Source organism: Lynx rufus, unplaced genomic scaffold, assembly GCF_022079265.1.
Source record: "Lynx rufus isolate CCGP_SWC_20201006 ecotype Redwood Valley unplaced genomic scaffold, mLynRuf1.p SCAF_5, whole genome shotgun sequence".
Taxonomy (NCBI): Eukaryota; Metazoa; Chordata; class Mammalia; order Carnivora; family Felidae; genus Lynx; species Lynx rufus.
This window is the reverse complement of record NW_025814867.1, coordinates 146,217,040-146,420,639: the sequence shown is the minus strand read 5'-3', so window position 1 is coordinate 146,420,639 and position 203,600 is coordinate 146,217,040. Positions and strand designations below refer to the sequence as shown.

The 203,600-nt window shown below is 48.4% G+C and overlaps 3 protein-coding genes across 4 annotated transcripts; 2 read left to right on the top strand and 1 right to left on the bottom strand.

The window, feature by feature from the left end:
- The first annotated feature begins 11,701 nt into the window (after positions 1 to 11,701).
- On the top strand, positions 11,702 to 85,324 carry URB1 (URB1 ribosome biogenesis homolog). 2 transcript variants are annotated; one of them, XM_047099686.1, is made up of 40 exons: positions 11,702 to 11,902; positions 15,117 to 15,256; positions 16,101 to 16,252; positions 17,220 to 17,352; positions 22,891 to 22,987; positions 25,210 to 25,295; positions 26,671 to 26,796; positions 31,044 to 31,168; positions 35,176 to 35,371; positions 36,636 to 36,773; positions 38,787 to 38,960; positions 39,577 to 39,706; positions 40,274 to 40,390; positions 41,476 to 41,588; positions 43,678 to 43,797; positions 45,253 to 45,369; positions 45,846 to 45,984; positions 46,766 to 46,936; positions 47,956 to 48,149; positions 49,995 to 50,213; positions 50,966 to 51,145; positions 52,814 to 53,669; positions 54,477 to 54,678; positions 55,357 to 55,543; positions 58,349 to 58,407; positions 60,470 to 60,663; positions 61,674 to 61,784; positions 62,443 to 62,506; positions 66,162 to 66,333; positions 66,805 to 66,907; positions 76,792 to 76,952; positions 77,500 to 77,611; positions 78,538 to 78,644; positions 79,149 to 79,292; positions 80,399 to 80,508; positions 80,890 to 81,087; positions 82,257 to 82,498; positions 82,926 to 83,522; positions 84,535 to 84,757; positions 84,835 to 85,324. In XM_047099686.1, exons 1-39 carry the CDS (start codon positions 11,761 to 11,763, stop codon positions 84,714 to 84,716), a joined length of 6,810 nt encoding a protein of 2,269 aa, XP_046955642.1. In that variant the 5' UTR covers positions 11,702 to 11,760; the 3' UTR covers positions 84,717 to 84,757; positions 84,835 to 85,324. The 2 variants fall into 2 exon arrangements, with proteins under 2 accessions (XP_046955642.1, XP_046955641.1); XM_047099685.1 differs by having other exon boundaries at positions 84,535 to 85,324.
- Positions 85,325 to 86,319: 995 nt separating this feature from the next.
- MRAP (melanocortin 2 receptor accessory protein) lies at positions 86,320 to 109,293 on the bottom strand. Its single transcript, XM_047100020.1, is given in 4 exon segments — positions 86,320 to 86,818; positions 86,821 to 86,888; positions 89,220 to 89,319; positions 109,093 to 109,293. Coding segments are annotated over 4 exon segments (579 nt in total). The 5' UTR covers positions 109,199 to 109,293; the 3' UTR covers positions 86,320 to 86,513.
- Positions 109,294 to 123,266: 13,973 nt separating this feature from the next.
- MIS18A (MIS18 kinetochore protein A) lies at positions 123,267 to 135,385 on the top strand. The gene is made up of 5 exons (XM_047099592.1): positions 123,267 to 123,609; positions 126,342 to 126,408; positions 131,101 to 131,223; positions 134,165 to 134,261; positions 135,033 to 135,385. The coding sequence occupies exons 1-5, from the start codon at positions 123,267 to 123,269 to the stop codon at positions 135,111 to 135,113; spliced, it is 711 nt and encodes a 236-aa protein (XP_046955548.1). The 3' UTR covers positions 135,114 to 135,385.
- Positions 135,386 to 203,600: the final 68,215 nt, after the last annotated feature.

Here is a 203,600-nt window from a genome sequence, read left to right as displayed (position 1 = left end):
AGTTTCAAGATAGTGATAGCAGAGCATTAAGACAAACATGGGTGGGGGGCACGTGGGTGACTCCGTCTGTTAAGCATCTGACTCTTGGTTTTGGCTCAGGTCGTGATCTCACGGTCTGTGGGTTCAAGCCCTGCATCAGGCTCTGCGCTGACAGTGCGGTCAGTGCAGAGCCCGCTTGGGAGTCTCTCTCTCCCTCAAAATAAGTAAATAAACATTAAAAGAAACCTACAAAGACACAGAAAGCAGGGATGGATGCTGGTATGGAGTAAGAGTGTTCCTTTCTATGCCATGGCACCATTGGATAGTCTTGACCCTCCTTGCACGCATGTGAGAACTGCCTCTGCACCTGCCACATTTATTCTGGGTGAAAGGCACTTGTGCAGGACATTGTAAGTTCCGTGCCTTTTTTCTTCTTCTTCTTTTGAAGCAATCCTGCCCCTTCTTCCCAGCTCTAAGGAACATTCCTATTTTCCTTCCTTTGGAGACCCTGGCTACTTCCCTCTCCACGGAGGTGAGCCTATTTTGGAGGCTATTTGTGTGCTGTGTGCTCAGACTCCAGTCCTGAGCCTGACCTCTCTCCTCGGCCATCAAGGTAAGGCTTTGGGCTTTCAACAAAGACAGGCTGTAGCCGTCCTCAGAAGACATAAGCCACCATTTGTCAGCCTCAAAGAAACCAACCTTTCAGCTCAGCAGAGTGAGGCCGAATGTTGTCCAGAGCTAAAAAGGCTTATTTTTAGAAAGCAACAAATGGTGGTTTGTTTATAGAGCTGGCACCAAAGAGCCACATCAATAGTAAAGAGCCTGCTCACTAAAACTGAAAGCTGGGGGGTGCACTAGGAAGGTTGTGTAGGGAATGTTTGCGCCCAGAAGCCTATGGAAGGAGGCCTTTAAGAATATGTGCGCAGAACTGATGTCTATATGACAGTCCATTCAAAGTCAAAGGCATCAAGGGCAATAATGTCTACATTGCCATGCCTGGAGGCATTTAACCTCCCTGCCTTCATTGTTCCACATCTGCAAAATGAAAAGCTTGGACCATAAAGTCCATTGTGGCTCTGAAAGCCCATAGCCTATTTAAATTAGATGTGGAATTTCAGAAAATTGGGCTCAGTCTATACTGATTCCTTGACATTCCTTGATGTTTTCTCAAATACATATTTTCGTTCATTTTTTTTTTTTGTATATGCTATCTGTTTGTTTCTATGTGAATCATATTTTTTCTCTTTCTTAAAGAAGAAAAGCAGCACAAGCAAACTTCTGGGGCTTCTTGGAGCATTGTGGATGATTGATTGGAATCTGATCCGTGGGAGCTTTCAGGGTGAAAATTCCCAAACATGCAAAGCGGTAAACTCAGTTCCTGAAGGGGAGCAGACCCTTCCCCCACAAGATGTGAAGGTGCTGGTTTCCCACGGAAGCTCTCTGGCTTTCCTGCTGCCTTCTAGCAAGCGCTACAGGAAGCCAGATCTGCCTGAGAGAGACCCTAGTCTGCTCCAGGGACCCCTAACCGCCTCTCCACCCTCTTGTCTCCTCCTCCCTTCCCTGTTGGGGACCAGGCACCCTCCCTCCCCAGCTCTCTGCCATCAGAAAGGAAAGTGTACTGATAGAAGGAAACTGTAGTGTGCTGGAAAGAAGCACATAAACTAAGCTTGCCCTGCAGGCTGGCACAACCTAAGGCAATGGTGACTTGTATGGGTTTTGTGTTCGGAGTTTGCGCACACAGGTTCGAATCCTAGCTCTGCCAGTACGGACTCTAGCGGAAGGTGGTGCCATTTAGAGCTAATGTAGCTGAGACTAATCAGAGTAGAGGCCTCATAGGTGGTAGCTGTGATAATAAGTGTAACCGTTTCTTAGTGAATTATTATTTACTGAGCAGAAGACAGTGTTTGATTCCCATTTGAACCCCTGGGAATGTCTTCGTGATCAAATATACTTTTCCTTCTTAGACTATAATTAAAATGTTTTCCAACTTGTTCCTTTCAATAACAGTGCCCCTGGTCCCCTGGTGGGACCCTGGAATGGGTTTAATTAGCAGAATTTAGTTTTCCTTTTCCTGTGAACTGACTAGGACACTCTCCCCAATCCTGGTTTTTGACTATTCCCTTCTTCCCCCCACCTCTGATCCACTCTGTCAGTCTCCTCAGGCTTGGCCCACCTCCTCACCCTCTTCCTCTGCCTGGAAGTGTCCCTGTCCCCAACCCTCTGTGATACACCCGAGTTCTTGGGACCGGGCTTTCCTTCAAAATGGCAGCCAAATCTGACACCAGCTCTTCAAAGCGTCAAAGGTCTGACACCGTAGATATAGATATAAATATACTTAGATAGATATTACTTTTGTGGTGATAAAATGCACATGACATAAAATTTAACGTCTTAACCATTTTGTAAGTGCAAAGTTCAGTGACATCAAGTACGTTCACATAGTTGTGAAACCGTCTCTCCCTCCATCTCCAGAACTCTCCATCTTGCAACCCTGAGACTCCGTTCCCATTAAACACTAACTCCCCGTTCCCCCCCTCCCTCCAGGGCCTGACAACCACTATTCTACTTTCTGTCTTTAGGAGTTTGTCTAATTCAGATGCTCATATAAGTAGAATCATACAGCATTTGTCCCTTTTGTGACTGGTCTATTTCACGTAGCAGTATGTCCTCAAGATTCATCTGTGCCTTAGCATGTGTCAGCATTTCCTTCTTTCTCATGGCTGAGGAACATTCCATCGTATGTATGTACCACATTACCACCTCTAGTGACATCGTCTCTCCCCTAAAGAAGAAAAGGGGATGGTCAGAGTTTCCCCCTTGGTCAACAGCAGTAAAAACCCGTCAGCAAAAGTCTCAGGGAGGTGAGGGATTGGCCGGGAGGCCCAGGACTGTTGCACAGGCTCCGGGAAAGGGGAAAGCTGGAGCTTCAGGAGGTTCAATTACCGCTTGCCAAAGAAATGCCACCAGGAACTGTCAATGGCGCCCTCTGTAGGCGAGAATCTTAATTTTTTCTTAGTAATGGTGACAGGAGCCCATGAACTCCAAAAATAAATTTTTTTGTGGCAAAATACACATCACACAACATTTACATTTTAGCCATTTTTAAAGGTATAGTTTAGTGGTATTAAGTACTATGACTTCTATCCACCTCCAGAACTTTTTCATTCTCCAAAACTGTGAGATACTATACACGTTAAACACGAACTCCCCATTTTCCCTCCCCTCAGTCCTTGGCAATTCCCATTCTACTTTCTGTGCCTAATGCTTTGACGACTCTAGGTAGCCCATACGAGTGGAATCATACAATATTTGCCCTTTTGTGACTCACTTATTTCACTTAGTATAGTGTCTTCAATGTTCATCCATGTTGTAGCAAATGTCGGAATTTCTCTCCTTTTTGATGTGGACTAATATTCCATTGTATGGACATATCACATTTTGTTTATCCAGTCATCTATCCATGGAACTTAGGTGGCTTACACCACATTGGTTACTGTGAATAATGAACATGGGTATAAAAAAAATGGTTTTAATTTAAATTATCATTCCCAAGAAAAAGGGTAAAGCTACCAAAAGGAAAACAAATACAAGTCCATTGACAGGAATTCAGAATCAACAAAAAGTGATTTCCAATTAAGGGTATAGAGCAGAGATTCCAGAACTTTTTCAGTTCATGGTGTCCTGAGTGTCTCAGTGATTTTGCATAGAGCCTCTAGGTCAAAACAAACAAAAATCTGAACTGCTCTGTTTGTTAAGTAGCTAGATCCAAACTTAATAAGTATTTATGTTCCAACAGTTAAGTAGTTGTTTGAAAAAAACACACATTTATTGAAAGAAAATGTTTTGTTTTTGTTTTCGAGAGAGAGAGTGTGAGTAGGGGAGAGGGGCAGAGGGAGAGAGGGAGAATCTTAAGCAGGCTCCACGCTCAGCACAGAGTTCGACGTGGGGCTTGATCCCACGATTGTGAGATCATAACCTGAGCTGAAATCAAGAGTCTTCCGCTTAACCGACTGAGCCACCCAGGTGCCCCCCCCCAATAAAAATCCATTTTTATTTTGTTCTTATCTAACCACCATTATTTACTAGTGAGGTATGTGCACCTGTTGGGCATGTCACTAACTCTCCAACCTTGAAATCAGATTGGACACCGCCATCTTTATTTTCTGCCCTATGTTGTTTTTTCTCGGTACTTGCTTTTTATCAAAATCGGGCGCTTCACTGACTGAGCCACGCAGGTACCCCTAGCACCAAATTTAAATGGCTAAGTGGGACAAACAGTTCTGAGACTGTTCTCCCATCGCTGATTAATTTAGGGGTGGTACATATTCAGGTTTGTATTCATTTAGCCTTCTGAATGTTCTGGGCAGACTTGGTGACCTTGCCAGTTCCGGCAGCCTTCTTGGCCACTGCTTTGATGGCACCCACATCACCCTCTCTCTCATGTCAGGAACAGCAAAATAACGCAGAGGAGGGTAGTCAGAGAAGCTCTCAACATACATGCATTTGTCAGCAATCATATCAACAATGGCTGCATCACCAGATTTCAAGACTTTGGAGCCATCTTCCAGCTTTTTCCCTGAACAGCCATCAATCGCCTTCAGCTCAGCACATTCACAAAGCAGTGGGAGCTACGCGACCATCCAGCACAGGTGTGTAGCCAGCACTGATTTGGCCTCGATGGTTCAGGATAGTCACCTGGGTCACACCACCAGCTGCTTAGATTGGTGGGTCATTTTTGCTGTCATCAGCGAGGTTGCCATGATGAACATTTTTGATAGACACGTCCTTGGCATTGAAGTCCCTGTTGTCCCCGGGAAGAGCTCCTGGCAAAGCTTCATGGCGCATTTCAACACACTTGACTTCAGCTGTAATGTTGACTGGAGCAAAGGTGACCGACCACCATCTCAGGTTCGAGAACACCAGACTCCACTAGGTCTACGGGGACAGTACCGGCACCTCCAATTTTGTGGACATCCTGGAGGGGCGGACAAAAGAGCTTGCCAGTTGGATGAGTTGTGGCAGACGCAATACAGAATTTCCGGCAGCGTGGTTCCACGGGCATTGCCATCTTTGGGGGTGACTTTCCACCCCTCGAACCAAGGCATGTTAGCACTTGCCTCCGGCACATTGTCACCATTCCAACCAGAAATTGGCACCGAGGCTACTGTGTCGGGGTTCTAGCCAACTTTTTTTTTTTTTATTTTTTAAAAAAATTTTTTTTCAACGTTTATTTATTTTGGGGACAGAGAGAGACAGAGCATGAACGGGGGAGGGGCAGAGAGAGAGGGAGACACAGAATCGGAAACAGTCTAGCCAACTTTTTAAATGTAGGTGCTGACTTCCTTAGCGATTTCCACATGCCTCTCCTGGCTGAAGAAATCCACCTTGTTAACACGGACAATTAGTTGCATCACGCCCAGTGTGTAAGCCCGAGGGCACGCTCTCAGATCTGCCCGTTCTTGGAGATACTGCTTCAAATTCACTGACACAGCAACAATCGGGACCCCACAGTCAGCTCGAGATGTGCCGCGATCACGTTTTTGATAAAGTCTCTGTGTCCTGGGACATCAACGCTGGTCACGTAATACTTGTCTCCAGTTTCTGTGGAGAGCTATCAGTGGTGATACTAACTCAGGTTCAGCTTTCAGTTTATCCAAGACCCAGGCACCTTGAAGGGCCTCTTTCCCTTCTCAGCAACCTCCTTTTCAATTCTTCAACGATTCTTTGGTTGATCCCACCACATGTGTAGATCAGATGGCCAGTAGTGGTGGACTTGCCTGAATCTACACGTCCAATGATGACCCTGCTGGTAGGAATCTTTCCTTTCTCACTTGGCTGAGATTCAGCGGTGGTTTCCACCACACCTCTGTTCTGGTGGCCAACCCGTGACAAAAAAGGGGTGTCATCGTCACCATGCACCAAGTTGCTATATATGCATAGGCATAGGTCTTTGTTTTGGATAAACTTTCTATGTTGGAATATTCTCGATTTACAGAAAAGTTGAAAAGAGAAGGATTCTGTATACTCTCACCCAGTTCCCTCTAATATCTGTATTTTTCACACTTCTACGATACGTTCGATAAAACTAAGAACCCACATGTGTACACTGCTATTAACTAAACTCCCGACTTTATTTGTAGTTCACCAGCTTTTCTCTCAGGGTCTTTTCTCTGTTCCAGATCCAGCCCAGGGTATCACGTGCTTTTAGTTATCGTATCTCCTGAATCTCATCTGATCTGTGACAATTTCCAAGTCTTTCCTTGTTTTTCATGGCCTTGACAGTTTGAAAGAGCACAGGTGATGTATTTTTTAGACTGTCCTTCAATTTAGATTTATTTGACATTGTTCATGTGACTGGGCTGGGTTATGGGTTTGGGGAAAGAGACTGCAAAGGTGATGTCCTTCTCATCATATCACAGCAAGGGGACAAGATAGCAACAGAACTTATCACTGGTGATGTTAGCCTTGATCACGCAGTTAAGGTGTTTACCGTGTTTCTCCACAATAAAGCACCAATTTCCCTCTTTCCTAATCTAATCTTTGGAAGTTACTCAGTACGTCTACACTGGCGGAGGTGGAGGGAGAGTGTGAATTAAGCTCCATTTCTTGGAACAGGGAGTATCTACGTATATTATTTGGATTACTTGTATAAGAAAGATTTGTAAGGAAACTTGGTTTGTAAGGAAGATTTTCTCCCCAATTAATTTATTTTTGCAATCATTTTTATATCATTTTATATTATATCATTTTATATTATATAGACTTATGTATATTTATTTTATACCTTAGGTGATAATCGAATACTATATTCATTATTTAGTCACTCATATTATTTTATTGGGAATTATTTCCAATTGGTTCCTGTGTCCCTCTGACATATTCCCTCTCCCTTGCTATTTTTTTTTCTCCAGCATTTTGTACTTTATGGTACTACAAGATGCTCCAGGCTTATTTTATGTGTGCTCTGTCCCAGCCTTAGAATCAGCCACTTCTCCAAGGAGTCATGGTTCCTTTTATTTGATAATGGTATTAAAACCCAAGTTCCGGGCACTGGGTATGCTAATTACTACCGGCCCCTTCAGTGAACAGAACTAAAAAATATATGCGTATGTACCAACCTAGGTAGAATGCACCCATATACTTATTTCAGTATCTCTCCATCTCTGTTTACATTAAGCTAAACATGAGATCATGCTGATGTCTCTAACTCTAATCCAGTCCTACAGGGTTCATTCTAGCCCAACCTTCTCGATTATAGGTAACTTTCCTTTCCAGTAGTTGGAAGCGTGGCCCACATCTTCTCCCATCCATTTACTGATTTCCTCAACCCCAGGATACATGAAAAGCAGTTTCAGAGTTGGTAACCCATATCGCCGTAACATGGGTCTGTTTTTGAGTCTATATTCTGTTCCACTGGGCTATTTGTCTAGTCTTTTACCATTCCCTGTAGAATTTGATTATTAAAACTTTGACATAGGTCTTCATACATGATAAGGAAGATCTCCTTATTCTTTTTGGCTTAGCCATTCACAGACCTTTATCTTCCCGTACAAAGTAATCATGATTTTTTGAGTTTCCTAATTTTGATTGAAATGGCAATGGCTTTATAGTTTGATTTAGGAAGAGTTAACAAATTTGCAACATGAAGACTTTCTTCTACAGACACAGCATGTCTCTTTATTTAGTCAAATCTTTTACAATGTTCTCCTTAAACATGCTGTGCACTCTTTTTTAGTTTAATTCTGAGACAATTTACTGGTTTCCCCCACTCCCCTTCGTGAATGGTGTCTTGTTTTCTATTACATTTTTATTTTTTTTTTAATTTTTTTTTCAACGTTTATTTATTTTTGGGACAGAGAGAGACAGAGCATGAACGGGGGAGGGGCAGAGAGAGAGGGAGACACAGAATCGGAAACAGGCTCCAGGCTCTGAGCCATCAGCCCAGAGCCCGACGCGGGACTCGAACTCACGGACCGCGAGATCGTGACCTGGCTGAAGTCGGACGCTTAACCGACTGCGCCACCCAGGCGCCCCTCTATTACATTTTTAAATTAGCTACTGCTAAAGTAGAGGGGATGATACTGACTTGGTAATTTAATCTCATATCTGACAACCTTGTGAAACTCTAGTTACTATTTCTGTTGAATATTCTAACTAGATGACAGTTTTATCTCTTTTCATTCTTTCATCTCTTTTTTGTCTTACGTCATCTCATCACCCAAGATCTTTAGTAATAGACAGTAGCATAAACAGTGGGTATCCCTATCTTTCCTATTGCCCCCCGTCACAATTCAAGTGCATCTACAGTTTTTCTATTACGCCTGATGATTGCTGCAGGCTTTGGGACATAGAGCCTTTATCAAGCTTTTTCTATTCCTAGTTTTATGTGAATTTAATAAATCATAGATTTTTTCAAAAAATAGATTTCAAAAAACCTTTTTTTTCAAAACAATATGCCTTTTCCCATCTATTGAGATAATAACTTGTTTTTCTGCTTTAATCCATTAATGTGGTTAATGACAGACATATTAAACCATCCTTGTATTTCTTTTTTTTTAATTTAAAAAAATGTTTATTCATTTTTGAGAGAGAGACAGAGTGTGAGCGGGGGAGGGGCAGAGAGAGAGAGGGAGACACAGAATCTGAAACAGGCTGCAGGCTCTGAGCTGTCAGCACAGAGCCTGACATGGGGCTCGAACCCACGGACAGTGAGATGATCACCTGAGCAGAAGGCAGATGCTCAACTGACTGAGCCACCCAGGTGTCCCTTGTTTTTTTAAGTACAGTGTTGGTTCAGGTTGGTTAATATGTTATTTACACATATGTATGTCCACAAGTGAGATTAGCCCATCATTTTCTCACTTTGTGTTACCCTTAGCTAGTTTTGTATTTAAGTTCTATTAGCCTCAAAAAAGATACTGGGATACTTTCCTTCTCTCTTGTTTTATGGAACAAACTGAATAAGATAAAGATTATCTGTTTCCTAAAAGATTGGTAGAATTCACCTAAAAATTATCTGTACCTCGAGAAAGGCTTGATTATAATGTCATTTTATTTAATGATTGTTGGTCTATTCAAATTTTCTGGTGCCTTTTGTGCCAGTGTTGGTATGTTTGCTTTTTCTAGAAATGTATCCATTTTTTTTAGTTTTGAAAGTTTTGGGGATAGGTGTTTCTAATATTCTTTATTATTTAAAATCCTGCCAGTTTTGCTTACTTAATCTAAAAAACAAAAACAAATAGCTTTTGGTTTCTGGATATTCTTTAGTTTAGTGTTTGTTTTTTTAAATTCTCTTTGTAATTGATTTCTCTCCTCATCTTTGCTTCTTTTCCCTTCTTTTATCTTTGGGTTGTTTCTGTTGTACTTTTTCCAATTCTTCATTTGAACATGTATTATTAGCTCATTTGTTTTCAATTTTTCTTGACTTCTGACAAAAATATTTTAAGCTATAAATTTTCCTCTAAGAACTGTGTCCCGCAGATTTTGCTGTATGAAGTGTTCCTTTTGTTGCATTCCAAATCTTTCATGATTTTCCAGATGCTTTCCAAGGGTTACTTAGATTTTTTCTCCCTCCCAGCCTTTTGGGATTTAAAAAAAAAACAAAACAAAACTATCTTCTTATTATCAAGGTTAAATTTTATTGCTTGGTGGCTAGAGAACATGGTCTGTAAATGTTGATTTTTTAAAAAATTTATGGGGGCCTCTTTTGTGGCCTAGAACATGGTCAATTTTATGTCTTTCAATGTTATTTCAAAAGAACATATATTCTCTATTCATGGGTATAAAGTTCTATTACTATCATCATGAATATATTGTTGTTACTCAAATTTTCTATATTTTCTAAAATTTCTGTGTAATGAGAAGACGGTAGGTAGACCAGTCTCCATAATACCCTTGAAATTATCATTTGATATTTTATTCTCTAAGTTGGGTGTGGATTTTGCTACATTTTGCTGTTCAAAGAATAGGGCCATCAATTCAATAACCTTGTATTTTGAGTGGTCTAGTCTAAGATTCTGGTCATTGACATAACACATGTTTATTGAGAACATGGCTCTTGTACCAGGATCAGTGCAGACTTCCTGAGTGGATTTGGAAGTATATTTTTAAAAATTGAGGGGCACCTGGGTGTCTCAGTTGGTTAAGTGTCTGACTCTTGATCTTGACTCAGGTCATGATCTCACTGGTCATGAGATCGACTCCTGCACTGGGCTCTGTGCTGACAGTGCAGAGCTTGCTTGAGATGATCTCTCTCCGTTCTCTCTGCCCCTCCTCCCATTGGCGCCCACTCTCTCTCCAAATAAATAAATAAACTTTTTAAAAAAGGCAATGAAGGAAAATAGAGGAGGGTGAGAAGAAGGGGAGTGAAAGATGGATAGGAAGAGCCCACATGAAAGGAAAGTATGAGTCATGTGAGGTCTGGGCAGAGTTTCAGAAGAAACAGCAAGTGCAATAGCCCCATAAAGGATACCAGCTTAGAATGTCATGGGGCAGTGGTGTTTATCTTTAACAGAGCAGAGTGTTCTTCGGGACAAATAAAGCCCTTTCTCTCCATGAAGGCCTTTAATATAGAAAGCCATGTCACTACTTGGAAGTTTACTACTTGAAAGTTTGGTAAGCCCGATACATGAACGAGTGGGGTTAGGGATCTGGCATCAGTGACTCATGGCACTAGGCTGACTGAGTCTGAAGCATCCATCCACACACTTCTGAGCCACTTTAAGTTTTTACTTACTCATTTAAACCTCTACTTTACTGCAAAGCATTTAATTCGGCTCTCAAGTCATTGACATCTTACAAGAACACAGAACTTTTTGTCCCCCGTCAAAGCAGTTTTTCATACACAATGTATCACTTTCTCAGCTCAGGACAGCCCCAAAGATTAGGTAGGGCTGGCTCTGCTGGCTCCATTTCAAGGACGGGAACTTGGATGTGGAAGCCGCTGCACTACTCACGAAGGGTTTTCACAGAAGTTACGTCTCTCCTCGCACCTGCCTGGCCAGAAGGGCTCACGTCCTCCCATTAGTTTGGGGAAGCCTGGGATGGAGGCCAGTGTGGGGCGACATCCCACCCGACAAGCGGGTCTGGTTCGGGCTGTGAGACAAGGTGCGGTCAGAGTTAAGGGCACCTGCACGACCCTCGGCCCAGGTGCCAGAGGAAGACCTCCCGCTCAAGCCCGCCTGGCATTTAGCCAGGGGCAGTCACCCTCCCGGCCAACCCGAAGGCCCTTAAATAGGGAAAGCATCGAAGCCCGTTGTTTGACAAGAGAGTTCTTCTACCGGCAGCGTCAGGGCGCCCCAGGTCGAGAACTGATCCGACTGTGCAGCCGCTTAGCACCGGGGCTCGTGCCCCCAAGGAATGGAGAACCCGGGGACTCCACCCGCCAAGACCCTCGAGAGAGCCACTGGGGGCAGGAGGGCTCCTCCTCACTGTGGCAGGGCTGTGTCGGTTCGTCCTAAGAAGCGAGCGAGCCAGCGTGAACAACAGAAACAGGAGAAACCTCGGGGTTCGGCGCCTGCAGCACCTCCCCGAACGGTGTCTAGCTTCCCGGCCGCCCGCCCCGGTTCAGGCCCCGCCCCGCCCCAGGCCACGCCCCTTCCGCCGGCCCAGTCGCGCAGTCCCGCCCCGACCTCCCACTGAGGTCCCGCCCCTTCCGCCGGTCCCGCCCCTTCCTGCGCACGTGTGGGCACCTGGCACGCCGAGGTGGTGCTCTGCTGTCCGCGCGTCGTCTTGCCGGGTTTCCTGGTGTGTAGATCCCGGCGCGCCCCTGCCCTCTCGGCCATGGGGGTCCCCAAGAGGAAGGCCGCGGGCGGCCAGGACAGCACGGCTCTCCGCGCGGGCGCAGCCAAGCGGCCCCGCTCCGAAGAGCTCACGGGCGTGCGCTTCAAGGCTGAGCTGCGGGGTCCGCAGGGCGCGGAGCCGGGTGAGTGCGGGGCTGGCCGGGGCGGGGAGCACGTGCGGGCGAGGCGGGTCGCGGCCGCGTGCCAGGCTCAGCCCTCCTCTGTGCATTGTTCGGTCCCGGAGTCTCAGAGCCGGGCCTTCCGGTTTGCAGACGGGAAACCGTGGTCCCGGTGCTCAGGCGTCCAGGGTCCCGGGCGGCCGGGGCCGCTGTAGGGCCGCGCGCTGCACTGTCTTGCCCTGGGCTGTCAGCTGGTGGAATCCGCCTTGCTCGGTCGTGACAGTTCCACGCGACTGCACGCCTCTTTTGGCCGGGCGGCATTCCTTAGCAACCTCCAAAACCTCTATTGCAATTGTCAGAGAAGCATATATGTATACTTGCCGAGTCCCAACTGTGAGTCAGCTCGGGGCCGTTCATTGAGACAGTTTGCTGGTTCTGTGGCCGTCAGCGCTATTTTCAAGAGCTTTGAGCCCCCAACACTCAAGCTGATCCGATGACATGTAATAAACTACCGCATGAAGCGTCCCAGGGACTGGTCAGTTGACCAATATGGAACTGGTCTAGTCACTGGACTAGTGACCAATACGGAACAGATTCTGTAATTTCACTTTCTGAAAAGTGTGATCACGCTTCACAACCTCTTGTAATCCATTGGAAAAGTATGTAGGTTAGGAGGAAAAAAATGCAATTGAATTTTTTAAAGAAATTTAAGGTGTTTATTTTTGAGGGACAGAGAAACAGTGTGAGCAGGGGAGAGGCAGAAAGAGAGGAAGGCACAGAATCTGAAACTGGCTCCAGGCTCCGAGCTGTCAGCACAGAGCCCATCTTGGAGCTCAAACCCACTAACTGTGAGATCATGACCTGAGCCGGAGTCGGCTGCTTAAGTGACTGAGCCACTCCTGAGCCACCCAGGAGCCCCAACGATTGAATATGCTAGTATGTGAGAGCACTGGTAGTGTGTCAAAATAGAAGTGACAGCATTTCTCCCTGGTTAAAGAGATTATTAAGTTGATGGCCAGGATAGCCCCACTTAACAATTTGTCCTCCCATAAATTTTGTTTTTAAACATTTGATGCCTGCAACTGCCAGCCAGTGCTTTGAAGATGATACCTGCTTTAGCTCAGAGTGCTACATTTCAGTCATTCGTTCATTTCTGCGTTATTTACTAGGGGCTGTGATGTGCTAGAGAGAAAATGGTGAGTAAAAAATCAGACCTGGGCCTTGCCATTCTGGAGCACATGAATAGTGAGGTGGAGAAGGCAGGTGTCAATGAATATAATTACATATGAAGAGTTCCAAGTACCGGTCCTCCAAAGGAGAGGTACATAGGGCCTTCAGTCCTCAGACCTAATCTGGGGGATCAAAGAGGTCTCCCCAGAGGGAGTGGCTTTTCAGCGGAGTTGTAGGTTGGGGTAGGAACAGGGACAGGAACCATTCTGGCAGAAGAAAGAGCATGCTTAATGATTTGAAAGATTGTATTCATGTACGTGTTCACGGTTTTGCTCAGGCAGCTCCTTGGCAGTCAGGTGCTGCATTTGAACAGGTCTCAGAAGGAAACTCGGGTTGACGGGCAGTGGGTACAGATGAGGTAGTTGGAAGACACGGCGAAGCTGAAGTCAGTGGGTGAAAGTGTGAATCTGTTGTATGAGATTGTGTTGAATTTGTGTTTGAATCTGGTCTCTCTCTTGGATTCTGTCTCCCTTTTGATGTGTTCTCATAGCTTCCTGTGATGTGATCTCCTGACAGATCAGAGAAGTGGAATTGACAGATGTTGGGGGTTTTGATTTCATCCAGGCATTAGGAAAGGTTTTTTTGTTGTTATTTTTGTGTTGTCTTTTTACGTAGCTTTATTTTTTTTTTTTCAACGTTTTTTATTTATTTTTGGGACAGAGAGAGACAGAGCATGAACGGGGGAGGGGCAGAGAGAGAGGGAGACACAGAATCGGAAACAGGCTCCAGGCTCTGAGCCATCAGCCCAGAGCCCGACGCGGGGCTCGAACCCACGGACTGCGAGATCGTGACCTGGCTGAAGTCGGACGCTCAACCGACTGCGCCACCCAGGCGCCCCTACGTAGCTTTATTGACATACGATTGACATAACTGATGTAAGTTTAAGATGTACGATGACAGGTGCCTGGATGGCTCAGTCAGTTAAACATCCCACTCGTGGTTTTGGCTCAAGTCATGACCTCACGGTTCGTGAAATTGAGCCCTGTGTCGGGCTCTGCGCTGACAGCGTGGAGCCTGCTTGGGATTCTCTCTCCCCCTCTTTATCTGCTCCTCCATCGCGCGTGCTCTCTCCTTCTCTCTCAAAATAGAAAAACTTGAAAAGATGTACAGTGAGATGATGACACACATATACTGTGTGAAATGATTACCACAGTAAGCTTCAAGTATATGCTACAGTACTGTTAATTACAGTCACCATGCTGTACATTAGATCCCCAGAACTTACTCATCTTTCTCATTATTTTTTTTCTTTTAAGCAAACTCTGGCCGCAATGTGGGGCTCAGACTCTCCACCCCCAGATCAAGGGTCGCATGCGCTACCTACTGAGCCAGCCGGGTGCCCCAGAATGTACTCATCTTTATAGCTGAAAGTCTGTACGCTTTGACTGACATCTCCCCATTTCTGCCACCCCCCAATCCCTGGCCACCATTCTGCTCTCTGTTTGTATGAGTTTGGCTCTTTTAGGTTCCACCTATAAGTAGAACATACAGCGTTTGTCTTTCTCTGACTTACTTCACTCTGTGCCCTCAAAGGTCCATACGTGTTGCAAAAGGCAGAGTTCCTTCTCTCTTCTGGCTGAATAATAGTTCCTTGTATATACACTTAGATACAGATCAGCTGCACCACATTTTCTTTATCCGTTCTCTGATTTTACCCCCTTCATGGAGGTGAGTGTATGGCTTCAGGGTTAGATTGGTCTAGACCCAGAGGGTGCCCAGGAGTGGATCGATGTCAGTGGTGGGGAGGATCCTTGCCCCTAGAAGGCTTGGCTCCAAAGCTCTTCCTTTGAAAGTTGTTCCCCTTTACCTCAGTGGAGATAGAGAAAAGGCCATGTCAGAACTCTGGATGGCCCCGTCTCCGCATTGCTGCTGTGTTCTCCCTCCGGGTGAGCGGCACCTCCAGCCGCCTGGATGCTTCTGCTGGAAATCTGCCTCTGTCGCAGCCGCGGCTGTGATTGTTGCTAAGGAGACCGTCCCTGTTAACATTTGAACGTTACTCTTATTTCAGCCTTGGAAGCATTTGTCGCTGCTGCCAAGAAGCTACCGAGGGAAGACGTGTATGATGTTGTGGAAGGGTACATAAAGATTTCGGTTGAATGTGCAGAGATTTTCCAGCTCCTGAGCGGGGAGAAGCGGCCGGAAAGTGAAGTATGTCATTCCTCACCTGGCTTGCTGAAGAGAAGACAAAGTTCACGCCACTATGGTGTTGAGCTTGATGGAGAGAAATGTGATAGAAATTTCCAGAACATTATCACCTTTCTATAGAAGACTATGTTTTGTTCCTGTGTCATAGGAATACATCCAATTTTGCATCATGACTTTTTAAAGCATGTGAATGGAAAGTGCTAACTTCATGTTAGTGAATGATACCAGAGGGAAGGACCATAGACCCTTAATCTCAATGCACTTGGTTTTGCCATGGTTTGTTTTTAAGCAATCTCTGCACCCAACCTGGGGCTCAGACTTGTAACCCCAAGATCAAGAGTCGCATGCTCCACCAACTGAGCCAGCCAGGCGCCCCCTTGACATGGTTGGTTTGTTTTGACAAAAGGGAAATAGGTAGAAACCGCATATCATAGTTGCAGACACATATTGAGTTGAGACTTCTGGTTCCAGAGACGTTCAGAATTTGGGATATTTATGAACCTGTTGAAATCTCAGGGTTATTGCTGTAAGACTGTGGACCTGAATATCCCCAGAGCAGGGAGGTCCAGTCATGAGTAGAGATCTCTCTTTTCATTTCATTTTGTGTAATTATAAGCAGGGAAGAGTTCTCCACTTAGCTGGACCGTGGGAGCAGGACTAATTCCAGAGCTGGGGGTCTGCCGAGCAGCCTGTGAAGCTGTCACCTTCCTGCCTTTGGCTCAGGATCTGAGCAGGCCTGTCATGCACGTTGAAGGTTTTAAATGACTGGCTAGGACAGGAGGAGCGTATGTATAGAGGAAAACCAGAAATGAGCTGATTCATAAGCATTTTAATTCTGTCTTTGCAGACGCTATTAATATTTCAAGTTTTTGAGGCCATACTATTGCGGACAGCGAGCGACCTTTCCCATTTCCATGTTGTGGGAACCAACATCGTGAAAAAGCTGCTGAACAGCCACATGAAGCTCATCTGTGAGTCCCTGTATGCCTCGGGCTACAGGTAAGTTGCCCGCTGTTATGTGGCAAGACCAGCCGTGGGCTCGGTCTGCGTTCAGCTCTCTGGGAGTGCTCTTGACCTTTCCTTCCCTCGTAAAGCCATGGCTCTGCCTCTGCTTCCCCTGGGGCCAGCCCCTCACGCCGTAGACCCCTACCACGCGTCCTTTTCACGCCTGTGCTGCTGTTCTTTTTGCTGTTACGGGAACACTCTGGACATTCTTTACGTTTCCTGCCCTTCTGTCCTAGTGGCTCTTTGTGGTCACCGCAGTCTCCCTCCCTCTCTCCTTCAGGACCCTGTGGTCCAGAAGTGTCATCTCAGGGAGGCCTTGCTCCACTGTCCTCCATTTGCTGTCACTTTCTGTCCTTTTAGCTGGCAGGCAGAAGTATCCATTTGTAGGTCTATTCGTGCAGCCAGACATTTGACATAATGTTCTAGGTCCGTCTATTGACTGTCCACTTCCCTTTGCTGGAATGCAAGGTGCATGCAGGCGGGGGCCTTGAGTGTCGTATGAGATGCTGTCTTCCAGCACCTCGAACGGGGCCTGGGGTGTGGTAGGCACGCAGTCAACCACGGGTTTTGGGGGGCAGTGGAACCGAAAGGCAGCTGAGAGCTTGCTTTTGGAGACGCCCGCTCCGAAGATGTCTTCGTGCCCTCAGTGGCGGGGACGAGCCGCGGGTCTCCCAGTTACGTGATGAGTTAGTGGGGAGAGACCTTGCCATCTTTGTGTCTCACATTTTGTATTCTTGGATCCTCTTCAGACTCCGTTTTTAAGCTTTATTTGGAGATTGTGTGAAGTTTTGGTTTTGGGTGTTTTTGTTTTTGTTTTTGTTTTTTTAAGCATGCCTGCCTATCTGTTTCCTTCCTTTTTCTGATTTGGGGAGAGCAGACCGCACAGCCTGGAGTGCACTTGGCTTTGCAGTGAAGTGGCTTTGTGCTTCTGCTCTTCCTCACGTGCCTGATGTTCCCACAGGATGGCTCGAGCCTGTCTCAACCTGATGGCCGCCATGGTGACCCAGGGTCCTGAGGCCGCCAGGGACGTCTGCAGCCATTTTGATTTGAATAAAAAGACCTTGTACACCCTGGCGACCAAGAGGGATTCAAAGGTGAGGAGCTCCCAGCGTCTTGTACCTCCCGTGTGTTTCCTTGCTCCCTGGAGGGCCGTAGCAGTTAGTTTCTTGTCCTTTCTTCGACTTTGGTCTTCATGGGGGCGGAGTAGAAGGCCTGTATGTGTGGCAGAGCCTGGATGACAGGGACATCTGAGGACGGCTTCTCTGGGGGCTCAGCATCGCCATGCCCTCCTGGCCCGTGAGGATGACATAGCTCGTGAGCGTCTTCACAGAGTAGACGGAATAACCTCCCACGTACCTCGTGGGGTGTCCCGGTCCTGGTCCTATTCTGTCCGTTTTGGAGAAAACCCTTGGAAGTTTCAACTAGGAAGTGGCATCATCAAGGAAGATACTTAAGGCTTTTTAATGTTTCTTGTGCCTCCTGTTTGTACATCTTATAAAGAGTAGGTGCTGGACTGTGCCAAAGAGAATGGAAGTGTGAATGGTTTTCAGGAGAGTTTTTTTTTTTTTTTTTTTTAAATGTTTATGTAGTTTTGAGAGAGAGGGAGACCGAGACACTGAAGCGGGCTCTGTGCTGACAGCAGTGGGCCCAACACGGAGCTCAAACTCACAATCCATGAGGTCATGGCCTGAGCCGAACTCGGACATGCCCCTCAGGAGAGCTGTGTTTTTTTAAAAAAAAAATTTCCCAGGCACCTGGGTGGCTCAGTCGGTTAAGCGTCTGACTTCAGCTCGGGTCACACAGTTTGTGAGTTCGAGTCCCACGTCGGGCTCTGTGCTGATAGCTCGGAGCCTGGAACCTGCTTCGGATTCTGTGTCTCCCTCTCTCTCTGCCCCTCCCCCGCTCACGTTCTGTGTGTCTGTCTCTCTCTCATAAACATTAAAAAAAAAAAAAAAAGCTCCCTGGTGGCCCTAGAAGTTTCACTTGGGTTGAGAGAGGTTCTTGAGGAGAAAGCACGAGTTTGAGGACTCAGAAGCTGCAAAGAGTTGTGTGAGCCCTCCCTGCTGGCATGGCTGTGCCGTCGACAGCTGGGGCTCCGTTCTCCACACCCCCATCCCGAGCACAGACGGCAGACCGACGGTCAGCAACCTGTCTGCCCAGGTGGAGGGCCACGTGAGCGTGATTTACTTCCGCACCCCGTTCTCTAACTCTTCAGGGATTCGGAGTTTCCGCACCTCCAGGTAATAGACTGAAGGTTAATCATAGTAACATCAAGTAACTTGTTGGCTTCGGGAGGTTGGGCCCCGTGTTGAGGGTTTTCCTGGAATTACAAACAAGGTGTTCCCTGAGGAAAAAAAAAAAAAAATCCCAGATCTTAGTGTCTCGCGGATTCTCTTTTTTTAGTACCGTGAATTATTCACATACTCTGTGTCAACAGATTCCGTGCATTGAGTGATGGCTCCTGACATTTAAATGCATCTCGAAAAAGAATCTGCGTGCCGTTTGCACAATAGGGCAGATGTCATGCTTCTTTGGTCTTACCTGGCAGTCAGCCTGCCAGTAATTACCCAGCAGATTCCCTCCCTGCTTCCACTCCCTCTCTCTTGACCTCAACTAGCTCAGCCTCCTAAGTAAAATATGTCAGTGCCCAGACCACCCACCAAGACACGACTGGGGCGTCCCTGCCTGAACCCCGGCTGTAGGCTGCGCCCGCTTCACCTCGGGGTCTCGGCAACTTATTTTACGTTTCCTCGGTCTGTAAAATGAGAATTATCGTCAAGATGAAAGTGTTTTTACTTTGTGGCATACCTTAAATGTTTTGTTTTAGGAAATGGTTTTAGACATTAATTTTTTTTTTTCCCATCTAGGGATGTCAGGGACATTAAAAAAGAGAGCAGCACAGAGAATCCCCACCTACCTGTCCTCCAGCTGCAGGCACGGCCCCCTCTCCCACATGTTTGGTTGTTTCGGGACGGTCTAGTGCCGCAGATCCCACCCGGGAACCGCATTTCCCCGTAAAAATTTCAGCGTGTACCTTTAACAAAAAGTGAGCTTTTAAAATTTTTTTTTTTTTTTACGTTTTATTTTTGAGACAGAGAGAGACAGAGCATGAACGGGGGAGGGTCAGAGAAAGGGAGACACAGAATCTGAAACAGGCTCCAGGCTCCGAGCTGTCAGCACAGAGCCCGACGTGGGGCTCGAACTCACGGACCGCGAGATCACGACCCGAGCTGAAGTCGGACGCTCAACTGACTGAGCCACCCAGGCACCCCAAAGTGAGCTTTTAAAACAAAACCACACTACCATCACCACACCTAATACTGCTCACAATTCTTAGTATCAGTGAATGCCCATTTCGGTCTCCGTTTTTCCCACTGTCTCAGAAATGTCATGGGGCGCCTGGGTGGCGCAGTCGGTTAAGCGTCCGACTTCAGCCAGGTCACGATCTCGCGGTCCGTGAGTTCGAGCCCCGCGTCAGGCTCTGGGCTGATGGCTCAGAGCCTGGAGCCTGTTTCCGATTCTGTGTCTCCCTCTCTCTCTGCCCCTCCCCCGTTCATGCTCTGTCTCTCTCTGTCCCAAAAATAAATAAACATTGAAAAAAAAAAAGAAATGTCTTTACGCTTTGTGATTCAGATCAGGATCCAGACAAGGGCCACCCATTGTGTTTGGTGGGTATGTTTCTTAAATTCCTTCCCTGGCTTTGAGTTTTCTCAAAGCCCCGCCCCCCCCAACCTTTTTCTCATGCCCTTCGGTTATTGAAGAAGCTGATAGATCGATAGATCTATTTTTTCTTAATGGGTGTGTTTTAGCATCTTGGAGGGAATTCTTAAAGGTTTGTGAAAAGAGTTATTTTTCATCCAGCCAAAGAAAGCGCTGTTCAAATCCTTTGCCAGAGAGCAGTTTTACCAAATACGTTTTGGTCTATTTTAGACAGCGTTTTGCAGAACGAGCCGTAAAGAGCCCGGGATGCTTTCTTCCTAGGATAATAACGCTGTGAAGTCAAGAGAGTAGGAATGGGGCATGTGGCCCTCTTGCCTTCGATGGAGCTTGCTGGGACAGAGGGCAGAGGCCCAGGGGACAGTGAGGGGCTGTCTGGCCGGGGGCGTGAGCGGGAGGCAGGGCAGTGGCTGCTTGGAGGGGGTGCACGCTGTGTCTAGGGTGATCTTGGTGTGTTCACAGTCAGGGGTCTGAAATTGGGGGCTGGCTGGGATATGCGAGATGGAGGCCAGGAGGTGAGGACCCACTTGCGTATCAGTTCAAAATTCATTGCTGGGGGGACCCTTGAGGGGATCTAGTCCAGCTTCTGTGTACAAGCAGGATGGAAGGATCCAGAGTGGCACATAACTGCAACCGACCTTCCAGGGCCCTGACTCCCAGTACTTAAGTGGGCACCCCCCCCCACCCCCCCAAACTTGCAGAACCTTTCCAGCCAGCCAGCTAGCAGTACCTCACTGAACCTTACCAGGCAAGTTTTGGCATCTCTCCAGCATTCTTGCGGAACACGAGGCACACGTGGGTCGAGATAACAAGTTACCTGTGCTTGAGTTAGTTGATGTGTTTCTTTTAACGAGGCATCTAGATAATTCGGGAGCGGTGGCTCCTTTAAGCTTCCTGAGGACAGGGATGGTATCTTAGTCGTCTTTGAGTCGTCTCTCAGCCCGAGATTATGGCGTCTTGAATATAACTGCTGTTTGCACACCACTGAATTGTTGTGTTTTGAAGGCACTAAAGCGTTGCAGGTACGCTGAGGAAAAGCAGCTCACTTTCAAGACCTTAGTGACCGTGGTACCCAAACTCTGTCTTGTGAGGAGGCCCACAGAGTCGTCCCCGGAATGGGGAGCATAGTTTTGAGCGCTTAGTGTATTTGGAATAAACCAGGATCGGTCTGAGAGGGTCTTGCTGAAATGCCGTGGGGCACGGATGGAAGTGGAGACCCAGTGAGGACAGCGAATGTGCAAGGCCTCCGTCTGGATGTTGCAGGGTAGGGGTCTGATGGCCTTTCTTTTCTCCCCAAGAAACAGACACCCGACAAAACAAGACAGAATTAATTCAGTTCTCATGTAGAGGCCTAGGTGGTTCCAAGTGCGATCCTTGCAGATTGAGAAAAAGCAAGATGAAAATGCCGTGGCAGCTCGGAGAAGAAAGCACTTGTCCAGTCAGACGTAAAGTCGAGCACGAGGCAGTATGTTTGTACAATTATTTCCTGTTTTCCAGTTCCAGTACGTACTCACTTAGTAGCTGCATGTCCTTGAGTGAGTTTTTAAAGCCTGTTTCCTCATCTGTAAAATGGGCGTAGAAGGCGTCTCCACCTCAAGTTCAGAGGAGTAAATGAAGTAACAGATGTGCAGCTTTTGACTTAGTGTCTGGTGTAGTGAATGCTCAGTAAATGACATTCGCCGCCTCCTCCTCCTCCTCCTCACCCTCACCACCACCCTGCCACTACCAAATGGAACGGAACCATCTGGAGGGCAGACTTCTTAATCTTTCCGGGCATTCAGGGAACTAATTCTCTGTGGCATTAACTTATTTCTTGGCAACCAATCAGGGTATCTTTGGAATAACTCAAGTAGGGAGGAGGTGACAGTTGAAGGAGTGGAGGATCCCAGCGTATGAGCTGCTGCTGGTACAGCCGGTGAGCGTTCCACATGACTCCTGGCGTGTGAACCCGATGAGGAGACATGCGTGTGTCTTAAAATTACTGGGAGGGAAAGCTGATCAGATGGCCCCCGCGACTTCCCCTGAAGTGTTGGCTACTGGTCATGGCCTGTGGGCCTCCTCGGGGACGCCCTCTGTCTTGGGTCGCGGCTGACACTGTCTTGGGTGGTGGCAGAATAGTGCAGATGTCAGTCCCAGGAAGGCCACGCAGGGTTGGTAACAGGACAGCGTCTGGGCCGCGGTGTCTGGTGTGAATTTATAATACCTGATGAAACCCAGACAGCACCTCATTGGTGTCAGCAAAAGCAGAACCAGTCTTTCCATTGGCTTTGGATTTTCAAAAATGCGTATATTATTTCATTGGAAAGTGAAGTAGATGGTGTCTGGACAGGCTGGGAATCTTCTGCTCCATACCAAAGTGGTCCAGACACCCAATGACTGGGTGTCTACGTTATGACTGGGAAGGGGACTCAGCCAAACTTTACCCATGCTTCTCTATTTTTTTTTAATTTTTTTATTAAAAAAGATTTTTTTTTTTTTAAATCTTTATTTTTTGAGAGAGAGACAGTGTGTGAGCTGGGGAGGAGCAGAGAGAGATGGGAGACGCAGAATTCGAAGCAGGCTCCAGGCTCTAAGCTGTCAGCACAGAGCCTGACGTGGGGCTCAAACTCACAACCTGTGAGATCACGACCTGAGCTGAAATCAGACGCTTAACCGACTGAGCCACCCAGGTGCCCCTACCCATTCTTTTCTATTTAGAAACAGCTTGAAAGACAAGGAAAAGTAGAGCAGAAGATTGAGGGAGAAGAGCAGAGAAAAGGTTCCATGTTCCCATAGAGACATGACCATTGTTTTAGACTTTGAGCCTTCTGACGGCACAAGCCCCAAGGCCTCTGTGCCATTGGGACGGGAGGGGCGTGCGTGCCGCCAAGTCCCTGCTTCCTGCACGTGACACGTGGTCTTCTTCTCCCCCCCAGGGTGTGCACGACGTCCGGCTGGCCTACATTCAGTTCGCCCTCTCCTTTCTGATCGCCGGTGATGACAGCACGATAGCACAGGTTCTGGAGTTGAAAGGTAGGTGCGCCTCTTTGTCTCGTAGCAAAGCCTGGTGGCGATTATGTTTTGGAAAATCTGCTGCAAAACATTTTTCCAGGTTGAGCAGTCTGCAACCTTTACGGCCGCTGCACACACTAGAATGGAGGACGCGTGTGCGGCGAAGCCGCGGTCAGTGCGGTTTTGATGTCGCTCGTGAGCACCGACAGAGGCATTCCTGTCATGCTACCTGGAATGCTGGGCGACGTGCTGACAAAGGAGAGATGCAAACTTGAGAGACCCGTACGAACAAAGGAGGCTCTGTGGCTCCAGAACATGCACAGATACGTAGCCCTGGCTGCCCGGCCCTCCTTAGTAATTGGCTTCGGAAAACTAAAGTTTAGTTACTTCGGTGGCCTTGCTGAGTGTTACCAGAATATCGGTAATGGAGCTTCAGAGAAGTCTAGCTGGACCACCTTCTGGTGGCTGTGGCCGAGAGCCTGTTCGGGCCGCTTGCTTCTCATCGAGAGATTGAGTAAGACGGAGAACGATGGCGCTAGAAGGCACTTCGCACGTAGCAGGTGTTCGGTGTGATACCAGGCTCTGTGCGCAGGTTCCACGTCCTTGCCAGAGCTCTGGGAGTCAGAGGAACAGCACGGTGCCTGTGGCCCGGGGTGGCCGAGTCTCCAGTCCTTCTCTCACCTCCCCCAGGGTGGGAGCCCCGACCTCTCTCTGGACAACAGCCAGCGACCGTTTAAGAACAGGGTGGTGGGTGCCGGTCGCTCCATACAGTGTCAGCCCTGGTCCATGCAGGTAGCCCCATTGATGGGGGAGGCGGTGCCACGGAGGAGACCCCTTCGTAGCACGGTGCAGCAGACAGGCCTTAACTGCTGTGGCCGCTCCTGTGTGAGGTCTGCTGCTGCTGCTCCCAGGGCTAGGGTTCTTCCGAATTCCCGTGGTCGTCTGCGCCGTCCGGCCTTTATTAAAGGACGGAGGTTTGGGGTTACTCATGTGCGCTGCTGATGGGGCAGGGTTGTACTTCAGTTAATGTTTTTGCAGGGCGCTTTGCAAAACTTGAAAAATGCGTCGAAACTTTAAAAATGTGTGATCCAGCAGCCATTCCACGTCTGGCCATTTATCCTAAGGGTAGAATTAATGATGTGAGTAGAGGTTTTCTTAGTGGATAATTTTTTCATGTTCGCTGAAAATTGGACTCCTCCTAACTGTTGACCGTCAAGGGATTGATTGCACAAACAGGACTAATCGTAAGGTGGAACGCAGCTGTTAGAAATGACGTAGAAATATGCTTCCCGATGTCAGCCTTTTAAACAACATATGATCGGGTGTAGACTCAGTTATAAAACTCTAGTATCCCATTTTACTGAAAGATACATTTAACGGAATATGGATATATCAGGTTAGCGGTTAACTAGTTACCTCTGGGTAGTGGAATTATGTTTGCTTTCAGATTTCATCCTTTTGGTTTGTTTGGTATTTTCTGATTTTTCTTCTTTTGAGAATGAATTTCCTTTGTAGAAAATATGTGTGTGCCCTTTGAGCACCTCTGGAGCAAGCAAAATTCTAATTGCTTTGATGTTTCTGCCCAGTGTCACCATTACGTTAGTCATGATACGGCATCGAGCTGTGGTAGCTGATTCCTTGGAGATCAAAAGCATGAAAAGAAAGCAAACACATCATCCCAAATTCTACCACAGTTAACAAAATGATTTAAAATATAAATCTGGGGGCGCCTGGGTGGCTCAGTCGGTTGAGTGTCCGACTCTTGATTTCGTCTCCGTTGAAGACGGATCGAGTTCTACATCTGGCTCCGTGCTGAGCACGGGGTCTCCTTAAGATTCTCTTTCCCTCATTCCCTCTGCCCCTCTCCCTGCTAGCCCTGTCACCAAAAAAACATATATAGATAAAGATATAGGTATCAGCAAATCTAAGCAAAGAGAGAAATTCCGCAAAATTGTACGTACATTCTCTGTCAAATAGTCAGTATGAAGGACAGTAAAACAGAACTACTGAACCTCTTTAATGGCTCTGTCATTGTTTTACCTTTAGATATTGATTTCCCATGTCATGAAGTGGTTTATTCCTACTGTGAACATGTGTAATCGAAAACGGCAAAACCTTCAAAAAATAAAAAAGGGAGCGAATGGCATTGTTTGCTGTGCCACTTTATGAAGTCATTTGTTCTCTCATCTGCTCTCGTGTTCAAAATATTTTTGAGTTTAATGCTTTGAACCTTTTCCTTTCAGAATTTATTCCTTGCATTTTTAGCTCGGGCATAAAGGAAGACAGGATTTCTACCGTCAATATTTTGTTATCCACGCTGAAAACAAAGGTACGTGTTTGGTACTCAGTGGTGTTCTGTGGTTTGTCTTCTCCAGGGTGTGACAGGACCCTAGAGCTACAATGTCTTAGGGCGCACAGGCTGTGGGATGGCAAACTGTTCCTTCGGGCTGCAGTTTTATCACCCCAGGAGACACGCTGTTGCTCGCCCTTTCACGGGGAGCCACAGGGATAATTGGGAGCTGTAAGTTATGGCTGTTTTCATTTACACACCCGGCAGAATGTGACTTTGTATCGCCTTATATATTCTGCCTTTTACAAGCATCTTGTAGAAACTTTAAAACTGGCTGAACGAATCACTGACTTTAATACAGAAGCAACTTAAACGCTCAGTTAGAAAAACTCTATGACTCTGCCAACACAAAAAGTCGTTAAAAGCCATGAACTGGCAGTCCATATAAAAATGGCTGATTAGCATAGTATTTAAAACTGTGGTTCTCAGCTGGGGGTGGTTTTGCCCCCTCCACTGTAGACATTTGGCAGTGTTGGAAACATTTCTGGTTGTCATAACCGGGGAAGTAACAACTGGCACCCAGTGGGTAGAGACCAGGCCCAGCGTCCTGCCCGCACAGGTCCGTCCCCTGCAGCAGTTATTTGGGCCAGAATGTCAGTGGTGCTGAGAAGCCCTGATTTAAAGTAACACAGGTCATGAGGTACAGGTTTTTTTCACCAACCAAATTAGCACTGACCTTTTAAAACAATGCCGTTCGGTGCTGGCAAAAGTACCTTTGAGTCGGGTGCTTTTGTGGAGGCAGTGTTCTAGCAGGTCTGGCGGTGTGCGTTAGAGGTCTTCAACATGTTCCCAGACTTGGGAACCTCAGAACCACCCAGGACACCCTGGGAGGCACTGGGAGTGGGTTTGAGGGGAGCTGAGGCCTTGTGCCACAATTCTGAGTGCATAATCAGGGACGCAGGCAGGACTCGGTGCAAGGAAGCAGACGACAGAGTGCAAACAACCTCACTTCGCACCCCTGGGGAACGGTGACATAAATTATGGTCGCTAGAACGATAGCCTTCCAAAGTGGTGTTCTAAAGGAGTTTTTAATAATGTGGGAAAAGTTCATACTATTTAAAAGTAGGCAGAAAACTATATATAATCTCACAGAGACAAAAACAAAACAAAACACAACAGTGATACACATACATCTTCTGTGTTGCGGGATGGAGGGATGAAAGGAAGTATACCAGATGCTAACTGTATCCTAGGACGGTTCAGATACCGATGAATTTGTATTTCTCTTTATGTTTTTCCTTTTTCTGGTCAAATATTTTGCCATGGGCCCACAGGATTTTGGTAATGATGAAAAACAATACACACTGTTGTGAAAATCGAGCTCCTTGAAATTCATGTGTTTTATTGTTTTCAGGTAGTTCACAATAAAAATATCACAAAAACCCAGAAGGTGCGTTTCTTTACGGGGCAGTTGTTGAACCATATAGCAGCTCTCTACAGCTGGAATGGGATTGTTGACGTGAACCTGGAACATGGCAAGGTACAGTCCTGTTGGGTTTGAGTTGACCTCACTGTTAGTGTGTGAGCCTCACAGCTGGAGACTGGGGAACGTACCCCCTAAAGTCCCTCCATTCGATCTGTTTCTCTTGGCTCGTGGTTATATTGATTCTCCGCTTAGATGAAATATGATCTTTTTAAAGTTTTTTTTTTTTTTTTTTTATAAGATTGTTTCTATTCTCTGAGGTATTTTGATATTAGACTTTTTTTTTCTCCCTTGAAGGGAAAACCGTTACTCCTTTTAGCTGAGTGACATGCTGGTTTTCCCTGCTGGGCTTGCCCAGTAGACGCATAGTATTGACCTAGGCTCTCTCCTCCTCTCATTTACCTCTTCTTTTCCTTCTTTCCATCCTGTTCATACCAGCTCTTAGAGTTTCAAGGCCCGTTGCTTTTACTTCCAAGTGTCTAGGAAAACCCCAATTTCCTCACCTACTGACATGTGTAATTTATTTTGTAATAGTTCCTCAAACGTTGAATTCCTTTCAAGTTGACCCAAGGCCAGTGTACATTTTAATCCTCATTTTGATTTTCTTCATGGTGTTTCGGAACATGGACTTGGCCAGAGTAGTGAAGGCTCAGACTTCCTGTGAACTTTATAGTAATTTACCTCTCAAGAGCCCTGTGTTTTACGTCCTTTTATCTTTGTGACTGGCCTGTGTCCTCTTGTTTTGAACATGTTTTGTATGCCCTATTATCAGGAAGCCTCGGGGGCTTAATAAAAAGACTCCCAAATGTGGAATTTTATTCAAAAGACCAAGAGAAATTAAGTCATTCTTAAGCTTGTTTAAAACTACAGGTTTAAACTTGCCCCTCTTAAGAGTATTTTTTAATCTTTTTTTTTAATGTGTCTGCTTTATAGGTGAGGACATTCAAATTCAGGGAGGTCAGTAATGCTCTCACTACTGGTTACATTCTGGTGTCCAGCCAGAAGCTGTCCAGGAGCCTGTTAAGAGTTGCCTCATTAGAATAAAAAATGTTCCTACCACGTGGAACATTCCAGGGGATTTTGGAGCCCTGTGTGAGAATTGGTGTTACCCCCATCACACAAGAAATTACCGGGGTTCTAGGGGCTCTCCACCAGGAGCTGGGGTTGAAGACCAAATACAGTTGACCCCTGAACTATGCAGGGGCTGGGAGGGCCAACCCCCATGCAGTCAAAATCCGTGTATAACTTTTAACTCCCCAGAATCTTAACTACTGGGGCACCTGGGTGGCTCAGTAGTTAAGCACCCAACTCTTGATTTCAGCTTGGTTATGATCTGGTGTTCATGAGTTCGAGCCCTGCTTCGGACTCTGTGCTGATAGTGCAGAGGCTGCTTGGGATATTCAGTCTCCCCCTCTCTCTGTCTCTCTCTCTCTCAAAAAATAAATAAATACACATTAAAAAAGAAAAAAACACTTGGGGTGCCTGGGTGACTCAGTCAGTTAAGCATTCGACTTCAGCTCAGGTTATAATCTCACAGTTGGTGGGTTTGAGCCCCGTGTCGGGCTCTGTGCTGATAGTTCAGAAACCTGGAGTCTGCTTTGGAGCCTGTGTCTCCCTCTCTCTCTCTCTGCCACTCCCCTGCTCGCTATCTGTCTTTCTGTCTCAAAATAAATAAACATTAAGAAAAAAAAATTTTTTTAACTCTACTAATAGCCTACTGTTGACTGGCAGACTTATGCGTAGCAAAAACAGTCAATGAACACATATTTTGTATGTCATATGTATTGTAAACTGTATCCTTACAATAACGTAAGCTGGAGAAAAGTAAATGTTATTAAAGAAATCATAAGAGAACACATTTATAGTACTGTACTGCATTCATGGGGAAAAAAAGTACACATAAGCACATCTGTGCAGTTCAAACCTGTGTTGTTCAAAGGTCAGCTGTATTTCTTTTTTTTTTTTTTAATATATGAAATTTATTGTCAAATTGGTTTCCATACAACACCCAGTGCTCATCCCAAAAGATGCCCTCTTCAATGCCCATCACCTACCCTTCCCTCCCTCCCACCCTCCCATCAACCCTCAGTTTGTTCTCAGTTTTTAAGAGTCTCTTATGCTTTGGCTCTCTCCCACTCTAACCTCTTTTTTTTTCCTTCCCCTCCACCATGGGTTTCTGTTAAGTTTCTCAGGATCCACATAAGAGTGAAACCATATGGTATCTGTCTTTCTCTGTATGGCTTATTTCACTTAGCACCACACTCTCCAGTTCCATCCACGTTGCTACAAAGGGCCATATTTCATTCTTTCTCATTGCCACGTAGTATTCCATTGTGTATATATACCACAATTTCTTTATCCATTCATCAGTTGATGGACATTTAGGCTCTTTCCACAATTTGGCTATTGTTGAGAGTGCTACTATGAACATTGGGGTACAAGTGCCCCTATGCATCAGTACTCCTGTATCCCTTGGGTGAATTCCTAGCAGTGCTACTGCTGGGTCATAGGGTAAGTCTATTTTTAATTTTTTGAGGAACCTCCACACTGTTTTCCAGAGTGGCTGCACCAGTTTGCATTCCCACCCAACAGTGCAAGAGGGTTCCCCTTTCTCCACATCCTCTCCAGCATCTATAGTCTCCTGATTTGTTCATTTTAGCCACTCTGACTGGCGTGAGGTGGTATCTCAGGGTGGCTTTGATTTGTATTTCCCTGATGAGGAGTGACGTTGAGCATCTTTTCATGTGCCTGTTGGCCATCTGGATGTCGTCTTTAGAGAAGTGTCTATTCATGTTTTCTGCCCATTTCTTCACTGGATTATTTTTTGGGTGTGGAGTTTGGTGAGCTCTTTATAGATTTTGGATACTAGCCCTTTGTCCGATACGTCATTTGCAAATATCTTTTCCCATTCCGTTGGTTGCCTTTTAGTTTTGTTGAGTGTTTCCTTTGTTGTGCAGAAGCTTTTTATCTTCACGAGGTACCAATAGTTCATTTTTGCTTTTAATTCCCTTGCCTTTGGGGATGTATCAAGTAAGAAATTGCTACGGCTGAGGTCAGAGAGGTCTTTTCCTGCTTTCTCCTCTAGTGTTTTGATGGTTTCCTGTCTCACATTCAGGTCCTTTATCCATTTTGAGTTTATTTTTGTGAATGGTGTGAGAAAGTGGTCTAGTTTCAATCTTCTGCATGTTGCTGTCCAGTTCTCCCAGCACCATTTGTTAAAGAGACTGTCTTTTTTCTGTTGGATATTCTTTCCTGCTTTGTCAAAGATGAGTTGGCCATACTTTTGTGGGTCTAGTTCTGGGGTTTCTATTCTATTCCATTGGTCTATGTGTCTGTTTTTGTGCCGTGTATTTATTTCTTATATCACAATATCAGTCACAACGCAAAAGCAAATAGAAGCTTAGGAAAATGATTTTCTAATTGAAGTGTATGCTGTAAAGAGAGACTCTATTTTTTTTTTTTTAATTCATTTCTGAGAGACAGTGAGAGAGCACATGCACTTGCGTAAGTGGAGGAAGGGGCAGAGAGAGAGGGAGACACAGAATCCAAAGCAGGCTCCAGGCTCTGAGCTGTCAGCACAGAGCCCGATGTGGGCCTCACACCCACAAACCGTGAGATCTTCACCTGAGCCAAAGTCAGATGCTTACCCGACTGAACCACCCAGGTGCCCCAAGAGAGATTCTTTAATGATGGGGGTACGGATACTGATCTGCTCCGTATTTGCTAACGCAGTGGGGAGTTCCACTATGTGATCCATGGTTTGCCCTTACATAAAATGGTGTAATCATCTCTACCCTGCCAGAGTCATAGGCCTACCATAAAAATTAAATGAGAACCCTTACTGTGGAGTGCTTGGAAACAATGAGACATGACTTAAAGTGTCCCCTTATCTGTTGTTTCTTGTTCCAGCAACTCCTTGTTTGTTCAATGTTAAGAATAAATATTTTCTTTTTAAATTCAGCGTATTTAAACTAAAACAAAAACAGTTCACCCATTTTTTTCCACTCCCCCCCAACCTCTACCTCTGGCAACCACCAGTCTCTTCTCTGTATCTATGAGCTTTTTTTTTTTTTTTTTTTAATTTATTACTCAGTTTCTTCTTTTTATATTCCACATATGAGAGTATTTTTGTCTTGTCTTGATTGGTGTTTCTGTTCTTTGGGGTTTTTTTTGAATGATACCAAGCATGTAAGATGTTTTCTAAGTCATCATCAGGCACGTGGTATCGCCCAGTTTTTACTCTGTAGATGTTACCGAGGCTCATGAACTTGAGATTTTCATCGAATTTTAAAAAACTCTTGTAGACTTCTTCTGAGGACGCAGGGAAGATCCTGGTGAGGGAGCTTGTTCACACCTTCCTGATGGATCTTTGCTGTTCACTCAAGCATGGGATAAATTTTCACGACGCATCTTTCGGTACCGTCGGCAGGTAAAGTGGCACATTTGAGAAGCGCGGGCCTGTGTTCCGTCATGTACATGACTTCCAGCGGAAGTCTGTAGAATAACGGAATTGTGGTGGTTTACAACTAGAATTTTAGACATGACCTCACTCGTTACAGGGAAGAACATTTGGAAGCCCAGAGACTCCCTGCTCATCACGTGCCCTTAGGGCACAGGGCTCAGGGTAGTTGCTGACTTAGGCCCCCAGTAGGAGGTGTCTCACCCAGGGGGGTGCTGCGGGTTTCACTCAAGACTGTGGCGTCGGCTGGGTCCGAGGAAAGTCTTACGGCCACCTTGCCAGAGAGGGTAGGCCCCTTCACAGGCCGGAAGCGGGAGCCACCGCTCTCCCAGTTTTGCAGGTGAGGGAAATGGGCACAGAGAAGTTGGGTCACTCAGCGTGTGTCAGAGTTAGGGTTTACACCCAGGGAATCTGGGGGCCCCTGGCTGACTGACACTTGATTTCAGCTCAGTCATGATCTCACAGGGGACCAAGCCCCATGTTGTGCACTGAGCTAACAGTGCTGAGCCTGCTTGGGATTCTCTCCCTCCCTCCCTCCCTCTCTCTCTCTCTCTGCCTCCCTCCCCCTCCTCCTCCTCCACCTTCTTCCTCTACTCTCTCTCTTTCTCTCCCAAAATAAATAAACTTTAAACCCCGGGAATTTGGTTCCAAGTCTATCCTCGTAACAGCTAAATAGTCCTTCCTCTCCTCAAAGCTGCTGATGTGCTGGGTTTTCAAAATTTTGTTTCATGGTACACACTTATGGCAATGTTTCATCAGTAAGGAAACATAAAGTCCCTACCTGATGGTTTAGATGATATTCTTTTAGATTTTCTCTGTTAGTCTAACGGTAAACACATATCCATGTTACTATTTTTAATAACCAAAATACTCTAATGTTAGATTTATCAACCTGCTTTTCTTCCCCCCGATGGTAAAAATATTGGGTATATTTTCTGTTCATTGTGAATACCTTCATTTTTAAAAATTTTTTTATTTTACCTCTGTGGCGCTTTTATCATAAGGATCTGGATGGTTTGGTTTAGTTTCTACCAGTTAGGAAATGACTGATTCCTTCAGAATGGGATAACACCTGTGGAAATTTTTCTCCCTGCTTGTGACTTGTTTTGATTCTGAGATTATTATGACTTAATTTGCCACATTATTTCTTTTTCTTTCAACTTTGTTTCAGCGATACTGTAACTTTGCTCTCATCAGGGAAAACAAGCTCACCTTCCTGGTAACATGTAACAGCAGACTTTTATCGTCTAGTATGATGTAACACCATGCTTAAAACACATTTTTTCCCCCTAAGTAAGACCCATAAAATAGGTCATTTGATGAGTGTATTTGAATCAGCTTGTGGGTGTGGGTCTGTTCGAATAAGCTGTGGTTTATGTCAGTTTTTGAAGCCAGGGACAAAAGACAAATGTTTGCGCTTAGGGGAGAGGAAGGGAATTTTGTTTGTGGGGGCGTTAATGGAAAGTTTTGAGAAAATCGACATGTGCGGTTCCCCAGCGGAGGTGAAGCTTGCTCCTTCCCTCCCTCCATTCAGGTGTCTGTGCACATGTCACTATATCCAGGAGGCCTTCCCCAGCAGCCCTTTTCTGAAATAGCCCTTCCACTGTCCCTGTCCTTTTGCCTTGCTCTTGACTATGACTTGCCACCACCTTGCACATTTATCTATTTGCTTGGTCATTATGTGATAGATGAGAACCAATGTGAACAGAGGCTGGTCTGTTTGCGATCCCCAGTGTCTAGGACAGTGCCGGGCACCCAGTGGGTGTGTGAAAGCCAGGGATTATAGTTGGTAAACTTCTTCTCTAAGGGAAGAAGTAAGTATTGGAGGCGTGGTGTGCGGTCTGTATTGTGACCTCTCAGCTGTGACATTGTAGTGCCGGAGCAGACATGGACATAAACAAATGGGTGTAACTGTGTTCCGATAAAGCTTTATTTACGAAGATAGATAGTGGGCCACAGTTTGCCAACCCCTGGTGTGGAGGTTAAGAGAACAAATTCTGGGGTCAGCTCTGAGACCTTGACAAGTCCTACTGCTCTCTGCCTCTGTTGCCTCATCTGTAAAATGGAAATAAAGTTGGCATCCACTTCAGGGGGAAGTAGAGCGTGGGAACTGCCTAGAGCAGTGCCCGGCCCACGTTGCACGCTGTGGAAATATGTTACTTTATTGCATTGTCCGTTAAAATAACGTGGATGTTTATAGTATTTTTGGTGTACTTTGTAGTATTCAACGTGTTTGTTTGACAGCAAAAACTGTTTTGTTCGTGAAATTTTCATATTAGGAATTTTAAACTTTTTTTTTAAGTTTATTTATTTTGAATAGAGACAGAGCACGAGCAGAGGAGGGGCAGAGAGAGAGAGAGAGACAGACAGACAGACAGACAGACAGACAGACTCCTAAGCAGGCTCCACACAGTCAGTACAGAGCCCAGTCGGGCCTCAAACCCGTGAGACCAGGAGATCATGACCTGAGCTGAAACCAAGAGTTGATTGCTCAACCGACTGAGTCACCCCAGGCGCCCCAAGAATTTTAAGTTTTTGAAAAGATAGCTTTCTGATCAAAATTCCACTCTAATTCAATTTTTGAAAAATGTTTTATTGTAGGTAAAGCTGTCATAATGCATCTTAATTTTAGTCAATTCATAAGGGGACACAGAACAGTGAGGATTCTGGAAGCCGTCAACGTGGCATGCTAGTGATACATTCTGAGATGTTTTGGATTTCGTGACTTCCCGGGAACAGGCAGCTCTGAAAAGTCATCCTCCCTTAGAAGGATCTGGGGGTAACCCTAGAGTACCGTGGGCTTGGCTGTGTAGATCCTGGGCTAGCTCCTTCCTTTACGCAAGATTTAATGTCTACAGGTTTTCCTGATTCTTATTTTTATGATCTTTTGAAAACTGCTCACTTAGGGACAAGTTTTGAGTATTTTCATACAGTAGATTTTTTTTTTTCTACGTTAGCTTCTTGCAGCAGCTCAGTGAAGGCATAGGAATTTGAAATACGTTAGAAACGGAGGAGGCAGAAAACCTGTGGAAAGACTTGGAGCCATTTTGCCGAGTTTTAGAAATAATTTATGGCACTGTGGACTGTGGGGCAGTTCATTCGCCCTTCACGTAAAAATCTTTTCAAAAGTTAAATGCATTCTCTGTTTTTTTATACCTAATGCTTACACGTCTATTTATTTACATACATGCCTTTTCGTGTGCGGTTGGAGGAAAGAGGTCAGGAAAATCCCACGGGGAAATTAGGGGAGTGGATTCCTCCCTGCAGGTTTGGCCCTTTCTTTACATTAGCCTTGACTTCTGGGTAGACTGGTAGGTGGCCAGGGTGGAGACAGAGAGTGGGTTTCTTCCTTCTCTTTAAAAGTCAAACGGAGGCGTGCCTGGGTGGCTCAGTCTGTTGAGTGTCAGACCCTTGATTTCAGCTCAGGTCATGATCTCAGGGTCGTGGAATCAAGCCCCGTGTTAGCCCGGTGCTCAGCATAGAGCCTGCTTGGGTCTCTCTCTCTCTCTCTCTCTCTCTCTCTCTCTCTCTCTCTCCCCCTCTCTCCCTCTCTCCCTCTCTCCCTTCTGCCCCTACCCCCCGCCCCCCAAATAAATAAAAGTCAGATGGAACTCAAGGGAGGGAAGGAGAGGTTGGAGACAGGAAAGGAGAGACTTTTTCAGCTACTCAGAAATAGAGGAGAGAGATTCAAGCCCTTTCTTGGGGAGCTGGAACCCTGCAGGCCATGAAAACACCCCACTTAGTGTCACGAGGGAAATTCAAAGGTGAAATTTGCCGGTTGCCGTGTTTCAACTGTGTTTCCTGAGGGCGATTTCGAGGAGCTGCCGCTCTGACCCTGAGCGCTCAGTTTAAGTTTATTTATTTTGAATAGAGGCTTGTTTTTATTCTGAGATTATTATGAATGAATCATGAATTATGAATTATCTCAGTGTGCTGTGGAAATTCCCTGCCAACCCTTGTCTCTCTCTCTCTGGCAGAGGCGGGAACCTGACCCTCCTGCACTTCCTGTTGGGTTTGAAAACTGCAGCAGACGACGAGCTGGTGGCCGAGCTGGTGGTGAACATCCTCAAAGTGTGCCCGGACTTGCTGAACAAGTACTTCAAGGAAGTAACATTTTCCTTTCTGCCCAGAGCGAAGTCCACTTGGTCAAATAACATCAAACTGCTGAACAAGGTGAAACCCCCGGGGCTCTGGCCTGTGTCAGGGGCCGGGAGAGGGAGAGGGGGAGTGACAAGCCGACTGACTGCAGGAAGGACGGAGAACTCGTCCAGCCATTCTGCAGGGGCGACGTCAGCTCACGTGGGGCTGGCGTCCCTGTCCTCTGAGGACATCCTGCTCTTCGCTGAGCAGAACTTCGAGGTGGACGCCTTTTGCATCTGTTAAGACAAATGCGTCTGCTTCGTCCAGATTTTGCTTAGAGGGAGATCTCGGTGAATTTTGGCACATTGAGGCTGACGTGAGCGAAAGGTGTGAAATGGAGAACCGTGTTTAAAGACCGCCGTCTTCAATACTTAGAACGACGTAGGACACGCTGTGAAACGATGCTGTGTCTGTCTGGGTGCCGGTGCGCGAATGTCCTCCTGATCAGAGTCCGCCCTCCTTCACCCACTGCCGCGGACGTGCCTGCTGCACGTTCTTTCGCAGCGCTGCCTGGCTCGGGGTGCGCTGTCCGACTCGAGGTCTGGTGGTGAAATAGCGAGGGTTGCGGTCTTGTGCCTCCGCTAGGCAGGCGCGGGTTATCTGCCAGACAAGCTCTCACCCACGCTGGCTTCGTTCTCCTTGAGCGCGTGCGGTCCCCATGTGGATCTTGGGGAGAGAAGGAGGCCGTTTGCCCCTTACGTTGGGGAGGGGGGCGGTTCGTGGCCACCCCCACCCCCGCTGGGGGCTGCTCTGGTTCCGCCCTCCCCCGGGGAGGGGTGGGGGGGGGCAGGTGCGCAGCCTTTGCTGGCCTGGGTGCGAGCCCTCGTGTCACTGCTTCCTAGCCGGGTGCCCCCGGGGGAAGTTACGGGATCTTACTGAGATCCAGCTTTGTCATCCACGAACGCTTTTTACTGTTAGTGTCCAAGGTCTCTACCCTAAAGGGTGGTCATGAAGTGTTAAAAAGATGACACAGTGTGTCAGGTGCCACAGCCGGTGAGTAGCGCGATTGTTACTTCCAGCGGTGACTTCGTCGCCATCAGAGGTTTTAAGAGGCTCCCCAGGCCGCAGGCAGAGCTCTGCTTTGAAGGTCACGGCCCTGTAGCAGGCAGGCTCGTGAGCTGACTTTTCTCTGACTAGTAGAGTTGGGGGTTGACCGTCCGGAGCCTGTTCCTTGGAAGTCCCCGGACGTCCGTCACTAGGACTGCTGCATTGGACTGGCTTCGCTGTGGGGTGCCTGCAGTTGGCCTGGTTTGCAACGGAACCTGTAGCAGCTCATGCTCTCGTCTCTTTGTCGTAGATCTATGAAGCCCAGCCAGACGTTTCCCGGGCCTTTCAGACCAGAGAGTTCATCCCCTTGCCTCGGCTCCTGGCAATGGTGATGGTGACCACCGTGCCCCTGGTGTGCAATAAGACGATGTTCACCCAGGCATTAAATGTAAGTGGTCACCTTTCTTCTAGAACTGTCTCCCGTTCACTGCACTGGCCATGCTGGGGATTGTTCCGAGAACGCCTGCCTGGATTCAGTGGCTGGTATTTTGTCAGTGAGCCTCAGGCTTTCCATGTTTCCACTCACCTGCACAAGGGCCCCTGGAGCCCAAGGCACGTTCCGGCCAGGGGATCTTCCTGCTCCAGCACAGCCAGGACCATGGACCCCTGCATGGCTCTGCGCTCGCCTGAGGGTGGGAGCCTGTTAGACTCAGAGGAAGGGAAGTGTGTTTGGCTACAGCCCAGTGTCACGTATGAAAGTGTTAGCTCAGGGTTTGTGGAAGGGGTAGGACTGAAATTTGCCTGGCAAATCCCGTCTCTTGTGATTTAAGTGAATGAGATTTCTGGGGAACATTTACTTTGAGGATGAGCTGTGTCGGGCATTTTGACAGGACATGTGCACGGAGAAGTGAAATTCCATATCGTTATTCGTGATGGCGGTCCCTGAGTCCCTCCAGAAGCCACCTTCTCAGGGACTCATGTGTCTCCCACCACAGCACCGTGGCCTCAAGCGAACGGCTGTGAGCTGTCGGCACACGTGGGTCCCGTGCCCTGCCAGCCCCTCCTAAACCCAGCTTCCTCAGCACTCAGCTGGGAAGGCCGAGTGTCCCCACGCTTCTAGCAGGCTGGGTTGTTGTGTGGACACAGCGGGACCAGGGTCAGCCAGGGTGGGCCGCACAGGCAGGAGGTGGCCCTGGCAGCGAGGGGGCGGTCAGCACAGAGTGGTGAGGACTCCCTAGGATATGCAGCCGGCTTCAGCATTGTTTTTAAAAATGTTTATTTTGAGAGAGAGAGGGAGAGCGTGTGAGCAGGGGAGGGCAGAGAGAGAGGGAGAGAGAGTCCCAAGCAGGCTCCACACTCAGCATGAAGCCCATTGTGGGGCTCGATCCCGTGACCGTGAGGTCGGGACCTGAGCTGAAATCAGAAGTCAGATGCTTAACCGGCTGAGCTACCCAGGTGCCCTGGGGCTCAGCATTTTCGGTGCCTGTCCAGGGTTTGTGCTGGCAGTGGGCTGTGGGCGAGGAGCAGGGAGGCCAGAACGAAAGGCCTTTTGTTCTGGTTGCCAAATCATAACAGTCAAAATTGGGACCCTGCTCGCTTGCCCATCTGTCTGGTGGGGGAGACAAAGTGTTTTATCTCAAGGGGCTTTCAGGGAAACAGCTGAAAGGCATGTGTCTAATGCAGTGCTACTTTAGCATACCGCACACGTACGAAATGAACCCCCCAGCTCGCTGGAACGCCGAGGGAATGGGGCGTTGTAGTTGTTAAACTGAAAGCCCATCGGGTAGCCGTTTTGTGTCTCCCTGCCCCTCACTCTGCTGTGGCCCAGCTGGCTCGCCCCAGCCCGCCCTGCCCCTGGGGTGCCCCTGGGCCTGAGTTGGTCGGGGCCGGGCCTGAGACGGCATCTCCCGGGGGTACCCTCGTTCTGGTGATTGCTCCGGTTCTTGAATTCTGTTCAACCTCTGCAGCGAGGGAGGATTCGGAAGTCTCCTGGCTCTCCTTATGAAGGTCCCTGAGCCCATGTTTGGGGGCTGCACGCTTCCCAAGCCTGGAGGTGGTTTTTCCTACTAAGTGTGTGGTGCCTTTTCTTGTCACCTGTGCGCCCGACAGCGAGTGCTAGTTGGGGCTGGGTGGGTGCTGGTGAGATCATGGCTGTTCTTGATGTGGATAATCCACATGAGGTCAGTGGCTATCGGAAAAGACTTACCAAACACAGTGAAACAAAATTGAGAATAACTCTCAGACTCTAGTAGCCACCTCTTCAGCAGGTGCTGAGGTCAGATCTGTGGCAGGTCAAGGGGGCAGGGTCCCCAGGCCACCTCTTCTCATGGCGTCCTAACTCACGCAGCCTTCCCTGGGAGTGACCCCCGGAGAGGCCAGAGCCAGCCACACCCGGGGCTTGGGAGGTCTGTGTCCACAGTGCAGCCTACAGACGTGTGGATTTAGCTCTTTTTCTTCCCAGTTGGACAGCATATCAGTGAAGCACACAGCCTTGTCCCTTGTTTCCGTCATTTTGAAAAGAGCATTAAAAACGATCGAGCACTGCCTGAATAAAGAGACGTGGCAGGAATCAGGCGTGTACACGGCCGCAGCGATAGAAGAGTTCGTGCGCCTCTTCAGAGAAGCCCTGAGCAAGGTAGGCGTGGGAGGTGGGTTTGGCCTTTCCGGGGAAGTTTCCGGGGCTTTCCTCACAGCTGTCACAGGTAAGCACGCCAGGTGGAAGAGGCAGCTCCGGGAGCACAGAGGGCAGGTGCGAAACAAAACATAGCATAGGGGTCGGGGTGCTCCTCGCTAGAAGCTGACGTGCTCTCCCACTGCCGCACGCACGAGGGCCAGGGCCACGGCGAGGGGGTGGCTTGGGAGGCCTGTTCTGGTGAGTAAGGAAGGGCAGTCATCTGCAGACGGGGTACCTGCCCCAAAGGAGCCGAAGTCATGATGGACGCGGCCCCCGGCCGGTCGTCGGACATGTGTCTTCATTTCTAGTGTTTGGCTCAGGTGAAGGAGGCCTCGGAGCTTTGTTACAATTATCAGCGCTTGTGTTTTCAACCACGTCCTTGTTGTACACAGTCGTGGGGATTACAGCGCGAAGCAGAGCTCACAGAGGGCTCCGACCCGTTCTCCCCCCACGTCCCGTCTTGTACACACTCACACCACGTGTGCTCGTGTCCTCCCTTTGTGTTTAGCTTCTCCTTAGTGGACTCATTTCATCCTCGACTCTCTCTTGTTTAACGTGACTGTCTTTTCCCTTTCAGGTCTTACCAGACCTGAACACCATCGTGTGGGTCTGGCAGTCACTTCGAAAGCAGGAGACAAAACAGGATGATGAGAAAGGAAAGAAAAGGGGCATCCAGACTCCTGCTGCCTGCGTGGCTCCCCAGTGCGGTGAGGGCTGCGTGGGGCCCTGCTCTTTGCAGACAGAGGTGACACAGGCAGCCAGGGACCCCTCCAGCCTACAGGGGCTTTGGAGGCATCTGTTGCAAATGTGCCCAGGCTTTACACAAGCACCGTGACTCTCTAAAGATTTGAGCGATGGGCACCATGTGCTCTGGCCTTTCCATGAGGGCCTCTCTTTGGCTGTGCAGGCAGAGGTGGGCTTCATGGTCCTCCCCCCCCCCCCCCCCCCCCAGTAATGAGACACATTGACTCAGACCTTGCTGTTGGCCTGCCGGGCAGTGGGCTTTGTACCTTTTGTCTATATCCTATTTAGTCCCCGTTGTTCACACGAAGGTGCTGACACACAGAGAGACAGTCGCTTTAACCTGTCCTAGGTTACAGCCCCAAAATGAGGACTTACACCCAGTCTGTTTGAACAGTCTTGACTCTTCCCACGTAGACTCTGTAGGGATCCGTCCGCAGCCTCTGCCTGTGGCCGTTGACCGCATACCACCTGCTGACTACAGACAGAGACCGACTGTGTTTCCTAATTTAAGGTGTTTTATCTTGGTTCAGATGATGCGGAAACCATTCTTCTGAAGGCTGTTCTGCTCCAGGTCATATGCCTGTACCAGAAGGTGGTCCCACATGTGGTCCTGCAGTACAACTTCGACTTCAGCAAGCTCCTGAAAGGTGCGTCTCAGGAGACGGCGGGGGCCCCTCTGCTCTTTCTGCCAGCGGGGATGAAGGAAACGCTCGTGAACCGGAGCTGAGGCCCGGGGAGGCCGGTGGGCAGTTTGGCTGGTGCACACGATCCACCTGACTGGTTATTTTTATTTGCACTAATGTTTTTTAAATCGCCAGTTGTCCTTAAGTAAATATCAGATGAACATTTAGCAGCAGTGGGCACAGCAGGGAGAAGCCAGGCTGCCAGAGGTTTCTGCCTTAGATAAGTGACAAATCAGATTGTGTGCATTAATGCTAAAGCCCCTCTTCAAAGGAGCAGGGGTGCAGAAATGAGAGCCCCTTAGAAGGGATGTCCCGTTCCCGCAGAGGCACTTTGGACGTAGTTACTCATGGTTTACCCAGTGAGTCAGGTTCAAACCACATCTTGTAAAAGTAACGTTACGCTTGTCTGGTCACGTTTCCTTGATGGAAAAGTGTGTCTAATAACTTCATAATTGGGCCCACGGAGGAAAACTTGCAGAAGCGTCATTCCTGGGGTTTATATAAGCTATTGGGATGGTTCCACTGAAAAGCTGTAATTAACTTCTTAATCGTTGGAAGGCGAAAGGTTCTTTTTGCTGTGAGAATACGAAATTTACTAGCACTGTGTCATTCCCAAGCAAAGGGAAATCCAGAAATCAGGCCAGCGGATGAGGATGCGGTCTTGGGCTCGCGTGGCCACAGTGTGTTCACAAAACGTCTGCGGTCTGGGGAGCAAGGCGGCGCCTCTCGCCCGAGACAACGTTAATGAGAGACCGCACCCAGGAGGCAGCGAGAGGTGTGGGCCTCACGCTGTAGGGAGAGGTCACTTCAGGCCAAGGGGCTGTTCTGGGCAAGTGGAGTTAGGGCTTATTGCTGAAGATTTGGATAGACCACAGGAGGGGAGGTTGTGCCAGATGGGGCGCGTCTGGGCAGAGGAGAGGAGAGAGCCCCCAAGCCCCCTTCTTATTTCTACAGCTGGAGCTCCTTATCTGGCCCCTGTGGCCAGGGGCGGCCTTGCTGGGTGCCCCCCTGCGCATGACTTCTGGTCTGTTTCCCTCTTTCTGCCACAGGAGTCATCTCCGAGCAGGGCCTTCGAGAGGAGGTGCCTCCCATTCTGCAGCACCACATCCTGAAGGTGGCTCTGGAGCTGCCCGCCAGCAAGTTCTTGTGGTTAAAGGCACAGGTAGGAAGCGGACAGCTTCTGCGTCTGTTAACTAACTCCTGGGCATGTTTTGGCCTGGAAGTTTCTAACTGGATCAGAACCCGACAGTTGGTTATACAGAAGACATGCACGGTTCCCCTCTTGGACGCATCTAGAGCAGAGGCCAGGTTCCGATTCATGAACCAGGAGGCCTGTGAGTCTGTTTGCTTTTGCAAAATAGGATGTTGAGTGTGTCCTTACTGAAACAAGATTGTTGGTGGGTATTGGGAGGGGTTTTGTTTTGTTTGTTTTACCTTGATTACTTTATATTTTGTTTGTCATTTTAAAACCTTTTCGGAAATAGATACGTTTTGAAACACAAAATAACTCCTCTTCCTTTGTCCTCCTCCTGGAAGAACTTAAGACAGAGATGGAAATAGATACCAAGCCGGGAGAGGACCGAGGCTGGTGCAAAAACCAGTAAAGATTGCTGGAATTTTTTTCTGCCTGTCACAGTGTCTTCTAGGACCTTCTGGAGAATATAATGCTGACTCATAAAGGCAACCCAGGCTGCAGCAGACACTTACCTGTGTGTTTAGGCACAGGACGCTCTATCATTTCTATCCAAGGAGGAAAAATAACCAGGCAGAATTAAGCGTTTTCTAAGTGTGTTTCTTAGTAGCTCTGATGGTGATTTTTTTTCAGCGATTTAGGTCTTATTTAAAATTTTATGGAACCACAGTGCCTGGGTGGCTCAGTCGGTTAAGTGTCTGACTTTGGCTCAGGTTATGATCTCACGGTTTGTGGGTTCAAACCCCACACGGGGCTCTGTGCTGACAGCTCAGAGCCTGGAGCCAGCTTCGGATTCTGTGTCTCCCTCTCTGTCTCTGCCCTTCCCCCACTCATTCTCTCTCTCTTCTTCTCTCTCTCTCTCTCTCTGGAAACTAAATTAAAAAAAAGTTTTTTTTGGGGCGCCTGGGTGGCTCAGTCGGTTGAGCGTCCGACTTTGGCTCAGGTCATGATCTCATGGTCCGTGAGTTCGAGCCCCGCGTCGGGCTCTGTGCTGACAGCTCAGAGCCTGGAGCCTGTTTCGGATTCTGTGTCTCCCTCTCTCTCTGCCCCTCCCCTGTTCATGCTCTATCTCTCTCTGTCTCAAAAATAAATAAACGTTAAAAAAAAAAATTAAAAAAAAAAGTTTTTTTTTAAATTTTATAGAACCAGTAGCATGGAAACATATGTAGGTATTTTTACATGGCACATTTCCAGAAAAGCGTGAGAATGTGGGAGCACTGGCATCTGTGCATGTTCCCCCAGGTCCTCTCCTGAGGTTCAGCTGCATCGCAGTTGAGGGTTGACACGTGTGCCCTGTGCATCCATGCCTTTACCACCACTTAAAGAGGCAGCCGGGGCACAGAGTAGTACGGACACCCTTGCAGTGTGCTGGCCGTAACTGGAGGGTCCAGGGTTGGCTGTGGGCAGTGTTGCCCACGGCCCTGCTCTCAACCTCTGCACCCACCATGAGGCCACTGCCACAGACCCCAGAGGGATGACCGGCCCGGGGAGCCACTGAGTTTTTTTACCGCAGCTGAACAGGGCCGGTGGGATCCTGGTGATTCGTTTGGGAAGTGAACAGAGGGAGGCCTCTGAACTTTGAAAGAACTGGTATAAAAAATATTAATTTATATTCTGTGCCCCACCTTCTGCTTATAAGATGAAGTCTGCTGGGCTTTATGAACACCAGCACTTCCCATGTTCAGGGTCACCCTCATTGCCAGGGGCTGCAGGGACGCCAGCCAAACACAGCCTCAGTGGCATTTGGGCGGGGGGGGATCTGGAGCTCCATGAACTCTAGACGTATGTTCAAAGCTCACAAGCCTTTGTGAGAAGCTAAATTACGTATAAGGGATCGACTCTGTCGGCACCCGCATCTTGCTGAAATGCAGCAAATACAATTACCCAGCTGCTGTTGGGGCTTTGGTTGAGCACCTGGCCTCTGAGCCTCCTCGTGTAAAATTCCAGCCGTGTTGCCGAGTTGTAGTTAAAATGAGATAAGAGGCCTGGAGCCATACTGGGCTCCGTGTGTATCCATGACCTGTGTAATGTTTATCATCTGTTACTGTTCAAACTCCAGGAAGGCCCAGAGGCAGAAATTATTGGAGGAGAACGATCTGTGTTTTACTTGCTGATGAAAATGTTCGTGACCAGTAGCCATCTACAGCTCAAGTCATCCACCAAACTTCTGATCACAAAGGTGAACGTTCCCTACCCATTCCTAGTTCTGGGAAGCGTTTTCACAGTCTTCATTACAGAAGGTGCTTAGTAAACAGCTGTCGAATTCAGGAAGCGTCAGGGCTTCTGTAAATTTAAAGCTCGGAGGTTTTAAGGCAGTTTTAATTTATCATGTCTAAACTTAGCTACGTTCCCGAGGCAGCACGGTGAAGTGGAGAACATGGGCTCTGAAGTCTTGTTCCTGGATTTGAGTCCCGGTCCTACTTCTTCCTGGATGGCATTAGGCAGATGACCCAACCTCTCTGAACGTTGTTTTCCCAGGTGAATGGGAAGGATGAAACGGTAGGGTTGCAAAGGAGGGCGCACGTGAGATCAAGCAGTAGATCAGGCCCGGCACATGGTAGGCTCAGTAACGTGTCCGGTTTCCGGCCCTCCAGGGAACTGTTGAATGGGCGGTGCCTTTCCGCACCTGTCCAGACTCCGCCTTCTCCAGGGGCTCAGCCTTTCTGACCTCCTTTGTCACCCGCAGCACAGGTATCCTCACAGTCGCTGGAAGGGAACGGGGAGTTGGGCTGTTAGCTTCTCTTTCTCACACGCGATCCTCACTCTATAGGGCTACTGTCCCCCGGTCTGGACGTCACCGTAGGAAATCTCGTTTCCGCCACCCAGCAAATGTCTTGGGTGCTACAGATGCAACGGACTGCACGTTCATTGTTTGGGGGGGGGTGCAGAGATTTTATCTTTGCAGCATTGATATAACCTCCTCACCTGAGCTGCTTGAAGAGCATGAACATCTCAGCCTTGACCTTTACAAGCTGCCGTTTCCCTGTAGGCGTGCACTTGACCCAGGCCTGATTTCGTGGCCGTTTAGTGCACGTAGGTGGGCTTGGCACAGTCGGGTCACTCTTTGGTGCGCTGTTGGGGCTCGTGCCGTGGGAGTCTGTGCCACCAGGCCATTTGGGGACATCATTTAATGGTGTTGGCTCAAGGTCCTGCCTCTTAACACATTCCATTCTCTTAGAAACACCGCTGCTTCTTGTCCCGGGTCTGAGGCTCGGGGGGGCGCACTGAGGTGACGTGACGTGACTGGTTTGTTACCTTGGAGAACGTCACGCAAGCTGACGGTTGGGGGCTGTGAGGGGCCGAGTCGTGCTCGTTTACCTGGTTGTGAAAATCCAGCTGTAAAAATCAGCCTCTGAAGCAGCAGCTGGGTTTTGGTTTTTTTTTTTAATCTTTTTATTGTTTAGGAGTTGAAGGAAAGGAGTAAGCAGCAAGACCAAGGATTATGTGGTCTTTAATAGAGCTCAGAATGGTCTCTTTTCCTCGTTTCCTTCAAGTCTGGGAGCGCTGTTGTGAAAGAGTGGCTTTTGGAGTAAAACTGCAGATGAGACTTTGACCCCCTCTGTGCTGTGCTGCTTTGTCTCCACGGGGCGCTGGCTCCGTCCTGACGCCCTGCCCCGGGTCTGCTTCCCGACAGATTCTTCGGGACACGGGGGTGTTTGAGCACACCTGGAAGGAGCTGGAGCTGTGGCTGGAGCACTTACATGACACCGTGGAAGAGAAGAGAGAAACCGTGATTCAGTTTTTGGAACGCGTAAGCACCTATTTCCAGTGTGAAGGAGCCTGTTAGTAAATGTGCCATGTGGTCTTTAGTGTGACAAAGGCATTTTTGGTGCACCGGTGCCAGTGCCAGAAGCCTTGTGTTTCTGGCTTCCTTCCTAATTCCTGCTGAGATGTCAGAATCTGCTCAGTTTTAGAATCTGTAAAATGGGACTCTATTACTGTGTACCGTGTAATTTCCTTTTGGGGATTTGTTTTTGCACCAAGAGAATAGTAGTGTGCTTAGAGCAATATTCAAAGCAGTGGTTTAAACCAAAAGGAAATTTTTGTTAATTCTGTAACAAAAAGTTAAAAAGAAACTTTGCAGAAAAATTGTTCTTATTGGGGACTATTAACATTTTAGCTCTTCCCTTTGTATTACTGGTGACTTTTTTTTGGCTTTTTTTTTTTTTTTTTTCCATTTCATTTGTGACCACCTAAGTGTTTTCTGCTTGGCTCTTCAACACCCAGGTTTTACTGACGTTGGTGGCGAATCCCTATTCCTACACAGACAAAGCATCTGACTTTGTCCAGGAAGCCAGCACACTGCAGGCCGCGGGGACGAAGCAGGAGGCTGATGATGTCAGCATTCCGGTCTCCCACATCGATGGTAGGTGCCACTGCCTCTTTGCTCCTCGGGCTTCTGAAGCTCCAGCCGCCGTGGCAGATCAGTGATGAAAATGAGAATTGCGTTAATGTCTTACGCCAAGTGCAGGTGTCCGTTTCTTTGAGTTAAAGATCAGCCTACTCCGGAAATGAAAATTGCCTTCTTTGCTCATCCAAGGGGGAGTAGGCACAGAGCCTATTTGCTGGGTTATTTTTGTTTGTGTAGTGTTCACTCTGTGCCAGGTGCTGATCCTAGCTCTTTACAGATCTAACTCCTGGAACCACATAAGCCACCCTAAGCGGCAGATGTAATCGTTCTCATTTTATACAGTGATAATGCAGCCGAGGCCCAGAAAGATTAGGGAATTAACTCAAGCTCACACAGCTAGTACATAGCAGACTCAGGATTTGAAATCCAGACCCGGGCTCTGGTCTGTGCTGCAGCCCCTGACCCTATTTTGCTTCTCCGATTTTGACTCGTTCACCTGAATACCCAGGTTAAGGTTTTGGGGCTTCTTAGGGTCACTTGAGGAAACTTCAGATTATTATCACACGAGCTAAACATCCTGTGTTTCGTCTGGCAGAGATCTTAAGATTTGATAGATGATGTCCTTGTGTGTTTAGAATCAAACTTCATATTAAATCTTTTCCCCCCAGAGATGTTTGGCTCTTATGCCTCCTTTTTTTCTCAGACGTTCCCTTATGTATCCCTTCCTGTGGAGCTCTTTGCAGTGGGGTCCTTCGGTGTCTCTGGCCTTAGTTGGACTGTCCTTTTTCTGTCTCAGATGTTCTTGACATGGTGGACGTCCTGGTGGAGGACAGCGAAGGCTTAGATGAGGAAATTGGATTCTTACTGAACGAAGACATGATCCTGCTCACGTTCCCCTTCAGTGCGGTGGTCCCTGCGGCCCTGGAAGCCAGGAATAAGTTGCTCCTTGGGACGGAAAGTGAAACAGGTACCCGTGTAGAGTTGGGATATTCTGGGTGCATCCAGCTGGGTCTTGGTGGGGTAGGAGGTGTGATTCCAGAGGCTCTGGGAATAATTGCTGAGAACCCAAGGTAGCAAGGTTCAGACCCACTGAGTGATAGCCACCTGGCCTTTAGAGCTAAGCATGTTGGGATAAGAATCTAGAGGCTAGTGGACTTCTGGGAAATTGGCTATTTAAGGGATAAGTCCATAATCATTTTTTGTATGGCTGCACAGACACCTGTTGTAACACTGATGTTTTCTCTTCAAAGTTTATTCTTGCCCTCACCATGCTAGGGTGTGAGTCCTTCATACTTGTTGGAAGTTACTGCAACTTAGTGCCAAGGAAATACTCATAGATCACAACGGTGTAATTAGTCAGGGTTGCTCAGGCTTTGCTGCGGTAACAAATAAGGCCCAACTTACAGTGGTTTAATGGGCGAAGGTCTCTCTTTGGACCTTGTCATAGTTCAGTACAGGTGTGGTTGCTCTCTTGGGTGACTGTCCTCAAGGAGGCAGCTCAGGGATCCAGGCCACTCCCATCTTGTAGCTGCACCATCTCAACATACGGCTTCCAAGGTCACTGTGGAAGAGGAAGACCGAGCGCACAGTCAAGCAGAGGCTGTTCTGGCCAGGCCTGGAAGTGGTTGAATCAGCCACATGGTCCCACCCTGACCACAGGGGGAAGCCCATGTGCCAAGGACCAAGAGCTGGATTAGTGAGCACCAAGCAAGTTTGGCCCCAGATGGCTTTTGTGTCACTTCTTCTAGGCCTGGGTCTCCACTCCCAGGCCTTGGGAACTGAAGCCTGACTGTGCGTCACACGTTTAGTGAAACGGAGCCTGGTGTGCCGAGCGGTGATAGCATGTGCCCTCCAGTGTGTTTGTGTGACCCCTTGTGGAATTGGTGCGTGTTTTTCTGGATCTTGAATACCTGTGGGAGTTGGTGATATCGACGGGTCACGGAAGGGTCTCGGCGGGCCACCCACACAAGTCTCATTTCTTTGCAGGAGAGAGCATCGTGGCTTATATGACGGCGGTGCTGACAGACCTCCTCCACACCCAGAGGGACCCGCTGGCTCTGTGTCTGCTGCTTCAGGCTTATGACAAGTTGGAGCCTCCGGTGCCACCCTGCTGCCACCAGCTCTGTCGGTTCCACACGTACTACAGCCGCTGGATCCCAGAGCCAGTCCGCGAGGGCTTGGTGAGCCACGGCGTGACCGCCCCCGTGGAGACCCGGCCTTTCCCTGGAAAACCCCACAACGGCTTCCGTGGGCCGCACCTGCTGTGCCCCAACGGCGTAGTCTTACCGCTGTGCGGCCTGCAGGGAGAAACCTGTTAGCCTCGTGCTTTCCCCGGGCGGGAGAGGAAGCCCCGTGGCCTCACTGCTGCTTAGCTGGTGTGACGGGGGCACAGATGGCTCAGTGGTGCAGCAGAATTGCAGTTTCCGCTGGCTGCGGGATTGCCTGGTCGCCGTGCCAGCTTTGGGGCGGGAGGGAGGTTGCTTTTTCTGGTCTCCTCACCGAGTGATGTGGCGTGCCTGGGTCCTAGCCTCCTTTAGCGGGCCTCAGCCTGCCCCTGGGCTCCGCATGCTCCGCTGTGCGAGGGGGCCGCTGGTGGCCCCTGGCAGTCTCCAGTCTGTGAAGACTGGGAAAATGGAAGCAAAGAAAGAATGTTCTTTGCGTGGGGGCTACATACCTGTAACGGGGTCCTGCTCATCTGGCCCCAGCACCAGAGTATTTACAAATGTTGGGGGCTGGGGGTGGGAGAGGTTAACTTTGTGGTATGCCTTTTGTGCATTCGTTCACAAGTGTTAGCTGTTTGTGAAAAAGCAGGCGGCTGGGGACCTCTTTGTCTTGTGATAACTTGTGGCAGATGGCTTTTGTTGAGGGCACATTTCCCGTTCGTCAGGGCCTGGTACCAAGGGTACTACGTGTAATTCAAGGCATTTAATCCTTACGGCACCTCTGGGAGGAAGGTTAGGACCTGCTGTGCTCGTTACACATATGGGGAACCTGAGGCATAGCCATTCCACCACTAGGCAGCAGTGGTGGGGGAGGGGGGGGTGGTCAGGATTCGGCTCAGGCAGTCCGCCCCAGCAGTCCGCCCCAGCACCACGCCCTGCCCGGCCACTGCTACCTTCCCCTGCAGGCTCAGCTGTGGTTCAGAATTGGATGTAGCTGTTCAGAGCTTAGCAGGTCGGTGCTGTGTCTCACGGGTACTCGAAGGAAGGTGTCCACTCTCTGGTGGGTAGGTCACAGCGGTGCTTCTCACCCTGGAGGGGATGTCAGTCCCCTGGCGGCTTGTTCAGATATAGTCACTGAGCCCCACCCTGAGTGGGTTTGGCTAAGCGTGTCCGCAGCGGGCCTGGAGATTGGCCTTTCTCACCCGGTCCCTGGCGACCCTGCTGATTGGTCCAGGGACCCCACCTGGAGACCTGCTGTGTCTCCAGGCCTTGCGACCTGGTTTTGTTGGCTTTAGAAAGTGGAGTGTTTGTGGAGATACGGTAATAAAAGGCACGTGGGGTCAGTAAAGAAGGCAGTTTGGCAGTTATTGTAGAAGAAATTAACAACTTCAGTGTGAGGTAGAGTTCCAGAAATTTCTTTTCATTCTGTCCACTGTCTTGTTTTTCTCCCAACAAGATAGTCCGACCGGGGCTCCTGGCAAGGGCCTTTGGAAGGCAAAGAGCTTGCTGAGCTGGCTCCTTTACAGGATTGGCAGTGATTAGTCACAGTGACTCCTCAGAGTCAAGTGAGCGCCCCTCATGGCTCCAGCCTGCGGCGTCTGTTCTCGGTGTGCGAGCACCTTCCTGATCCAGTGCCTTCGTGTTCACGCACTCTGGGAACGGATGTGTGACTGAAAACATTGGGCTTAACTTCTTCCTTAAATAAAATGCCTGGCAGTCACATATTATTTAGTTTGAGGACACAATTGTGAAACGTCCCCTTGTCGTGAACGCCACCCTGTACCTTTTTTAGCAGACTGTGCACCCTGTTCATCTGTGGTGGTTTTTCTTTCCTTCTGTCCGGGCTTTTGCTGCCTTCCCAAGCCCTTTCAGACGCCGGGCAGTCTCGCCCCCCAGGGTCCTCCGGCCTCCTCCTTCTCCGCCCTGTTGCAGACGGCCTACGAGAGCGAGGGCGCGCTCCTGGACGAGCAGGTTCAGGCGCGGCTGCGGGCCGCCCTCCCGCACCTCCCGATGCACCAGGTCCTGCGCTCGGCGAAGCACCTGCTGCTCTACATCAGGAGCACCGTGGAGACCTTCGGCCAGGTGAGCGCTGCTCACCCCCGGGCCCACAGCCCCTGCGTGCTCCCACGTCTCTGCCTACAGAGCGGCCGCCTCTCATTCGAGTCCAGACCCGGCGACCGTGTCGATAGAGTCTCGCTGTCACCCCCTTGCACACAAGGGGACTTAGTGATGTGACACACGCAGGGCCACGGAGGTTCCTCCCCGCCCCCGCCGCTTCCCCTCAGCTGGGAGCCTGAGCTGCTGGTTCACCGCCGCTCTGTGCCGGGCTGCTCCCCCTCCCGGAGCAGACGTGCAGAGGCGGCTGCGGCACCCGTTTTCTGCGGGCCTCACTTGCAGATTCTGGACCTTCAGCAGGCGCAGACAGCATGGCCGACCTCTGTTGCTGGGGCAGCTGTCAGTCGGGCCAGGGCCCCTCCCACGGCAGACTGGACCGGTGTGGCCAGATGCTGCCTCTCTCAGAAGCGTTAGTTTCGTAGTTCGTTGGTGAGCTTTCTGTCTCCAGTGTGGTTTACAGAGTTTTAGCTTGCGTTTTCCTCATCTTGGTCAAAATAAACCCGGTTCCTTCATGAAGGTTGAGGGCGCACATCTTCCTGAGAAAGGACCTTGAGGTTGTTGGGGTTTTGTAAGGACCGGCCGCGCTGGCCTGCCTCCCTCCTCAGTCCTTGTTTCTGGGGACACGGCACCTTCTGGTCGCGGAGGGACTCGGTCACTGTCACGGTGACTGGGAGCCCTTCCCTGGCCTGAGCTCTCGTGTGTGGCTCTCATCCTCACAGCTGGGCCGAAGCGCAGGGCCCCCCGTCCTGCAGCTCCTCCTGGACCTCCTCAGGCTCCTGGTCGTCCACTGTGCGCAGCTGGACGCGCAGAACCAGCAGAAACGCGAGGCCGCCCAGGCCGAATCCGACCTCTTTTTGGACGTGGAGTCCGTGGCCTCGCTGGAGCTGGCCAGTGACAAGGTACCGCTGCCCTCCTTCCGTGGGTCTCCTTCCTGTTAGCCTTCTCCTGTAGAGTCTCGGACCCTGGCTTTCCCTCTGCTTCTGGCCCTAGACAAGTACGTGTTCATCGCAGGTAAACGAGGAAATGCAGCGTAGAGGAGACGCTGCAAGCCATCCGTGACCCTCACACCCACAGATGAGCTTGGTGCCATTGGGCGTTTCTCTTTCCAGTCGGTTCCCTGCTCCCACTCGCCCTCCCTGCAACTTGTTTCCCCTCTCCTTACACCGGGAGACGAGAACATCTTGAGAAACCCAGGAGGAATGTTTTTCTTTTGAACAGTTGCAGCCTGTGTCGAATAAAGGCTGGGCAGTGGGTGTGGCTCGTCCCAGCAAATACACGCTGGGAACTTGCAGCTCAGAGAAGGGGCCTTTGTCCTGCTGTTAACCTTGTGCGGCCTCTGTGGGGCTGGGGCCAGGGTGAACCCTTCTCTCTCAGTCTGCATCTCACCTGCAAACAAGTTCCTCATCTCACGGTCTAAAGACGGCCTCCTCCCTTTGATCTCCAGGTTGACTTCCCGGGAGGTGGCTGGGGCGGCAGGACCACCTATGAGCCGTTTGACAGGGGCAGGGCGGTGCTAACATGAAATCACGCTTTTCTGTTTTTTTTGTGTTTTTTTTTTTTAACGTTTATTTTATTTTTGAGACAGGGAGAGACAGCATGAACGGGGGAGGGTCAGAGAGAGAGGGAGACACAGAACCTGAAACAGGCTCCAGGCCGAGCTGTCAGTACAGAGCCTGACGCGGGGCTCGAACTCACGAACCGTGAGATCATGACCTGAGCCGAAGTCGGATGCTTAACCGACTGAGCCACCCAGGCGCCCCACACTTTTCTGTTTTTAACGGGCGCAGCTCTGTTGGAAGGTGTGATGGATTCCTCTTTCCTTCCTTGACGAGTGAAGGAGGAAGGACAGCGTCTTCCCATCCTCGGGGACTGTTGTTGGGACTTTGTTGGCTAGGAACCCTGTTCCGCGAGGCTGCTTACAAAGATCATTCCCTAACCCGGCCAGGCTGCTCATTGCTTTGTGCTCGGTGGTTTAAACCCAGTGCTGGGTCTGAGCGAGTTCCCCAGGGGTCACTCAAGGCTCAGCCTCCTGGAACGTGACCTTTAGTTCCAGACCGTGGTCTTGCAGCTGTGTCCCCATCTACTGTTCCAGGGCGCGGGGTCTCTCCCAAACCGTGATCACGCTGCTCCGGTTGACGGGAGATCCCCACGTCCCCCCAGTCAGATTGATGCTGGAGGGCAGGGCTGCTGAGCGGAGTCCAGATGACTGGCCTTCATCACATTTCGGCTTTCCTACACAGCCCGTCTGCTGTCCAGAGGGACCGGAGAGCAGTTTCACTGTGCAGTAAATTCACTCAAGCTGAACTCCTCAGACACGTGCCGGTGTGGGTGGGGCCCCCGCTGAGTCACGGTTGAGCCGTCACAGTCGCCCCGGGGAGGGGGTGTGCTGTAGTCGGGTTACAGCTGTGATGGGCTCAGATTGGGGTGCTGCAGGGCACCCCCGAGAAGGGCATCAGAACTCGGGCTGGGGGATGGGGTGGCTTAGGAATGCTCCTCCCTGCCCTTCATCCTACTCCCCGCTGGCCCTGGGCCGCGAGTGAGGTCTGTGCCTTGTTGCCGTATTTCAGACGCTGGAGGAGGTGCTGGTGGCCATCCTCAGACATCCCACGCTGGAGGGCTGGTACCTGGCCCTGGAGCGACGGGCCCTCCCTCCGCACGCCCTCAGCCCCATCCTCGTGAAGCTCCTGGCGGCCCAGCTCAGTGCGGGGGTCCTGCAGCTGCTGCTGGCGAGCGCCCCGATCCTCCGGAGCATCCGTCAGCTGGGCCTCCTGGCCGGGTACTCGGAGGCCATCACCCGGAGCGTGTTGAACGAGCTGCAGAACAGGAGGGCGGGCCGGGCCACGTCTCAGGCAGAGACCCTCCCGCAGCTGGAGGCCCTGCAGGAGCTGCATCCGTACATGGAGGGCGCCCAGCTCCGTGAGGTCACCCTGGCTTTGCTGAGCCTGCCCGAGGCCCAGCTGGTGGCCCCGGGACCCCCGAAGTCCCCCGGGAAGGAGAGACACCTGAACGCTCTCGGCAAGACGCTGGTCCAGCTGTTGACCCGCAGCCCCCAGGATCAGCTGCAGAGCAGCGAGCTCCTTTGGGCCTCTGAGTTTGTGAAAGGCCTGGGGGCTTTGCTCCCCACGTTGGCCGTGGACGAGCTGGACGCCGTGTTTCTCCACACTCTACAGAGAGAGCCCGTGCTGGTCCCCGTGGTCGGGGTCGACGTGCTGGACTACTGCCTGGCCCGGCGGACGCAGGCGGCCCTCAGCACCGCCGCCCTACTCGTGCGGCTGAGCTCCACCCACCTGCTGCGGTTTGAGCTGTGGTGCGGGCGGCCCGGCTCGGGACTCTGCCTCCAGGAAGGCCTCGACGACTTCCTCCCCCTCGTCCACATGTACCTCCGGTGCAGGACGCGGGGACGCTTCACACGCCCGGCGGGAGGTACGGGAACCGGTGACGTCGGGCAGCTGGAGGCATTAAGTCCGAGGATGGGGAGGTGGGAGCAGCAGATCCGTTGCTGCGCCTGGAACGTCCACGTTTAGGCTGTGGTGTAGTTCTGTTGCTCCTTCAGCCGCTGACTGACCCGCCTCTGGACACTGAGAAAGCGGGGAGATTCTCACTCGCCACCCCTCCCCTGTCTGGGCCTGTGGCTTGAGGTGCCGCCCCCACGCTCCTGCCCACCCTGAGCTCCCCACAGGAAGGGGGCAGGGGTGGGTCAAGGAGGGAGCCGCACCGGGGCCAGAGGAGGCGTTCGGGATGGCCGTCCTTGTCCCACCCCGTTGTCTCCCCCGCAAAGCATCCATGAGTTTACCCAGAGTCTGGGCAGCTTGGGCTCAGCCTTTTCGCTCCACCCGTAGAGTTTCAGGCGAGTCAGCGGTTCTTGGTGCACTGCTGCTCACGTGCCTCTCCAGCTCCCGTGTCCTTGAGGCACGAACCCCGAGCGAGTTCAGGGCTTTGGTACTCACGCGCTCGTTACCAGCATCGAGCCAGGTGCTGTGCTCGGGACCTAGCGTCAGAGCGTCGACTGACCAGGTGACCCGTGTGTTGTGCTGGTCAGCGTCTAACCTGCCGGCCCTTGTGTTTGCCACTTTGCACGGCATCAGCACTCCCGCCCTGGCCAACATCAAGGTGCGAGCGTGACCTCTCCCCGTCACAAGATGCCTCAGGGTTAGCCACGGGCTCTGTGAGCTGCTGCACGCTAACTCCAGCACAGCGTGGTGTGTGACTGTCCTTTTTGTCTCTGCCTAGTGTCCTCTGCTGTCATTCCCGTCTTGAGGAAAGCTCTGTGGAGGCAGCTACAGACCAGGCTTCTCAGTGCGGATGGGCCTCCAGGGTCTGGGCTGCATCACGAGGTCCTGGCCCAGCTGGTCCCGTTTGCAAGAGCCAAGGACCTTGGTATCCTCATGGACCGTTTGCCTAGCCTGCTTCAGACCCCAGGCAGGCACGAGAGGTATGAAGGCTTAGATTGTCTGACGGCCGTTCCTCTTCCCGCTTCACTTTTCCCTGTAGTTTTTACATAAACTAGTGAGAAATTGCTTCCCTGCTCGTTCGGGGAGAAGGCACTTCCTACAGGAAGTCTGCCTCCAGCCATCCTGCCTGGAGCGAGCGCATCTCCATAAGTGGATGGTTGGTTCTGATTCCCTGAGAGCGGCGGTTCTTATCTAGGGCTGATTTTGCCACCTCCAGAGGACCGTTGCCAACATCTGACATTTTTTTATCATCGTGATGTGAGTGAGGGGTAGTTGCTTCCGGCATCTAGAGGGTGGAGGCCAGGGGTATTGCTAAATACCTTACGCATAGGACGGTCCCGTCTTCTCCCCTACGAGAAAGAATAATCTGCTCAGGATGTCAGTAGTGCTGACTTGGAGATAGTCTCATTTAGGCGAAGCCCGGACAATGTTATCTTTTTTTCTGGTGCACTAATATCGTTTCGCCTAATTGTAAAAATGCTGGTACCTCTGTGACGCCGGAGCAAGGAGGCAGGGGTGGCCTGTGATTCCTGTCTTCGGGTGTTGTAGGGGCAGGGGACTCGGGGCGCCAGTCCCAGGTGCCCAGTGTAATGGTGGTAACACTTAAGCTGGAGGGATTTAGGCCATCCCTCTGACTTTGTGCCTTTTGTCTGCTGCAGCTGGAGCGTGGCCGACTCTGTGTCTGCAGTCCTGGACGGGTCGGCAGAAGAGCTGCGTGCCTGGAGAAGGACTCTGTTGGCGTCCTGTGTAAAATGGCTGGTCGTGTCTTTCAGTGGCGACCAGCAAGGCCAGGACGGCACCCAGGATCGGGAGAGGCAGATGCTGCTGAGATTTAGTGAGCTGTTGGTAGGCGTCTTTCCTCTTCTTAGGGACCCTGGCTACGTTTTTAAGGGAAGGAGTCAAATAGACCAAGGTGGACAGACGGACCCCAGGCTAGGTGGCTTGAATGGAAAGTAGAGGGAGACGAGCCGGGCCGGGCCGTGTCTGGGAGGCAGAGCGGCAGGTGACAGGCAGCCCTGAAACGGTGGGCCTCCTTGTACCAGCCACGGATGTTGGATCTTTTCAGGCACTTTTTTGCTTCTACTGAGTTGGTCGTGTGGTCTTATTTTTCGTTTACTCTGTTAAGATGACTTTCATAAATTGATTTCAGTCATTAACCCAACTTTACCAGGGTATATGTATATGGTTATAACGTATTATGGCTTTTCCATATTATTGGATTTGACATACTAATGTTTTATTAACAATTTTTTCGTGCATGTTGAGTATTTGTGATTTTATCTTCTAGCAGTGTCTTTCTTTGGTTTTAGGAACAGGTAACACAGCTCTCAGAATGAGTTGGGAAGAATTTCAGTGGGCATAAAAATCTAGATTTTATATATTTTTTAGGCTTTTTGAAAGAGTGGCTTTAGTGTTTTCTGGTATGCATAGGTTTTGATAAGAAATCTGTCATTCTTATCTTTGTTTCCTCCCCCTTAGGATTTTTTTTTATTAGGATTTTTTTTTTTTAAAGCAATTTGATCATGGTGTACCTTAGTGTAGTTTTCTTTAAGATTTTTATGCTTGAGGTTCATGGAGCTTCTTGGCTCTGTGAGCCCAGGGCTATCATAAAATTTGGAAATATTCAGCTCTTATTTTTGGCCATTATTCCCTCCTGTTGAAGTGTACTTTTTTTTTTTTTTAATTTTTTTTTTTTTCAACATTTATTTATTTTTGGGACAGAGAGAGAGAGACAGAGCATGAACGGGGGAGGGGCAGAGAGAGGGAGACACAGAATCGGAAACAGGCTCCAGGCTCTGAGCCATCAGCCCAGAGCCTGACGCGGGGCTCGAACTCACGGACCGCGAGATCGTGACCTGGCTGAAGTCGGACGCTTAACCGACTGCGCCACCCAGGCACCCCTGAAGTGTACTTTTTAAAAAAAAATTATTTTTTGGTACAGAAATAATATCCTGAAGCGAAGGCATTATTTCTCAATGCATGATGTCAAATTGTGTTAAAACTCCTAGAGTCTGTGACTAGTGTTAAAAACCCTGCACCCAAAATTTAAAAAGTAATCCTCAGGAAAATAACCCCAAGTGACAGTTGTGTGATAAATGTTTATAGGTCATAGATGAAGCAGTGTGCTTGTGTTGTATTAAGAGATCTTGCAACCTGTGTTTCAGTCTTAATTCATTGTTACAGGTTTATGCATTCGAGGCTCACAGGAGCCCAAATATGGCAGTGCAAGGAGGGAGGAAGGGACATCCCTGATATCTAGAGAGAGCTGAGCGTAGAGGAGGGTGCAGGGCTCCCCCACCACAGGTGACAGTGGACCCTCCTGTGCGGCCCCATGGTCAGCCCCCCACCCAGCAGGCCGGCTTGATAGCCGATGAAGATTTGCGTTCTTCAGGCATGCCTTCTTCCTCCCCCACCTTTCTTTCTCTCTTCTTTTTCCCTCTTTAATAGATGTAACATTTTTAGAATGGTTTTAGGTTCACAGCAGTGTTAAGCAGCCAGTACAGAGTTCCCCTGTGTTCCCTGCCCCTAGGCACACACAGTCTGCCCCACTGTCAGCACGCCTCACCAGCCCCCCCTTTTAAAAAACAATTTTTTTTTAACGTTTCTTTGTTTTTGAGAGAGTGCGAGCTGGGGACGGGCAGAGAGAGAGGGAGACACAGAATCCAAAGCAGGCTCCAGGCTCCGAGCTGTCAGTACAGAGCCAGATGTGGGCTCTCGTGAACCGTGAGATCATGACCTGAGCCAAAAGTGGGTGCTTAACCGAGTGAGCCACCCAGACCAGCCCTTTTTGTTTTTGTTTTTTTTTAACTGAGGAATAATTTTCATGTTGGGAAATACAGGCTCTTAAGTAGAGTTTAATGTTGACAAACGTACCTACGATTGTGCCCACACTCCTGCCGAAGATTTTCATCGTCCCAGAAAGTTCCTTCCCTCGAGAGCATGCACCCCTCTGATTTAACACTGTGCCGTATTTGGAGATGTTCTCTACGTCAGTGACTGCGGACCTGCATTGGCTCGACTAGCGGTACAAAGGTCTCCCCTGCAGATACGTGCTGTCCTGTGTTTAAGGAGCCATGTGTGGCCGGACCTGTGTGTGGTGCCGTCATCTAGTACCTTCTGAAATGGAGGACAAAGGGAAAAATAACACGACTGTTAAGAAATTTTTTTCTACTCCTTTCATGATCGTAGACAAGTAGCTCTTGACAGAACTGCTAGCAGAAATAATAAAACAATTAAAAAAATTAAAGTCAGAAGCAACCACATGCTTTTGTAGATTGCTTGGGTGTATTCCGTATTTGCCGAATGACTCTAATTTAAGTTCCGTATTCTTTATTTTAAGTTAATTGAAGGGGCGCCTGGGTGGCTCAGTCAGTTAAGCGTCTGACTGTTGTTTCAGCTCATGTCATGATCTCGTCGTGAGTTCAAGCCCTGCGTCGGGCTTTGCACTGACAACACGGAGCCTGCTTGGGATTCTCTCGCGCGCTCTCTCTCTCTCTCTCTCTGCCCCCCCCCACCCTCGCTTTCATACGTGTGTGCACTTGCACATGCGTGCTCTCTCTCCCTCTTTCAAAATAAACTTAAAAAATATATATATAAACAAAAGCGAAAGGACAGTCTCCCCTGTATATCTCTTGCTTGTTTTATTCACAGAATTTCCTTAATGAAGTGGATCCTGGAGATTGGCAGAAATTTGTGAAGACTGGACTCAAGTAAGACGATTTCATTTTCTCGGTGCGATCCGGTAAGGGTGTGAGTGCACGCCGCAGGGCCAGCCTGGGAGCTTGTTGGCACCGTGTCTGTGATGGAACAGGCCCTGTTCTGTTGGCAGAGATAACGAGGTGTACTGTGGAGAGGCTGAATGCTTTGCCCGTTGACGTGGAGTCTGCTTTTGTAGATGATGAGAGAAGCGGCCGTGAACAAATGAAATCCTCAGGGCACCTGGGTGGCTCAGCCGGTCAAGCGTCAGACTTTGGCTCAGGTCACGATCTCACGGTCCAGTTCGTGAGTTCGAGCCCCACGTCGGGCTCTGTGCTGACAGCTCAGAGCCCGGAGCCTGCTTCAGATTCTGTGTCATCCTCTCTCTCTGTGCCTCACTCCCGCTGGTGCTTTGTCTTCCTCTCTAAAATAAAGTAAACGTTAAAAAAAATTTTTTTTTTAATGAAATGTTTTTTTAGAAACCAGAAGTGTGCAGAGGATAACACAGCAGCACCCGGATTTAATAAGTACCGACCACTTCCTGTATTTGTCCCGATTTATTCTCTTCCCTCCCCCGAGAGCGTACTTCTGAGGTCAGGCTCTGTCACGGCCGTGACGGTTTTGGTACTTTGGTTGCACGCCGGCAGGTCTCTAAACAGTAATGGTATTACTTAGTTTGCTTAGCGTTCTGTACACGTCCACGTTGTGTGTCCTTTGTCTTTGTGGCACACGAGTGTTTTTGAGTTACCCTTGCTGCTACACAGAGTCCTAAGCCCATTTGCTTATACTGCGAGGTGGGGTACAGAATTCTGTCTTCAGACCACACCACAGTCGATGTAGCCAGTCCCCTGCTGGCGGACCTCTTCCTCCCTCTCTCCCTCCCGTTCCTGCCCCGAAGGATGCCTTTCTTAGCGCCCTGTGCTGGCTTGTCTCAGGGTGGGGCACTCGCTGTCTGTTAGTGTGGGCATAGCTTCAGTTTCACCAGAATTTTAACGTGCTCTCCAAAGTTTCTGAGCCACCCTAGCGTGGTGTTTCCTCACATCCTCACTAGCACTTGATATGGTCAGACTCTAGTTTTTAACAAGCGGATGACCATGAAACGGTGTTTTGTCGTACCTGTAATTTTCATTTCCCTGGTTATTCACCAACTTGGAGCAGAGGAAAATACAATACCTGAGAGGAGAGAAAGATGTGAAGGTGGGTTACAGGTTAATGACAGCCATGGATTACCATCACGACATGGTGACATTTTGTTCAGTCTTCAGTTAATTTGTATTTCTAGAATGCCCACTATATGCTAAGTGATTCTCAACATCATTCACATATGACTAAAAAGCTGCCCTTTTTTAGAGCAGGGGTTCTGAGGGATTTAAACCCCCCCTCCTTCAGGGGGTTCTGAGGGATTTAAAACAGAGAGGGGGTCTGAGCCACTGGACGGGCATATTGAGTAGCTGGAAGGATGGAAGGAACAGGGGGAGGCTGACCTGGCAAGGTGGGCTGGGCAGCGAGCATCATCTCTATTCAGGGTTGGCTGTTCCTGGGTCTCCTGACTTTTGAACTAAACAGGAAGTTCGTGTGGTGTTTGTGCTATCAGGAAAATAAATGCACCCCAGCCCTGATTCAGAAGTACCCCCTGTGATGGGTGGGTGGCTGGGGGGGGGGTGATAAAGCAAGTGTAATGGAGCGACAGCAGTAGAATCGAGATGGGGATATGGATGTGCCACCGTAGACTTCTCATCTTTGTGGTGTGTTAGAGATTTTTAAAAAAATGTTTTAACGTTTATTCATTTTTGAGAGAGAGACAGAGCAGGAGAAGGGGAGGGGCAGAGAGAGAGGGAGACACGGAATGACAAGCAGGCTCCAGGCTCTGAGCTGTCAGCACAGAGCCCGACGTGGGGCTCAAAGCCACAAACTGTGAGATCATGACCTGAGCCGAAGTGGGATGCTTAACCGACTGAGCTACCCAGGCGCCCCTAGAGATGTTTCTTAATAAAACATCAAAAGTTTTTTCTTGTCTCTTGTGAAATGAAACTCCCCTTTATGAAGCTTTTTCCCGCTTTGATTCTTGCCTCCTAGATTTCGGTATCAGGACCACATGTTTTTAAAGGCCCTCCATGCTGCCATACAACGCCTGTACCTTCCGGAAAACTCCGTGTGCACGCAGCTCACCCAGCTTCCAGCGATCCACATGATGCTCACGCAGCATTCTCTGTTTTTGCCGACTCTACTCAAGTCTGAAGAAGAGGAAAACCCAGACAGTCAAGTAAAAGGTGACCCCTCACCCCACCCTCTCATCTCACATAGATTTTATTTCCTAATTTCATGGAGCTCGCTGTGCACCAGAGTTTAGCACCTGTGTGTTTCCGGAGCTGAGGAGCATTACCAAAATGGCATTAGGCTATTTTGTTTCTATCAAATCCAAGCTGAAGCAGTGTTCCCTCTGACTTCGGGTCAAGCAGCAAGCACAGACCTTTCTTCAGTCTGTTATTACAGAAGTCACGTTTAAGGTCTTACTGCCGTATCGCAGGCCCATGTTATAATCTGGGAAGTAGGGGAAGTTAGATGGGTGTCTGCCCTGGGAGGAATTGTTTGCTTGTATGAGATGCTTTCATGAAAAGATTGAAACTTTCATTGAGGGTGAAGGGTTCGAACGTCCCTGTTAACAGTTCCCTGCCAGGAAGGTCTCTGAAAGCCCAGGTTCTGAAGCTTTGCCCCTAGTTCAGTGGCATTTATTTTAGCCCCTGTGACCCTGAGTTTCGTGTAGGTTGTGGGAGAGGTCAGACGAGATGGTCTGAAGGGTTCTGTCCTCTTGAAGCCACGCTCTGCTTAGAGACAACATGCCCAACCGGGAGAAATCACCGTGGGGTCGGTCTGTAATAAACTGCTAAGCTGACGAAACCATCACCCAGGTTACTGGTGTGGGTAGTAGGAAAAGCAGAAAGGCCCCACCCTTTAGTTAGGCAGGAGTAGGGATGTGTTAGAGATTTTGCTAATGTAACCATGGAGGAAAGTGCTTAGGTTTTAAAATCTTTGGTGGGATGGGGAGTGAAGAGGGTGATGGCGGCTTGTCAAAGACCTGGGAAGAGAGACCATTGTGAAGACGTGTTTTTTTGTCTTAAAAAAAAGCAAAAGATGATCGAGGCACAGTCCAAAGACCAGTATTGTTCAGAGAAGGATATTTGAATCACTTAAGTGTTCCCTGAAATGCTTCCTCCTCTGCTTTTATTCTGTGTGCACATCCCCCCGCACTGTTGTGCATTTCAGTGTTCTTTTCTTCCAGAAGCGCTGGTGGATCTGATGTCAGTGGTGGTAAAGCTGTGTCCCTCTGTCTGTGAAAGCAGTCACTTTTCAGTGCTCCTTGGGGCCTATGGCGCCACTCTCAGTGTCCTGGGTAAGGGTGTGAGGAGCGGGTGGTATGGCCAGAGAGTGTGTGGGGACCGGGCGATATGATCGTGCGGTGTGTGGGACCAGGTAGGGAGTGTGTGAGGGGACCAGGCAGGCGATATGACCAGGGAGTGTGTGGGGACTGGGTCATGTGACAAGGAGTGTGAGGTGACCAGGGATTGTGAGGAGACCAGGTGGAATGACCAGGGAGTGAGAGGGGACCAGGTGGTGTGACCAGAGTGTGTGGGGACCAGGCCATGTGACCAGGGAGTGTGAGGGGACAGGACAGGTGGTATAACCAGGGAGAATAAGGGCACCAGGCCATATGAGCAGGGAGTGCGTGGGGACCAGGCGGTGTTCTAAAGTGGAAGGAGCATGTGAGGGTTTCAGTTTTCTTTTTTTTTTTAATTTTTTTTTTTTTTCAACGTTTATTTATTTTCGGGACAGAGAGAGACAGAGCATGAATGCGGGAGGGGCAGAGAGAGAGGGAGACACAGAATCGGAAACAGGCTCCAGGCTCTGAGCCATCAGCCCAGAGCCCGACGCGGGGCTCGAACTCACGGACCGCGAGATCGTGACCTGGCTGAAGTCGGACGCTTAACCGACTGCGCCACCCAGGCGCCCCGGGTTTCAGTTTTCTAAATGGACTTTGATTTGACTTCTAGACCAGAAGATTCTGCTTCTCCTCCGGGCGTATGAACAGAACGACCTCAGCCTTGTGAACTTCAGGTGAGCATTGGGCCTGGGGGTGTGAGCAGCAGGCTTTGAAGGGGCCATCCCAAAACTGGGGCTCGTTGTGCACAGCAGGCTCCCCGGATCTTCTCTCATGTGTTTTGTTTTGTTTTTTAATTTTTTTTTTATGTTTATTCATATTTTTTGAAGGACAGAGAGAGACCCAGCACAAGCAGGGGTGGGGCGGAGAGAGAGGGGGACACGGAATCCGAAGCAGGCTCCGGGCTCTGAGCTGTCAGCACAGAGCCCGACGTGGGGCTCGAACCCATGAACCGTGAGCTCATGACCTAAGCTGAAGTTGGATGCTCATCCGACTGAGCCACCCAGGCACCCCTCATACGTTTTTGATTCTCGGGGGAAGGGTGGGATGGATGGGGCTCCCCTAACACGCTCTGGTTCTCATGAAAACTCGGCCTCATGCTCCAAGGTTCGCCTGTTGGCAGGGCTGCATTGGCGGGGTCACCCTCCTGACTGTCACAGACCTGCCCCCAAACTCACTTCGAGCTGGAGTGTCTAGTTTGGCTGATTTTTCTCACGCTTTACTTCAGATGGGAGTGACTTTGACAAGGTGCTGCTGGGGAGAGGAGTGAGGGGCTGACTGGATGTTAATCCACTCTCCCTGTCTGGACTTGTCTCTGTCCCTGTGTGTTTGTCTCGTTCTGTGTCTGCCTCTCTGTCTGTCCCTCCCGAGTCCCCAGGGGCTGCGTCCTTGGGCAGCACAGCTTTGGCCTGAGGGGCCAAGATTGATGCCTTCCCCTGAGGGCCATGCCCCCCCCCCCCAGGGTCAAGGTTAACAGGGGACTTTTGTCCAATGAGCTGCTCGTGGAAAGCATCTTAGCTTCTCTGTGCTGCCCTCGCATAGTCTTTTCTCCTTACCATTTAGGGCCCGCTCCCTAACATCTGCCCAGTACGTACATGAAGAAGAGCCTGGTGTTTTAAGGCAGGAAGTGAGTGAACTGGGCCAAGATAAATACTTCGGGAGGAACTCTGCGGAGGGGAGAAAAAGATAATTTTCATGGTGGAGTACTTTTTTTTAAAGTATTCCATGGCATACTTTATATATATATATATTTTTATTCTCTTTTGAAAGACAGAGGGAGATAGAGGGCGAGCAGGGGAGGGGCAGAGAGAGGGGGAGACACAAAATCCGAAGCAGCCTCCACGCTCTGAGCTGTCAGCACAAAGCCTGACACAGGGCTCGAACCCATGAACCTCAAGATCATGACCTGAGCCAAAGTTAGACTCAACTGATTGAGCCACCCAGGTGCCCTCCCCCGTTGCCCCCCCCCCCCCCCCCCCCCCCCGCTTTGTGATTTAAAGATAAAAGCAGTATTAGCTGAGAAGCCACCCAGCCCCCACAGGAGGAAAAACAAAAACAGAAAAAAACGTTTCTATCTCTTAAGAATGCCCAGGTCATGAATAAACATTCTTTTCCTTCCCCTAATGAACTGGCCTCACCTACTGCTTTGGAATTGGTGCCGCGTCAGCTGTACCCTTTCTGGAATAAATAAATGGTCCTCGTGTACGTAAGGGAGAGGAGAGCAAAGGGAAGAAAGAGCCGTTTTAGTCTCACTTGGGCCTCAGAACACCTTCTGTCTGCGAGAGTGAAGGAAGTTGAATGGGCTGCCCAAGGAGGGCGGGTCAGAGCGGGTTATGGGAGCAGCCGGCTCTCAGCCCAGGAGAGGGGAGGTGGTGCTCACACGACTCTGTGCGGCGAAGTGACAGAAGAGTCTCCTCAGAGCCAACGTGAATGTCACATCCATCCCTGGAGGAGCAGGCCCGAGCTAGGGAGCCACATAGGAGCCCTGCGGATGTTCAGCGGACGGATCTCATGCCAGTAAATGGTGCCCGTTCGACGTGCGTATCCAGTCTGTTAGCTGCTTGCCTGTTTACTCACCAGGGAACAGCCTCGCAAAGAAGGTTATTTATTCATGTGTTAAATGTTTGTTTATATTTTGAGAGAGAGACAAAGAGCATGAACAGGGGAGAGGCAGAGGGAGAGAGAGAATCCCAAGCAGGCTCCACACTGTCACTGCAGAGCCCGACTTGGGGCTCAAACTCACGAGGGACCATGAGAACGAGTCCTGAGCCAAAATAAACTCAACCAACCAAGTCACCCAGGTGCCCCAGACTATTTTTTTTTTTTTTAATTTATTTTGGGGACAGAGAGAGACAGAGCGTGAACGGAGGAGGGGCAGAGAGAGAGGGAGACACAGAATCGGAAACAGGCTCCAGGCTCTGAGCCATCAGCCCAGAGCCCGACCCGGGGCTCGAACTCACGGACCGCGAGATCGTGACGTGGCTGAAGTCGGACGCTTAACCGACTGCGCCACCCAGGCGCCCCAGACTATTTATTTTTTAACTTGAATGACTGTCGTTGATCTGCACAGAAATGAGCGTGTATCGAGAATTCAAAGATAGGTTCATTGAGCCCTTGCCGGGGCTTGGTGCTGGGTCAGCGCTGTTGAGAATACCTAGAGGAATAAGACACAGTCTTGCTGTCTGTTGAGGGGGTCAGATTGTTGTAAGTGTAACTCCTTTTGATTGGCCTTTGGTGGTGAAGGCCGGCGGTTATGGCACGTGAGGGCACCCTCTCCCTAGGGGAACCAGGGAATGCTTCGTGACAGGGTTGGCATTGGAGGGATTTGATGGAGCTGAAGTTGGTGGCGGAGCCTGGGGACACTATGTGGAGGGAACAGTGTCTCAGTGGCTGTGAGTCGGGAAAGTCATACATTTCTGGGCACGGTGAGGAGGTCAGCTTCTGTGCATCACGGGATATGTGTAGGGACAAGGTGGTGGGAAAGCTAGGCAGGCTGGTTGGTAAGGGTTTTAAATATCAGACTGAAATAATATCATTTCCATCCAGGCAACGAGATAGCTGATAGACATTTTGGGACAGAGACATGGCCCTCCTCTGAGCTGGGCTTTCAGGGAGCATCCTCTAGCAGTGGGGAGGTAGGGAGGAGGTAGTGGGGAGGGAGGGAGGAGGAAGGCAAGGTGGTTTCTTGGGGGCAGCTGTAATGGGTGTTGGTGTCATAAAAGGTCGAGGTGTTTATATAAAAGACTCGAGGCAGGGACGGCCAGAAGGCTGTTCGTGCAGACCTGCTCTACTCGTGGCCACCTGTGAACAGGAGAGGGTTTGAATCGGTAAAGCGTCATCAGGCAGCCAGGATTCTGCTGCTGTGACCCAGGATGGACTCGAGCCAGACCCCCCCCCCCCCCAGTTTTGCCTTCCAGCTATGCCACTAACCCGCTGGGCAATCGACTAGCTGAGCAACTTTCTTATCCCTCTTGGTGTCTCTTCCCCCGTTTGCAAAATGGGAGTAGCAACAGTACCTACCTTATGGGGTTGTTACACAGATAAGCGAATTAATGGGTGTGGGGGGTTTAGAGTAAGTGGCACATCATAAGCTCCATACAGGTGTCATTGTCCCCCCCCCCCCCCCCCACACACACACCCTCTTCATTGCTGGCATCTCCACCACCCCTCTTCCCCCTGTGTCATGATGGAAATGAAATGATACATGCTCCGGACAATGCCTGGAGTGTGCTGGCTGCTCGACCAACCTACCCATGACAGTCATTGTCATCAGCATCGATTCTGCTCCCGTGGGGCCCTGTGACCAGTGTGCTCTCCCTTGTGCCGCTCCAGAGTGCTGCTGTGGGGCCCAGTGGCTGTGGAGCATCACAAGACGTGCCGGAGTCTGGGCAAGTCGCTGTGGCAGCAGCCGAGCGTCGGGGACATCCTCCGCCTGCTGGATCGGGACCGGATGATGAAGACCATCCTCCACTTCCCCCAGAACCGGAGGCTGCTGCCCCCTGAGGTGCAGGGGGGGGCCCCAGGGCAGAGCTGTTGGGGAACGCTCCGGCAGCTATGGGTGCCGTTGTGCTTGCTCCTTTGCGGGTTCTGTTTGCACCCTCTACTTTGGCACACTGTACATCCTGTGACATGCCAGCGCTGTTTCTCTTAGGGTTTGTTAACATCAAGTTAAGTAAAATCCCAACTGTATGCAAAGCTACCAAGACAGGACCCCCATTGGCCCGTCACTCAGCTTCGACAGTTATGAGCGCTGGCTGTGCAAATTTCATTTGTAACTTCCCCCGTAAGAAAGGCTAACTCGAAGCAGAGCCAACGATATCCATTTCATGCAGAAGCAGTTTTTTTATGGAGCCATTTTATTTTATGCTTTTAAATATTCACAATAATTGGAACTCTAGATACAGTGGGTGAGCATTCACATGTTATTACGTTTAAGAGGCCAAACCACACATTTTTTTGTTTCGCGCTATTTCAGGATGGACAGGAACTGATCTTCAAAGACAGGAGCACAGTGGATCTAGATGGCCTTTATGACCCCTGCTTTCTCCTACATCTCTTCAGTGAATTGACCAGGCCAGGTAACTGCAGCCTTCTCTGGTGCGCGGCCGGAGGAGCGGGCTTCTTTTCTAAACAAAAAATTTTTTTAACGTTTATTTTTGAGAGCGAGAGAGTGAGCGAGCATGAGCAGGGGAGGGGCAGAGAGAGCGGGAGACACAGAATCCGAAGCAGGCTCCAGGCTCTGAGCCATCAGCACAGAGCCCGATGCAGGGCTGGAACTCACAAATCGTGAGATCATGGCCTGAGCTGAAGTCGGACACTCAATCTACTGAGCCACCCAGGTGCCCCCGGAGGAGCGGGTCTCTCATGGTAGTCCCCACCGTGACAATTGAGGATTGTAATTAATCCCAGGAGGATCCTCATCTGCCTTCTCACCTTTTCAGGAAAGTAACAGTGAATGTTTTGAATATAGTGATTTGAAAAAAAAAAATTGTAATTTTAAAATTTGGGAGCGTCCCTTCACGCTTGATCTTTTTCTAACTCTGTAGCAAGAGGCTTTTCTGAATCCTCACTAGGTAGTGATCCAGTACCACCAGATTTTATCCTTGAGAATGAGTGAGAGCCTGCCGAGGTTGGCTTTTTCTTGGGTTAAGTATATTTTTGAAATTGTATTTTGTGTCTAGTAGCCTGAGGGTGGGAGTCTTCGTGAGTGCACGGGAGGGAGGAGGCAGAACGCAGACATACGCACACGTACCCACTAGGGCGGATGGGTCTGATTCCCAGGTCAGGCGGCTCTGTTGGTTTGGGACATTTCGTCAGCGACAAGCATGTCATATCCCATTGTGGTTTTAATGTGCATTTTCCTAGTGGCTGATGATGTCCAGCGTCTTGTGGTTCATTTGCCATCTGTACATCCTCTTTGTTGAAATGTCAGGTCATGTCTTTTGCTCATTTTCTTTTTAAAAAAAAAAATTTTTTTTTAATGTTTTTATTTATTTTTGAGACAGAGAGAGAGACAGAGCATGAGCAGAGGAGGGGCAGAGAGAGAGGGAGACACAGAATCCAAAGCAGGCTCCAGGCTCTGAGCTGTCAGCCCAGAGCCCGACGCGGGGCTCGAACACATGGACCGTGAGATCATGACCTGAGCCAAAGTCAGACGCTTAACTGACTGAGTCACGCAGGTGCCCCTCTTTTGCCCATATTCTAATAGGATTTTTTTTTTTTTTTTACTGTTGACTTTTGAGGGTTCTTTATATATTCTAGATACTCATCCTCCGTTGCATATGCAGTTTACAAATATTTTCTCCCAATCCGTAGCTTACCTTTTCATCCTCTTCACAAAGTCTTTGACAGAGCCAAAGTTTTTTGTTCTGGCCAAGTCAATTTAGCGTTTTTCCTTTTTATGGATCACACTTGTATTGGTATTCCTGGCTGGAGAGGCTAGAGTGGCCCATGACTGCTCTTCACTGGGCCTCCCCCTGACTAGCCTCTGATGCCCAGTGGGGGGCAGGAGGGGCCTCTGGTTACTGCCTCCCTCCCCCTACTTCCATCTAGGCCTCCTCCGACAGACGCCAATCCGGCAGGGGACTTGGGGCTCTGTGTCACAGCCTGGGAGGCTGAAGGCCGGGCTCCGCACTTGCCTTCACTGGCGCGGGTGGGAGCCAGCCCCGCGGCTTTCTGTGAGGTGTTTGGCTGAAGCGGAGCAGTTATTACCTGAGTTTTCTGTCTGGCTAGGCTGCTTCTTTTCTAGTCTTTTGTCTAGAGACTAGAAAGAGTAGGCTTTTGTTCAGGTATTGTCTGTGCCTGTTGATTTTCGGAGTTGCTGCCTTCTTCAGCTCGAAGTCTGGGACACCAGAAGCAGAAAGAAAACACAGGGAACTCACCTGAGGTCCCCCAGCCGGTCAGCTTCCTTTCCACCATTTAGAGTCGTCTTAACACCTGTCCAGTATATTTGAGTTGTACTTACTAGTAAAAGTAGAGAAAATATCGTCAACTCCATCGTCCCAGAATTATACATCTAATTTAAGTAATTTTTACCATTAGATGTCATAGTCACAGTTCAAAAGTCAGGTGGTACCAAAGGGTGTGCGGTGAAACTCTCCTTCCCCCCCGACCTCTCACCATTGTTTCCTCCTAGCGGGGACACGTTACCTGTTCCTCGCATGCGTTCCTGGGCCCAGCTTGCTTCTTTGAGACCTGTCATGACTCTAGCTGGGCCTGCGCAGAGGGCCGCCCAGGGACAGGCGTGGTGTGCGGGTAGAGGCGTGCGGTCCATGTCTCTGCTCTTTGCTGTGGCCGGTGTGATGCCGGCAGGGACCCCAGGCTCCTTCCTGCTGAACTTAACATCCACATGGATTTAGGTACACTAGGAGACCATGTGTCCTTATTCGTGCCATTCTGTTCGTTTTTCAGCTTGAAGTTGCCTTTTTATGGGGCGCCTGGGTGGCTCAGTTGGTTAAGTGACTTCGGCTCAGGTCGCGATCTCCCAGTTCGTGGGTTTGAGCCCCGTGTCAGGCTCTGTGCCGACAGCTCAGAGGCTGGAGCCTGCTTGGGATACTGTGTCTTCCTCTCTCTGCCCCTCCCCTGTCTGCGCTCTGTTTTTCTCTCTTTCTCTCTCAAAAAATAAACATTAAAAAAAAAAAAAAAAGATTTAAAGGTGTCTTTTTATGCTCCAGCGTGAACAGATTGGTGCTGCCTTTCCTAACAACAGGATGACAGGGCTGGGTCTCCTCAGGGCTTTCCCACTGGTGGCCCCTGGGGTTGCTGTAGTGCCCTGGCCTCCGGAGGCGTGGTGTTCTGTGGCTGAGCTAGATTTCATCTGCTGGAGAGCCAGGCATTTCAGGCCCGCCGCAGATCGCCGTAATGGCAAGCGGGTATCTTAACCGTCCCGGTGACTTCGCAGCAGATTAACCTAGGCACATGGACCAGCGTGCGGCCGGAAGCTCTCCTTCCCCCACCCCTGCCCTGGCAGCACTGGTGAGGTCTGTTTCTCATCAAATGTGAAAATAGATTTTCCACAGTCTGCAAATATGAGGTAACTTGAGTGGATTACAACAAATCATTTAGTCGGTTGCTCGGTCTCTTAATAGAGCTTTTAAGAGACAGAAGGCAGAGGCTTGGACGACACTAATAGAAAAGTACTAAAAATAGGACACAGTGTTTTTCTCGGAATCTTGAAGATTGCCCTTTTTGGGTCGGGAGGACAGTGTCTGGGAGGCCTTTTGTGAAGAGAGCTAATTAGGAAGTGGGCTTTTAAGTTAGGGAAATCTCCAAACACAGCCTATTTTAGGTTCTATTGGCATGATACAGGTAGGAAGATTTGCAAAACATGCCTGCCCTAAAAAGGATTTGTGGTAGCTTAAAATACCAGTTACACTCAAGTCATTCATAGTAAAGGAGAAAATTTTGAAAAGTATAGAGGTGGATAGAGAGATGAAAGTAATGAAAATATTAAAAGAAACAAATAGACAAAAATTAGGTCATTAAATTTTACTTAGGAATACTTGTTCAGAACAAAAAGTAGAAACGTAATGTTTTAAATAAATTTTGTCATCCGATAAAAGGAAGCATACCAGTTTGTAGGGAAATTTCTAGCAGTAAAATGGTGAGTTGAACAGAACAGAAATCTATGAACAGCATATGGCCAATGTAGGCTAGGTTTATTGTTGTTGAATTAAATCATGAATCTCTTTTTCATATTCTTTTTAACACGTGTTTTTCTCTTTGCTTTTGCTCTGGTGAAGCAAGCATGAAGAATGTTTTGTTTTGTTTTTTAACTTTTTTTTTAATGTTTATTTATATCTGAGAGAGAGAGCACGCGAACAGGGGAGGGGTGGAGAGAGACAGAGGGGGGAGACACAGAATCCGAGGCAGGCTCCAGGCTCGGAGCTGTCAGCACAGAGCCCGACGTGGGGCTCGAACCCACAAACTGTGAGATCTTGACCTGAGCCAAAGTCGGACGCTTAACCGACTGAGCCACCCAGGCGCCCCATCACAAAGAATGTTTTGAATGAACTTTAATTGAAGTGTGATGTAGAGAAATGACCACAAATCCTATGTGTGTGGTGGGAGTTTTGGTGAAATCACCAGCTGGATCAAGGAGCAGAACATAGTGGGCAGCTCTCCCTAGTCAGTATCCCTTCCTCCTCAACAGGAGCCAGGGCCCTGTATTTGAACTTTATGCATTATGTGTTCTCTTGTCTCAACTCCATTTACCCCACATTATGCTCGTGAGTCCTTCATACCGTGTGTAGCACAGAAAGCTCTCAACAAAATGTTGTTACTTCCTGCAGTGACACCTGGGTCCAAGTGTTGCCAACGTCTTGCGATCCTAAATTGGGCATGTGATTAGTTTTTAAGCGTGACTGCCAGACTTCAGAGAAACTACAGTCTCACTTCTCCTGTTCAGCCTTTTGCTGTAAAGGGGAACCTGTTTTCTTAACCTTACTGCTTCCCTGCTTTGAGTCCTTGGCTGAGAAACAGGGTCAGCCAGGGCTGTTAGCAATGACAGTGACAGATGCTTTTTCCACAGCGAATTCTTGTCCTCGACAGAACTGGGCTGAGATCTTCAGCTCCTAAATCACGTGTGCCGCCCAACAGGGAGGCCGGTGTGCAGATCTCTGAGCCTCGTCACCAGACCATGGGGACACAGGCCCCGTGGACTCCTCTCTCACCTGCCAGGCCACCCCGGAGGGAAGTGGTGTAGAAGGAGGCGTCAGGAGGAGCCTGGCAGCTCCATAATACCGCCACTGAAGCCCACAAAAGAGGGGCTGCTTTTTATTTTAATCCTTGAGAACCATGCTGGTTGAGCCTGGTTGAATCTTTAATCTTCAGGTAGCATCTGAAGATCTGTTTTCGCAAGGCCAAATTGCTGTTTGCAGGGCCCTGAAACAGAGAGTGGTGTTTATAACCGTTTTTTTAATAGCCTATTATACTTTCTGCACCCCCACGACAGCTCTTTTCCTTAAATGTTACAAAGCCAGGACTTCTTGAAACAGCAGATGACGGCAGACGTGAAATTGACTTTTCCTCATGGACACGTGGAAAGTCCATTTGTCTTAGAGAATGTCGCTGATTACTAAAAATACCCTAGCCAGCTGAGTACTAGCTGTTTTTAGTGAGCGTGATATTAAATGTTTAGACTGTTCTCAGTCTCAAATATATTCCATTTACATGTGTTGGTTATGGAGGTGTGTAGCTGTATCTTAACACATCTCGTCTTTCCCAAAACAGTATGCTATCCCACAGTTGGATGTTTTTTTTTAAAGCTTTTTGAGTTTTCCCTCCTCATCAAAACTAGTCACTTGTTAGAAATGATAAAATTTAGTCTGTACACTCTTGGAGCCCAAGAGGCTTCCCATTATTCTTTTTTCATCCTTTTACTTGTACTCTGCATGTTGGTATTAAAAGTGGTTTCCTGTTGACACATGGATTTGGGCTCTTCCTTTTTGAAATCCAGTCTGACCATCTCTGCCTTTTAGTTGGAATGTGTACACCCTTTACATTTAGTGTGATTATTTTTTTTTTTTTTAATTTTTTTTTCAACGTTTATTTATTTTTGGGACAGAGAGAGACAGAACATGAACGGGGAAGGGGCAGAGAGAGAGGGAGACACAGAATCGGAAACAGGCTCCAGGCTCTGAGCAGTCAGCACAGAGCCCGACGCGGGGCTCGAACTCACAGACCGCGAGATCGTGACCTGGCTGAAGTCGGACGCTTAACCGACTGCGCCACCCAGGCGCCCCTACATTTAGTGTGATTATTGGTCCGATTCTGTGTTGTTTTCTTTGTTGGCTTTTAGCTACAGTGCGTGTGTGTGTGTGTGTGTGTGTGTGTGTGTGTGTGTGTGTGTGTTACTTTAGGATGTGTAGTACTCCCCTTCAGTTTATTGCAGTTCACTTTCAAGTGGGATTATATACCACTCTGTGGATAGTAGAAGCACCGTACAACAGTTATTAATCCATCCCTGCCCCTCCTGGTTTTCCATGCTGTTCTTACCATACATTTTACTCCTGTGTGCTGTGACACCCACAATATGTTGTTGTTTTTGCTTCAGATCGTTGGTTACCTTTTAAAGAGATTTAAATGTCTTATATTTACCATTTTACAGTTGCCATTTCTGGTTCTCTTCATTCCTTTGTGTAGACTCAGATTCCTATCTCCTTGCTTCTGCCTGAAGTACTTCCTTTAAGAGTTCTTGTAGTTTCAGGGGCGCCTGGGTGGCTCAGTCGGTTAAGCGTCCAACTTCAGCTCAGGTCATGATCTCGCAGTCTGTAAATTCAGGCCTCACATCGGGCTCTGTGTTGATACTGGAGACTGCTTCAGATTTTGTGTCTCCCTCTCTTTCTGCCCCTCCCCCCTCACAAAAAATTTAAAAAAAAAAGAGCTCTTGTAGTTCAGGGGTGCCTGGGTGACTCAGTCAATTGGGTGTCTGACTCTTAATCTCGGCTCAAGTCATGATCTCATGGTTTGTGAAATTAAATCCCTGATAGCACAAAGCCCACTTGGGATTCTCTCTCCCTCTCTTTCTGCCCTTCCCCTGCTTGTACTCTTTCTCTCTCTCACACAGTAAATAAAATTAATAAAAAAGAGGGGCACCTGGATGACTCAGTCAGTTGAGTGTCTGACTCTTTGATTTTCGGCTTAGGTCATGATCCCAGCATTGTGGAATCGGGCTCTCTCTACAATGAGCATGGGACCTGTTTAAGATTCTGTCTCTCCTGCCCTGATCGCGCAGTCTGTCTGTCTGTCTGTCTCTCTCTCTCTCTCAAAAAAGAATTCTGGTCATTCATGTCTGCTAATCAGTTCTTTCAGGTTTTTCATAGGAAAAAAACCTTAACTTTTAAAAGGTTTTCATGGGGTATAAAATTCTAGACTGACAGGTTCTTTTTCTTACCGAACTTGAAAGATGATGCCACCCGATTTTTGGATTGCATTGTTTCTAACAAGCAACCAGCCGTTGTTCCTACTTTTGTTTCTGTATATGTTGTGTGACTGCTTTGAAGATTTTCATATTATTGGTTTCAAGCAGTTTAATTATGTGCTTTCGTGTGACTTTCTTTATGTTTCTTGTAGTTGGGGTATTCAGTGAGCTTGGCTCTGTAGGTTTATAGTTCTTGTCAAATTTGGAAAAACTTTGGCCATTGTTTCTTCAAACTTTTCAGGACTTCAACTACACATATATTAGCCCACTTGAAAATGATCCCACAGCTCACTGATGTTCTGTTCCTGGTTTAAAATTTTTTTTCTCTGTGTGTTTCAATTTGGATCATTTCTGTTGCCGTCTTAGAGTTCATTAATCTCTTTTTCTGTAATGTCTAATCTGTTAATAATCTCCTTCAGTGCATTTTTCATCTCTGACATTTTAATTTTCATCTTTGGAACCTTGTTTTGGGTTTTTATAGCTTCCATATGTCTAGTTAACATTTTCAGTATTGTCTTCAGCTCCTTGTACATGTAGAATATAGTTATATTAGTTACACTAGAATTCTAGTTCTGTTACCTTTGTCCTATCTGAGTCATCTTCAAATGGTGGATTTTTCTAATGGGCTATATTCCTTCTTGTTTGAATGTCTGATAATTTTTTAGTGTAAAGCAGACACTATGAATTTTACCTTATTTGGTGCTGGATATTTTTTATTTTTTTTTTAAGTTTATTGATTTATTTTGAGAATACGCACACACACATGCACGGAAGCTGGGGAGGCACAGAGAGAGAGAGAAGGAAAGAGGAATTCCAAGCGGGGCTCAAACTCATAAACTGAGATCTTGACCCGAGCTGAAATCAAGAATCAGATGCTTAACCAACTGAGCCACTCAGGCGCCCTGCTGCTGGATATGTTTGTATTCCTGTGAATGTTCTTGAGCTTTGTTCTAGGATACATTTGAGCTGCTTAGACATGATTTGATCCTTCCAGCCTTGCTTTGAATCTCTGTTAGGTAGGACCAAAGCAGCATTTTAGTCCAGGACAGACAGACTTCACCTCACCACTGAAGAAACACCCTGCTAAGCAGTGTGCCCTCTCCCGGTGAATGTGCGGGTTTCGCCCTGGCTGGTGGGACAGGACCCATGTCCAGGCAGGTGTGAGCCCGGGGTTGTCTTTGGTCCTCAGCCTCGGTAGCTTCCTCGTACACTCTTGCCAGGGCGGGGCACTCGGCCAAAGAGCCTGGTGCTCTCTCCGTGGAACTGTCTTCTCTGGGACTCTCCCTTGTGACATCTGGCCACCTTGGCCTCCCAGGCCCCCTGCTCCATCTCGCACAACTCCGAGCTCTCCAGTCTCAGCCTAGAAGCCTCCAGGCTGCGAGCTGGGACTCTCGGAAGGTTCATCCTGTTCATTTTCACTCTTGGAGATTGCTCTCCTTTATCGCCTCACGTCCAGTGTCTTGAAAATCCTTGTTTTATTTGTTCAGTCTGGTTTTTTAGTTGCTTCAGGTGGACAGGGGAATCCGGTTTCTGCCACTTTCGGCTGGAAGTGGAAATCCTGGTTCTCCCTTGAGGCGGCGTAAACATTGAGAAAGAGGAAGGGGGCTGTGTGGAAGCATCCACGCAGCCATTGGTTGCCCTTCGCGGGGCGGCAGTGGGGGTGGGGGGCAGTGCTGGTGGAAGTTACAAGGAGCTGTGCTACTTCTGAGGGACAAGGACACTTGATGTTTTAAAGTGAATTCAGCACCTTTGGGCAGCCACTCACTGGGGGATCATCGCGTGCCCATGCGTGTAGCTGTTTGGATTACAGTACAGAGGAGTAGCTGATTGGTAGTTTTTCTCTTACTGTTCATGCTTAACGTTTTTAAATTGCCAAAATTACCCTTTTAAAAGTCTCACTTCGGGAAAAGAAGAAAAAAAAAAAAGCTTGGCTTTTTAAAAACATCATTAGTGGTGTGTCTTTTATCAATAGGCAGTATGTTCCAAGATTGCACATTTCACTTGGTTTCTGGGTATTCTTTTCACTTGGTTTGTATTTAGTGCCTCATTTAACTGCGTCACCGGTGCCTCAGCCTAAAGAACATCTGCATGGGTGATGATCATGACCAAACCCTGCGTCATCATTTTTAAACACGGTGTCCCATCTCTGTCCAATGGTTTTTCTTCACAGGTTTTATCTTCTAACTTATGACAGTATTTATGTTGTAAAAGGGCCTGGGTCTTTGTTAAAGAGGGTTTAAAGCGTCCTGAATTTTGTTATTGGTAACCAAGCCCTTTAAGTTGTGGTCCTTGGGGTCCCCTTGTATATCTGACCTTCCTGCTTGGTCACATTTCCTGACCTGATTATGGGTTTTTACAAGGCCTCACATCTAACAGATGGATATCAGCTAGCAAACTCTTTAGACTCTAACTTTTGCTCAGTGTGGTGAGCCTCTCTTCTATGAGATTTTCGTGGTTTGCTTAAAGGAAGGATAGGGTTGCAGAATGCATATAAGTTAATCCTTCATAGAATTGTTGGGCCGGGTTAGACTGGTTTGCACTGGCTGAATTTCCCAGCTTCCCTGCCTTTGGTATTTTCCTTAGCGGTCTTTGGAACTAGGAACTCAGATGCTGCAGACTGAACAAGGTGGAAACGGGGAGCTGGTTTTCTCTGCTGGCCCCACAATCGTGTCCCCCAGGTCACCAGCATGCTCGGATCTCATGTCTCGGGTCTGAATGGCACCTCCGTTCTTCTCTGGCTCATTGAATGTTGTGAGAAGTAATGAAATAGTCCTGATTGGGATTTGTAAGCATTTTAGAAGTTGAAAATATAGCTTCTTGTCATAGAAGGGAAGACCGGCTTTTGTCCAACTTCAGCAGAAGCTAAGGGGGGCTGGAGAGACCTGGATTTCTTGTATCTAGCCAGCACTTGTTGCTGATGATGGCAGAACACAAAAGGAAATTTAATTGTCCGTGTTGCACAAGCATTGTGATCGTGTGTGTGTGTGTGTGTGTGTGTGTGTGTGTGTGTGTGTATTTAATGCTCTGTTTTATTTCCCATAGAATTTGTGGTAGATTGTCGAAAATTTTTGGACTCCAATTCTCTGGGCCTAACCGTCGCGGCTCTCAGCAGCTATGACCCTCAGATGCGAGCTGCGGCCTACTACGTCCTGGCGGCCTACTACTCGCAGCTGGAGGGGGCACGGTTCCGAGAGCAGCCCCAGGTGAGTGCGCTTCAGGGAGCCGGTTCTCCGCCGCATCCGGTAGAAGGCCTTCTGTGTAACACAGAAGCGTGTTGTCTGATAAGGAACCGAGGTCCGTTCCCCTTCAGGGAGTGATGATGCTGGGGGTTGCCTCTGGTTCTCAACTCCGGGGAGATTGAGAAAGCTCTCCCCTTTCAACAGTCTTCTTGTGCGGAGGTGGGCAGAGCAGTTTGGTTTCTTTGGCCTGGGCTGTGGCTGAGGCAGCTGTCACCCAGGACGCACTGAGGCTCAAAAGCGTGTGCCCCAAGGTAGCGGGGAACAGGAACAGACTGGGTTGTTGGGGTGTGAAGCCAGGGTTCTCCGCCCGTGTGCACCTGCCTGGCTCCTCAAGAGACAGCAGAAGCACTCTTAAGATGGCAGTGAGCAGGGACGTTGCCTTTATGTGCATCCTGGGATGTGAGGAGCGGGCCACCCGGCAAAGCTGTGGTTTAAGCTGCACGAGTCGAGGCTGATCACAGCTGTTCTGAAAATTCTTTTTTTTTTCCCCTTCTTCTTTCCTGGTTTTAAGCTACTTTACCTGTTGGATGTAGTCCGGAATGGGATCCGAACTCAGAACACGAGACTCACCTTTACCTTGACTCTCTTCATTGCCAAAGCAGCCCTGCAGATTTTGAAACCAGGTACTGCTGGTAGGACTAGGTTGGGGTGAGGTTGAAATGTCGAGACTGAGCACATCCACTTGTCGGCGTCAGTCCCGCAGGCGTGGTCCATCACACGTGTGAGAAGGGACGTGTCTGGGTCATCCAGTGGCACGGTCGTATTCAAATGGGGAAGCAGCCCCCCGCCTGAAGCCCCCATGGTTACATAGCTTGTCCGAGGCCCCACAATTCATCTGTAGTCAATTCAGCTGTTAGAATTCAGATCTAGTGTTCGTTTACTCCTGCATATTTTTTCTTCTCCTTAGAAATTACTGGAGGAAAGCGAGTAATTGGTCATTTGTAGACTCTAAAGAAAAAGGCTGTTCCGAGAAAATATCTTAGCAGAGGCCATGGTGGTTGGTCTTGGCCTTCTGTCCAGTGCACCCTCTCAGACCTCATGTCAGGGTCAGGGGCATAAGCAGCAGTGGGCACGGGGTGGCTCCGAGGACCCAGGCGTCTGGACAGGTTGGAGGTGGCGATCGAGGGGGAGGAAGCATCTGTCCCCATCGGCCTCGTTGCGTTCCAGAGCCAAGTGCCCCGGGGGTGTCTGAGCCTCCTGTGCTGTGACAGTGACCTTCAGTTGGAGGCCGACGGGGCTGGGTGTCAGCCATCTGTGTAACCAGGTTCCGCTGTGCGGACCAGCTGGTTGGAGCTTGCGCAGTGGGCCGCTGGCTGGGGAGGGGCAGCTCGCGGTCTCGGAACCGTGAGCAAAAGTCTGCACGCAGCACAGAACTAAGGTGCCTTATTGCAGCCTGATTCTCGAGAGCTGCTAACCTGGATAAGGATGCAAAAGCTCCCCGGGGGGAAGGGATTGACGTCTGCCCCCCCAGATCCCGTTCCCCAACTCCAGCAGAGCACGAGGGTCCCGCTGGTGCCTGCTGGAAGCCACTGTCTGCCTTTGTCCTCAGAGGAACACATGTACCTGAAGATCAGCAAGTTCCTGCTGTCACACGAGTACTTGAATATGAACAAGGTGCCAGGCTTCTACCAGTTCTTCTTCAGCTCAGACTTTGAGGTAATGCTTCTCAAGTCCCCGGGGGCCCCCAGAAGACTCCTCTTTTGGACTTGCAGCCACTGCTGTCCTTCCTTGCCTTGCTCGGCACGGTTGGTGGCATGGCTGCGCGAGCTGTGTTGGAGCAGGAAGATCACGTGGTCGTGCTCGTGGAAATGCTTTTCACTCCACGCGTTAAGTTTTAGGTGGCTTCTCACACCTTAAAAAACTTCTGAGGCCTAAGCTGTGTGGCGTTCTCGTATTTTCTTGGCCGGGTTAAGCATTAAATGTGCTTTTGTAGGACACCTGCTCGAGTGGACCCAGTGCAGTGTGTGAACTTGACACGCTCCTTTCCTTCTGATCTGAAGGAACCGAATCGGGTGTTGAGGGATTCTGATCACATAATCAGAAGTAGACAGACTGTTTGCTGCCGTGGCTGCTTCCGTTGCCACCACTTGAAAATAGTGGGGTCGGAAGAGCCGTCTTTCACTTGCGTAACAGTAGTTTCCCGTTTCTCCTGGGTCACAGCAAAAGACGGAACAGGAATGGGTGTTCGGGATCCTGCGGCAGGGGATGCGGGACAAACACTGCTACGAGCTCTACGCCCGGCGAGGGGTCTTCCACATCATCCTGGCCTTCTTCAGCAGCCCCCTGTGTGACGACGAGGCACAGGTAGGCGGGCACCGCGGTCTGTTTGAGAATGAAAGGTCCGTGCTTTTGCTCACGCTTTTATTTGGAAGTCAGACCCGTGTGAATTCTAATCCCAGCCTGGATGTGACCAACCCACTCATGTGACATTAAGCTGACTTCCCACGAGGGGAAAGGCTGGCACTCGCTGCTGCCGTTTCCTGTTGAAATGCTGTTCCTTGTGGCTCCTCTCCCGTGCCCTCACCTGGTGGTGAGGTCTGTGCAGAGGGCAGAGCCAAAACAGTGATCATGAACCTTTGGAGCTGGCTACGAAGCCCAGCAACAAATTACCCCCATAAATGACTGACGTTCTTTTGCGGAGACCTTCTTGAGCCACCAGTATTTCACTAAACGCACAGAAGCTGTAGGTTCTCGAAACCCAGCTAGGAAACAAGAGTCGGGAGTTGAAGCCGACAGTCTTGCAACCAGGGAGGGAATCCCTTCAACCGAGAGCTTGTGTGTGTATGTGTGTGTGTGTCCGTCCCCTCAATGCCCTGGGTGGCTGGAAGGAGTAAGTAGGTAGAGTTTTCAGTATCTGGATTAACTTCCAGCCCCGTCAGCTTTTGTGTCTGACCGGATATAAAACCTGTATAAATAGGAGCAAGTCAGAAGCAAGAAACACGCTGGAAGAAACTGGAGTCTGGGTATGATAGTTATTTCTCCTGACGAGGGAGAATGAGAAGATACCCACTTCACAGCTCCAGGGGCGGCCGCATTCTTATGTCCTCCCTTCCAGATGCTGAAACTGAAGGGACAAAATGGGCCGCCAGCTGTCTGGGCTAGAAATGGGTCCACATCCCCTGCCAGGCTCACACTGGGCCATGTGCTTTCCGAGCCGTGTCTTTGTGCCTGTGGGTTGGTTCCTTACGATGGGTTAGCAGGGGCGGTCAGCCCCAGTGCCTGGCACTTGCTGTGGATGTCTGTGTCCTCTGGCCGGCCACGGCCACCACTCTTACGCGGCAGAGCCAGCGTCTTGTGCGGCCAGCGCCCGGAAATGGATACGACATACCGTTACGCTGTTTAAGTTGTTCCTTTCACCGAGTAAGTTCGGTTTCCCTACTGAGAAATAACTCTTCATTTTGGGTTTTCAGATTTGGATTCTGGAAATTCTACAGAACGCTGCCCGGGATGCCCAGTCTGCCTACGAGATCCTACGGGACTATAGCCTTTTAACGTGGGTTTTACACATCCTTGAGAGCAAGTAAGCGCCTCATGTGTGAGCGGAGTGGGGAGAGGGTGGGGTGGAGACCGTGGAGTTTACTGCTGGCTTTAGTGGTGACTGGAAATGTGTCGAACAGTCCATCCCGTCTAGCGGTCGCCCACTAGGAAGGAGAATCGGGGCCCCACCCTGGGTTGCAGCATTTGGAGGGCAGGCTCCCCGTTTTCACGTGGATGCTGTGACTTTGGGGGCTGCGGTGGGGGTGAGCAGAAGGAATCACTGCGAGAAGGGATAGCCTGCCACCCACCACCAGGCGCTGCCACTGTGGGCATAAGTGTGTCCCAAGGTGCCCCCCACCCCTGCTCCAGCCGAGGTCGCTGAGAGGAGAGGACGTGGCAGTGAGCGTTCCGTATTTGGTTTCAGGTTTCTGGAGACCCAGCTCCTGTCCAACATAATCTCCTTGCTGCACACACTGTGGGTGACCAACCTGGGGGACAAGGGAGTGGAGTCTGAGGGCCCGCCTCCTCGCAAGCCAGGGTCCCAGGAGCCCCCGAAGCTGCTCGCCCTGCACCTGGTCAATGAGTTCCTGTATGTTCTCATTGTGCTCACAAAGCACCTGAGGTAAGCCCCTGCCCGCCAGGCGTGACCGTGTCACCTGTGGACATCACCGCTCAGCGGTCCCCTTGGTCACAGCTTCACAGGGCTGAGCCACACGGCTGCTGTCAGTTGTGGGTGACGTCAGGAAACCTCTTAGCTGTTTCTGCTTTTCTACTTCAACTTTATGAGGCTCCTTTCAAGACGCCGAGAACTTAACACTCTAAACACCTAAAACCTGTCATACCAGATGGCTTTTAGCAGACAAACAACTCCCTTGATATTTTGATTCAAGCACTCATGTATTTTGTAGAAAGAACATATTTTCCATCACCTTAAGAAAGCATGTTCCCAGACTTGCTTCTGCCTTCGTTAGCCTGCACAGATTCACTTATCCCAGAATCTTCTTGAAAATTTCAGTATTTTCATATGACCTCTTAGAAGAATCCTCCTGATTTCCTCAGCTACACTCTCCTCAGATCCCACCGTCTTAGAGAAAATAGAGTCTGTGCCCTCAGAGTTCTGACTTAGGAACAGAGGTGTGCTAATTGGAACCAGAAGATTGATCACAAATGGATTATAATCTCAGAGTGAAAACTTTCTTGATAGAGGACAGGACATTTGGTCTTAGGTTGTTTTGAATTAAGTTGTTAAGTCAGTGCCGACAGACCTGTTTCTTATTTCAGGGTCGTTGAAAGACAGGTTGGTTTTTGAGAACTGATGGCAATTTGAAATAATTCTAAAATCGTGTGGAGCAGGTGCTACCGTATTTTAAATTCCCTGGGGTTCAGAACGTATTTCTTACCGGTGCCCATCGTCGGGTTGGACCACGGATGGGGCTGAGTCTGAGAGGCCGTGAGGCACAGGGAGCCCACTGTCCCACAGTGTTGTGTCAGGTGGCTGGTGCCCAGACGCTCACACTGTCTCCACCTCACTCTCCCTGGTCAGCCATGGTTTCCCAGAGATTTCTGTTCCTCCAGCATGGAGGTCGGACTCCGGTCTCCACTGTGCCTCCCCTGACGTGGCTTGCTCTCTCTTGTTCGTTGTGCTGGTTCCATGCTCCCTGTCTGTTGTAAAGGCACACTCCGGCGGTGGGTGGGCCATTTGACCCTCTGGGCGTTGCCCAGCCACCCCCGTCCTGGGCTATGGGACGAGGAGGCAGCTTGGGCTCAGTCTGCAACGTTGGCTCCCGACAGGCCGACCTTGGCCCCCGCCCAGCTGACCGGCTTCTTCGGGGCGCTCGAGTCCGTGCTGAGGTACCGGGCCACCGTCGTGCAGGCCTTCAAGGACATGAACCGCTTCACAGTGAATGAGACAGTGCTGTCCACCAAGGATGTCCTCGTCCTCCTGCACAAGTGGAGCCTCATCGAGAGAGATGCCAAGCTCCAGGACGACCTGAGAGCAGCCATTGAGCAATACCAAGTCAAGGAGCTGCTGAGTGAGTGTCGGGACCCGACTGTCTGGTGTTCCCCAGACTGTGCCCAGCTCCCCACACAGCACCCAGCGGTTTGCCTTTCTGAGCAGCATTTCCGAAGCTGTCGGGGCTTAGGAACAGGGCACACCCGTCCTCGTAGCCCTGCAGAGGTTGCTGGGGAGACCTGGCTTTGAGCTCTGGCTCTGCCACGGCCGGTGCTCGCCATGAGGGGGAGGGGCGGTGGTGAGGATGAAGCGGGTTCATCGTGACGGCAGCGGGGACCGTCACAGGCCCACGTGGAGCACTCGCCGCGCTCCAGGCGTAGGAACGTGTCCTGTTGGGGCCGAGCCCTCGGGGCCTATAGGCCCCCCCTTGCGGCACCCGCCCGCCACCTGGAGCTGCGTGGGGACGGGGGCATCGGTCTCACTGCCTTCCTCTCCGTGTGCAACAGAAATGTGCAAGGATAAGAACAAGCCCGCCGTGCCAGCCCGAGCTAAAGGCCCGCGGGGCCGAAAGAGGAGGCCTGGGGAGGCGGAGGAGACGGCCGACCCTGAGCCGCAGGCGTCCGCCTTGGAGACGTGCAAGGGCCTCCTGAGGTCCATACTGACCCACTGGGGGCCCGCGTTCCCCAGCCCTGACTGCGCTCGGGGCCCCGTGGGCGGGGCTGCCCCTGAGAGCGAGGCCCCGGGCCTCGCGTGCGCCGCCGCCTCCCTGGCGGTCGGCTGGGTGCTGCGGTCGGTGGCCGAGCGCCCGCCCGGCAGGGCAGAGGCTTTGGGACTCCTTGGCTGGCTGAAGAGCCACATCTTGCCACAGCCGGTGGTCGTGGCAGAGCTTCTCGGGGACCGCGCTGTGAGGAGTAGCATCTTCAGGCTGTATAGCCAGTCCTGCAGCGCCGAGCAGCTGGCGGGCCCCGCGCAGAGCGTGGCCTGCCTCTTCAACACGGTCATGCTGCAGCTGGCGGCCCAGGGCCCGGTGGGGAGCGCCTTCCGCCCGGCGGTCGAGACCCTCTGCCTCTCGTCTCTGAAGGAGAAGGACGAAGCCACCCGAGGTGAGGCTGGTTCGCTCGTCAGAGGCTGGAGGAATGCACCAACGGGTGCGGGGTCCGGAGCAACTCCCGGTCCTTAGAGCCTGTCGGGGACCCTTGATGAAGTATGGATGGGGCCCAACCAAACCCAGTTTGCCATGGGGCCGTGAGCGGGCAGGGAGGAAGCCTCTGCTCTCTGGTCAAGCGCCAGTGACGATTGTGTTTGCAGTGGAGAAGCGAGCGCCCCTCAGAACCGCTGCAGAGCAGCGGCTTTGCTACATTTCAGCCATTACCCAAGTGAGGATTACGCTTCACAGCAGTGCGGATGGATGCGTGTGTGTGTGTGTGGATTTGCATATATGTGCACAAGCACGAAAATACACAGTTTATGTGCTTGGCACTTAGCAGGTGCTTAGTGAGGGATTAAGTGCAGGAATGAATGAATGAACCAGCAGCAAAGGCTTAAAAGGCTAAGGAGAACAGAGGGAGGCTGACCATGTGCACGTGGCCTCCTCCATCTGAGAGGGTTGTTCCTTTCACGGAGGGATGTAAGGGGACCAGGAAAGAGAGATGGGCCAACAGCCGAGGCAGGTGAACTCACCCTGAGAGTGACCTCTTTTCTCATCTCGATGCCGTCAGGGAGTTGAGTCTGTGCCTGGGAAACCCTGTCCTCTGGCCCATGCTATTGATGAAATGGTGTGAAGGGATCCTTGGAACCTCTTCTCAAACCACGGTTCTGGTTCTCAGCACGGGTGGTCAGGACCAAGAAGAAACTTGGCTTGTAGTAACTTTTTTTTCCATTCCACACACATTGATCAAATAGAAAGATAAATTTTTTTAAAAGAAAAAAGAACCCCAAATTTAAGCAAAATTAATTTGTTTTGAACACCTGCTCACCTCCTGTTGCCAGAGGCATGTGGCACCGTTTACTTGGGTACCGAGCAAAGCTCCCATGTCCCCAGGCGTGTGGGTGGGGTGACTTGTTTTCCAGCGGAGTACCTTTGTGTCCTGATGGCCTTGTTGCCCTCTTCCTCAGCCACCGCAGCGTTCCTGGTATCTCTGTACATTAAGGACGTCTGGCTGGGGGCTCAGCAGCCAGACACCCTCCTAACCCACATCCAGATGATCCGTGACGCCACAGAGGATGCGCCAAAGGGTGACGAGGAGGCTGTCGTCATGCTCTGCAAGGACATCGCCGCCTTGGTCCCCAACGCTTGACGCCCTGCCCTCCGGCGCCTTCTGGCACCAGGTTCTAGAAGGTTAGTTGAGTCGAGGGTTTCCGTGGAAAGCACGTATAATGACAAGTTCCATCAATGTTAACTCCGTTTCCTGACAGGCGAAGTTGGCTTTGTTTAACTCAACGATGAATGATAAGCTCCGGGGACTGCGCGCACAAAGCGGTCAAAGCCGAAGCAGGCCTGGGTGCTTCCGGCCCACAGGCCCATTCAGTGTTCACACGGGGAGGACCCTTCCTCTTGGCTTCAGTGCTCTTCAAAGAAAATACCTCAAGTTGAGGTAACGCTTCTGAGCACTGAAGGGATTTGTGGACATTAAAGCTAAAGGGTCCAAGAATAGAAGGCGTCAGATAAAGGAGCATGAGGAGAGGTGCTTCAGCTTTTCTTTCTGGTGAAGTCTAACACAGATGTGTACAACTTCTTGAGTGTTAATTATTTTAGTAAATAAAAGGGTATTATGCTAAATCCTTATAGTACAAAAGTGATTTGATCTCTGTCTTGGGAAGAAAGCCTGTAATTTTTTTTTTTTAAATTGTTTCAAAGGGAGGATTTGGGATTCTATAACTTGTTAATAAATGTCTATTTTTGTTACGCTTTTGTGTTTTGCTTATGGATGGTAATAGGCCGTTTCATTTCACAGCAGCCTGCGTCGTAGAGGGTCAGCATCTGACTCTTAACCTTCCTATAGCAACTGGCACAGCGGCTGGCAAACCCAGTGGAGTTGTGGAGCCTGGGCGCTTGGAGCTTGGCGTGTGCCCGCGTCCCTCCCGCACGCCGTGTTCCCCGGTTGTTCTTAACGACCTCACGTTTTAACCAAGATACGAGTGACACCTGTCTGCCTCCAGTCCCTTTACCACGTATGGGCTCATTGTCTAGAAAGCAGGGGGTGGACCCTCCCCTCTGCCCATCCCCCCGCCGCCTGACACAACACTCGCAACAGCATTTTCTGAGAACATTCCCATGTCAGAATCCTGCTTTTAGGTTCAAGTTAGAAGAGCCCCGTGTTCTTTCTCGCCCCTTTTCTGCGTCTCTGGAGCTCGTGAGCCTTCCCTCCCTCGTCTCCCTTTCTAGCCCACCACCCCCGAGTAAGGCGAGGCCGAGTCTGCCGTCAACTTGGGGAATTAACCGTCAGCCCGCCTCGGCGGCAGTGGGCTGTATGGGCTTTGTACTTGGGCGCCGTCTCCCTGCCAGGGCCAGGCTGTCGGGCGCTGGAGGACTGAGTCCGTCAGAGGGCTCACACCAGAGATCCCATAAAGTCACCCAGATGGGACCCATCCTCCCAGCCCAAAGACTTTCTCTGGCAGCATTCTGATGCAGACCACCTCCCCTTGGGCTTTGTCTTTTAAAGGCTTCGGCGGGGGGGGGGGGGGGGGTCGGGAGTGTGACCGCAGTCAGCTGGCCTGGCAGGTGTGCGCCACCCTGTCTGGGAAAGAGTGGGAGTCAGTGGGGGATCGGAAGGAACTTCCCAGGCCCTCTCTGGGTGCCCTGAAGAAGGTTCCAATCAGCTTAGAACTCAGGGTTGCTAAATACTACAGCAGTTAGTAGTTGAAGCTAAAAAGTGGCCCAGTGAAGATGGGCGAGCAAACTTTTTTTTAATTTATACGTGTTTTATTTTTTTGCCCTTCCCAAAGTGCATAAGGAGTAAGTATGCTGGTGAAATGCACTAAAAATCCACAACATCTGGGGCTACTTCCCCGTGCTAGCTGGGCTGCTGCAGGCCTTGGATGATGCATGCCAGTGCCCCCTCGTATAGCGTATCTTGACCCAGTCACGCTTCCTGCTACACGTAAACAGGCTTTTCGAAGGCACTTGTGGGTCCGGGTTGGTTTGAGTTCACCAGGCGTTTGCTGGCATCCAGGCTACAGTTGAGAGGTTCTGTCTCCCGGGAGGGGTCCCCCCTCCTCGTCCCTGTTGTCAGCTGCTGCTGTAGGGGGTCCCCATCGAGCCCCGGCTCCCAGAAGAGAGCAGGGTGGGTCTGCGGGGCAGGTGGGGCAGGGCGGAGGTGCTCCCGGCCGCAGCCGCCGCTCAGGGCGGGATGCTCTGCTGCCTGGCTCCTTGCCCGAGCCCGGGGGAGCCTGTGGGGTGCCTCCGGATGCAGAGCGGGAGGTTGAGGCCGCGACTCCAGGGGCGTGTTGGGTGGTGCTGGGCGTTGTTCCTGTGGACAGAGCAGATGGGAGGCAGGCATCAAAGCTGGTGAGAGAACTTACTGGATGCTTTCCTGTTACGCCCCACTGCCGGCCCAAAGCCCGTAGAGAAGGCACGCGGGGCAAGGGCACCTCGGCCAGGGGAGCAGACCCTGGGGGTGGGTCACCTGGCTCACAAAGGTCACCCCTGTGCAGAAATGGAAGATGACAGGCAGTGCTTGACGGTGACCCAGACCCTACGTTGACGACTAGTTCTCTCCGAGGTCACGTCTCCCTCATGTGTCCGTTCACGACGGGGAGTGGGCAGGCTGGCCTTCCGTCCGTCCACAGGTTTGAGTGTAGAGCTCAGGTACCTGTGCCTCCAGCCAACTTGTATCTTAGCCAGGAATCTGCTCTCTGGATGCCTCTCCTGAGCGCCAGGGGCAGTGGGCACGGCCGCCTGACGTGAGCCGGCCCGCCCCGTCCCGCCTGCCCTTCGTCTCATCAGTGAGACGGGGGACCGTGATCGCCTCTTAGGTGTCATCAGGGTGACGTGAGGTGATGCGTGGCCAGAGAACTAGTTTCAACTAGTTGCAATCCTGACATGAATGTGGAGGCTCAGAGAGGGGGCCTGAAGGAGCAGAGCCCTCCTTTCACATGATGCCGGCAGACTTTTTTTTTTTTTTTTTTTGAGGCTTGAAAGAGCACGTCCTCAGGGAGCAACCCTGCGTCTGTCTCCCAGATCTTACTGAAGACCCAGGTGGCTCCCCTGAGCCCTCCCTGCCTGTTACAGTGTCTGGAGGGTGCTTTCTCTGGTGCCGGGGAACAGCATCATCCATTTGCCCTGTAAAGTTGCAGCGCTGAAGACACCCGGGACCCCTCAGCCTCGGCCGCCTGTGTGCCCACTGGGCCGGGAAGCTTTCTCTTGCAAACCGTCCCTGGCACAGGGCTGGCCACGAGCCACCTCAGAAAGCTCGTTTCGTTCATTTATCCCCCAGGTACCTCTTGGGGCTATAAATCTGCCCAAATTTCACGTGAGTGGTAGAAACTGGAAGAAAAGGACGGAGGTCTGCATTTGCTCAGAAGCTGGCCCGGCCTCTCCCCCCATGACCAAAGGGAACCGGAAGTGACTTGGTGAGTCACCCCGGGCAGGGCAGGGCGGAGGAGGGAGACGGAGCCCCCTTGAAGCTAGGCGTGCACAGATGGGCAGGTCCTCCCTGAGCCAGCAGCGGGACGCCCCCAGGTGGCGAGGCTGCCCTCTCGTCTTTCAGGGCCTTCCCGCTGCCTGCCCCCTCCTCTCAGAGCAGCTCTGCTCATCTGCCTGCTGCCAGCATCCTGTGCCGGCTCCCGGTCTCCACTCCCCAAGACTGCCTGGCCCCTGATGGTGTCCGGCCCCAGTCTTCGCCCGGGATCGCTCTGCTACCTGGCCCCACGTTTCAGGGGAGTTTGGGCAGCCCTGGTCCCATCGGCTAAGGCAGAGACAGGCAGTCCCTTGTTATAGGGTCCCTTGTTAGGACAGTCATTTTAGACCGCAGTAGCCGTGGGGGCAGATTAAGCCAGAAGAGGAAATCGGATGTGGTAAGCCAGTTGTCTAGCACAGGAATTAGCATCTAATGAGCTAGGGTCGCCTGTGCGGCTCAGTCCGTTGAGCGTCCGATTTCAGCTCAGGTCATGATCTCACCGTTCGTGAGTTCGAGCCGCACGTTGGGCTCCCTGCTGTCAGCACAGAGCTGGCTTTGGATCCTCTGTCTCCCTCTCTCTGCCCCTCCCCCGCTCACTCCCTTGCTCGCTCTCAAATATAAATAAACATTTTCAAAAAATGCGTAACGAGCTAGGTTAATTACTAGCTAATTCTTGGAGCTCCTAGGTTTTACCGAATTTAACCTCTAAGGCACATAGTAGGTATTCAATAGCACATGGTGGTCATAGATGCCTAAGTTTGGGTCCCATTTTCCTGGTGAGTTGTTTGGCAAGACCTAACTGGCGTGTGGGGTCATTTAGGCTCTATTTTCTCTAACAACTTCATTGAGATACATACAGTAAAGTTCACCCATTTAAAACCTAAAACTACAGATCCTCAGTATATTCCCAGAGTTATACAACCATCAACACAATCTGCTTTAGAATATTCTAGATGTTTCATAGCAATGGAATCAGTCATACAATACGGGCCCTTTTGTGTCTAGCTTCTATCCCTCAGGACAGTGACTCTGAAGTTCGTGCGTGTTGCAGAAGGAATCGGTGATTTATTCCTTTTTGTGGCCACATAACATTCCGCTGCGTGGACGTGTGGCCGCTCGCTGTTTAGCCACGTGACTTACCTGTACATGCGCCACCCCCCCCCCTCCGCCACCCTTACTCACCTCACCTGCGAGGACCCTGACCAGGACATGTAGAGCAGGATGAGGAAGAGAAGCATGACGAAAAATGCCAGGCTCACCCAGAAGGCAATGACAATCAGATCTGTGGGAGGGAGAGTGCATCTCAACGTCACTGTGACACCACCAGAAGCCCACGGCGAGGGGACGTGAGGGCCCCTGAGCAGCGTGGAAATAGGGCCCTGAGTGTTGGCATTCTCTCGTCTTCCGGCCTCTCAGCAGTGACCACCGGGAAGGTTTTTCCACTGACAAGAACCTTGGGAAGGAACAGGCCGGCAGGGAAGTGGCCTTTTCCCAGAGCAACTAGCTTCAAGGTCCGTTAGGGTGACCGTTGAGGGAAAAGCAGTGAATGAAGGTGGGTGGCACCCCGTGGATTTGCTTTTTCAGCTGCTGCTGCTGTTCCCCTCCTTCCCTTTCTCCCTCAGAGGGAGAAGCAGGGGCCGTGGGCCACTCATGTGACAGCCAACCTCCCCTCTGCTGTGAGGGCCGCAGGGGACTGTGGGGACCGCTCCATTAGAGGCCGCTTCAGAGACCCCTTCGGAGTCCAGATTGTGGTGCTGCAGTGCTCCTGTGGCGGGCAAGGCAGAGATTTTCCCCCGGGCCTCCCTGGCCCCTTTCTTTCAGGGGAAAGCACCCACTCAAGCCAGGCTCTGCCAGGCGCTGATGAGGATTCAGACGGGACCAAGCTAGCACGCTGGGAATCGCTGCTGATGTGGGAAACTAAGGCAAAAGAAAAGCAAAATTCGCTTACTGCCTACAGCCCATTGATAAGTCCTTGAGGCAGACAGACTGACCTTCCTCTTAGAACTCAGTTGCCTGGATGATGACCCTTCGCTAAGGGGCAGAAGGTAACCTTAGCTTAACATTATCCTGACCCCCAGGATCCTGTAAGTGTCCTTTCACATAGAAAAATTCCTTTGGAAACCCCCGCCCCCAAGATGTATGTTGGCAATCATACTCCAAGCTTATGGCCCCCTGATACACATCTGAAGGATCCCAGGACTGAGTTTGTACTAAACAGTAATGACCTTTTCCTAACAACAGCTAACGCCTCAAGGTCCTGAAAACCTTGTTTCCAAAATACCTTAGAGACTTACGTTATCCCTAACGCCCTCCCAACCTGAGGGTGTATAATCAGTCACTCGCCACAACCCCACTGCAGCTCTTTCTGCCCCAAAGCCCTGGCCCCGTGGTCAAATAAAACCACCCTTTTGTGGGGCACGTGGGTGGCCCAGTAGGTTAAGCGTCCGACCCTGGATCTCGTCTCAGGTCATAATCTCACGGTTCAGTTTGTGGCATCGCGACCCGCAATGGGCTCTGAGCTGACAGCACGGAGCCTGCTTGGGATTCTCTCTCTCTGCCCCTTCTCCACTCACACCTTTCTCTCTCTCTCTCCCTCTCTCTCTCTCTCTCTCTCTCTCTCTCTCAAAATAAATAAATGTTAAAAAACACCCTTTTTGCACCCAAGACATCTAAAGAATTCTTTCCTGGCCGTTGACTCTGAACCCCAACGCTTCAAACCACATCAGCGGCCGCCTCTGTCCTGCTCGCCCTTCCCCCAACACGCTCCTCTGAACTCCAGTAGTACTTCCGATGATACACCTGCTTGCTCCATGTTGTATTCTGTTAAACAAAAAGATGTTTATCAATGGGTAAACAAATGAGGAAATGAACAAACTGAATGAATGAATGAATGAATGAATGAACGAACAAATAATGGGGTATTAGAGATTTGTGCATCACCTCCATGAATATGGAAGTAGAGGCCCCAGGGGTAAATAATGGTACCTGGAGTAAGGGGTGTCCCCTGTCCTCTCCACGGCCCAAGACAGGTAGAAAGAGAAACTTGAAGGCCTGTTGATCTTGGACCTTAACAGCATCAAAAAAACAGTCCCAAGGAAAAGATGCCATACTTGCCAAAGGAATCGAGCTCCCACTGCCTTGTAACAAGGCATCAGTAGCTTGGCCTTCACACTCCAGAAAGGCCAGGACAGCAAAGACCCCCAGGCTCCCGCATCCTCTCTCCTGTCTGTCCTTGAGCTGAGAAACTGACGGTGGTGCCCCTGAGCGCCAACCAGGCTAAGGAGGTGTGTGGGCTCCTGGGAACTCGGGAGCGAGGTTGTTACTGTCTGTCCTAAACTGAAGGACTTTTGGGAGGAGCCTCTGAGTTTCTCAGCATTCCGTGACTGCTCACCGCACATTATTCTCTAACACCTGCTTCAGCCCCACTGGCCAGTCAACATTTATCTTATAACTACCGCAAAGTATGACAGTATAAATGCTTTCAGAAGTTTGGGGTTTATTCCGTAAGGGTGTTTTATTTTTTTATTTATTATTATTTTTTTTTACATTTATTTATTTATTTTTGAGAGACAGAGCACAAACGGGGGATGGGCAGAGAGAGAAGGAGACACAGAATCCGAAGCAGGCTCCAGGCTCTGAGCTGTCAGCACAGAGCCCGACACGGGGCTCGAACTCACAAACTGCAAGATCATGACCTGAGCCGAGTCGGATGCTCAACCGACTGAGCCACCCAGCCACCCCAGGGGTGTTTTAGATTTAGGCAGACCCCACTGCTCTTTCTCCTTCATAAAGAGAACATAAGGTTGGAGATCTTCAGCGCCTATATGAGTGCCGTTGGGGCCTCTAAGAAAACAGCTTCTGAAGTTTGGCAGCTGAGACCCACCCCCACCCACCTCCCCTTCTCCTGGGCTCACACTTGTCTGCTTGGCCCTTGGTCATTATCCCCACATACTGAGCAGAAAATGAAGCGACACCTTTCACAGAGCACAGTATCTTCAGAGAAGTGAAATTGGAATTTTTTTCAGACCAAAAAGGCGATCAGTAGCTACTTGCCACTTCCTGTACTAAATTCTCTTTCGTTTATGGTCCTGTTGAAAAGGGTGGCCAAAAAAATAGAGTTCTTGTTCCTCTTCCTGCTGAAGGTTCAGCCTTAGTGCTCGGACAGAACATGTTGTTCCCGGGCAAGAGCTGTCATTCTCCAGTGTTGGAATTGTTTAAACATCACTGAGCTTGTTTTTACAACAAGGAGCACCAGGCTGGCTTGACAACAATACTAGTCCAGCCGTGGAAAACTTCCCTTCCCTTTCCTTCCCCTCCCCTTCTCTTTCCCTTCCCTTTTTCTCCCTCCCCTTTTTCTCCCCTTCCCTCATTTACTTCCTTTTTCTCCTCTCCCTGTCCCTTCCTTCCTTCCCTCCTTTCTTTCTTTCTTTCTTTCTTTCTTTCTTTCTTTCTTTCTTTCTTTCTTTCTTTTTCTTTTCTTTCTTTCTTTCTTTTCTTTCTTTCTTTTTCTTTCTTCTTCTTTCTTTTCTTTTCTTTCTTTTCTTTCTTTCTCTCTCTCTCTCTCTCTCTCTCTCTCCTCCCTCTCTCCTTCCTTTCTTCCTTCCACCACACTGGCAGAATGAGGGGACTTAGGCATCCACAATTAACTGACAAGAAGAGGCTCTGATGGCATGGTGGGGCATCACACTGAGGAATTTCTCATCCCACCTTGGAGCTGACAGCTTAATCTGATCCAAGTACTTCCTACTCATAGCAGGCACCTCAGTCTCGTTAGATTTTGTTAACTGCTAAACCTCCACTTTAACATTTCTTCAAACACTACTAACATTTGGGTCCCAGAGTCCTGGTAAGAGATTAACTCCAAGATCTTTCCCTTCTTTGGAAAAACAATGGGGTTAAGGGCCTGAGCTCTGGAAGTGGGTAGTTTTGAATTCAAAATCTGACTTGGCCATTTTCTAACCATGGGGTCTCAGGCAGGCTGGGATTTTTACACCTCTAAATCTGTCTTCTCATCTGTTAAAGGGGGATGTTAGTGTGTGTTATGTAGACTGTTAGGTGAATTAAATAATATACCATGTGTATGTAATGCACATAGCACAGTTCCTTGTTTAATGGTTTTGAAATGATAGGTAAATAGAACTAAAATTATTATTTCTGTTAAGAGGGTAGTGTGGCAAGTGATATCTCTGTGATTCAAGCTCCACTAAAATCAAGTGGATACCAGTAAACGTAATTGTGATTTATAGACTGCTAGTTGTCAATCCTAATGTTTGCTCTCAGGTGCTTTCATAGTCCTAGAAGCCCTACCTTTCGCTGCCTGGGATAAAGACTACATTTCCCAGATGCCCTTTCAGCTAGATGTGGTCATGTGACAAGGTTCTGGCCAATGAGCTGTGAGTAGGGAGTTACTAGGAGTCCTCCTGCAGAGACTAATAGATTTCTCATGACCTTGTATCCCTTTGCATTTCCTTACTCCATTTTGCTGGCCAGAACATGGATGTGATGATGAGGGACATGTCCGGGGAATGGCAGAGCAATGAGCTGGAAGGAAGCTGCTTTCTGAGGATCTCATGGACCAGACCCACCACGCTGTCCTGCAGACTTTTAGGTGAAAGAGAAATTAACCTCTGTTTTGTCTGGTACTCCGTTAATTGTAACCAGTTTTCCTTATTGAGTCAGTAGAAGGAGCCAGCTTTTTAAACGAGCATATCAAAACTTACAAATCCAAATGAATGCTGACGTTCAAAATAATCATCCTCTCTCTATCATAGAATCATATAAATTTTTCTAAAATACATGTCTTGGGGCACCTGGGTGACTCAGTGGGTTGAGCAACCGACTTCAGTTCAGGTCATGATCTTGCGGTTTGTGAGTTCAAGCCCCGCATCGGGCTCTGTGCTGACAGCTCAGAGCCTGGAGCCTACTTCAGATTCTGTGTCTCCCCCTCTTTCTACCCCTGCCCTGCTCATGCTCTGTGTCTCTCTGTCTCTCAATAATAAACATTAAAAAAAATAAATAAATAAAATAAAATACATGTCTTGATTAAACATTTGTAAACATTTATCAAACCTTCATAAACACTTCTAAATTATTCTTTTGGAATTACCATCAAGGAACACACACACACACACACACACACACACACACACACACCAGTTTTGCTACTTTGTAAAATCATATTTCCTTTTCAACACCCAGGTGGTATCAGTCAGCTCGATCCATTCACCTGATTAGTTTATGGGTGATTCCTAACTATTTCCCAAAAGCAAATCCACCCTCGAAAGATATACATAGTTTCACTGTGGACGTTCCATAGAATATACTGTCACTACCAAAGTCAGTTCCAAAAGAAGAGTCCCAGCAGTTTTTGAACAATAATAGTATCATTCAAGTGTAGCGCCTTCAGTTGGGGCTACCTTGATGAGAAAATCGTTACGAGAACAATCTCATATTTCTGTTTAAAAATCACTTTTTAAAAAATGTTTAATGTTTATTTTTGAAAGAGAGAGACACACAGAGTGTGCGCAGGGAAGGGGCAGAGGGAGAGGGAGACACAGGATCTGAAGCAGGCTCCAGGCTCGGAGCTGTCAGCACAGAACCCACTGTGGGGCTTGAACTCACGAACCCTGAGATCATGACCTGAGCCGAAGTCGGACGCTTAATCGACCAAGCCACCCAGGCACCCCTAAAAATCACTTTCACTCCTTATATCATGCCCGTAGGACTGACCATTTGAAGAAGATTTAGAAGTCTCGGTGAAAGTTGTAACATGAAATTGATTGCTCCGAATGCCAGAAGAGAGTTCTATGTAAGTTGTTTGCTCAGTCTTTTCACTGAGCTCTCTGCCTTGCGTTCACAAGAGATCGGTTGGTGGCCTGTTTCTGTTCTTCCTCTCCCAGCTGACGGGGCAACAGGTGAACAGACTGCCTGATTATCGAAGGTGCCAGAGCTGGTGCATCAGTGGAAGTCCATACAGGCTATGACAAATTTTTCCTAAGCCATAATTAAAGGAAGAAGACATATTGACCCAAGAAGTAAATAACACAGCGTGAAAGCCAGACCCTACCCAAGGGAAATCAATCCATCTTGCTGCTCCGTGCAAGGGAGCATTAGAGCGGTATCTGGAGATTCATCGCATTAGAATGTGTGTGGTCGCTGTGAGGTTGCTATATGGGACTGGTTTTCTCCTAAGCTTAGCCTCTGAAAAGGGGACAGATAGAAAAGCAAACATATAATTAATTCAAGCAGAGGCCCAGGAAACAGATTTGCATGCCCCACCTTTCTGACAGCATTGGAGAGATTCTTAACCTTTCCCCGAAACAGAAGTCACATCTGTAAAATCACAAGGGTGAAAATCCTTGTGAAGTCCCTGTAACAAAATCACACCAGATTTCAAGCTAACCCTGGGAAAGAGGAACCCAGATTCCTCAAGTTAGCGCTGAATACGCCATATATATATATATATATATATATATATATATATGTATATACATATATATATATGTGTGTGTATATATATGTATATACATATATATATGTGTGTGTATATATATGTATATACATATATATATGTGTGTGTATATATATGTATATACATATATATATATCCATATCCCTAGGTATTTCCAATGATCTGTCCATCCATGACGGAATAAACTCCAGTATATGGGCATGAACACAAAAGTCTTAAAATCCCTCCTGCTTATTAGGTATTTTCCCTCCTGTGTCGCCTCCTTCCGTACTTGGCACAGGAGTGAAACTCAGCCTTCCACGGTTCAAGCGGCTGCCCCAGGCGATCTTCCAGAAGCTTTGCCTTGGTCTCACCTTAAAGCATCCCTGGCTTCTGGCTCCAGTCCCAGCATCTTTCTGTCTTTGATGTGAACCTCTGCACAAGTGAAGCTTTCTGATCTGTTTGACTGGGTTGGAGATCCAGCCCAGAGGAACTGGCGAGGAGAGAAAGGTGCATTTGTCAGCAAAGAGGCTCGCCTGCTCTCTGCGGTGTGACCTCTGTCCTTCCTCACCCGGACTCACGCTTACGTTGCCCCACCTTCAAAGCCAGGTCAACAGAGCCTCCCTGAGACACCCTGACACCGCCTTCTGCTGACCATTACAGATCACAAGAGTGACATCATCATAGCAGCAGCACAGCGTGCGGGTGATGGAGATTTCTACTTTTGCATTTTGGGGATTTTTTTTTTTTAAGTGAACTTCTTCGAATTCAAATACCGTGGACACACAACAGGGGAAGAAGTTTTTTTTTCTTCCCAAGTCCACTGCTTGTAATAGCAAAATCCTGGAACCACTCTCCGTGTTCAAAACCGCACATTTTTAGAACGTCGTGCAGTTATTTACAAAACTTTGTGAGAGAATATTTCACGACACAGGAAAACAACATATTGTGAAGTCAATAAGGGCAAAGTATAAAAGAGCAGACACAGCCAGATCCTCCCTGAAATCTGCAGGGGAGACGGGATGTTCACAGTGGACTCTGTAGAAAGGCCGTGCTATGGATCGAATGTGTCCCCCCACCTCCCGATGCGGAAGCCCTGATCTCCAGACCGGTGGTCGTCGGAGGTGAGGCCTTTGACAGGTGATTAGGTTTAGAGGAGATCATGAGGGTGGGACACCATGGTGGGATTAGTGTCCTTATAATAAAAGGAAGAATCTCTCTCTCCCTCTTCCTCCCTCTTTCTCTCTCTCTTTCCCTCTCTGTCTCTCCCTCTTCCCCCACTCTCACCCCCTCCCACTTCCCCCCTCCCTCCCCCACTCTCTCCCTCCTCTCTCTCTCTCTCTCCCTCTCTCTCTCCCATTTCCTCCTCCTCCTCTCCCCCAGCCCCTCTCCATTCACATGCACCAAGGAAAGGCCATGTGAGCCCAACAGCAAGAAAGGACGTCCTCACCAGACACTGACTTTTCTGCCACCTTGACCTTGGACTCCCAGCCTCCAGCACGGTGAGAAATGAATATCTGTTGAAGCTCCGCAGTCTATGATACTTTGTTATAGCTGCCTGAGTAGACTAAAATAGGCATTGACTACTTGAAATCTGGTTTGGGTTTGCTTACCTCCAAGGGATTTCCTTCAGAGATGGTAGATGGTCCCCCAGAGCCCTCACTCTGTCTAGGAGGGCAGCCGGTGCCCTGCCCTCCAGTGGAACTGCGAAGAGGCCGCTCAAGGGCACTCTGCACGTGTCCTTTGCAGTTAGTGGGACACAGCGGACTGGAGTCTGATGATGTGTGCTCGAGAACATCTTAAAAGCAAGAGACTGGGCCATCAGTGTCAGCAGGGTGGAAGGAGCCAGCCTCCGGCCGTTGAGGGGCAAAGCTGTGTCCCCGAGGGCCTCAGGGGAGGGTGCGGGCTGAGTGCCAGCCCAGAGCTGGCCCAAAGGGTCACGTGCAGGAGCACAGCCTGAAGGGGAGTCGGGCCTCTCACAGAGCGGGTCCAGGCGGAAGTTGGCCTCAGAGCACAGGGTCCCGAGGATCGTCCTACGAGGCCAGCAAGAGAGAGCACTGCCTGTGGTGGGAGATCTCTTGCAAAGGAGAGAAGGAGCCAGCTTGCATCAAGGACGCCCCCGCCTGGATCAGTGCCAGTCAAGCTGGAGGGCGGGGAGGCCAGTGGGGAGGCCAGTGCAAGAGTTCGGCCAAAAAGTAAGGACGGCTACAGAGGAGACTCGCTTCCCCACCCTCAGGTCATGGGGCTGGTGACCGTCATCCCGGGGAATGCACAAAGGACACCCGTCACACAGGCTGGTATGAGGAGGGGCGGCGAAATCGACAGGAGCAGAGTCCCCGAGCCAAGTAGCGGGCCCCCCTTTGTGGACACGGCTGACGCACATCGATGTCCTCCTCGCCCTCCAGGGCCGCCTGTGCGGGTGTGTCTGTTGTGCTGAGCGGCTGCCGTCCGAATCGGAATCCGAGCCGCCTCCCTGGCAAACCCCCTCGTCCTTTCTGCCTCTCACCCCACGCCATCCCTGACGCTCCAGCGAAGATGTGTCGCCACACAGGATGGGGCAGGTGGCTGGGGAAGAGGAGCTTGCTGAGGAAAGAAGGAGGAAGCGCTCCTGCCCCCAAGCCAGGGAAAGAGGAAGTTCTCGCTTTGAATGAAGTTTGAAGGCGGTTTGGTTTTAAGTATTTTTGAAACTGATTTCATCGGCTTAGACATTTGCTCCGGTAACTAGACTGGCCGGTAGACATTTTTTGGTTTAAGTTTGTTTCTTCATTTTGAGAGAGAGCGAGAATGACAACGAGCTGGGGAGGGGCAGAGAGAGGGGGACGGGGGATCTGAAGCAGCCCTGCACTGACAGCAGAGAGCCCGATGCTGGGCTGGAACTCACGAACCCCGAGATCCTGGCCTGAGCGGAAGTCAACCAAGCGAGCCACCCAGGTGCCCTGATAGACACATTTTTTAAAATTTGAGAGTAAGGGGCGCTCAGTCGGTTAAGCGTCCGACTTCCGCTCAGGTCACGATCTCACAGTTCCTGAGTTCAAGCCCCGCGTCGGGCTCTGTGCCGACAGCTCGGAGCCAGGAGCCTGCTTCGGATTCTGTGTCTCCCTCTCTCTCTGCCCCTCCCCCACTCAAGCTCTGTCTCTGTCTCTCTTTCTCAAAAATTAAACAAAACAAAACAAAACAGAAAAACAAAACAACAACAAAAAAGAGTGAGCATGAGACCTACTCCAGGGAAAGAGCCAGCACCACTAAGTAGGTCTGCACGAGCGGTCAGAGAAAGATGAGAGCAGCACTCTGACTGCACGCCATGAACTTGCTCTTTCCGTGCCGCAGCGTGATGGGTGCGTTTACGCAGATGCGGGAGAAAAAAGACATTGCGACTGGAAGGACATTGTGACAGGCCAGGCCCAGTCAGGAGGTAGAAATCACACAGCAGGTGAAACGGGAAGTCTAATACGAAGAATTACTCAGAAGGATTAAAGAGTGTAAGATATGAGGCGACTCTACAAGGTGTGCTGGGGCTGAGGAGGGAGGGAGGGGGGACCCAGGTGCGTTTGCTCAGGCTGTGCTGTGGTCAGAGTGCTTGTGTTCCCTTACACTCCTACGTCAAATCTTCATGCCCCAGGGGATGGTATTTGATGGTGGGGCCTCTGGGAGGTGCTTGAGTCATAAGGGCGGAGCCCCCGTGAATGAGGCTAGTGCCTGTATAAAGAAGGCTCCGGACAGATTGCCTCACGCCTTGCATCATGTGAGGACCCGGCAAGAAGATGCCAGCTATGAACCAGGAAGGGGCCCCTCACCCCAGTGCGACCGTGCTGGTGCCTTCGTGTTGGACGTCCCAGCCTGCGGAACCATGAGAAATAGATGTTTCTGGTTTATAGGCCACCCGGTCTGAGGTGTTTTGTTGTATTAGCCTGAACAGACAGACTAAGACCGTGGCTTAAGGAACAGAAACTTATTTTCTCACTTTAAAGGCCCCATCTCCAAATAGAGTCACATTCTTTTAAAAAAATGTTTAATGTTTATTTACGTTTGAGAGAGAGAGATGAATCATGAGCAGGGGAGGGGCAGAGAGAGGGAGACACAGAATCTGAAGCAGGCTTCAGATTCTGAGCTGTCAGCACAGAGCCCGACACAGGGCTCAAATCCATGAACCGTGAGATCATGACCTGAGCCGAAGTCGGACGCTTAACCAACTGAGCCAGCCAGGCGCCCCTACAGTCACATTCTTAAGTACGGGAGGAACATAGGAATTTGGTGGGGGAGGCGGGGGGACCCAGTCCAGCCCATAACCCCAAGGAAGGACATACTTGAGAGAGGTTCAGACCTCCCTGGGGATGTGGTTTGGTTACCGGATAGCAGAGATGTTGGCTGTTTTAGCCAGGCCTAACTGGTTTGGAGCTGCTGGATGAACCATAGACAACCCAGATGACCAACAACCGTAGTGGGGTCCCCCCCCATCTGGGCTTGCAACTCTTCCCCCGACCCACCGGCCCCAGATTGCCCCGGGGCATTGGTTTTTCCGTCAAGATGGCTGCTGAGAGGTTCTTGCCACCGCGAGGCTGCAGGATCTCAGCGGGACCACGTGCTGGGCCAGTGACCAGGGCTGTTGGCCCTGCGCGTCCTCACACCCTCACTGCCGACCTCCCAGCCCCAGCACGGCCGTCCTGCTGCGCCCCTGCCAGGGCCCCCTCCTGCGAAAGCTTCACTCCCGGCTCAGTCTTAAGGCATTCCATCGTTGATCACGGAATTACAGTAAACTGATAACTGACACAGGTACGCATCATGAAAATGACCAGTATGTACAAGAGCTGCGTGCCTCACAGCAGTTGATCTGTTCATTCTGCAGAGACTTCTCGTGTGCCTGAGATGTGCCAGGCACTGTCTGGGAGCTGGGGGTGGGGAGCAAGACAGGGAAGGGTTCCTGCTGTGCTGGAACAGTCTGGTGGGAATCTGCCCACTAATCGTGTCAAGTGTCCTGGGACGAGTCCTAAGGGATCAGAGCCTGGAATTTAAGTCCCAGCTCTGCAAATGTTTTACTAGGTGACCTTGAGCAAATCACTTGGCCCCTCTGGGCCCTGGGACCCCCACATACTTTTATTCCCATGTCTGGGATACCATAGCACGCTCATTTATTTAGGCAGGCCCCTCCTTCCTAGACTGTCACCTCCTAAGGGTAGAGATCTTTCCAATGTTATGCTTCCAGACCTTTCCCAGCATATGGCTGTTTCACCTGCCTATGTATCACCTGCCTCCCACCCAAACCTCCAATTTATATATTCGCCAGAGGGATATTTTTAGCCAGCAAATTGGACCTTGTCTCTTCTCTGCTTACAATTTTATTAATTTTTTGTTAGTGTTTATTTATTTTGAGAGAGAGAGAGAGAGAGAGCAGGGGAGGGGCAGAGAGAGGGAGAGAGAGGATCCCAAGCAGGGCTCCACGCTGTCAGCATAGAGCCCTTCATGGGGCTCAAACTCATGGACCGTGAGATCAACGACCTGAGCAGAAATCAAGAGTCAGCACTTAACCAACTGAGCCACCCAGGCACCCCTCTGCTTACGGTTTTGAATGACTCCCCACAGCTCCCAGGAATCTTCTGAGACTGACCTGCAAGAACCCGACCCCCACGTGGTCCGGAGCACATCCTCCATCACTCACTCTTCCCCAGAGCACCTCTGGCCTAAGCAGGAGTGTGACCATTCTGCCCCCACCCCCAACCCCGCCCCGCCGGACCGGCCCCTGTGAATCAGACGGGCAGAGTCCCCCTGGGTCTTCTGACTCAGCTCAGCCCACCTTCCCTGTGAAGCCTTCCTTACGTCTTACTTCTCCCCAAGGGTGTCCTTCTCTGTGCTCTGCTGGCCACTTCTGCACATTCTCCAGCACAACACCGTCCATCAAATAGCAGCATATTCATGATCAGTAGCGGCCACCTCACTAAACAGTCGAGGATGGAAAGAGCGACCTGCTTGATTCCTCCCTCGAGTCAGTGTCTTCTACAAAAAGTTCTAGACCAAGATAGACCAAAGAGATGTCACCAGATCCAGCACATCAACATGGAACAGACAAAGTAGCTTATAAGCACCTTTTAGGGAAATGTGGGACGATGAAGGTAGACTGTTGGGGGACACTAAGACATAATTATTGAAATGTCTGGGTATCGTGTTACGTTCTTTCCTGTTACGATTTTCCTAAATCCGGTGGAGGGATGCCCTGATGTCCGTAACCTACTTGGAAATACACCACCGTAAAACAGATAATAGTGGCCACGAAATAAAATCATTCTCGTAAAATATCAAGGACGGGGATTTGGTCTTTTTGCATTGTGCCTCCAACTCTCGGTGCAACGCCTGGCCTGTCACGGATAGTTGCAAAATTTGGTTGTTGAATTAATCGCGAGCAAAAGCAAGAAGGTGGGTCAGGAATGGTGTGTTTCTAGTATGGTGTGGAAGTGGGGCTAGTTGAGATGAATGAAAGAATGGACAGCACCGAGTTTCAGAGGACTGCTAAGACAAAATGGGGAGCTTAGACTTATCTGAGAGGGCAGGGGCAGGGAACAGTGCAATGGGCACATGGTTGTGCCTGGAGTCCCTCCTACACAGTAACACCATGGAGAGTTGCACAGGTTGTGCACTGCTCAAGGAATTCCACCTGGATAGGTGTGATGAACTGTGTCCCCAGAGTAGGAGCCTTTTTCTGATTTCCCTATGATCTGGGGGTAGTGGCGGCATTGTTCCTGTCTGTGGGACTGGAGGGAGAAGAGGGGAGTTAAGATGACCATCCGATGTGCCTCAGTTCCCCAAGATGCATCCATGTGACAGTCCTGTGCCAACCTAGGGGCTTGGTCACCCTAAGGAGAGTGAAACTAGGGAAAGAAGGAAAGAGGTTGAGAGAGATGACAGTGGAGCTGGAGAGACACAGAAACCAGGGGGAGGAAGGAGGCGAGCGAGCAGGGTGACTTTTCCGAAGCAGCTGTTTCGGATGACGGTGGATGCCGGGAACCAGAGAAGGGGAAAGCGCTCACGAGTTTGAGAAGTTTGGCAACCGGAGGTGAGAGAGAGGGACCTTTGGCCGATGGTCCAAGAGGGCAGCGGGAATGCAGATCCGTGTGTGTTTCAGACACGGATGAGGAAGCCGGTGGAAAGAAGCTGGAGGAGGAGAAGTACCCCCAGGCTCCGCTGAGGGGCCGTGGGGACACGTGACGGCATTTTGACCAAGTAACGAGTGGACACCCCGCGCGGGACTCCCGGGCCGGTTCACCTGTGCACATCCATCACCCCTGTGACCAGGTCTCTGCCACGTCCCGCTGTGGCGACTGTTGTGACTCCACACCACGCACTCCCAGTCCTCATCTGGTGACCCTCTTGGTTTACGCTCCGCGATGGTTAATTTCGTGCGTCAGCTTGACTAGGCGAAGGGATGCCCAGGCGGCTGGTAAGACACGATTTTTGGATGTGTCCGTGAGGGTGTTTCTAGAAAAGATTAGCATCGATTCGGTAGGCTGAGTAAGGAGATCTGCCCTCACCAGTGTGGGTGGGCATCGGCCGAGCCGTTGGGGGCTCGAATGGAACAAAAAGGCAAAGGAAGGGCAAATTCTTGCGCTGTCTCCTTGCACTGGGCCGTCTATTTTCTCCTGCCTCTGGACACTCGTTCTTGGGCCTTTGGACTCCAGGACTCGAACCATCAGCTCCTGTAGTTCTCAATCACCACCGGCTTTCCTGGGTTCCCGGGCTTCCAGGAGGCAGATGGTGGGACTCGTCAGCCTCCCTAACCGCATGAGCCAGTCCCTATAACCAGCCTCCTCTTATCCGCATCGACGTACCTCCTATTGGTTCTGTTTTTCTGGAGAACGCTGACTGATACGATCGCCATGCCGTGGGAGTTTACATCTCTGGTGTCAGGAGACTATCGACCTCCGGGTTGTTTTTGTAGTCTTAGCTACCTGCCGTACATTTCTTTCTGCCACAGATAGCTCTGTAAACTGGCCAAGGGGCCTGGCTCCCAAGAGGGTCCTTGTCAGAGTGAAGACTCCGTGAAATGAGCCACACGGCGAAAAGGGCAAACGGCGTATGATTCCCCTTCGGTGACGTACTGTCTTCCTCCGTTCAGGCTGCTGTAGCAAATCACATACACTGGGTGGTTTAAATCACGGGCATTTATTCTCTCACGGTTCTAGGGGCCGGAAGTCCAAGATCAGGGTGTTGGTGGGTTCCATTCCAGGCGAGAGCTTGCTTCCTGCTTATGTCCTCACGTGAACGAGGGAGAGAGGACAAGCACTCTTGTTTCTTCTCAAAAAGGTACGAATTCCACAGTGGGCCCCTGGCTTGATGACTTGGTCTAACCCTCATCACCTCCCAAAGGCCCCGCCTCCAAATGTTATCCCACTGGGGATTCACGTTTCACGTGAGTTTGGTGGGGTGGGACCCCGGACTCAGTCCGTGGCAGATGGTCAGAACAGTCAGATTCATAGGGACAGAGAGCAGGAAGGTGGTTATCGGAGGCGGTGGCGGGGGGAGGGGGGCAGAGGGAAAGGGGGAGCTGGTGTGTAACGGGTACTGAGTTCAGTTTGGGGAAGATGGAAAAAGTTCCGGAGATGGGTGGTGGCATGATGTGAAGGCACTTACTGCTGCCAAACTGTGCCCTTAAAATGGCTTAAATGGTCACTTTTGTGTTGTGCACGTTTTCCCTCAATTAGTAATAATATAAAAAAGAGGGTCCTTGTCAACATGAGCGAAATGTTTAAAATCCTGCCAAACTGCCCAGAGCGTGGGGTTGTTGTCCCCAGCAGGCTCAGGGTCCTTGTCCTTCCCAGCCGCGCTCGTCCATCCATTGGAGAGGGTGGCCCCTTGCCGCCCGCTGGGCTCTGCCTGGTAGTCACAGGCCCGGGGAGGAGAGAGGTCACTCAAGGCAGGTCTCAGTTTCCCCTCAGTTGTTATCACGGACGGCATGTGTGTATATGTGCGTGCAGGCACATTCTGTGTTTTGAAGACACAGAAAAATCCTAAGGCGGCCAGGCACCAAAATGCTAATGCTGATTTTTTTTTTCTGAATGGTAAAGTGCAGTAATTTACTGTCTGAGTCTTTTACGATGAGCATATTAACCTTCACAACTTACATTTTAGAAATTTGAGGGGCACCTGGGTGACTCGGTCAGTTAAGCATCCGATTCTTGATCTCAGCTCAGGTCACGATCTCATGGTCACGGGATGGAGTCCCTCGTCGGGCTCTGCACTGACAGCGCGGAGCCTGCTGAGGATTCTCTCTCTGCCTCTCTCTCTCTCTCTCTCTCTCTCTCTCTCTCTCCGCCCCTCCCCCGCCCAGGCACACGTGCCCTCTCTCTTTCTCTCAGAATAGATAAACGTTCTTGAAAAGTTTGAATTATAAAATGTTCCAAATTCATAGAAATACACAGAGTATTTCCTCCAGATCCTTTTTTTAAAAAAGGATATTAAAAGGGGCGCCTGGGTGGCTCAGTCGGTTGAGCGTCCGACTTCGGCTCAGGTCACGATCTCGCGGTCCGTGAGTTCGAGCCCCGCGTCGGGCTCTGTGCTGACAGCTCACAGCCTGGAGCCTGTTTCGGATTCTGTGTCTCCCTCTCTCTCTGACCCTCCCCCGTTCATGCTCTGTCTCTCTCTGTCTCAAAAATAAGCGTTAAAAAAAAAATTAAAAAAAAAAAGGATATTAAAATGTTAAGGTCATCATCCACGTGTGGCAATACAAATTTCTCCACTTCCTACCCCGACACACTGAGTATCAGTGTTTCCATGTTTGCTCATTGAGTGAGTGTGAAATGGAACCTCAGCGTCCTTCCCAGGGCGCTCCCTGAGTACTTGTGAAGGTGAGCGTTTTCTCACGTTCCTCGGCCCTTTGAGTTTCCTCTTCTGTTAACTGTGCTCTCGTATCATTTGCCCATATTTCTATTGTTTTTTTTTTTTCTTGTTGATTGATGGGTTGTGTTGACTTATGAAATAAGAAAATGGCTTCCGTTTCAAGGGGCAAAAAGGGTATTTCCCAGGTAGTTTCCAAAATACAAGGGAATAGTCACTGCCATCGCTTTTCATTCCTGGAACACACCAGATATCCCCCTGCCTCAGAGCCTTTGTCTTCGGAGTTCCTGTGGCCTGGAAGGCTCCTCCCAGAGACGGCTTCAGGGCTTGGTCTCTCACCTGCTCACAGGTAATCCTTGGGGGGCCTTTACCAACCGCCTGATTCCTCTTAGGGCCCCACCTCTCCCTGGCTACCCTTCCTGTTTTATTTTGCCGCCTGCCATACTTTTTCTTGTTTGTGGTGGGTGGAAGGCTGCTTTGAGTTTTCAACACTTTTCTCACTGCAAGATAGGTTCTAATTCCCTCCTCTTGAATCTGGCCTGGCCTTAGTAACTTGTTTGCCCCAAGTCACAGAGCTAGAAAGTGGCAGAGCTCAGATGTGAACTCCTGCCAGGTGGCGCAGGGCTCCACGTGCCCGGCCTCTGATCCGTGTGTCACTGCCTCCCGGCCGGTCCCCAAACACAAGCTAGACAACTACCCATCTGGGACAGAAACACCCTGGGAGAGTATTTTTGTCTAGCCTCAAACTCCTTTTCCAGAGAAGGTGGAGATTAAATTCAGAGAACACATGAAGACTGAGATACAAACAGAAATCAAGGAAGCCAGAAGGAGTACCTCTCTCCGTGGGTGTCAAAGACTCCTGACATCTAGGCTGTCTGGGGGACCCAATGACTGGCCTCCCCCGGGACAGTTTCCTCACTGAGATGGTCTATATTGCATTTGGGAGTTTGGGAAGGCGTTGCTTTTTTTAAAGTTTATTTATTTATTATTTTGAGAGAGAGAGAGGTAGAGAACAAGTGAGGGAGGGGCAGAGAGAGAGAGAGAGGAAGAGAGAGAGTATCCCAGGCAGGCTCTGCACTGTCAGCAAGGAGCCCAATGGGGGGCTTGAATTCACAAACCGTGAGATCATGACCTGAGCCAAAGTCGGACGCTCAACTGACTGAGCCACCCGGGCGCCCCGGGAAGGAGTTTCCTCATTTGTATGCCCAGCAGGCTATGAACTTTTTATCTCTAGCTCATGTGTGCAAGAAAAAGTATTTCTTTTAAAACCTCACACACAGTTTAGAGAACATCAACCACTTTCTCCAGAAATGGACGTTGTTCATGGGTAATTACACAGGGCAGGAGGTTGAGACTGTAGGTTCGAAGACTTTGAATAAGCAAAGAGGGCTCCCACTCAGAGCAGGGGAGAGAGCTTTGGAGCCCAGGTGGTGACCAGGCGGGATGTCTGGTGTACAAAAGGATGAGGGTGTCTGAAGCTAACAGCATTTTATTTAATTCAGGTTAAAAATTTTTTTTGAGAGACAGAAAGAGAGCACACGTGTGCGTGCACATCCTAAGGAGTGGGGGAGGAGCAGAGAGGGAGAGAGAGAGAATCTCTCCAGGCTCCAGGCCCAGTGCAGAGTTGAGGGGCTCGATCTCACAAACCACTGAGATCATGACCAGAGCCTAAATCAAGAGTGTGAGGCCTAACTGACTGAGCCACCCCAGCGCCCCTAATTCGTGTTAATTTAAAAACAACCTTCCCGAATACAGATTTACATTTTGTCTAGACCAATATGTATCCTGCAGGTCTGAACTTCTGACCATACATATCAGTGGGCTTCTATTTCAACCCTGCCACTTTCTCCCTGTTACTGTGAGCTGTCTGTGCAAAATTCTGCTTTTTGATTCGTGAGTATATACCCCGCATCAGGAAACACACACCAAACCTATCGTCCCCCGCAAAAGCTTTGCTACCAGGCTGGGGACGCAGCAAACGTGGATGGGTACCCGGACTCCTGGAAGCTGTAAATGAAAGTGGAAACAGGTACACTTCCTAACAAGACATTCTAGACAACTTTCTCCAAGGGCTCTGCCGGGGATCTGCTACCTTTTATTACCGATAACATCCAAATGGATTTCAGTTTTGAGCTGATGCGTGAACAAGTGATCGTGCTTTTCATAGGAAAAGCATCCTGTTCCTTCTAGTGACTGCACTTACTTCTTGACAGATTATGTGATCATAGGGCATGAAATAGCCAAGGAGGGGCTAGGCGTCCGACTTCGGCTCGGGTCATGATCTCATAGTCCGTGAGTTAGAGCCCTGACAGCTCTGTGCTGACAGCTCAGAGCCCGGAGCCTGCTTCTGATTCTATGTCTCCCTCTCTCTCTGCCCCTCCCCTGCTCATGCTCTGTCTCTCTCTGTCTCAAAAATAAAAATAAAAATAAAATAAAGAAATAGCCAAGGAGCCCGAGACTTCAGGATGGCAGAGCCCTGAGACTTTTTTTGGTTTGGTTTGCTTTTTCATACTCATTCCCTCAGCTAACTTGTTATCTTGACCAAGTAGCTGGAATAATCAGAGAAGATTGTTCACAAAGCACCAACTTACCCAAGGGATAGAGACTGGGAGAGAGAGGAGCAAAAAAAGCATGTTGGTTTGCTCTGGTGGTCCTTACTGAGACCATGAAGAGTAAAATCACTTGGTATTTAAAAAATTTTTTAACGTTTATTTATTTTTGAGAGACAGAGAGAGCGCGAGCAGGGGAGGGGCAGAGAGAGAGGGAGACACAGAATCGGAAGCAGGCTCCAGGCTCCGAGCTGTCCGCACAGAGCCTGACACAGGGCTTGAACTGACGAACTGCGAGATCACGACCTGAGCAGAAGTCAGTTGCTTAACTGACTGAGCCACCCGGGCGCCCCAATCAATTGGTGTTTTCATGGAAACCAGTAAATCATATATCTTAGGAGTGGACACAGTAACCTCCCCCAAATCTGCATAGAGTGAGAGAAAATGCGAAATCTGCAATTTGAAAAAATTTCACCTAGCTTACAGGAACCCAGGCAAATCACACTCTAACAAAAAAAAAAGTCTGTCTTAAAAGCATATTCTGGGGTGCCTGGGTGGCTCACTTGGTTAAGCATCAGACTCTTGATTTTGGCTCAGGTCACGATCTCACGGTTTGTGAGACTGAGCCCCAAGTCAGGCTCTGAGCGAACATCACAGATGGAGTCTGCTTGGGATTCTCTCTCTCTTTCTCTTTCTCTGCCCCTCCCTGCTTGTGCTCTGTCTCTCTCTCAAAATAAATAAATAAACTTAAAAAAAAAAAAGAAAACATATTCTAGGGGCACCTGGGTGGCTCAGTTGGTTAAGTATCCAACTTCAGCTCAGGTCGTGATCACGGTTCATGGGTTCGAGCCCCGCATTGGGCTCTGGGCTGACAGCTCAGAGCCTGGAGCCTGCTTGGACATTCTGTGTCTTCCTCCCTCTCTCTCCTTCTCTCCTGCTCTCACTGTCTCTCTCTCTCTCTGTCAAAACTAAGTAAACATTAAAAATAAAAAATTAAAAAAATAAAAGCATATTCTGCTCCCAAATCATCCTAGTTTCTTAGGAGGTTAGTTCCAAACCTCTTACAGAAGATGACAGATAAGATTCTGCTCCCGTTTACTTATATCTCTGAGGGTTAGGGTTAGGGTCGTGTTTGGGCTCATCTGTGACATCTGTTGGGAGTAGGAAGTGGCCAGAGAAAGTCTTTCGGGCCAACCCCCAGCCTCTGCCTGGCTGGCTCCCCCAGTCGAGGACTCACATTTGTTGGCTTTCAGCTTCCTCTCATCCACAGGAATGAGGTCCACGTAGTCCAAGTAGTATTCGTAGCTGTCGTACAGGGTGGAGGCATTGGTCTGGTTGGCCATGTCCGCGGTGCTGGGAGGGGGCGCATCCGGAGCTAGTCAGAGCCCTCGGAAAGACCGGCCGACTGATTTCTGTAAAGTCATCCAAGTGTGTCTGTGGGTCTCGGGGCTCAAGGCCTGCCCACTTACTTATCGGAGCCGTTTAGCTGGGAGAAAGGCCAGGGGGCTGTGCTTGACATCTCCGCCCGCACGTAGAACTTTCCGCCCTGCTCCTCCTTGATAAAAGTCCAAGACAAACAGAGCCACAAGGCAGGAAACCGGGTTTCCAGCGCGGCTCTGGCTCGCCCTTCTGGGCGAGAACGGGAAAAGGGATACCTGGGCCCCTTGGAAGACAAGATGCCGAACAGGGGCTAGGAAGGCCACTCGCTGTTTGCTTTCCTGCTTAAAAAATTAATAAAACCCAAATGAAAGGCTGGCGGTGCCCTTGACGTACATTAGGGCGGTTCTTGGTGCTGTTGAGCAATCAGCAAGTCACTGGTTCAGATTTAGTATCTGAGGGCAGGATTTGAGTGATGGCAGCCCTTGAACTCGTAGCCTCTCTCATGCACACAGAGCCAATTAATTGCACCCGAAGAGCCCTCTTGTCCAATTGAGTACACCTTCCAGCTTTTGTTTGCTTGTTTTTTAATGTTTATTTGTTTTTGAGAGGGAGGGAGAGAGAGGGAGAGAGAGAGAGAGAGCAGGGTAGGGGCAGAGAGAGGGGGAGACACAGAATCCGAAGCAGGCTCCAGGCTCTGAGCTGTCAGCACAGAGCCCAACGCAGGGCTCGAACTCACAGACCGCAAGATCATGACTTGAGCCAAAGTCAGACAGTCAACTGACTGAGTCACCCAGGCGCCGACCCCCCACCCCCACCCTTCCGGCTTTTATTGAAGTCCCAAAGAACCAACCAGTCAGCTGCATTTGTTCTGACTGCCTAGGTCGTTTGCCTGGGCCAGAATCAATCCCACACGGATCCAGCTCTTAGGCAATAGGGCCTGAGGGTTCACCCAGCCCTTGGCTAACAAGTGTGAGGGGGTTTCTTCTGGGTTTCTGAAGGGAAGGGCTCTAAGTTACAACTCATGTTTCTAAGAGCCCCGGACACAATCAAGAGGAATACTCCAAATATTTGGAATGAGCAAGACTGAGTGTGACGGGAGCCAGAGAGTGTAGCCTCACAGAGAATCAGTGAGGAAGTCCAAATTCCCAGAATGACGGGGCCTTTCCCTCCAAGATTCCAACTGTTGGTTGTTTCCGGTCTACATTCCAGAGTCAAGCTGGGCATCGATAGCGTGCAGCTATCCATCTGTGTTTGCTGAGGACTTTACCGTTCCCCCAGCACGCTACCCCCGACACGATACTAAAAACTTCTGCAGGGATGATAGGGTTGGTGTGTCCGACTTTTAAGGGTGTGTCGAAACAGAAAAGCAGTTATGCCACCGGCTCTTCCTCAGCTTGGGTTGTACGTGTTTTGATACTTTTTTGAGCAGTTTGGCGTGTATCTGTTCAAGTCACTGTCGTTTTTTAATTTTCTCATTCTAGAAGGTCGGAAGGTTGGAGTCAAGAGGGTTGGCAAGATTGGCAGGTGGAGTGGACGCAGAGCGTGAGGGTAGCCGAGTCAGGTGGGAGTGGTTGCCCTTCTCTCTGCCAGTCCCCAAAGCCTGCTACCTCCTGGTTCCTTCAAGTGTAGTTCCCCAGGGCCCCAAACGACCTCCGGACGTGCCGGGCCCCAGTGTCCCTCTCTGCTCTCCACTCCAATCACATGTATTTGTCATCGCCACCACCCTTTAAAAAATTGTTTTAAATTGAGGTATAACTTACAGTAAATTGAATGCATAAATCTTACAGACAGACCCTGACGAATATCACATACACCACCCCCCCCACACACACACATACACTAACACTCACACACGACCATCACTCACATCAAGATATAGAGCATTCCTGGGGCGCCTGGGTGGCTCAGTCAGTGAAATGTCCAACTCTCGATTTCGGCTCAGGTCATGATCTCACATTCATGAGTTCAAGCCCCGTGCTGGGCCCTGTGCTGACAGTGCAGAGCCTCCTTGGGATTCTCTCCCTCTCTCTCTGCCCCTCCCCTGCTTGTGCTCTCCTTCTCTCTCTCTCTCTCAAAATAAATAAATAAACATTAAAAACCCTCCACTACCCCCCGCCCAGACCAAGGAAACCACTGTACTGACTTCGATGGTCACAGATAGTTTTGCCCAATTTCGAACCTCAACTAAATCTAATCATACAATAATACAGTATGTCTCATTTTGTGTCTGGTTCTTTTTATTCAACAAATGGTTGCCTGTGCGGTCATTTGTTATTTCTTTTCCATATGGTATTCCATTGTATGAATATTCCATAATTTATGTCTCCATTTTTCTATTGATGAACATTTACATTGCTTCCTGGTTTTGGCTATTATGAATAAAAATGGACTGAGAACATTTTTTTCCCATGTATTTGGTGGACATAAGCACTAATTTGTCTTGAGTGTATATCAGAAATGGAATTGATAGCTTTACTAGGTACAGCTAATAGTCTTCAAAAGCCTCAGTACCGGGGCACCTGGAGGGCTCAGTCGGTTGAGCATCCGACTTCAGCTCAGGTCACGATCTCACCCTTGGTGAGTTTGAGCCCCGCGTCGGGCTCTGTGCTAACAGCTCGGAGCCTGAAGCCTGCTTCGAATTCTGTGTCTCCCTCTCTCTCTGCCCTTCTCCTGCTCACACTCTGTATGTCTCTCTCTGAAAAATAAACACTAAAAAAAAAAAAAAAAGCATCAGTACCAATTTACATCCCCACAGTAATAAATATATGTCATCTTGCAAGAAGAGCTACAATTCTTTTCCTTGTATACACTGAGACTTTGTATCTCCTCCCATCAAAAACACAAAGCATATTTCTCCATCCTTCAAATGTGGGCTGACCTTGTGACTTGTTTTGGCTTTGACTAATACAACTATTAAGAAATTGTATGAGACGCTCCAGGCCAGGGCCTTCGGAAGCCTTCCGCGTGTCCACTTTCCCAGGCCCCTGCCCAGTTACTGTGTGAATAAACTCAAGTTAACATGCTGGATGATCAGAGACACGTCGCCCAGTCAAGAGCCAATTGACCCTTCGGAGCAGAGCACCCTCTCTGACCAGCAGCTAACTGCGGACCCGTGACGGAGCACAGCAAAAACCCAATGACCACCTTGCTGAGCTAATCTTCAGAACTGTGAGATTTTGAGCTAATTGAGTTGTTGTTTCTTTAAGCCACTCATTTTGGAGTGATTTGTTACACAGAAAAACGTAACTGATAAAACACGAGAGTTTCCGTGTTCCACCTCATCACCAACATTAGTATTGTCAATCCTTTTCATGCTTAGCTATTTTAGTAAGGTCTACCACATTTTAAAATTCACTTCTGGACGCATCCTAGCTTCCCTAGCTATCTTTTAAAGTTTTTGAAGACAGAGCCCATGCTTTATTCAGTAGCTGTGATATCAGTATTTGTTGATAGTCTCAATCATACTAAAAGCTTTCCAATGAGATAAACAAAAACTTATTCCTACTAACCAGAAACCTTAAGGCTGCAAAGAATGATGCAGTCGTCAACTAATCCAGGTCCTTGGCATGCAACATTATGAAATTAAAGCCCAGTCAAATGGTTCTCAATAATTGTGGCATGGAATGCATCACACTGGCCCACAGATAGCAGTTACAGAATCTGGAAAGGACATGTCATCCACAATGTTCACTATACCATAAAAAAACCACTGGAATTACAAAGACACGGGAAAGCCGTGACTTCCGGTCTGGAGAAGAGGAAGTCAATTGAAACCAGCTCCAAGGTCATCTAGATACTGGAATTAGCAGACAAGGACCTTAAAGCAGCTGTTATAAATATGTCCGCCAAAGACCTAAATAGAAAATATGACCCAAATTAATGAACAAATGGGGGAATCTGAGCAAAGAAAGGGAACCTAACCACAAGGACAAGAAAACAAATGGAAAATCCAGACCTGAAAAGTATAGATTCTATATAATGAAAAATTTACGGTGATGAAGACGGCAGCAGTCGGTATGGTGGGGGAACAGAGGAACAGTAATTAGAACTTCTCCAACCCAAGAAACCAAGGGAAAGATTTAGAAAATGGGTGCTCTTGTGATACATGAGATAGTAGAAAGTTGCCTTATATATATGTAAATGGTATCCCAAAGGGCAGGAAAGAGAAAACAGGGCAGAAAAAAAATTTGAAGAAAAAATGGCTGGAAATTCCCTAAATTGGTTTAAAAACAAATTTGGGGACTTAAGATGCTTGACAAACCCCAAAGGGAATAAATAGAAAGAAAATCACACCTAAGCATAGCATACCATGCAGGGATAAGATTTAACTCGAAGAAAGCCTAACAGTAAAAACATCTTGTGTTCCTAATGAGAGAGTATAACATATATGAAACAAAAATGCATAGAACTAAATGGAGTAAGGAAAATCTACAAAGTTGGGTTTTAAACATCACAGTGTCAATCTTTGGTAGAATAACTAGACAAAAATCCCCAAATTCATATAGAACATAAACAGCTCTGTTGCTGGGGGTTGAATTGTGTAACCTCTCAATTATATGTTGCGGCCCTAACCCCTAATACCTCAGAATGTGACTATATTTGGGGATAGGGTCTTTAAAGAGGAAATTAAAATGAGGCTGTTGGGGGGGCCTAATCCAATACACTGGTGTCCTTATAAAAAGAGGAGATTACTGAGGCCCCTGGGTGGCTCAGTTGGTTAAGAGTCCAACTTGGGCTCAGGTCATGATCTCATGGTTCATGGGTTTGAGCCCCACATCAGGCTCTGTGCTGACAGCTCCAGAACCTGGAGCCTGCTTCGGATTCTGTGTCTCCCTCTCTCTGCCCTTACCCCACGTGCACTCTCTCTCTGTCTCTCGAAAATAAATAATAAAAAATGTTAAATTTTTAAAAAATGTTTAACATCATTAGTCATCAGGGAAATGCAAATAAAATCAGGAGATCCCTCTCTACATAACAGAATGGGTAAAATGAAAAAATACCGACAGCGCTAAATGTTGGTGAATATACAGAGCAACTGGAAATCTCAAACACTGCTCATGGAAATGCAAAATGGTACAACCACTCTGAAGGAAAGAAGTCAGGCACATACAGCCTCGTATAGTATGATTCCATATATGTGTGATTCTGCAAAGGGCAAAACTGCAGAAACCATTTGTTTAATTGGTTGTGTCTGGGGGTGGCAGTCGTGGAGAGACCAGAGGGAACTTTCTGGGTGCGATGGCAGTTTTCTTTTTCAACACAGATGTGAGTTAAGTATATGCATTTTTCAAAACTCACCGAATTGTACATTAAGAGTTGTGTTCTTTGCTGTATGTAAATTTACCTGATCTGTAAACAAAGTAAATGCTGTTTTAAAAAGGGCCAATTCCAAAACAAAAGCAAAACAAGTCAAGTCAATTGCCTCTGTCTACAGAATGGTATCTGTTAGTGTTGGGAATGTACACTTCGGTTTGAAGGAGTTCTTCATGAGTGCAGTTTGTCAGCAAGGTATGGCGGGCGGGGTTCTGCTTGACCGTGTCCCAAGCGCGCCGTGGGGCCTGCCTGCTGGGTGATCCGGAGCCTGGTTTCGTTCCTGGGTCCACCTCCTGGGAAGTGAGGCTGGGACATGGCTTGCGGAAGCTTATAGACTTTCCCAAATGTCGTCAAATTTGTAGAAGTAAATCTATGGATCAAAGTTAGGAGGTTGGTTGGGGTTTAGGGGAGGGCTTTCTATCTTCATGTAGCCTTTTTTAAATAAAGGAATTGTAGATAACTTTACCCTTTTCTTTCTTTCCTTCTGTGTTATTTCCTTCTGTCAGAGTTCTCTAGAGAAACAGAGCCAATAGGAGGATCTATCTATGTATCTATCTATCTATCTATCTATCTATCATCTATCATCTATTTCCTAAAGATACCTGTCTGTCTATCTATCTATCTATCTATCTATCTATCTATCATTTCCTAAGGAGATCTACCTATCCATCCATCCATCCATCCATCCATCTACCTATCATCTATCTATCTATCTATCTATCTATCTATCCATCTCTCCGAATAGCTGCCTATGACTTCCCCTTTGCCTTCCAGTATCCTGTTAGAACCTAACTAACTGCCTCTAGCCCTTGCTTCCTTCCTCTTTCTCCTTTCCTCTTCCTTTCCCTCCTTGCATCATACATCTTCAAGTTGATCATAATTGAATTCCATTCGTTTGGAATTTTCACTTCTACCTGACAAAATACTGATTATTAAAAGGAGTTTCTTGGTCTGGTACTAGTCGTGACTTTAAAATACCCATGAAAGTGATACGGTTTGAAGTGTTGGGGTTCAGAGCCGAAGGCCAAGAAAGAATTCCTGAAACGTTTTGGTGCAAAAAGGTGGTTTTATTAAAACACGGGGACTGGACGGGTGGGCAGAAGGAGCTGCACTCGGGTTGTGAGGAGTGACTGACGATACAAGGTTTTCTGTCCAGGGAAGGGGAAGGCGATCTTAGGACTCCGGGAAATTGAGTCTGTAGGTTTCTGGAGATAGCCCTTTTCCTTGTAAATCATTAAGACAGCTGCAAACTGATGGAGACCCCTGTTCTGCATGACCGCGATCTCTATCAGTTAACCATTTGTTTTTTCCATGGGAAAACCAGAAAGTGCCTGGGTGGCTCATTTGGTTAAGCTGTGCTGACAGTGGGAGCCTACTTGGGATTCTCACTCTCTCCTTCTGTCTGCCCAGACTCTCTCTCTCTCATTCTCTCATTCTCTCTCATTCTCTCACATTCTCTCTCCCCACGCTCTCTCATTCTCTCTCACAAAATAAATAAACATAAAAAAACTTTTCCCCCCTTTGACATGTGTAAGAACTAATACTCCCATCAAGGTCAACTCTCCGAGATAATAGCAACATAGTTATATCAGCAACTACCTCAAAGACCTTGTCTGTTGGCATTGTTTTTCTTCTCATTTTAATTTATAACCCAAAGCTTGGAGGTGAAGTTGTTTCTCCAACGGTGTTTTCTTTTGCAAATGTTTATTTATTTTGAAAAAGAGAGAGAAAGAGTGTGGGCAAGTGGGAGAGTAGCAGAGGGAGAGAGAGAATCCCAAAGAGGCTCCACACTCAGGGAGGAGCTGGGCTTGGGGCTCGATCCCATGACCCTGGTATCATGACTTGAGCCAAAATCAAGTGTCTGATGCTCAACGAACTGAGCCACCCAGGTGCCCCAACAGTGTTTTCTTTTGTAGGAAACGTGCACACTTGTTAGCTGTCACTGTGACTAGAGATTGAGCGAAGGGGAGAAGGTAAGAGGAAGAAACGTTAAGAAGGGAGAACAGACATTTATTGATCGATGACCTGAGCACTTTGTGTGATTCTCACAACTTTCCACCTCAGCTGCTGGGAGCCCCATTTCCCAGGCAGAAAGCTGGGGTGCAGACAGGTGGGACAGCCTTCCTGCCCTGCCCAGTACCTGTGGGACTTGCAAACTGGGGTGTATTCATGCCCTACAGCTGGCACAACCAATTACCACATGCTTGGTGGCTTCAAATGACACAAATTTATTATCTTATGGTCCTGGGAGTCAGAAAATGAGTCTTGGGGTGCTACAAATCAAGGTGTTGCTAGGGCTGGTTCCTTCCGGTGACCCTGGAGGGGGAGTGGGGGAGAATTTGTTTTCTTGGTTTTTCCAGCTTCTGGAGGCTGCCCTCATTCCTTGGCTTGTGGCCCCTCCTGTGTCACATCGTCTTTTACCACTTGATTCTTTTGTCACATCACCGTCTTCGGTGGCCAAACATCTCTCTTCCTCTTTCTTATAAAGATATTTAGGATTACATTGGGCCCACGCAGATAGTCCAGGATAATCTCCCCATCTCAAAATCCTTAATTTAGTCACATCTGCAAAATCCCTTTTGCCATATGAAGTCACATTCACAGGGTTCTGGGGTTAGAACATGGATATCTTGGGGGGCTATTCTTCAACCTAACACGTGAGCAAACAATGCTATGTTGTGGGTACACAAACCCTTAAAATAAGCACAGCACTTTTCTCTAGAGTGTCCATTTTCCTCAAAGATTTTTAGTAAAGAGTTACATGTAAGCATAGGAATTGAACAGAGTGATTTTCGGTAAAGAGTTACATTTTAATATGAGGCAAACATGGGGATATAACAGAGTAAATACAAACTTTACATGACTTAAAAAATTTATTTTTGTCATAGGCAATTTCAAACATTTCCAAAAACAGCAAAAACAGAGTAATAAAACTCCATGTAACCATCACTCAGCTTCAACAACGATCAAGATGTGGCTAATTTTTTAATTTTTTTTTTTTTCAACGTTTATTTATTTTTGGGACAGAGAGAGACAGAGCATGAACGGGGGAGGGGCAGAGAGAGAGGCAGACACAGAATCGGAAACAGGCTCCAGGCTCCGAGCCATCAGCCCAGAGCCCGACGCGGGGCTCGAACTCACGGACCGCGAGATCGTGACCTGGCTGAAGTCGGACGCTTAACCGACTGCGCCACCCAGGCGCCCCAAGATGTGGCTAATTGAGGGAAGGTCGTGGTCTGGGATGGGACGTGCGTGGAGTGAGACCTTCAGGATGGAAAGCCCACCAGAGCAGCATTGTAGGAGTGAGGGAGGGGGTGGTGTAGTTTTCCCAAGAAGAGGGGAAGCGTGCTGGGCATATAACAGCCCAGATGTCCACTTATCTCTGCCGCTAATTAGATCCAGGACTCCCAAACCACACTGGGCCTCAGCCTTTCTATTTGTGGAGTGAGACATGGAGATGAGGCGCTTCTCTGATTCGCCCCCAGCTCAAATATATTATGAATTTACTGAAAATCAGATGCTTTTCTCCTTATTCTTTTTTAACTTGCGTGAGAATTAAATATATCTGCTAAAGACCGGAAAAGCGTGATTCCACACATTAAATAGGAGAGGGAAACAGAACTATTTAAAGAACATCCTGCATCAGGATTGTGAAGAAGGTGAAGCATATTCCTGTAGTTATTGTTTCGCCCCTGCAGCACAGATAGAAATAGCTAACCAAACTTTTCCCACAGCACATTTTATCCCCCTGAGGAGGGCTCTGATTGTGCCAGGAGGTCCCTGGGGACTGAGTGCCCAGCATGGCATTCTCTTGGTTGCCAGCTGGTCAGGGCAGGCAGCTGTGGATGCCATTTGGCTCCCAGTGTCTCTACCAGTAAGAGTTGGACCAAGAGGTCCTCAAATTCAACTGCAGCTAGCTCTCTACTTACTAGTGGGACCAGCTGATGGACCCTGGGACCTGCAAACACTCCTCACTGTCATTCTTGTGTAAGGGTCAGGAAGTGTAGCAGTTACAATCTAGGTCATGATGGTAACCAGCAGCCATTAATTTCTGATTTCCCTCGATTGCCGGTGCGCTTTTAAAAAGGCACAAATTCTTCCAGCAAAATTGTCAAGGTCTCATTTGTTTCTTCTCCCCCCCCCCCCTTTTTTTCCTGTTCCTTCTCTCTCCTAGTTATATTTTCTTGCTTTGTCTCTCTCTCTTTCTACTAGTGCTTGCCACAGATATTCATTAGACTGGAATTTGTTTGTTAAACACGCCATGGCTTTTAAAATTTTTTTTAACGTATATTTATTTTTGAGACAGAGAGGGACAGAGCATGAGCAGGGGAGGGGCAGAGAGAGAGGGAGACACAGCATCCGAAGCAGGCTCCAGGCTCTGAGCTGTCAGCACAGAGCCCGACACGAGGCTCGGACTCACAAACTGTGAGATCATGACCTGAGCTGAAGCCGGGCACTCAGCCGACTGAGCCACCCAGGCGCCCCTTACGTGCATGGTTTTTGAACCCAGCCAGAAATGATAGTTGAATCAGGTAGTCTGAGTAATGGTATGTTGAGCAAGAAGGATGGAAGGATAGAATCAAAATGAAATCTTGCTTTGAATTGTGCTTCCTACTATGTTCTTAGAGCTTACTTGGTAAGGGGAGCCTGTTCTTTGCCCCTGGACGAGGACAAGGGCAGCCTGTGTGCGGGGTTCCCTCCGTTGGCCACTCCAGACCCACTCACCAAGCAGACTTGTATGGGCCACATCAATATGCTGTGTGCCCTCTGGATTCTGGTTGCACTTGGGCAATGGTGAGCTCCAGCAGGAAACTGGAGGAAGGGAAGAGAACAAGGTCAGGAATTTAATCTCCTGCCTCTCTCCAGGTCAACTCATCTGGCTGCGTCCCTTGATGGAAGGGTGATCCTCCCTCCGTGGTCTGCTTTTCACAGCTCTCTTTCCCTTGGGAAGATGCCCTCCCTGCATCCCTGTGGGTCAAGGCTATGGATACGGGTTCCTGGGCCCTTGAGGATCTCTGCTACGTGCTGTCTCTACCTTTCTCATTTGACACTTTGTAAAGTAACCCTCCCATATTATTGCAGTTTGAGTGTAACTCTCTTAGGGAGTAAATAATTATGCAGCTACTTCAGTTATAAACAGAATCTGTGACAGAAAATGGTAGTATCCAGTCCAAGATATTAATCTACACTGTAGTCTTTGCTCGAGGGTAAGAGTTATTATCTTCCTCCCCGAGGTGGGATTTGTTGGTGGACACCTGCCCCTAGTGTGGCTGGTTCTGCGTTCTTTCTCACCTTACCTGCTCCCTGCTATTTCCATTCCCAGGCTGAAATGGGGGACAGAGGGGGCAAAACAGTTTTCACTTGAATGGGTTCCATCATAACCTGGTTTTGCACCCTCTGGCCCGGCATGGTTAGAAGCAACTCCCCCCTAGTCCCCCAGAAACCCCCTGCACTCCCACCTGCAGCTGCCCACCCACGACCCAGGAAGGTCTCCCCTCGGGCTGGACCTCCAGGGGCCCTTTCACGCTGGGATGCTCACTGCTGGAGAGTCTTCAACCTTACGGGTTATCTTGGGCAGAATTTAAGACTCTAGGTGGCCTTCCCACCAGCAAAGTCCATATCTGCTTGACAACCTGTCTGGCTCATCTCTGTTGTGCCACCAAAACAGCTCGACAGCCCGGCTCTCCCCCCCCCGCCACCAGATCCCCAAACACCTGGGAGCCCGCGGGCCCTGCAAATGGTTCCTCAGTGTCTCCTCTCAGCCAGATGGAGGCAACGGGGGCAGATACCCTCCACCTTCTCTAGTGGGGAGAAGTGGAGCTCACAGCCCAGCCCGTCTCCAAAGAAATCCTTCTTATGACGTCATCTTGGTCACTATTTTCTCTAGTCCTTAATCTCGATGAAATGTGGGAAGAGGCGTAAGGGCAGGAGGGAATTAATTTTCCAACATCCACTCTGAAGGATCCTTCCAGGGAGAGAGGCAATTTCTTCTCTCACACCTCTTGGGACGTCATTTTTACTGCATCTTGGAGTCTCAGTCAAAGTCTTCATCTTGACGTACTGTGTCAGACTGTGACGTACGTTTTGAATTGCTGGATAGAACAAAACAGTTCCAACTGGCTCCTACAATAAGGAGAATTTGTTGGTTCGTGTAACGGAAAGAGTTCGGAGGTTGGGGGCTCAGTTTCTCGTTGATTCTCTCAGTTCCCCCCTTCTCTGTGTTTTCAAGACGACTGCCTGAAGCACTCTGGGTATGAGCTTCTTTGTCCACATCCAGGCAACAAGGAGGACATCCCTTCCCTTAACCACTGAACAAGAGTCTTGAGGTTTACTCTGGTCAAAACTTGACAGCTCAGGTTCAGTTGTTAACCTGAGCCAATCCTTATCACCGGGGGCGCCTAATGTGCTGACTGGCTTAAGCCTTGGGTGGGAGCCATCACTGCACCAAGACCGGAAGAGAGGTGGCTTACCCTCATTGGGTTAAACCTCTGGGGATCCATTCCTGGAACTGGGGGTGACAGTAGGGGACGTGAAACTTGGACTCAACACCTTATGCAAATCTCCTGGCTGTGTAAGTAAGAGGAAGGTTTGGAATGGTTGTTCAGGAAGCCTCTGCCCCCCCCCAGTCCAAGGTCATCTTACTCGAGCCTCTGATTTTGTCCCCATGTAAGATATGGTTTTGTGGGAATCTAAATATTGTGTACTCATAATACAGACATACTTGTGACTACGAGAGGGGTTCATTTTGCATTGGGGCTGACTTCTCCATTAGGCACAGGGCCCAAGGCCCATGATATTTGTACCGCCCCATAGAAATGTTTTACTTTCTTTTAAAATCAGAAGAAAAAAAGGAACTTTTAGGTTAAAGAAAATGTTTTAATATACAATATTTATATATTCACCTTAGTAGCAATACAGCTGTAAAATGTAATTTGTATTATTATTATTATTATTATTAGGGGATTGGGCCTAAAAGTGCACTGGTGAGAATCTGCTCAGGCAGCCACGCTGTGCATTCCTTCTTTACTGGGCTCTCCCATCATAGAATTTAAGTGTTGCCAATAAGAACCCAAAGCCTGAAGCAAGGGGATCATTCCTTTGAATTCCAAGGTTACTACCCATTTGCTTAAAGAACAGATGTGGGTTGTATCACTGTTGTACCAGATATATTATTGTGCTTGAAAACAGCAGTCCAGGGAGGTCAGGCTTGCACACACACACACACACACACACACACACACACACAGAGAAAAAGAAAAGAAAAGAAAAAGAAAAAAAAAATAGAAGGAGGGAGGGCAATTTTCCTCCCATTGGAGGCTAATTAACATGGCCATGGTACACTAGGGTTAAAGCATTTTCAAGCCTATCATATCACTTGATCCCCCTGTTAACAATCCCCAGGGGGTACTGACCCATTTAACCCATGAAGAATCAGACTCGGAAGGAAAATTGCCTTTCCATAGTTTGCTACATGGTTACTGTTTAATGGAGGGTTAGGTCAGCCTGCCATTTCTGACTCCAAAGCTTTTGCTTTTGCTCCTGCCCAGAGGCAACCACATTGGAAGTAAAATTTATGTAAACAGTTTAGCAGACCAAGTGAAGTGGGCAGTGTCTTAGGGTATAGGAGAGTCCCAGGAGCTGATCTAGTCTTTGGTGGGAACCGTTTCTCCTACATGCTGCAAAGTTGTCCATGATGCAGCTGTCCCTTCGCCACCAACCTTTCCTGCCCTGACGTGGTCCTTTCAAGTCTGGCTTTTGGCGGATAGCTGAGGAAGTCTGTCCTTACCATCCATAAGGGATGCCCCCTCCATGCAAGGGGCTAATGGCTGGCTCCCGGAACCGGTCAACAATCACTTCCAAACTTTCCATTAACACTGCTGCTGTTCACACTCGCTTCTCCAGCTTTTTCCTTGCGTTGCTAGCCTGAGTGATCCAGAGCCCTTTCCAGGGTCTCATTCCAGCAAAAACAATGCACAAAAGAAACCTGAGAAGGTGGCTTCCCAATAACTCCTCTTTCTCCACTTCGAGGAAACGAGACAGACTAGAGCAGTGGCAATCAAAAGTGGAGCTGGCAATACTGACGGCACTGTCATCGCCTAGGAGCTTGTTACAAAGGCAAATTCTTGGGCCCAACGGACCTTCTGAACTAGATCCTGAACTAGATCCGAGAAGACAGGGCCTGGAAAGTTGTGTTTTAGTCAGCTCCCAGGTAACTCTTAGGCACGCTAAAATTTAAAAGGCTGTAGCACGGAGGGTGGGGGAATGAGGCCGTACAAAGCAAGAGTGTGTCCCAACTCTCTCTCTCTGGGTGGAGTGTGTGGGGAGGCGTATTCACTTTAGTAACCACTGTGAAAGTCTCAGTGAAGGGTTGGTAATTTAGTTTGGGACCTGTAAATTTCTCAAAGACACCGCCCCTCCTATGTAAGGGGCTCAACACCCTTACCCAAGTAGACCAGCCGCCAGATCTCTAGCAGCCTCAATTTCCTAAAAGCTGGAAAAGCAGCCTCAACTTCCTCAAGCTGTTCTGCAGCAAAGAACAGCCGCCTTGGAGCAGTCCGACAAGGAGCAGGCGCACCAGCAGGTTGCCAGCCGTTTCTTCTCCCTTAGGCTCCGCCCCTCAGCCACGGCCCCCTTCCGGTCTCCGCGGCCTGGCCCCGCCCCGCGCAGGCGCTTGGGCGCTCTTCCCGTGGCGCTCCGCGGCGCGGGCGATTTGGAAGAATGGCGGGCAGTTGGTCGCCGGGTTGCAAAGGTTGCTCTTCTACTAGCTGTACGTGTGGCGGCGACAAGGGCAAGTGGGGCGACTCCTCCCTGTTAGGCAGGCGGCTCTCGGAGGACTCGGACCGTCACCAGCTGCTGCAGAAGTGGGCCAGCATTTGGACCTCCTTGAGCGGGGACCCGTCGGTGGCCTGTGCAGAGAGGACGCGGCGCGAGGAGGCTGTGGAGCCGGCCGAGGAGGAGGACAGGCCGCTGGTGTTTCTGTGCTCCGGCTGCCGGCGACCGCTGGGCGACTCCTTGAGCTGGGTGACGAGCCAGGAGGACACCAACTGCATCTTGCTGCGCTGTCAGTTGCCGCGCCGGGGTGGGGGGGGGGCAGTGGGTTGGGCAGTGGGGTGGCGGGGGGAAGCTTGGGGCCACCTTCTTTCCTAGCGTGCCGCACCTGGACGGCCCGGGAGGAGAAGGAGAGAGGGGTGTTTTGGGGCTGTCTAGGGTTTTTAAAAGCAGAAAAATCTGGGAAGGTGAGCTGTCCCAGGAAAAGGGGAGAAGGAGGGTCACCCCTGCGTCTTGGGCTCATGAGACCGGTCCTTTTCTGGGGTCCCCCAGCCCAGAAGAGCAGCGATTGAACCAGCATCTTGTGGTTTTACATTGCTCAGTAAAAAAATGACCAACTAAATTTGGATAATACATACACGCGGTAGTTAGGAGGATTAAATGAGTTAATGTGTATCATGAGCTCAAAATGGCTAGTAAGGGCCACTTGAAGTGATTTTTGTAACGGAGATACCGTTAATCCTCCCAATCTGTCATTGTTGATCTTGGATTGCTTCCAGAGTTGCCTCCGTTAGAACAGCATGTACTTGGGTTGAGATTTTTGATACAGTAGGAGAATCTTTTTTTTTTTTTTAAGTAGGCAAGACATAATATGTATGGTGTTAAATCTTTCATTTTGCTTGTAGTTTCTGTTTTTACAGAAAGTAGAACTATCTTTTTCCACATGCTTTTTTGTTCTGTTTTATGTATAAAACCCCTTCTGTTACTTACTTTTTCTATAACAGTTTTTAAATTTTAAAAACTGTCAGCTTTAGACAGTTCAATTTACCCCACCCCCCACCCTGTGCCTTTCCCCATTGCTGCCATGAAAGATAAAGAAATGAACTCTTGGATTAATTTCCATTTCCTTCCGCCTCAGTTTGAGTGAGTTATTTTTACTTTGTCAAGGTTTATAACATCTATGTTCTGTTCTGTAGCCATAGCCTGGTCATTGAAGCTTAATGTAATGTTTGTATGAATTTGTTTCTCAACTCCAGGACTCTTATTAATAAAAGAAAGCTTAATAGCTTTCTCATTTCTGAGTTGTTTATTTCATTAATCATCATCAGTAGTCCCTTCCCACCCCCACACCAATCCCCAAGAAAACTTCAAATTTGAGTGATTGAAAATGCCTTTCTGTTCTCTTTCACATGAACGTCCTCTTGACTGCATGTACAATTCTGGGATCATGCTCTTTGCTTTTTCTAGGCAGGGACCAGCTAGTGCAAAGGCCCTGAGGCTGGTGTGACAGAAGAGCAGAATGAAGAAGGCGGCAATAAAAGAGAGGAAGGAAGGGGTCAGAAAATTCAGGGCCTTCGAGGCTGTTCTTCAGAATTGGAATCTATTCTAGTGAGTGAATAGAATAGAATTCTATTCTAGTGAATATTAGAATATTCTAATCTATTCAGCAAGGGAGTGATATGGCCCAGATTTTTCTTTGGAGGAAGCTCTGAAGGGAAGGTTAGGTGTGGAAGTGGGAGCTCAGTAGGAGCTAGTGCAATAGTCTAGGCAAGAGGACGTAGTGATGGTTTGGGAGCAAGAGTGAGTTTCGTGAGGTGGAATTGCCAGGACTGATCGGTGGAGTGGATATGGGGGTTACGGAGGATGAGATGAATCAAGGGTGACACCTTGCGTTCTGATATGAGCAACTTGGTGGATGGAGATGGAATTTACCCAGTTCACGTAGACCGTAGGAGGTGAAACCTATTGCTTTGGACATTTTAAGTGTGAGGTCTTTTTCATTTCCCTCTGTCCCCCATCCCTTCCTTAGTGTATCCTGGACCTAGATCCTCTGGGAATGTTTCCTGCTTCTGGGGTCAGCTGTGACACCATCCAAGTCATGGCCTAAATAAAAGATTTTTGTTCAAGTCCCTGAGAGCTCTGCATTTGAAACCTGGGGGTGTATGCATTGCCTTTTAACATCTTTCTTGGTTTTATTTTATTCATTTTTAGACTAATTAAAAAAAATGTTTCTTTATTTTGAGAGAGAGCGCATGCACACGTGCTATCGGGGGCAGAAAGAAAGGGAGAGAGAATCAGTACTGACAGTGCAGAGCCAATGTGGGGTGTGTGTGTGGTGGGGGGTGGGGGTGGGGTGGGGGGGCTTGATCCCACGAACCCCGAAATCATGACCTGAGGTGAAATCAAGAGTTGAACCTTAACTGACTCAACCACCCAGGCTCCCCATCTTTCTTGGGTTTAATCCCAATTTTACTGTACCTTGCAGGTATTCTTGGTAATCTGTGACTGAGGTTCTAGGTGTTCCGTCTTTACTGGTGATTGTATTTTCCCCTCTAGTTTTACTTGTTAATGTCAGTGGTTTTCACGGATGAGAAAGAACTCTCATTCTGCCTCCTTTTTTCCAGGAGATGTACAGAGGTACATTTTGTTTTGAGCCACCCTTGTATGCCTGTGGGACTTTGGGCTCTTATCTTTCCTGGTTCTCTGAGTTCTAAAAGGAAAATTGAATTAGAAGTTCTCTAGGGGCGCCTGGGTGGCTCAGTGGGTTAAGTGTCCGACGTCGGCTCAGGTCATGATCTCACGGTTGGTAAGTTCAAGCCCCACGTTGGGCTCTGTGCTGACAGATAGAGCCTGGAGCCTGCTTTGGATTCTGTGTCTCCCTCTCTTTCTGCCCCTCCCCCATTCACGCTCTGTGTCTCTGTGTCTCTCAAAAATGAATAAATGTTTAAAAAAAAAAAGTTCTCTAAATACCTGCATGTGTCATATAGCAAACCACATTAATAAATTATTGTTACTTTGCTCTAGGTGTTTCCTGTAATGTTTCTGTGGATAAGGAACAGATACTGTCCAAACGTAAAAATGAAAATGGTTGGTGAGTAAGGCTATTATTATCTATTGGAATATGTGTATTTGAGAAAATGTTTATTTTTCAGCTAAAAATCTTTAAAAAGATCTTTACCAGTAAGATTAGTTGGGATAAAAGTTTCTTTCTGGTGGTCAGTATAGAATCAGCCAATTTAATGTATTAACTCTTGAGCATTGGTGATCTTTTTAGATATTGCAATGGAAGAGTTTCTAAATTTCTTTTTTTAATTTTTTTTTTTTTAACGTTTATTCATTACTGAGAGATAGAAACTGAGCATGAACAGGGGAGGGGCAGAGAGAGAGGGAGACACAGAATCCGAAGCAGGCTCCAGGCTGTGAGTCATCAGCACAGAGCCCGACACGGGGCTCGAACTCATGGACCGTGAGATCATGACCTGAGCTGAAGTCGGATGCCCAACCTACTGAGCCACCCAGGCGCCCCAAAAGAGTTTCTAAATTTCTAAAGTCACATTCTGACACTCTCTTTTGGGTGTTTGGGCTTAGTGCTAAAACAAGTTGAAAATTAAAAAAAAAAAAAAGTCTATATCATAAAATCTTAGCCAAAGGATGCCTTAGACCAACGCTACCTATGTTTTCTTAATGTCATGCTACCCATAGAGAATGCTAGTCTCACACTTACACACATGTACATGTGGCCTGTTGAGGTAAACAGACAAGGCTGCGTGAGGCTGCAGGCAGCCAGCACGGGGGCTCCAGCAAGCCCCAGGCCCCGTGCTCCCGCTCCCAGGGCTGAAGGCGTCACTCTCTTGGCATCCCCGTCATCCACTGCTACAAGTGGCATCTTCAGTAAACTGAATGGGAGGCTCTGCCTGTATAATTGTTGCCCAGGGTGTGCTTTACCGATATATATGAAGTAACTGTAGGCGGTACACAAACAGCTCAACAGAAATTAATAATCATGTATGTTTTTTCACGTGTACTTAAAACTTCTGGTTTTTCCTTTTAAAGTAATGCTAGCTAGAGTGTCCAATTCAAATAAAGTGCATTTCAATTAGGAGATTACTCTTTTTAAGGAGAATTACATTAATGGTAGTACAGGTAGTATGTGTAGGTGGCAGAAATGGTGCTGCTGGCAACGCAGGTGACCTCAGTTTGGAAAAGCCAGACTTAGCTTGTTTTTCAGTTTGTAGATGAAGAAAGGAAGGCCTGGGGAGATAGGCGACAGGACGGTGCAGTGGTTAGAGCTAGCACAGTGCTGTGTCTCCCCTCCCTTCTTGCAAAGTGTTCTTTCTTCTTGCCGAGTTTACTTTTTTTGTTTTTAAGTTTATTCATTTATTTTGAGAGAGAGTGTGCATGCACGCGTGTTCAAGCACGTGTTGGGGAGGGGCCAGGAGAGGGAGAGAATCCCAAGCAGTCTCCACATGCAATGCAGAGCCCAACACGGGCCTGAACCCACGAGCCATGAGATCACGACCTGAGCTGAGATCAAGAGTCGGAGGCTTAACTGACTGAGCCATCCAGATGACCCCAATTTTACTTATTTTGATGCCACTTTCACCATTTTTGCCATATTCATATACCAGCTATCATGTACTTACTATCTTTCATTACATTGACTCAGGATTTTATTTAAATTTATTTAAAAAGGAATCTAATGTATTACTGCCATACATATATCATTTGCCATTGATTAGATGTTTACTACAATGAAAACAGATGTTATTAAACTCTAGCAGGGATGCTGTCACCTCACTTGTTCTGAGCCCAAAGTCTGTTCTCTCACTGTAGAAAGATTTGCACCTATGAGATTCGTGTTCGAGACTTCCTAGCACCAGACTGAGACTTTCTTCTTCTTATAATCGGGATTGATAGAGAACTAAAGGGGAATTGACTCATCCTCTGTCAGCCAGTGTTATTTAGTCCTGTTTACTTGTATCACCTGAACCCATCATTCATGCCACATTACACTGTCCTAAATTTCATTAGGGTCCCATATTCCACACTTGGGGAAATATCGGATCGCTTTAGAATGCTCATATGTTTTTGATAGGCCTGTCCTACTGAATAGCTGCTTGCGTCATTCTGCAGCTGGTCAACAAGAACACTTGTGGGTTTCAGAAATGTGTCGTTAAAGTAGGAGTGTTTCCTGGGTCCATTCTGTCGCTTGTTAAGTTTCTTACATGCTAACTCATTTCTTGTCGAAAATCACCCTGTGATTTCTGGTACTGCTTTCTCAATATTATTGTCCAAATTTAAGGGTAGGTTCTGGCCAAATCCTTGCCAGCTGTGAAAACAGAAAGACGCTACAAAACTGGGGCGCCTGGGTGGCTCCGTCAGTTCAGCGGCCAACTACAGCTCAGGTCATGATCTCGTGGTCTGTGAGTTTGAGCCCTGCATCGGGCTCTGTGCTGACAGCTCAGAACCTGGAGCCTGCTTCGGATTCTGTGTCTCCCTCTCTCTCTGCCCCTTCCTTGCTTGCTCTCTGTCTCTCTCTCTCTCTCAAAAATAATAAACATTAAAAAAAAATTAAAAAAGAAAAAGAAAAACCCTACAATAATTGTAGCTACTATCTCTTCATTGCTTCTCAAGATCACTCTGGAAGTGAATGGGTTTGCATGTATTCTTCAGTGGTGTTTACTTTGATTTTGATAATTTGGGATAAAACAATGTTACCCACTGATCAGTGTGTTTTGTATTTTACCTTTATTTAAGTATCCTTTTTTGGCTGATTACACCTGCATCATATGTTAGTTCACTGTCTTGGTAATTGTGTATGGCAGCCTCGTAAAGATTATGAGGTTCGATATGTAGTGTGGACATTTTCCTCTTCACCGTTGGTAGCATAGGTAGGGTTCCTTCCTGGGCTTTATGGAGAAATATAAAATGAATAGAAATGTAAAATATTAAAATATCCAAAAAACATAAAATATATTTAAAAATATAAAGTAAAAAATATAAAAGCCTATAGAAGCTTAATATATGATCAATGGCATATTATGTAGCTAATTATATTACCAGTGAGAACTTATAATTTACTGGGCAGTGATTCATTTTGTTCTTGGCTCCCTATGGAGCTGCAGTAGTTAAAAAAGTCTCTCCGTATCTATAGGTAAACAATAATGCAGTCTAATAGATTGTTTGAGTCTTGGTTGGCTCCATTTTTTTGATGACAGGAATAGCTAGTTATTAGAAGGCATGATATAATTCTTTTGAAATAATAGCTATCTTTTGTGATGTATATTATCATCACGAAATTTAAATCTTCAGTTATCAATTTGCTATGCGACAGGACTGTAATTTTCGTATAGATATTTATAGCATGGCAAATTTGGGTAGGTCAATTTGATGAGGCATTTGGGTGACTGGATTCTAAGATATTTTTTTAAGTTTACTTATTTTGAGGGAGAGCTAGTGAGCAGGGGAGGGGCAGAGAGAGAGAGAGAGAGAGAGAGAGAGAGAGAGAGAATCTCAAGCAGTCCCTGCACTGACAGCATGGAGCCTGACACGGGGCTTGAATCCATGAACCATGAGATCATGACCTGAGCCAAAATCAAGAGCCGGACGCTTAACTGACTGAGCCACCCAAGCACCCCTGGATTCTAAGATTTAAAGAAGACATGAATCGACATTGGTGGGGCAAATTATATTCAAATATGCAGATCCTGAGTTGGGAAATAACTAGAATGAAGGAGCAATTAATTACGTGGAGAACTTGGATCATTAAGTAGAATATTTGTGAGTTGCCTATGTGGAGCATGTCTGGAGTGAGTAGAAGAGAGTTAGGTCGAAGTCTAATTAAAAAAGAGAAAGCTTCTCTAACAGATGCACGATGAGCACGTGTCCAAGATTTATGTCACTCATTTCCTGAGGGAATCGGAACATGGCAAAGCTGGTTTAGAGAAGGACACTCTCTGGAGAACAAATCTAGTTCGTGTCCCCCAGGACAATAAAGCCTCCGCCTTTGAGGTTATCTTTTGTACTAGCAGAGAACATTTGCCTCTCCAGCAGACTAAAATCATTTGTGGTGTTACAGATTGTTAATCTTACTAATCTGCTTTCTGTAAGTCCTCATCGAACTTCAGAGTCTGGGCCCTGATCCGTAGTAAGTAGTAAGCGCCCAATGTCACCTTTCAAGTAGAGCAAAGTGTGGCCCATGGGTCAGGCACTTCTTTTTGTAAATATATTTTTATTGGAACATAGTGCCTATCTGGTTATGTATTGTCCGTGGCTGCTTCTGTGCTACATTAGTAGGGGCGAGTCATTGCAACAGACACCATGTGGCCTACAAACCTAAAATATTTGTTCCCTGGATCATTACAGAAAAAATGTGTCCACCCCTGTCCCAGAGCGTTAATGATTCTCAGTGGGCTTGGTGGACAATATGAGATTAAAAGAGCCTGTGGAATCCTTTCCTTCTTTTCAAGTTTTAGATCATTCTTCTTAATACCAGATTGAGGCATTTACATTCTAGAAAAACTCCACATCAGTATCCTCTCGTCACTTTTCTGTGTGTCCCCCGTCACTAGGTGTTTAAGTCATTGCGGCCTGGAGGCAACTGTCCACACTTCTAATATATGTTACTACCATTTCTTTCCTTCCTTATTCATATGACTTAGTAAGGTTGAAATAACATATTTTAGCCACTTAGATGTTAAATGTTTCTGGATTTTAACAGTGGGATCTTTGTTATAACGAGTTGTACCCTGTTTGCTGAAGCACCGGCCTTTCGCTGTTGCAGTGTTCTGGAGACATTGTACTGCTCTGGGTGCTCGCTCAACCTCGGTCACATCTACAGATGCACACCCAAAAGCCTAGATTACAAGAGAGACTTGTTTTGCCTCAGGGTTGAAGCCATTGAAAGGTAAGTTTGATAAATAAATGGTTATCTCCCGATTCCTCAGTTTTCTGCAGAAAAATTAGTATAAAAACAGCAGAACGAAATCAACACTATTTGGTTAAAATACATTTTCAAGTAATAATTTCTGACAAAAAGCCAATGATTTTTTTGTTTTGACCTGATATATTTGGCATGGGAAAATCAGACATACTAAATTATAAGGAGAAAGCACTGCGAGAACATTTTTCAGAGTAAAAATATGTTCAGTTTTTCCTGAAAAGGTTTTTAAGCGATATGTGTTGTCCATTTTATTTTCTCCCCCATTTTTTAGCCTAGAATATCATGAAGAGTTAGGAATTTCAAAACTAGTTGGGAAAGAAGTACCTTTGGTGTTCTGGAAAAACAAATACAAAGTCTAACCATTTTCTTGAGTCTAGTGAAGAATCGCCTGCTTTCTCTGAGGATGCAAGGAAGTGCCTTATTCTTCATGATTTCTAAAAAGTAAACATTTGGAAACAAGGCAAATGGGAGGCTGATGACAGACGTCAGTTAAAGAATTTCAGAGATCTTAATGGCCTTCTAATTAGCCTTTTTTTTTTTTTAATGTTTTTATTTATTTTTGAGACAGAGAGAGACAGAGCATGAGCAGGGGAGGGGCAGAGAGAGAGGGAGACACAGAATCTGAAGCAGGCTCCAGGCTCTGAGCTGTCAGCACAGAGCCTGACGTGGGGCTCGAACTCACGGACCGTGAGATCGTGACCTGAGCCGAAGTTGGACGCTTAACCGACTGAGCCACCCAGGCACCCCATAATTAGCCTTTTTTACTAGGAAACACAAAATTAAATAACTCATTTGACTCCTGCGTATTTTCACTTATCCTAGAAAAGATGTAATCCCCAAGACTTTAAAGATGCCTAAAAATCTTATATATCAGAAAAGAAGAAAAATTTAAGAAGAAATTAAAGAGCTTATACTTTCATTACTTGAGGTATTTTGTCACTCGTGCTGAATTCCTCAGCTTTTCTCTTCAAAAGATTTAAAACAGTATTCATCAGAATTGTGATTTCTCATCAAATTATTCTTTGATAACTTTAGTCTGCCACCTTGTTTGAAACTAGACAGGTTCAGACCAGAATTTTAAACTCCGCAAACTTCTTACAGCCCTCACACAAAAGAAGGATGAACAGGTACTGTTCACTGTTGTGTGGATGGAGGCCTGTCTGGAGAGAGAGCAGATCTGTTTTGGTTTTAAGATAGGAATAGAAGACCCAGGCCCAAACAGATGCTCCTTTAATCTCCATGAGAATTTTACAAAGATCTGTGAAAATTAAGTGAGGGAGAGGACAAGTGTGAAAGGACATGAAATCTCAGCTTGGTCGGCTTGGTACAAAACTTTCAAAAGTGGTACATATCTGTATAAAAGGAAACGTGGAAAACTTTGCCACAGGAGATTATAGTATTGAAGTTGTTTTTTCCTCTTAGGGTGGAATTTTAATGCCAAGGAAACTGCTTGGTTTTAGAAGTGTTTATTTACAGTTTTTTTGTTGTTTGTTTTTTTGTTTTTTGTTTTTTTTTTAAGATTTTATTTTTGGGGCGCCTGGGTGGCTCAGTCGGTTGGGTGTCTGACTTTAGCTCAGGTCATGATCTTGTACTCCGTGAGTTTGAGCCCCACATCGGGCCCTGTGCTGACAGCTCAGAGCCTGGAGCCTGCTTCGGATTCTGTGTTTCCCTCTCTCTCTGCCCCTCCCCTGCTCATGGTCTGTCTCTCTCACTCTCAAAAATGAATAAATGTTAAAAAAAAAAAAAAAATTAAAAAAAAAAGATTTTATTTTTATTTTTGGGACAGAGAGAGACAGAGCATGAACGGGGGAGGGGCAGAGAGAGAGAGGGAGACACAGAATCGGAAACAGGCTCCAGGCTCTGAGCCATCAGCCCAGAGCCTGACGCGGGGCTCGAACTCACGGACCCCGAGATCGTGACCTGGCTGAAGTTGGACGCTTAACCGACTGCGCCACCCAGGCGCCCCAAAAAGATTTTATTTTTAACTGATCTCTACACCCAGTGCAGGACTTGAACTCATGACCCTGAGATCGAGAGTCACACACTTCACCTGCTGAGCCAGCCAGGAGCCCCTATTTACAGTTTTGTAAATTACTTAGTGCCACTTCATCTCCCACCTCCTCTCATTTTTTTGCCTTCTGCAATTTTGTCTCCCATGCCATTTTTCAGAAATACAATCGATGAGGTTTCCACGAGAAGATAGTTCTTATTTGACAAAAGAAGTGACATACTGGAGTTACTACATGTGATAAAAGACTTCAAAAGAAATGTAAATTAATCAAGTTTTCTTTGGAGAAATACTGGCACCTTCTTGTTTGCTGTTTAGATCTCTTGGGTTACCAACACTGGGCCCGTTTTCCTTGTTTCCAGGCCAGTTTTTCTCTTCCTGCGTATTGTCTGCACCACAGCATCCCCTAACCTCAGAGAGCCGGGCACAACAACTTGGACGATTACTGTTGAAGTTGCCACATTGGGGTGACCAGAACTGACTCCATAGATTATTTACGACAAGTCCGATTTGAAATTACACGTGTTCCCCGAAGTTATAGAAACCAAAAAAGCAGTGGCTTCCTCAGGATCTTTTCAAATTTTTTAATCATAGAATTTTGAACTATGACTGTTAATGTTTTGGCACCCAGCTAACTAAAGAGCAGTTCGTTCCAGTAATGAAATACTTAGAGTGTTGGAAAATATGTAGGAATATCGGGACAAAGCTGTTACGGAGAAAAATACGATTTTCTGTAATACAACTTCCTACATAGGTTGCTAGTAACAAAAATAGTTATTCTGTGTTTACTTGGTACAAACAGATAGTGTAATATACTTAGAGTTTTAATATTAACTAAAATGAATCTAATATTTGCGTCCTTTTCATATTGTAACCTCGTACTGCACTGTACTTCAGTTATATTTTAGGGTCCTCGGAAAAGCAAATCGTGTCAGAAGATAAAGAACTTTTTAATCTTGAAAGCAGAGTTGAAATAGAAAAGTCTCTAAAGCAGGTAATTTTGTTCTGTACTTCATATATCTTTGTATGAACCACTTCCCTGTTAGTGAACAAGGGCTCCTCCACAAATACTCCTCACAAAGGCATCTGTTTTGATCTTAGTACTTTCATGGTAAGAGAGTGCTTATTTTATTTCAGTTGTTAGTAAAATTGATTTTGGGGGCGAGCCAAACTACAATAAGCTAAAGCTTTATCAAAAAAAAATAAGTCATTTCATGCCTCAATCAAAATAGTGTATAATCTAAAACTAGTAAACTGTATTTCATTTGATTCAATTCTCATGGTATAAACGACCCGATTTTTAAAAGCTCTTTATTTATTTATTATTTGAGAGAGAGAGTGCGAGAGTGAGCATGAGTGGGGAGGGGGGACAGAGGGAGAGAGAGAGAAAATCCCAATGGGACTTGATCGCACGAACCTTGAGATCATGACTTGATCTGAAATCAAGAGTCAGACCTCAACCAACTGAGCCACCCAGGCGCCCCAACAACCTAATTTTTGAACGTTAACATCTTTTCATGGCCAGATAGGCAACATTCTGATGTGTGTATAAGAGAACTCCAGGTTAGAGAACTACTGTTAATATGATGATGTCTTATTTATATAAAATTTAGTTTATGCCTCTAAATAATTTCATTAAACACTGAATATGTGTAATGCATATCATAGTCATACATTTTATTAATGATACATATTTTAATCACTTAATGGTGCGATTTTAATCATGATCATATGTGTATCTTAAAGTATTTTTTCAATTCGATAGATGGAAGATGTTTTGAAAGCATTACAAGCGAAGCTGTGGGAGGTTGAATCAAAGTTGTCCTTTACCAGCTGCAAAAGCTGAAATGTCTTCCACGTGCCCCATTCTGGACTCCCTGCAGGTAGATGCTTTCTTTTGTAGCAATTCTAGTCATTCGATTTCGCTCGGAATGGAAAGAATTCTAAATGGCCGTATGAATACAGCGCACCCTCGTGTATTGATCAGATGAGAAGAATTGTAGCATTACTTTTAGGATACATTCTTTCCCAAAGTCAAAATTTAAAGCCGTTTTATGATACTTGCTGAAATTGGAATTTTGGAGTTTTTATTTTGATAAACTGCTATGATTTTCTGTACTGTTTTCTCCTTTGTATCAAATTCATCATTGTTCATTTCCTTTCTTAAGAAAAACTTATTCACCTTGAATACTTTGGGAAATATTTGATATTGAAGGACAAGAAAATCTTGGTGGTTTTTCCACCCACTGTGTGAGAGAATCTTTGAAGACTAATGCATAAAGCTCTGAAGAAACTGGTCAGTTGAGTTATTTCTCAGAACTATTTGAAAACTTGCACAAGAGCAGACGAGCATATGTTCCAGTGGTAGCAGAGTTCCACTTGATCTGTTTGTTTACTACCATACGCCCCAAAAAATCTGGAATAATATTCACCAAAGAGACTAGTAGTCATCTCTGAGGGTGGGATTCTAGGGGATTCTCAGTTTTCTATAATGTGGGACTTAGAGTAAACATGGGCTATTTTTAAAATCAGAGAGAGAATAAAGATTAAAACAAAGCATTTTAAAGTTGATTTTTACGAAACTGAGTTGTGGTATTTAACTGAAGTCAGAAGTCCTGACGCCATGAGTTGTACATGTTTACCGGACCGGTTGCACTGTGGAAGGCTGCTCAGGAATATAAGGGTAACCCCAGATTTCTCCAGGCCCCTTTCTGTTTTTGGGTGCAGATGAGGCCGCATGACACTAGTACTCAGAACGTAGGAGTAATTCAACTCGGTTTCTGCTCAGAAGTTCCCTAATTCTTTCCCAGAATACTTAAAGTACCCTAACCAAAGGTGCTAAGTCAGATCAACTGAATCATTTAAAGCTATTGAGTAATTTTTGACCAGTTGGCAATAGCCTCTAATAACTAGAAATCCGTGAACCCTCTAGGGTAGAATGCGGGGGAGAGAAAGCACACACCCGTACCCGCTGGCGACGAGAGAGTCCTCTTGCCGCCATGAGCTTGATGCAGTCCCGAGTGTCTGTTGCCTTAGGTGCTTCAGGGGCACATTCAGAAGAGAGGGGAGAGGAAGTCGGCAGCAGGATTCAGCTGACTTTCTGGTTGCGCAGGTAACAGTACGCTGACAGTCACTTTGGGGGCTGTTCCAAGGACAGGTGGTTTGGCTCCCTAATTCCATAATATCCTGCTCATACCGGGACATGCCAGTCCATGCGCCTTGAAAAGTGCTCATTTCACCAAGGAAAACTCATCTCTAGTCGCCACAGTGCTGACGCCTCCCTGTTGTGGGTCAGGAGAGAAGCATGGCTCCCGTGCCCTAGGCTGCCTCTAGGGCGGGCCTTTGGTCAGCCGTCCCCGGAGCTGTATGTCCAGGGAGGGTCCTTCACATGAAGTTAGCTCACCGGTCCTGGGTGCAGATGGAAAGCTCACACACATTTTGTCACGTGGTCTTCACTGAAGCATCTGACCGGAAATGCCAGGAAACCGTCGTGTTCTTCATCTTTGGCCTCTGCCTGTGATGTCACTGAAGGGGTGTCCTTGCCACTGCCGTGGGACAGCGATGCCGAGGTTCCCAAACTGCTCACCCCGAGGGGTCCAAGTGGGACTGCTTTGTGTCCCCTGCATGCTGCACTGTGACACTTGCAGAAGGAGGGGGTCTGCCCGACTCCGGGACAGCCTCTCCTTGGGCCACGTGTCTCCCGAAAGCCTGGTAAGCCTGGCTTTTCCGGCTTTGCGTGAGGTCTCGTCAGAATGCTGCTTTGTAAACTTCACCCTGTCTTTCCACCCTAAAACCTACAAGATGTGAGGCAATGGGGTCTTGTTTCTATTCCTTGCAACTGAAAAACACAGCGTGCCATTGTTTCTGGTTACCAAGCTCTGGTAAGTGGCTGCTTGTGAGCAGGAACGAGGGCGCCGAAGCAAGAAATGGTCGTTCCCCCCAAATTGCATAAGACCCGGCAAGGAGCCTTCAGGCAGATCTCCCCTGAAATTGTTCTTCCAGCCATCCCCATAAAGGGTGCGCCCCAGTGCTTCAGGGAGAAGATACGGAAACCGGCACCAGAACCCATTATGTGGCCTTTACAGACTCCTAACTATGTCTGTGTAGAACGTTATATAGAGTTTCATCCCAGAATGTGGGTTCTGTCCTCAGCAAATTCTCCCATCGTGTTTATAAATTTCCGAGCTCAAGAGCCCCCTGAGGTCATTGTTCTGTGCAGCATCGATGCCTGGATGGATGATTCTAGTCAAGCTCTGGACATTTAAATTGGGCAAAATCGGGAGAATTCATCCTTGAAGAATGGGGTCTAGGCATTTAGCGGGAACTTCTTGAACGAAGAAGCCGTGAGTGAAGGTTCCCTCAGCTTATTTTTGAGAAAAGATCTCACGGGTAGCAGAAATTCCAGGTCAGGGTCCCAGTTTAACTGCTTTATGAGCCGTGTGACCCTGAGCAAATTATTTAATCATTTTGAGCCTCTGTTTTCTCATCTGTAAAATGAGGACATAATAGCCTTTCCTTGAATCATAGATCATCAAATTAGATAATGCTTAAGAGCGAGTACTCTGAAAACAGTAAAGCATCACAAAAATAAACAACGATTTAACCTTGTTTAAAATGGGTTGATCTGATTCACTCTTCTAGCTGGTATACCCATGGGAGTCTATGGATGGAAAGGGAAACCTCTGAAACACTGTAATACAGATATAAATATTACCGTTTATTGAATTTCTTTCTCCAGTTACAAACATATGAACATTGTAGAAGATTCAAAAAATAGAAGCCTGACACAAAGAAAATAAAACCTACGCGTCCTCTCACAACTAAAAGACAATTATTATTCACTTTTTGGGGTATATCTTTGTAGTCATTTTTGTATGCTAATTTGGAATCCTACTGAACATACTGTTTTCACATAAACTACTTCATTGCTATGTTTCTGCAATTATTAAATATCTTCTATAACCTGATTTCTCGTGACTGTATTTTTAACGAAACACTGATTTTAGAGCCTGTTTAAGTGTAATCTTACGGGATGACATTCCTCACATCTTTTCACTTAATAAATGGAAACACTGTATCTTAAGACTTCAGTGATTACAGCCACACTCACTCTTCACCTCTTCTGGAGAAAAAGTGAAAATGCCTGAAAGCTGATGACTTAAAATTTTGTATCGATAGTCAGTGCTGTAGATCTTTTCTGTTCTTCCTGATTGAGATAAATAAGCGGGGAGCCGCGTGCCTGTAAAGAAACAGAAAGCTCGTTTGCAGTTACTGCGAACTGAGGGAAGATCATTTGATCTAACCCAGACTCGTTTTGGGGACCGGTCATTAATTTTGTTTGTAAGAGCTGAGTTCCGTCTGTCGGGAGGGGGTTTTATCCAGGCAGGTGATCATGGTGGCCCGCCGTCAGGGTCAATCCGTGTAATTGTAGTCTCTTCAGAATGTTTACACTTGCCTAAATTCTTGTGATGATAACTGGAAGGCAGCGTGAAGTGAGGGGGTCAGAGAAGTGATAGGCTGGACAGGAGTCTTACTGGCCCAAATGTGATTTGAACTAGAATCCGCCTCCTTTCGTTCCAGTCCGCTCCTATTGACTTTTGCTGGTCTGACAACATTAAGCCTAACTCCCCCCCCCCCCCCCCCCACCGCCCAAACAATTGCCACGTGGCTTTAGCTATCCTCCATCTAATTGTAGGCAGAGAGATGGACAAGGTCCCCCCCCAGGGTCCTTTCAACCTTCCAGCCCATTTGAGCTGAAGGAGATGAGAAGTAATTCAAAGAGAAACAAGAATCCATGAACCGACTTTGCAGACTTGAATTCTCTTCCCCACGCATGCTGTCACCTCTGTGTGCCTCCCCCTGACCACCGTACCGTCATCCGGAGCTGCGGGTTTAGGATTCTGGAGGCTTCCTGAGAATAGCAAATTACGAATAAGCAGGGTGTGTGTTTGATGGAATACCATTTTCCAAACCGAATATAAGAGAAGGTAACCATTTTGAAGAGAAAGGTTCTGGAGCCTTCAAAGGATTTTCCCTAGGGGACAGACAGACGGCTGCTTTTTACTCCTAGCTGCTTCCTAGGGATGACTTCTCCTCTTAGGTAGCGTTTAACGATCATTTCCTATGTACTCCGCACTGTGCTTGGAGCTGGGGGCTCACCCCAGTCTTCACAAAACCCCCTTTCACGGGAATCCTTACTCCCATTTTGTAGATGCAGAAACAGATTCAGAGAAGTTAACGGCCTGACTCCCCAGGGCTCTGCCTCACTTCTGCCTCCTCCATCTATTCTGAGCTGCAGTTGGGACGCCCCCTTGGTTCTTAGCAATCAAATATGTTAAGGGAAGGTGAGTCACCGCCATGTTGGCAGCTTTGGTATCTAGAAGGGTTTAGAACCCTTTTCTGTAAAATGAAGCTGTTGGGGGCTCTTTGACGCGAGTTCTCTCCACCTCCTTTGTTTCTCCCTTGAGGTTCCCCGGCCCGGCCGCTTGCAAGCCCTGCCCTCTTCCCGTGTTTCGGATCTCCCCTGCACCCCCTCCTTCCTGTCCTTTGTTTTACATTAGTGCACTTACCACCACGGAAGTCACAGATTACACTTGTTTGTTAGCTTATTGTCTCTCTGTTGGAGGGTGATCTCCACGAGGACATGGCTGGAAGGGGATGCGGCCGCACAGTCAGTGCTCGTTTACGATTCAGCAGGATGACTTCTGCCGAGTCACCTGTCTAATTTCTCACATCTCCAGCCACAGTCCACTCTGCGGACTCTACTCTTGCCCCGCAGGCGCGCTCAGGCGTCCTTTTGGTGGCGAGCGCACCTGCGGCCCGGCTACCTCGCTGCACGGCTCTCCCACCTATAGCCAGACCCGCTCGTAACAAGCTGTGGCCTTTCGATCGTCCACTCCGGGCATTCTCCTGAAACCACTCTCTTGAAGGCTAGCAACGAAGGTTCCCACAATGTGTTCCTATCTGTCTGAAATCCCTCCAACTTGCAACAATTTGCTTTTTTTTTTTTAATTTAAGGTTTTATTTTGTTAAGTCATCTCCACACCCAGCGTGGCACTTGAACTTACGACTCCAAGATCAAGTGTCGTGCACTCTGCTGACAAATTTTCAGTTGTCCTCCCCTTTAGAATTCTCTTCCCAGTTGTCCATATTTCCTAGCCATGCATGATGAAATAGGCAGGACCAAAATGGCACGGTGCCTGGGATCTGCTGTGAGATACTTCACTGAAGTCACCACACGGCAGGGGTGGTCAACACCATTGATCGTGGCCGGTCATCACTGACGAGGTGTGGAGGCTTCGTTATGACTTCGTTTTTTGCGAGTGTTTGCAAGATTTCGTCAAGCCAAACCACGAGTGCACGCTCATGCTCCATCATTAATGACCTCTGACCTGCCCCTCCTGCCCTCCCCTGCTTGCCACCTTCACCTGCTGCCCTCTCTCTCCAGTTGTTCTCTCTCTCCAGTCTTCCCTGGACACTTCCCGTCCTGTCCTGACTTCAGTGACCATCCTGGGTCCCCAAGTCCCCACAGCCCAGTCGGTCTCCCTCAGGCCCTAGTTCCGAATCCCCAGTGACCTGCACCCGCCCCCAGGTGCCCTCTGTGTGACATTGTCCTCTCTCGTGGGCCCTGGACCTGAAACCCTGGTCACACGAACTCTTCGTTCCCTGCCCCTCCTCCAACCCACCATTGGGTCCGCCCTCCTTTCCCAAAGTCACGTGTTCCCCTGCCCATTTCTCCCTTAGGCATCCTTACTTCTTGCTTGAATTACATCAAAACCTTGGATGGCGAGTAACTTGTTCCACAAGATGAACATTTTTAATAAATTTTAACTTGATAAACGAGCAATGTCTTGCAATACAAGTAGAACGTGCCACTGAATGTCACATGATCACAACTGAGCCAATGGTTCTTCTCTCTCTCTCTCTCTCTCTCTCTCTCTCTCTCTCTCTCTGTGGGATTGTGGATGATCATCTCCCGTTCTTGGATGCTCCGTCTCAGGCCATGGCATTTGGCAGAGATCAGTGATTTTTCAGGACGTTGGAAGGTGCCCACAACTGGCACTAGTATTTTTTTGTCACTTCAAAGCACATGGACAGTCCTTTGCTCTTCCAGACAAGAGTAAGCCTAGGAATGCTCGCTTCATTCTAGGTCAGCTGCCTGCAGATAGAGACCCTTTCCTCTGCTGTCTTATTGCCAGTGACATTCAACACAGTATATGACAAGAGTTTATTAATACCGTCCTGTAGTCAAAATCCGTTAGTGAGAGTGAAAATCGTCCTATGCAATAACCCTCCTCTCTCTTGTCTCCCTCACACCAGCCCTGTAAGTGCAGGCTAATTTATTTTTCTTCATAGTTTGTATTTTCTGTATCATTTTTTATTATATTGCAGTATTGTAATCATTTTTATATGAATACTTTTGGGTTGTGGAACAAATCATCTGAGTTTCCGTTATTTCTTATGGGGAAATTTCCTTTGATATTCAAGTGCTTTGGATTACAAGCATGTTTCCGGAGCGAGTTATACCCGCAAACCAAGGTTTTTTTGTTTTTTAATGTTTGTTTGTCTTTGAGAGAGAGACAGACAGACAGTCCAGGGGAAGGGGCAAAGAGAGAGGGAGACAGAATCTGAAACAGGCTCCAGGCTCTGAGCTGTCAGCACAGGGCCCGATGCAGGGCTTGAACTCGTGAACAGAAATCATGACCTGAGCTGAAGTCGGGTGCTTAACCAACTGAGCCACCCAGGTGTCCCAACCAGGGTTTTACTGTATTTAGTTGGTCTTCGTGCTTTAATTCCCTACCCCTGATCCAGTGAACACGCCATTGTCAAATGCATGTTCCCATGCTCGACATTACCACGTAGCACCCAGAATGTAGGTCTCTTGATCTGACTCCTGGCCCTTGTTCTGGCCCCAGATGGCTTCCTGGCTCCGTCTCCCAATTTGTTTACCTGGGACTCTGAACTTTTGCCAACCAGAACACTCTGTGTCTCAATATGCCGTTTTTTAATATGTATACAGTTTTTACTTGTCCTTCAAAGTCCTGCTTGGATGTCACTTCCTCCAGGAAGCCCTTGTTGATTTCTCAGTCAGAAGTAATTTCTCCCACTTCATTCCTAAGTTCCCTCAGGATGTTTTTCTTGCCTCATTTGATTTCATATTATAGTTATGTGGGAAACTTTCCTGCAAGACTAACAAGTTTTTTTCCAGAGGCCCAACATGTAGGGACTCATATGTTGGAGGCAATTAATACTTGTTAAATGAAGAGAGAATTTTCATCTCCTGTCTACTTTGTACAGTCACGATGGTAAATGGAAAACTCTGAAAAGCAAAACAAAAATGTTTATACTAAAGCATTCTAGATCACTTTTAATATTTCAGAATTGACATATAAGGATGAAAGAAACTATCCCAATATGCATTGGTGGTGTGGGGTTAGAATTCCATGTCAACCATGTAAATAGGAACTCACGGGAAAAAAATACCAAACTGAACTCATGTACACGTGTAATTCCCCACCTGTGATCATTCTGCTTTATCTATTTCCTCGTTCTCCTCCCACATCAAGGTAAAAAGTACTAACCAACTACAATGAATTCTTGGCATTGGGTGTGCGTGCACATGCAACCCTGTGGCTTGAAACAAGGTGCAGCATCGCCGTGGGCCTCACGCGCCTCGGTGTGGGTGAGAAGCCTAGCAGATAGACGTCATAAGCCGCCTTCAAACGTGCGATGCACGAGAGGAGATTTGGAAGTAAATGGCATTGGGAATATTCTGCCAGTGGATCTTCCGTGATCAGGAAAGCCGTGAAAGAATCCCACCACCTTTATTAACATGGAAATCCAACAGGCACAGTCCTGTGGCCACCGGAAATAGTTGCTTTTTTTTTTTAATTTTTTAAAAATGTTTTTTATTTATTTTTGAGACAGAGAGAGACAGAGCATGAGCAGGGGAGGGTCAGAGAGAGAGGGAGACACAGAATCGGAAGCAGGCTCCAGGCTCCGAGCTGTCAGCGCAGACCCCGACGCGGGGCTCGAACTCATGGACTGACTGCGAGATCATGACCTGAGCTGAAGTCGGACACTTAACCGACTGAGCCACCCAGGCGCCCTGGAAATAGTTGCTTTTAAAACAATTTTTTTTAATGTTTATTTTTGAGAGAGAGAGCAGGGGGGCGAGAGCAGGGGAGAGGCAGACACACAGAATCCGAAGTAGGCTCCAGGCTGCGAGCTGTCAGCACAGAGCCCGACGCGGGGCTCAACCCCACGAACCGCGAGGTCATGACCTGAGCCAAAGTCAGAAGCTCAACGGACTGAGCCATCCAGGTGCCCCTGAACAAGTTGCTTCTGATGAGGTCTTGATAGGATAGGAAGGAGTCAGGGAGTGGGCTTTATCTCAGGACCCTCTTTCCTTGTTGGGGGAAAGGATAATCCTAGAACTGGGGTAGACAGGCCCTTGAGCTTGAAGAGGCAAAAGAAAAGTGGTTACCCAGGCATCTTGGTGTTGGGGCAGTGGGGGATTGTAACCCCTTGGGATGCTCTCCAGGGGCCCGTGGTCCCTGCACGGAGGGAGTCTGATGGGGCAGCCTTGGCCCACCCAAGGGCAGGGGACTTCTCTCGAGCCACTGGAGACTCACGGTTGGGGGGGGGGCGTCCCCTGGGAGCTTATTAGTCTGCTGTGATCCTGGACCTGAGTTCGACAAGACCCCGGGGTGGTCCCTATGCATGTTCGAAATTGAGATGGGCTGTCTGGAGGACAGTGAATACATATCCTTTAGTACCCTCATCTGTTCGGTCACAATTAACGTTCTCTGAATATCCTAGTTGTTTCCTCTGCGCCTCGTTGAACACCCCATGAAGCAGGTGAGGATTATGCTCCGGCTTGGAGTTGGATTTTTTTTTCTCCCTAATCTGACCACAAGGGGCCGCATTTTACCACATAAATATTCATCGAGTCTGGCGGTCACCAGCTGGGGAGCTGCAGGAGGGCCCTTCCCGTGGATGGGTTGCCTCATCTCAACCTGGAGTTTATCCCTCTCCCTCGCAAGCGAGCCCCTTAATTAAAGTCACGTTCAAGGCCTCTCCCCGCTAACCCCCACCAGATTGCCAGCAGCTTAGATTACTCAGTATTCATTCCTGAAATTGTCTACACCTACACTCCCACGAGCATTTCCCCAAGAGACTTAGGTTTTACACTGAGAAGTTAATTATGTTTTCTCTTGCAGTCACTTCTTAAGTTTCCATGACTCAGGTTCATTACTAACTCCCCTCCCCCAGTGCTTTCCGAGGGCTTAATCCAGTGTTTGCCAGAGCACTTTGAAATGTTTTTTTTTTTAACATTTTTTTTAATACATGAAATTTATTGTCAAATTGGTTTCCATACAACACCCAGTGCTCATCCCAAAAGATGCCCTCTTCAATGCCCATCACCTACCCTCCCCTCCCTCCCACCAACATTTTTAAAATTTATTTTTGAAGGGGAGAGAGACTGGGTGGGGGAGGGGCAGAGAGGGAGGGAGACACAGAATCTGAAGCAGGCTCCAAGCTCAGAGCTGTCAGTACAGAGCCTGATGTGGGGCTCGAACTCACAAACCGTGAGATCATGACCGAAGCCAAAACCAAGGTTCAGATGCTCAACCACCTGAGCCACCTAGGCGCCCCTGCCTGAGCCCTTTGGAATTGCCAATCAAGAGAGAGGACAGCCTTCCTGAAGAAAAGCACATTTCTGATCACCTTGCTAATATGCTTGACTCACGGGACTTCCCAGGAATCCTAGCCTGTGTTGGTGCCATTCGTTCCTCTGGAAACATGAAAGAACGCTATTATCTTTTTTTTATGGGACAAGTCTTCAAAAGCATTTTATTCAGTTTAATACATTTTCCAAAACCTTAAAGTAAATTCAACAATCCTATTTTAAGTCAGGCTCGAAATGGAAGTTTTTATGTATGGGTATATCTACTTAAGCATTAAATTATTTTACTCAACAGAATGTAGCCCAGGCAAAGAGGTGCTGTGAGGCCAGACTGGACTGGGAAGCCTGGAGCCTTGGGGACTGTGTCCTGCGTGCCTCTGACCTGCAGAGCAAGTCTTGTCCTTGGCTCCCAGCCTCGGTTTCCTCATTTGTATAATGAAGAGGCTTGACCAGAACGATCGATCACGTTCTTCCTTATCAGCGTACGTGTTTTGCTATTCCAATTAAGCATTGATTTGGAATGGCAAACTTGACCAATAGCTGATAGGTCAGACAAAGCATCTGGAAGCAGATGGCCATTGACGATACTCTCCCTTTTGGAGAACCGAGACCACAGAAGAGCCTTCGAATGGAAGTACCACCCACATTTGCTGCCGCTGCTCCTGGCAGTGAGTCGTAGGTGGCTGCAGGTGGCGCGTCTTGAGGATATTCTTGAATCAGCTCATGGAATTCTGAATAGAATTAACACGTGGGCACGTGAACACTTTATTTAACAGCATCTCCGGTCACCACTGTTTCATCACGAATATTAATCCTTTTTTAAAATCTTTTATTTATTTTTAAGAGAGAGAGAGAGTGCGTGAGCGGGGGAGCAGCACAGAGAGAGGGAGACAGAGGCTCTAAAACGGGCTCTGCACTGACAGCAGAAAGCCTGATGCAGGGCTTGAACTCACGAACCGTGGGATCATGGCCTGAGCCGATGTCAGACGCTCAACGCACTGAGCCACGCGGGTGCCCCAAGCATATTAATCTTTAAAGTACGTTAGTGATTTCTTTGGCCGTTGCTTGAGTTTCTTTCAGGGGAAGAGATGTGCGCCCCGCTGTAGTCATCTTACTGTTGTCGGTTGTCGTGCTGGTGTCTGTTCCTGGCTCCCCACCCCCATCACTGTAGCAAAGCCCTCAGCAAAGCCATAGCCAACCAGAACTTAAAGTCGTCAGGGCTGGGTGTCAGCCACAGAGCAGGGCCAGCAGAACCCCGTGATGCCAGCCCACCCCGCAGTTTCCACGGCAACCGCTGTTGTCTGTCTCCCCAGTCTGGAGGGGACCCTGGGAGACTCCATCCTGACGTGGCTCTGAAGAGAACCAGCACGGGGTGAGACAGTCTGTGAATGAGGACACTTTGGTTCCAGCCCCGTTTTTGATTTTTCTCCATAAGGTTACGTCTTATTCACATGTATTTGCTCTAGTCCTGAAATGAGGATTTGAATTGAACTCTTCTGCGGTGGGCAGTTAACAGCATATTTAAAATAGACGCAGAGCCGTGGTCTGAGAATCACTGGACGGCCTTCCAATGATTAAGAAGTAACAGTCAGAATGCTCGCAGGAAAAAGAAAGACTTTTTGTCACTTAATGGAGGAAGCATTAGCAGGAGCCAAGATGAGGGAGAAAGGGTAAGGGATAGCCCCCAACCAGAGCAGCTCAGGTCTTGGAATGTTCTTCTCGTAGTGAGACTAACATTTATTGTCCAAACCAGGGCTCAGGAGAGAGGGACAGGGGCAGACTTAACAATGAAGCCGAGGGGCGCCTGGGTGGCTCAGTCGGTTAAGCGTCCGACTTCAGCTCGGGTCACGATCTCGCGGTCCGTGAGTTCGAGCCCCGCGTCAGGCTCTGGGCTGATGGCTCAGAGCCTGGAGCCTGCTTCCGATTCTGTGTCTCCCTCTCTCTCTGTCCCTCCCCCATTCATGCTCTGTCTCTCTCTGTCCCCAAAATAAATAAACATTAAAAAAAAAATTAAAAAAAACAATGAAGCCGAGAGGACAGACGTAAACCATCCGAGGCAAGCCAGCCTAGGTCACCCCACCTTTTGTGCTGGGTGGCAAGAAAGTCCTTGCAACAAAGATCCCTTCAGCTAATGGAGAGTGAAAATCACGAGGCTCAAGTGATCAAGATTCCTGGTCCTCTGATGAGAGGAGTTGAGTGGGAGCAGCATACAAGAACAGAGAAGGGGGTGGGGGGGGGCGGTTGGCCAGCAGCCTGGGGAAATGCAACAGAGTCAAACAGAAGTGAACAAAAAGGACAGTGAGGTTGTCTCCGAGGAAGCACGACTTGGGGGTGGCCCCGGCCATGGTTTTGTGACTTCATCCAGTAAACAGTATAATAATTATGATTTACGTTTGAACGGAAATACATTCACGTTTATGGGGGAAAAAAATCCCAACACAATTCGTGTGACAGCATTTGTGGTTTATGATTAATCCTGTTACCTAAAGAAATTCACTAAGAGTGAGCCTCAATACACTTATGAAATATGTTTATTATTATCCTTGAAAAAGTAAACTGAGTTTCCCATACATAGGACGCTTACAATAAGATAAAATAAACCGAAAAGGCTATTTTATTATGATATTAAATATACTCACCTCGGGGGCAAGCATACATGGTCTTTGATCAAACAAGCTTTCTTGATGAAATAATCTTAAAACTTTAAAAAGTATGTTTTAGTCTATTTTGAGCTGCTCTCACAAAATACCATAGACTGGGTGGCTTATCAATACTGGAAATTTACTTCTCACAGTTCCGTTCCGCAGGCTGGACGTGAAGTCCAAGAGCAGGGTGCTGGCAGGTCAGGTTCTGGGGCACCCTTCTTCCTGGGCTACAGGTGGCTGTTTCCTCACTGTATCTGCATGTGGTAGAGATAAGACAAGGGGGGTCTCTGGGCTCCCCCTTTTATTTTTTAAAAAAAATTTTTTTTTTCAACGTTTATTTATTTTTGGGACAGAGAGAGACAGAGCATGAACGGGGGAGGGGCAGAGAGAGAGGGAGCCACAGAATCGGAAACAGGCTCCAGGCTCTGAGCCATCAGCCCAGAGCCTGACGCGGGGCTCGAACTCCCGGACCGCGAGATCGTGACCTGGCTGAAGTCGGACGCCTAACCGACTGCGCCACCCAGGCGCCCCCCCTTTTATTTTTAAGTTTATTTATTTTGAGAGAGAGAGAGAGCAGGAGGGGCAGAGAGAGAGAGAGAATCCCAAGCAGGCTCTGCCCTGTTTGCACAGAGCCCGATGCGGGGCTCAAACCCACAAACTGTGAGATCATGACCTGAGCCAGTCGGATGCTTAACCAACTGAGCCGCCCCGGTGCCCCTGGGGTCCCTTTTTTAAATAAAGGGCGCTGATCCCAATCATGAGGGCTCCATTTTCATGAACTATTCACCTCCCAAAGGCCCCACCTCCTGATACACCCCATCACACTGGGGGGGTAGGATTTCAACATCAATTTTGGGAGGGTCACAACATTTGGTCCATTGTAAAGTACTCAAGAAATGTATTTTTGCTGTAGAAAAAGTAGAAGACCCAGATAACCGAAAGAAGAAATAAAATCATCTGTAATCCAAGCACTGTAAATATTTTAGTATATATCCTTGCACACCATTTCTCATACATTTTACTTATACCTATAATTATTAAAATGATAGCTGTAATAATAATTATTATTACCATATTAGGAACAGTTGTCAGCAAATGTCAGCAATTATACTCATAGAACATTGTTTTAGTAACTATATAATATTTCACAGTTTTGAAGAGTTCATTTAAGCAAATTCTTGGCATTGGGCATGAGGCTGTTTCCAGACGTTTTGTATTACAAACAATGAGGAATTGAACATCTTCTAGAAGAATCTCTGTGCACACAGAGTGAGTGCATCTGGAATGTGTGACTTCAGTGGGCCATCTGAGACCCGTTAACACTGGGCTCTACTTGAGATCTGATTGTGCAAAGCACACACAACACGAATGGAAGAGGGGACATAGTTTCTAGTTCCGGCCCAGACATATAACCCTGATAACATACTGTTTTTTTCTTTTTAATTTTTTTTTAATGTTTATTTATTTTTGAGAGAGCAGGAGAGACGGAGTGTGAGCAGGGGAGGGGCAGAGAGAGAGGGAGACACAGCATCCGAAGCAGACTCCGGGCTCTGAGCTGTCAGCACAGAGCCCGACGCGGGGCTCGAACACACAAACCGCGAGATCATGATCTGAGCAAAAGCTGGATGGTTAACCAAGCCACCCAGGTTCCCCCTGAGTGCATACCTTAACTTCTCTATGTTTTAATTTTCTGATTCCTAACATCACAAAACTTAGACATAATTAACGCACCTTGTCCTTTGAATGGGGCTACTGTAAGGGTTTGTTGGGTAATGTGTGGAAAACCATTTAACATTATAAAGCAGTTTACCCTTATAGGGACTTCTTATTTTCTTTTCAAAATGCCATTAAAATTTTTTTTTTAACGTTTATTCACTTGTTTTGAAAGAGAGAGACACAGCACAAGCAGGGGTGGGGCAGAGAGAGAGGGAAACACAGAATACGAAGCAGGCTCCAGGCTCTGAGCTGTCAGCACAGAGCCCGACGTGGGGCTCGAACTCATGGACTGTGAGATCATGACCCGAGCCGAAGTCGGACGCACAACCAACTGAGCCTCCCAAGCGCCCCTCAAAATGCCATTTTAAAAAATTCTATTACATCGACTAAAACTGCTTCCAATTTTTTTTTCTGCATTCTCCAGGAACACTGATTTTAATGAACCAACCCACAAGCATTTCGTAATTTGGAAGTTGTGGCCCCTGAATGAGCGCTTCCAGGGAGAAGCTACTAGAGCCCTGGCTAATCAGACATCTGCCTGCCTGCATTCCAGCTAATGATCGCAAACCAAAGGCAGAGGGAGCACAGGTTTGCAAAGGAAGTAACCCTTGGTGTGTGACCTGGGAGTGGGGGGGGCGGGGGAGGTAGCTAGCTACCCAGAGTGATCTGGGGCTGATCCCGACCAGCCTGAGAGAGACAGAGGCCAGCCCGCTGTCAGAGATAACCACGGCTGTTGGAAGGGAAGGCTGGGGAAAATATTTTCGTAAAGAATCCTGGGAATCCCAGCTCTAGTTGGGGGCAAGTCGGGAGCAGGAATGGAAATTGGCAGGCGGAATTAACCCCAAGGAGACAATCCTGTGGCTGGAAACTGCGTGTGCCTCCCTCACACCTGCCGTTCACCCACAGGATGGAAAAGCGAGGGGGAGAATTCCATCGGGCAAACATGCAGGGGTCCAGAGCCTCTCCTCCCTCTGCCCCTCACCCGCAGGCCATCGGCGCACAATTCTGGGGGGGGGGTTGTGACGGGGGGGTGAACGGTGCTCTGTGAGGCCTCTGATGATCTTTGTGTTCTCTGAATGGATGAGTGAACAGCACAGGACACAGAGAGGGGGCCGAGGGTCTCCCGCCCAGCCTGGCCGAGAATGCAGCTTGTGGGAACCCCGCAGTAATTCTCGGGGTCCCTAAAAAAACAACGTTTATTCCCACCCACAGGGAAAGACGTCTTGCAATTAGAAGGAAACGGTAACCCCCCAACTGTAACGACAACATTTCTGAGTTCCCCGAAAGGGGTGTTGTAAAGCTAGCATATTTCTCCCCCCCCCTCGGAGATGACCCGAAAACATGAGTTCCCTGTAGGCGGAACCTTCCATGGAAGGTGAACTGAGCTCAGAAAGGGAGCAGGAAGGGAAGGGTATTTCTGGAAGTGGGAGCGATGGGGCGGAGGGACAGGAGGACGCCCACTCTGCTCGTGCAGAGACGGACAGGTGCTAGCCTGGAGCCCTTTCTTGGCTTAGCTGTGGCTGTCTCCACTGCAATTATTTTAGGTTCTCCCAGCTACTTTAAATATGCCATATAATGCTGACCAAGTAAATGTAGCAGCACATTCCCCCAGGTTTTAAGATTGATGAAAACGGGGACGACACGGCATCATACTGGTACAACGGACTTTTTATTGTAGTTGTTGTTTAAGTGCAAAGGAAGGCTGGTGGTACCTGATAAATAGAAAAGGCAAGAGTCTACGACGGACCATGAGCGGAAAACCATGGACGCTTCTGAGAGTAATTAATCCCCACTGCACAGTCTCCTGTGCAGAGTTTGGAGGAAAAACTCTTCAGCAGAGTTTGGAGGAAAAGCCTTCATTTGGAGCAAATAGGTAACTTTTCGGCTTGCCTTCAAAGATCAAGTTCCTAGTTTTGTTGGACGGCTTCATTTTTCAACTGCTGGCAAATCGGAAGGGGAGGGACAGCTTTTATTTGGGTTTCTTCTCTTACATGTCGAGGTTGAGAACAGATGTGCAGAAGGTTCCATTTGGGGGTTGAGAGGTTAAAGGTCATGTTTTGAGCTTCCTGGACTCGGCATAAGGTGCCTTGAGGGGGTTTGTGGTGGTTAGTGATCTGAGGGTTTGGGGTCAGCCAACTTGAAGGGAGGGGGTGTGGGAGAAGGGAAGAGATAGGAGAGAGAGGATGCGAGAGTGCGGAGAGAGAGAGAAAGACTGTGAGTTGACTTAGTACATTTAGGAGCCACAAGTCACCCTGGAAAATTGTTTCCTCAAGACTGTTTTCACACAGGTAAGAAATAGGCTCACTGAGGGGTGCCTGGGTGGCTCAGTCGGTTAAGCGTCTGACTTCGGCTCAGGTCATGATCTCACGGTTTGTGGGTTCGAGCCCCGGGTCGGGCTCTGTGCTGACAGCTCGGAGCCTGGAGCCTGCTTCAGATTCTGTGTCTCCCTCTCTCTCTGTCCCTCTCCCACTTGTGCTCTGTCTCTCTCTCTCTCTCTCAAAAATAAATAAACATTAAAAAAAAAAAAAAGAAATAGGCTCACTGAAACTTTGTTGTTACCTCTTAGGGGGCAGCCTTGGAGGAATCTGTGTAAAACCCTTCTTTGGGGAGCCACATCCAGGGCTGTTAATGTTAGGGGGCTTTCTCAACTAAGAAAGAAGGGTGAGGAAAGGGGCTGTCCAAGGGTTGTGCCAGAGTGGCCCGGCCAAGGGGGCTTGGGGGGAGCTAGAGAGAAATAAGATTGTACACCATGCAGTCAACCTACGAGAAGCTCAGTCCTGCCTTCTGGACGGCCCGAGCGCTCCTCTGGACGCCAGCCGGGCGGCAGCGAGAGCTTGGGAGGAGAGACAGGAACTGCCCAAGGGGTCTGGTGGGGGGCGGCCTGTGTGTGCATCCTCTGGGGAGCTCCGGGAAGTAACTGGGGGGCAGGAGAGACGTGAGGTCCTGCCTCAAGTGGGTGGATTTGCTGCTGGGGGTGGGGAGGCTTGGTGGGTACAGAACATCTACATTATTCAAAAAACATTTTTTTTTTTTACAAGTGTGTATTTTATAATTATGAAAACAAAAACCCAGTACAGGTATTCAATTGGGGGGGGCGGAATCGGGGCAAGAATCGAGGCTTAGTTTGGTTCAAATGTTAGGGGCTGGTGGGACCCACGCTGTTGGTCGGCTTATCTCAGGGTTTGGGGGCAGACAACGTGAAAGGAGGGGGTGTGGAAGAAAGGAAGAGACAGCAAGAGAGAGGGAGGGGGAGAGACTGTGCGTTGACCTAGCACGTTGAGGAGCCTCAAAAGTCATCCTGGAAAATGGTTTCCTTAAGACCGTTTTCACGCTGGTAAGAAGTAGGCTCACTGGTACTTCTTTGTTACCTCTTACGGGACAGCCTTGGAGGAATTTGTTTAAAACCCTTCTTTTGGGGGGGCACCTGGGTGGCTCAGTGGGTTAAGTGTCCGGTTCTTGATTTCAGCTGGGGTCATGATCTCGCGGTTCGTGGGTTCGAGCCCCGCACTGGGCTTTGCGCTGACAGTGTGGAGCCTGCTTGGGATTCTCTCTCTCCCCCTCTCTCTCTGCCCCTCTCCCGCTTATGCGGGCTGTCTCTTTCTCTGTCTCTCAAGAATAAATAAATTAATTAAACAAAACCAAAACCAAAATACCCTCCTTTGGGGAGCCACATCCAGGGCTCTTAATCCTGGGGGGCTTTCTCAACTGAGGAAGAAGGGTGAGGAAGGGGGCTGGCCCTAAGGCAGGGAGAAGGGGGGGCGGGGAGGGGTGGGTTTGTTTCTGCCCTGCTCCTTTCTGTCAGGAAGCAGCTGGCTCCCAAGCCTCAGTTTTCTCCTCTGTGAAATGGGACCGTCGAGAGGCTCACGTGGTACCTTATAGAGTGGCTGAGGGGCCATAATGAAGCCTCTCCATGAACACTGGTGAACTGCCACATAAACGCGGAGCTCTGACCAGCAAGTTGGTGTGGTTTTCTTCGCTGCGAGGATGGAGTATCCATGGTGCCTCCCCTTCACCTCTAACCCGTTAATCATGGCTTCTGGAGAACGGAAACACAAACATTGCCAACGAGCCCCCTGCTCAGCATTTTCCTGCATTCATGCTGTGTCTCTCCCTGCTGGGGCCCTGCGTGAGAGGGTGGGGAGCAAGGGGGCCCAGGCAGCAGGTCCGGGGGGCCCTGGATAGAGTGCCACGCGGTGGAGGAAAAGACCCCCGTGCTCAGCCTTTCTCCCCTGATCTGCAACGGGTCAGAGATTAATGAACCGCTCTCTCGTGGCTCCGTGAGGCTGCGTGAGAGGCCAGGCCGCCCCTCCCGAATTCCAGGCATCCCCCCCCCACCCCGCCTTGAAATACAAGATGGCAAGGCCGTATCAACCATCCTTCCGTCTGCCAGCAGACTCTGGAGTCTTGGTCAGCCAGGGAAGTTTAATGACAGCTATATAAGTGATCCCGGATTTGTTTTGTGGGTTTTCCAAAGCAAGAGGGGGAAAGTAATTTTATTTTTATAAAGACGAGAAAACTACCCAGAAATACTTGCCAGCTGAGCCCTTTCTTCATGTTTTTATTTCCTAGCTTCTTGATCCCATAACTTCCCGGGCCTCGTGTGAGGCAAGTTTACTGTCCTAGACAAAGGGTAGTTTATATCCTTTTGCTGCGTGCCCAATGGGAGAAGGGGAGGACGTAAGAGAGACTCAGGGTGCAGCTGTTTCTTCTAGAAAATGCGAAGTCCTACTGGGGGAGTAGCTGCCTGCGTCCATAGATTAGAGAAACATCACACGCGGGGGAAGAGTTAGGACTTGTGAAGTCAGTGGGGCCCAAACCGTGTCTTCGTCTGCCCTAGCTAGCCAGAGTTCCACTGCAAACCCAGTTTACGATCTCTCGCCTCGTTAGGTCTGAGCAGAGAAGGAGGTCAGAAAGATGAACGAAATTCTCGCATGAGTTTTATTTCCTTTGTCTCCAGTTGTTTGGACGTGCCACACACTCATCTATCCCTTGGTCTATAAACAGCATGTAAGTCTATATATTCAATTCGATTAACAAGCTTTTATTGAGCACCTACGACATACCCGCAGGGGGACTCCGAAGAGATGTGTCATCAAGGACGGTGCGGAGAGTGGAAGGGACATGAGTACCAACCCCAGCTCCACCATCTTGTGACCTTGGCCGGCTACCCCCATCTTGCGACCTTGGCCGGCTACCCCATCTTGTGACCTTGGCCATCTACCCCTATCTTGTGACCTTGGCCGGCTACCCCATCTTGTGACCTTGGCCGGCTACCCCATCTTGTGACCTTGGCCATCTACCCCTATCTTGTGACCTTGGCCAGCTACCCCCATCTTGTGACCTTGGCCGGCTACCCCCATCTTGTGACCTTGGCCGGCTACCCCTATCTTATGACCTTGGCCAGCTACCCCCATCTTGCGACCTTGGCCGGCTACCCCTATCTTGCGACCTTGGCCGGCTACCCCCATCTTGTGACCTTGGCCATCTACCCCTATCTTGTGACCTTGGCCGGCTACCACCATCTTATGACCTTGGCCAGCTACCCCTATCTTGTGACCTTGGCCGGCTACCCCCATCTTGCGACCTTGACCAGCTACTTTCTGGTGCTGGGCCTCAGTTTCCTTATCTGTAAGGTGGGGCAGGAACACATAGGGGAGAAACTAACCCACATGAGATAACATACATAAATATCATGGTTAAGGTCATTTGGGTGGCAGGCAACACAACCCACTTAGGACAAGTTTAACCAAGAAAGGGAGCCAGGCGTTAGGAGGGTGTTGGGGTCTCTCCTGGAATTCACTGAAAAGGAAAGCCTGGGGGCCTCAGGGAAAGCAGGGACCCAGGATGTTCTGGGGGTTTCAGCAACTGGAGTCTATTCACCTCAAAGTCTCCCCAGACAAGGTTCTGCTCCAAGTGCTGTGCTCTGTGACTCTCTCAGTCCTCACTCTGACATAAAGAGTCTGTGTGGCTCGGTTAGCAACAGACGGAGGGCAGGTCCCAGTCTAGAAGCATGGGTGGGACGGGAAGTGGATGCCTGTATTAGCGTGCTACAGCTGCCCTGACAAAATACCAAAGACTGGGTGTGTTAAGCAACAGAATTTTATTTTATTGTTTTTTTCACAATTCTGGACGACGCTACAAGTCCAGGATCAAGATATCAGTGGATTTGTTTCTTTCTGAGGACTCTCTCCTTGGCTTGTGGATGGCCGTATTCTTCCTGTGTCTTCACAGTGTGTGTCTGTGTCTTATAAGGACACCAGTCATATGGGATTAGGGCCCATGATAATGGCTTCATTCTGACTTGATGACCCCTTTAAAGACACTTTGTCCAAACACACTCACGTTCTGAGGTACCGGGGTTAGGACTTCAGAGTGTGAACTTTTTGAGGTATACAGTTCAGCCCACAACGATGCCGTCCAACAAAGAGGCTGGCTGAGGGCTGGGGAGACGTGCCCAAAGTTGGGCATCAGTAATGCCCCTACCCCAGGGATGGGAACATAGTAGGTTCTTTTCAAATGCTGGTCCTCTCCTCTTCTCCGGGTAAAATACTAGGTCTCTGTGATCAAGGGACTCATCCTCCTCCGGGGGACCATGAAATCTCAAGCCATGGGAAGGACACGGACTTGGGACTCAGGGGCTCGGGGTCTTGGTCTGGGCTATGCCGCTGCTCACCAAGTGGGCAAGAGATGTCTGTCACCTTTCGAGTCTGTTCCTCAAGTGTAAAATGGGGAGAGTAGATAGCGGTGAGTGGACTCAATGATCCAACGACTTAATGACTCTGAGACTTGCAGTGGTTAAGGGCAGGGTGCCAAAGTGAGAGGTAATAATTGGTGTTGGCTGGGGTGACCGAGAAAGCATTTGTGCTTGTGCCCGTGCTTGCTCAGAACAGGGTGTTTCCCATAGTCTTTGTTTGGGCTGGAGCCAGCCATCCTCCGTGACTGACTGACCTTTTTCTGGTCAAAAGGAACTCATCTCTTTTTCTTCTGTGCTCCTCCCTCTCCCCCCTCCCCCCAAAACACCCCCTCCCCAAAACCAAACAAAGAAACTCTGCCCTTTGGAGCCAAAGCAGCCTGTTTTGGGGGGGACGTCTCAGAGAAAGTCACTTTCTGCGTGTACCCCTCAGTCATCACCCTGTCTGCCAGGCTCCGGCTGTGGTCAGCACTGCTGAGATGTCTTTGCACAGCTCCCTATGCGGCCCTGGAAACTCTGAAGGCCGGTTACTGAGAGAGAAGGCTCTGGAAAGGGTCTGCCAGGACTCTGGCGACGGAGTCAGACAGAGATAACCACTAGAAGGTTTCCTCATCTCTGTGCTCTGGAATGTTCCCACAGGGAGCCCGCCCTCGGTTTACTGTTTCCTTGGATGACTGTCGGGGCTTTTACTTTACACAGAACCCCTTGCTGGAGTTTGAGGGGCTCAAGGAAGCACACCCTCCCCTCTTTGCCTGAATCCAGAAATAACTGAGCAGAAGAAAAAAAGGGGCACAGTGATGAGTTCCCTCACAGAAACCACCGAATCATACCCCCTCCTGTACGACTGAGGAGGGACACACTAAATGCCCTGTGGATCTGAAGGATGAGGGAGGGAGGCAGGGGCTAAGTGATGACCAGGTGACTCTTTCCAACAAATGATAGAGTCACTGACCTTCTTTCCAGAGGCTGGAGCCTTATGCGAAGGGTCTTGCCTCATGAAGGGAAATGGCAGGAATGGGGAATCTGAAAAAAAAAAAAAACGTTTCCACCCTGCTGCTGTCCCCAAGACCACCCAGCCCAGACATTCAGGCTGAGAACTCTTTACGGACGCTTGACGTGACAGAGGGGGAGGTCACGGAGCAGGACGACAGCCGCTTAACGCTGCATGTCAGCCCTTAGCCCTCTCGCTCTTTGGGTGTCCTTCGGGGAGCCTGCCACCAAGAATTCTCCCCTGCCTTCCTCCTGCCCGAGCTATAGCTTCTCTTGTGTTGCAAGATCCTGCGCTCTTAGAAGAGACTTCTCGCACAAAGTTCCTCTGGTTAGGCAGAGACAGAATTTTAGCCACTCCCCCCGCCCCCCCCCCCTCCGCTGGACGTCCAAGCATGAAAGCGCCCTGTGATCGTCTGTCTCCTTTGGATTTCACCCTTCAGCATCTCGGAAGAGCTTGCAGACTCCACCATTTCTCTGTCCTTTGTGCAGGTGGCAGGGAACAACTTGGACAGTGACTTTCCCCCCTGTGATGAATGAGGCCGCCTCCCATCAGAAGGCAGAAGTGCCTACCGCTAGTGTGGGTGTTGTTTAGAATCCTTTTCATCTACGGGGAGACCTCACCATAGCGTGCGAAGCGGTCTCCTCAGCACTTAACGGGGTAATGAGATCAATGGAGTGAGCCTTCACACTAGGTCAATGACCAATTAACCAGTGACGGTTTCATTTTTGAGAATGGTGTGAATTACGGAGCTGGCGTGATTCTTTTTCCAGATCAAACCCAGATGTCAACTCTCCTTATTCGATAGCCCATTTTTTTCCCCACTAACTTAAATGGCTTCCTAAATTATTTACTAAAAATCTACACTGATCTGGACCCTATAGGTTTCAGGCTCTATGTCAATTGATTATTGGTCTGCTGCTGCGTCATTGACACGCTTTGAAAATTACGATAACCTTAGGGTATATTTTGGTATCCTGGAGCCAATCCTTCCACCGTCGTGCCTTTTCCAAATTTCTTGGCTTCCCCTATGGGTTTTCACCTCCGCTCGATATTTTAAAAGGATCAGTTTTATTGAGGCATCGCTTACATACAACAAAATTAGTGGGAAATAAAGTTATTGTACAATTCGATGGGGTGTGACAAATGGATAGTCATGTGACCACCTTTACAGTTATGATATCGGACAATGTATCACCCCAAAACTTCCCTCGTGCCCTTTTGCAACCTGTCCCCTCCTCACCTCTGGGCCCTGGCCTGCAGTTCTGTCTTGTGTCATGGTGGGTTTTTGTTTTTTGTTTTTTTTTTTCTGGAATTTTATACTAAGGGAATCCTACAGGATGTAGTCTTTAGAGTCTGGCTTTTTTCACTGAGCGTGATGTTTTTGGGGTCATCCACGGTCAGTACAGGAAGCAGTAGACTTTTTCCTCTTTGTTGCTGGTGATGACCCAATGTGTGACTCTACTGACGCTTTGTTTCCCATTCACCCAGCAGAGGGACCTTTGGGCTGTCTGCCGCTTCTGGCTATCATGAGTAAAAACTTCGAATTAACATCTGCATACAAATCTGTGAGCAGCGCTTACCCTTCTTTAGGGTAAATACCCGAGAGCGGCATTGCTGTGGTCATGTGCGAAGTTCATGTTTCCCTTTATAAGAACTGTTTATGTGTTCTGCTTTCTTTACATGCTCACCAGCACCCGCTCTTATTAGATTTTTAATTTTAGCTGCTTTAATAGGTGTGCCTTGTGGGCGTTTTTATTTGCTTTTGCCTAAGGACTAATGGTGAACACCTGTTCATGTGTTTATCTGTCACCTGTAATTCTTTTTGGGAAAGTGTCTGTTTAAGCTTTTTGATTTTTTTTTTTTTTAAGTGAGGTTGTTTCTTTCCTTATTGACTTTTAGCAGTTCTCAGTATATTTTAGATACAAGTCCCCTTGGTCAGCTATGTGATTTTCAAATATGCAGCCTGCCTTTTCATTCTCTTAACTGCTTTCCCAGACCAAAGCTTTTTAATTTTGATGAAGCCCAATTTAACAATTTTATCTTCTTTGGTGTCCTAAGAACTCTTCGCTAAATTACCGCAGATGCCAAAGGTTTTCGGCCATGTTTTCTTCTTAGAAGTTTAAAGTTTTATATGTTTCATTTAGGGCTATCATCTACTTGAATTTCTTTTCTTTCTTTTCTTTTTTTTTTTTTTTTTTTTGGAGAAAGCATGAGGTTTATGTTGACGTTATGAATGATTTTTCTCTTTCTTTCTTTTTTTTTCCCATTGGCCTATGGACATCCAGTTTCTCCAGTGGCATGTGTTCAAAAAGCTCATCCTTCCCTTGAATTGCTTTTGCACCTTTGTAAAAAATCACTCGGTCTTATTTGTGTGGGTCTCTTTCTAGATCCTGTTTTGTTGCACGATTACCACACTGTCTTGGTGAGACAGATTAACAAAGAGTTCTCTCATTTGTTAGGACGTAGCTCACACGTCTATAGGAAGAATTATCTTCAAAAATTTTTTTAATGTTTATTTGAGAGACCGAGACAGAGTGTGACCGGGGGAGGGGCAGAGAGAGAGGGAGACACAGAATCGGAAGCAGGCTCCAGGCTCCGAGATGTCAGCACAGAGCCCCATGCAGGGCTCAAACTCACAGACCGTGAGATCATGACCTGAGCTGAAATTGGACGCTTAACCGACTGAGCCCCCGGGCGCCTCAGAAGAATTCTCTTGCAACATTTCTGGGTAGTACCGTTCTCTCCACATTTGCCTCTTCGCCGGCCTGGTCCCTCTGCCTTAGCCCCACAGCCCTGTGAGTTTCTTGAAGGCAGGGACAGTGGCTTTCCTGATATGAGCCCAGTACAGGGCCTGTCACACAGCAGTGCTCGATGACACTTGTTCAATAAAACGACTAGCGGTGGATTAGCGGAGTGCCGGTCTGTGTTCAAGAAGACAGACAGGAGGTCACCTTCAGAGGGAGGCTTCTGCCAAATAACAGTCACAAGTGAGGAACAGACAGAGGCATTTTGCTGGGCTGCAGTCGTGAGAAATATCTTTGTTTTTGTTTCGGTGTAGCCTAATTCAGGTAAAGAAATATATTTATGGCCTATGTTTTTTTTTTTTTTTTTTCAATCCAAATGAAACAGTTCTATTCGATCCCAAGGGGGGGGGGGGACGATATATCTTTCATATCTAAGATTACCTATTTTATTCAATAAAAGAACGTGAACAAGGAGACCAGGACAACCTTGCCTCTTCTCAAATGTCCCCATCCAGGTGTGTCTGAGGAGTGTCAGTCCACGGAAGTCTTATCGTCCTTCGTCCCGGCGTGGACTGGGGCTCATAGTGGGAAACTCGGCAGTGTCAGTCTGTTTCTTGCTGCCATAAAGAGTTTTTCTAGGAAGGAATTGATTGTCAAGAGATCAACAAAGCAAGACTGCTTTCAGCCTTCGGTGGGACACGGGAAGAGCTTGGTTAGGCGGTGTGCCTACCCGTATTCTTTATAATGAAATTCTGTCTCTGAGCTACTGAGGGTTGACATGGGTGTCAGGGGTGGGGGAGGGTCAGAAACTCAGCCTGAGACAGAAACCCCTGTCACTGCTCCGATGTTCAGCTCTTCACATCTCTGCTTCGGTCTGCTCCACGTTTCCCTCAAAATGGAAAATCCTCGGGGCGCCTGGGTGGCTCGGTCGGTTAAGCGTCTGACTTCAGCTCATCATGGTTCATGGGTTCGAGCCCTGCGTCGGGCTCTGCACTGACAGCTCAGAGCCTGGAGCCTGCTTCGGATTCTGTGTCTCCCTCTCTCTCTCTGCCCCTCCCCCACTCACGCTTTCTCTCTCTCTCAAAAATAAATAAACATAAAAAAAAAAAGGGAACCTTCAGGATCTAAGGCATCTTCCTAGTGCACTGCCTTCACTGATAGTGAGTGGTCATTTTTTTAATTTAAAAGTATTTAAATGTTTGTTTTTGAGAGAGAGAGAGGGAGGGGGAGGGGCAGAAAGAGAGGGAGACAGAGGATCTGAGGCGGGCTCTGTGTTGACAGGGCAGAGCCCCATGCGGGTCTCAAACTCACGAACCATGAGATCATGGCCTGAGCCGAAGTTGGCTGCTTAAGCAAATGAACCACCCAGGCGCCCCGTGAGTGATCGAGTGATCGTTTTTAAGTCACCACTGCGGTGTCCCATCTATGGGAACTTGTCCTTTTCCATTCGTGAGTGTTTCTGACTGTCAATTAAACACTTGGCTTCTTCAAATAAAGCAGCTCTCTCCTGGAATGTTGCTGGATTTCCATTGTGTTTTCTTTGGTTGGTGAAGAATTTGAAGTTCTCCTTTCATAATAACCGCACCCAATGATTTCCTTAAACCCAAACGTGAACAGTTAGTTATATGTTTAATTTTCAGAGCCATGAGATTGTACATGAAGGTTATGAACAGGTAATATCATCGTTCTGACTTTGAAACAAAACAACAACAACCATAAATATAAAATCACTATGGCCCCTCCAAAAACACTGAAAGCGAAATACAACCTTGACATTTAAATGTGACTTTGAGGGGTAGGACCACACTTTAGCAGCTTGAGCAACCTCATTTTTCGCTCCTTTCTTTAAAGAGGAATTTCTACAATATTTAACCAGCATCTGTCAAGTCTCCAGAAGTGAGCCATGAATGAAACTTCCCATGTTCTGGGACTGCAGTGGCTGCTAGGAAAATAAAGCACAAGTCAATGAATCCAGGGAGGAGGTGTGTGAATGGACTCGGCAGTAATGTTTCACTGGGAAGTGACTGCTGGAGACATTTTCTTGAGCACATAGAGAAAACAGCCACTTGGGTGGCTCAGTCGGTTCCTCATCTGACTTCGGCTCAGGTCAGGATCTCACAGTTCGTGAGTTCGAGCCCCACGTCGGGCTCTGTGCTGACAGCTCGGAGCCTGGAGCCTGCTTCAGATTCTGTGTCTCCCTCTCTCTCTGCCCCTCTCCTGCTCACGCTCGTGTGCACGCGCTCTCTCTCAAAATAAATAAAAAGCGTTTTAAAAAATCTTAAAAAAAAAAAAAGAAAACCCAAACGAACCAAACGCTCAAAGACGGCAATGAAACGGTGACGTTAATAACAAATAATAATAATAAATGTAATAATAAACCTCGGGGGCATTGACACTTGTGGCCGCCTCTAAGCCCCCATGGGGAGAGATGGGTGTGCCCCTGTAGAAAGCGGAAAGGGAGCCAACTTGTACGCACACATACCCAAGCCTTAATCCTGACGACAGTGTCATGGGCTGTTATTATCCCCATCTTACAGATGCAGAAACTGAGTCCGGCTCCATCCCTTGATTTTGCCCAGCACCACATAAGTCCTGCTTGTCTCCAGAACCTCCCGACGTGCTGACACTGATGTTACCGAGTGTCTCCCCCCCCCCCCACCCCCCGCCAGACACGGGCCTATTGTTCCTACACGATTCCCAGCAATTAAGATTCACTTCCAACATCAAAGGTCCCTGTTTCTTTAGTTAGACCTGCCTTCGTTTCCGCAGAATCAAACAGAGGCAGAAGCCTGTGGTTCGGGAAATGTGACTGGGAACAGCCCAGGAACCCCTTCCATTCAAACTGCACTGTATTTTCCCTTCAAGCTACTAAAGGTTTCCTTAGGAAGATGCCCCCGGCGTGTAATTAATGTGCCAACCCCGTGGCCCTTTTCCTCCAGGGAGGGCCAGACAGAGTTTGAGCTTTCTTTGTTTGAGAAGCTGCAAACACCAAACCGGAGGGTGGAACTCAGCTGAGGCTTCCTCCCATTCTGGTTTTATTTTTTTTTTTTCTCGTGGCTTCTCTGCGGCCAGCTATTATGAAAGCACCACCCCCCCCGACCCCCACACCGCGGCCTACAGTTGCTCAAGGATCTCATCTCCTTTCTGCGGCTGCTCCCACCTGCCTGCCTGTGATCCCCCCTTCACGGGGACATTTTCCTGGTGACAGTTTTACAAAGAACAGAGAGGACAGCTCAAGGCCACCTGTGGGGAGCGAGCTCCTTCACCCTCTTCAGCCTTCTTGCCGACATTTGGGGCAACAATGACGGGAGGCAGGTTGGAAAGTAGTGTCCGGAAACTGCAAATCGCGTAGATGGTTTCAACTTTAAGTTCAGGTAAAATATCCGTTCCCCTGTCCCCGGCTCCTGTCTCCCCAGCAGAAAACGAATCCCTGGTAACTATACTACTTGACCACTGTGCTGGGAATTAACTTCCCACGGTCACCCTCAGCACAAATGTAGGGAAGAGACACCTGGAGCTGAAATGAAGCCCAACTTTAAAAAAAGTCCCTCCCTTGTGCCGTCATTAAAGGGTTACGTTTGTATGTTAAGAAGAAAATTAAAATTATTCATAACCCCATTGCACAGGTAGAAACACTATCAACATTGTGCTAAGGTTTCTCTTCAGTGCACATATAGGATCGTTAAAAAAATTTTTTTAAATGTTTATTTATTTTTGAGACAGAGAGAGAGAGAGAGTGCACAGGGGAGGGGCAGAGAGAGAGAGAGAGAGAGGGAGACACAGAATCCGAAGCAGGCTCCAGACTCTGAGCCATCAGCACAGAGCTCGATGTGGGGCTCGAACTCACGAGCCATGAAATCATGACCTGGGCTAAAGTCAGATGCTTACCCAACTGAGCCACCCAGGCACCCCTGTTTTTTGTTTGTTTGTTTGTTTGTTTTTTACACAACTAAAATTATAAAGTTGATATTATGTCAACAGGAGGGGTCTGTGTCTCTTTCGTAGAGCTAAGGTTTTTTTTTTTTCCAGGAAATGAACCCTCGTGGTGTAAGGTTGGAATGATCATTTAAACATTTTCGGAGAAAGCAAACTGCACCTTGAAATGGGAGACTCCTGATGTCCTTCTTTGTCTACCTATAGCCCCCCAAACTCATCCCTCCCTTTTCTCCACAGCAGGAACTTCTACTGAGTCAGTAGAAGTAGTTAGAAGTCATTAAGTAGTAGAAGTCATTAAGATTCAGGGAGGACTCGGACCCATGGATATCTGAGGAAGGGAGAGATAACACGGGCCAGAGAAACAAGGGCGCAGTGGTGATGGTATTGGGGTTGATTGAGGAAGGGGCAAGAGTAACAGAGGGAGAGGTGTTATGAGAAAAAGCCAATATGGCGGAGATGGGGTTTCATCCATGTCTGTACACATTCAGGCTTGCTTGAATGGGAAGGCAAGGTCATGGGGCAAGGTATGATTAAAGAAGGTGGGAGTAGCATAGATGACTCCCAGCCTGAAGTAAAGAACTGGTGCAGAACTCTCCACCTTCTTCTTCCTCTGCTGCAGGGACCAAGGAGGCCTCACACATAAATGGCGCACCTGGATCCCTAACAGACTTCAGGGAATTTTGGAATAAGCATCTGAAACAAAGGTGAGTTGCATTAAGCTATTGAGATTTGGGGTGTGTTTTTCACAGCAGCACAACCTATCCTGTCCTGACTATCTCGCCATGCAGGTTCCCACGATGGAGGCCCACAGTGACAGAACTTCGCTTTCCTGGTCTTGCTCGTGGCTTGGCGTGGGCAAAGTGCCCGTGTGGCACAGGTGGGGATCTACTGTGGGGCTTCAGAAAAGTGGCTTTCCCGCCTTAGGAGAGGAGACAAGGGAGGCGACACTATCTTTCTCCCCACTTCTTTTGCCAGATGCTGTCGTAAGTGGATATGGTGCTTGGGGGTGTGGCAGCCTCCTTGGGACCATGAGGGGGAGATCTCACTGACATTCTGAGGATGGCAGAGAAGAAAGACGGCAGGCATCTGGGGGTCCTCGGTGATCCCACAGAGCCAGTGAACCATCCTGAAACTTCCCTCCCTCTCTGCTTTTGATGGAACTAGTTAGGAGCACCCATTTCATTTTAACCACTTTTAGTTGGTTCTTTCCTTACTTGCAGTCCCAACGTCCTAGGCACCCATTTAATGGTCAGTAGTACATCAACATTAAAATCATTGATATCATTTCCCCTAAATTATTGGGAATGTAATTTTATAGTTTTGCCATTTGTGAAAAGCTGAACGCAGAAAACATATTTAGAGGTAGGGCTTGTTCCCCAAAGATTCTTGTTTTATACAAGGATCCATCCCGTAGAGTTGTTTCCAGTAGCAGTAACCTGCATGGAGTTGAGTGATGAATTATAAAGTGAAAGCATTAGGCGACATCTGTAAATTGATTATCACCCCCAATGCCAATCATGTCATTGGGCTTAGCCCATCGTAAGTGTTCGATACAAGGCAGCCCTTGGTACTATTATGCTTATGTCGACGGGCTGTACTTTTCGAACAAAGATTCCACCGCAGATCCGCGGGCAGGAAGGCATGGGGGCTGAATCTGTCTGGCTAGGCTGGGCTACACTGCCATAATACACCAGCCACATGGCAATCCCACCGGCTCGCGGCAACGTCAAGATTTATTTCTCCCTCACGCTACAAGCCCATCTCGGGGAACCTGGGGCTCTGCTCACGTCATTGGCAGCCTCTGTCTAGAACATCGCCGTCTCATGGCAGAGGGAAGAGAGACACCATGAGCCAGGTGCTGGCCGTTAAAGCTTCTGCCTGAAAGCGACACACATCACTGCTGCCCGCATTTCACTGGCCGAAGCAACTTGATGGTGGGGGGAGGGTCACCATGAGAGAAGAGCAGAATTTGGTGACCAGAGGCACTGACTTGGAGAATTTGACTCCATCAACCAGCCTACTTTCCCTGAGATGATACCGTTCTTCTCAGGTCCTTGCCTGTGCTCCTGCCATTGAACTAGCTGTCCCCTAACATCCATTGTCTTTTCTCCCACAGTAACAGAATGCTCAGTTTCTAGCTGGACTCCCAGGTTAAACCCTTCCTTCCACAGGCTCCCCTGGAGGTAGCTGTGGCTGTGTGTCAAACTCTTGGGTCAACGGAACGCAAGCCACCATGATCCGTGATCCGGATCATTCTCTCAAAAGGAAGAGATAGATCCCCTCTCCGCCACCCTTTGCCACTTCCAGGTGTCTAAAATTTAGAACTGTGTTGGGCCGTCGGTGGACAAGAGTGACACCCTAGGGATGACAAATTGGCAAGGTACGAGGAGTTTGTACCTCCTCAAAATCTGTGCTGTTGAGCCACTCTTCCAGCCTGGCCTTTTACATGAGAGATAAATAGATTTTGATTTATTTTTTGCCACTGTTATTTTGGGTTTGTATTTCAGCAGTCTTCCATTTCCTACCCAATACATTCCATTTTTGTAAAACTCAGCTGGCATTAAACAATAGCAGGGGGAAAAAAGCAAGGTTATATTTAGTAACAAAGATGCCCAACTGTGATAGTTCCCCGATGCCACTTGTAAGGATGCTCTTAAGACAGCATCCTGCTCCTTAACGAGAACACTCAGCCAAAGAGTGAGAAATGCCTTCCACTATTAGACATGACAGATTCTTGGAGCAAGGATGTACCTCTTTAACTTCACCTTTTCCCACTGTGTCTTGCAGACATCTTTCCTATAGAAAAACTTGTCCTGAATGGTGGACTGAAGAAGAAATACAGGTGGACAGGTCTCCAAACCCTGTGTCTCCACCAAGAAGTCACAGGCTGTTTACTCTATAGGCTGTACGCTCTCCTCTGTCTTTGCAGAGGTCAGCGGTTAAACTGACAGTTCATCTAGGCTTCTGGCTTCTTTGTCGATGTTCCATTTTGTGCTGGTATATTCTCGGTTAGTATTCTTCCAGTAGAGATGCCAAATAGGTCTCACCTCCTGTGTCAACTCTTGGTAGTGGCAGCATGGTCACCATGTTGAGAATTCTGCCTCATATGTCTCAGGTGGGTTCCCTGAAGCAGACCCTGAGACAGGGATTCAGATGCTCTGGGCTTACTGAGGGAGGACTTTCTGGAGAAAGTGATCAAAGGAAGCCAGAGAGGGTAGGGAAGTAGCTACATGAAGATATGGTCTCAGCTGCAGCCCGACTTCAGTCTGATCCCCTGGGGGCCCGGGAGCACGTATCACACCTCAGAGTCGGTCCCACCTTGAGACAAGAGGGCTGGACTTTTGTAGCCCCTTATTTGTCAGTTGGTGGCTGTAGGCTATCTTGGGTGAGGCGCCTCCCATTTAGTTGAGGGCAATTCTCTGCAGATGAGGACAGCTGGGCACCTGTCGCAGCTGACATTCGTAGCAGCTGGGAGACGGGCAAGTGTAAATTCTGATAAAGAGGATCCGGGCGGGACACCCCCAGCATCTATCACTCCGCATTCAAGCTCGGGGGATGAGTGCCGTGATCAATTAGCGATGTCTGCCACGGGCACGGGCACCATCTCTGTAGAGAAGTGCGTAGAGATCTGGTGCGATGAGGCGAGGAAGCGCTGAAATAGGTGCCGTTCCATGTCCCACTGCTAAAAATGTTCAGCTAGGAAGGGCGTGGAGATGATAGAAAGTGATTTGTGTTACGGCCCAACCGTTGCCTTATAAACTGACAGCTGGCACCGCTTCTTTCCTGAGGACTCAGAAGCAGGAACTGAGGGCAAGACCCTCCGATTGCAGGCAACAGAATCAGTCCATCCCGGGTAACTTCAGCACATGAGGACTGTGGGAAGGAAACTGGAAGAACTTGCGGAATCAGAGGGAGCTTCTACGGCTGTCCAGGAATACAGACGGCTTCCTGGGGTGGTGCCATAACGCTCAGCTCCAACCACTTGTGGCCTCTGCGTTTCTGTCTCTCTGCCTTTTTAATCAACTTTTGATTTTAGAGGATTTTCAGATTTGCTAAAAAGCCGTGAGACTATTAGAAAGGGTCCCCATCTCAAATTTCCTTATTGTTGACACTATTATAGTGCATTTGTCACAAGTAAGGAACCGATGTTGACACCTTACTGCTAACGAAACTCCATAGTTTATTCAAATGTCCTTATTTTTTACCTAACCTAATTTTTTAAACTAATGACACTTTTCTGTCCCAGGATCCTACCCAGGGCCCTGCATTACATTCAGTAATGTGATTTTCAGACTTTCCTTGTTTTTGATGACTCATCAAAGTCATCAGTTTTGAGGGATACTGGTCAAGGATTCTGTAGAACATCTTCCACTTTGTGTTTGGCCCAGTTTGAGTCCAGCGTCTCCCTCCTTGGATCAAGTGGCCATAGCTAGGGGCAAGGCGGAACAACAGCCCATGGGGGTGCGGTGCAGGTGCGGTAGAGGGGGATCTTCGTGAGTCCCAGCCACCCAAGCTTTTGCCTCCAACCTGGTGATCTAATTAGGGTCCCGTCCCTGCAAAATCAGATGACCTGAATTACAACTCCCAGCAAGACAATTGCATGTGCCCAAAATAGTAAAAAAGGAGCAGCACAGAACCGATGGCCAAGGTCAAGCAATTATAGAGAAGAAATGTGAGTGATTCTGACCAGAACCAAATATGTGGCTGTTGCCCACTTTATCCTCTGTGCCTAAGCTTAAAAAAAGCCAGTATGCCTGCAATTCCTTCCCTGCTTCCAGTCATTTCGATTACAATGTCACTGCACATAGCAATCTTTTCCCGTAAACAAAATAGCAAACCTCCACATGGTAGTTTCCTCCCGATTCCAAGATATAATTAATTTGTTATTTCTTTTGTTTCTCTCCCCCACCTCCACCCTGCAGATTACAGAACAATTGATGTGCAAGACCCTTGGTTAAAACAACTGAAGAAAATTCGGAAAAGCGATTATCTCTAAATAGGTCATTTGCACAGCAAAGAAGCGTACTGCTCACTGAACTGAGCTGAACTCATTGAATTCATTGACTCTTGCCTTTATTTCAAGAAACAAAGAATTTATCCAGGAAAGCAATTAAACTCTGGCCTATTTAAAGAAACCTGTTGCTCTTTTGTAAACCGGACTAGAATTTCTTTGCATAGGATGTAAATGTTAAGGGAGCTTGGACAATCGCCTCTTTGTGGCGACGTCACGTTGTCACGTAGAAACAGTCACTTACTGTGACTACTGTGTACGTCAGAGCTGGACAAGAAGGATAAAACGATGATTTCTAAGTTCCTGATGATTCTTCTCATCTCTAATAGCCTGCAGAGAGAGAGAGGGAGGAAAGGGAAATTTTGAGGTCGCTGTCTTTGTGCTTGGCTTCTGTCACTTAGTGTAACGTTCTCAAGGTTGATCCCTGTGATAGCTGGATATAGAGTGTGTCCAGACTTCATTCCTTGTATTGCCAAGTAATCTTTCCTACTATTCATACACCACCTTGTGTTTATCCTTTTATCCACCGATGGGCATTTGGATTGGTTTTTTGGTTTTTGTTTTTGCCATTATGAGTGGGCTGCTAGGAACATTTGTGTACGTGTTTTTATGTTTTTTAAATTTTATTTCATTTTTGAAAATTGTATTTATTTCCTTTGAGAGAGACAGAGACAGCGCAAGCAGGGAAGGGGCAGAGAGAGAGGAAGAGAGAGAATCCCAAGCAGGCTCCATGCTGCCAGCACAGAGCCAGACTCAGGGCTCGAACTCACAAAACTGCAAGATCACGACCCGAGCAGAAACCAAGAGTCGGACGCTGAACCGATTGAGCCACGCAGGCGCCCCCTTTACACGTGTTTTTAAGTGAACTTGATGTTTATTTCCCTTGAATATATACCTGAGAGTTGAATTGCTAGGTCATAGGTCACACTGGATCTTTTAAATAATATAATGTGGCAACTCCGGAAATCAGATTCTTGCCCCTCTCCAGGGTTTATTGTGTTGTTATCGTTTTAGTGGCTTTTCTGGATTAATCCTGTAAAGTCTGTACTCTTTGTCATGGATGGCCACGAAGTGTCTGCTCACCTAGGTTAGTGATAGGCTAATGATTGAACAGAGGTTCCTTCACTGCCTGGAACCAGTGAGTCTCCCAAACTTTGACAGGTAGTTTACAACATTGCTTAGCCTTCACTTCCTGGTTGCACAGAGCCTCAAGGTCAGTCAGAGGTGAGAGCTTAAGGCCTTCTCAGTCTTTCCTGAGCGTGACACAACACAGGGCATGCCTATGATCCTACTCATGTGTGTGGCTTTCTAGAATCCCGGGAATGTGCCCGAGCTTTTCAAAACCCCCTGTGAATAACTCATTTCCTAGCTTCTCGGTTGGCCCGTTGTTTAGGGCACTGTTAGTCTACCTTATTCCATCATTTTTGCTGACATCCTCCCCAACCCCAGGGCATTTTTATGGTGATGACACCACAGAGTCTTAGAACTTCATCTTCAAATGTTAGACTTTTCGTCATGGTCTAAATTTTGGTATTGTATCTTGCTGTCTTCTTGTTTACATGGAGCTACAAATGATGGGACAACCTACCATCAAAACAACTTCTACTAAACTGCATCTCTCAGCTCTTGGTTCAGATATCAGATCACTCTAATTATGGGACAAAATCATCACATGCCAGAGAAACAGGGGAGTGAATGGCTACTCCAAAGAAGCTGGGAGACTCTTCTAGATCTTCTATAGGACAAAGGCATGAGTAACAAGGCAAAGAAGAAAGACAGCAGTTAATTTTGTGTCCCAACAAAAAAGCTCTGAATTAGGGGCGCCTGGGTGGCTCAGTTGGTTAACCATATGACTTGGGCTCAGGTCATGATCTCACGTGGGTTTGAGCCCCTCATCGGGCTCTGTGCTGACAGCTCAGAGCCTGGAGCCTGCTTCAGATTCTATGTCTCTCTCTCTCTCTCTGCCCCTCCGCTGCTCACACTGTCTCTGTCTCTCTCAAAAATAAATACACATTAAAAAAAAAAAAACCAACTCTAAATTCAGCCTGCTTCTGTCTTCCCCCTTGAGGTCCCACTTAGACGGACACGAGCTTACCCTATGATCTCAGTGAGGGTGACAGAGCCTGCCCTACCTTGGCCTTGTGTAAGTCCTAGACCATTCCCTAGCAGACATTAGCACAGGGCCCAACCCACCACCCACCTCGGACCTCTATCCCTTGCCTCTTGGCCTACCAGGCTCCCATCGTCTGGGAAATCAGCCTTGCTGGGAAGCTGCTATCTTTTCTGTTTGGAAAAAGTTAACGGTGAAGCTTTTAACAGCCAGGCGAGCGCCAGAGATGTCTCTTAAATGTTGCCCCACAGTGCTGCCCTTGAAAGTTTGGGTGGAACAATGATTCAGCTCAGACAAGGCGAGTGCAGAGGGAAGAGGCCCCCTTGGGAGGGACAGCGGGGCGAACCCAGCCAGCAGACTGCTGACTGGCCCTGGCCGTGACCCTGATTTGCAATGTCTCCTTCGGGGGCTTTCAAATCACATTAGGCTCCGGCTGTCGCTGACTTGATGAGCTGTGTCAGAGCTGCGAGAGTTCTTCCGCTTGGCCTCACCAGGTGGCCCGGGCCCCTTGGGAGTCCATGTCTGCAGCCTCTAGGCCCCGCTTGGTCTGCTCCGCTCCCCCAGACTGCCCCACCTGCCTTCCCAGCTGCCCTCGCTCTCGCATGCAGGGTCCCAGGTGTTCCCCTCTGTGTCCCGGACCAGCCATCAGACACGGGCCCCGGGTGTTCTCTGGGGTGGCTAGATCCTGGCCAACCAGTGGTCTCAGCCCGGGCTTCACATTACAGTCATCTGGGGAACATTTAAAAATACCAAGGCCTGAATCCCACTCTGGGCCGATGAAACCAGAGCCTTGGGGGAGAAGCCTGTGATTGTCAGACGAGGAGCCCGAGGCCGTGAGCGGGAAAGCAACTTCCCCACTTTGCACAGCTAGTGAGTGGCACAGCTCCGGGCATCTCCACCCCTCGGCCCGGTGCTCTTGGCACTGTTACTAACACTGCTGTTGGCTCCGTGTTATTTCTGTGTCTGCGCTTCCCCACGCAGCCTCCTTGGACCGTCCAGACTTTTATCCCTACATATGGTAACGGAGGTCTGTGTGTTTCTATTGGGTATGTTTGAAAGCACAATGGAAGTTATGCCTTCGTCTGTGATTAGAACGCACGGGCTGCGCCTTCGTAAATGTAAATTGTTTGGAAGCAAAAAGCTTTTAAAACTCAAGAGCTGATAGAAGGACATGAATCAAGGGGTCACTGGCCAACCTTTTATCCATAAAAAATGGGTTGGGAAGTGTGGCACAAAACCTCCCTGACCGCGACCCTTGGGACTTTGTCTAAATCCTGGCCGTCTCACCCTCCGGGGCTCTGGCCGGTGCATCTGGCATTGTCCGAAGTGTCAACGGGCCGGATGCAGTGGACAGTCTAGGTAAGGCCTCCCTGGCTGCCACGATGCGGAGCTTTGAACAAACCGCCAGGGGAATGTAGTGGCTTCTCAGATGTCTTGTCCCAGGGTGGAGGCCTCCAGGCCTTGCAGGTGGACCTGATTACCGTGCTCATCAGGGAAGAAAAGTGGAGGAGTGCAGGGTCAAGGGCACGGGCACCCAAGGAAGTGTAGGGGCGAGGCCTTTAACACAGTGCACCCTCGCACTGGTGCGCGGTGGGTGGTGAATGACAGGTGCTCACCAGGGTGGTCATCCCCGTTGCTAAGAGAACAGGTGAAAAAAGTAACGAAGAGAGAACATAAATGTGTTTTTCCCATGCTCCCTGTGGTCGGCTGCCTCATGGTCCCCAGAGGTCCGTATCCTAATCTCCAGAGTCTGTGAAATATTGTGGACTCTTCTGGGCCCAACTTAATTACAAGAGTCCTTCTAGGAGGGAGCCAGGGGGGTCAGAGTCGGAGAGGAGAATGTGACCATGGAAGTGGAGGCCAGAGCGATGTGGCCGCGTATCAAGGAAGGCACGTAGCCTCTTGACACTGGAAAAAGCCAGGAGCTGGATTTTCCTCCAGAGATTCCAGAAAGAACCACTCCGGCTCATACATTAACTTTAACCCAGGTGAGACTGATTCTGGACTTCTGACCTCAACAACATTAGAAGAATTCCTGGTAACAGTCAGAATGCCTTTTATAGTTAAATGTGTATGGGAGGGGGTTGTTTAAAAAAATCAATACTTGACTATGGTCCACACTTGAAGGGTGGAAAAAGATACATAATGCAAAGAAACTCTCTTTCCTCTCCTCTCTCCCAGCCACCAGATTCTTCTCCTTAGAAGGAACTGCAGTTAAGCAGTTTCTTGTGGACGCTTTCGGAGTAATTCTGTGCACACACAAGCATGTATGCACACAGACGTATGCCGTGGGCTAATAGTGGCATATCATACAGTTTTGTGCCCTTTCTTTTTCCACTGCATAGTATTATGAGCTCATACTGTATCAGGGGTTGATTGCGGCGGGGCGGGGGGCGGGGAGTGATTCTTGTTTGTAACAGCGATATTGATTTCTTCGTGTGTATGTCATCATTTTTTTTTTTAATTTTTTTTTTCAACGTTTATTTATTTTTGGGACAGAGAGAGACAGAGCATGAACGGGGGAGGGGCAGAGAGAGAGGGAGACACAGAATCGGAAACAGGCTCCAGGCTCCGAGCCATCAGCCCCGAGCCCGACGCGGGGCTCAAACTCATGGACCGCGAGATCGTGACCTGGCTGAAGTCGGACGCTTAACCGACTGCGCCACCCAGGCGCCCCTGTATGTCATCATTGACACAACCGGTCATCTAGTGATAGATATTTGGGTTGTTTCCAATTTCCTTCGGGTTCAAATAATACTGCAGCGAATATCCTAGTAATATGGCGCTTTGCATCCGTGGAATGGCTCTACCAAAGGACATGTGCATTTTTTTATTTGGCTAGATATCGCCGAGTTGCCCACCTTTGAGACAGTGCTGCCCAGCAACAGTGTTTGGAAGTGTCTGTCCCCCAGCTCCTGGCGACATAACATGTCATCTGACTTGATGTCCTCTAACAACTTGACACGTGGGAACTGGGAAACCGTGAGTAACTCTGGGAATGGAGTCTGGAGGAGACCTGGGTCCCTGCGTGAGGCCCCAGCGCCCCAGCCTGGAAGCCTCTTGCCCTGTGTCCCCGGCAGCCGCACACCTACCTGGGTCACGGGGCCCCTGGATGGAGGCCAGCACCCTCTCTCCCTCCTTCCCGATTGGCTCTCAGTTCTCCTGGAGAGGCAGATGTGAGAGCCTGATCTCTCCAGCTCTTTCTTGAATAGAAAGCTCTTTCTTTATGGCTTGCTAAATTTTAGGGCCTGGTGCTGAGAAGCAAAGTACGGGGCGTTCAGGGACAGGACAGCTGCAGTGAGCTGCTGTGTGTTCCCGCCTATGCTGGAATGTGGAAGGACAAAGGCATGACTGCATTTTCAGGACACATTAAAGCTGTGCTTTCTGATTGCTCTGCATTTGACACTTATCAAGCCTCTCCTCGTAATCTGAATAACAGCTTTATACGAGGGACAATCAGCCAGCTACTCAGAAACCATACCAGGTTTCCTTGATGTTAGCCTTTTCTCTCCGGCTTGCCTTGCTTCTGTGCTGCCCCCTGCAGGTTTATGTCACCAGGAGGAGAGTAATCAGCCCATACCCATGTTCCGGTTATAAGGCGTTGCTAATTTTAGACCCCCTCTCTTACCAAAGACTTCTTGTTTACCAAATAGTTCCCCAAATGTATCTGTTATGCTAAAATCAGAGTGCGTATGGGGGATGCGGAATCTCTTTGTGTGTATTGAGATAGTGAGGACTGGGAGAGGAGAAAATGGAGTCTGAGGGCTTACCAGATACTTAATCTCTGAAAAACATAAAGAGACTGTCAGTGCAGATGGGGATGAAATCGTGTTTGGGCCACACTCTTTGTACATGGTATTCCAGTCGTCTTTCTTTCCTCCTGCGTGCGCGTGTGTGCACGCGTGTGTGTGTGCTGTTATGAAGTCCATCAGAAAAATGTCTGGCCAAATGGTCAGCACTAGAAACAGGAAACTCACAAAGAGAAGTTTCAAATCCCCGTCTAATACAGATCCCCTCCTAAGACTTCCTTCACGGGTTGGTTGGATGTTCAGATGTCCCTCAGAGCAGAGCTCAAAGGTAGCAGGGGGGCTGCTGAGCATATTTCTTTCCCAGGCACCTTGCAAACAGGGTCAGAGCGAGGTGCTAGCCATCTCTGAGAACAGATCCTTTTGTTAGGAGCTGGTGTCTGAGGTGCCAGTTAGAGAATACAGCTGGCAGGGGGCACATTTAATTTCCCGACTGAAACTGATAAAAGAGAAAGAAGAGAGAGGTGTGATTTGCTGGAACAGTTCTACATCTACTCCTTCATTTCTCCAATTAAAAATCCTACCCATTGGTTGGCTTGTGTGGGCCGCAGACTGGTTGGACAAAGAAGGGACAGCAGATTGCATGTGAATTTAAAAGTCATCTTTGAAGAATAACCAGATCTATTTTTAATGCCTCCGTGAAAAATGAGTGGTCGTATTGTCTGCCTTCTCCCCACCCGTGGAGTTGTTAACACTCTGAGTTATCAGAGAAAGCATTTCTCTCCTCAAACTTTGCTCCAAGGGAACAACGACATTAATTTTCAGGAGACCGTTGTGTTCACGACAGCCTAGTGTCGCCGTTCAGTGCGCAGAATGAGGGCGCGGGCACGTTAAAATAAATCAGTCCCATCCAATCAACAACGTCAACCCCAAACCCTTCTTGGCTCAGCATTAAAAATGCATGAGCACACAGTGAGGTCAGGCACAAAATAAATATAAATGGCAAATAAAGAAGAGCTCGTCTCTCTAGGTCTCCCAGTGCGAGCAGCAAAACAACACCGAGATTCTTCTTTTTTTGTCTCCTGATTGCTGTTGTCTCCAAACTGTAGAAGCTTTTTAAAAACGATTTCCAAAATTAAAAAAGTAAAATCGAAATAATTTCCAATATTGGTGACATTTAAGGATAACTCTGACAGTGTTACCGCTAATACGATCAACGAACACCACGGTGCTTGCTGTGAGCCAGGACTTTTAAAAAACACTTTTACAAATAAACACTCATTTAATTCTCACCGAAATTCTGTGAGAAGGGTAGCAGTAGGGTTAAAGAGACTGAGGCACGGAGAGGTTAAGTGACCAACCTAAGGCCACACAGCGAGGGAGTGGGCACCAGAGCCTCCCAATAGAGCCTTTGGAACCAACTTCCAACTGCAAAGTCTGAGACTTTGCAGAGAACCCATCTGGGGGAGTGTTGCTGCCCGGATGTCCCTCAAAGCTAGAGAGGTAGGGGAAGAAGAATTTGGTGAGGGGTTGGCGACAGCATGCCTTATTCTATTCCATGTGTTCTAATTTTTTTTTTCTAATGTTTATTTATTTTTGAGAGAGACAGAGACAGAATGCGAGTGGGTTGGGGCAGAGAGAGAGGGAGACACAGAATGCGAAGCAGGCTCCAGGCTCCGAGCTGTCAGCACAGAGCCCGACGAGGGGCTCCAACTCACGAGCTGCGAGATCATGACCTGAGCCGAAGTCGGACGCTCAATGGACTGAGCCACCCAGGTGCCCCTCTATTCCATGCATTCTGTGTTATGCAGCTTCTCTGGGTTGTGATTTCTTTACTGGAACAATGGAGATGAGAAGATCAAATATAGTCATTTGGGCAGCTGAAGCCCTTTGCTAACTCTAGACTCCTAGGCAAGAGACGGGAGCTGAGGCCCCACCCCCTGCTCTTCTGGGACTCTGTTAATTACACAACCGAGCCTGAGTGTTTGAGGAAGAAAGATCTCAAGGGTCCATTTAACCTGTCAAAATCACAAGACTAAATAAACTTTGGCAAACTGTCCCTAAAAATGCTTTAACATACGCTCAGCTTTTTGCGTGAGCAGCTCCCATCCGTCTCTAGGAACCCATCCAGTTTTAACATGCTTTGATTCTATTTTTTTCAGAGTTTATGATTATCAAGAGGATTCCATGAAAGGCAAGTAACTCTTAAAGCCACACTGTAGCAAATGAATTTTCCTTTTGAGGAGCTGCCTTACATAAATAAAATGACTCCTTCCAGACGGACGGCTTTGCTTCTAAGCACCTGAGTTTTTGCCCAAGAAGAGAATCTAACAGCTGTGCTATTTCTAACCACCTTAAACAAGGGAAGGATGCCCATTGCTTGGCCATGTCTCTTCCATTGGAAGGGATGCCTAGAGGGGAAATACAAGCACATGGGGTCAGCCTACAGCATGCACACATGATGTCATGATTTACATGCCACCCACTGTCAACAAAATCGAGAGGTGACTTAGGATGAACTATACATTTATCCTGCATTGTTAAAGAGGGACTGGAAGGTCGCGTCTCGTTGGTGGTTCTTAGACTTTCAAGGCTCACGGAATTTGGGGGAACCTGACAAAGGTTAAGAAGACTTGAGAAAAATGCCTGGGCGCATGTCTACATGTCCACAGAAAAGACTGCGTGCAATTTCAGCAGCCCCCAGAGTAAGAATCCCTGAGAGAGAGAGAGAGAGGAGAGAGAGAAAAGAAATACACTAAACCCTCGACTAATGTGTCGTCTTTGTCTAACTCTTAAATTTAGTCCCGGACTTTAAGGCACCTGCAGGACAGGCTAGAGAGTTTGCAGGACCCAGTGCCAAATGAAAACGCAGGGGCTCCTTGCCAAAAAGTTATTAAGAATTTTGAGACAGCAATAGCAGAGCGTAGGGTCCTTCTGCACGGGTAACGCATGAGCAGAGAGGCACAGTGGGCTCTTCTGGTCCATCTTTGAAACCGCTTGAGTTGCAAGTCCTGGAAAGAAAGATGGAGAGGAAAGGGTAGTAGCCTTGTAAACTATAATACCCTGCATTGAGAAATGTTTGGTGAACTTGGTATTACAATTTTCTTTTAATCTTTATTTATTTTTGAGAGCAAGACAGAGTGTGAGCAGGGGAGGAGCAGAGAGAGAGGGAGACACAGAATCCGAAGCAGGCTCCAGCCCCGAGCTGTCAGCGCAGAGCCCGACGCGGGGCTCAAACCGACCAACGGTGAGATCGTGACCTGAGCTGAAGTCCGTCGCTCAACCGACCGAGCCACCCAGGCGCCCCTATAATTTGCCTTTAAACTTTAATATGGTCTTCGTGTTTATGATGGGTGAAAAAAATCCAACAGAAGCCAATCTGTTTCCCTACTCATGCCAATGCTGAACTGTTGGCGAGAGATACAGCCGCTCCCTCCACGGGGGACAGCTGGGGGCAGATTAGCAGCAAACACATCATTGGGCAGCATGTGGTTGTACGAGGCCAGCCCCCCAGGGTATCTGAGATGCATCACCTTTAAAGTGTGTGGCTTATAACCCGTGACCCTTTTAACAATTTTCTATCGATCAGAGTAGCACGTACACATGCCGTGAAACAAACGATCGCTTCCTGGCGACGTCTATGAAAACCCAGCTATCCCTTAACCTACTACCCTTTCCTCTCCATCCTTCTTTCCAGGACTTGCCACTGGAGCTGTTTCTGGTGGTATTTACCCTCATCTTTCTGGGTAAGATGCTTGCCTGCAATTTTTGGCTTCATAGGTTTTCGTCGATGCCTGTTGACAGTTGTTATTTGCCGAGGCTCGATATTTTTTGAGGACTCCTCATATTCTGGTCATTTCCTGCATTCCCAGGATAGAAGCCACAAAAATTGCATTCTCAGCGGGGTGGGTGCAGGGATGTAATTTAGACGTCATCAGTGAGATGCACCTGCTCGCATTTTGGTGCTGCAGGGGGCACGCGAGGAAAGGGGCCCCCAGAGAAAGGAGTCTGCCGGGGCCCATGGAAGTGGAGGTCTGGCTTTTGTGAGGCCAAAGGGGCAGGGGCTCTGTCACGTGGTCTGGGCGCCAGGGGCGTCCTGGGCTGGCTGCAGTGTGGGTGCCGGGCGCTGGAGACAGTGCGGGCACTTACCAGGGCAGCCCGCAGCGCGTCGGCCGCTGCTCCCAGAGAGATTCTGGAGCGCACCTGATATCCCCGACAACCTCATTTCCTGTTTTAACGAGCCAGACTGGAGCCTGCTCTCGGCACCTGGGAGCCTTGACTTACACACGCGGCTCTTCATCTGCCATTATGTTCCCATCATCATTTTTGGTTAAATCAGTCTTCGGTGTCTACATTATTAGGACCTCGTAAAAATACTGTTTACCGCTGAGTCAGTTTGCATATCATGGGCAATAGGAAGTTAAAGAGGGGCCCCCTCCCCGCCTTTTTTTCTCAGTGTAGGCTACGTTTCCAACACGACAGATAGTATTGATTCCGGCTTTCCAAAGTGAGGCATGGGGTCACCTGAGCAGGACTTGCAGCCGAGAATCAAATGACTAGATTTTGCCCTTAGCTGACCAGCCAGCTCCTGTCCATTGAAAGGGGCTGTAGAGGAACCCCTGGGTGGCTCAGTGGGTTAAGCGTCCAACTCTTGATTTGGGCTCAGGTCATGATCTCACGGTTTGTGAGACTGAGCCCCGCATCAAATCCCCCTTGGGATTCTCTCTTCCTCTCTCTCTGCCCCTACCCGGCTCACACACACACACATACTCTCTCTCTCAAAAGAAATAAATGCACATTTTTAAAAAGGGGCTGTAGAAACCTAGGGAGTCGGGGATTAGATGAATAGTTTTGGAGAGAGCTGTCAGAATGCGGAGAACTGTAACACCAGCCCTCCCCTCCCCCATCCCACACCAACACACACGGGAGTGGTGGGAGGAATTCTCCCCCTCACTTGCAGCCTGGGGAAAGGGGCTTCGGTGGGTCCTCTGAGAGCCCGTTCCAAGTCCCCAAGAGCTCGAGGAAACCTAGTAGTGTCTGAATCACTCCTGAAAAACCTAAAAATGAGATGCTGTGGCTCTGGTGCCGGGGACAAAAGAGGTGACAGCTTTGGGGATGCCCTGCATGCCCAGAGTTTGTCAGAGCAAAAGTTGAAGGACGTGTCGCTTGGGTCAGATGGCCCACACGAGAGAGGTCACCTTATGTCCAAAAGGATAGTCTGGAAGAGCATATTGATCCCGACAGGAGGTAGACCACTGGGTTCCCAGGAAACAAAGGGGAAACAGTGGGTGGCCAGCCAGAGAAAGGCGTTTGCCTCGGGAGAATTACAGGGGCACCCGGGTGGCTCAGTCAGTTAAACGTCTGGCTCTTGATTTCAGCTCAGGTCATGATCTCGCGGTTCGTGGGTTAGAGCCCGGTGTTGAGCTCAGTGCTGACAGCACAGAGCCTGCTTGGGATTCTTTCTCTGACTTTCTCCCTGCCCCTCCCCACTCCCACTCTCTCTCTCTTCCTCATAATAAATAAATAAACCTTAAATTACAGGTGACAAAATCCCAAGAATCACTGGGGTGGGGGTGTCTCCTCCCTCTCCCAAAGTGCCCCATGAGAGAAGGCATCATCTCTAAACACGCACACATCCAAAAAAACCCAAAAAAGTGGAGGTGGTGGGAGACTTTCTTATCCCCTTACCTCTCCCTTCTTTTCACTGCTCCCATCCTGACAAGGCCAGAACTTTTGCTTAGCAAACGAGAAAACGAGGTGGAGCATAAGCCTGAGTAGTCAACCTACCATAGACCTGAGTATTCAGAGGGGCATAGCTTTAAATTTAAGTGACATCTGGGGAGCCTGGGTGGCTCAGTTGGTTAAGCTTCAGACTTCGGCTCAGGTCATGATCTCGCGGTTTGTGAATTTGAGCCCCGTGTCGGGCTCTGTGCCGACAGCTAGGATCCTGGAGCCTGCTTCGGATTCTGTGTCTCCTACGCTCTCTGCCCCTCCCCCACTTGTGCTCTGTATGTCTCTCTCTCTCAAAAAATAAACATTAAACAATTTTTTAATAAATATTTAAAAAAATTAAAATTAAATTGCATCTAAGTTACGACTCTTTCAGTGTAGTCATTACACACATTTCTATTTCCTTTCTTGTTCGAGTTTTTTAGCTTTTTCCAGAGTTAATAATTGCCTCATTTTTTCATATTACATGAACCCTTCTAATCATCCCATCAGCAACTGGTTCTTTTACAAATGTGCAAACATGTCCTGTAATTCATTTGTTTATTTACTCTTCCTGCCGACTTCCTTCCCGGGGCCTCTATACCTTTAGCAGTTTGGTTGTTCTTGTCTTGCCCTTTTCTTGCTTCCTGAGACTTGTGCATCTCTCTGAGTTGAATCCATGAGTCTTAGGCCTTCCTATTTCTTAGTTCATCCCTTGGTTTAGTATTAAAAAAATCTCCCAGCATCTTCAACAACTGCTGCAAGGTAAAGTTTCTACTCCTTGCATTTTTAAAGATTAAAAAAAAATTTTTTTAAGTAATCTCTACACCCAACATGGGGCTCGAACTCACAACCCTAAGATCAAGAGTTGTATGCTCCACCAGCCAGGTGCCCCACACTCCTTGCATTTTTAAATGTTTTTATTCCACCTTCACACTTGATTGATAGTTTAGTTGGGTATAGATTTCTAGGTTGAGACAAATTTTTATGTGGAATTTTAGAGATATCACTACCTTGTTTTCCAGCTTCCAGGGATGATAGTGAGAAGTAAATGGTCATTTTACTCCCTAGTACATAACTAGGTTCCCCTCTCACTCTCTAAAAACATTAATATCTCTGGGGTCTGAAATTTCATGCTGACATATACTAAGCACTCAGTGAGCCCTTTCTATTTAGAAACTAATTTCACTGGGGCGCCTGGGTGGCTCAGTCGGTTGGCCATCCAACTTCGGTTCAGGTCATGATCTTGCAGTTCACGAGTTCGAGCCCCAGGTCGGGCTCTGTGCTGACAGCTCAGAGCCTGAAGTCTGCTTCGGATTCTGTGTTTCCCTCTCTCTCTGCCCCTCCCCTGCTCATGCTCTGTCTCTGTCTCTCTGAGAAATAAACAAACATTTAAAAAATGTACTACTTTCCTTAACTTTAGGAAAAAATGTTCTGCTCTGCACTTTTTAAAAAATGAAGACGATTTTTAAAAAGCAGTTTAAGTTTCACTGCAAAATTAAGGAGAAAGTACAGAAATTTCCCATATATCCTTGCTCCCACATGTGCATAACCTCCCCTGTTATCAATATGCCCCACTAAAGCAGTACATTTGTTACAACTCATAAACCTCCACTAACACACCATAATCACCCAAAGTCTATGGTTTATAGGTTCCTTCTTGGTGTTGTATATTCTATGAGTTGGGCAAATGTAAAATAACATATATCCATCATTATGATAACAGAGAGAGTATTTTCACCGTCCTAAGAATTATCTGTGCCCTACCTATTCATCCTTCCCCACTCCCAACTCCTGCCAACCACTGATCTTCCGATTGTCTTCATAGTTTTGCCTTTTCCATAATGTCATGTAGTTGGAATCGTATAGTATGTGGCCTTTTTATATTGGCACTTTTCACTTGGTAATATGCACTGTTTTATTAATAATAATTTTCCTCTTGGGGTGCTTGGGTGGCTCAGCTGGTTAAGCATCTGACTTTTGATTTTGGCTCAGGTCATGATCTTGTGGTTCGTGAATTCAAGCCCCACATCAGGCTCTGTGCTGACAGTGCAGAGCCTGCTTGAGATTCTCTCTCTCCCTCTCTCTCTCTCTCTGTCCCTCTTTTGTTAGCTCTCTCTCTCTCAAAAAAAAAAAACTTTAAAAAAGATAACAATTTTCCTCTTTATCTTCTCTATTCTTTCTTTATGAAACTCTTCCTAGTGAGATTTTATATCTCCTCAATTGATCCTCTATTTTTTTCCTCTTTTCTATTTTATGTTCCCAGTCTCTTTGTTTTTTCTTCTGAGAGAACGTTGTCTTACACCTTTATCTTGAGGATACTTATAAAACTTTCTATTGCATAAACAAAAGTTTCTAAGAAAACGGAATGGAGATTTCCCCCCAAATTAAAAATAGAATTATCATATAATCCAGAAATTCAACTTCTAGGTAAATACCCAAGAGACCTGAAAGCAGGGTCTTAATGAGTTATTCACAGTATGTCTTAGGCTTACAAAGCCTTACTCACAATAGCCAAAAGGGGGAAGCAACTCAAGGATCCTTTGACAGATGAATGGATAAGCAAATTGTAAGCACATACAATGGAATATTACGGAGCCTCAGAAAGGAAGAAAATTCTGACACATGCTATATCACGGATGAACCTTGAGGACATTATGCTAAGTGAGATAAGCCAGTCAGAAAAAGTCAAAGCCTATATGATTCCACTTATATGAGATACCTCGAGTTGTCAAAGTAAGAGACAGAAAGCAGAATGGTGGTTGCCAGGGCTGGGTGGCGGAGGGAACGGGGAGCTACTGTTTAATGGGTACAGTTTCAGTTTTGCAACATGAAAAGAGTTCTGGAGATGGATGGTGGTAATGGTTGCACAACAACCCTGATGCCACTCAACTGTATGCTTACGAGTGGTTAACATGGCAAGAAACAACAAGCATTGGTGAGGATGCAGAGAAAAAGGAACCTTCATGCACTGCTGGTGGGCAAGCAAGCTGGTGCAGCCACTCTGGAAAACACTATGGAGGTTCCTCCAAAAGTTAAAAATAGAACTACCCTATGGCCCAGCAATTGCACTACTCGGTATTCATCCAAGGGATACAAAAACCCTAATTTGAAAAAAAGATATGAACCTCTGTGTTTACTGCAGCATTATTTACAATAGCCAAATTATGGAAGCAGCCCAAGTGTCCATCAGTAGATGGATGGATAAAGAGGTTGTGGTACACACACACGCGTGCGCGTGGGCACGCACATGCACGTGCACACACACACACACACACACGCACAGGAATATTACTCAGTCATAAAAAAGAATGAAATCTTGCCATTTGCAACAACACGCGTGGAGCTAGCGTGTGTAATGCTAAGCAAAATGAGTTGGCCAGAGAAAGACAAACGCCATACGGTTTCACTTATACTTGGAATTTAAGAAACAAAACAAATGAACAAAGGAAAAAAAAGAGAGAGAGGGATGCAAACCAAGGAGCTGATTCTTAACAATAGAGAACAAAGTGATGGTTACCAGAGGGGAGATGGGTAGAGGAATGGGTGAAATGAGTGATGGGGAGTGCAGAGTACGTTTGTGACGGGCACTGAGTCATGTACAGAATTGTTGAATCACTATACTGCACACCTGAAACTTATATAACACTGTATGTCAACTATGCTGGAATTGACATAAAAAACTGAATAAAAAACAAAAATAAAATTTAAAGTATTTATGTTAAAACAGGAAATGGTTAAGATGGTAAATTTTATCCATATTTTGCCACAGTGTTTTTCACTTCCAAGAGCTCTTTTCTATTTTCTAATTGTTTTACAAAGCATCTTGTGCCTGTTTCATGAATTCAAAATCTTCTCTTTCCGAGGAATAATCTTTTTCCCATTGCAATTTTTAAAAAATACATTCTTCTGTTTCCAATATCTTCTGTTCCAGTATCTCTAGAACTCAAGGTCCCTTAGTCTCTAGTTTCTTCTGTTATTTATCTTTGATGTTGAGGGCTTTCCTCAAATATCAGGTAACATTCAGCCTTCTGTTCATATCTGAGTGAGGTAATGCAAAGCTGGATGGAAATCTCTGCGTTGGGGGAGCTTTTTGATGGGTAGGTTTCACCAGAGAATCAGGGGACAGTGAGGCAGCCATTTTAATTGGGGATTCCAAAATGTCAACATCTGGAGGCCTTTATTCTGCTGTTTTTTAGAATATCTAGAGAAAAGTTTAATTGCCTTCCAGAGTTCTGAGGGGCGGAGGGTACAAGGATCCCACCATTTTGCACACAGACTTTCACTTCGTTCCCATATGTTTTTTAAATATGAAATGTATTGTCAAATTGGTTTCCATACAACACCCAGTGCTCATCCCAACAGGTGCCCTCCTCCATGCCCATCACCCACTTTCCCCTCCCTCCCACTGCCCATCAACCCTCAGTTTATTCTCAGTTTTTAAGAGTCTCTTATGGTTTGCCTCATTCCCATATTTATAACCGTGTTTCTCCATCTGCCTCCTGCTTGCTCGCCACTTCTCCTCCTCCTTCGCTTGACAGTTTCCTCTAGAGAATGAATTTTCTAGATCAGATCTAGGAGACAGGGGTGGGGAAAATAGAGACTCACTTGTCCTGTATATACTCTTAGACTGTCCTCTTCTTTCAGCCTTGAGACTTGCTTTCACTTTCTGTGTATTTGGGGTCTCCATTTCCTGGGGTTTTCCATAGTCCATGGGGGTGGGGGATTGGCTTACTTCTCTGTCCGTACTCTGGAGCTGAACTCAATACTTACCACCCTCTTTCTACTTGGTAATCTATTATCTGGACTCCTGCCCCGTTCTTCTTGTCCTTGAGGTTTACGATGAAAATGTTTCCTGTTGTCATTTCCAGAGTCTTGGGAGCAAGAGAAGAAAAAATCTGCAAGGTTAATCTGTTTCACTAAATGTTACAACCGTTGACTTAAAACACCGTCCACATTATTAGGGAAATGTCATTCTTGTTTCTGATTCATTGGCCAGGATTCATCACACCCCATTTCACAGAAACTGGCTCTCTTTGTCCAAATGCTGGGCCAAACTTGCAAAATAAGTTGCTTAAGTGACCAAAAAAAAAAAAAAAAAAAAAATGGCATGGCATTTGCAGTAACAGAGCCTGGCCTACTTAGGTATCTGCCCTAAGGAACTTTTGTCTTGTGTAGATTAGGTTCCCTTCTCTTTATCCTCAGTCCAAAACTTCTGCAGTTTTCACATGTTTTCTAGGATACAGCATATATATATTTTTTCCCGTAAGGAAAAGACCTCCACCGCAGGTTAGTAGTATATCAACATCACAGTGTATGTGTGGGAAACATTTTGTGGCACACACTTACTTCTGTCCCCTGTCCTCTACTTCCTTACCAACAGAACCTCAATTTTGTTTCGGACAGCAATTATTGAAAGTTAAATTTCCCTGGGCACACGGGTGGCTCAGTCAGTTAAGAGTCCAACTTTGGCTCAGGTCATGATCTCATGGCTCTTGAGTTCAAGTTCCATGTCGGACTTTGTGCTGACAGCTCCGAGCCTGGAGCCTGCTTCAGAGTCTGTGTCTCCTCTCTCTGCCCTCCCCCTGCTCATGCCCTCTCTCTCTCTCTCTTTTTCTCTCAAAAATAAATAAACATTAAAAAAACCTTTTTTTAAAAGTTAAATCTCATCTCCCAGTCTCCTTTAGAGACTAGAGACTCCTGATACATTGGATGCAAACGGGCAGGACTTTTAGGAGAGCTGTTTTAAATGGAGCTCACTCAGTTGGCATGAATCCTTTTTTTTTTTTTTTTTAATTTTTTTTTCCCAACGTTTATTTATTTATTTGGGACAGAGAGAGACAGAGCATGAACGGGGGAGGGGCAGAGAGAGAGGGAGACACAGAATTGGAAACAGGCTCCAGGCTCTGAGCCATCAGCCCAGAGCCCGACGCGGGGCTCAAACTCACGGACCTCGAGATGGTGCCCTGGCTGAAGTCGGACGCTTAACCGACTGCGCCACCCAGGCGCCCCGGCATGAATCCTTTTGATCTCTGTCCTTTCCCTGATTCTTGCCTAGACCGCAGACAGGACGCTGAGGCTGGCGCTGCCATCTTGCAGCTATTAGTTGACCAACACGGGGTCCAAGCCATACAAAAAGGATGGCTGAGAGCGGAGGCTGGGTCTCTGATGCCAATGCGGGGGCTGCCATGTTCGACCTGCCGGGCTTATGTATTTCTTACGTGAGAAAACGAAATCTCTAATATATTTAAACCTCTGTTTAGTCACATTTTCAGTTATTTTGCAACGGAACACAGCCCGCGCTGACACGAATTTTCTCTTTTAGTAGAAATCTATGCGCAGTTATATGTTCAGAGAGGGTGATGACAGAAATTGTGGTCTGCGGTGACAAGGTAAGCTCCTGCTGGTGCCCCAGACGTCACCCCTTGGTGCTCACCATTTCTCGGCATGGCAGCCTGATTTCCATCTGGCCAGCACCTATGACTTTGCCTGAGGGCTTCCTTCAGCCCCTGGGGCCTGTTCTCTTTATACACGGAACAGTCTGGAAGGACATTTCAGGGAGTTAATGTTCCCCTTGTTCTCACTATTTGGGAACATCCTCCAACCAGTGGCTGGTGGGGTTGGTACAGAAATACCCCAGCTCCCTTGTCCCTCAAGTGGGATAATTCTGAAGCAGGCTCTATACTGGTTCCCAGGGATCATGGAGAAGATTTGAGCCTCATTTGCCCACAGTAGCAACCACCTTGACAGCACGTACTCTTGTGGCTCCCTTTCCTTCCCTGTTTCACTTCCGCGCTCTCCTATCAGGGTTCACTGGTCTCGCCTCACAAGTAAACTGCGCTAGAATCTGTCTCAGCGTCTGCTGCCGGGGGGACCCGAACCAAGATAACGGAATTTTGCAAGGGTTGCTCTGAGGTCACGAAAGTTAAAGAGGCGAGAGGTATTGTGCGCCCTTCGCGTCAAACTAAGCCAGTCTTTGCAGTGCGATGTCAGGCAATGGCTCCTGCTAACCCAGCATGGCAGGGCCTCTGGCTGTCGATCTTTTCTTGGTGCTTCTTTTCCTCCCCTACAACTTTCTGTGATCCACCCCTCCATGTGGCAGACTAAGAAAGAGGAGTCCGAATGAGATCCGGGTCGGCAGACATCTGGATGGGGGTGGTTGTGGGCAGCCCAAAAGGCTGGCCATGAAAGGTGACAGGGCAGGGCACCAGCCCCAGGTCTGTTGGTTTACAGCTGGATGAGAATGTTTATAAGCTCTGATGAGCTCCGTGGGGTTTACCTCAGGTAATTGATTTCTTCCTCCTCTAGTTCTCTTGCCTACGGAGGGTCATCTCAGGAGGTAATTACAAGCGTTCCAAACAGCCAATGCACGAACCTGAGTTTTTAGCATTTTTTTTTACAATAAGAAGCATATTTGAGGTGCATGGCTAGATCACATGTCCTTGATTTTCAAAGAAAACCCCCTGATTTAACGTATTCTGCCTCACTGACAGGGCTGGATTCAGAAGCTAGTGAGGCCCCACGTTTTAGGATCAGAGATAATGAAACCTGTGACTGGTCTAGAATATTCCATACCAAATGAAGACACACTTGTTCCGTGAGACCAGGGGTCAGCAAACTACTGCCCATGAACCAAACTGGGCCCAGTGTGTATTTTTGTGAAGTTTCGCTGGAAGAGAGTCATGCCCATCTGTTTACATAGTGTCCATGGCTGGGTTTTTTGTTTTGCTTTGGTTTGTTTTTTTTGCCCCACAGTGATATAGTTGACTAGTTGTGACCGAGACTGTATGGCCAGCGAAGCTTAAATATTTACTCTCTGGACTTGACAGAAGCAGCTGGCTGACCCCTGCCTTAGGCAACCGCCGAGAATCCCATCCAAATCTGCCCCTTCAGGACGCACCTCCTGAGCCTTACCCCACCCCCCTCCTACCACCAACTCACCTCCGTTCCAAGAAAGGTGCTTCTGAAACTTCAACGTGCCCGTGGGTCAACTGGCCATCGGTGGTTGGAAATACAGGTTCCCATTCGGTATGTCTGGGATGGGGCCCGAGACTATATCTAACAGGCTCCCCGGGCATGCTAATGCTCTGGTATGAGGACCACCCTTCAAGGAGCAAGGTTCTAGAAGAGTAGGTTCTCCTCACTAGGACAGCGACTCCTTATCAGTGTCCTTCATTGTTTGGAATCGTCCGGCAATGCCATCCCCCTCCCTGACCCTCTTCCTTCCCCGACACAGACCCCAGATACAGGAGCTGCTATCTCCCCTTCCCAGTGAGCTCTGGTCTTCTATCTGGGGAGCATTTCAAGAGTTAACGAGCTATGAAACCAACAGCCGGAGAGATGCCAGGACTCTAATTAGTCCCCCCGCTTTATATTTAGTTTGCTATTAGATAATGCTCGACACCTGTTCACCAGACAAATCTGTTTTTAATCTCTTCCATTTCACTTTCTTGGACATGTGGCCGCACAGACATGTTGCGCTGCGTGAGAAATGGGGTGAAAGCCAAACAAAACAGCCATTTCTTTGGAATTAGAAGCACGGCAAGGGACCGAAAACGACTGAGGCCGGGTTTGGGCCAAGCGCGAGGTGCTGGTGGGGAAGACAGCTCCGTGGCTGGGATTCGTCGCTTAGAACTCAGGCGCCGATTGCTTTCCTTCCCTTGACTTTAGGCGCCCGCGCATCTTTGAAGTGAGTTTCCCGCCTTCCAGTGAAAAGGGAGGCGACTACAAGGAAACTCTCCGCGGGGCTTTAATCAGAGAGCAGGCAGTTTTCACGGCAACGATCTAAATATTGCTAATTTTGATCTGATGGTTTCATTCGTGTGAAGTCGCCCCAGATAGGCAGTTCCAGCCTTATGGGTCCTGAGACCTTTTCTTAGATGCCGCAAGCAAACCAGGAGTACGGAATCAATTTAAAAACCTTTCCTTCCTTCTTGAGAGTCTGTATGTGTGCTAGAAGTGGAAATTACCTCTTCCATGGAATCAACAGGATTGGCCATTTATGCGTGGGGATGCCACTTTAACTCAGTGTGCTGGCAAAAGGTGGCACCTGACTCAGTCTCGTCCAGTGATTGTGAAACCTTTGTCTTGCTGGGAAGCACTGTCCTTTCCAAGAAGGGTTACCAGCCATAGAGGCCTCTGAGCCCATGAAATGTCCTTCTGTTCTTTTTGGTTTTTAAACGTTTTGTTTATTTTTGAGCCAGAGAGACACAGAGCGTGAGTGGGGGAGGGACAGAGAGCGAGAGAGAGGGAGACCCAGAATCCGAAGCAGGCTCCAGGCGAATCCACATGTCAGTACAGAAGCTTTTAGCATCTTGTCACCGTTCATGGTCAGCCGTCCCCAATGTTATAACATCACTGATATCTCCAGAAGATAACCCAATAGTGTCTATTGGCTATATAATTTGTCAGACATGAATAAAGACCGGAACTATCAGAAAGCAAAACAAAACAACGAAAACCCCTCCTTTTTGGGTCCCTGGGCTTTGGTCATCTGTTATGCAGTGTGGCTAGAAAGGACCCGCAGATGTGGAGACCCAAATCCATGCCTTTTTTTGAAATAATGAGGACAGAGAATGTGAAGAGATCCTGAGCCCAAACCTCCCCAGAGTCTAACAGGGTGAAGACGCGCTAATCCTGGATATGAACAGGAAACTGCGGCCGGTCATTGTTTTTAGGTTGTCAAGTGAGCATACATCCTTAAATGAGGCCTTTCCTGTCCTAACCCTCCCGAGATGTTGTGCAACTGACCTTTCGCCCACAAAATGAAAAATGCGGTGTTGGGTGACTACATCAGAGTTTGCAATATTTTATGTTATTTTTTTAGTATTCTGTTTCATTTATTTTATTCAAAATTTTTTGAATGTTTATTTTAGAGAGAGAGATGGAGAGAGAGAGACTGTGAGTGGGGGACGGACAGAGAGAGAGGGAGAGGATCTGAAGCAGGCTCCAGGCTCTGAACTGTCAGCACGGAGCCCGACGCGGGGCTCGAACTCACAGACTGTGAGATCATGACCTGAGCCCAAGTCGGACGCTCAAACGACTGAGCCACCCAGGCCCCCCTTTAGTGTTCTGTTTTAGACAGAGGAGAGGCTCTGCCCAATTGCTGTCTGGGGTGCTCACACCTGAGTGCACAGGGCCGTGTGGTCACAGATGGAAACTCCCCCCACCCCCGGTGGAGCTCTGGAAACACGGCAGGCAAAGAGCCCGGGCCTTGAGTCTGAACTGGGATTAATTACCAACAGGGGGACGCAGCATTTCTGCTCTCCGTGTGTCAACCCCAACAGAACAAAGGACTGGCTCCTGAACTGGCTCCAGAAAAGGGCACTGCGTGATGGCCACACCCAAGCCCAGAGCCCCCAGTGCCTGGCTCCTTACTTTCAGCCGTTGCCCCACAGTGTGCTGTGCTAGGATAATAGGTGACTCCCAGACAGCGGCCTGGTCACAGGACTTCCCCAGGGCCTCTCCCATTGTCTCTCTTGACTCTTGGACCTTCTCTCCAGCTTCTCTGAGCCTTCGGCCCCTGACCCTGCACTCCGGTTTATGATGCCTGCTTCTGGCCTTCCTCTTCCCCCCGACCTGGGCCACCAGCCTTGGATCCCTACAGATGAGACCCCGCACCCCCACCCCCCACCGCCACGAACCCTCAGCCGCAGCCCCGTGACTCCTCCCTGGGGAGGCTGGGACCTCTTTGGGGGCTAGGGAGCCAGGAACCAGGGGATGAAAGAGGTAGGGGAACTCTCTAGAACCAGGGAAGTCAAGTCATGCCCCTTAGCTACTCTGGCCAAGGCGTTTTCTAGCACAGCATGAAGGGATTGGCCCTTAACCCCAGAACCTCTCTTTAATTTTCTCAGCATTATTGTCTTTGCCACATAGTAAATCTGCATTAGTTCATTCCACGGGGGGGGGGGGGGGGGGCTCAGTTGCTCTCAGCAATTTTATTTTTTTAAATCCTACCATCCTGGGATTAAAACATTATAAAAAATAGGTCTCTACCTTAGGAAGTAGGTCTACAGGCTGTTTCTGTGTGTGTTTGCCACATCTTACACATTTGTATCACGGACCTTAGGCTCAACTGGTATACCACTCAGATTTCTCCAGAGAAATAAAATTGATAGGATATACATATATCCTTTATAAGGATATTTATATAAGATATATATAAGATAATATTATATATAAGTATACATAAGATATTTAAAGATTTATTATAAGGAATTGGTTTCCATGATCACGGAGGCTGAGAAGTCCAAGTTGGAGGCCCAGGGAGCTGAGTGGAGTTCTAGTCTGAGTCTAAGTCAGATGGGATTCCTAATGCCCCGGAGTGAAGACAGTCAGGCAGAGAGAACGAGCCTCCCTCCCTCCCTCAGCCCTTTTTCTGTTGGGGCCTCCGGTGCACTGGAGGAGTGTCACCCATACTGGGGAGGGCTCTGCGTTACTCAGCTCACCGCTTCAGATGTTAATCTCATCCAGAAACACCCTCGCAGGCACTTCCAGAATAATATTTGACCGAATATCTGGGCTCCCATGGTCCAGGCGAGTTGACACGTACCGTTAACCATCACAGATGGGTGGAAATGTAAAGCACCCTCCTCCTTCCTCCAATTCCTCCAGGCTCCTCTAGAGCGTGAAGTCCATATTTAAAAATACTTAAATACACCCACAGTATCCCCCATGTACAAAGACAATCTTCCTTGAGAATTTTGCCAGAAAAGTTCCAGAGAGGACACTGATTGGCCTGGTTTGGGTAAAGTACCCATCCTTGAGAAACTCACTAGGTCCACAGGGAGGGGCTTTCGACGGGCCAGCTTGGGGCACCAGGCACTCCCTGCCGTGAGGGAGGCAGAGCTCCTATACGAGGGCATAGAATCTGCTGGAAATCCTTGGTCCTCCAAATTCCGAGAGTTTGGTGAACTTGATCGCAGGCCTCGGATTTTTATTTTAACCATGACTGAACTGAAATGGAATGTTTCTTTTAATGATAAACATAGGCCAGTGGTATTTATAGCGCCTGCAACTTTGAAGCCAATAGAAATCACAGATATATTTTGTATCACATTAAAGTTAAGGCAGAAATCTCAAAATATCATGTGTGTTCATCTCCCGTCTACCAGTGCGGAATTAGGGGCGCCTGGGTGGCTCAGCTGGTCGAACATCTGACTCTTGATTTCGGCTCAGGTCATGAGCTCACAGTTCGTGGGATCGAGCCCTGCATTGGGCTCCATGCTGACAGTGCAGAGACTGCTTGGGATACTATCTCTCCCTTTCTCTCTGCCCGTCCCCACCCCCGATAAATAAATAGACTTTAAAACAAGTGGCGAAATTATTGGGCCCATCCCAGAACCCTTTGAGCTAACGCATTAATAAATACAAGGATGTAACTCTATCACAGAATATAATCTTTTTGATAACTGTCTTTCAATATACTTACTTGCCTTTGTAACCGTCTGTGTTCATTTTATGAACTTTAAAACATTTTTCTGAGGACGGGTACACAGGCTTCCCCAGAGGGTCAAAGAGGTTCCTGCTAGAGATTGACTGAGTCACTTGGGATGGAAGAAAAGGCAGTTCCCGCAGGGAAGAGCCGTGTGCACGGAAGATAAGAAGCAGATACCTCCTTCCTGTCGGCCCAACATGAGCGTTCTTGCAGATTCCTACCTCCTGTCCTTTTGGAGAACCCGTTTGTACCCACCTCTGGACAAGGTGCTCATCTCAGTGCTGGTTAAATGACCGCGCCCTGCTCCCCTCAAGCTCTGGGTATTAGCGAATGACTCGAGTCCTTTCAATGTGGAAGGACTTATCCTTAGACATTCACGAGCCCCTGGGGTCCTGCTGTGGCTTCAGGGAGAGGAAGCAACAGGCCATGAGGCAGGGGTGAGGGGGCTCTGACCGGCTCCCTCTGCACCTCGTGTAGAAAACAGAAGCCTGCAGGGTTCAAACGACTGAAGTGTGCCGTGTGTCTTCACCGACTGTTTTGGATGTACGAATGTATTTTGATATTTCTGTTTTCCTAAAAGTTTTCCTCTTCTCGCTTTTTAAAATTCTGGCCCCATAGAGGGACTAACAAAGCTGATGATTGTTTCCGTGTTTCCTGCGCAGGTACAGGGGCGTGTGTGAGAAGGTACAGGTGTGGCTCCTCCCACTTCTGGAGAGTTTAAAAATACCGGGCACCTGGGCGGCTCAGTTGGTATTCGGCTCAGGAGATCATGATCTCACGGTTCGTGAGTTCGAGCCCCACATCAGGCTCTGTGCTGACAGCTCAGAGGCTGGAGCCTGCTTCGGATTCTGTCTCCCTCTCTCTCTCTGCCCTTCCCCCACACTCTCTCTCTCTCTTTCTCCAAAATAAATAAACATTAAAAAAACCTTTTTTTTAATTAAAAAATACTATGTCCAAACTTCAGTGCAGGTGACTGAGATTCCTGTTGCCTTATTGCTTCAGAACAGTAGTTCTCCACTGGGGGCAATTTTGTCTCCCAGGGGACATTTGACGTCCAGAGACATTTTTGGTTGTCACATCTGGAGAGGAGGGTGTTACTGGCATCAGTAGATGAGTAGAGACGAGGGACAGTGCTAGACATCCTCCAGTGCCCAGCACTGGCCTCACAACGAGTTCTCAGGCCCCAAGTATCAGTAGGGCTGACACTGAGAACCCATCGCAGAATTTTACGCCAAAATTGTCACCGAATCTTTCCTGGCCATTTGCAAAGGCGTGGGCTGAAACATCAGAAAAATAAAACAGAACCAAAGCAGTGATGAACCTGCTGTCTCAAAAGAAGGAAGTTTAACAGGTTACAGTTGGAAGCAGCAGCCCTCTTGAATAAAATACATCTCTTAGAGAAAGAATGGCTACTGACTGAGGCCAAATGGGAAACGGAGATCGTTTCTACAGGTTCTTCTCTTGAAGTTATTCATGCAGTTCTAGAGGTCCTCCTGGTTTCAGCTTGGTTGTATGTCAGTATCTATCATTTATCTATCTATCTATCTATCTATCATCTATCTATCGTCTATTATGTACCTACCTATTATCTATCAATCAATCTATTATCCATCGTTTATTATCTATCTATGATCTATCTATCATTATCTATCATCTATCATCTATTATCTACCTACCTATTATCTATCTATCTATCTGTTATCCATCTATCATCTATCTATCTATCTACTTATCTATCAATCTATCATCTATCTACTATCTACCTACCTATTATCTATGTATCTATCAATCAATCATCTATCATCTGTCTATTATCTATCTATCTATCTATCATTATCTATCATCTATCATCTATCTATCATCTATCTATTATCTTTCTATCTATCTATCATCACCATCATCATCATCTCTCTCTATTATCTATCTGTCTTTGTTATTATTATTTATCATCTACCTGTCATCTAACATCTATGTACCATGTCAGGAACGACTTGCTTGAACTTTGGCAACAAAGTTACTCAAACCCGCAGTGGCTGGAAGACCTGATGATGCAGAGCTGTGTCATGAACGCTTCAGGATTTGAGGACCTTTTCTCCTTGTTGTGATGGATGAAACAGCACGCGGAGCCCCAGGCCTGGCCCTCTCGTGCCCTCTTTCGAACTGCACTGACTGTTCGTGGGGCAGAGGTGGCCAGGGGACCTTTTCAGCTCTTGTTAAAATAAAACAAACCAAAATAAAAATCTGAGACAGATTCTGGGCATAGGACCTTTGCTGTCTTCCCTCATTTTTCATTATCATGAAAGCGAAGTGTCGCTCGTCTTATTTTCTCACATGCCCACAGGCAGCCCTTGATGTTGATTTAGTCTGACCTAATCAGGTAAACAAGAGGGGGTGGGGGCCCATCCGGAAGCGGTTGCAGGTGCCTGCCTCGTGGCTCCTAGGAGCCCTGCAAGCTGTGTCCGGGAAGGACCTCCAGCTGCTCCGGCGGGCTGACAGGTGACTGTTCCTCCTTCCAAGGCCACGTGAGACTGTAGCACATCCAGATGAGGTTTGGGGAGGGGGCTGGTCTCTGTCCTTCTACCTTCTAGTGTGGCTTCAGAGCCCTGGGAGGTTGGGGCGCCCAGCAGAACTGGCCAAACTCCGGACAGGGTGGCGGCGGGGGGCGGTGGGGAGCAGACACGAAGGAGGCCTGATGTGGAGACCAGGGAGAGAACTAAGTGAAATTGTCCCTGAGCAGAGGTCAGGCACCCCAGGGAGACCCCAGGGTGGGGTTAGGGTGGTGTTGCTGATCTGCAGAGGGTTTGGTATGAAGGTCAGTATGACCACATGTGCATCTGGGACTCATGACCATCTAGGACACCCAGGTCTAGGACAGCTCATCCCCTCTGGGCTGGCTGATAGGACTGGGGGACTCACGGGGCCATTGAGCGGAGGGCGGATGCCCAGATACAGGAGTCAACAGAACCCAGAAAGCAGAATAAAAACTAGGTGATATTAGTACCATTGTCTTAGCCTGTTAAAGCTGAATAACAAATACCGTAGACTGGGTGGCTTATAAATAACAAAAATTTCTTTCTCACAATTCTGCAGGCTGGGAAGTCCAATATCAAGGCACTCGTAGATTTGTTGTCTGGTGCGAACCCGATTCCTGGTCATAGATGGCTTCTCTTCCCTCAAATGGGGCAACAGAGCTCTCTGGGGTCTCTTTTATAAGAGCACGAATCCCATCACAAGGGCCCCACCCTCATGACCCGATCACACCCCAAAGCCCCACCTTCTAACACCATCATATTAGGGGTTAGGATTTAACAGATGAGTGGGCATTCAGTCCGTAACAGCCTTGGTTGATGGTGTCGCTTTCCTTTGAGAAGTTTCACTTTGCTGTTGTCCCCAAATTCTTGTGCCCCACCCCTTAAATGGGGGGGGGGAGAGCATAGGTAAAAAAAACCCCAAAAAACAAGAAAACAAAAATGGCATGACCTTTATGCTAAAAACTTGAGATGAATCTTGGACTGTGGAATACAGTCAATGTCTTCACGTTTGAGGACAAAAGACATTGAGGTAATTTAAGGCGAACTTGAGACCAGAAACATTCTTTCACTTGCTTATTTGTCTACTGGGAATTTGTTTGTTGAACACCTAGTATATGTTGGGTCTGGGGGATGCAGACATGAACGCCACACAGTTTCTACCTTTGGAGGGTGCACAGCCCAGGAGCTAGACAGGTGCCTGCTGCTGAACTCAGATTATAAATCTGGCGTATGCGATACCTTGCTTCTTCCTTCTACACTTGTTCTGTTGTTCTACACATTCCCCGTGTGTGCCCCCATCCGCCAAAATACACAGGCGGATGTATTTGGCGGCTGGGGGCACACACAGGGAATGTATTTATGGCACGTATGACTCACTTTTGCTGGTGCAGTAAGACTTGCAGTGACAGAGGGACCTCAGGATGGCCCAGGAGCAGGAGGAGGTCAAATCAATAAACGCAGAATTTCTAGGTCAAGCCGAACGTTCAGAGGGCTAAAGATTATGGAAAACCATTTTCATGGCTTCTCTGCCTATTTATCACCCCCACACAGTGAGACCAAAGTCATCAAACGGTCACATACCACCTGCTCCTTGGTTGCTTCTGTCATATCCTATGGTTGGTTTAGTTCACAAAGGGCTATAGGACCTGAGCCCCCTTCCAAAAAAAAGCGTGCTCTGTGCTCCATCACTTCGGAGGCTCAGGATCGAGGGAAATTAAAGTAGTAAGGGGCATAATTTGGGTGCTTTGCTTAGTGTTTGGTTTTTTTTAACCAGAGGGCTGTGGACATTGACCAGCCCCAGGCAGCTGTTTGCAAAATCTTGAGGGTAGGTGGGCATATACATTTAGGGGAGGAGAAGGTCTATGGATGCATCAGATTCTCAGAGGTCTCTCTCCCCGGTGCCCATCACCAGCTCCCAAAACAAAAATTAAGCTTTGGAACCACCAGAAAACTGGACATCTTTCACTTCTCGCTTTTTCCTCTGCACAACAGAGGCGGGTGGCACCTTTATGCCTCCAGGAGACTGTGCAATACTGTTGCATACAACTGGTAGGATTGTGCACACGCAGGGAAGAGGGAATAAAGGAAAGAGAGAGAAAGGGAGACAGACAAGGGATGACATAGCTGATGACTGCATTTCAGGAAAGGAAGACGGGGAAATAGTCAAAGAATAAGAGTGGAGGAAAAGAACTAAATTTCACTGCTTCCTGACACTCTGGAGGCGACTTGCCAATAACCGAGCTCTCTGTAGCGCGTGGTTGAGTTCTGGAACCTTCACGTTTGCTAACGACCTCAGACCTTTGTGGACTCAGACCTGTCACGTCAAGGACAGGGTGGAAGAGAAAGTGAGAGTCATTCATTTAATGAGTGTTGGTTGGGCAGTTGCTCGGTGCTGGGCGCCCTGATGGCGAAACAAAAAGGTGACGGCACCGCTCCAGGTATCTCAGAGTCTTGTCGGGGGGGAAAGGGCACAGATGACCAAGAGTGGTGTGGAAAGGCCGTGAGAGAGGTGGACGGAGAGGATTCCAGGAAGCACGGGGAAGGGCGCTTCACCCAGCCTGAGATGATTCAGGAGGGCTGCCTACAGGTGACAGGTCTGAAAGGAGGAGGAATGAGTCAAGAGAACTGGGTTTTGAGGTGAGAAAGACAGGAAGGGCTGCATGATAAAAGGTCAAGGGGTGAGGGAAGCAGCAAAGTGTGGAACCAAGGGCATGGCAGTGGGAAGCCCTTGCAGCATGAGGTATGAGGCAGGGAGCTCCAGACACGCAGCTGGCGAGTTGGACAAGGCAGTTCACGAGGGGTCTGTGGTGCCTCTTCCGGTCTCACTTCTGCTGCATCTGAACACTGAGCCACGTGGCTTTCTGCACCTTGTCTGCTTCTCCATGGCTCCATCTACTCGTCCATGGGATTACAGCCGAGGGGGGTTATCCCAGAAGGGCCGCCGTTGAATGCGTTTCAAGGGGATCCTACAGAGAGCCCAACCTGAGAGAAATGCAATCTTGAGAAAATCTCTGCTTCTTTCTCTGCATGTGTCTTGGGCTTTAGAAAATCTTTGGACGGAGAACTGACAGTCATCGGTTTGATGACCTCTGTTGGGGGCCAGTTCTCCACGAGAGAACTCTTGGGTCATTTTGCGCATCTGTGAACAGAGGCACTCGCTATCTTTGTTCCAGACTCTCTTTTCAGGGGTATTTGTCTAGTGAATAGCCTTGGGAGATGGAGTGAATGTCTATACTACACTACCACTATAAAAGATTCGGGTTCCCCGAGTGCAGAGTTCCTCTGTTGCAGTGTAACTCTCAGGGGGCACAGGGGTCACCTGGCCTCCTTTGAGTCATTCTGTGGGGATTGGGCTTGGGGGAAACTGCAAGTTTCACAGTTGGAAACTGTGAGTTATGAAGTCTTTTGTCTCTGACTCAGGAGTCTCGTGTCTTCGGGAAGCATCCATGAAACTGGCTAGCTGTCTGTTATGGCTCAGGCAGCTATAACAAAATACCATAGACTTGGTGGCTTAGACAACAGACATTTATTCCTCACAGTCCTGGAGGCTCGAAGTCCGAGATCAATGTACCAGCCTGGCTGGGTCTGGTGAGAGCTGTCTTCCTGGCCTTCTTGCTGTATGCTCAGAGGGTGGAGAGAGAAAGCTCTGGCCTGTTCTTCTTATAAAACCGCTAATCCCTTGGGGGGCCTGGGGGGCTCAGTTGGTTAAGTGTCCGACTTTCGCTCAGGTCATGATCTCACGGTTCGTGAGTTCGAGCCCCGTGTCGGGCTCTGCGCTGACAGCTCAGAGCCCGGAGCCTGCTTCGGATTCTGTGTCTCCCTTTCTCTCTGCCCCTCCCCTGCTCTCTCTCTCTCTCTCTCTCAAAATTAAATAAACATTTAAAAAAAAAAAACCACTAATCCCGTCGAGGGCCCTACCCTCCTGACGTCATCTAAACCCAATTACCCCTTAAAGGCCGCACCTCCAAATACAATCACGTTGAGGGTTAGTGCGTCAACATAGGAATTTGGAAGGAGATATACACATTCAGTCCCTAACACCAGCTAACCTGAGGAAAACCTGAGACCCTTCACAGTTCTGGAAAACTTCCTCCTCCAACCCTCCAAGGAAGAAGGAATTACCCTCTCACTCCCGAGTCCCTGGCATTCTATGTTTATTCCTGTTATAGCTCCTGTCCCATCATTGAGATTTGTTACGTGAGGGCCTCTTCTGCCGGCCTGTCAGCTTTGACCTGAAAGGGATAGACTGCATCTTCCATAGTTTTGTTTGTATGTCCCTGAACATCTTCTCTAGAGGGGGGCGTGTAGTGGATTATCAGTAAACGTGTGTGGGATTCCATTGAGGCAGAAACGACACATATTGGTTCGGAAAAGAGAGAGTCGTCCGGAGGCGAACTTCCCCCCTCCTCTGGTCCCAGGATGACTTCCTGTCTTCAGGAAGGGGAACTCCACACACAACCTGTTGACCTCTCTGTCTGCTCCCATTTTCTGCAGACCTCGGTGCTGAGTCACCTACAGCCAGCTGTTGCGCTCGTCCTTGAATTAGCTTCCAAAGATGACACTGGCGGGAGGCTAACTTTCCAAGTTCAAGCCCCAGGAAAATAAAAGTAAGTAAATAAGAATTCGACGCCAGATGGCTTGGAAGGACAGAGCGGGAGTGCAGGATTAACTGGCTGGTAACAAAAGCTGTCATTACGGAGTGTCATCGTTGGCGGGTTATTTATTAGCTCTTCCCTTTTGATACCAAATGTCAAATGTGTTAATGTGCAGAAACCAAGCCTTCCCCTCCCAGCTGCTCTGGTGTCAGGCTGCCAGCTGCATTGTCTCCCTTGCAGGAAGTGCCAGGAACTTAGCCTTCATATGTCATGTTATGCACATACCATATTGCCCTTAAAAAAGGCCAGATGAGGACAACGCGGCCTAATAACCAGCCTGTCAATCATTACGCTGCATTGTGCACGGCAGCGCTTTCTCCCAAACCTTTGTTCCCTGTCAGAATGGGCTCTCTCTGGACCCCACGCACCAGACAGGGACGAATGGTTTACTTTGCCAATTGTTGCCCAGGCTCAAAGAGGGATATCCACCCACTCGGCGCTCACGGAGGCTTAGGGAATTGTAAAACGGTTGCAACGAGAAGAATTTTGCCTGTGTGAACGGTGCTTGGTCTTAAGACGGCCCTGAAGTCTCTCTCTGTCTCTGTACACGTCATCCTTTCTCTCTCGTTCACACACGCACACCCCCTAAGTTAGTTTTATGTGCATCATTCTCTTCTTTCTGTATTCTATCTGCCGCTGATGCATAAAGTCTAACCTCAAGCAACCAAACGCCGTGTCACATAATCGGAGAACAGACCTACACCCGATCAGAGTTTGGAGAGGATTCCCATCGTTCAGAAAAACTTGGGTTAACACGTGTTCCCTGAGCACCTACCTGTATACAGCACCGTCACCATTGGGGAGGCCAAAAAGACGTAAGGCCCGTTCTGAAGGAGCCCACGGGCACACAGGAGATGGGAAGGTACCATGTCTCTGTTGTGTGCTCGTTATCTTGTATTTTGCTCGCTATTCGAGACACAACCATTCGGGACAGAATAGACATGTGGTCAGAGAAAAGGGTCTCTGAAAATCTCCTACGTCGTGGTCATCATTTCTCCATTTTTCGAGTGGAGTTGCCGTCCGAGGCCACCGCAGTGTGAGAAGTTACAAGAACCACGCTAGCGTGGCCTTGAAGCCACGCCTTGGGCCTCGGAGGCCGGGGCCGAGACGGGGAGGCAGGAAGCCTCCCGGACACTGTCAGTGGCAGAATTAAACACCCAGCTACCCACAGCTTGCCTTGAACAGGACCCCATGCAGGTGCTGTGGAGGGTGAGAACGATAATGAGTCTGGGGAGACTGTACCTGCCCTCAGGTGTAATTTACCGGAAGGAAAATACAAACACGTGAGAAGTTCCACCAGAGCGCAAAGTGAGGTTTCCAGGAACATCACGTGGCAGTGTATGATTGCTAAGGAGCGGGAGCAGCCAGGAGGGGTGAGTGCAGAGGAAGGGGACATTCAGGGACCCGAGAGGCTTCACGGCGATGTGGGAGTTGGGGAGGATCCGGAAAGAGAATGCGAACTAGACGTACAGAGGGAGGCGGTGGGTGTTCCCAGAAAGGGAGAAAGTAAGACGAGAGGCAGGGAAGTTGCCTTATTGTTGGGATAAAAGGGGGTCCAAGAAAGAACTCCCCTCCTCCCTTGAGTTCTACATTAATTGAGAGTAGTAAAAAGGAATAAGGCAAATGGGAGACACAAACGAATCACTTTACTACCGAAAAATCTGGGATTGGAAGACATGGGTGGTACTGACACCTATAGGAGCTGGCTCCCTAGCACCCGCAAAGGCAGCCTGGGACCCCTATTGGCCTCCCCGCTGTGGGGGCTGCCTCTTATAATGTGGCCTGGATGCACTGAGTGCGCGGCCTGGCTCCTAAGATATAAAAGGAAGAGAAAGGTGCTGGGCTATGCGGCCCTGTTCCTTCTCCCAAACTAACCAGTTAGAGAAGTCACTCCTCCTCCCGGTGTGGGAGGAAGCTTTCCCCAGTGGAAACCACTTGCGCCGGAGATGGGATCCCCTCAAATGACAGGGTCCAGAGAATCGCGAATAGACCCATCTGAACTGCCCGGGTTATATGGGAGCCAAATGAAGATTCCATTGGCTGCCAAGAGAAGGACTGTGGTGTAAACGTTGGGCAATAGAAACCATTGAAAATCTCAGAAGATGATTCAAGCGGCCTTTGGGGGAGATTGATCCATGACTGAAGAGTCAACTGGATTCTCCCAGGGAAGAGACTGTGGGAGAAAGCCTCGTAGGAGCTGGTCTGGAGCCATAGTAGGAAGGGTCTGAACTAGAGGACCAGCTGTGGGTGGCCTGGGCGTGGCACAAAAGGGTGGAATGGCTGGGACCTAGTGGATAGCGGCAGGGGACGAGGAGAGGAAGCAGCTCAAAGGAGCCTGTGTTTGTGCCTGGGTGACTGAGGGAATGGTACTCCATGGGCAGACATGGTGGCTTGGGCAGAGGGAGCCCAGCCAATGGTGGGGCGGGACAGGTGTGCATTTCTGGGCACTGAGTTGAAGGCGAACATAGGACACCTGTGGTCCTGAGGGACGGGAATGTAGGGGGTGGGGAATCTCTGTGCATCCCAGGGGGAGCTACCAGAACAGGAGCGGATAGGTGTCAAACAGTGAGGTCAGATGAGGACGGATTGGGAACTGTTAAGTGTGGTAATTGGGATGTCGCTGGTGACCTTTTCACAGTCAGTGCAAGAACGGAGATTGAGAAAAGATTTCAAATGTTCCATTTCCTAAAGAAGAACCAATGTAACCTGACTCTGGCATTTTCTATTCAGCCTAGTAGCAGAACTATAAGTGAGTAAGAAGATGGCGTTTGGACACTTTATTTGCTATCCCCTCAGTGTGGGAATGAAATCCTGGGTGTGTTAGTTTCCCCTAATGGTGCCTTGGAAAATGGCCTGCCTCAAGGCCTCATACCGGGAGAGGGAATGAAAAGCTAATCATGTTCGGAGGGCAGCATCAGAGTCGACAGAATCTCTTGACCCCTGACATTCCCACGGGGCAGTTGTGATGCCAGGGGCTTCCTGAGGTGGCTATTTTGACACGGCCATGTAGAAGGAAGTGAAGAAGAGGGTGAGGCAGAAAGGAGGGTTCAGAGATGGAGTTGGAAACACCCAATAGTCTCATAACTTGGTCATTCAAAATGCCAAGTGAATGCCATGCCCTTAAATAGCCCATTAGTCAGGGTTCTCCAGAGAAACAGAACCAATAGGAGGTTACACACACACACACACACACACACACACACACAGATGAGGAGATTTATTATAGGAATTGGCTAATGGGGTTATGGGGGCTCAGAAGTCCCACCATATGCTGTCTGCAAACTGGACAACCAGGAAAGCAGGTGGTGTAAATACAGACTGAGTCTGAAGACCCCAGAACCTCTGATGTCCGAGGGCAGAGCTGAAAATGGACGTTCCCGCTCAACGAGGGCACATTTATCTTTCCTCTGCCTGTTTGTTCTATTCAGGCCCTCAGCGGGTTGGATGGTGTCCACCTGCGTTGGTAAAAGCCAAGTCTCCGCCCATGGCTTTTAAACTTGAAGCAGAGTGAATCATGTGGGGTGAGCAGTTGTCTTGAAGAAATTGTTGGGTCAGCTTTTCCCATTGCCCCATGTTTTGGATCCAAAGCACGGTGTGCTGAAAGTTTGGTAGGGTCTTGGTTCAGGGGGCCAAGAAGTGTGTGTGTGTGTGTGTGTGTGTGTGTGTGTGTGTGTGTGTATGAGTGAGTATGTGGGGTAGCATGGCGGGCAAAGGGTACCCGTA

Coding starts and splice junctions, on each gene's coding strand:
- MIS18A (XM_047099592.1), top strand. CDS start 123,267: ATGGCGGGCAGTTGGTCGCCGGGTTGCAAAGGTTGCTCTTCTACTAGC. Junction 126,409..131,100: donor CGTAAAAATGAAAATGGTTG/GTGAGTAAGGCT, acceptor TCGCTGTTGCAG/TGTTCTGGAGACATTGTACT. Junction 134,262..135,032: donor TAGAAAAGTCTCTAAAGCAG/GTAATTTTGTTC, acceptor TCAATTCGATAG/ATGGAAGATGTTTTGAAAGC.
- URB1 (XM_047099686.1), top strand. CDS start 11,761: ATGGGGGTCCCCAAGAGGAAGGCCGCGGGCGGCCAGGACAGCACGGCT. Junction 53,670..54,476: donor CTTCACACGCCCGGCGGGAG/GTACGGGAACCG, acceptor GTCTCTGCCTAG/TGTCCTCTGCTGTCATTCCC. Junction 78,645..79,148: donor TCTTCAGCTCAGACTTTGAG/GTAATGCTTCTC, acceptor CCTGGGTCACAG/CAAAAGACGGAACAGGAATG.